The sequence below is a fragment of the Neovison vison genome, chromosome 13 (genome assembly GCF_020171115.1).
Source record: "Neovison vison isolate M4711 chromosome 13, ASM_NN_V1, whole genome shotgun sequence".
In the NCBI taxonomy this organism is placed as follows: Eukaryota; Metazoa; Chordata; class Mammalia; order Carnivora; family Mustelidae; genus Neogale; species Neogale vison.
The window spans coordinates 2,682,820-2,966,368 of record NC_058103.1 but is presented as its reverse complement, the minus strand read 5'-3'; the positions used below and the strand labels follow the sequence as shown (position 1 = coordinate 2,966,368).

Genomic DNA, 283,549 nt, shown 5'->3' with positions numbered 1-283,549 from the left:
ATGTAGAAAACCCTAAAGACACCATAAAAAGCCATCAGAACGAATAAATAAATTCAGCAAGTAGGACACAAAGGCAAAACACAAAAAATTGGTTGCATTTATATTTAAAGTGAACAATCTGAAAAGGAAAATACAAAACCAAAACAATTTACAATAGCATCAAAAAGAATAAAATATTTAAGAATTAACTGGGTGTGGGGGTGGTGAAAGACTTGCACAAGGCAGACTACAAGACACAGCTCAAATAAAATGAAGATATAAATAAATGCAAACACATTGAAGATCATGGATTGGAAGACTTGGTAGTTTTTTAAAAGATTTTACTTATTTATTTATTTATTTATTTGACAGACAGAGATCACAAGTAGGCAGAGAGGCAGGCAGAGAGAGGAGGAAGAAGGCTCCCCGCTGAGCAGAGAGCCCGATGTGGGGCTCGATCCCAGGACCCTGGGATTGCGTCCTGAGCCAAAGGCAGAGACTTTAACCCACTGAGCCACCCAAGCGCCCTGGAAGACGTAATATTATCAAAGTGTCAATACCACCCAAAGTAATCTTCAGATTTGATGCAATTCCGATCAAAACCCTAGGGACATTATTTTCAGAAATAGAAAATTGAAATTTTGGAATTTGATGGGGAAGCTGGATATCTACATGGAAAAGACAGGATTTGTACCCTTACCTCACACCATATACAAAAATTAACTTGACATGGATCAAGGACCTAAATGATAGACCTATAACTACCAGACTCTTTGAAGAAAACATAGGTCAAAAACTATACAACATTGGAATTGGCAGTGAGTTCTTGCATGTGACACTGAAGGCACATGTAACAAAATAAAAAACTGACAAATTAAACTTCAAGAAAACTTTAAAAATGTGTCCATCAAAAGACACGAACCATAATGGAGCCCACAGAAGGGGAGAAAATGAAAAAAATATCTGCAGGCCATAGATCTGATAAGGGATTAATATGCAGACTATGTGGAGGACTCCTAAAACTCAATAATATTAGTAATAATAACAAAACACAGATACCTGATTCAAAAATGGGCAAAAGACTCGACTAGACCCAGAGAAGATACATGAATGGCCAATAAGAACATGAAAAGATGTTCAAGGAAACACAAGCCACAACTACAAGGAGATACCAACTCATATCCAGTGGGATGGCCACTATCAAAGGAAAGAAAAAATAGAAAATGAGGGTTAGCAGGGATGTGGGGAAACCGGATCCCTTGTGCACTCTTGGTGGGAACGGAAAGCGGCACAGCCGCTGTGGACAACAGAACGGTGGTTCTTCAAAAACTTAAATGAGGAACTACATGTGATCCAGCAGCCCCACTTCCAGGTATGTGCCCTAAAGGAGGGAAAGGAAGGTCTCAAGGAGACATCTGCACACTCACGTTCAGAGCCGCACTGTAGGCAATAGCGAAACCATGGAAGCAGCCCAAGCGTTCGTGGTCAGACGAATGGATAAACAAAGCATGCCGTACACATACAATGGGATTAAAGTGGAATTAATTACTCAGCTGAGAAAAAGTCTAAAAACAGAATTAATCATTCCATCTTAATTATTCTGCAATAGGGCTACCACACGGGTGACACTGGAGGACATTATGCTGAGTGAAATAAGCCAGTCACAGCAAGAGAAAGACGGTGTGATTCCACTTAGACAAAGTACTTTGAGCAGCCAAAACCGCGAAGACAGAGAGCGTCATAGTTATTGAGTGCTTCCTCCTTCTCCGAAGGTGAGGGGTAGGGGAGAATAAAAGAGGCAAGGCCAGGGTCATGGCCGGGTCATGGCGCTCATGGTTGCCTCCCAGGTTGGAAAGAGGGACGCACACTGCCCACTTCCGTACACCCACTTCCCCTTTACCTCCTATCTCGGAGGTATTTCTGCGTCAGGACAGAGAGAACTTCCTCCTCCTTTTTACAGCTGTATAGTATTCCACTGTTTGGGCTTGGCAATTATTTCCCTGGGTTTTACTGATGGGCATTTAGGGAGTTTCCAGTACTGTGCTACTGCAGTCAAAGGAACTGACCTGATGCCTGCATTGTTGTGCATGGATGTTAGAGGATCGATAAGATAAATCCGTGGAAGGGGGATGGCTGTTTCACAGGAGGCTTTGTCAGCGGAACTGATACTACCAAGGGGTCCTCCACAGGGACGTGCAAAATTACACTCCCAGAGCAGTGAGTGAACGTTCTGGGGGCTGGCCACCTCGCTGTTAGAAGATGTTAAGTGATCTGGCTGAGCAAGTAGCTGGCCCCGTGCCCGAGCCCGGTGGGAGGGCTGGGGGCATGATTACAAAGGGCCCAGGAAAACTTCCAGTGATAATGGACGTGTTAATTCTCCTTATCACTGTGATGGTCTCATGAGTATATGCTTACAACTTACTTTAAATATGTGCAGTTTATTGCACACCCATTATATCTCGGTAAAGCTGTTTCTTAAAAAAACATGGACACGTGGTAATTTTTTGGACTTACTAGATGATCAAAAAATAAACAAGATAATTGCCTCCAGGTCTGGCAAAACTGTGAGGAAATTGGCTACGTTACCCCTGGAAGAATGCATTGACATAATTCTTTCTGGAATTCATTTTTGCAGCATCCATTGAAAAGCGTTTCTGTTCTTTGGGCAAGAAAAAATATCATAAGCTCTTATTAAGATCCTTTTCATTTACTTCTTTTTTTGTCTCAGTAAAATTAAGTTTCTCGGCTTCTGTGGCCAAGTAATGAATTTCCACAGCCTGGCGTTCAAAATTAAAGTCTAGGGGCACCCAGTGAAGCATCTAGAGGCACAGTCGGTGAAGCGTCTACCTTCAGCTCAGACCATGATCCCGGGGTCCTGGGATGGAGGCCCGCATGGGGCTCTCTGCTCAGTGGGGAGCCTGTTTCTGACCCTCCTCCCCCCTCCTGCTCTCACTCCCTCAAATAAATAAATAAATAATCCTTAAAAATAAAAGTCTATGTAACAAAAGGAACCTAAGAAAGAGTTAAAGATGTGTCTTTTCCCCTGAAATCATGGAGGGAAAGATATCATTCTGAATTATGAAACTCAGAATTTGGCTTGGTAAGTTGTTGAGTCAGATCATTTACAAGTGTGTAAATTTTGCAAATCTATGCAAAACTGGAACTTGACTGCAGATTCATAACTGTTACCACCTCGTTCATTTCTCGGTTTCAGTGAATCTGGTATTTAAAGTGAAGGGTCTTACAATATTTCTAAGAAGATCACTTCAGATAGAAAGCTGGAACTCTGTTGTACTTGGTAAGCGTTGCCGGGGGTGGGGTGTACAATCATGTTTCTGGATTGCTGCACGGAACAAGAACCTGGCAGATTCCTCAAACACAAGACAGTGTCTGTCTCTGCTGGATTTCATATCGCAAGGAAGACATTGAGTCTTGGCTTGCCTTAAAGAAGATCTTTGAGGTATGAATCCTATTTCCAGGGAATATATGTTTCAGAATAATAGGACAAACACAGACACACACACACACACACACACACACACACACACACACACAAGACTCTCATTGTGGGGAACACTGGAAAATCCCCAAATATCCAGCAAGAGGGAAAGAGGGAAACAGTTCCACTACCAAGGACAGTGTGGCCATTCAGACAACTCGCTGACTCCATCCTCAGGGGTGGGGAAGTGTCCTTGGCATTAAGGAACATGCAGATTTGCCGAGCGATGTCTACAGCACAATCGCTGCATAAATATACACGTGCTTGTACCAGAACGCTGGCCTGGCATAAGCCTGGGCGGGGCGGGGGGACGTGTGAGAGCATCGCTGGGCTGGGGGGAGGGTGACGTCCCATCTCTACTCCATGTAATTCCTTAGAATCTATTCTTTCTGAGCCCTGCGTTCCCTATGAGCGGAACTGTTACCTCGAAGATCTTGTTCAAGGTGAACCAAGACTTTCAGCCCATGAGATTCTTCCTCGTTCAGATTTTTGAGAACAGTGCTTTTGTGCGGGGGGAGGGGGAGGGCATTAAAGACCTATGTCTGGGGGCACCTGGGTGGCCCAGATGGCGAAGCATCAGACTCTTCATTTTGGCTCAGGTCACGGCCTCGGGCGGTGGGGTCCAGCCCCCAGCGGGCGCCACGCTCAGTGCGGGGTCTGCTTCACATTCTCTCCCTCCCTCCACCTCTGCTCTTCCCCCCTTCTCTCTCTCTCTCTCAAAATAAATGGATCTTAAAAAAAAAAAAAAGACCTATGTTTAGTGCTTGAGTCTATTAGGATTTGTGTGTGATTTTCAATTCTTTCTTTCTTTCTTTTTTTTGACACAGAGAGAGATCACAAGCAGGCAGAGAGGCAGGCAGAGAGAGAGGGGGAAGCAGGCTCCTCGCTGAGCAGAGAGCCCGATGCGGGGCTCGATCCCAGGACCCTGAGATCATGACCTGAGCCGAAGGCAGAGGCTTTAACCCACTGAGCCACCCAGGCACCCACAATTCTTTATTTCAATATTTTATTTAGTTTAGGTACTTTCTCCAATAAAGCATTTTTGAAGCTAGAAAAAAAATTTTTTTAAGAAAAAATGTTTTAATAAAAGTCTGTACAATAGAGGAAAGGACGCCCAAGATTTTACATCAAACGGGGACCAGGTCACCTGGAGATGGGAGAGCGGACCTGCCTCCAGGGGCGGGACAGGGGCTTCTCCCACCGGATGGGTCAGTCCTTCTGCCAGTTCTTTGGTGAGGGGCTCCAGGTCTGGATGGAGGCCAGAGGCTGAGGCAGGCTGGGGGCAGGCGGGAGGGAGGGGCAGACTGGGGGCCTGCAGCTTGGCAGAGCACAGCCAGGAGGGCCGGGCAGGGGCCAGCTGTGGACCCCCCACTTGTGCGGGTTTGGGGCAGAGCCCCAGGAAGGAAGGCCCCACACGGAGCCAACAAGTACGCGGGGGGTGGGGGTGGGGGTGCGGTTCTTGCCACTGGGCAACAGAGCGAAAGGGGTCAGGTATGGTCAGCAGATGGGCTCCTGGGCCAGGAGGGCGGCTGTTTCTCAGGGATGGGTGAGGTCTGGAACTTGCGGGGTCACAACCGCCTGCCAGGACCAGCGCCATGAGCCTGGCCATGCCTTCCTATTCATCCTCTTCCTGAGTAGAGACCCAGCCCCACTGAGTGCCGGAACCATGGGGTCCATCCCCAGCGTGACCAGGGGTGCAAGAGTCCCCTTTTAGCCAGGAAAGCTTCTGCCTCGGGCCCCCCAGACCCATGCGGAGGAGGGGGCTGCTCTGTCAGGTGCCTGAGTGCCCCGAGCTGAGAACCCTGGTGGGACCTGGAAGAACAGAAGGGGGTTCGTGTTCCCCAAGTATGCACGGGTTGTTCCAGAACTCTTCAGCAAAGGGGAGCGCCTTGTGAGCTTCTAGACCGACTGAAAGGAGCGGCAGTGTTGGCACTCCCTGGGAAACGGCGCCATGGCTGGATGGAGCAAAACCGGGGGCTGGGGCCACAGGAACCTCAGAGAGAGAAGGTGACCTGAGCCGAGTGCCAGCCCCTCCCCCCTTGCACTGGTGGGGAGGGTTCCTTGGGCCCAGGGACAGGGAACAGGCTGGGTCACCCCTAGGGGTGCCCATGGATAGTGGATGCTGGGCTGGCTGTTTGCTCACGGGTAAGATGCAAATATGTACGACCCCCTTCTCGAGACGCTTTGGGGCGGATGGGACGGCCCAGCATCCTCTCTGCTGCCCGGAGCTGGCCGGACTCTAGGTTCCCCTTCTGGATGTCCTGAGCTCATAGGTTCTACATCCACCCTGTCCCGTCTGTCCGCGGCCCTGCAGAGCAAGGCACAGGCCCCACACAGCCCACCTGTGGGCCCAGGTGCTGCCGGCGGCGGATGGCGGCCCAGATTCCTGCTCCTGGGAAAGGTGGGACCACCAAGAAGGGTCAGACAGGCCGTGGCCCCCAGGACTGTCCCGGACTGTGGGACCCCGCAGCTTCAGAGAGCACGTGCCTCTGGACACGGAGGACCCCATAGCCGCAGAAAGAGCTGGGGGTGGGCGGTGAGGGGCTTTCCCGGAGCCCGTCCCCCCAGCGGAGCCTCCGAGAGCAGGGCGAGAAAAGACCTGCCCACTAGGCTTCGCTGGAGGCTGTCTGGGGATCGCAGGCCCTGGCCCGACACCCCGATCTGGAAGCCAGGGACGGCGGGGGCCTCTCTTCTGCCGTGCTGGTTCTGCCCCCTAGTGGTGGCAGCGCGGGAGGTGCCCAGGGGAGGCGCCGCTTGGTTGCTCCCCTTGAGCTAAGGGTATGGGACCCAGCTCTCACTGCAAGGTCAAGGCAGCTCATCAGCACCCCATGGCACAGACAAGCAGTCCAAGGAGAAGCACGGAGCAGACCACGACACCTGTTGCTGACGTACCTGACGTACTCGCTGAAACAAGTTTGAAATCTGTTGAAATGTCCCACACTTTTTCATGGGAACTTACAAGCCTCTTTCTTTCTCTCTCTCTCTCTGTCTCTCTCTCTCTTTCTTTCTTTTTTTAACAAAAGTTTAAACTGCTTCCAGGGATGTAATTTCTGGGATACTGCCAACATTGACACTGAAAAATAAAACGGTCACATCACTCTCCGGAGTGTATCTAACTTAATCTGAATGTCGGGTGATTTATGGGGCCCTAATTTATGCTCAGTGACGCGCGCAAACCTCGAGCATCGTTTTTACATCTGTAAACTGGTAGCATCAGGTCAGGACGTGCACAGTATTCCTTTGTGTCCCCCACCCGGGCCATATGCCCCCCAGAAGGACACTCCTCCTAACCTGTTACCATAGATTAGCTTTGCCGGTTTTGATCATACGAACGGACGCATACGCGGCATTCTCTCCCATACCCGACTTCTCTCACTGAGCGCCGTGTCTGGGAGATTCCCCCCTTGTGCTGCAGGTGTCCGCAGAGTGCACTTTCCCTTCCTGGCGGATTATTCCGTTGTATGACTATCCCACAGTTTATCCGCTCATTCTACCACCGATGGGCATTTGCTTCCAGTTGGGGAATAAAGCTGCTGTGAACATTTTCACACACGCCTTGTGGGACAGAAGCCCTACTTTGTTACACTTACACACACACACACACACACACACACACACACCAGGGAGTGACATTGCTGGTCTGGGTGCCCGCAGGCTTGGCTCTAGGGGGTGCAGCCTGACGCTTCTGGAGGGCCCTCTAGTGTTCTCCCCTCCTTGCCCCCCCCCCCAACCGTGTAGTTATATCTAATTTTTTTTCTGTCTTCTTTTATCTCCTGGACTTTGGGCCAATCAAAGTTAAACTGTCAGAAATAATAAGTCAGGTGTTCAACAGAACCAAGAAGGCACATCGTATAAATGTAAACTATGCCACCAAGTAAAGGAAAATACATATACTTTTTAAAGATTTTATTTATCTATTTGACAGACAGAGATCACAAGTAGTCGGAGAGGCAGACAGACAAAGAGAGGGAAGCAGGCTCCCCGCTGAGCAGAGAGCCCGATGCGGGGCTCGATCCCAGGACCCTGAGACCATGACCTGAGCCGAAGGCAGAGTCTTAACCCACTGAGCCACCCAGGCACCCCAGAAAATACATATTTTTAAGTGTATGTTGAACACTCATGGCAAAGCATCCATCATACTTTGGATGACCAGGTCACAAAGAAGGTCTCAAGAAGATCCATAGAGTAGAAATAATATAAACAAATGTCATCCCAGTATAATAAAACCAGAAGTTAATTTTTAAAAAAGTCTTTCCATCTTGAAAGGAAAAAAATTACCTCTCCGTTAAACAATTAGGGAGGATATAACTGAAATTGAAGGCGTTCTAAAAACGAATGATCATGGAAATGCTCTGGGAAACAATTACAGAGAGAAAAGAGCACAACTTTAATGACTTCATCCAAGAAAAACTTCAAAACAAAAATAAGTAAATGAGGTATGGCTTGGTCTGGGTTTCCCAGAAAACAACCGAGGCAGAAACAAATACACTCACGCTTTTCAGGGGAGGTACCCACCCAGGCAGCAAGGGGAGGGAGACACAGAAAGGCCAGGGACGACAGGACCCGGGGTGAAACGGTTCGCTGCCGTGTCACCGTGAACCGCTCAGCGCACGGGTTTGCTTGGCTCGTGGGGCTTCTTTGGAAAAACTGGAAGTTTTCCTCAGCACTTCAGAGAGAGGAGGGAAAGGGCATTAGATCCTTCCCATCTTTGGTTTTCTGTTGGCCGAAGTTTGCCCTACGAGGAGTTCACTTCCTCGTGCTTCTGAGCTGCTTGCTGGGTCCTTTGGGGGCCAGACGGCAGGTCCCACAGCCTGGGGCAGGGCGCTTCATCCAGGGGCGGCAGGAGGCCAGCACCCCACAGACGTGCTGGGTCTGTTTGACTACAAAGTGGTGGCAAAGGAGGAGAGTCCGAGATACCCAGGGTGCGCGCCCACCTGTCCCGGGGGCCAGGACAGTCTGGGCCCTAGCTGAGTCATCTGGGAGTGGAGGCAGCCGGGAGGAGCAAGCAGCGGGGGGCGCGGGGGGCGTGGCACGTGGGGACATACGTGTCTCGCGTGTCCATTACAGCCCTTCTCCCCTTGCTTCCCTGGATCGTCTCCTCCGTCTGTATCTAGCTTCCATGCTACATTGTGGGGTCTCCTTTTTTCCTTCTTAAAGAACAGGATGGTATCGTTCCAAGTAATCAAAGACCCCCTTTCAAGTGGTGGCCAGTCTCTTGGAAGTCTTAAGGGTAGATGTCCCAGTGAATCGCCATGTCCTGGACGATCTCTCCCTGCCTCCATCATAGGGGAACAACCACAGCATCTCATGTCACTAGAATCTAGCACCTTCCTATCTGTTGGTTCCCTAGCACCCAAAGCTGCATGATATTTAGAGGAAAGCTTACCAGTGACAACCAGTAGCCAAGTGACAACTGGCAAAACCAACAGTGACCTCAGGTTAAGTGTTCTTCCCTGGGAGGGACCCTCTGCACCTGCAACTTGGCAGAAATTTAGGGACAAGAACCAGAAGTTTCACAAGTGGGTCACTGGCCCAAGTGCATCTTTTTATGTCGGGTGCTCATTGGGAACTCCTCACGAGGCCATAGGTGTGAACGGACGGACACGGGGTGCATCTATGACAGAATTTATTCATGTCTTCTGGACCGTCTTGAGCCTGGTTTTGAAAGGGTCACTTCCCTTACATGATGGGTTGCTCCTGCGTGTGCCTGTCCCGGGACTCTGTTATGACTCAGTGGGTCAAATAATGGCTCGTGCTGGGAAACCCTTGTTACATGGCACGTGTGTCCCGTGATCCTCTGCTGTGTGTCGACGAGGGCCTGACAGCTTGTGAGGAGCTGTTCCTCAGGTGCAGAGAAGGGCGCAGGTCTGCTCCATATGCTGGGTGACTTTGCAGCAAGTCTCTGATCAGGGATCGCCAGACAAGCCAAATAGTACTCTAACCCCATCCAGATACTTTCATTTCTTTTTTTTTTTTTCAAATTAAAGATTTTATTTATTTGACAGAGAGAGAGAAATCACAAGTAGGCAGAGAGGCAGGCAGAGAGAGAGAGGGGAGGAAGCAGGCTCCCTGCGGAGCAGAGAGCCGACGTGGGGCTCGATTCCAGGACCCTGGGATCATGACCTGAGCCGAAGGCAGAGGCTTTAACCCACTGAGCCACCCAGGTGCCCCCAGATATTTTAATTTCTATCAGATTTGTTGGATCTGTGGCTCAAGAGGTGTCCTGGACCTTCTGCGAAGTGCTCGGTCCCTTGTGCTGGGCGCTATTCAAAATTGGAAGTCTTCGGATCGCTATATAAATGGATGCAGTATTTGTTACCTCATACATGCAAAGGGCCCCCTTAAGTAGCTGGGCCTCTCACACAGACGCCCAGCTGTACCTCTGCTCAGCGCTCACAGATGCAAGAAGTAGCAACTTGAACTTTAACTTAGGGAACATGTTTTAGAAGGTGCACGCCATTGAACCTCTAAAAACCTCACTGACATGGCAGTCGTGTTTAAAGTCAAATTTAATCTCTCGGATTAAATTTCCCGCTATCTATGCACCTGAGACTTACTGGTGTATCCAGGCAGTTGCCCCTTCCTGTGTAACAGGTCCAACTAACACGACACCGTCAGCACGGGGGACCGCCATGATGTCGCACAAGCCATCAGGACGATCAAATCCCTACAGACTGCATTGGAACGGAGAGCGGTTGCTAACATAGCACTGAGGCAAGACGCGGAGGTATGTTAATATCCTTATCGCCAAGAGTTGAACTGCCTTTCCTTTCTGTCTTCATAGGTATCGAGATGAATCCGCCACCACACCAATAACCATGTATCCAGTTCCAGAGGCTTCGGGGGAAAATGACACACCCAGAATTGCAGCTGCGGTTGGAACTGTCACCTGTTTAAGTGAACATTCATCCATCGCCATCTGCCATAACCCCCGTAGGTCGTGTGGATGGCAGACAGGTGAGTAGAATTAATATTTTGGAAGGGCCACCATCCTTGCAGGTTTTAACCCCCCGAGCCACCCAGGCGCCCCCAGCCTTATAGGCTTTAAATCTTTGAAGATGTGCTTTTACTTGACTCTCTCTACCATATCGGCCTATGCCCATAGATCAGGTAACAACTGGAAAGGCAGGTTTCAGTGAGCAAGTACTTCTCAAGCCTCTGTTGGTGGTGTTTGCTAATGTCACCTGGACCAAAGCAACTCACACATCCAAGCCTGAATTCAAGCGTCACAGAGATAGACAAGGGCTCTTGATGGGATGGGCATCAAAGAATTTGCAGTCATTTTCAAAAACTGGACCAAAGGGATGCTTAGGTGGCTCATTGGGTTAAGTCTCTGCCTTCGGCTCAGGTCATGATCCCAGGGTCTTGGGATCAAGCCCCGCATCGGGCTCTCTGCTCAGCAGGGAGCCTGCTAACCCCCCTCTCTCTCTCTGCCTGCCTCTCTGCCTACTTGTGATCTCTCTCTCTGTCAAATAAATAAATTTGAAAAACAAACAAACAAACAAACAAACCCTGACCAAAGCCCTGCTGTAGAGAGCAGGAAGATCACACAGTACCCTCTCAACATGGGACGCTGCCAGACTGGGGGGAGTCAGCTCGTACTTGTGGCTGATGGTATGCGACACGGGGCACGGGAGGGGGCAGCTACAGAAGCCTCTCGCATCACTCAGGTCCTTTCTTGTCACACTGGAAGTCGAATTTTTCAAGTTCTTTTAATTCCTCTAAAGGCTTAGTGCACAAAACCAGGGGAATAAGCTAAAGTCAGGGATGCGACTGGACCCGAGGTGTAATTGAGATTTTCCTCCTTCTTTACCACTCATTCTAGATTTTCCTGTCCTTCAACAAGAATTTTAAACACCCTAGGTTGCTTGCTTGCTAGAGTGACTAAGTCTTTCAGACTTATAGCGTCTGAGACTTCAGCGGCCTTATTTTTGTCCAGATGTGGTTGTACCAACTGCCCTGTCATCATTTTCATTTAGTATATAAGCAACCAAGAGATGCCCTGGAAAACCCTGAGCTCCAGATGGACTCCTGTCTGCGTCACTGCGGCACGACAGAGCTCCCCCTGGAAATTAGGGTCAATTACCCCACCAGCAAAGTCACTCCTTTTTGCCCGCTGGTTCATCAGGATAGTGTTCACGGGGGACCAGTGGGTAGTCACAGCTTCGAGCTCTTATAGCTCCTGGAGGAAGAATTTACTCACCCCCGAGACAGGGATGTAGTAGAGCATAAATTTTCAGCTACTGGAAGCACAGATTCTTCACATAGGTCCTGGGGGTGATGCTGAGAGTGGCCGTTCTTATTTCCATCCAGTGTCTCCTGGCAATTTAGACAGACCACCATGTATGGGCTGTTGGTCCAATGCTTATTCCGCATCCTCCTGGCTAGAAGCCCAGCCCTGCAGGGTGATGGTCCCATTCTAGCATTCTAGTGCCTTAGCTGAAAATTCCAGTCTTGTATCCAGCCAGCTGCTTCAGGGTGATGTGATCTGTACCAGGTATAGAGGGTGACAGCCATAAGCCATTGTCACACCACTTTTGCTGTGACGTGTGGGCCTCGTGCTGAGGGGATGGTGTAGAAGATCTATCAGGCATCTGGTAAACCTTTGCAAAGCAGAGCTGTCCGAGGAGCCTTAGGCACGGGAAAAGAAATCTATATCCGGAGTAGGTGTCGATCCTACGTCCTCCGCTCTTGGTTGAAAGAGGTCTGATACAAGACCCCGGCCAGGTGAGTGGTTGGTCTCGTTGAGGGACAATAGAGGTATTGTCACTGAGGTCTGCTGATGAACGTGCCATCTCTTCTGCTGGCCGGTCAGCATGTGGCAGCTTCCCTGGTGACATAAGTCTCAGCAACAGGGAGTCCCCCCCCAAGCCTGCATCTCTGCCAACATGACTATTTTGGCCACGGTCCCACTGTGCAAATGTTAGGGTTGGGGAGGACGGAGGCTGGCTGACGCCTGCTGGAAAAGTCATCTGGTCTACCAGGTTGTCCACACTTCCTCAAGGGAGGGGGCTCTTGGGTCAGCTCCTGTGAGACACGAAGATCTGCTTACTTTCGGCCCAGCTCCCTCAAGTTCACACAGCCGTCCCCCAGAACTCCTTGTCTCCAGACCTCCAGCCTTACTCTTCTCTCGCCCCTAACTAAACAGCCAACCGCTCACCGCTTCCCAGGAATATCCTTACCTCCGGCCTCTCCCATCCTGGACTCAGGTGAGCGCCTGTGGTTCTCACAGCGCCATCTCCTGGGGGGCTTCACTTCACCCAAGGACAACCCCCAGGGTGGAAGCGATCTATTTTTAGCTTATACCAAAACATCAAGTGGTTCTCTCCCATACGGGCCCAAGTTTTGTATCAGCCAGTCTTCGGAACCCTCTCACGAAGGCAGAGCTGTGTGCTGAAGGAGAAGTGTTAGTGCTGCAGAGCTAGGTAAGGGGTGGGTCTGGGCCGCCCGCTCCGGTGACTTATCTGTGCTCTTGGATATGGACCCGCACTTACATTGTCCGCCCTCTGATGAACCGCTGCTGGGTCCACCCGACTCAGACGTGGAGAGCTTATAGCGCCCCCTCCCGAACAGGCAGTTATGGCCACACAGTCACATAATGTCCTATGTCAGGGGTCAGGACCTGGGTCCTAGGGCCCGGTGGCATGCCAGAAGCTCTTCCTAAACTGCGAGTGGCTATCTGCTCTGTGTCATGACTTCACCCCAGAACCTGTGACTCCCCCACTGGGTTTGTCAGGGATTTCCCACAGCATCTTTATCTAGTACAGATATCTTGAGTACCTCTGGATCCACTAGGAGAGGGCAGTTCTGGGCCCTACTCATGGAGAAGGGACAATGACCAATAACTTGTCTTATATCTCAGAGGGGATGCCGTGACATACTGTGGACCATTGGACCTTAAAAACGTCATCAATGTGCAGGTCCCAGAATTATTTAGGGTCTCTGCACCCCCCTCCGGCACACAGGTGACAGAACAGCGCACCCAGCCTTCTTGCTCCCTCATGCTCAACGCGGGAGCGTGACTTACAAAACCAGCGGACTTGCCTACGCTCCGGCTCACTGCAAGGCTTTCGTGGCGAATGTTGTCCGAGAGGAGATGAAGGGTCCTAGCTGCAGTAAATGTGCTCTGCTCTCTTTTCCATGTCGGCGCAAATTATCTGATCCTCTTTACTGATGGGGAGTGAAGAGAATGTATTTGCTAAATCGATCACTGTCACGCAGTGCCAGAGGCCAGGCTGATCTGTCTGGGTAAAGATGATAATTCTGGCACAGGTGCAGCAGTCTGGGCTGTCACTTGGATTAAGGGGACAACAGACAGCCATCATCACTGTGGATCCAGGACTGCGCATTAAACAAGGACTGTATTTCCAGGACTGCACTGAGCAAGGAGACACCTCACGGTGCTACAAAAACAAAAGTGCCCAATGCTTAAGGGGGGGGCTATGCCCGAAGGACAGGTAGTCTAACTGGTTAAGGCTCTTACTAGTAAACTCTAGGGTTATGTTAGCTTCAAAAGGAATCGTAACTGTAATTAATTGTAAACCATTCAATAAATCAAACCCATGACTTGATAGTTATGCCAGAAAAGTAAAAAGGAACACAAAGAACGTTCATCCTTTTAGAAGAATGCCTGCCGGAATGCTCAGACCTCACACGAGGATTAGAAAACTGCACTTTCTGCAGCCTCCCATGAAACACTTCACTCAGTAAGGAGCCTGCACAGATCAGTTTCCCAAACAATAGGGCCGCAGAACAAATCATCCCGCCCCCAGACAAGAAGCATCTGATTCTCATTCACAGGCTTGTAATTTGCATGAATTCTTGTTTGTTGGGTTCATCCCCTCCCGTGGCCTGGATCGGTTTTGTCCTCCGTGGACCAGGCTCCACGGGGGACATGTCCGGGTCATGGCACATTGCAGCAGGACAAGAGCCCAACCCAAGCTCAGAAGCATATTTAACACCCTTCCCCATGTCATGTCTGCTAACATTGCATTAGCTAAAGTAAGTCACATGGCCAAGCATGGTCAGTGGGGAGGGGAAATGGATTTCCTGTACTTTAGTGGGAGATACTGAGAAGTCATGTGGCAAAGGAGGTGTAATTCTACACCTGGGAAGGAGTAAAGAATTGAGTACAATGATCTACCAAAGATCTGACGGAAGCTAAAACCAGCTGGTGAAGCTGTGGAGAAACAGCATATTTGCAAGATGCACAAACTGTCAACCCACTAGATACTAGCTAATTTCAAAAAGAAAAAAATGTGATAGAGATACACAATGGAATATTACTCAGTCATAAAAAGAACAAAACCTTGCTATTTGTGACAATGAGGATTGATCCGGAGGGTATTATGCTGGATGAAATAAGTCAGAGGAGGACAAATACCATACGACCTCTTTTATATGTAAAATCTAAAAAACAAAACAAATGAACAAATAACGCAGAAACAGACTCACAAATACAGAAAACACACTCGTGATTGCCAGAGGGGGGAGGGCAGGAGGATGGTTGAAATAAGTGAAGGAGATGAAGGGGTTCAAACTTCCAGTTACAAAATAACTAAGGCACCGAGATGAAAAGTGCAGCATAGGGAAGACAGTCACTCACACTGTAACAACTCTGTGTGGCGGGGGATGGGAATGAGACTTCTTGTGGTGAACATTTTGTAATGTATATAAATGTTGAATCACTGTGTGATACACCCGAAACTAACATGGTATTGCATGTCAACTCTACTTCGATTTTTTAAAATAATTAATTAAAGAAAAAGAAAATACTTTTATGTTTCCACTTAGGTCTTTCTTTGACCCGTGGGTTACTTAGAAGTGTGTTTTCCATTTCTAAATATTTGAGGATTTTTTTTCCCAGAAATCTTTCTGTCATTGTTGGCTAATTTAATTCTATTGTGGTTAGAAAACATACTTTGCATGACTTGGATCCTTGTCCAGCTTCTAAATCCGCTGAGACTTGCCTTATGGCCCAGAGTATGGTTCGCCTTGTTAAATGTTTGGTGTACCCTTGCAAATACTTGTATTCTGGGTTGTTGTGGGGCAGAATATTCAATAAACGTCAGTTAGGTCAAGTTTGTTGGCAGCATTCTGAGCTTCTGCCCACTTACCCTGAGACGGGTGTAGAGCTCTTCAGCTAACCTCATCTGTAGATGTGTCTGGGTCTCCGGGTAGTCTGATCAGGTTTCGTTTGGTTTCTTTCAAAGCTCTCTTATTAGGTGCATAAACGTTTACATGTGTTACGTTCTCTTGATTAACCAACGCTTTTGCCTTGTTCGTTGCTCCTATTCTTGCTTCTGAAATCTATCTTGTCTGATGTCATCAGAGATAATCCAGCTTTCTTTGATTTAATATGGCAGCTTTCCCCATCCTTTTGCTTTTAAGTTACTGGCTTTATATTTGAAGTGGTTTCTCATGGGCAGCATACAGTTGTGTCTCGCCCCTATAGCATACATTTTTTATAAAGATTTTATTTATTTATTTGACAGAGAGAGATCACAAGTAGGCAGAGAGGCGGGCAGTGAGAGAGGGAGAAGCAGGCTCCCTGCAGAGCAGAGAGCCCGATGTGGGGCTCGATCCCAGGACCCTGAGATCATGACCTGAGCCGAAGGCAGAGGCTTTAACCCACTGAGCCACCCAGGCGCCCTACAGCATACATTTTTAATTGAACCACGGTCTGCCTTCCAGTGATATCATGCCCCTGCACGTACAGGAGGAAACTCACAACACTTTGCCTTCTGCCATGTGCTTATGCTACTGCTGGCCTCTGTGTCACCTGGCATGGGTCCCAGCCCCAACTCAACATTACTTTTGCCTGTTCCTCTGCGTGGACCCGGGTTCTCCCTGGCATTTTGTGCATTGAGATGCAGGACTTCCCCAAACACTTCTTGCAGTAGGAGCCTGCTGGCGATTGGTCCTTCCAGGTTTTTGTATGTCTTGTGCCTTAGTTTCTGAAGGATATTTCTGCAGAGTGATAAATTTTATGCCAACTGGGGTTTTTTTCTTTGCTTCCATTCTGCAAAATGTTGCTCTGCCATCTCCCAGTTACGTTAGTTCTGACATTGGTTCGATCTTTCTTCTGCCTCCTTAAATACAGAGACCACGGTTTCCCGGAGTCCGAGCTCCTGAGGCTTTCGCCTGTGCCCTGTGTGGCTCCATTCCAATGGACGGAGTTCTCTCCTTGTTAAGCGTTCTACCTTCCATTCTCCCGCACACCTGCTACTTCTACTGGGAAATCAGAGGATGTGAAGATTACCTTCTTGGTCTGGGTATTTTTGTGTTCTGTAAATATGCCCCATCTTTGTTGTGGGATGCAGGGAAGCTATCGGTGGGCCAGGAAGCGTTTAGTCTGGGGTTAATTTTCCTTCCTCCCGCACTGCGACCTGGTTGGTACCCTCACCAGTATCACGTCCCAGTCTCGCTGATGGGAACAGACAATGGCTCCTTGCTGTGGGGGAGCACCGGGCACAGCCTCCGGTCCTTTTGCGTATTCCCTCCCACCCCCAGCCCATGCCAACGGCTTCTCAGCTGGACATTGCAGAGAGACCTTCTGCACGGCTCTAGAACACTCTCTGTGTGCCCTCCTCTTCAGCTCTCTGTCCTGTGGCCTCTAGACCATGCGGCTTCCCTGGACTGCACTCCAGAGATGCTGGATCTCACCCCTGCATCGGGTAGGTACTCCAGACGGGAGCACGGGGCTCGCCTCACTTGTTCCCACGGCCCTGCCTCACCTCACGCTGTGTATCTGAAAGAGATGAATATCCGGAAGACACAAATGCTCAAATTGATGAGGAAAAGAAAGAAAACTCATTGGAAAAAAATTAGTGTTTTCAAGACGTAAATGCAAACATGAAAAAGTAGATGTGTAAATGGCCATCAGCCTGTGAAAATCACGCCGCTTCACAGCCATTATGGAAATGGCAGTTAAAATCACAGTTGGATGTGATCACGCGTCCACCAAAGGGTAAAATGAAGACTGAGTGTTGCCACGAAGCCCAGAAGCGAGTCACAGGCCACACAGGAAGCCACATGTAGGAAGCCGCTTTGGAAACGATGTTGATGGGTGGTGTCTACCGGAGCTGCACCGACCCAAACCGAAGGACCCGACGTCCACTCCTAGGGCAGGACAGAAGGCCGCGTGCGTCCCCCAAACCATGGCCAAGAACGCTCAGCGGCGCTCATGCCGGACAACCGACCAGCCAGCCCCAGCGCGGCGGACAGAAGTCGGCCACTCTCCCACACGGGGACGTGATCCAGCAAACAGAAGGAAGGAGCCACACCCGCTCGGCAGCACATTCTGGGACAACCCGGCACGGAGGGTCATGCTGCAGGCGTCCCTGTGGGCGACGGCCGGACACAGGTCGCAGTCGTTCTGCTGTGAAGAAACCGAGCGGCTTCCCTGTGGGGACGACAGGGGACGGGAGACGACGGGGCTTCTGGGGTAGCGACGCAGGGAGGCTCACCCTGTGCCCATGCCCGCGGCTGCCCACCCTCGACCTGGGCCTGGTTCTACAGGTGCGACACACTTCACTTCAGAATTTCGCTCACACGTGCTCGCAGACGGGTCCGTGCAGAAACGGCCCGTCCCTGGATGCCGTCAGGGGCAAGGGTCTGACCCCGATCTGGCTCGGACATCTGCTTTGACCCTGGTCGCCTGTGGCACCGCCGAGGGGCAGCGACCCCCTGACAGCGAGATCTGCGGAGTGCGCGCTGCTGGCAACGGGGAAGTGACGGCAAAGACACAGCAGCGCCTGGGCTTCTCGGGCTGAAAGTGCCCACGAGCCCTGCCTTCCCTCCTGGGCTCAGCTGCCCCCTCAACACCTAACAATCCACCTGGCTCTGCTTCCGGAGCCAACGGCTGGCAAACAAGCCCTCCTCATCCCCAGCGCCCGCCCCCCAGTCCTCACTGCCAGGCACAGCACGCTGGCATGTCCTTCCTGCGCTCTGCCCACCAGGAAGAGAAGGGCGCAGAGAGACGTGCCCTCGATCTCCGCCAAGAGGAGACAAAGGTCAAGGACAGTCTGGCACATTCAGGGCATCGGCAGCCAAAGGAGTCAGCGAAGCCACCCGTGTGGGGCCCGGGTGGCTCCAATCAGGATTTGGCCAAGGCAGCCATTGCTAACAGGAAGCGGTTCTTTTCAGCTGCGGCCAGAGCAAAACCTTCCTTGGAAACCACTAGATGCGGAATCCGTCAAATGACATCAGAGGACTCACACTATCAAGGACAGTGAACTCAGTTCTGCAAGTACACTGTACCTGACCCCCGCCGACTTGGGGTGCATCCACGGACCCCAAAACCACAGGGGGAGGGGGCCGGGTCTCATTTCCAGGCTTTCCAGGCAATTCCAATGCACCAAAGCTCCAGATCGCCCCCCAGCTGGGAGCGGCTTCTGAGGGGAGACCATCTGTCCCAAGTGAAACACAGGGTCCCTTACCAAGGTCATTTCCGACACATACCTGGACGCAGATGCAGAGGAGCAAGGGAGCTTTGGTTAGGATCTGTTGTCCCGGAAGGAGGGAGCGATTCTGGTGTCTCCCAGAGCTTTTTGGTTCGGCGGAGACGTCTGCTCTCTCTCACCTTCAGGACGTGGTTTGCCAGGACAGAGCCAGGGTCCCCAGCCCACGGGGTCCGGAGCCCCCACACTGAGTATGCCAGGGAAGCCGGGCACCCGCATCTGTGGGAGCCAGTCCCGAGGCAGCACCGGGGTCGCGGGGAGAGCATGGAGCCCTCCCTGGCAGCCTGCCCTTGCTGTGGGGCCTGGGAGAGCCGATGAGCTTTAACTAGAACCTCCTGGGCCTTTCCACCACCTGGAACCTGCAGGTGAGCTGAACTGAGCTGCAGGTGAGCTGAGCTGACTTTCCAGCGCCCATGGAAGTTTCCCTCACCGTGAAAGTGTCCTCGCCACGGTGACCTACCGGCCGGGTTGTGGGAAGACCCCTCCATGCCGCTGGGACCCCAGTGGACCTCCATTCTGGCCACACGTGAGAGTCCCCCGGGAAGGTCTGGAACCAGTGGCTTCTGTCCACTTGGGTCTGAGTCGATTCCCCGGGGATTTCTGTGGCTCGAGGATGGTCACGCAGGGTGAGAAGGAGCCGCCCTGCTCCACTCCGGTAGGCTACGGGGTGGGGGAGGCGCTGGGGGCTCTCCCTGGGTGCCGCTGCTCCGGGCTTCCCCTTGCTCCGGGTCCGAGGAGCCAGCAGCCCCTGTCCCATCACAGCCCAGCAGCAGGGCTCTCTCTGCGGACTTGCCTGAGCACGTGACGTTCCAACTGCGCTGTTTCCTGCGGTGACCCCAGTATTTCGGGGTTCAGCTACAGTGTCTGGTGTCCCAGCCATGTGATCCTGCACATGGCTGGTGTTCTTTCCCTGGGGGTTCGGCCCTGCAGGGGCCCACGCCTGGACACAGGGACCAGCCTGGTCCCTGGCGGGGCTGGAGCCAGGCCCTGCCCATGGGGGGGGTTCCTCCTGCCCCTCCTTCTCTGGTGTTTAGGCAGGGATGCCCCCTGGTCTCAGGGGCTCTCTCTGGAGCCTCTGGTCACTGGCAGTCCTGCCTTTGAATGCTGTCCCCACCTGTCCCTACCCTCCTCCTGCCTGCTCCCAGCCCTCTGGGATGGGGCCACAAAAGGGGAGGGGCCCTGGCCCCAGAAAAGCCTTCCCTCAGGTCCCGCTGAGAAGACTTTATCAAGGGACCAAGCCAGTGACAGATCATGCTCCACATTTGAGAGGCTCCCATGAGGAGAGGGGGCCAGGGGGGCACGGGAGAGTTCAGATGGAGGCAGGGACCAGGTGTCCCAGGGGAGGGGACACCAGAGACTAGAGCCTCAGTGTGAAGCTCCCTGGCAGGCCCCCTTCATCTGCCCTTGAGTTTGGGGTCCTTCCCGCAGGGATGGGGGTGGACAGGCTTCAAGTGTGCTGCCCGGACAAGCCTGACCTTGAGCAAGGTCAGCCTGGTTCTAGCCTCACGAATGGATCCGGAATGGCCAAGCAATCCCACCACTTCCTGGAAGCTTTCTTGCAGGGACCCGATCCGCTTCTGGGCCTTTCCTTAGAAGGGGGTAAAGCCAGGGACCGACTGAGGGACCCTGGGTGGGTGGGGTTTGGGCAGAGGCCAGGCGGTGAGGCTCAGAGCAGCACCAGCCGGCTCTCCCGGGCCTGTGCTAGGGTGGGAGAAAGAGCTGCGTCGGAGGGGACTTGCCCCAAGATCTCCAGGCACGGGGGAGACAAGGTGGACACGGTGTCAGCCCAGCAGACCAGACAGAGAGACTGTCCTATCTCAGGGCCCCAGCCCCCCTGCTGCAGAGATGGGCAGCGGACCCTGCAGGGCGTGGGCCCTTGGAGCCTGAGGCATTCTGGGCTGGGACCTGCTTGTCAAGGCCTGGAGGGGACGACTGGGCAGGGACTTTCTAATGGCAGCCTGGGCCTGCAGACTCCCCACGACCCTGCTCTGGCCCCACATCCTGCAGGTAGGGAGGGACCCATGTTCTTATCTGCGCAAGGCCACACTGGGACATGGGGTGGGGGTGCTGCCTGAGGCCCCCCTGCAGCCCGAGTCCTGTCTATCCTTGACACAGGCCCTGGCATGAATGGTGCCAGGAAGGCTGTGTTCTGGGCCCAGTGGGCTAGCCCTGTTGCCTGCCCACTCCAGAGGCGGGCGCAGTTCCGCCGCCAGAGCAGGCACAGGCTTCCAGAAGGTGATTCCCCACGGAGGCCCCACTGCCCCCGCCCGGGAGACCTATGGTGAGCTCCGTCTGTGTGCTGACAGGTGATTCGGTTGTCTCTGCGGAAAGCGGGGAAGGGGGTGCTCCGCCTCAGGGTGGGGGTGTCCCTGCCGAGGGCGGTCCCTGTGGAGGAGAGGCCCAGGGCTAGTCCAGGGCTGGGAGGGAAGAGGCTCTTGTTCAGGCTTTGAGGTCAGCCCCCCATCGCTGGGGGAAGAGGAACGGTTGAAGGCCTGGGCCGGCCCCTGCCTGTTGTGGGCACTGAGGTCTTGCCGGTGTCAGGAGCAACGTCTGGCACGTTTACCGGTGGGGACTGACGGTGACCGGCTGGAGGGCGGAGCCGTCACCATGCACAGAACCTGCCCGGAGGGCGGAGCACGGTGTGCCTGGCTTGGCTAACCTTCCCAGCATTCTGTCCCAACGAACTCACCTAGCTATGGGCGTTAAAAGTACACCTTTTTGAGTTGTTTCAGTTATATATTTAGAAGCATTTCTGGATGACTGACCTCGAGCTGCAGACATTCAAAGCCTTGGTAATGAGTAACCGGCAGTTAACGACTTTTCCACAGAGAAAAGAGGCACACTGAAACCAAAAGTGACGTCACCAAGACATTCCATGTTGTAGAAGAAGTTCTCTCCAATTCCCTCATGTCACCAAACGGTAGGTCAACCTGTTTGTACGGCTTCCTTTTGTTTCCACACCTGGGCACCAGGACAGGCATGAAGGGTTTTCCTACAGAAGAATGCTCCCCCGGAGAGAACAGAGGCGACCCTTGGAGATCCGTCTGAGCGCGTCTACCGGCGGAAAGTGCTTCCTGGGAAAGAACAGGGACTTTACAAGGAAACATACGGGAAAGAGTTGTGGCAGAATAATTTCACAAAGGGAAATGTTAGGAATAAAATGAAAATCGGCTTATTGGCACCCCGTTCTCCTTTGCAGGAATGGCAGAGCAGCCCGTCTCCCAGGCCAGACTAAGGTCCTGTCTGGTAAAAGCGCAGAAGGAGAGATCTGGGCTGGAAGTCTTGCTCTGAAGGAGGCGAAGCTTAGGACCCGACTCCAGGGCCCAACAGCTCAGCTGCTCAGTCAAAGGCTCTACAATCTGGGATCCCAAAGCAGCAGCATCACAAATCACGACCCCCTCTCCCCCGCCTTGCACTTGAGCCAGCAGTGACACGCCCCCTTCTAGGGGACTGTGGGAGATGTGACCTTGGCCTTGGTCCTTGAGCACCGGCCCTGCAGAAGCAGCTTTGGAATGTTGGGCCCCGTGGACCCCCAGAGGATTCCCACATACTCTCCTATCCCCGTGTGTTCTGCCTTCAGTCTCTTCCTGAAGGCGCTTGGGAGATGCAGGCGAGCTGCGTGAGTGCTGGACGGATGTGAGCACGGAAACCGATAAGAAAACCAGGCGTAGGGGCGCCTGGGTGCCTCAGTGGGTTAAGTCTCTGCCTTCGGCTCAGGTCATGATACCAGGGTTCGGGGATCGAGCCCCACATCGGGCTCTCTGCTCAGTGGGGAGCCTGCCTCCCCCTCTCTCTGCCTGCCTCTCTGCCTACTTATGATCTCTGTCTGTCAAATAATAAATAACAAATAAATATATATATATATCAAATAAATAAAATAACAAACAAATAAAATCTTTTTTTAAAAATTCTAAAAAGAAAGCCAGGTGTAGAAATTGTCTTCCACGGAGCATTGCCAGCAGCTTGGGCCAGTGCGAAACCGCAGACTGAGAACCCGCGGAACCCGGGCCCAGTGCCCTGCTGGCCGTCCCGGATCGGAGGCCAAGCCTGGCAGCGCTCCGCCCCGAGGCCCTGGAGGCCGGTCCCAGGGCGCTCCAGCGGGGACACGGGGACACGGCCGCGCCGCAGCCTGCCCTCCTCCCGCCAGCGGCGCGCCCCCTGTCCCTCCCCCTCCCAACCCCTGCTGAGGGTCTGGACGCGATCTCGGGGCCCAGCTCTGGAGCCCGCGAGGGACGCGCGTGTCGGGGCAGAGAGCACGGGATCAGGGACGCGGGGATCAGGGACGCGCGCAGCGCCCGGTCTCCCGCGCCATCTCCGGCCGCTGCGCTGGGAGCAGGCGGGACACTCGGGGGACGTGGCGGGTCCTGCTTTCCGGAGAGCGGGCGGGGACACGGGCCACCGGGCGAGCGACGGCTGCGCGGAGGGGAAGACCCGGGGCCGCCTCTGTTCTCGGCTGTGCCTCCGCCCCGGCGCCCAGGACCCCCCCCATCGTCCCCAACCTAGCCCAGATCTGGGGCGCAGGAAGCTTGGTGGCACAAGCGCAGCCTCTGGGCTGCTGCAGTGGAGGGTGGGGCGGGGAGGGCGGGGAGGGCGGGGAGGGCGGGGAGGGCGGGGTCCCTGGAGGGGTGCCCGCCCCGCCCGCCCTACCCCGCCCCACTCCAGCCTCAACATCCCGGAGCGCGTCCTCTGTGCTGAGCGCAGCGCTGGGTAAAGGAAGGAGCGCTGGGGACTCCGGGCGTCCCCTCGTGCTCACGGCCACGTCCTGGTCGGCTTGCCCTCTCCCCACCGCCAGCGCTCAGTCCCACCCCCCACCCCCCGCCCGTAATGCTCCCCTGCAGTGCTCAGTCCGAAGCCACCAGAACTGCCGGAGGGCTGGCAGGTGCCTAAGGCTCTAGGAACTCCATTTTCACGTGTGACCCCGCAGGGACTCTTTCCTGAAGGCTGGCTCCCCGCAAAGGGCCCTGGGGTCGCAGGGGCCTGCCGGATCTCCTGCCCTCTCACAGGCAGGCTCTCCTCCTGTCCGAGCAGGGCCCACCCAGCTCCCTGGCACCAGCCAGCTGCCTCTTGGGGAGCAGGTGCTAGGGGGTACCTCCAGGGCCACAGACAAGACATTTCCCGCAGTGGTTTAGCAGAGAAGTGTCCTGAAGCGGTCACCGCAGGCCCCGGAACACTTGGTGTCTTTCCTGTCCTGCTGAGCCCCTACACCGCACACTCAGGGGGAAACTGGCTGTTTTCACCCAGGTTGAGAGGTTCTGAATACATGAGGGTTTCGGGTGGCAGCGCTGACAGCTTTTCCCCCTGACCTTGTCCAGAAATGCCCCCCTCGAAGGTGGTGACCCATCAGGAAGTCATGTTGCAGGAAACACTCCTTCCCGCCAGGCTCCCTGGAGGAAAGCAGCAGCTCTCTCCGTATCTTATCTTAGAGGCCGAGGTCGAGGGAGATGGCCAAGTGTCGGGGGAGGGTCCAGGTCTGCTGCTGGAGCTACTGTCCATGGGGCGGCTTGTCCGGAGCGGGGGCGTGGTGAGCAGCCTTACCCCCCAGCAGCCAGCAGCGGCCACCCCAAGGAGACAGTCATGGTTGTCTGAGCTTGGCGGGGTGTCCTCCACGCACACGCACTCCTGCCGCGGGTGTTAGAGAAGCTGGAGGAGGATCTAGGGGCGATTGAGCAGGGCAGACCCAGCAACAGCCGTCTTCAGTGGGCGAGTCATCCCATCTGCCGTTGCCGGTGTGAGCCGGGTCTCTCGCTGTGCTCTAGGGGACTTTGTCCAGCCTGGATGTGGGGGCACCGAGCTTCCAGAACCTATTCCCATTGCATGTAAATTACCACTATTTGCCTCAATTCTTATGATCATTACAATTTTTTAGAGGGAGAGAGAGAGTGGGAGAGCGAGGGGAGAGAGGGTCTGAGGCAGGCTCCACACCAGATGGGATTTGATCCCTGGCCCTGAGATCAAGGCCAAAGCCGAAACCAAGAGTCTCTGCTTAAGCCACTGAGTCACCAGGCGCTCCTCTGAATCTTGATCTCAGCTCAGGTCTTGAGCTTAGGGTTGTGAGTTCAAGTCCTGTGTTGAGCTCCACACCCATGTGGATGGATGGATGAATGAATGAAAACTATTTATCAGATCACACTACTTACCCTGAGTGTTTGAATAGTTTATTTTTTAAAGATTTTTTTTAAGATTTTATTTATTTTTTTGACAGAGATCACAAGTAGGCAGAGAGGCAGGCAGAGAGAGAGGAGGAAGCAGGCTCCCCGCTGAGCAGAGAGCCCGATGTGGGGCCTGATCCCAGGACCCTGGGACCATGACCTGAGCTGAAGGCAGAGGCTTTAACCCACTGAGCCACCCAGGTGCCTCATGTTTAAAGTAGCATCAGCATTGGAGAGGAAAGATACCCTATAAAAACATTAAGAACTTTCTTATATTTTGTTTTTAGATAGTAGCATATAGGAACACTTTCCTGAAAACTTTCACCTTTTGTAACTTAAGAACAGATTTTATTGAGCTCGTTTTACAAAGTTTCAGTTTGTGTCGATGTGCACTTCCTCCCCTACACCAGCTGTAGGAGCTCCTTGCTTCCAAATAAAACAAATCCCAGCGGAACCCACACCCAGATTTCTGTCTGTAACAACAAACAAGTTTGTCAAGGAAAGGTCTGTTAATATTTTATATCCCATTTAAGTAAGGTGATGGCTTTTACCTTCCTGCTCCTAACACAGAAAAGCAAACCCAAAGGACTCCAGGCCCAGCTCCAGGCTGAGGCTTCCCTCACTGTCTCCTCCCTCCCAGGGGTTGGACTAATTTTTGAAGCCTTGGAAACCAAAAGACTTGCTTTCCTCCTCCCACGCTGGGTGGGCCCTGGATGGTTCCTACAGAGGCATCCTCTCCCCCGCTGGTGTCACCTTACACTCTGAGCAGGGACCTCCCTTCTGTGTCAGAGGGGGAATGGAGAGACACCCCTCCCTCCAAGTCACCCTAGAGGCCCCCAAATCCACCACCATTAAGGGAGCTGGTGGAGACTCCCTCCCTGCCTCTGGTGGGTTTGTCCCAAAGCTGTCAGAGCACAAGCACCACGAGGGGACCAGTGTCCTGGGCTTCTCCTGGCCGCGGCCCTGCCCCCCAGCGGCTGTGACCCGCCCACAGCTGCCCTGTGTTCCCCGATCCAGGCCTCTCTAAATAGCAGCCTGAGATCCAGGAAAATGCTCGCTGTTTCCAAATAAGTCCTTTCTCCTGGCCAGGGCTCCAGGATACACCTTTCCAGCAGCACAAGGTCCTTCTGGAATGGGGCTGGGCCTCACTCGCAGCCAAGATGGACTTCACGAGAGGCCAGTGTGACAGGTGTTTGGGAGACCAGCCTCAGTGCTCTCCTTCCAGAAGCTGTTGACCTCCTGAGCTGAGGGTCTACGAAGGCACCCAAGGCCGGCCGTGGAGGCCCAGGTCAGGGGCCAAAAGGTTCACTCCCTACAGGACGGCTCTCCGAAGGGAACACTTGTCTCCTTCCCTCCTTCAGATGCCCTCAGACAGTCAGGGACCTCTGTTCCTTGTGGACTGAATATCTCCCCTTGTTTCACCGACAGCCACCTCGTGGCCCCCACACCACTCACCTCGGGCCCCACTCCCCCACGGGCTTGTCCTCTCCAGCAGACCGCAAGAGCCAATTTCTGTCACAACTGATGACGGGGCTGGTGCCTGAGGTTCCGGACTTGGCCCCAGGGGAGCTTGTGGAGGAGGAGACAGGACAGACTCGTTCAGGGGACTCCCCCCACCTCCTGCGGACCCCTGAGAGCCCGCACCCTGCCAGACTCACATCAGGGCAGCCCGTCCTGGTGCACCCTGGCTGGGGATGCCCTGGGGGTGGGGGGCTGGAAAGAGTCCGAAAGAGGAAACCACAGGGAAAGGAGGCAGCCAAGGGTTCGCCCCTCCCCAAGTCCAGGGAAGGAGCGAGCTGAACTAGCAAGGGTCACGTGGCTGCCAGTCAGAAGTTGACCCCAGTAGGGTTAAATTTAAATATTTGTTTCATTTAAAAAAAAAAAAAAGGAAAAAGGAGGAACAAAAACATTCTGGAAGGGCGTAGGCAGCTGCTCAGGGCCACCTTTGGGGTTGCTAACAGCGCCCTATTCCCTGCGTCTCGGGTCCAGATGGGAGTGTGGTTCTGCCAACTGTGCGCCCTGGGGGTGGGAACGGGGTGGGGATGAACCCCTGGCCCCTGTGGGCAAGGTCATGGGCGGGGGCGCTTTCTGAGCAGGTTTTAGTGCCTCCTCCCAGCTACCTAGATGCTGGGCGGCTGGGATAGCGGGCACCGGCAGGGACCAGCGGGGACATTAGCAGCAGCAGTGGCTCTGTGTGTGGCCCGGAGCCTGGGCTGGCCACTCTGGTGGTTCCATCAGCTCCTGACTCCAGGGTCAGGTGCACGGGCCGGACCCTTCCCTACCCCCAGGCCACCGAGAGCAGCCTCCTCTAACTCTTGCAGAAGTTTGATAAGCACCTGATTATGTCTATGAAGTCAAGCCCTGCTAGATTACCCATAGTGGCTCTGTTGCCTGCTCCCTGCCCGCCACGCGATTTGCTGTCCGAAGTGAGGTGGCCTTCCACAGATGAGCCATGGACAGCACCAGTGTCCTCCAGCTAAAGCCCACAGGAACAGAGCTGTGCTCAGCAGGGAGCCTGCTTTCCTTCCTCTCTCTCTGCCTGCTTGTGATCTCTCTTTCTATCAAATAAATAAATAAATCTTTAAAAAAAAGAAAGTAGGGTTTCACTCTGGAATGGATGCTGTCAGGAAGTGGGGGACATTTCAGGACAGACTACCATTGTAGTACATCTTATCTAGAAGGAGGGGAGGCTGCACAGTTGACCCTTGAACAAGCTGGGTTTGAACCGTGTAGGACCACTTAGACGTGGGTAGTTTCGATAGATACAGTCCAGTGCTGTGCGTTGTATTTTCTCTTCTTTACGGTTTTCTTACTAACATCCTCTTTTCTCCGGCTTATTTCATGGTGCGAATACAGCTAACGCTACGTGTAGCACAGCAGGTAAGCTTTGTTTCTGTCCTTGTGAGCCTTCCCGGCAACTGGAGGCTATCAGCACTGGGGAGTCATAAGTCCTACGTGGATTTCCAACTGTACGGCTAGGTGTCCGCGCTCCGAAACCTCATGCTGGACAAGGGTCAGCTGTAACCGGTGAAAAGCAGTGGTCACTTGTAGAAACCACGAGAGGGGGCGTCTTTGGTCATCTCTGTGGTTTTGGAATTATTCCTATTTCTGTCTGTATTCAGACATGATTCCCAAGGGCTCCGTGTGTCTTTTTTTTTTTTTTTTTAAGATCTTATTTATTTACTTGACAGAGATCACAAGTAGGCAGAGCCCGATGCAGGGCTTGATCCCAGGACCCTGAGATCATGACCTGAGCAGAAGGCTTAACCCACTGAGCTGCCAGGCGCTCTCCATGTGTCTTGATCCATCCCGGTCACAGAGCGGCCTTGTCTCACTGACGTTGGGGTCCTCTGAAACTGTTTTTGTGCAGCTGGAGAATGCCACGATCTCACTGTGAGGCGCAGCTCCAGCTCCCACATGGCTGGGACAGCGAGTAGGCATACACGCAGACTGGGAGGCTGGGGTCCCTGAGCGACCACGACGAGATCTTTGGTGCCGGATATCTACAGAGTCTACCCGTATGGTGCTGAGGGGCCGGTCTCTCACCTTCTCCAGCTGCATTGTGTCCTCGCCCACAATCCGAGCCTATGACCTCACAGCGAGGTCTTTATGACCAGCTGATCGAGAAGGAAAAACCTTGATCCTGGTGTACAGATGGTCCGGAACTGGACGGCTCAGGCATTCGTGTGGGGGCCCGAAAGGACGGAGACGAAGGAAAATCCTCTCAGTGGTCATGACTTCAAGCACCGCGTTTGGCCATTGTCCACCTTGCCTGGCCTGAAAGATGGCCAGAAGTATGACTCTGTGTTGATTCATGGGTGGTTGCTAATGGCTTGGCTGGATCACTAGAGCCTTAGGAAAAAACCGCATTGCAAGGTTGGTAACAATATGATCTGGGTGGGCACAGGAGGAGGGACCTCTCTGGGTAGACGTGGACTGGGAAGATCCTTCGTCACGTGGGAATGCTTATCCAAAGGCATCTGCTGCCGAGGAGGCTCTCGGGAACCAGCTGGATGGGACAGTCCATTCTGGGACAGCAGCCAGCCAGCCAGATGCTTGTTCAATGGCTCGTGTACAGAGCAGCCAAGGAGGCTAGGCTGGAGGCTATGCGTGGGCTCAGTGTCCTGGACTTGGCCTCACCAGGTCTGACCTGGACATCATCACCACTGGGAATCTAACCCACCAAGAGCAGAGACGAATGTGGGGCCCCTGACACAGTGCCATTTCCTGGGGGAGCAGCTAATCGCTTGTTGGAAGACGGATTACGTTCGATCTCTTCCGTCGTGGAAGGAACAGCCATCGGTTCTCACGGGCACAGACATTCAGTCTGGACACAAACTCGCTTTCCCTGCTTGTAGTGCTTCTGTCCGCTCTACTGCCCGCAGATTTACAGTATGCGTTGTGGACCTTTCTGGTATCCCACAGAACATTTCTCAGATAAAGAGATTAAGTTTATAGCAAAAGAAGCAAAGCAATGAGCGGCACACATGGACTCCTCCAGAACACGCGACCGAGAAAAAGCCTGATGGTCTGGTGAGGACTCAGGTGAGCGCCAGCTGGGAGACGACACTCTGAGAAGGCGCTGCCTCGCACAGGCCGTGACATTATCTAAATGACAGGCATAACACAGCCACTCGTATATATGGTGCTGTTTTTCCCAAAGCCCAGATACAGGAGTCGGGGAGTCAAGGCGTGGGAGAGGGACCAGCTTCTCTCAGCATTATTCCCGGGAACTAAGTGGGATCTTGGTGGCACCTCTTGGTACTTCCATTCCTCTCTCCCTCTTGTGTCTTTCTCCATCAAATAAATAAATAAAATCCATTTTAAAAAAAAGAAATCCCTTGATGTAACACAGTACACTGACACGATGAAGGGGGAAAACCTGCATGACCACCTCACTTGACACAAAAATAGTTACTGGACAAATTTCAATTTCCTTCCATGATAAAAACACTCCACGAACTACGAATAGAAGGAAACTAAACATAACAGAAGGGATATAGGAGGAGACCGCAGTGAACATCATACGGGATGATGAAAGGAAGCTTTTCCTCTAAGATCTGAAAGAAGGTAAGGAAACAAGCTTTCACCACTTCTGTTCATGATAGTAAAGGAGGTCCTAGCCAGGGCAATTAGGCAAGCAAAAAATAACTATTATGACCTCCTAATTGAAAAAGAAGAAATAAAATTATCTTTGTTCTCAGATGATATGATCTTAAATGCAGAAAACCATAAATATTTCATGTTTTTAAAGATTTCATTAATTTATTTGATAGAGAGAGAGAGAGGGAACACAAGAAGGGGGAGTGGGAGAGGGAGAAGCAGGCTTCCCGCTGAGCAGAGAGTCCGATGTGGGGCTCGATCCCAGGACCCTGGGATCATGACCTGAGCTGAAGTCACAGATGTTTGATGGCTGAACCACCCAGGCACCCCCTTAAATCTTTCATTTAAAAAAAACTGTTAGTAGTAATAAATTCATAATGTTGTAAGATGCAAAATCAGTGCAAAAAAAAAATCAATTACATTTCTATACACTAACAATGAACAATCCAAAAAGGAAATTAAGAAAATAATCCCATTTACAATAGCATCAAAAAGAAGAATACACTGGGATTAACCCGAACCAAGGAGGTGGAAGACCGTGCGGTGAGGAGAACCGAGCTGAAGGGAAGAAGACGTCAGTGGAAGTACATTCCACGTCCGTGGATGGGCAGGTTAGAGATCGTAAAGATGTCAGTACTACCCGGAGCTTTCTATAAATTCAGAACAATTCCTACCAAAATCATTTTTTTGGTCATTTTTTGTCTTTTTTTTTTTTTTTTTTTTTTTGCCGAAATAGAAAAACTGATCCTGAAATATGTATGGCATCTCAAGGGATCCCAAATAGCAAAAGGCAGTCTTAAAAAAAAAGAACCACCAAAGCTGGAAGACACACTTCCTGGTTTCAAAACTATTACAAAATAGTGGGGGAGTGGCCTAAAGACAGACACAGTCCATGGGATAGAACAGACCCAACCTACGTTTTTGTCAAAACATTTACAACTTCGGATTTGGCAATGACTTCGATATGATGCCAAAGGTACAGGCAACAGAAGAAAAACTGGATAACTGGACTTCATGAAAGTGTTAAGATTTTGTGTGCATGTCCAAGCACACGTTCAAAAATGTTTTGTATGTCATTGTGTCTCAAATGTGTATCTAGCAAAGGGCAGCCTACAGAATGGGAAACAATATTTGCAAATCATAGATCTGCTAAGAGGCTAATATCCAGAATATACAGAGGACGTCTAAAACTTGGCAACAAAAAAACCCACCTGGTTTTAAAATGGACATTGAGTTTGGAGAGGCATTTCTCCAGAGAAGGGATACCAACAGCCAATGAGCATGTGAGAAGAGGCTCAACGTCACTCATCATTACGGAAACAAACAGCACAATGGGACGTCTCTCACCTACTGGAATGGCTATTATGAAAAAACAGACAGACAGAGAGACGGTTACAGCGGTGGCGGGAATGTGGAAAAATCAGAGGGCTTGTGCTCGGCCGGTGTTGGTGGAAATGTAGCTACCGCAGAAAACTGTAGGGTGATTCTTAAAAAGTTAAAAATAGAATTAGCATATGGTCCAGCAGCTCCAGTTCTGGGTGTCTGTCCAAAGTAGGGTGTTGCAGAGACAGCCGCATACCCATGTCCGAGCACCATTACTCACCGTAGCCAGAAAGTGGAAGGAAGCCAGTTCCCATTGAGGCCAGTGGAGGAGCCTAACGTGCTGTATCCATACAGCGGAACATATTCATCCTTAAAAAGAAGGGAAATTTGGTCGCAAGCTCCAACGTGGGTGGAACTTGAGGACGGTCACAGAAAGACAAACGCCGTATGAGTCCACTTGCATGCACGTTCCTAGAGTAGTCGGGTTCAGAGAGACAGAAATGGGAATGGTGGGTGCCAGGGCTGGGGGGGGTTATTGTTTAATGCATATGGACTTTCAGCTTTGCAAATGAAAAAGTTCGGGGTTAGGGGCACTGTGTGGCTCAGTCAGTTAAGCGTCTGCCTTCAGCTTCAGAGTCCTGGGATCGAGCCCCACACTGGGCTCCTTGGGAGCCTGCTTCTCTCTCTCTCTCTCTGCTACTGTTTCTCAAATAAATAAATAAAAATCCTACAAAAGAAAAAAAAAAGACAAGGAAAAGTTCCTGGGCGGGTGATACAATAATGTAAGTACATAAACACCGCTGAACGGTACCCTGAAAAAGAGTTAAGATGGTAAACTTTGTGTTATGTGTATTTTATCACAATTTAAAAATCAACAATGGCCTCATAACCAGTGACAGTGACTGTCACAGCCGTGGATATTTTCCCGCTTGCCTGTTATGGGGCAGGAATTAGCGAGACGGCAACATGACGGAGGGAGACAGAGCTGGGACTCACTCACTCCCCCCCCACCATGATGGACTGTGGATATACATACAAAACGGAAGACTGTAGTCGCCCATGCCTCATCATCTCGAAGTTCACCATTTTGTCATCCTCATCCAGACGAAGATCAGGGTCCTCTAGTGCGGTCCCTCAAATACAGTTTCTCTGGGTCTTCAGATCCAGTTAGCTCCCTCCCCACCGCCATGTGCTCCATTATGTCCAGTGGTGGGACTGACACAGGGTAACATGTCTGGACACTCCTGGTCAGAAAGGGGGGCAGTGGGAGACACAAAGGAGTTCCTGGTCCATAGCAATTCTGAAACCCGGCCAAGAAATCCTTTGGTTAGGTGTTAAGCCCTGGAAATAATCCTCCATCGCTTTGGGCTCTGTCGTCTGACCTCTTTATTTTGCCCTCTGAGCCATCCACCCCCCTCTTTTTTTAAAAGATTTATTTATTTTAGCGAGAACGAGCAGGAAGGGCAGAGGAGAGCGGGAGAGAATCTCAGGCCGACTTTGCGCTGAGCACAGAGCCCAGTGCTGGGCTTGTTCCCAGGCCCCTGAGATCATGAACTGAGCTGAAACCAAGAGTCGGATGCTTAACTGACTGCATCACCCAGGCAGCCCCCCCACCCCATATTTTTAAATGAAAGCACATGTTTGCAGCAGAGCAGTCTTCTCAGCCTGCTTCCTTCTAGTAGAATTGTTCAGGCTGGGAGGTTGGGGAAACCAGCATCGCTTCCCTTTGAAAGCCTCTGTCCTTTTCTTAGTCCGAGTGGGGGCAGTTTTTGTTGATAACATTTTTTCCCAAAACCTTGGTGGATCTGTGATTTGGGGTTATCTCCATAAGAGAAAAGATACACCCACGAATCTGTTTGAGAATTGGGTTCCCTCCGTTGGTGAAAGCCCTGCCCACAAAGGTCTTTGCGATGGTCCTGCTCTAGCCTGGGCTGCTGGGACGGCTGAGGGGTGCTGTGGGATTTCCAAGAGGCCCTGTCTCTGGGGCAGAGGATGACTCTGTGTCATGGACCCATCACGTGACTGAATGGCCCTCTGAGAGATCACCTTTGCTCTTTCTGAGGCCTCGACGGTCACACTTGGCTTCACTTGCCGACTTCTCCCAGATCTGACATTCCCTGGGAAGTCATTTCTTAGTTTCAGCACCTTCTGCCATTTGGAGAAACTGAATTCTCAAAAGACCAAGTGCTGATTCCTTCTAGTTTCCCAGATCTCTCAATCGGCCTCTTTTCCCGCTGTGCCCCAGGCTCAGGAAGAGGCCGGCAGCAGCCTGCAAACCACCTGGCAGTCTCGTGGGTGTCAGTGGGCGCACCGTGTGCTCCCCACGCTGCTGCGGGGGACAAGGTGGCCACAGTTCTGCTGCTCTCCCTCCCTGGGCACCCTCCCTGGGGGGTCCTGCGAGCCCTGCCGCCCACCGACGGCCTGTGCAGGGTGCGTTCATGCCCCGCTGACACTCCCCCGAATGCCACTCGGCTCTGCCCGCTGTCTGGTCCCAAGTCGCCCTGGCCTGTCTGGGCATTTGCTCGCCGGGCCCCGGCTCCGCGTACCCGGAGCTGATAGTAGTGTCTGTTGCCGCAGAACAACTCGCCTCGAAGCTTACCGGGGTAACACAATAAACGTCTGCGGGTCTGTCAGGCAACTCGGGGCCGGGCAGCTGGGGTCTCTGCTCAGGGGCCCTCACGGGCTGCAGAGAGGGGTGGGCTGGGGGCTGCCTTCATCGCAAGGCTCAGCTGGGAAAGGAGCCTCCTCCGGAGCTCCAGCAGGAGCTGTTGGCCAGTCTCAGGCCCCCGCTGGGTGCTGGCTGGGACCTCCGTTCCCCGCCACACGGCCGTCTCCACCAGGCCGGTCCCCGCGGGGCGCCAGCCTGCCACAGAGCGTGGGCTCTGAGAAAGGCTGATCAAGACCGGGGCGGGGAGGGGGCAGTGGTTTGTGATTTAATCTCAGAAGTGACAGCCCAAGGCTATGGTCCTGTTATATTCCCTAGAATACAGCCCCTGGGTCCTGCCCACCCTCTGGGGGAGGGAGCCCCGCAGGGCAGGAGGACCAGAAGGGGGGTTCCCGGGACCCAGAGGCTGTCCAACACAGCGACGGAGAAAAACCTCGGAGAACTGGGAAGCAAAGGACAGATCCCACAATTTTAAAAGCTGACAAAAAGAGCCGGCATCGCACTGAAGAGGGAATCTGGTGCCATAAAAGCCCCGACAGAGCTCGCTGTGCCGCCAGCACTGGGAGTGCCGCGGTGGAAACCGCAACACGGGGAAGACAAGCGTCTGCATGGACTTGGCCGCGGACCGTTCGGAGCATCCAGAGTGTGTGCGTAGGAGACTGTTACAACCATTTGGGAAAACAGTTTCCCCTTCCCTGGGACGCTGAGCAAGCACAGGGCCCGGGCTCCGGGGCCCAACTGTGAATGGCTTGTGGCAGTAAGACCATCTGCGAGCTCGCACCGCGGCTGCCCAGGGCCCAGGGCCTCCCTCCCCAGGAACATTTGCTCCTTGTCAAGCCACTTGGGTTATCTGGGCCACTCTTGACTCCAGAGGGACCCCAGGCAGCTTGCGTGCCACAGACTTAGGTTAGAAGTAAGAAAGGTAGGAGGAGAAAGAAAATCTAGTGTGTAGGTCTTAAATTTTACCTGTGTGTGTGCACGCGTGCGCATACACACCCAGAAACTACTTCAGACCTATTCCTCAGGTCACAGGAGCTGATCACGTGGGCCTGATCATTTGTCCTGCAGAACACCCTGGGCCCTGAGCCGAAACGTGGGTCTGATTGGAAGGATCTGAGGTGGCCCTAGGAATCTAAAAGAAGAAATGTCTGCTCATACGTTTTTTCCTGGGTTGAACCTATTATCCAGAGGCACAGGAATCCAGGGACACAAGACCTCCCAGGAGGCCTCAGAGCAGGCAGGTGGTGTCAGAAACACGGGCCGGGCAGGGGGTCACTCAGCTGGCCGTCCTTGGGGCCCAGCTTCATGCCTGAAAACAGGACGCCATTTGCTCCCTGCATGCGTTCTCTCTGCACGGCTCAACGCCCAGCCCAGCAGCAGTGTTGGGGTTTTTGCCTCTGTTCTAGCAGAGGAAGGGGCAACTTCGGACAAAGACAGCTGAGGCCAGCAGGGTCTTTTCCCTCAACGCGCACACACCTCCACAGGCCCCGTCCCCACCTCCCTGTGTTTGAAATGTCCCCTTAGAGATGGTTCTGGAAAGGGGTGTGAGGAAACACTGCCAGGAGTGACCCCAGAACACAGAGAGTCAGAAGACGGAGTGGGTTAGCCGGACTTCAAGGGCTCAAACGTAAGTGCCCAACACCCCCTGCCCCAAAGCCCCAGGGAGAGGAAGAGAGAAAAGATAGGGGACACCCAGGCTGGCCCTCTCCCCTGGTGAACTGGCTACAGGGACTGTCAGGTTCTAAAATAAAAATACTTTTTACGTTGCAAAAAATCCACACTTCTGTTCACACATCATATATGATGTCAATAGAATTCCCAGAGCCGTGCGTAACCATCACTTTATACCCAACGTTCCTGTAACAAAACGAACTTTTTCAGGTCACTGGCACAGTTTTGAGCGCTCTTGTTTCTTCGATTTGTTTTTCTTGCTATTTCTTTTAGAAGATGTTTAAGTGGTGAGGCTAGATTGCTAAATGTGAAAGATTTGTTGTAGCGGGTGAAGCAGAATCATTAACTTGTGGACACAGGCACAAAAGACTCCTACCAAAGACAGATTCTTAAAGTTATAAAACAATGGCACTTTTAAACTAGTGCAAGAAAAGTTTCTTGTCCCGTTTATGAGAAAACTCTATAAAAAGATCCTTACATGGTCTGCTCCTCTATCCGTCCCTGGGTCACTGTGAACTATGCAGGTATCAGAGGAGACAGCCTACCCTCTGGAAACGAGAAATACGTGCCAGATGCGGCCATTTTCCCTCTGGTCACCACCGTGGGAGGCGGATCATAACCCGGGAGCAGAGACCGTGCAGGCAAACTGTAGCCCTGTAGGAACTGTAGCTCTCAGTACTGGAAAGACCGATATTGAAAACGAGCACCTTTTCCGATCCCTTTATTTTCACTCAATTGACAGATGAACATCGCTGGGACGTCAGTTACCGCAGGGAAGGCCTGGGCCAGCGGCTCCCTCTCCCCTCCCCGGTGCGCACCACCCTTCAAGCCCGCCGTGTGTCATCCCTATATTTAGAAACACGCAGAGGGGACACAGGACCGCTGCGTTCGAGGCTGCAGGGCCGAGGTAAACACACGAAAACCTCACGGAAGGGGCCGCACCGAGTCTCGGGTTCGCGGCCCTCGTTGTCCAGAAAGGCAGGGCGGGGGCGGGGGGCTCCCGTAACAAACCCCACTTGAGGAAAAGGGCGGCTCTCCACACAGGAAGAAGATCTGGATCTGGGGCTTCCTCCAAGAGGTCAGCAAAGCGGCGAAGCTTCCCCAGCCCCTCGGAGCTCGCAGACGGCGGAGGCGCGGTCGGGGTTGCGCGGAGTAACCCCCGGTCCTCGCCGTAACTTTCTTTCCAAAGCGGGGGAGGCGGGCTGAGCTTCGGGAATCAGAAAAGCGCTGGGCGTCCTCGAAGGCAACCCTGGGTCTCAGCCGATGAACCTCTCCGACGGCCACGTATCCTGGGCATTGCTGGGGGGCGCCGGGGGCGCCGCCTCGGGCGGGGCCAGGGCCTCCATCTCGCGAACCACCTGCGTGAACACCTGGTCCACCATGAGTTTGCTCTTGGCCGTGACCTCCAGGAACGGGCAGCGCCACTCGCGGGCCAGCGCGCGGCCCCGCGCCGTCAGCACCTGGCGCTCGGCGTCCAGGTCGGCCTTGGTGCCCACGAGCACGAGCGGCACGGCCTTGGGCCCCCGCAGCCGGCCCATGCGCTCCCGCAGCGGCCGCACCGCCTCGAACGAGGCCTCGCTGCACACGCTGTAGAGCACCACGAAGCCGTCGCTGTTCTTGATGTACAGGTCCTTGAGGGTGACCAGGTGCTCGGCGCCCACGGTGTCCACGATCTCCAGCAGCGCGGGCGCCGCGTTCACCTCGATCACCTTGCTGAAGAGCTCCTCCACCGACGGCTCGCACTGCTCCGGGAAGCGGCCGCAGGCGAACTGCGTGGCCAGCGCCGTCTTGCCCACCGCCACGCTCCCCAGCAGCACCACCCGGTAGCCCTTGGCGGGGCGCGGCCCCGGGCCCGCCATGGCCGAGACGCGGCTGGCGGGACGCTCGGCCGGAGGACCGCGAGGAATGGCGCGCGCAGGCGGGGGCCGCGGGGAGGGGCGAGGGGGGAGGGGCGGGAGGAGGGGAGGGGCGGGAGGGGCCGGCGCGGGGGGGGACAGGGGAGGGCGGCGACGCGGCGACGCGGAGGGGGCCGGAGGGCGGGCGCCCGCTCCCCGGCGCGGGGCTGGGGTGGGCGTCCGGGCTGGCGCGGAGCCCCGCCGCCGCCGGGTCGGGGGAGAGCGCCCCGCAGCCAGGACGCGGGGCCCGGGAGTGTGGGCGCCGCGGGCCTCTCCGCCCGGCTCGGCGCCCCGGGGTCCGCCCCGCCTCCGGCCCCGAGAGCTGGCGCCGCCCTCCCCAGCAGCTCCACGTCCCGGGCCTCCCCTTCCTTTCCCCCGGACCCCGCTCCCGGCGGGTCCCCCGGCAGCCAGGCCCCGCTCGGCCTCTCTCCCCTACCCCACTGCACCACCGCCGGGGCCCTCCGACCGTCCCTGCCCCTCTGCGCCCCCTTTCCCCGAATGGCCCCTTCTGTCCGCGAGACTAGAAGGTAACCTGATCCCTTCCATGTCTACCCGGGAAATGCAGGGATTTCTCCTCCATTCCGGAGCCAGCCTCGTGGCCGGAAGCCAGACTGGCCTCGTTTTAGGTCCGGCCCGGCCGGTCTGCGCAGCTGGGGCCCCTCTCCGCACCGGGCGGACCCGAGAGAAGGGGTGACTTGCCAGGGAGCTTCGGACGGAGGGCCCCAAGTGACTCCTTGCCCCCTCCCTGTGCTTCGAGTTCCTAGAGCCCCTGCCTTTGCTCTGGCCCCTCCAGACCCCTTTGTCATGGAGCAGCGCCCCAATGAACTTTGTAAAATGTCAGTCATATTGTCCTCCACGGGTCCAACCTTCCCTGGCTTTGCATCCTGCCCTGCTGACCGGAGAGTAGACCGACCACGTAAGGCCTCGTCGGAAACTGTTCACTTCTGAAAATGAAAGTGTGCACCCTCCACCCAACAGCAAGCAAAAACTCACGAAGCCCCTGGTGGGACCCCACCTGCTGCCATTCTCTCTCAGGCTTCTACTCTACACAAGCTTCTCACTCTTTCTTCATTTCAGAGGACCAAGGCTGGGTGTGGGAGAGTGTGGCCTAGGTAGAAAGTTTTGGGATCTCTCCCCACCTTAAGCCTCATGCCCAAGCTGATGCCTTAGGACTTCAGGGAGACCCGCAGGCCTGGGCTGAACCTGGCGATCTCTACACTTGCCCTTCCCCCACATCAGGGTGCTTGTGAGCTGTCATTCTGGGGCAGCCCTGGAGGGAGGCATGGCCCCAATGCTGGCTAAGCTTGAAGTTTAAACACCAACAGGATATGTTCTCCACACTGGTGTCTGTGATCGCAGAACACGCTTTTCTCTAAACAGGGCGGAGAGCATCCTTAACCTATAATATGAATCGTACATGCGACACAACAGACAACCTGATATCTAGAGACATCTCATGAGACATTCTCCGACTGCAAAGTAACAAGAGTAAAAACGTCTTTTTAAAAAGGGTAACTGTGAGTATTCACAGAAGGGATGAAAGTTCCAGCCAGCTTTCAACAACGTCCCCCAGATAGCTTTTGAGGGAAAAGAGGCAACTCACCACTGAAAAGTTGCAAAACACAACAGGGAAAAACCCACTCTGAGAGCTGTTGGAAGCACAGACATAAAACCATGTCCAGAAAACTGCAGAGACTGGCATTCTCAGACATATAATGAGATAATTATGTTTCACGTGTTTAAGGAAATAAAAAGGAAGCTTAAAATTTGGAGCAAGAAACAAGAGACTGTAAAGTATGGGTAAGTAATTTGAAAGAGCTTCTCCAAAAGAAAAAAAAAACTTCTAGAAATAGAAATATGATCATTAACTGTTTTAATTAACATAAAACATTGATAGGCTAAACAGTTGATTAAACGTGACTGAAGAGAGAAGTATCGACATTATGAGTTGTGGGGAATCTGGCCTGGTTTTCATCATCAGTTCCCTGTGCCCTGTGCCTGCAGGAGACAGGGGGTCTCCAGTGTCCCCTGGAAGTGTCAGACTTCCATAGAGTATCTTAAATTGAGAGCTGGCTAATTTGAGCCTATCATTAGTATTTCCGGGGGCTTTTAAAGCCATTAACAAAAGTCAGCTCCCCCACCCCGGGAACAAATGCTCCCCCTTCCACCCATGCCGTATCCTAACCGGCCAGGCTCTACCTGCGGGGCCAGCTGGCTTGCGTAGCCATGATGACAGCCAGCAGATAGACCCAGACCATGCGAGAGGAAGGCGTAAATGATGGCTGACTCCCGTCTCATAGTTTGAAAATGCCTCCTTTGGAAGGGAGTGACCTTGGAGCACATTATCCGCAAACAATGATGAGCACACTGCTTGTTTCCTTTTCTTAGTGCTTCAGCTAGGCTCCAGAAACATCCATGTCGACCCACGGAGGTGACAGCTGCTATCCCTCTGCATTTCTGCTTAACGGAAATGCCTTTACCACATGCCACTCATATGATGTGTATCCTTCACCATAAGAGGAAATATTTGTCTATTTATACCTTAGAATTTCTAGTGGAGATGTCTGCTGGGATTTTTTTTGGGGGGTCTCCATTGAATTTATCAATTTTCCCCCTTTTATTCGGTTAATTTTGTGGTTCATAGTTGATGGATTTCCCGTTGATGAGTCATTCTGTTTCTCACTTCATCTCTCACCCCTCTTCTCCCCGATGCCTCTGGACACAGTGATCCTGCCTCCTCCTCCAGCGCGCTAGTCCGCATCTCATCACACAACCTGCACGCTTGCTGTGCCCTCCTCTTGGAATGCTGTTCCCGCCGATGTCCGCGTGGCTCGCTCCCTCGATTTACCAAGGGGTTTTGCTCAAATGTCACTTGCTTAAAGGCGTCTTTCCTTACCAGCTGTGAAAGGTGGAACTGCATTCATTTGTTGAAGTTCTTGCCCTCTGTACCTCAGAATGTGACCTTATCTGGAAATAAGGTTATTGCAGAGGTAATCGGTTAGGATGGGGTTCCAGTGGCGGAGGGTAGCCCCTAATTCAATATATCTACTGTTCTCATAAAAGGGGTAATTTGAGGGGTCAAAATCTCAGGGTCATGGAATGGAGCCCTGCGGGGATTCTACTGAAGATTCTCTGCTTCCTCTGCCCCTCCCCCATTCAGGCTCTCCAAATAAATAAATAAATAAAATCTTTTTTTTTTTTAAGATTTTATTTATTTATTAGACACAGAGAGATCACAAGTAGGCAGAGAGGCAGGCAGAGAGGGAGATAGAGGGAAGCAGGCTCCCCGCTGAGCAGAGAGCCCAGATGCGGGACTCGATCCCAGGACCCTGAGATCATGACCTGAGCAGAAGGCAGCGGCCCAACCCACTGAGCCACCCAGGCTCCCCAAATCTTTTTTCTTTCTGAAGGGGGTAGTTTGGACACAGATACGCGGGGAGAGGAACTGGTGTTTCTACAAGTCAGAGAATGCCGAAGTTGTTGGCAAACCGCTGAAGCCAAAGGCGAGGGGCCTGAACAGCTTCTCCGTCACAGCCCAGGAAGGACCACCCCTGCTGACGCCTTGATTAGGACTGCTGGCCTCCAGGACTGGACACAGCCGATTCCCGGTTAACACGCCCCGGCCCCCCTGGGACTCTGTTAAATCAGCTCTAGGAAGTGACCCCAGTACCACCTACTGCAAATCCGCCCCTACTGTCCTGCTGCCCTGCTTGGTCCCCTTAAGGCCCCTTGGGGGCTTAAATGAAACACGTTTCTCTCTCTGTTCTGGAGGCTGCGAAGTCCAAGGTCGAGGCGCTGGCAGATTCGGTGTTTGGTGAGGACCTGCTTCCTGGTTCACAGACAACTGTCCTCATCGGGCTAAAGGGGCGCGGGAGCCCTCTAGGGTCTGCTTTATATGGGCGCCGTTCACCTGATCACTCCGAAGTCCCACCTGGCTCGCCTGCGACACGTGCGTGGAGGGGCTCCTGGCGCACTGTGAGCAGCTGTTGGCTGGTCGTTTCGTCCTTACAGCGTCCCTCCCAGGAGCAGGAGGGCGGGGACAGGCTACGGCTCTGCTGCGACGCTCTGTTCGGAGATGTGAATTTTTTCCAGCACGACTGAAGAACAACGGGACGATTTGAGCAAAGTGTACATGTTGCATTTTGTGTGATTTTATTGGCAAGGTAAACAGAAAAGTGCCCCGGCGGGACTGAGGTGTGTAGAGAACACGATGCCCACACACACGTCCCCGCGGCGGACCACCTCCGCGCTGGAAGCGCACCCTGCCCTGTGGGTCGGGCACTCCCTGCCCCCCACCGCGCAGCACCCCACAGGCCGTGCCCTTCCCCGTGTTTCCTTGCACAAGCAAGCTTCAGGCTTTTAGACAAATGGCCACAATTATTATGGCTTGAATGGATTTTTCAAAACAATTTCAAGTACACAAGTGAGCCGCCCTTTTCCCTTGGGTTCCTGTCTGTGTTTAGCGTGTCACTGATGAACTGTTTTGAGGGCTGTGTCACGGCTCTACTTTCCCCCCCGAGAGCCATGGTTTTTACTGTGTAAGTTTGCGTGGCACCCTGAATTTTGTGAAGCAGGAGGATGCCATCCTAGCCAAACTGACCATATTTGTTGACTGGTTAAATGCTTGCCTTCCTGAATGAGACCCCCATGTGGCCTGGTATGTTACTTCCTCAGTGTACTAATGGACGAGATTTGCTAACTGGCTGTTGAGGCTGTCTGCAAAAGGCTGTATAGCATAGCACAGAATAATCCTGTGCTTACGGTAGGGTGTGAGGGAACCCAGTCGACGACACCTCCAGTGGTCCTGCCCAAGACCCCAGCAAGGGAGGAATCTGGCACAGGGACTCACGAACATGTAAATACAATGATTACCTTCCACAGCTGATGTCTGGGTCAGAGCAGGCGGCTTCAGAGGGCTGCGCTCCAGGCTTTCCTTCTCCTCAATCCCCGCTTCGGACTCACCTGCCCAGTGGTAGGCCAACCGGTATATTCGTGTCCATCTCCATTGGGAGCCGCGGCCCCTGAGATTTCTGGCAGGGAACTGCAGAAGCAAACCTCACATCATACTCCCGGTGCCCCCCTGCCCCCAGTCTCTTGGCCTGCCTCATTCTCACAGCCTGTAGTGCTGGGGAGCTTTTGACCCTCCAAGACTTATACCCCAAACCAAAGAGAATCTCTAACCTCCGCGGGAGGAACCGGGATCCCAGTACCTCTGATCACAGAGGAGGAACAGCATTCCTGGGGAAGCAGCACCTGCTGTTGGCATCTGCAGACAACTGCGCAAACCTCCCGGGGTAAAGGGAGTGGAGGTGGGGGGCGAACAACGGTCCTCTGAGAACTGCTGGAAATAGTGCAAACACGCAGGTGGTCTCTGCCCGGGAGGGTGTGCGTGTGGACAAATGCGGATGCGGTCATCGCAAAGCCCAGCGATCGCTCCCTTTCTGTCCATCAAGTTGGTCAGATGACTGGCAAGAATTTTCCAGACTAGAAATTCTGGATGAACTGTCACCAAACACTTTCTTGCATATCTGCAACATTGAAAAAAGGAAAAGCCCCAAACAGAAAAGCTGCTAGAGACCAAAGTCCAAGCCGACGCTCAGGCAGGCAGCCACGGCGGGGATTCACAGTCTTGGTCATCAAGGCTTTGGGGTGTCATGGAGATGGGAGGTAAGAGTTTGAATCTGTATAAAGTTCCCAGTTGGCCCTAGGACCCCCACATGAACTGTGCATCCCGGAAGGGCCATATCCGCCGTGAATGAATGATTTTGAGAGTTTTCCAATCATCAACAAAAGGAGAGGAGAAAGAAGTTGTCCTACCCAGTACTCTTGCTAGGACAAAAAGAAAGGGTCTTCCCTAATTTTGTTACAAGGGTCTGGTCCTCCGGAAGGTTTGGGTTTAAAGCGAACATCCTTGTAAGTCCTGGAAACAGCAAGCTGAAAAATTAGTATTAAATGGGCCCAGATGGGTAGTTGTGTAAGGACGCTACCCGAAGAAATGCCAGCTTCTCTGGAGGGGTGCGCGTCGAGCCGGGGCTTCCTGTTGTCTTCTCAGACCAAGTTCACCGTCAAAAGATACTGAACAGATGAGGAGTAAGCCACCACAAGGGGAGACCACAAAAACTCTCATTTTCAGGCAGTAGGATTAATAGAGAAAAGATGTAAAATAATATTAATAAAATAATAAGTTAATATATAAAATAATAAATAATAAAAATATAATAAAATAATACATAAAATAAAAATACTAAAACAAAAATAAAGGATGACTGAGGTGAGAACAAAATAGGATACTAAATAAAAATACTGTGGAATCCGTTTTGCAGAATCCTAAGTTACCAGAGTGCCGGCACTGCTATGGGTTTCAGTGTGTCTGCCACTCACCACGCCCCCGCTCCGGACAAGCCGCCCCATGGACAGTAGCTCCAGCAGCAGACCCGGACCCTCCCCACACGTGTCCCGACTTGGCCATCTCCCTCGACCTCGGCCTCTAAGATAAGATACGGAGAGAGCTGCTGCTTTCCTCCAGGGAGCCTGGTGGGAAGGAGTGTTTCCTGCAGCACGACTTCCTGATGGGTCACCGCCAGCGAGGGGGGCATTTCTGGACAAGGTCAGGAGCCCCTCCCAGCGTTCCTTCCTTTACACCGCACTCAGCACAGAGGACGCGGCCTGCTTGGCACAGACGCAGCGTGGAAGGCAGATGCCACCGGACTGCCCACCCTGGCTTTGGGGCTCGAATCGCTCCCAGACGTCAAAGCTGGAGTGGGGAGGGGACGCTCCCCACCTGCCCCGGGACCCCCCCCCCGCCCCATCCTCTGCCTCCGCTGCTGCCGCCCAGGGGCTGCCCTTGTGCCGCCAAGCTTCCTGTGCCCGAGCGGGGTGAGGTGTGGGGGACCCCTGGGGACTGATGGGAGGGACCTGGGCTCCAGGGCAGAGATGCAGCTGGCCCCGGAGCAGCCCCAGGTCTGGGCCTCCCCTCTTGGCGCCTCTTTCCCTGGCCCAGTGGCTCGTATTCCCACCAGCTCTTGGAAAGGGACGCACCGCCATGTCCCCTGAGCATCCATCCAGGTCCCGGCACAGCCAACGGGTCAATTTCCAAATCCCCGCACCCCACAGCCCCTCGTGCCCTGTGCCTGGAAACAGGTGTCCCTTGGGCTGCAGGGGGGCCTCAGGCAGCACCCCCACCCCATGTCCCAGTGTGGCCTTGCGCAGATAAGAACATGGGTCCCTCCCTACCTGCAGGATGTGGGGCCAGAGCAGGGGTGCTGGGGAGTCTGCAGGCCCGGGCTGCCATCAGAAAGTCCCTGCCCAGTCGTCCCCTCCAGGCCTTGACAAGCAGGTCCCAGCCCAGAATGCCTCAGGCTCCAAGGGCCCACGCCCTGCAGGGTCCGCTGCCCATCTCTGCAGCAGGGGGGCTGGGGCCCTGAGATAGGACAGTCTCTCTGTCTGGTCTGCTGGGCTGACACCGTGTCCACCTTGTCTCCCCCGTGCCTGGAGATCTTGGGGCAAGTCCCCTCCAACGCAGCTCTTTCTCCCACCCTAGCACAGGCCCGGGAGAGCCGGCTGGTGCTGCTCTGAGCCTCACCGCCTGGCCTCTGCCCAAACCCCACCCACCCAGGGTCCCTCAGTCGGTCCCTGGCTTTACCCCCTTCTAAGGAAAGGCCCAGAAGCGGATCGGGTCCCTGCAAGAAAGCTCCCAGGAAGTGGTGGGATTGCTTGGCCATTCCGGATCCATTCGTGAGGCTAGAACCAGGCTGACCTTGCTCAAGGTCAGGCTTGTCCGGGCAGCACACTTGAAGCCTGTCCACCCCCATCCCTGCGGGAAGGACCCCAAACCCAAGGGCAGATGAAGGGGGCCTGCCAGGGAGCTTCACACTGAGGCTCTAGTCTCTGGTGTCCCCTCCCCTGGGACACCTGGTCCCTGCCTCCATCTGAAAGCCCCCCCCCCGCCCCCTGGGCCCCCTCTCCTCATGGGAGCCTCTCAAATGTGGAGCATGATCTGTCACTGGCTTGGTCCCTTGATAAAGTCTTCTCAGCGGGACCTGAGGGAAGGCTTTTCTGGGGCCAGGGCCCCTCCCCTTTTGTGGCCCCATCCCAGAGGGCTGGGAGCAGGCAGGAGGAGGGTAGGGACAGGTGGGGACAGCATTCAAAGGCAGGACTGCCAGTGACCAGAGGCTCCAGAGAGAGCCCCTGAGACCAGGGGGCATCCCTGCCTAAACACCAGAGAAGGAGGGGCAGGAGGAACCCCCCTCATGGGCAGGGCCTGGCTCCAGCCCCGCCAGGGACCAGGCTGGTCCCCGTGTCCAGGCGTGGGCCCCTGCAGGGCCGAACCCCCAGGGAAAGAACAACAGCCATGTGCAGGATCACATGGCTGGGACACCAGACACTGTAGCTGAACCCCGAAATACTGGGGTCACCGCAGGAAACAGCGCAGTTGGAACGTCACGTGCTCAGGCAAGTCCGCAGAGAGAGCCCTGCTGCTGGGCTGTGATGGGACAGGGGCTGCTGGCTCCTCGGACCCGGAGCAAGGGGAAGCCCGGAGCAGTGGCCCCCAGGGAGAGCCCCCAGCGCCTCCCCCACTCCACAGCCCATGGGAGTGGAGCAGGGCGGCTCCTTCTCACCCTGCGTGACCATCCTTGAGCCACAGAAATCCCCGGGGAATCGACTCAGACCCAAGTGGACAGAAGCCACTGGTTCCAGACCTTCCCGGGGGACTCTCACGTGTGGCCAGAATGGAGGTCCACTGGGGTCCCAGCGGCATGGAGGGGTCTTCCCACAGCCCGGCCGGTAGGTCACCGCGGCGAGGACACTTTCACGATGAGGGAAACTTCCATGGGCGCTGGAAAGTCAGCTCAGCTCACCTGCAGCTCAGTTCAGCTCACCTGCAGGTTCCAGGTGGTGGAAAGGCCCAGGAGGTTCTAGTTAAAGCTCATCGGGTCTCCCAGGCCCCACAGCAAGGGCAGGCTGCCAGGGAGGGCTCCATGCTCTCCCCGCGACCCCGGTGCTGCCTCGGGACTGGCTCCCACAGATGCGGGTGCCCAGCTTCCCTGGCATACTCAGTGTGGGGGCTCCGGACCCCGTGGGCTGGGGACCCCGGCTCTGTCCTGGCAAACCACGTCCTGATGGTGAGAGAGAGCAGACGTCTCCACCGAACCAAAGGGCGCTGGGAGACACCAGAATCGCTCCCTTCTTCCGGGACAACAGATCCTAACCAAAGGCTCCCTTGCTGCTCTGCATCTGCGTCCAGGTATATGTCGGAAATGATCCCAAGATGGGACCATCTTGGGACAGATGGTCTCCCCTCAGAAGCCGCTCCCAGCTGGGGGGCGATCTGGAGCTTTGGTGCATTGGAATTGCCTGGAAAGCCTGGAAATGAGACCCGGCCCCCTCCCCCTGTGGTTTTGGGGTCCGTGGACGCACCCCAAGTCGGCGGGGGTCAGGTACAGTGTACTTGCAGAACTGAGTTCACTGTCCTTGATAGTGTGAGTCCTCTGATGTCATTTGACGGATTCCACATCTAGTGGTTTCCAAGGAAGGTTTTGCTGTGGCCGCAGCTGAAAAGAACCGCTTCCTGTTAGCAATGGCTGCCTTGGCCAAATCCTGATTGGAGCCACCCGGGCCCCACACGGGTAGCTTCCCTGACTCCTTTGGCTGCCGATGCCCTGAATGTGCCAGACTGTCCTTGACCTTTGTCTCCTCTTGGCGGAGATGGAGGGCACGTCTCTCTGCGCCCTTCTCTTCCTGGTGGGCAGAGCGCAGGAAGGACATGCCAGCGTGCTGTGCCTGGCAGTGAGGACTGGGGGGCGGGCGCTGGGGATGAGGAGGGCTTGTTTGCCAGCCGTTGGCTCCGGAAGCAGAGCCAGGTGGATTGTTAGGTGTTAAGGGGGCAGCTGAGCCCAGGAGGGAAGGCAGGGCTCGTGGGCACTTTCAGCCCGAGAAGCCCAGGCGCTGCTGTGTCTTTGCCGTCACTTCCCCGTTGCCAGCAGCGCGCACTCCGCAGATCTCGCTGTCAGGGGGTCGCTGCCCCTCGGCGGTGCCACAGGCGACCAGGGTCAAAGCAGATGTCCGAGCCAGATCGGGGTCAGACCCTTGCCCCTGACGGCATCCAGGGACGGGCCGTTTCTGCACGAACCCGTCTGCGAGCACGTGTGAGCGAAATTCTGAAGTGAAGTGTGTCGCACCTGTAGAAGCAGGCCCAGGTCGAGGGTGGGCAGCCGCGGGCATGGGCACGGCGTGAGCCTCCCCGCGTCGCTACCCCAGAAGCCCCGTCGTCTCCCGTCCCCTGTCATCCCCACAGGGAAGCAGCTCGGTTTCTTCACAGCAGAATGACTGCGACCTGTGTCCGGCCGTCGCCCACAGGGACGCCTGCAGCATGACCCTCCGTGCCGGGTTGTCCCAGAATGTGCTGCCGAGCGGGTGTGGCTCCTTCCTTCTGTTTGCTGGATCACGTCCCCGTGTGGGAGAGTGGCCGACTTCTGTCCGCCGCGCTGGGGCTGGCTGGTCGGTTGTCCGGCATGAGCGCCGCTGAGCGTTCTTGGCCATGGTTTGGGGGACGCACGCGGCCTTCTGTCCTGCCCTAGGAGTGGGTGCACAGGGAAAACTAACCATAGACCCCACCAAGTAACTGAACTGCATCCCAGAGCAAAGATCAAGAATATTTACGAATATAAAAATACCCAGGGCTGGGACGCCTGTGTGGCTCAGTTGGTCCCGCATCGGGCTCCTTGCTTGGTGGGGAGCCTGCTTCTCTCTCCCCCTCTGCCTGCTTCTGCCCTCGGTCTCTGTCAAATAAATAAATAAAATCTTAAAAAATATATATCAGGGCCAAAAAATGTAAACTTCATATCATCTGATTTCCCAGTATCTAGCAATCAACAAATAGGAAAATGGAACCCATTAGGATAAGAACCGACAACCCGTTAAAACAGAACAATGAATGACACAGATGGAAGCGGAGGAAAGGACATACTCACGTAAGGGGAAATGGTCTAAACTCCCCTATGAAATAGCAGAAATTGTTAGATTTAGTAAAAATTTAAAAAGAATTTTAAAAGATCCACCTGTATGCTCCCTGTAAGAAACCCGCTTTATTTTTTTTTTAAGATTTTATTTATTTATTTGACAGACAGAGATCACAAGCAGGCAGAGAGGCAGGCAGAGAGAGAGAGGAGGAAGTAGGCTCCCTGCTGAGCAGAGAGCCCGATGCGGGACTCGATCCCAGGACCCTGAGATCATGGCCTGAGCCGAAGGCAGCAGCTTAACCCACTGAGCCTCCCAGGCGCCCCAAGAAACCCTCTTTAAATATGAAGACAAAATAGCTTAAAAGTAAGAGGATGGAGGGCACCTGCTCCTGTCAGAGCCCCGTCTTGGCTAGAGGAGGCCTGTCACATTTTCAGCTCTGCCACGCATGAGATCAGATCGTCGCCTGATGTCCAGCAGCCATTCAAAGTACTGCTGAGTGCTGCGTGGGTGCCCGGCGGCAGCCAGGGTCATCCCGTCAGAGCCCTCGGCATTCGCATGTGGAACGTTCCAGGGAAACCAGGCTGCTCACCAGCAGACTCTCTTTGACCTCTTCTTGAGGGCAGCACATGGGGGGTCCGCCCCCGCCTCACCAGCCCTCATGCCTTCAGACCAACAACCTGGGTCAGGGCCAGGCACACCCAAGCAGGGATGCACAGTCTCTGCCCCCAGGGGACTAGGTTATATGGGGAAGGAGCTGCCATGTCTGGGAAGTATTGCCCACCCCCAGGGACTGGGGGGAGCCAGCTGGGAAGGGACCCGGGGCAGAGTGTCCAGAGGGTAAGTGGCGTTCACTGATGTGGGAGCACCCTTTCGGGACGCCATGGGACCAGTGTCCTGGTGAGGGCATCCAGGACTGGTCCTAAAGCATTTCTGGAAGCTTGGCCACCCCAGTGGGCTGCTGTGAACGAGACAGAGAGCCAGGAACGCACTTGGCATCACACAGGAGGTTCCGGGAGGGGAAACTGTTAGCACGGGGTTTTTTCGTGATGCTGAGAAACCCATCGTCTGCTGTCTCTGTTCCCCAAGAGGCCCCAAAGGCCCCTCACCAGTCCCGGTGCCAGAAGTCAGCCTCGGCCCCCGCGGACATTTTCAAGCTTGTGTCTTACTTCTCCGGCACCGTTGGTAATGCTTTGCTGTCTATGTCGGGGACACGGTGTGACTGGGAGCTGGGCTTCGCGGGCCCGTCCGCCGTCTGCCGGCCCTGCTGGGTCTCGCTCGTGGCCCCTCCGTCCTTGCGCGCTTGCTCATTTGCATGGAGCTCAGTGTCCTTCGGAAACTATTTGGAGGAGTAATTTGACATCCAGAATGAAGGCACTTCCCTTAGGAGAGGATCAGTGTTTGAACTGCCCAGCCTCCGTCCGGGATGGCTTTAAATGAAATGTACGGCTCAAGTTTTTTCTCTTGTTTCGTTTTCGGATTGCTTCCATATTATATAATGTGATTGGGGTGGAGAATCCACATCTGGGGACCCTCCCCACCCGGCCCCATGCCCAGAGCTCTCTCCCTGTGGTCCAGCCCTGGGGTGGGAGATAGGGCTGGTCCCTGAACTGTCCCTGGGGCTCTGCAGCCCACCTGATCCCTGCCAGCCATGATCCTCCCTGCTGGGTCAGGAACCACCCCTGGGGACACAGTCAGAACAAACGGTGCTTATGGGGTGTCAGAGAGGAAGAGAAGGGGCTGAGACCCACCGGAATAGAAGCTCAAGAAGGAGACGGCCTGGCCATTCTCTCCAGCAGGTGCGGCACATGGAGGGAAGGCCAGAGGCCAGAGAGGAGGAGGGAACGGATGAACAAGCCACTTCTTTCTACAAATATGAGGCATGTGAGGCCCTCCCTTTGGACTCCAGGCCAGAAAGTGTGTCAGCCCTAAGGAAGGACCAGGCTGTGGATGAGGCGTGTGGGGCCCGGGCTGGGGGGCAATCAGGGCTGCAGGCTGAACCATTCCCAAGAAACAGAGACCGCACCAGCAGCACGGTTTCATTCCCTGTAATAAAACTAGGTCTTAAGAACGAAATCTGAACACAAAAAGACTCTTACACCTGGAGATTTAGATTTGAAAACTCTTCAGCATCTCCAGGGACAAAGGAAATACACCAACTGGCCGTCTATTACACCATATGGTGGAGCTCTGGGCCTGAGCCTCGGGGAGAGGCTACTGCGCAGGGGAACTCTTCCACGAGGTCCAGGCCACAGCATATCTTAAACACAGATGTACAGGAGCTATTCTTTTATTCCCCAGAAAGGAGAATGATGTGCAGGAGGACAAAAGGAAGGAAAAGGACAAACGACGTGACCACTTTGGACTGCCGTGAAACGGAGGCCTGTTTGCTGCGGCCCGTTCCCACAGCCCGGAAGCAGCAGCAAGTGTCCGTCCCCCCAGGAAGGCGTGGGCGACCGAGTTGACTCTGGGAAGACTGTCCCTCGGTTCTTGGCTCTTCTGACACCAAACAAGAGGGCTTCCCCACCCAGTAAGTCTCCAGCGGTATAGACAGCCACAGGCTGTGTTGGCCTTTAATTCTGACACTACATCTGACAGTAGCCAGGCTGCAGGAATCTGGGGCTCAGGGCGGGGTCCTCAGGGGGGCTGCTGGCTGGAGCAGCGGCACAGGGCCTCCCACAGGGCTGGACCTGCCTTATTGCTTGGTGGCTGTGTTTCTGGGATAAATGCCCCAGGGACTCCTCCTGATAGAAGAGTCCAGACTTGACAGTATTGGCTTCCTCCTGGAAATCAGGCCGCCATGTGTGAAGTGGGCCCCCAGACCCTTCTCCCTGGGTGGGTATCACAGCCACCCAATTCCACAGCCCAAGGCTCCCTCCCTGAAGCTTGAGCTCACCTCCACCTCTGTCCAGGGTGGTCAGGGCACTGCCAGACCCCGTGGGGACCAAGACAAACGTGGCTGGTCCTCTGCCATCAGGACACTTGCCAATGAGCAGACGAGACAGATCTAGGCCGAAGGGAGACTGTAATGTGCACTTCAGGGGAGAAAGTGAGCGTCAGACTTGGAAGTCTAGGAGCCACACCTTGAAGGAGGAGAATTTCAACAGATGGGAAGGGACCCCAGGGATGTGGAACAGGATGTGCAAAGATGAAATAATCTGTTTGAACTGTATGAATTTGTCATTTTTATTGGGGGCAAACATGCTCAAACTTCAGTAATTTCAGATGAGTCAACCTCCAGCAGGCACGTGGGCAGAGGAAGAGCCCGGTGCAGCCAGACCAGTGGTTCTAAAAATACATTCCATGGAACCCTAGGGTCCTGAGATCCTTCAGGGGACCTGTGAGGTCAAAACTCTTTCCACTATACTAAAGCATTGTTGACCCTTCCCGTGGCGCAGACATTTGTACCCATGGTCCAAAAGCCACAGTGGATAAAGCTGCTGGAACCTTGGCCCGTGCCAAGGCGGGGACAGCAAATTCTAGTACTCCTCACCATCATGCACTCACAGGAAAAAAAATCCATTTTCACTTTAAAAGTTGCTGATAGGGGCACCCGGATGGCTCAGTAGTTAGGCGTCTGCCTTTGGCTTGGGTCGCGATCCCAGGGTCCTGGGATCAAGTCCCGCATCAGGCTCCCTACTCAGCAGGAAGCCTGATTCTCCCTTTCCTGCTCCCCCTGCTTGTGTTTCCTCTCGTGCTGTCTCTTTCTATCAAATAAATAAATAAAATATTTAAAAACAAAAACAAAAATAAAATTTGTCTTATTTTTAAAAATAATAAAATAAAATGTGTTGATAAAAGGATAAACAGAGTTACTTGTATTAAATCTCAACCCTGAGTACACAAATGTTTAATATTCTCCATGAAGAAATGCACGGTTCATCGCTAGCCCTTCTACTGCCCCATGAAAGGCAGTGGCTGCCCTGAGCAAAAGTACCTGTGCAGCCCACTGTTTGAGTTACAAGCTAAACTAGCCACTTATTTGACACAACACCGTTTGGGGTTTTTTGTTTGTTTGTTTGTTTTCTTTGGTTTTTTTTTAAGATTTTATTTATTTATTTGACAGAGATCACAAGTAGGCAGAGAGGCAGGCAGAGAGAGAAAGGGAAACAGGCTCCCTGCTTAGCAGGGAGCCTGATGTGGGGCTCAATCCCAGGACCCTGAGATCATGACCTGAGCTGAAGGCAGAAGTTGAACCCATTGATCCACCCAGGTGCCCCTGGTTTTTTGTGGTTTTTTTAAAGATTTTATTTATTTGAGAGAGAGAGAGAGCATGAGCAGGGGCAGGGATAGAGAGAGAATCAGACTCCCCACTGAGTAGGTAGCTGGACACGGGGCTCAATCCCAGGGCCCCAGGATCATGGCCTGACCCAAAGGCAAGATGCTTCACCCACTGAGCCACCCCAGGTGCCCCTGGAAAACCACTTTTACTTGAAAGAACGACCAATGGACAGACTATTCAGTTGTTGACGGCATTTTCTTGAGAATGGAGGATGTGGGCTGGCTGCTTCAGAGTAAACAACAGGCAGTATTTGTTGCCAATGATAAAAATTTGAGACCTCAAAGCAAAAATCAGGATTCTAGAAAACTTGTGTCTTCCACTGTGAGCCTGGGATTCCCAACTGCTACAGACTCTTCTGATGAAATTGATGGCAGTATCCACAATGGTGCTTTTTGGATAAGGTATGATAAAACGTGCCAACACCTGGATCCGTGTCACTCTGTAGACTGGTGTTTGCCAGGTGACAAACACTCGAAGTCACGAATTCACATATGGGTAGAAGAGCCATTCAAAGTGCAAGATAGGCCACAACGGATTTTACTACAACAGAGCATGCAAAACTCATAAAACTCATCCAGCTGCTTTCAGAATCCATGTCCTAATCTTTAATCAACTACTACCTGTCCGGTTTGGGTCTGGTATCAAAGAAGAATAACAAATATCTAAAAGAGGCATGACAGTACCCTCCCCCCTTCCCCAACAGGAACTAGTTTATGAATGGCTGGACCTTCCCCACAGGCTTCAGCCAGAGCCTGTCACAACAGATTGGACACAGCAGCAGACACGAGGATCTACCTGTCTCCTACCAAGCCAGACAAAGCCATTTGCAAGTGTATGAAACAATGACACCCATATTAAGTTCGTTATTATTTCAGCAAATACTTAAATTTTTTCTCTTAAAAATCATTATTTGTCATGTTAACATGTTATGGGTTTATTATTATTTTAAAATTAATATTTCTAAATTAGTGTTTTATAAAGTTTTTTTTTAAAGATTTTATTTATTTATTTGACAGACAGAGATCACAAGTAGGCAGAGAGGCAGGCAGAGAGAGAGGAGGAAGCAGGCTCCCCGCCAAGCAGAGAGCCCGATGTGGGTCTGGATCCCAGGACCCTGAGATCATGACCTGAGGTGAAGGCAGATTCTTAACCCACTGAGCCCCCCAGGCGCCCATCTTGGTTTTCGTTTCTAATGTGATATATATAATCACATAATCCACAGTTCTTCAGTTTAGTAATTGTTCAGAGTAAAGGGGTCCTGGGACCAAAATATCTGAGAACTGCTGGCCTAGGCCACAAGGTGAGGCTGTGTCTACCGAAAACAAGAAGATCGCGCTCCGGTTGCCCCTTGACCCGGCTCCCCACCCTGCCCGGGGCTGGACCCTCTCCTGGCACCTCCCCTGGAGCCTTGCAGCCTAGGTCACTTTGTCTGAGCTGGGGATATCAGCAGCAGCGGCAGCAGGACCTTCTATAAACCTTGATCTCCTCCAAGTCCACAGAGCTTCGTGGCTGGTCCTGTGTGCTGGGAGTGGGGAGACAGCCTCTGTGCCCCTGTGAGCTCCTGGTCTGTGCACCCGTGAGTGTGCGCAAATGACGTCTGGAGCACTGTCTTCCAGGACAACTGGGACACTAGCAGATTCTCCAAGACCCCACCCACCCTTCCCTCTGGGGACCCCTAGGCAGCCTAGCAGGGAGCCCTGGGAATTCTGAGAACAAGTCAGGACAGGAACACTCTGAGGGTCTTGCCCAGTGAAGCCTGGGAGCGGGGAGCAGCAGGGACACCAACCTCCCCAAGACCCCCGGGTGGGTGACTGTCCTGCCCTGCCTGCAGCATTTTGTTGGGGACTCCGGGCAAGTCCTTGCCCAGACCCTTGCTCTCTGGCCTCAGTTTCCCTATCTGGGAATGGGGGTCACTGAGCTGTGAGACTCCAGTCTAAGGTTCGCAGTGCCGGGCAGAGACTGACCCTCCGTACCTAGGGACTTGTGCCTTTGGCGTGGCCTTGCCCCGCTGGGCCCCAGCAGTACCCCACCTTCGCAGGCTTCCCCTCCCCTTCTCTCCCCTCCCTCTCCCCTTATTCTCCCTCATACCTCACATAACCTGGGAATCTGTCCCGGAAGGAGGCCAGCCAGTCATCCACGGACTCCTTGTTCTTGTTCTCAGTGGACTCGAAGATCTCCATGATGGGCTCCTTCGGGTGGGCCAAGCTGAGGTCCTGCAGGGAGCAGCTGCGGGGTGAGCCCAGGCCCTGTGTTCCCAGCCTCCTCTCTTAGGAGGACCCACCCGCCTCACCCCTGTGTAGGCCCACACCCCGGGTCTACCCCTCAGGCCCAGGGTCCGCACGGCTGGTCAGGGTTCTCCAGTCCCGCTGACGTTACCTCCTGAGCTCCCCAGAGGCTTTCTTGGGTGGGGGGGGCAGGGGAGGGGGGGTTGCCTTCCCCTAGCTTGCGACCACCCCGCCCCCACCGCTCAGCCTTTGCAGTGAAAGCAGGTGGCCCCAGCCTCAAGTGTGGGATTCGAGGCCCAGTGCTGGCGGGCCTGAGCATGGTTTGGGTGAGGAGAGCACACCCAGCCTAGGCAGGGGGCCAGGAGAGATAAGATCTGGAGAGGGAGAACAAAGCCCCACAGCCCCTGGCCCACCTGAGGGGCCCGCGGCTCACCCTGTGCTTCGTGAAGATGTTGTGCAGAGCCCTGGTGTCTGTTTGCACCTGATGCTGCAGGCCCTCCCACTTCCTGGGCTCCAGCGTCTTGAGGTGGGTGGCCAGGGCAAGGACATACTCCCCAAAGACCACCATGTGCAAACGTCGCATGGTTCTCTGCTCCCCCAAAAGAACAAAGAGATGGAGAGGCCTCAGGGAAAGCTGTCCGAGGACCTGGTCTCATGGATGGGGCTGGTGGGCTGGCGGGCTCCCAAACAGATGCCTCTCGCCCAGGCCCGGCAGGGGCCTGTCCCTACCACCATTCGGATGGAAACCCTAACTGATTTCTTGGCAAGTCAGTGCCCCCCGCCCCCCAAGTTGGCCTCCTACCTCGTACGTGGCGGTGGAGTGCACGGTGGGGCAGCCCTCCAGGCCCTGCCACGGGAACTGCAGAGCTCCAACCAGACCCTTGTTCTTCTGCCCGAAGTGGCCCCTCAGCAGACTCTGAGGACAGGAGGGTCTGACGTCACGGAGGCCCGCGGCGCCCGGCTGGCTCCGCTCTCTCCCACCCTTGCCTACTCTCTCCAGCCTCACAGGCCCTGCCTCTCCTCACTGGGCGCGCAGTCCCGGACCAGAAGGGACCACACGGAGGGAGCCAGTGGCTCATCCACTGTCCACCCTCCCCCCGCCAACTCCCGGGAGCGGCCCAGATTCCTAGTGCAGCCCTTGACTTGAGCTCCTCCTTGGTGCCCTCCCAAGTCCGCTCAGGTCTCTCCCCTGGGTCCCCACAAGACCAAGGCCTCACACGGGACCTCCATGATACCTCTCCCTCCAGATTAGCCTCCTGAGACATGGGACAAGGGCCTGCTTGGTTCTCGGTGGACACCAGAGGGGATGGGCAGAGGTGGCAAGGCCAGCCCACTCGGTGTTTAACCAGGGGACCCGAAAAGTCCCCTGGCATCCCGGCCCACCAGTGCCCTTCCCCAGCCTCATCTGCCTCATCTACAAAACAGGGTGCCAAGGCCAATCCATGAGCTCTGTGTAGAAAAGGACCCCGAGGCTCCAAATGGACCAGAGCAGAACAGGATGCTGGGATTGATTAGTAAGGTCTGCCATGGCCCAGGGAGAGGCAAGGCAGCATGTCAGCATTCCTGGGAGGGCACGACCTCTCGGGGTCCTCCCAGGCACTCAAATCTCTGTGGAAAATCCAATGGCAGATGTCTCAGGAGCCGGTGGCGCAGTGGAAAACGGGTCACTGGACAGAGCTGCAGGAATGGAGACCTGCCCGCTACTACCTCCTATCTTCCACCCAGGAAGCCCCATGAGGACAGTGCCCTGAACCTCCAGTTTGAATGAGAAATGCCTTCCCGTGATTTCCACATCCTAGGAGACCACCTAGCCCTCTCAAGACGTCAGCTCTGGGGCCAGCCCCTGGGTATCCTCGGGGACTGCATTCTCTGGGGTATGTGGCAGCCACAGCTCAGGGGAGACAAAGATGGGCAGGGAGAGGCTCTGGGACATAGTGAAGGGACTCCACCTGGGTGCAGAACCAGATCAGGAGAGAGGGAGAAGGTGTCAGGCCTCAGCTGACCTGGCAGGAGAACAGTTTCACAGGTGGAGAAAGGAAGAGGGGACAAAGGAAGTTGCCCTCAGGGAGGAAGGAACCAGGCCTCAGAAGGGGCAGAGAGCCCAAGCCCTGGGTGTCCCAGCCCATCCACAGGGACAGGGCCCCTCCCTCAGGCCACTCAGGAAGCTGGCCCTGACCTTCTGCATGGGGAAGGCAAGAGGCCTGACCAGCACCTTGCCCTGTCACCCCAGCAAAGGCTCTGCTGGGCTTGCAAGTCCACGGAGACACAGGCAGGCGCCTCCTGCCTAGGTTCTCTGGGAGCAGCAAAGACCCCTCAGGGGAGCAGGAAACAGAGGGTGGCATCACCTGGCACAAGGCTCTGACTCTAGGCAGGAGGTGATCCCGGCTGTGGTCCTCAATGTCATGGATGGTCCCTTGCACACAGGGGCCCAGGTCCACCAGCGGATCGCGTTTCTGGGTCAGCTCCTGCCACGTTTCCCTGGTGGGGCAACCAGTGGGATCCATGGGGCCTGGCCCAGAGCCTGCCACAGCCCCAGGCTGCACACCACCCACACCGGTGCCCCTCTCCGCACGCGGGGACGCCCCCTCATTTCTGCTGCTGTTGCTGTCTACCCCATCCACTGTTTTCTCTAACCTATTGACAGACTGTTGTATCCACGTGGCTTAAAATGCCGAAGGTACGGTGGGAGACTCCTCTGCAGGCAACCAGGGCCACTGACAGCTGGCGTTCCCGTACGCACACCGGGGTGTTCGCCCGCTTCTCCCAGGTGGTCCACGCGGTCCTGCCGCCTGGCCCGCCTGCTCCCACTGGCGCCGCCCGGCCCCGCCCACCGGCCCCGCCCACCCCTGCTCTCCGCCCCCAACACACCCACTGACAACGCCCACACCCGCCACAGCCCGCCACGCCCACTGGCCCCGCCCACACGCGGGCGGCACCAGCTCGCACCTGAGGATGCAGCAGTTTGCCAGCACGTGCAGCTCCGGGAAGGCCCCAGCGACCGCGTTCTGCTGGATGAAGCCGACAGCCTTCTGCTGGTAGCTGCGGTGGCGGATGGAGATGAGTCCCTGCCCCCAGCCCGGCCCCCCAGCCGGGCCCCCGAGGACCTGCTCCCTCCCCGCTTCCCTGCCGCGTCCCTAGCAGAATCACACATGGGGTGACCGCAACCCAGCTGTCCGTCCGACCCTGCAGCCGGACGCTTCCTAAGGACCCTTTCATGTAATGCTCTCGGTGACCGTTAGTGGTAGATGCTTCCAGAACAAGACGGGAGTGGTTTTTCCCTGTGGACGTGGGAACTGCCGCGAATGCTGTATTTGAGAGCTGCGCCCGCCCCACCCCCGCAGTGAAGGAAGGGGAGGGAGGGGAGGCAGTGCTCCCGGAGCCAGGCTGGCCCCTCCACCAGCCTGGCTCCGGGAGACTCGGGGTGAGGCCTGGGGGTGCTGAGCTCTCAGGAAGGGGAGGCTGGCACCCCCAGGCCTGGGCTGGGCCCCTGAAGCTCGCTTACAACAGAGAACAAGGAGAGGATGAGGGACAGCACACTCCTCCCCAAGACAGGAGAGAAAGGGCACCCTCACCTGTCTGAGTCCCAAGAACACAGATCAACCTGGCCACCCCGCCACATTTTCTTAAACATTTAAAACCTGGCTAGATTTACTGAAAAATGCAGGGTTGGTCTCTCTTCAGTAACCTGCTTCGTGTCTGCCTGTTATGGAACCTGTCGCAGGTGAATACAGCTTCTCTGAAGGCCCTAGAGAGAGGCGCCTCGAAATGTGGTCTACACAGTGCTCCGTCTGAGACAGGGGGAGCCCACAACACGGACGCCCCAGCCCCAGCCCTGGCAGGAAAGAGGCAGGGTCCCCACCCAAACCCTGAGGCCAGGGCAGAGCCGGGTGTGTGGTGCAGGGGTCTGATGGTGAAAAGCAGAGGAAACAGGGAGGCTGGTCATCTACCAGGTCCCTGGCCAGGATCCGTAACCGAGATAATATTTGAATGAAGTATTTTTAAAAAATCAAAATCAGTCCAAAGCATCCATCATGAGCAAAACAGCAAATTTTAACTAAAGACAGAATTCAACCCTATACATTCATGACTCCCCCTAATCCTAGTCCTGCTGCCCAATATGGGAGCCACAGCCCCGTATGGTGTTTAAAGGTCAATTAATTAAAATTAAATAAAATTTAACCATGGTGTTTCCATGGAACTAGCTCAATGGCCACACGAGGCCAGAGCCCCCGTGTCAGACGATGCCGCCATGGGACATTTCCAGAGCCACGGAGGGAGGTGAAGCCAGCCAGACTGGGAGCACCCAAAGCTGATGCTTGAACCTTCCCCTGCTTTGGGAACTGGCCAAGCACCTGGCGGCCAGTGGCTGGAGGCTGGGGCGGTGCTCGCACTGGGGTTCTGTGGACCCAGCCTCCCATGCCTTCTTCTCTGAGCAAGGACCACCTTTTTACTTACCTTTTCAGAAAGTCTGAAAATGTTTCCAGAACCATCCCTTGCACCTGGCTACTGATAGGTAGTCCCATGGGGTGTGTTGCATTCATGCTCTCTTCCAGCAGCTGTCAGTCAAAGCAAGTGGGCTCTCAGGGGGACCCAGGAAACTGTCACACAGCCAGTGGACCCCAGGAGACTGTGTCCGCCCTCAACGTGACTGACACTTTTCTTGCAGGAAGGGCTGGAAGGGCGGGCATGCACAGGCCGCCCCAACACCTGTGCCACTCTGCAGCTGGCACAGAGCAGACGCCTCCCACCAGGCCCTCACTACGCCTTCCACACCCCCCATCTTGCCAGGCCTCTCTCCCTGGAACCCTCCACCATGTCCCTCCCTTCACCACCACCACACACGCTGGTGGCCTCTCCTCCTCCTGGGCTGAACATCCTTTACCCCAATAGGGCTCCGCTCTCTCCCTAAGGCGTCCCCAGATAGTGAGCCCAGTGCACGTCCTACCTGAGGCCCAAGCAAGACCGTGGGTTGAGACATTCCAGGAAGAGACCCCTCCCCAGAAGATATGCCCAGCAGCCCTGCCCCGGGGCCCTCAGACTCTGATGCTTCGATGCCCGGAGCCCGCCCTCCACCGAGCCGCCCATCCTGGCTGCAGGAGTGCCCCGCCACCTGTCCGTCATCCCCCTCACCAGGCCAGGTGCTCGGGAAGGGGCCAAGGACCCCGTGTGGCAGGCTGGGAGGGTGCAGACAGGTGCGTACCTGGAAAACGTCGAGAAACGTTGGGTGGGAACACTGGGCCCACTTCTTCAGATCGTAGAACACGACTCTGTCTAGATGCTTTCTCAACTCTTCCTGCCCCGAAAACAGTAAAAGCAACTTCTGTCCCCATTCCTCTCTGGGGCACACCAGATCCAGCCCTCAACTGAGGACGGGGGAGAGGGTGAGAACCGGAGCCAGCCCCGGAGTCGGCCAGCGGCCTGAAATGAAATCCCCCCAACCCCGAGGGACCCAGTTCCGAGTTAACCTCCGCTTTCACAGCCTCCAGCCCTCCAACACACAGCACATCCCTTGACAGATGGGGTGTGGGAGAACAGGGAATGCTAAGACCTGTCTTCCTTCATTCAGCCCAGACTGCAACTCCACAGTTTTGGGGGGGAGCCACGAAGAACAGGGGGCCTCAAAACCCAGGGGCTTCAAGGAGACAGAGCCCTGAGTTCACAGCCAAGGAAAAGGCCAGACACTTATATACCAGTTACTGGAAAGTTCCAGCTAAATCGATACCGATTCTTTATGGCACCATCGTAAAGCTTTGTCTCTCAGTCCATGAGCTAAGAAAGGCAAAGGGCTTCCCTGTATCCTGAACATCTCTTCCACTGGTCCCCAGGACTCTTGACACGTCTGTGCCAGGACCAGGCACACTGGTGCAGGAGATCACGTTGATTAAAAGCGATCACAGCTGGAGCGTGCACTGTCCCCTCCAGCCCTCCTTGTGTCTGCCGTGGATTCACCACGTGCACCCACCTTGGGGCAGCCAGCTTTCCACCCAGGGCTCACCGGCCCTGCTCTGGAGCTGCTGGTATGGAAGAAGCCAGACGGAACTCACTGGTCAAGGCAGAGACCTCCGGTCAGGCGCTCTGCCTATGGGCCCGCTAGACGATGCTCCTCCCACCTCGGAGCCACGGCCACTGTTACCTCCCACGTGACGGTGCCCAACCGCCACTCCCGCAGCCCCCCACCCAGGGCCACCCTGGCCCAGCCTCTGCCTGCTGGGCCCCAGATGCGGGACGAGGAGGCCTCTGGGTGACAGATACTGCTGGACCCATTTACCTGGATCAGCCCTACCAGCATCTGCTGCATTTGGGACATCCAAGTAACAAACATCAGGGGGTCCAGGAGGTGCCCAACCACTGGCTCCCAGGAGGTCCGGCACGCTTTTGCAAGTGTCTCCCTGCTGGGTTAGAAGGAGCCATGAGGGGCCAAGAGCTGAGCCGGGCTGGCGGAGGGGCGGTGGCATGGAGGACAGCTCGGTGCTAAGGGCACCCCAGGCCGGGCCTCGCCCCCTCCCCGGCCTGTGCTGCCTGCCCCCCAGCCCTGCACAGGCCCCGTGACTGGAGAGGGCAGCCAGGGTTGAGAAGTGGGAGGGAGAGTCTCCGTTGCTGTCGACAAGTCTCGGCGATCTCACACACACACACGCGCGCACACAACCCCCAACGCGCTGAACACCCACACGCACACCACGCAGCAGACACACCGGCACGAACACAGGCCTGTGCACACGCTGTCCCCAAGGCCAGCTGCGTCCGCCCTTCTCCGACCACCGGCCCCGCCCTGGCGGCTCCTCCGAAGGCTCTCCGTGGACCACAGCTCTGGCCCGAGGGCCTCCCCCAGAGCAGTGGCCTCGCCTAGCACCCCAAGACCCCCCGAGAGGACTCACCCAGGCTGCTCGAACAAGTTGGTCTTGCCCCAGGTGTACAGGACCTGACAGCTTTTCAAGTCGGCACCGCAGGACTGAGTGAGCTCAGAGAGGCGGCTGAGGAGAACCTCGTGGAAGTACGTCCTGTAGACCTCCCAGAGGCAGGTCCCCAACCGGCTCGCCCGCGGGGACCCCAGGCCCTGTCTCACTGCCTTGTCTAGCTCCTTCAGGTACAGGTCCAGCTGGTCCTTGGGGCCCAGGGTGGGCACTTGGGTCTCAGCATCATTTCTCAGTAGCTTATTCAGCTGACCGGCCCAGGTGGCCACTCCGCCGTCCTGGGGGGCACTGGCCTTCCGCCTTTCGTGCTGGTCCTGTGTCCACTCCACAGTGGCCAGCACCGCCCGGAGCTTCTGCTCCAGCTCCTGGCTGGGCCCAGTGCCGTCCAGAGCCTGCTGGACAACCTGCCACATGCTCCGGGCCACAGCCTCATACTGGGGGCCGCAGTCCTGCCCTTCCTCCTCCAACCTGGAGATGCTCTGGCAGGCCTCCAGGAACCACCCATCCTGGACCAACTCCTGGAAGCCTGGAAGAAAGAGAGCAAAAGGACGGCTCAGCAGGGTGCCTGGAAGACCCATGGATCTGGGAGGGGGAGGGGAGCCCTGCGTTGGGTGGGGGTAGGCTGAGCTGCACGGAACCCACCCATCCGGGAACCAACAAGAAGACCCGGAGAAGGTTTCAAGAACCTTTGGGAAAGAAGCGCCTCCGGGCCAGTCAGGATCAGAAGGCCACAGGCTTATTACAACGGTTGCAGGAGACCTGTGGGCTTCCAGTATCGCTTCTGGAACAGAAAAACCTAACAATTGCAGTTTCTTCCCGAGAACCTGTAAGCTCCCAAGGCCCTGCATGGTCCATGCCTTCCTCAGCTGTGGGCCTGCGAACCCAACACGGAGACGGCAAAAGCACTTTCCCCACCAGAGGGTCAGAGAGGGAGGTCCAGCAGACTCAGTGGAAAATGTTCTAGCAAGAGGTTCTCATAAGGAACGCATATGCATTTCTTTCTTTCTTTTTTTTTTTAAGATTTTATTTATTCATTTGAGAGAGATACAGAGACAGAGAGGGAGAGAGAGTGAGCACAAGCAGGGGGAGAGGCAGAGGGAGAGGGAGAAGCAAGACTCCCGCCCCAAATGGGGCTCCATCCCAGGACCTGGAGATCATGACCTGAGCCAAAGGCAGACACTTAAACCCTCTGAGCCACCCAGGCGCCCAGGAACGTGCATTTCTGACAGGTGCCCAGGAGGTGCTAATGGTGCTGGTCTTGGGCCTCCTGCTGTGCCCAGAGGGAGAGACGGGAAGGGAAGGATTCTGCTTTGGATCCCAGAGGAACCCCACCATGACTCTCCAGCCTGTAGCTGCAGGAGGCTGGTCCAGTGAGATTGAACACCAAAGGAGGAATTGGTGGGCAGGGTTGTCCAAAGCATTTGAACACTCAGACACTAATTCTTCTGGACTTTAACTTGAAAGGGCATTTTTGAGCTTTAACTTCTGGAAATTTCAAAGTGAGAGGGCAGTTATATTCCAAGTTGGGGCTCAGAGTGACTTTCTGTTGTCAAGGGCAACATGTGCTCCCCTTTCCTATTTCTCCTTTCTGACAGCTGGAATGTACATGTGAGGCCAGGACCTGGGCAGCCATTCTGGGCCATGAGACAGGAACCCCATGTGGAGGATAATGAAGGAATACAATGGAGAGGTCTGGGTCTCTGAGCCCTGAGAAGCCCCGAACCACCCACTCAAATCTTCCATGAGAGAAGCAAATTTTATCTTGCTTTATCTTAAGTCCCTAGTTCGTTGGGTCTCTCAGTGAAAACATCTGAACTTATAATAATACAAAGAATTGAGGAGGAGTGGAGTATGGGATGGAAATTATTTTGAATCCAAACAGGACGGCCTTCCATGCATGTAATTATTTTGAGTCCCTATTCCATCTCATAGACAGCTCCTTGCTGCTAGTAATTAATTAGCTTAGACTCAACACTAGGAACTGTAAGTGTGGCAACCTCTGTGGCTTCACCAGACGCAGGGCTGTTCGGACATCTTTCCCTTTCCTTCCAGAGCCGCACCGTCCAACACGGCAGCCCCAAGCCCCACGTGGTTACTGAGCCCTTGAAATGTGCAAACTTAGCTGTTGTCAGTGTAGATCACACAGCAGAATTCAAAGACTTAGTGGGGGTGGGGCGGGGGGAGAGAACAGTGTTAAATATCTTGATTCTAATACTGACGAAAAGTTGAAACATGCTGAAATACTATGTTAGCTATATTGGGCTAAATAAAGTATATTACTGAAACTAATTTCTCCTGTTTCTTCTTATATTTTTAGTGTGACTCCTGAAAACGGCTCCCGCGCTATTTCCCCAGGACAGCACTCACTCCTCTAGAACCCGCTTGCTCCCTCCCTCCAACATGGGCCCCTGTTTATCCTGCACCAACCTGGCTGTTTTCTGGGTGGGAGGCTGTCCTACCCCTACCCAAAAACAGAAGAGCTGATCTTACAAAGCCCAGAGACCTCCCGGGCTTTGTGCAAACATGGCTGTATCGGTACCGTTTCTTTAGCAAGGATACTGGGGGGCATGGGTCAGGCAGGCCCGTTGAGCCGAGCACAGCTTGGCGGCTCTGGGCCACCAGCCCATCTCCTGGCATCACAGGCAGCAACACGAGGGGCCGGCAACAGCTGGCCAGAAAACAAAAGTGAAATGCCCCTGAACAGTGACCATCCTGGCAAGGTTGCCCTGATGTCACCAGGCACAGGGCAAGCGAGGATGGGGGGGACCCTCAAAGATGCCATCGCCTGTGAACCAACTGATAAACATTGTCCCCTCTTGAATGACGATGCCGGTGCCCGAGACGGGAAGGAGCCGGTGACATCTTACGGCCCCATGACCCCACGCTCCCAGGGCCATTCTGTAACCTCCCCCCGGCCTCAGGGAAAAGCTGAAGCGTTTGCCCCTCAGAAAAACATTCCCCAGATTGTCAAGGTCCCAGCTCCTCCCGCAAAGCCACGGCGGACCAGAGCTTTCATAAGCAGCCCAGCCCCAGCCCTGCCGTCGCACTCCAGGTCATTCAGCGAGCTTCGCTGGGCGCAGACCCACGATGGGTCACGGGCACACAAGCACGGCTCAGACACAGACGCCCTGCACACAGCTCTGACCCCACCCCGGGCCCCCCTGCATTCACTCCTGTAGCCCTAGCCTGGGGCTCAAGCCGGAGCCTGCTCTGCCGGTCCGCATCAGAACCGTGACCTTCTCGGCGGCTGCGGGTCCCGGGGCAAAGAGCCCCGCCACCCTGAACCTTGGTTTCGCCAGCTTTGCCACCGGGAGGTGCTTCTCACAGGTGTGGTGACTACAGGCCTCCTCACGGGCTTCAGTCCCTCTCCTGCTCCCCCAACACGTGTCAGAGGCCCCCTGCGCTCGGCTACCCACACTGCTGGTGTGGAAGGGCCAGCGAGCAGTCCCGCTCACCTTGGGGGTCCAGGCACACTTCTTGCTGTGCCCGGTCCCCTCCAGGCGCCCAGAGCGACATCTGCAAGGCTGGCACGTACAGTAAATACTGCACGAAATGATAAACACGTGAGCAAAAACATGAAGGAACGGGACAAAGGCTCCAGATATAAAGGTGAGACCCAGGGACGCCTGGGGGGCCCAGTCGCTCGAGCGTCTGCCTTCGGCTCTTCTCGTGGTCCTAGGGTCCTGGGGTCAGCAGGAAGCCTGCTTCTCCCTCTGCCTGCCCCCCCCACCCCCGGCTGTACTCTCTCTTGCTCTCTCTCTCTCTCTCTCAAATAAATAATCTTTAAAAGAAATACATAAGGCAAGACGCCTACCTTTGGAATTTTCTGTCAGATGAAAAACATTGTGGGGTCTTTTGTTTCTGAGGAATCGTCCCGAGAACCCTGTGAGCCACTGTGCCAGCTTTGGAGGACGGCCCTTGCGCTGTTGCCTCGGGTTGCCCCGGGCATCTCTGGGCAGGATTTGTTGGAGCTCGCTGCCTGCTTTTTCTTCTTCCAGCCTGGCTTTCTTCTTGCCCCAGAGGCCGCTTCTTTCCAGCCGGTCCATCTCTCTGCCTTTGGGTCCAACGGCAGCCGGCCTCACACAGCCTCCCGCCCGCCTGCAACCAAACAAAGGAAATGAATAAGAGGAAGCTGGGAACTGCCGGAGAAACTTCCTCTGCGGCTACAAACACGGCTGTTGGACGCCTGGGCGGCTCAGTGGGTTAAGCCGCTGCCTTGGGCTCAGGTTATGGTCCCAGGGTCCTGGGATCGAGCCCCACATCAGGTTCTCTGCTCAGCGGGGAGCCTGCCTCTCCCTCTCCCTCTGTCTGCCCCTCCCCTTGCCCGTGCACTCTCCCCCAAATAAGTAAATAAATCTTTTTTTTTTAATGTTGAATGATTCACGAATTTGTGTGTCGTGGTCACGCAGGGGCCGTGCCCATCTTCTCTGTATCCTTCCACTTTTAGTGTACATGCTGCTGAAATGAGAACGCTCTTTTTACTTACGGTGAAACACGCACAACATCCAAGTCACTGTTCCGACCGTTTGTACGCAGGCCATTCCGCGCTGCGGCTAACACCCCTTTACTAAGCTGTGCGGCTGTCCCCACCATCCATCTCCAGAACTTTTTGGTCATTGCAAACAAAACCTTGTCCCCTTTGAACAGGAACCTCCATCCCTCCTGCCCCAGCCCCGACCCCCAGCCCCCTACTTTCTGTCTCTGTGACTCTGACCCTTCTAAGGCCCTCACAGAGGTGGAAGGAACCACAGGGCGTTTGTCCTTGTGTGGCTGACACCATGTCCTCAAGCTTCATCCATGTTGTAGCAAAATTCCCTTCCCTTTTTTTTTTTTTTTAAGATTTTATCTATTTATTTGACGGAAAGAGAAAGTGAGAGAGGGAACACAAGCAGGGGAAGCGGGAGAGGGAGAAGAAGGCTCCCCGCTGAGCAGGGAGCCCGATGCGGGGCTCGATCCCAGGACCCTGAGATCATGACCTGAGCCGAGGCAGAGGCTCAAAGACTGAGCCACCCAGGCGCCCCTCCTTCCTTTTTAAGGCTGCGTCGTACTCCGCCGCGAGCACGGGCCGCCCCTCTGTACGAACTCGTGCGTCCATGGACACCTGGACGGCTTCACGTGTCAGCTCCCGTGGATAATGCTGTCGAACGGGGACGTGCAGACGTCGGTTCAAGTCCCTGCCGCCCGTCTCTAGCGGTGGTTGCGTTCTCGCCGACAGGGGCATGATCTCGGCTGCGGTTCTTGAAAGCCTCTCTCTCCTTGGAAGCACTCACTGCCCAGGAGGCCACACTGGACCCGGCCACCCGCAGCATCGCCCGAACCCTGGAGCGGCTTCCGTCCAGTGTGGCCCCGGCCACCTTTCTCCCTCTGGACCACCCGCCCCCCAGCCGCAGTGACCTAGCGGTGCCCCTCTGGGCTCTGACCTGACAGGCCGGCCCCGCCTTCCACATCCAGCTGGAGACTCGGCTCTGCCTCCCCCAGACGGCAGTGGTCAGCCGCTAGCCAGGGGGCCCCTAGGACACACTGGGGGTCTCCTACCTGGACCCCACACAGCCCATAGGAGTGTCCTGCTGCTTCTGTAACAGATTACTGTATCACAGAGGCCCAAACCGCACAAGCTTTGTGTGCTTCTGCTGTGGAGTCCGAGTTCTGGCCGGGGTCTCTCTGGGCTGTGTCCCCTCCGTTTCCTGTGTTCCCCCCTTCCAGGCCTGCCTGCCCTCGTGGCTCACGGAGCCTTTCCTCTAGGCTGCAGACCCAGCAACTCCCGGCTCACATCTGCTCTCGGCTCTGCCTCGGTCTCCCCCTGCAAAGGACCCCGTGATGGCCGCACGCCCCCCCGCCGGCCTCCCCGGCGGGGTCCGTCTGTGAGGTGCCCCACCAGCAGCCTCGTTTCCGTCAGCTTCCGTCGCTCCCCTTTGTGGTGGAACCAGGCGTGTGCGCGGGCGTCTTGGGGTGCTGTTCTGTCTGCCACACACTCCCTTAGCTGCAACCCCCCCCCAGCTTCACTGCATGACTTCCGGAAGCGCTGGACGTCTCCACGCTCCAGCGGCCAAGGGTGGGCCACCAAAATGGCCTGCGGATTATTTTAAATGAAATCTATTTGGGAAGGTCCCTCAGACCCTCCTCTGTCCCCCGAAAGCAGAAAGTAAGTCCCCCCATGAAAGGCGCCCTGTCAGTCAAGAAAAAGACAGCCCCATCACCAGAGATAGGAAAGTCAGAGCCAACAAGGCCATATAAACAGCTGTTAGACTTTTCACTAATCTCCTACTTCGGTCCAAAACCGTTTGGTTTTTTCCTCATGTGGATCTGTCTCTGGTCACTTTAATTCTCCTTCCGGCTGGGTGGAGAGGAGTGTGTGCTCCCCTACAGCACTGGTCCCTCCAAACAACCCCCCACCAAGGCGGCGGGGCCTCCTTCACTCCCTCACAGCGGCACGGGGCAGGCCCTAACTGACAGGTGCCACGGGACAAGGCGATGCCTGGGACTCTGCAGCTAGAAGGTGCTGGAACCCGGGTTTAGCCTGTGGAGCAGCTCCTCCTAGAAACGCTGGAGGCGAGGGATGCTCCCAGAGTATCCTTTTTTCCTGATCCAAAGACCTTTGGGCTGTGAGGGTATCCAGAATCCAGAACCAGAGAGCTGCTCCCACAGCCTGAAGGGAAGTCCGTACACACGTGCTTGCCCAGGCCGCACCCCGGGGTGGGAGCGCTCACACGCGTTCCGATGAGTCGAACAACCTTCAGGGGCCTTGGCGAGGCTGTGGGGACAAAGGGGTGACTGGCAGGGACAGGAGGGAGAACCAGGAAGAAAACCAACCCCTCAGCTGGGCTGGGGCCAGCAGAGCCGCCGCCGCCCCCCTCACTAGACGCCTCGCTCCTGTAAACTGATAAACCCCAGACTTGGGAAACTCTTGGGGCCAGAAGGTGGGTCGGCCAGGCCGGAGAGAAACTGTCTCTGGGGATCCCCGAAGGTCCCATTCTGCTCAGGAAGGAAAGGGTTTTACTTTCAGTTTTGCTTACCACTTTTCTGTTGTTTCTCGGAAACCACTGAGAAGTTCTCATTTATTTTGTTCAGCACAATCTTGGTGGATGAGCTCGTTCGACACAACACCTGCTCCCTGTGGGTTCTCCAGGCCCTTACAGGACACCGCAGGGCCCACACAGCCCACAGCCACCGCCTGCGAGGACGTCCTGCCCTCCCTCCCCTCTAGTCCAGGGGCTGCCTGGCCGGCTCCTCACGCCCCGACGGCCCTGGAGGGACCCCAGGCTCCCCTCAATGCCCCCTCCCCTCCACGCTGCTGGGCACACCCCTGGAGGGGTCCCAGGAAAGCCCGACCCGAGCCAGATGCTTTCACGTTCCCACAGCACAGGTGAGCCCAAGACAGAGACTCTCCCCATGACTCTGAGCGCCCCCCGCAAGCCCTCCAGGCCAGTTCTCTCCCTTGGCACCTAAATTCCCAAAGCCTTCCTACTAGGTTCACCAGACAGATTGGATCAAAGCACCGTCACCCCCTTTTCCTCGCTTCAGATGGGTGGGACTGGGAACCCGGCCGTGCATCCCCATGGTTCCCATGCGCCAGAAAGTGGTCCCCTCGGCACTGGGGGAGGGGGGCATGTGCCAGATCCATCAAGGTTTTAAACGTGCCCTCAGACCACAATCCCACTACGAAAACTTCTGACATCCCGGCGGAAAGATGCAGATTCGCTGCACTAAGAAGACCGTAGTGTCTCCATGGAAAGCTGAAGCCACCTATAGGCTGACGAGACTCCTCGCTGAGAGAGGACAGAGCCAAGGGCAGCGCTCACGGCTTCTAGAGAGCACCCCTGCTCCCTGCTCAGGGCCCACCTTCCTTGCCGTGGAAGCCGTGGAAGCCGGCAAGACCACATCCCTGGCCAGGCATCCCCTCTCTTCTTCTGACCACACCTGGGAAAGCTGCCCACCCTTAAGGACCTGTGTGATGCCTCCGGGACACTCGCAGTGACATCTGCACAGTCCCTTTCTCCACATCCCATAGTCGCATGCCCCAGGGGCTTGGGGCGGGGACATCTTTACACCTTTCCTGTGACTCTGCCAACCACGACAGTACACCTTGCAGACTGCTCGTGGTCACGTGGTCACCCCCCCCCACCCCGTTGTCCTCACTCTCTACTCTGGCGGCATCCTTGATCCCTCGGGAGAACAGACCGTGGGCTACTCAGCCACTCCTTCTGTTGGAAAATAAATGGAATTTTCTCTTGGGTCCACTTAAAGATAAGCCTAGTGAAATCCCAAACACGTCTTTCAGTACTCATCAGTGACTGATCATGAAGCCGAGACAAGGATTTTTAGCAAGCAGCAAATTCTACACTGGCTCCCTGACCCACGGAATAAAGGTTTTCGAGATAGAAAAAGCAGAGGCCAATCGAAAATAAAACAAGTGCTCAGGGGGAATCCTAGAGATGGGGGCGCCATCAAAGACAGACACACACTCCCCGCTAACTCCAGAGGGAGATAACCCTGCCGTCCAGCTCCGCGTCCCGCCAGTCCAACCCCCTCATACAAAATCCTCCCTCCCAAAGTGGATGAAATCCGGTAGCTTGTCTCTGTTCCCACCACGGTCCCATCCAAGCACTCTGGGCACAGACCAGCGACTACAAGGTTGTCCTCCTAAAGGATCACTCCAGGGCCCCTTCCAGGGCTGGTCTTGGGCTCACATCCAGATCCGGCCAACTCACCCCTACCCAGCCGCACTCCTGTACCCCAAGGTCTCAGTCACAATTATGAGGGGACCTTGAAGTCCTAAATACCTTTTGGCCCATCCCCCCTCCCCTGCCCACCCCTTCCCTCCCTCTCCTGCTCCTCCTCCGGGAGGCAGGCCAGCCCCCAAGACAAGAACAAAACAGCCCCACGTGTACCCCATGACCCTGACCTTCTCTACGTCTTCACTGTTCAGCGTCCCTCTTCCCAAAGGCTGGTCAGCTGCATAAGCTCGGGCCTGGAGCTGGTGGATGAAAGCCTCTCTGAGGCCCCTCCCCCTACACCCCTCCTGCGGCATGGGGGCTGGCCCAGGGCCCTTCAAGGCCTGCTGACTCTGAGGCTGGGTGACTCCCCAGGCTTTGCTCCCCTCTCAGGAGCCGTGGGCCTGCTGGCAGTGGCCCCCACAGCCCCCATGAACGATCATATTTCCAGGAATGGAATGTGGAAACTTTGCAGTGGGCTGTTCCCATGGTGTTGCCTAAGCGGGGCTGGAGCCGGGAGAGAAGGGACTTTCCCCACTCAGATGCCCCTCAGAACCCCACTCTCTGTAAAACTCCACAATTCTCCTTATTCATGGTGGTGCCCAACTTTCCCTTTCAGAATCTGCACCTGTGTCTGTCTCCCCCCACTCCTGGCGGCTGCTGGCTGAGGGGGGTGCAGGCAGGCCAGGGGTGAGCGGCTGGCCCTGGGAGGGGCGGAGGGCATGTGTGTGGGGAAACGCCCTGGAGGTGACCCCAGACCACAGAGCCTCGGGTCAGTCTGTCCCACCAGGGACGGGAAAGCTTGCCTTCATTTATTGGTTCGGAATCCCACGGGTCCATGGGGACTGTAGCCAGAGTCTAGCAAAAGTCCTCTTCTCTCTCCTAGAATCCTAAAGAAACCTGGCAGGGGACCCACAGATGGGGACAGATGTTCCAGTCCTCACTCGCCTTCATGCTCCCTGCCAGCAGAGCCCCCGAGAGCGCCAGTGTGGACACGGGCCATGCCCCCCAAAACCCGGAGGTGGCATTGAGTGGCCAGGGACTTGCAGTGTCCACTCCCAGCCCCCACAGACCCAACCACTGAACCCCACTGCCTCTCCTCGTCCTCCACGGCGGATGCCATCAGCCTGGACACGGTCACCAGGGCAGGAGACGAGCAAGGGGGAGGAGGTGTGTGTGGAGGCTGGGACCCCAAATTCAGGATATGAAGAAAGAGCTCAATAAGGATCCGCTTGCAGTTGCGTGAAGGACTGGGGGATACTAACCATTTTGAGAGTCTAAATAAATATGCAGGGTCAAGGGAAAGGCCGGTGGGTGGGAGGAACCAGCGCGCTGCGGGGCGCCCCGCGGGGAGGCAGGCTCAGAACGCGGGGCACAGAGCGCGCAGCTGGGGGCCGCCCGCCGAGCCCCCGAGCCCCCGGGGCCTGGGCACCCGAGGGAGCTCGGGGTCCCGGTCCGCAGCCCCCGGGCTCCGCTCTCCTCGCGGGGAGACGGTGCCCCCGCGCCGCACCTGCAGGCCGGGAGCCGCCACCCACCCACCCGCGCTCGCCGGCCCCGCCTCCCCCGCCGGGCTCGGGGCACGTCCGGGCGGCTGGGGGCCCGGCTGCAGGATCGGGCGAGGGGAGGACCCGGCCCCGGCTGCCGCGAGGCGCGCAGGGGACAAGGGGAGGGCAGCTCGGTCCCCAGGCCCCCGGTCTGCGCCAACGGCCTCGCTCCGCACAAACCGCGGCCGCGCGTCGCCACCTGGCGGCCAGAGGCGGAAGCGTCCGCGGGCGTCCCGGGCTTCGCCCACCGGGGTCGCCGCCGCCCAGGTGAGGCCCAGGCGGCGGGACTGAAGTCTTTGGCTCAGAGCAAGGCGAGAGCCTCCTCGACGGGCGAAAGCTTCTGAGTAAGGCTTTAATGAACACCCGGAGCTGCGAGTTGGGGGCAGAGACCAGGACAAAGACCATCACAGCAGCCCAGGTGCCCCGCACCGCGCCCCAGTCCGCAGGAAACACGCCCGGGTGCTGGGCTGGGCTCCCACACCGCAGGCTCCGGCCCACAGCAAGAGACACACCCCGGGTGCCCAGGACTTGCCTATATGTGTGCCTGACCCCTTTTGATATTTCTGTTCTGTGCTACTTAGGGTGGCCGGATTTGATAAGAAAATACAGGACTCCGGGTTGTTCTTTGAATTTCAGATAAATAACAATGACTTCTTTTCTTTTCTCTCTCTCTCTCTCTTTTTTTTTTTAGTTGTGTACCTCCCACACAATATTTGGGGTATATTTATAGGGAAAGAAATTATTGTGTAACTGAAATTCAAATGTAACTGGTTGTCCTGTATTTCACTTAGAAACCTTAATTCTACCATTTTTTAAAATGCCGGTTGCAATATGCCAACGCACATGACAGCTGGCGAATACGTCAGAGGCCCCGGTTTTAAGACACGGCCTTAGGGGAGGCTGGGTGTCTCAGTGGGCTCAGGTCATGATCCCAGGGTCCTGGGATGGAGCCCCAGGTCAGGCTCCCTGCTCAGCAGGGACTCTGCTTCTGGGCTCCGACTCCCCCTACTGGTATTCCCTCTCTCACGGTCTCTGTCAAATAAATAAAATCTTTAAAAAAAAAAAAAAAAAAAAAAAAGGCATTGCCTTCCGTGATGGGCCAGAAGGGTTTCTTTCCCCAGGGACACCAACCTCAGTGGAGGAATTTGATGCCAATTGGACAGTCGCCCACCACCCTCGCCCCTGCCAAGACCCACCCTCCCTGTAGCCGCAGGGCGAGGAGTCTCAGTGGGTCTGCAGATGACCATGTCCATGATCCATTCTCTCAAATTCGTATTTCTAAAGCCAAAGAGGAAACATATTCACAATCAGAGAAAGATTTCAGCCAATATTCTGTAATAAGAACTGGGACCACTGCATTTTGCTGAGGGGACATAGGACCATAATTTCGTATTTTTTGACATTTATAAATAACATTTGATGCTGTCCACAGGATAAGTGTTGAAAGCAAATGTAGATGCAAAGACGTTGGAAAGAAACAGATGATGCAGAATTTTAAAAATTAATCAAACTGGTGATTCTAATGGGTATTTAATAAATCAAAAAATAAAAACGTTTTGCAATTATGGAGCAAAGAGAAAGGGTTATGATGCCTTTGGGAAAAGTATGAGGATCAAAGACCTCACTGGCTCCTTGCGAATGTTGTATCTCGATGATGCAGTGCCCAAGAAAGTCTATGTAACAAGAGGTTGGCCTCAGCTGAGGGGTATTTGAGACCCGACGGCGGCACTTCCAGGGCGGATTGTTCTAGATTGAGCGGTAACAGGTGACACGTAGCTGGCTGTAGACAAAGGAGGCTATCCCTTTATTCTTACAGAGTTCCAGAAGTTATCTGTAAAGCGATGAAGCCTAAAGAAGGAAGGGGTCCCCTCAACCCAGGAGGCCCCTGGCAATACTGAGGGGAGGAATTCAGGGTGTGGGGTACTGTCAGCACTGCGGGGACTTAGACGTCCTTCCTCGTGGGGATGCCTGGATTCCTGAACTGTCCACAAGGAGATGCCCGTGCCTGCCTCGCTCATACTCCCTGCGCTATGAGCACAAGTGTCCAGGAGCCTTGAAGGTAAAGCTCCGCCGGTTCCATCCGCACCGACTTCCTCAGCGCCCCTCCCTCCCCAGGCAAACACCACAGAGAAGATCGTGCTGACCAAGTCTGGTGGGGGGCCAAGAGTCACTTAAGGCCACGGGAAGACCTGGGCGAGCTAGGAAAGCTGGCTCCGGGGGGGCGGAGGGGGGTTCCAGGGCAAGGGTCGGTGACAGCACCTCACATCCAGAGTCCCAGACCCCAGCGGCCAGCCTCTATCTGCCCAGCTCCTGCCTGGGTGCCAGGGAGGCCAAGCGGCCACGTTGAGACAAATGTTCTTCAGTCTCCAGAATGTCTCCAAGACGCACAGCAGCCTTCCAAGCTGAAAGGTCTCCACAGTATTGCCGGGGCCTTCAGGAGGGACAAACTCGGCTGGGTTTTAGCAACGGAAGCCCCGGGTCCCAGGCAAAGGGGGCAGGTGGTGACTGTGGGGCCCTACTCGCCTGCCCGAGTTTGGGCTGCTGTAACAATCCCACAGCCAGGGGGGCTCACAGATGACGGTCCTGGAGGCTGCGAGTGTGCAACAGACCCCAGCAGATGCGGTGTCCGGTGAACCCCCGCGTCCCAGTTCAGTCAGCCGATTTGTTCGTGACCTCACACGGCTGGAAGGGGCTGGGGGGCTCCCCAGGGCCTCCATTGCAAGAGCATCGATCCCACTCAGGAGGCTTCACCTGCACGACCTAATCACCTCCGAACGCCCCCCACCCCAGTCCCTCACCTTGGGGGGTGAGCTTGCAGCACAGGAATTATAATCAAGGGAGACCGAGCCCAAGTGGTTCCTCCAGCCTTTGCCTGATGATTCCAGGGGACAGCTGCGAGGGCGGCTCATACCCACATGCCCCCCCAAGCACACACACTCGGTGTCGAGGCAGAGCCCCTCTGAGAGCATCTCAGACTTTTTTTTTTTAAGATGTTATTTATTTGTTTGACACAGAGACAGAGAGAGAGAGAGAACAAGCAGGGTAAGCGGCAGAGGGAGAGGGAGAAGCAGGATCCCCGCTGAGCAGAGAGCCCGATGCGGGGCTCGATCCCAAGACCCTGAGACCATGACCTGAGCCGAAGGCAGACGCTTCACAAATGAGCCACGCAGGCACCCCTCTTCTTGGACTTAGGACCGTGACCCACGGTCATGTGCACTTTCCCCTCACTGTCCCGTGCACACGTGGTGTCAACACTGATTGCTGGTGTCCGCAACGCAGGGAGGGCTTTGAGCTCAGATAAGCAGACCCCTCCCCAGGGCCAAGGACACCAGTCTGACAGCCCCCCTCCTTGGCCTTCTGGTGGAAGTCGTGGGTGCAGCCTCCCCTCCCCTGAAGTCGGAGGGGAAATGGAGAAAGCAAGGATCCTGGTCCAACTCTTCTCCTCGCCCAGGAAGGGAGAAGCATCCGGAGAAGCTTCTGCCTGGGATGGGGGATCTCGGGACATGAGCCCCCCAGGAATGTCGAGTCCAGCCCCGGGTGAGTGGATTCTCCCTGGGGCCACCCCTGCCTCCTCCAGAGTGACACCAGGACTCAGCAATTTTCCTCAAGATCATGTCCACCTTTATTTATTCCACAGATGGCCATTAGGTCACCCAAATACTACCACCACCAAATCCCTTCCCCTTCCAGCCGCTCTAGTGCCCCCAAGAAGTCGCCCACCGTCTGGGCCGCCAGCTTCATGCAGCAAATAGGATTCACACAAACGGCTGGCCCGGATTCTCAGCCTGAGTTAGGACCCTCCCCACTCCCCAAGCAGCCAAGGATACTCACAGGGGGGCTGCCAATGCTGCTTAAAAGCATGGAAACTTGCAAGCAAGCCCGGCCTGCTCCCTCCAGTGGGGGACCATCACCCTAACCATAGCCCCAGGTTCAACCCCATCAGACCCAGTGTGCCCATGCCTCTTGCCCCAGACACGATGCTGACTCACGGAAAAACTGCAGAAAGATCTCTGTTTTAAACTTTAATTAACCTACATTCTTTCCTAGACCTCGTGACCTGATTTTCCATCTCCCCTCTGCTGGGACCTACACGGCAGCAAAAGAATCAGCTTCTCTTTAACCCCAACACCCGTCAACTCAGGGCTTGACCTCCAAAGGAAAGGATGCAGGCAGGGAAGCAGCCAAGAGCCTGTGACAAACACATGGGTCAGAGTCACTTGACCTCTGCGTCTATAATCAGGGGGTGGGGAGAAGGGAAAGGACCAGGCTGGTCGTGACCAGAAGGATGTGGCGGCCGTGAGGTCGCGGACCCCCACCTCCAGGGAAGGTAACTGGCCCCCAGGCCCGCTGCTGACCTCTGAGATCCAAGCTTCCCATGGCAGCTCCCAGCCATGACCTATGCAGCAAGGACATTCCTGGGAGACAGGGCCTCCCCTGATGGCTGTGCCCCACCTTGCTGGGGCAGCAGGCCCTCGAGAATGCTGCCAGCCTTCCCTCCTTGCCTCCCAGTCTGATGTGCATGGCTGTCCCTGGCTCTTCCTGCCCTCTGCACCTGCTTCCCATCTTCCTTCACGCAAACCTTTAATCCTGCTGCTTCTCGGAGGACCCGGATTACCTCAGAGACCTGCTGCCCCATCCCTCCCCAGACAACTGCAAAGCCTCCTGCCTGGCCTCCCCACCCCTCACAGGATCTAAACTGACCCCCTGCCCCAGGGCCTGGCCCTGCTCCCCTCTGACCAGACATCCTCACAACCCCCCCACTCTCCTTCCACTCCAACCATTCTGGCACCCCCCACAAGCTCTTCCCAGATCTGCATGTGGCTGACCTGCCTCCTCCTTCAGGTCTTTACCTCCCTTCCTGGTGAGACAAGCCCTAACCCTCCCCTAACTCTCCATGCAGGCTCCCCTCCCCACTCCCCTGTTCTGTGTTCTTCCACAGCAAAGATCACCTTGTAACAGAGGGAATAACTTGCTGGTTTATTAGACTGTGGCATTCACCCCGTCTCCCGACTAAGGAGGGATGTTTGCTGCTTTGGCTCCCTAGTGAAGCCCCAGGCACCAGGGAAGGTGCCTGTGCTTAACAAGGGGACAAACAAGGGAAGGAAAAGCTGAGAGACACTCAGCCTTCACTACCAGGGATTTCAAAACAAGAAGAAAGAGGAGATGGGGCGCCTGGGTGGCTCAGTGGGTTAAGCCGCTGCCTTCGGCTCAGGTCATGATCTCGGGGTCCTGGGATCGAGTCCCGCATCGGGCTCTCTGCTCGACGGGGAGCCTGCTTCCCTCTCTCTCTCTGCCTGCCTCTCCGTCTACTTGTGATTTCTCTCTGTCAAATAAATAAATAAAATCTTAAAAAAAAAAAAAAGAAGAAAGAGGAGAAAGAAATAATGAAACTTTCCAGAATGGAAGAGAGACCTAAGTCCTAACATGAAAGAGTCTGCCAAGTCCCGAGAAGGACAATACAGAAACAAAACAAATTTTATCCAGAAGATAAGGAACTCCTGAAACTCAGAAAACAAACACCACAATTTCAAAACAGTTCACGGATTTGAGCAGACACCTCATCAAAGGAAATATGCAAATGGCACAGAAGCACATGAAAAGATGTCATTAGTCATGAAGGAAATGCAAGTCTAAACCATGATGAGATGCGATCATACCCTCACCAGGAGGACAAAAAGGAAAAGGACAGACCACACCAAGTGTTAACGAGGATGTGGAGGAACTGGAACGCTCAGATGTTGCTCATGAGAATGTTAAATGGTTCAGCCTCTTTGGAAAACATCTTGGGAGTTCCATTAAAGACCAAAGAGACACCTACCATATGGTCCAGCCGTCCCACTTGTGGGTAATTACCTGAGAGAAAAGGAAACATGTCTCTTTAGAGATTTGTACGCGGACATTCACAGCAGTGAATGGCCGGAAACTAGCAACAGCCCAAACGTCCATCAGCAGGTGCCTGGATAAAGCAACTGGGGTCGGTCTATGCAACAGGTACGACTCAGCCATCAGAGGAATGAACCGGGAATGCGCACAAACCACGAGGCTAGATCTCAAGGTAATTACTCCCGCCAGACAAGAGCAGCCAGGAAAATACCCTGGAAACCTCGAACCAAGCTCTAGTGACGGAGGCAGACCAGTGGTGGCTCGGGAAGGCGTGAGGTGGGGGGTAGGTGGGAGGGGTCCCAGGGGCACTGGAAACTTTTGCAAGGATGAGCTTTGCACGGTGTTGAATGTGGTGATGGCTTCGCAGGCCCACGCAGATGCCAAAACTTAACAGAGTGTGAGCTTTAAATACGCGCATCTCATTGCTGTCAGACACAGCCCAATAGAGCTGCTTTTTAAAAAATGCAAAGTCAGGGATGCGGGGGTGGCTCAGTTGGTGAAGCATCTGCCTTCAGCTTAGGTCGTGGTCCCAGGGATGGAGTCCCACATAGGCTCCCCATTCAGTAGGCAGCCTGCTTCTCCCTCTGCCTGCCACTCCCCCTGCTTGTGCTCTCTCTATCTCTGACAAATAAATGAATAATAAATATCTTTTTTTAAAAATGCCAAATCTGATGTAGTAGGTCCAAGCTGAGGCCTGAAATTCTACGATTATAAAAAAACTTCCCAGGGAGGCCGCTGCCGCTGGTCCAGACTACGCACAGAGCAGTGAGTGTCGGACAGCACGTTTGACCCAAAGGAAGAGAATTCGTGAAATGGTAGAGGGTCCTGGAAGCTCCTGACCACAGGGGTGGTGGGCTTAGTCTCAGGCAGAAGGCGCTGTGACTGTGGGAGAAGGAAAGAGGAAAAGGACCTGGGCTGGCGGTGGTTTGTGCCAGCTTCTCCTCGCACGGCCTCGAGGCCCTCAGGGCCTGGCGTGGTCACTCCTGGGCCTGCTCCCGGAGCCCCAGGAGTGAGACCAGGGCCCACAGAAACCCTGATCTTGAGAGGCCCTGGGAAGAACTGAGGAAACCAAGAAGCCCCCAGTGGTCCCTTCTATAGCCTCCCACCACCCCTCAAACAAGCCGGGGGGCTGGGGATTACAGTCTCTATAGGGTGGCTCCGAGCTTGCCTGCACACGGGCCTCTCCCCTCAGGGTTCATCCACCACCCTCAGGAACGCGAGGCCTGACAGAGTAGCTGACACCCGCAGGGGTAACTGAGCCCCGGAGCCCCGTGGAAGCGCGGCAGGTGTTACGGATGCGAGAGGAGTCAAGGGGTCGGCGAGACCAAAGATGTGAGCAGCTGCCCGGCCCGCGCTTGGAGGCGCGCACACAGGCGCCAACGCAGAAGACCAGAGGGCTACAAAGAAATACAGGAAAAGGGGGAAAAGCTGACCTAACAAGTGAAAATGGTAGAAACGGGCCCAAATCAGTAGTTAAGATGGACTAAACCTGTCAGTCAGAGGGACAAAGGGACAGTTTGTTATTATTAACTGACACACTGTTGAAAAAAATCTGGATAAATGTCATTTGCCAAAGACACGCATAAACCCAAGACCGTGCAAAGCCAGGAAATGGCAGCAGACATGCCAGGGAGCACCACCAGCAGGGACCGACCTTGCAACCAAGTTCTCTGAAGGACAGAGATGGTCATAAAATCATGAGAAAAGGCTCAGCTTACCAGGACTTTGATGTCATCGCAAACACACCTGCTCCTGGCCACAGACCCCAGGATCATCGCACAAAGGAGGAGAAGCATCTTAGAGGGAGACTCCGCAACCTCTACGACTGGCCTCTCGGGCACAGACACCCAGCTGTGGGGAGACCCGGGTCCCCGAGGGCGATATGTGCAGAGGGAGCTCTGCAGGCCCGGGGCGGGGAGGGGGGCTATAAAACTCCTCCATGCGCCACCGTGCAACACCCACCCCCTCCTGCCAGGTTCACGGTGCAGCTCCTGGGCACGTCGGAGGCCCTGCCGGGTCCTGGTGGGCAGGGAAGGAAGCCAGGCTAGTTGAGGTCTCCCAGGCCCAGCCCGAGCCCACACTTGGGGAATGGTCACTGGGAGAGCAAACGGGGCGGGGCTACTTCTGCTGCCCCCCCCCGCACCCCCACCCGTGCCTTCTGCATGTCTCCCGCTCCCACACCACCACCCGGACGGAGGCCCATTCCCTCCTCCAATGCCCAGGTAGGGGTTACCCCGCCGAGCCTGCTCCCCTGGGCCTACCACTCTGCTCAGAGCCTTGGGGAGCTCATTCCACGCTAGGGTTCAGCCACCCCTCTTCACGCACCGTCTCCCCTCGGTGCGGCTGTGGGCACGCCCGTGGCCCCGCATCAGGTGGGACATACCACTGCTTCCTCTCCCAGAAGCCTGCATCCCCTCTTCCTGATGCTGGGCCTTTACCTGTGCTCTTCCCTGCCTGGAGGGTCCCCCCACATGGCTTCTCTGGCCACTTCCTGCCCCGAGTTTAGGGAATTCGTGTGGCTGGGCACTTTCCTGAGCCCAAGCCAACACCCGGGGCTTACCTTTTCACTCACCCTTCCTGCTGACCCCAGCCTCTCATTTCATCCGCAGGCACCGCTGAGCCGCCGCCCCACGAGGACCAGCTCCATGCTCGTTCTCGTGCCCCAGGAGCCTTGCACAGGACTGCACACAGGAGGCGGCCGATAAATGTTGATTCATCAATCAAAAACCGTGCCTAACACAGAGCATTTCTCCCTGAACTCATGTGGTGTCCCACGAGTGCCCTCTCTGAGACCTGGGGGCCTGGGCCAGTCGCGGTTTTCTAGAAGCAGTCTCTGCCTCCTCACCTTCACTCCCAAAGCCTCTCCTGCCTCCTCCCCCTCTCTCCTCCCTCCTCCCTCCCTCCTCCCTTCAACCTCCTGGCTCCTCTCAAGAGCCTGCAAGGCCACTGTCCCCCACACACGGACTCCCGTCCTTGCCCACCGCAGCCCACAGTCCACATCATTTCTCTGAATGCTACATCCCGTCGGTGATTTCCCTCCCAGATGGTGGGTTTCCCGGGCAGCACAGGGGCTGACTTGGCGACGCACGGGGGAGGCACTCACCATGTGCTGCTGGGTTAACGAAAGCCGGAGCCAACATAGCATGTCCTTGTCGATTAGTGACATCCTCCCTCAATCTCACGCTTCTCAGGCCTGTGCTGCCCAAATCTCACTCCTCCTGGCAGGGACAAGCAGCTGTGTGAGTAAGAAGTTTTACCACGGGGCCATTCCCTAATGCAGTGGGGTCACTGACCCCAACACTCAGTGCTTAATAAAGAGCCAGTGTGGGCAGGAAAGGGCGCTGGATGCTCCAGCAGCCCCCGAACCAGCTGTGCGCTTGCTCACGGACAACCCCAGTCTGGCCCGAGAGGAGAGGAGCCTGTGCGGATGCGACAGGTCCTTCCTTCTCTTCGGTGCCCTGCTCACCTCTGGGAAGACAAAGCATGACCCTGAGGATTTTTTGTTTCGAAGGTCAGGGTCTCTCAAAGCAGGAATCTCTATTGTTCAGGTTGGGAGAGTAATCGGCAATTGTGTTTCCCGAAGGAATGGCAGGAAGCTACCAGGCAGGTGTGGGACTCCAAAAAGATGGTCCATAAGCAGGCGCCAAGAATGAGGCTCATCAAGGGGGAGGCGGGAGGGGGGGTGAGGGCATTTTCCAGTCCCCCAACCCCATCCAGAGCAGGGGGGACAGCAGGCCAGAGAGAAAGCAAGAATAGCAGACATCAGGGCCAGCCCAGGGGGCAGCTGGGATCCAAGTTCTCCCAGACAAAGTGATGTCAGCTGGTCACTTTGTGTTCCAGGGGTTTAAAAGAGAAAGTGGCCAAGGGCAGAGCCAGACTCCTAGAGGTATCCTGACACCGTGGCTGGGACCACCCAGGCAATTCCAGCTGGATGAGAAGAGCCAAGAGCTCCTTAGCAGGAGGCCCAGGGCCCAGCCTTCCACCTTCCTGCTGGCATATTCCTGGCTCTCCCTTCAAATCTCCCCTGGATTTCCTCGCTGCCCCACGAAGCCTTTCAGCTTCTCTCCAACCCAAAGGGCCCCCCCGTCCCTTCAAGAACCAAGCAGAGTAAAATTTAAGCAAGTGCTCTCTGGCCAGTGTCTGCAAGGCAGACCACACGCCCTGGGGAGGTCAGGGACTTGACCTCCATTGTCCTTTCGGCCCCCTTCTTCCCCATCCTGCTTTACATTGCACCAGCTCATTTAGGTAAACGGTGCACCCCTCCCCAGGGTGACAAATTGTACCAGTTTGCCTGGGACTGAGAGGTTTCCCAGGGTGAGGGATTTTTGTCGCTAAAACCATGGAGGTTCTAAGCAAACTGGGCTGAGGGGGTCCCCCAAGCTCCCCCTCAGAGCCAGTGCTTGTTAGTAACATGGGTTCTGACCTCCTATGTACAAGAACTTGGCTCAGAACTTGCTGCCCAGCAGGTGCAGAATAAAAAGACTATGGTCTCCTCATGCCTTCTGTTGATGGCCCTGCAGGGCTTGTGGGGATGGCTCTGGACATGCGTACTGGGCTGCGCTGGGCTGGAATGGTCATGAATTTCGTTTCTATACACATGGGGTCTCCTTCGCCACTCCTTGGGACTCACCCCGTCCACAAGGGTAGATAACCAGGTCTGTCCCCTGTTCAAGGGGATGAGTCTGCCAACCACATGAGTAGTTGTCCCCGGCAAGGTCAGTTGACACTTTTAAGTTGTGAACACATGTCCTGGAGAACCTCCTTTTGAGAGCCTCACACCGTGATCTCCCTGGAATGAGATGGGTCACAACCTCACATGCACTCTGTGGCCAGGGAGGGGCTGCAGGGCTGTAGACTTATGAGAGGGGAGCTGTCATTAGCAGGGGAGCTGGGGAGCTTGCTGGACACCCCCGAGCACATGATGACCTAAAGCCATGTCACCCCTTCCTCCCCCAAAACATGATCTCCAAAACATCTGCATGGGCCCTACTCCTCCTGGGTCTGCCAGTTCATGGCCCTGGTTTAGAGGTCTCCTGAAAATAACCTCAGTTCTCACCTGAGAGCCATAGACAGAAAAATCTATCTTTCTCAGGGTGCCTGGGTGGCTCAGTGGGTCAAAGCCTCTGCCTTCGGCTCGGGTCGTGATCCCAGGGTCCTGGGATTGAGCCCTGAGTCGGGCTCTCTGCTCGGCAGGGAGCCTGCTTCCTCCTCTCTCTGTCTGACTTTCTGCCTACTTGTGATCTCCGTCTATCAAATAAGTTAATTAAAAAAAATAAAATCTTTTTTTTAAAAATCCATCTTTCTCAAAACCTGCTATATATCTTAGAAGGCCAGCAGAATCCGAGATATGAAAATGTCCACCAATAAACTCCTTCTGCATTTTAATCCAAAGAACCAAATGCAAATGATGGCAATTTTGGAAAGTTAGGCAGACACGTAGTATAGTGTGTGTATCAAAATTTGTTGGTGACCACTAAGTGTTAGATTTTTTAAGAATGTGCAGCTATTTAAAATAGAAAAATACTAGGCACTGACTTGATTTGTGCAGTAAGATGAAATTAAACAGATTTATCTGTTTTTAAAAAGAGATTCAAATTCAAACTTGGAATGATACACTATCGAGGGGGGGGAGTGGAACAAAACACATTTCCAGCCAGCAGGTAGGAAGAAAAGAGCCCTGAAATTACTGTGTAAGATCCAGATTCCAGACCCGTTCTTTCTGAAGCAGTCCATATCTGCATCTCAGATTTTTCTGAAAGGTAGAGGGGGGACCTCTCTGCTCCCAGACCCAAGAGGCAGAAACTATAAACCGGGGGCCCACAGGCCAGTACAACCCTGTTGTGTCTTGTTGACTACGTGGAGTTTTTGTTTTGTTCTGTTTGCTTCACTGAATATGGAGACCTTCCTATCCGTGTGCCACAATCCCCGCCATCCCTCCCTGCCCTGCGCCCACCTTCTCCACACTGTGTGATCTCCTGCCCTGCCCTTAAAGGACTTAGGTTTACGAGTCTTGCTCTTGGGGGGGGAGCAAAGAAGTTTCCAGCACTGCTGTTGACTGTCACCACTCGAATCCCACTGCCCAATGATCTCAATTGACTTTGGTTTCTACTTGTTCTGCCTTTAAATCTCCCCACCTGGCTTACAGGGTAATAATAGCTCAAAATGCAAAAAAGGTGGCCAAAGTCACAGAGTTCGTCAGAGAGCTGACATTTATATTTTTCCAAGGACCTTTTTCAATTGAAAAATATAGAAAATCATAAAACAGAAAACGAATTTCATATAAATAGACACGTGACTGTCGGTCATCCGTGTGGGGCACGTTGTATTTCATCGCAGGAGTGAGGCTTCTCTACATCCGTCATCGCTTTATTTAGATACAGTTGTTTAGGTCATTGTAGGAATTTTTTGTTGTTGTTGTCTGACTCTGGTAAAATAGATGTAACATAAAATTGACCCGTCCAACCAATTTATATGGTTCAGTGGTACTGAGAATATTCACATCATCACCCAACCATCCCCACCATCGGTCTCCGGAATGCTTCCATCTTCCCCACCTGACACTCTGTCCCCATTAAACACCTACTCCCTATCCCCCCTTCCCCAGCGCCTGGCAACCACCGTGCAACTTTCGGTCTCTGTGAACCCGCCTACCCTGGCGAACCTCCTGTAAGGGGACTTACGCAGTACTTGTCCTCTTGTGACTGGCTTATTTCGCTTCGCGCAATGGATGAAATTTGAAGGTATTATGCAAAGTGAAATAAGCCAGTCATGGCTTTAAATGCTGACTGTGGTTTTAAAGCAGCAAAGGTGTGTGTTAAAAATAGCCATGAACTTTGTGAATATCTAGCCAAGAATGACTTAGCCCAAAAGACTTCTTTCTGCATGTAATATGCAAACATGCAAGCAGCCTTTATGAGCTAAACCAAAAACGGCGCTCTGAGCACAGACTCCTGGCACATAAAGGTCAGAACAGCCGGCCTTTACTTACCAAGTATAACAGTACAAATTGTCATGCTAGGAATATTGAACGTGGGAGTTGACTGCCCAAGGGGAAAAAAAAATCACTCACTTAATGTAAGGAAACTCAAAATGAATCCATTCTTTCTTTCAGAAATCTAGATTGCAAAAACTCCCATCTGGTGTGAACTATATTTACTCAGATCAGTACCACAAAATAAAGGTTATTTAGAGCATATTGTTATGGCTTCTGGATGGTTCTACCATCTACTAGAGAATGCAAAAAGACAGAGGAAACTGACCCTAAAAATGGACTAAATCTTGTTCAAATGGAAATTTAGAAACATCATCTTCGGGATTGAGAAAATAATCAGGCCGAGCGCCCCAGTAATCGCCCCAGGAAGAGACAGAGCAGTGGAGGGAGGGAGTAAATGTGACGAGCACTGGCCTCTGGGATGGCAGCTGACATAAGGGCTCCCCTCGCCCCCCCCATATCACAGGGGCAGAGGGTCTGACCGATGTGGCCCTCGCTGCTGTCCCCACACACCAAGTCTGCTCTGACTTTGACAAAGCTCTGTCAACCCCCTGACCTCAGCCTCCTCACCACAATGTGGGGCAACAAGACTGCCCCCCTCCAGGAGGGCTGTTTTAGGGATTCGGTGGGCTCATGTCCGTGAAGCACTAAGGCCACAGGGCTGTCTTACTACGTGAGCTCCAGGAAGCTACACGCCCCCTGGGGTGCTTGCTGACACTTGGGGAGCCCTGTCTCCCAACCACGAATGCTGAGCAAGGGCCAGGCACGTCAATCCACCCCGGGGAACAGGGAGAGGGCCCCCACCGCCATGGCAGCACCGTGACTTCAGACCTCTGAGTCCCAGAACCAGGAGAGAACACATCTCTGCTGTTTCAAGCCAGGTGTGCGATACTTCATTAGGGCGGCCCAAGACCACGAGTGCTGTGTCTTACCTGCCCCAGTGCCCAGGCAGGCACGGGCGCAGGTGCACACCTGCACAGACCATGGCTCTGCCCTCTCCTGGGCACTCACGCCCCACCTTCGGCTCTGAAGGACAGAGCAGGAGTGTGTCCCAGCACTGCCCATTTCCTGCGAATCTGAAATCGCAGGAAATCTCCCAGGTTCTTCAATGTTGGCTCACAAACAAGATAACCGTACCAGTGGCGACAGCACCCGTGGAGTCCCATCTGTGTGTCGAATGTCAGGCTCAGCCGCAGCCGGGGTGCTCAGTGGCAGGGTGAGGAAGATTGGGGGCATGAGGAAAACATGTCCTCAGCCCTTGGATCCCAAGTCCTGTCTGATGCACCTGAAAAAGGGCATGAGAGCCATTAAAATCCAGCCAAAGGAAGAGAAGCAAACTCTAGAACCAGGATAAGCCAAACAGGATCACGAGGTCCTACTCAGCGAGGAAGCCCTACGGCCAGTAGTCAGGCTCCCAGCCCCAACCTTGAGACAAATCCTCTCTCAGAGCCTTCGTTTCCCCAGCCACAAGAGGAGGGGATGGCAGGGCACTGGCGGCTGCTGAGGCGCCAGCATGCGGGGAACAGAACACGGCGGGGGGGTGGGCAGGCTGTGCCAGCAGCACCGTGTCCCTGGAACGATGGACCGTTGCAGTCCCACTGGGCATGGTGCACACAGGATCGCCATCCAACAGCCGGCCCCACGACGTCTCCATCGGGCCACACCTGCAACCAGTCATTGGGACCTCGATTTTGTTCTTTTTGACTTAGTTTGATTCACAGACTGTCTGAATGAGGGCTCATGGGATATCTCCAAACCAAGCCGTGGAATCTATGGTGAGGGAGAAAGAGATACCTGGGCTCCAAAGTTGTGCGGCCCCTGGACCTTAAGGCACAGTAGTCTGGGACCACAGCACCGGCAGCGCCTGGGAATCTGTTAGAAAGCGAAGTTCTGGGCCCCACCTGGACCTCCTCAAACACATGCAGGAGGGCCCAGCAATCTGTGTTTCAATAAGCCCTCCAGAGGTTTTGTTTGTTTGTCCGTCTTGTTTTAAGATTTATTTATTTGAGAGAGAGCAGGGGGAGGGGCAGAAGGAGAGGGAGAGCAGCAAGCTCCCCACTAACAGGGCTCAATCTCATGACCTTGAGATCATGACCTGAGCCGAAATCACAAGTCGAACACTTAACCAACTGAGCCACCCAGGTGACCCAAGCCCTCCAGAGAATCTGATGCTCACCCACATTTGAGAATTACTGGCTTTGGGAAACCAAGTCATGCACAAATAAGCCAGAGAGGCATCCTTTAAGAAATAGAATCGAGAATATAGCATAGATGATTTGTACTCAAAAATTAGGTCATGGGGCACCTAGGTGGCTCAGTGGGTTAAGCATCTGCCTTCAGCTCAGGTCATGATCCCAGGGTCCTGGGACCGAGCCCCACATCTAGTTCCCTGCTCAACAGGGAGTTCACTTGTCCCTCTGTCCCCACCCCCAGCTCATGATTTCTTTCTCTCTCTCTCAGATAAATAAATAACCCCCCCCCAAAAAAATTAGGTCTAGAAAACAACTTCACCCCAAGTAGCAGCTGACTCTGCTGAGCACATAACAGACTGTGCTTCTGGGCTGCGCGGGTCTATTGCTACCCTGCAAGGTCCCGACCCACAGCTCATGCACAATCAGTGAGCTCACTGGCTGGCACGCGGCTGCTCCACCTGGGTGGATAGAACATACCAGATTCACAACTAAAGGCAGCAATGGGAACACGCAAAGATGCTCTCTGACAAAGGTCTGCAAATGGCTGTCAGGAATCTTCCGGAATCGCAGGCAAGAGAGCCAGCTGTGTGCCACACTGCGCCTCTTCCAGACCTTCCATTGCACACATGGTGCATCCCCAAAGCAGTGAGCTAAGTGTGAGCAAACGCCTTCCCTACTACCACTAACCTCAAGCAAGTGAGGGAGCTTGCTTACACCTTGTAAGCATACACCTTGCCTCCCAGAAGACTCGACCTGGGGCAAGCCCGGTCACCCACATTTCTCCATCATCGACTGAAATCAATACAATTTTGTACTTCCTTCTCTTTTTCCAGGAATGACATAATATGGAGCCTGACTGGACTCAAATGCTTGGGAGCAGGAAGACGCACCTCTAGCCACACCTCCTGGGGATGCTTCATCTCTACCCCACGGCCATCTCCGCTTCCTGCCTCTGTCTCTTCTGGAGCTGACTCGTTTTTCTCCTCTAGGACAGGTTCCCTGCCCACAGGCTGTTTAGCCTAATGAGGAAGGCAGCCGAGTAAACAGGCAAATACAATCACGTGCCACTGAATGCCAGAGGGGCACTGAATGCCAGAAGTATTGGGAGGCTGGGAGGGGCCTGTCACAGAGGCAGGGAGACATCCTGCCTGGAGGGTCGGAGATTTCAGGAAGGGGTCAAGCTTCCTGTGGTGTCCAGCAGGCAGAGAGCTGCTATCCCTTGAGCAAGGCCGGCAATGTGGGCGGGGCCTGTATCCCAGCCACTCAGAAATGTTCAATATCGGGGAGCCTGGGTGGCTCAGTGGGTTAAAGCCTCAGCCTTCAGCTCACTCAGGTCATGATCTCAGGGTCCTGGGATCGAGTCCCGCATGGGGCTCTCTGCTCAGCAGGGAGCCTGCTTCCTCCTCTCTGTCTGCCTCTCTGCCTACTTGTGATCTCTGTCTGTCAAATAAATAAATAAAATCTTTAAAAAAAAAAAAAAGAAAGAAATTGTTCAATATCGGTGCATTAGAGTACCATGGTTTAGGACACTGGCTTTTTTTTTTCTTCTTCTTCAGATTTTTAATTTATTTATTTGACAGAGAGAGAGAGAACAAACAGGGGGAGCAGCAGAGGGAGCAGGCCCAACGCAGGGCTCGATCCCAGGACCCTGAGATCATGAACTGGGCTGAAGGCAGATGCTTAACCTACTGAGCCACCCAGGCGCCCCAGGACACTGGCTTTCAACGCAGCCAATGCCTTTGACTGCCTCCGTACTCATCAGATAACCTGCAGTTCTCTCCCAGCAGCTCGGAATGTCTACTGTAAGCACAACCTCGGTGACAGGCTGGCGCTGGAGGAAAAACCACGCACATCCCCTGTAACTCATTCCCAAGCTGGGGAGTCAGAATAACTAAGAGTGTGCAGCTTCAGCAGTGCACTGGAGGTTGGAGGTAGCTAAGAGGGGGAAGTCACAGAGGCCAGCTGTCCAACCAGACAGCCCACCACAGAGGGCAACATGCTGGTCCCTCAGGGGCCCACATCTCAGAAACACAAGGTTCTCTCTGTCCAGGAAGACTTGATCTTGCTTGAGGGGGAAAATTCATGCTAAACAGAACAGACCCGTATCTGAATAACTGCAAGGCTGATTTACCGACTCACCTTCTCAGCAGCTATTCCTGCCTGTCATCCAAGGGAGGCCGGCACGGAAATGTGTACTTCGGGCACTCATTGAACAACGATTCCAAAGGCACCAAGTGCCCATTACTTAGCGAACTGTGAGCACCTGACTGGGGGAACTGCAGCCAAATGAGGCGGGAGTCAGAAGTAGGAAGCAGAATTGTGCAATGAGCCTGGCGTCAAGCTAGAGTTCAAACACTGTCTACCATTTATTAGACAGGTGACTTTGAGAAAATTAACCTTCCCGACTCTTTCCTCACCTGTAAAATGGGACTAACAACAATCCCTCACATGGTTGTTTAAGTATTAAACATAAACCCAACGCTGCTTCAGGACCTCACCTGAAACTGCCTAGATTTACGTATGTTTATGTTTACTTGTGAATGCGGGGTCATGTAATGGTTAAGGGAACAGACTCGGGTCAGACAGAGCTCGGCTTAAATTCCAGCTGTCACTTACTAGCATGTGATCTTGAGCAAGTTGCTTGATTTTCTTCCACTAAGCTTCCGTTTGCTTATTTGTAAAATAGGAATAAAAATTCTCCATAGGAGCTAAGAAGTAAATAAGAGAGTGTATTCAAAGCACTAAGCGAATTCCTATGCTATGAGAAGCATTCAATAAATGGTAGGGTTAACAATAATTTTTTAAAATTATCCCTCATTAGAGACAAATGAGTGGTACACCTGCTAAAAATTAAATTTAAAATTAGTACAAACTTTTTGAATGAAATTAAATATGGGGCCATCAAAAATACCTGGCCCCAAATAATAACTCACCTGGTATTTAGCTTCATTAAAAACCAATGCTGGGGGTGCCTGGGTGGCTCAGTCATTAGGTGTCTACCTTCCGCTCAAGTCATGATCTCAAGAGTGCTGGGATCGAGCCGCACATCGGGCTCTCTTCTCAGTGGGGAGTCTGTTTCTCCCGCTCCGTCCTTCCCTGCTTGTTTCCTCGCTGTCTCTCCATCAAATAAACAAACAAAATCTATTTTTTTAAAGATTTTATTTGTTTATTTGACACAGAGAGATCACAAGTGGGGGGGGAGCAGGCTCCCTGCTGAGCAGGGAGCTCCTTGTGGGGCTGATCCCAGGGCCCTGAGATCACCACCTGAGCTGAAGGCAGCGGCTTAACCCACTGACCCACCCAGGCGCCCCAATAAATAAATAAAATCTTAAAAAAAATTTTTTTCTGACAAGGCCAGCCCCTTACTTCAGACTAGTTTCATACCCATATTTTCCAACAGTTTCTAAAACAGTGTCACTTGTGTGCAAAAATGCCAATGTTTCGGAATGGCTGGGTCACGCTACATGCTGACCCAGGAGCAGCTTGTCCGGGTCTACCTTTCCCATTGACCTGGTGGGCATCGGGTACTCATAAAGCATTTCGCACGTGGTCCACCAGGCACACGCCACTGTATACAGCGTGTGAGCATCGCATTAGCTCCTGCAGGAAGGACACAAGTTCCCTCCATTCTGGACCGCCCCTTTGATTTAGTAACTTCCCCACCCACTTACAAAGCTTGTAAATCCGGGAAGAATATCCTCAACTTTGGTAAAAAGCAACATACCTTTCAGTTCCAACTCTCTTGCATACAGGATTGGGCGTACAATGGGCAGCCCCTTACCCACCTCATCCTGACCTCAACAGCTGCATCCAGCCCGGGAAAGCACCCTTCGCCTCATTTGGCTCGGTTGCACCTGTCGCGACGGGCTCTGGATGCGCTTTAACAGTCGCAATTCACACGTTTAAACCAAATACACGTTTCTGCAATCGCCTCCGCAGGAGGAGGACAGCAGAGGCTCTCCTGGTCACCTGTGAGGAACGCCTGCTTTGGGCTACGCTCTGCCCCGCAAGGAGGTCACAATTTATTAACGGGGGTGGTGGGTCCCGGGAATGGTGACCCAATGAGATGTTTGCTTCGAGCAGAGTCACGGTGCACCGCGCTTCCAGGAGGGTCCTGGGGTCCCGAGCTCATCTGGGGCTTCCCTCCTCAGGAAGCGGGTGCTCGGAGTGCCAAGCCCCGCCATGCCTGCGGGCCCGGTGCCGAGAAGGCCGGGCGCGCGGGCGGGGGGGCCGCACCACGACCCTGTCAAGGTGACACCGGACCCCGGCTTCGGAGGAAAGAACAGCACTTGGGGCGAAAGACCCAGGCCCCGCAGTCACCAGAGCGCACCCAGGCCTTGGGAGGGGGTTGGAAGCACAACTTCCTCCTAGAAGCCCGACGAAGGGCGACCCCAGCGGCCGGAAGAGGCAGAGAGGACCTCCCCCGCCCCGCCCCCGGGCGAGGCTGAGCTCCGCCGCGAGGGGGAACTCGGCTGGAACGCGGCTAGGTCCGGGCCACGGGGGAGGGGAACCAACCGCCATCTTCCCCACCCCCCCCGCCCCCAGCGCTCAAACCGACAGAGTGTGGCCCAGCGGCCAACCCCCTGCCGCGGCCAGCCGGCTCTCGCGAGACCGCGAAGGCCTCTGGGAAAGGCGGGGGAGGGGAGGGCAGGGGAACGAACCCGGGACCCGGGGACTGGGGGCGGGCTGAGGCGGCGAGAGGAGCCTCAGGAAGCAAAAGGGGCGGAGAAAGGCACGACTGACGTGGCACGTGGCCAATCACGAGCGAGGTCGCGCACGCCTCGGGCCAACGAGCGGTGCGGCCTGCTGCGGGGGGCGGGCGCTGGGGTCGAGGGTAGCTTGAGCGCGGCGGCGGCGTTGTTCAGTCAGAGCGAGAACATTCCAGAGGTGAGTCCGGTGAAGGGGCGGTGGCCCCGCGCCCCCTCCCCAGTCCTCCCCGCCCCCTCGACCCCCGCGGGCCGCTGGCTGGCGGGGAAGGCGCCCCGACGCCCGCGGCTCACGGCGCCGTCTTTCCGCGCCAGGTCGCCAGGCCCCGGGCGCTGAAGGGTGTGGACCCCGGACGTCGCTGGGACAGCCCCTCCCCGCTGCTCGGCGGCGCCTGGCCCGGCCGCTGCTCGCTGCGCTGCTCCGCCGCCTCCGCCGCCCCTCCTCGGACTCGGGTTCACACGCGCCTCACTTCATCCCAGTCCCGGGCGAGCAGCGTTGGGTTTATGTCTTTATTTGACGAAAACGGTGAGTCCGCGGGCGGGCCGGCGGGGAGATGGCGGCCGCACAAGATGGCGGCGCGCCGCGTGACCCGCGCGCGCGTGTGGCGCAGTTCGGGCGGGCGGGCGGGCCCCGCGCCCCCGCCGCCTCGCCCTCCGCCCCGGCCCCCGCCCCTTTCCGCCTCCCCTGTCCACCCCCCCTCCTCCGCCCCGGTCCCCTCCCCCCGTCGGGCCCGGCCCCTCCCCCGCCCCGCGGGAGCGCGCCGCGCGGGCTGACTCAGGCCCCATTGCTGCATTCATGAGTCATCGCCCGCTCGGGGGCGGCCCTACCGGCGCCCCTCGGCCGCTTTCGCTTCCCCCGCCGCGCCGAGGCCGGGTGGCGCGCATGGCGGGGTCGCTGCCCCGGGCTGAGCGTCCGGTGGCCATGGGCACCGGAGCGAAGGTCGAGTGCGTGCGCGCGCGGAGCGGGGACGGGAGGGGCGGGGGCGACCGCGGTCCGTGCGCGCTTCCGCGAGACGCCGTGTCCTGGGCCGGGGCAGGGCCTCCCCGAGCGCTGCCGGGTGCTGGACGCGGACTGAGCGGGGAGGCTGGGAAGTTTGTTCGTAGCTGAGGCCTGGTCTGCGGGGAAGAGGTCGTGGCCCTTGCGTCCGCGGTTGTGGAGATGTGGCCGCGCCCCCGAAGCGATCCTTTGCCGGGCGGACGCAGCGCAGTTGGGAGTGTGGCGGCTCCCGGCTGGAGGCCCGCCCTGGTCCACGCGGAGCCCCTTTCTGTTGCGACAGGTGTTCCGTGTTCGAGGAGAGTGTTCGCGGCGCCTCACGCGAACCGGGGTGCTTCGTGGGGTCACCGGGAGGCGAAGGGAGGCTTCCTCCGCGGGGATCCCGCTAAGCGTCGGGGGTCGTGTGCTCTTCCTTCTCTTTCAGAGCTGTTGCGCAGCCATTGGTACCTGTATTGGGGACACATAGCATACAAGCAAGAAGCCTACAGCCTCAGTGGCGAAAATTTTTTCATGTCAGAGACCGAGAACTCTTGCAGTCGTTTATGTCATCCCTTCTTCTCCAGACAGAAGATACCAAAAAGTTGCAATCAAAGATCTCTTCATCTTATTGATAAAGTCACTAATAAGCCAAAATGTCTGTCAATGTCAACCGCAGTGTGTCAGACCAGTTCTATCGCTACAAGATGCCCCGTCTGATTGCCAAGGTAATACCCATCTTTGGTTTAGTTTGAGGCCTAAGCTCTTTTGCTAGAATCTTAAAGATTGCACGTCTTGGGGTAGATAATGCAAAATTAAAGTTATTTTTTTCTTTAGGTTGAGGGCAAAGGAAATGGTATCAAGACAGTTATAGTCAACATGGTTGACGTTGCAAAGGCGCTTAATCGGCCTCCAACGTGTAAGTAACGCTTCTTACCAGGAGTCTGACAAAGCATAGTGTCACTGTGGTCATGACAGACTTGGATCTGTGTGATTGGACTGAGTTGTATGCTAGTGTGTTTCAGGGTTAAGTGGAATCTTGGGCTGGAAAACCAGCTGGTTAGTTCCTATTGGTAAACAAAGCTGCTCAACACATTTTAAACCGGTATAAAAGTATAAAGGAGTTATATTTGTATAAGGGTGTATGAGTAGTAGAACATCTAGATAATAAATCTCCCCCCCCCCCCCCCGTAGATCCCACCAAATATTTTGGTTGTGAGCTGGGAGCACAGACCCAGTTTGATGTTAAGAATGACCGTTACATTGTCAATGGATCTCATGAGGCGAATAAGCTGCAAGACATGTTGGATGGATTCATTAAAAAATTTGTTCTCTGTCCTGAGTGTGAGAATCCTGAAACAGAGCTGGTGAGTCTTTCTGAGGAAAAACTGCTTATCTTCTTTTGTGGTCAGTCCTTTGATATCACCACATGTATGTTCCTGAGAAGGCAGAGCAAACTTAATTGCAAACAGGTTGTGTAAAACAGCAATTTTTTTTAATCATTTAACGTCTTGTTTTTTACAAAATTTTTTGTAGTCTATAGATGATTGACTTGTTTTTACTCTTTTTGGCAGCATGTCAATCCAAAGAAGCAAACAATAGGTAATTCTTGTAAAGCCTGTGGCTATCGAGGCATGCTTGACACACATCATAAACTCTGCACGTTCATTCTCAAAAACCCACCTGGTAAGTCTTTATGAAGAACTTGAAAGATTTTAATGTGAGGCAGCTGATCTTTGGAAAAAATGGAAGCTTTTTTGCTGTTGTGAAACTAGACTATAAGGAATGTCCCAACTTTTGTGCCTTGTTCTGTTGAGTCTATGACTTTGAAAAACATACCATTCAGGGTGAGAACAGGCTACAACTTAAAACTCTGCTGTGTTGGCAGTTTTTTCTTTCTTGAAATTTTATTTACTTGAGAGAGAGCTTGCATGAGAGGGAGAAGCAGACTCCCGCGGAGCTAAGAGCCTGATGTGGGAATCTGTCCCAGGACTCCAGGACCATGACCCAAGCTGAAGGGCGCCCAGGTGCCCTGTGTTTTCGGTTTCCAAGACCTGTCCTTTTAGAAGAGGTGGAATGGATATTGTAAAACAGCAGCACCTCCGTGGCTCTGTCCGTTGAGCATCTGCTTTTGGCTGGGGTCAAGCCCTGCATCAGGCTCCCTGCTTAATGGGTATGTGCTGCTGCTGCTCCTTTTGTGTGCATACATGCAAGTGTGTTCTCTCTCTCAAATATTTTTTAAAAATAAATTAGGATCCCAGCAAACAATCCACTTCTGGAACACAGTGTTTTATGAGTCAGGGTTCTGGCTCATTAAGCCCAAGTGGCTTTAGAACATTGCAAGCAACACTCTGTGGCAGACGATGGAAGTTGTCTGACACAATTTAAGCTTGCTATAGCAATCAAGTCTAACCTATTCCAGTGTTCTCCTCCATGAGACCAACTGTTACATAGACTTAGACAGTGTTAACAGCTCTGGACTAAAGTGGTGTTGAGAAATGCTCATGTTTAGGTTCATGGGGGACGAGAGGGTCAGGAGTGCCAGCCTTCACTAAGCTGCTCATTTTCTGAGATACCACCACTTTATGTTAATTTTACTGAACAGTTAATATCTCTGTTCTAGGACATTATGTCCTTACTCTGAGTTTTTTCACATAGGAAATGATAGTGGAAGAATTCGGTTTGTGAACCGTAGAATTATACGTAGCATTGTTCTTGTGTATGGTTTTCTGAGGGAAGGTTCCAAAGCAAAAGGAAGCAAAGGGTTTTAAATGTCTGTGGGAGGGGGTGGGAGGTTGGGGTACCAGGTGGTGGGTATTATGGAGGGCACAGCTTGCATGGAGCACTGGGTGTGGTAAAAAAATAATGAATACTGTTTTTCTGAAAATAAATAAATTGGGAAAAAAAAATGTCTGTGGGAGACAGTAAGGTGTACTGTAAACTGTAGTATTAAACTTTTACTGCTTTCTTTGTTTTGCTGTAGAGAATAGTGATAGCGGTACAGGGAAGAAAGAAAAGGAAAAGAAAAACCGGAAGGGCAAAGACAAGGAAAATGGTTCTGTGTCCAGCAGTGAGACGCCCCCACCCCCACCACCAAATGAGATCAGTCCTCCTCCGCACGCTGCGGTGAGTGTAGTGGGGAGTGTGTGGTGGGCACTAAAGTCAGGTGAAATCCAATACCTGGTGGGGTGAGAGAAAAAAGGAAACGCGGGCACCTGGGTGACTTAATTGCTTAAGTGACTGCCTTCAGCTCAGGTCATGATCCTGGAGTCCCACGTCAGCTTCCTGTCGGCAGGGAGTCTGCTTCTCCCATTGTCCCTCCCCTCCTCATGAGCAGGTGTGCGCATGTGTGCACTTTCTATCTCAAATAAAAAGAATCCTTTTAAAACGGGGCGGGGGGTGCCTGGGTGGCTCAGCGGGTTAAGCCTCTGCCTTTCGGCTCAGGTCATGATCCCAGGGTCCTGGGATCGAGCCCCAAACCGGGCTCTCTGCTCAGCAGGCGGCCTGCTTCCTCCTCTCTCTCTGCCTGCTTCTCTGCCTACTTGTGATCTCTGTCAGATAAAACTTTAAAAAAATCTTCATTTTAATGAAGATGGTATCTTGGGTTCCTGGTTATGCGTGGTTGATTAAATTAATGTAGGTCCAATTTAGATTTGTGAGAAATGAACCTAGTGCCATTAACATGATGAGAAATCAGAAGTATTTTTGTGTTTTTATGGCATTTGACTACATACATACATCTTGACAGGAAGAAGAGGAGGATGATGATTGGGGGGAGGATACAACTGAGGAAGCTCAAAGACGCAGAATGGATGAAATCAGTGATCATGCAAAAGTTCTGACACTCACTGATGATTTGGAAAGGACTGTTGAAGAGCGGGTCAATATTCTGTTTGATTTTGTTAAGGTAAAATAACTTGGGTCAGTAGCAGCTAAACATTTTCTTGATAAGTTTCAAGCCTTGGATTTTTGTAAAGGTGTTTGTTACTTCATGCTTATTATCTGGCATGTAACTTTTTTCCCTACGGTATCTTTTCAATACTCAAACTTTTTGTTCAGATACTTCCTGAGGTGGTTCCAGGTACTGTATTGGCATGTGCATTTCATGGAAAAATCCTAAAACCATAATAAATTTAGTAGGAAAAAAGTCCATGCAAGTGGGGACTAGTATCTCTGGATCAAAATGTGTCTCCATTTCACTGAATTGCTTCCTTTTATTTGCAGAAGAAGAAAGAAGAAGGTATCATTGACTCATCAGACAAAGAAATTGTTGCTGAAGCAGAAAGACTGGATGTAAAAGCCATGGGCCCTCTTGTTTTGACTGAAGTTCTTTTTAATGAGAAGATTAGAGAACAAATTAAGAAATACAGGCGCCATTTCCTACGAGTGAGCAAATTATTTTTAGGTTCATAAATGAGGTTAGAGCTCTGTGACCCTGGAAACTTGTTCTCTGTTATCCTAAAACTGGAGATAATTGACCTATCTTAACAAGCATGGGAATATTTGGAAAATACTGTGTATAGTCTCATAGCTAAAGTAGTACCCAGATTTTTATGCATTGACTTTTTGAGCCACTGTTTAAGGCTATAGTCTTAAGGCACAATCTTGAAGCAATATGTATACTTAATTAAAACTTTAAAAGCTTGTTAATACATGTATTTCCAGTTTTGTCACAACAACAAAAAAGCTCAACGGTACCTTCTTCATGGTTTGGAGTGTGTGGTAGCAATGCATCAAGCTCAGCTCATTTCCAAGATTCCCCATATCTTGAAGGAGATGTATGATGCAGATCTGTTGGAGGAAGAAGTCATCATCAGCTGGTCAGAAAAGGTGGGGAATAGATACATACATACAAACATTCTTTTTTTTTTTTTTTTTTTTAAAGATTTTATTTATTTGAGAGAGAGACAGTGAGAGAGAACATGAGCGAGGAGAAGGTCAGAGAGCGAAGCAGACTCCCCGTGGAGCTGGGAGCCTGATGCGGGACTCGATCCCGGGACTCCAGGATCATGACCTGAGCCGAAGGCAGTCGTCCAACCAACTGAGCCACCCAGGCGTCCCCATACAAACATTCTTGAAGATCAGAAGTATTACTGAGACGTTGTTGGGGCAATTTAGGAAGAAGTAACTTCTGATAACTTTGAGTTTCTGCTACACTGAAACGTAGTCACTGGTATAACCTGTAGGTGGTTCCCACTATGGCAGCTTCCTAGTAATAAGGAAAGAAAGTATTTAAACTCCTTGGACTCATTATGAATTGTTGAATAAATGGATCTGTTGAGAAGTCAAGACTGAGATACGACCCAGTCACTTTAAAGAGCTCAGTGTAGGTAGATAAGTTAAATTTTAGATTTCTGCAACTAAGGAAATTGTATTGAACGTTTTCTAGGCCTCTAAGAAATACGTCTCAAAAGATCTTGCCAAAGAGATTCGTGTCAAAGCAGAACCATTTATAAAATGGTTGAAGGAAGCGGAGGAGGAATCTTCTGGTGGTGAAGAAGATGATGAAGATGAGAATATTGAGGTGAACTGTGTTAGGGTTTGGGATTTGAAAATAATAATTGGGTAATTTGAAATTTCAAGATGCAGCAGAACGTGGTCTCCGTAATTTGGGAAGTTAACATGTCAATATAAAGGGTTGGGGATAGCTTTCCTGCCCCTAGACATGATCGTAAGTAGACCTACGAATTTTCAAAGGATTATTAGTGTAGGTTGGGTATACACGTGCTAGTTGTCCATAAAAATTTGGGTAAATTGGAAGGGGAGGTGAACCATGAGAGACTATGGACTCTGAAAAACAATCTGAGGGGTTTGAAGTGGCGGGGGGGGTGGGAGGTTGGGGTACCAGGTAGTGAGTATTATAGAGGGCACGGCTTGCATGGAGCACTGGGTGTGGTGGAAAAATAATGAATAATGTTTTTCTGAAAATAAATAAATTGAAAAAAAAAATTAAGATGCTATCTGGCTGAGAGAGACCTTAAGAGAATTTAATTTAGTATTCAGAGAGAACTTCGTTTTCAAATAACAAAAACTTGTGCAGAATGATGGCTCTGGGACACCTGGGTGGTTTGGTTGGCGAAGCATCCATCCCACTCTTGATTTCCTCTCGGTTTTGAGATCAAGCCCTGTGAAATCTGTGAAGCTTCCTTGGGATTTTCTGCCTCTGCTGTCACTTCTGCTCCCCCTGCCCACATGCACAGACACTTTCTCAAAAAAGATGGCTGTGTTTGGGTACTTTTCCTCCCTTGTTGACCATTGATTTATATTACTAATTTTATAAATCGGTTCATTGGGATAAAAGATTTACAATAAATGAAATTGTTTTACCAGGTGGTGTATTCGAAGACTGCCAGTGTACCTAAAGTTGAAGCTGTGAAGTCTGACAACAAGGATGATGACATTGATATTGATGCCATTTAAAGGGGTGCGTGCAGCCCAGCTTAACAGTGTAATGCTGCGAATCTTTCTGCATCATCAGCCAGAAGTGCAACATGTATGTGCAAAAGCTAAAATGGCTTAACATCATGCTACACTTTCTACTAAAAAATGTATTGCTGTGAGTGGTCTGTAATTAAGCCCAACAAGACATCTAGGGAGTCCATACACCTATCAGTGAGCAGATATAGTTTGCTTATTTATAGCATGTTTCTTTTTGAAAAATTAGTGGTGGACACATTTGGATCACATTTATACAGTTCAATAAAGATTTGATTTTTGGTCATTCTTCAGATTTTGACTCCGAATGACTTAAGCTGAAATGGCTCCTTTTTAAAAAATAACTGCACCATCATTAACCTGATAAGATTTTTGGAGCCTGTTAGATTTTGTTAGATGCTGAAACTGTAAAGGTGTCTTCAGCAGAATGTAAACATAAGCTTATGTATAATTATCTTAATCAGCCATTGAGAAATACAGTACTTTCAAGCATTCAGTCCCTCAGATTGGCATCTGGTAATGTACATTCTTCCCATGCCAAGGTGGACTGATAATCAAATGGCAGTGCAACATCGTTATCTTACTGAGAAGTAAAAATGACCTGAGTGTCCTATAAATAATTTTAAGAGCAGGTTTTGAAACTTGAATTGTGTTTTTTCAGTTCGTGTATACTTACCCCAAATTGTAGTCTTTGGAGTCATGTGCATTGCACGTTGGATGAGCCAGGGGAATTATTACATTAACAAACATTTTATGTGTATGTAGCTGTTGCTTTGTACTGACTGGGAAAATTCTGAAACTAGGGTGTGATTATATAGTAAGCTATGATTTTATTTGGGGGAAGCAGGAAAAGGTGCACTTAATCTCTAGCAAAAACTGCGCTTAATTTTTCAACTTTTGTTATGATTTAATTTCAAAATATTAAGGGCATACTGTATCTTTTCATTGTGGATTTTCTTCTGATAATATGGTTTGTTCTTTAATGCCTTTTACATGTGGATACTTAGCTTATGCTTTTTAGGCTTTGGTTGCTATCTTGCCAAAATAAGTGTTACCGTGTCTCAGACTTGATTTCCCCCTCCCCCCAAAATGTCTTATTTAAAAAGACGCTAAAAGCGTACTTCAAGTTAAAGCCTATATTTTGGTGTAAGACTAAAGGTGTTTTTTATTTCACATTGACTATAGCCAGACACCCAAGAAGTCTAATGGTGGCCACTGAATGCAGGTGATCAGGGCCTGACCCCAGCCCATCCTGAGAGTCAGATTTAGAAATAACTTACTGGTGAATTCGGCTTAATTAGCTGATTCAGACTCCAGTGGTATGGGTTATGGCTGTATCTGAGAGATCATACTCAAAGGAAAAACTTGCTGCATTTGTTTCTCCACAAAGTACACTGGGAATCCATCCAGAGGGTTAATTTTATTGGAAGAGCTGTCTTACATCATTCACCTTTCTTTTGTGATCCATTTTTACAGATTATAATGAGACCTTAATAAATGTATGTAAGAACTTTTCACATTGGAAATTATACAAACATTTGATACAATAAAACCTTGTTAGCTTGATATTTCAAGAAGGTAAAATCAAGTAGTCTTACTGGAGACCTACAAATCGGTCCCTGTCCTATCCCTGCCCCCCACCTTTTGATTGATTTTGATGAGTGAAGCAGAAGCACCTACCTGGAGGGAATGTGCTTTGTCACTGAGGTTTCAGATTCTTTGCTATAGGCCAGTTTGTCTTCATCATCTAAAGTCCTCTAGGAGATCCTGGTGACCTAAGCCAGGCTGCATTCAACATACCCAATGTCAAGCTGATAGGGTTCTGTTACAGTTGGGGTTGTTTGTTTTTATTTTGTTTTTCCTTTAACCTGAAGGAAAACCTGTTTGGGGCTTCTAAACACTAAAGAAAAAATTTTGGCTTAGACTAGTATTCAGTCTGGTGCCAAACTTCAGTGGAATTCAAATCCACATAGAGGCTGTCCTAATAAATTAACCCTTCACTTTGATCTATTCAGTGGTCTTAAAATTTCCTGTTTCAAACAGCTACATTACTTGATTAAAACAATGTTAAAATTCTATTTTGTCTCTGCTTTAATATTAAAATTAATCTAGATTCTTATTTTATAAGATTGAAGCATTGAACTCGCCGTATTTTGTAGCTGCTGCTTTGGATTTGTGTTGGGGTGTTTCCTTCTGTGGTTCCCAGCCTCGCTCAGAAAAACGGACACTATGGGTGTCACTATGGGTCAGTGATGTTCTGTAGGTCTCATATCCTTGTTCTGTAGCTAACTGCAAACTGAAAAGGTCTGTCTTAATCTGACTTTGAAATCTTGATGGGTGCTTGCTCTAGAGAATAGAGATGTCAGGTATATAGTTGTGTAGTAGATCTCTGATTAAGGGAAATGGAGGAGATTGCTTTCCAACAAGACTTTACTGAAATTGACGGACCTGTAGGACTAAAGGCTGGAGCAGGGAAGGGAATATAACGTGCTTAGGGCTTTTCTTGTCAGGCTGTGTTGCAGTTTCCCCCATTGTTTACTCCAGTGTACTAATCCCTGAGTAAAGCCCTTTGGCTTGAAGATAACTTAGAAATGGAAGCTGGCATCTCTGAAAGAATGGAAAATACAGAAGGGTATACTGGTGCCTGCACAGTGAGCCACCTTCCTGCATTTTTCATTTGTTGTGTTGATCCTCATGGTGATCTGAGGTGTCTACTGTTATCCCGAGGTCATCATCTAATCTAACTCCTGTGCCCAGCCACTTTGTCCTGCACTGCAGAGATAAAGATATGTTTAAAATCAAAATGAAAGGATTCTGCTGGAATCTACTTAGAGCTTCAGCACAACAGCCCAACCATAATTGAGATTAAAATTTTTTAACAGTTCTGCAAACGATCCTTAGTGGACTCTGGTAGCTACAGTTTGATCTGCCCGCACTCTGGAGTAACCCAGAAATGCAGAGTTGGCCCACGTCACATTGTCCTGTGGATTGCTCTTCAGACGTGGCAGCCCAGTGGACTACTATGGTTCCTTAAGGCACTCTCAGTACCAGGACGCGGTACCGGTACTCCATACAGTGCATTTATGTCTCTGACCTGTCCCTACGTAGACCTTGACTCTTTAGAATTGACAGGACATAAAGTGGAGTCATGTGGAGAAATGACTTGGCAGAGTTCTCAGATCGGGCTTACATAGTCTTCAGAGTCTGACCCTGTGAGCCTTTGCTCTTTAGAAGATTGGGGGCCTGGGTTTTGTGTCCACCTGCAGTAGAGTTCTGTACTCCACAAACTTAACATCTGATTGTTCACAGCCAGAAAAGGGAACCAGATTATAATTCTTGTGTGCTAGAATATGGGGATGTTCGCTAGCTACACGAAGAGAATTTTTCCTCAGAACCTAGACCAGGAGAATATGGTGTTGGGCTCTTAGAGCTAACCAGTAGGGTCTGTTGCCCCAGTCCCTGCCTTTGGGATGTTACTCAGTGAGCCCTTTTTAAGGGACATATTCACTTGGGCTTTGGAATCAGACCTGGATTCTGGCCAGGGCCTCCTTAGATTGCACATCTCCCTAATGGGATGGTAGCTTCTCTGTGCAGCACTTGAAATTCTGATGGAAGCCCAATACTGCAGTCCATGGAGGTGTTAACTGGGTTCCGGCAGTTACAGAAAATTGGCCTGTCTGGGATATGCAAGATAGTGTGCGCTGGGACCTCCAGACATCTGGAGCAGGAATCCGAGTAGACTGAGGAGAGCATTGGGTAGCTAAGTTATTTTTGGCTCAGGAGCAGTTAGAAGGTAGTCCAGTGTTTACAAAGCTCTCAGTGTGCCATAGGTGGTTGTCAAGAGAGACACTCCCCCACAGTGGTTCTCAGACCAAGCCGTGGCGGAGCACAGTCCATGGTTTCTGCTGGGATCCCGTAATAGCTGCAAATACCACCTAAACCAGTAGCCAGTTCAGCCTGTCTCCCATCTAACACATTGAGTTAGCTGACAAGCTCCCCAGAGGGGAGACGACTGTCCTGGGGTCCTGTGGCACACCCACAGGCTGGACCCCCCCCCCCCCAACACTTCTGCCTAAGCTAATGCTCTGCACCTTCCAGCTTCCAGGTTTCTTGCCCCTGGGGGTACTTAACACAGATGAGGAAGAACTTTGTGATCGTTGGGCCGGTTTGTGCAGGAAAGACAGGGTGGCAGCTTGCAGGGTCTTCACCTTCGTGTGCGGTGACACTGCTGAAGGGGCTAGAGCCCTCAGAAGCCATCTGCTCCAGACTGGGAAGCAGGGTTTCCCAGGGACCTGATGCCATCCCCTCAGGCATCCTGGCAGATCCCCTGAGCTCCCTACCTGCCTCAGACCTTGAATAAGTTTGCAGTTGGCCCAGCTTTGTCCCTGCTCTGTAGGAGTTCCCAGACCAACACACACAGGATGGGGATAGAACTTGAGAGAGGAAATGACTGGGCACTTCAGGACTGCCTGAAATTAGAAGCATCTCTGAGGTTGAGGAGGAGGAGAAATTTGGGCGGGAAGAGGAGGGAGCATGTCTGGAGAGGGAACCGTTCCCTGTGGATGACCGCAGCAGATGAGGGTGTGGGCAGTGAGGCCTTCTGCACGCTCCAGGCTTTGAATGGGGCCTTGGGACAGTAGGAAACAGTCCGTGTGCATCGTGCCGCTTCGGCAGTGGAGCCGCTGGGAATCACGGGTCGGAGAGGGCAGCCCCGTGGCTGACGGCCAGCAGCTGCTGTGAGGGGTGGGCTAGTCAAGACCGGGATGCATTGCTGCCCTGAGAAGGTTGGAGGCCCCAGACGGCTTTAGCTGCTTTGAAGGCACAGTGTCCCAGATGGAAGAGCGCAGACCCAAGTCCCCATCCCAGAGGCAAAATCTGAGAACCCAGCAGTGCTGGAACTTCACCCGAGGCCAGATCTCCCATTTCAGGTCTAATCTAAAAGCTCGTGTTACTAGAATCTGTTGCTTAAGTCCCAGTTTTTATTTTCTTTTTTCCCCGAAGATCTTGTCACAGCAGGGCAGGCAACAGGCAGAGGGAGAAGCAGGCTCCCCACTGAGCAAAGGTCCCATTGCCGGTCTTGAGGTCAGCATGCTGGAGGGTCTCTGGAGGTTCAGGGCCTGAGTGGGCACAGGGTTTTTCTGTTCTAGACTGTAGGTTGGGGACCTCAAACTCGAAAGAAAAGTGTCTTCAGGTGTAACTACAAGTCATAAGTGTGAAGTTCTCGATAAAGAACTTTCTCCAGATGTAGAGAAGAGGATGGTTCTCCAAGGAGTCTCATGATAATGGAATTACTGGGAACCTTGCCCAAGTCCAGCCTTGTGGAGACATTGCGGCAGCCGAGGCACTGCCCACTTGTCTGCTGTCTGGGTTTTTTCTTTTTCTACTACCCATAAATTTCGGGTCCCCCAGAACTGTCCTCCATCTCTCTGTGACCTTGCTTTCACGGGTTCTCCTGTGGCCAGGAAGCTTGATTCTGCCCAAGCCTTCAAGCTTCATAATTGAAATTCCCGTCAGGGTGTATGTGATACACTTCACAGATCCTCGACATTTCTATCAGGTTGATGAGTTTACTGCCGGCTGTTGTAAGCGCTCTTGGCACAGGCAGCTGTGACTAAGGGGGGCAGGGTTGTCACGGGGTTTAAAACATGGCTGCCTTGGGCGCCTGGGTGGCTCAGTGGGTTAAGCCGCTGCCTTCGGCTCAGGTCATGATCTCAGGGTCCTGGGATCGAGTCCCGCATCGGGCTCTCTGCTCAGCGGGGAGCCTGCTTCCTCCTCTCTCTCTCTGCCTGCCTCTCTGCCTACTTGTGATCTCTCTCTGTCAAATAAATAAATCTTAAAAAAAAAAAAGGCTGCCTTCTCATAAGCCATCCGCAGAACAGCTCTCCGCCACCATGCAGCCTGAGGACAGAACACAGGCAGTGCGGAGCAGATCTTAACATCTGGAGGGGGGCCCCTTAAAGCCCTCGGGGGTTACCTTACAAAGAGCTGGCCTTGCTCAGTTGTGACTTGAGTCTCTGTCAGAGAGGGGTTGGGGGGGGCGCTTACAGAGTGGAGGAATCTTAGCTGAGCCACAGGGAACCCCAAGTAGTAGAGCCCCAAGGAAACTCAAGAGGAGCACTTTATGTGAGGGAAAAAGGCTGTGATGACCAGACTAGATAGAACACGGGCCGTGGGGAGGACAAGCTGTATGAAGGGAAGCCAGTTCAGCTCAGGACGGGACAGTTTGCAACAGCTTTGGCGTGTATTGGTGGAAGAACCCAGGAGGCGGCTCGATAGGGCTCTGCAGCTGAGGTCCGGATCGGGAGACCTCCCTGCAAGGCAACAACACAGTCTGTGCTCACAGAGTTCTCCATTCCCCCCCCCCCCCCCAGATAGCAGCAAGGCTAGGAACCAGTCTGATCTACTTGTACAAATCAGCAAATCTGATTTACTATGTACAAATCCAGAACCAGACTTGCACATAGCAGGTACTCAGGGGACTCCCCCAAGTGCCTGGATTCCACAGGTGGGACATAAGTAGTCCACGGGCAGGTCGGCAGGTGGACGGGTGCTGTCTGGGGAAGGAACAGATGGTTGGATGGAAAAAGCCAAGGATGCTTGAGTGAGTAGGTGGGTCATTGGAAAGTGAATGGCATGAGAGCATGCTTGCTTCTCCTAACCAGTTCATACCGCATAATTTTATATAAAAATAGGCTCCATTCTTTTTTACCTTCCCCTGTTCTTTTCATGAAGTCCAGAATGCCAAAGTACTTGTTAAGAGAACTAAATGCAACTTGAAGGGGCTGGCTCAGTCCATGGAGCATGTGATTTGATCTTGCAGTCTTGAGTTGAAGATCTATGTTGGGTATAAAAATTACTTAAATTGAAATAATATGTGTATGATAAGTAGGCTCTGTGCCCAGCGTGGAACCCAACATGGGACCTGAATTTACAACCCTGAGATCAAGAGCCAGACACTTAACCCACTGAGCCACCCAGGCACCTCTCAGAGTATTATTTAGGGGCACCTGGGTGGCTCAGTGGGTTAAGCCTCTGCCTTCTGCTCAGGTCACGGTCTCAGGGTCCTGGGATCGATCCCTGAGTCGGGCTTTGCCCAGCAGGGAGCCTGCTTCCCTTCCTCCCTCTCTACCTGCCTTTCTATCTACTTGTGATCTGTCTGTCAAATAAATAAAATCTTTTTTAAAAATTTAAAAAATGAAAGTATTATTTAAACATGGGACCTAGAAATAGCTGTGGCTTATTGCTAAGATTTTGTAGATTGAATCCAAACTGACCCCATCCCCAACCAAGACTGCACGAAAACATCAGTAAAGGGATAAAACTCAAATTGAGGATTCAGGAAGAGGGCAGAGTAGGAAGCACCAGGAATCTGTCCCCACCTTGACATCAGCTGCACTGAGAGTCTGGAACTCTTGGAACTCTGGAGTATGTTGAAGGCTTAACTTCCAGGAGGCCGACCTGGACAGTAAAGTGCAGCTAATTTTAGTCAATTTCTGTTCCTAGCACAGTGATGGCTACCCATCCTCCACCCCCATATGTAGGGCAGGCAGCTGTGCACACATTCCTGGAACAGCCTGCACACCCTGTAGGAGCCAGGGTAGACCGAAAGGACACTGTCCTCTAGATATCAGGGATCTGTTCTCTGCTGCTTCTGATCAGAGTGCATACAAAGAAGGAAGCCATTGTTGCACGTGCCCCCATGATTGCAAGCCCCGCTTCAGGCTGAAGTGACTTCCAGTGGGTGTAAAGAGATGGTACACCTGCCACCTTCATTTTTCTCATCTTTGCCTTGGGGGCTAGATATTATTAAAGGCTAGGATGTTTGAAAGCAACTGCACTTAACAAGGGGAAATTAGAAGGTGACCGCACATGCTCAGGGAAAGGCTTGGACTCAAAAGATTTGAAAAGACCATAATACCTCAGGGTGATCCTTGGCACAGAGAAAGCCTATAACCAAATAAAACCTGTAGGGACGTCTGGGTGGCTCCAGTCCATTAAGTGTCTGCCTTCGGCTGAGGTCATGATCCCAGGGTCCTGGGATTAAGTATACCCCATCAGGCTCCCTGCTCAGTGGGAAGCCTGCTTCTCTCTCCCCTACTTGTGCCCTCGCTCGCTCTCTGACAAATAATTGGATGAAATCTTTTGAAAAATAAATTTTATAACTAATCTATTTTTTAAGATTTTCTTTGAGACCCCACAAGTGGGGTGGAGGATCAGAGGGAGGGGGGAAGCAGCCTCTGCTGAGCAACCCCCCCCAAGCAGCTTGATCCCAGGACCCTGAGGTCATGACCTGAGCCAAAGGCAGATGCTTAATCCACTGAGCCACCCAGGTACTCCTGTAACCTGTAACTTAAAATAATAAAACGCAGCAAGTCCTGGAGATGGGAGAGAATCCTGTTTACACAGTTCACACTTCATTAGACATAAATGTCCACTGTACAACAACAAAAGAATCACAAGGCATACTAGGAAGTAGGAAAGTATGAGCCATTCAAAAGAAAAAAGAAAAAGGCCTGTTTGCAGATCTGAACAGAGCTTAACTATCTTAAAGACAGTCAAAAGAACCAAAGGAAGATGTGGAGAAATTTCTGAACAAAATAGAAATATCAGGGGCACCTGGGCGGCTCATTCGTTGATCCTCTGCCTTCCGCTCAGGTCATGAACCCAAGGTCCTGGGATAGAGCCCCACATCAGGCTCCATACTTGGTGGGAAGCCTGCTTCTCCTTCTCCCACTCCCCTGCTTGTGTCCTCTCTCACTGTGTCTCTCTCTGGTAAATAAATATTTAAAAAAAAAAAAAAAAAAGAAAGAAATATCAATAGAAATAGGAACCCTTAAAAAAAAATCCAAAAAATTCTGGAGCAAAAAAGTATAAATGAAATGCTAAATTCACAAGAGGGATTCAAAGGTAGATTTGGGCATGCTGGAGAAAAAAATACTGGAAGTTAATGAGTCTGAAGAAAAAAAAAAAAAAAAACCAGGAAGAAACCTGAACAGAACCCTAGTGACCCGTAAAACACCATTAAGAGAACCAACATCTACACTATGGGAGTCTCAGAAAGAAAACAAAGGGCCAGAGAGAATATTTGAAGAAATATGGTTGAAATGTTCCCAAGGCAAATGAAATGAAGCTCAGCAAACATCCAAGAGGCTCAGTAAACTCCCAAGAAAGATAAACTCAGATCCATGCTGAGACACACTAATTTTCAAAAGACAATAGGATCTTGAAAACCAAGAGGAGCAAATCATACATACAGGATTGTATATACGCATCACCCCCATAAGACAATCAGATGTATCATCAGAAACTTGGCCAGAAGGCTGAAATGAAAAAGTAAACTGCCGTTAGGTGAAGAAGGAAATACAACATTCCCAGGTAACCAGCAGCCAAGGTTTGTCACCTCCAGACTTGACCTGCAAGAGTTCTTGAGGGACGCCTGCAGTGTGAGATGAATACTAGACAGTAATTCAAAAAGCCATAAGAAACAAATACACAGGGAGTTATAAAAGCTAGTATTGTGACAACGGTTTGTAACTCCAGAGAATGCATTTTTTTTTAAGTATTAATCTAAAAGCTAGTTTTACTAGTGTGTTCTCAAGTCCCAATTTTTATTTTTTTCCCCCAAAGATTTTGTCAGAGCACAAGCAGGGTGAGCAACAGGCAGAGAGGGAGAAGCAGGCTCCCTATTGAGCAAAGATCCCGACGCAGGACTTGATCCCGCGATCCTGGAACCATGACCTGAGCTAAAGGCAGACACCTAACTGACTGAGCCACCCAGATATCCCAAATTTTTTTTTTCTACATAATTGAAGAGACTAAAGAATTTTAAAGAATTACTTGTTTTTGGACAACACTCTGCATAAAGCTGCAGTTTTGTGGCATCAATAATGACGGGGTAAGAACAGAGCCATGAAGAAGCTAAGGTTTTGTATGTTAATGAGGTTAAGCTGGTATTGATTCAAATTAGAGTGTTAAAACTTTAGGATGTTAAGTATAATCCCTATGGTAACCACAAAGAAGATAGCTGTAGAATATATACAACAGGAAATGAGAAAATAAACATTTAAATGCAAATATCTATTAAACAGAAGATGACAGTAATTCAGGAAATGGAAAAAAAGCTGTAAGGTATACAGAAAACTGCACAATGACAAAATTAAGTCCCTGCTGGGAGGCCTGGGTGGTTCAGTCGGTCAAGCAGCTGCCTTCAGCTCAGGTCACGGTCCCAGGGTCCTGGGATCGAGTCCTGCGTCGGGCTTGTTGCTCAGCAGGGAGCCTTCTCTCTCTGCCTCTGCCTACTTGCGCTCTTATCTCTCTGTCAAAATCTTTTTAAAAAAAATTAAGTCCCTACTTCCCGGTATTAATTTAAATGTAAATGGTGGGGTATCTGAGGTGCTCAGTCTGTTAAGTGTCCAACTCGTGATCTCAGCTCAGGTGTTGATCTCAGGGCCATGAGTTCAAGTCCCACTTTGGGCTGCATGTTGGGCGTGGAGCTTACATTACGTACGAACATACGGAAACATAAATGGATTAAACTCCGATCAAAATGTAGGGATTGGCAAAATAACACATGATGGCAACTACATGCTATCTAAAAAGACTAATTTTACATTCCAAGCACACTAATGTAAAAGACTAATCTTATATTTCAGAAAGTGAAAGGGTGGCAAAAAAAAATATTCCATGCAAATAGTAACCAGTAGAGATCAGAGGTGACTATACTAATATGAAACAAAATAAACTTTAAATCAATGAAGGTATATAAGAAAAAAGACATTAATAAAAATTTCAATACAGTAAAAATAAATAGAATTACGAACATAGACACAACTAATAACATACCAGGAAAATGAAGGAAAAACTGACAGAATTGAAAGCAGAAATAGTTCTACAATAGTGGTTGGAGACTTTAATTCCCCACTCAATAATACAATAACCAGCAGAGAGGCTCAGTTGGTTGGACGACTGCCTTCAGCTCAGGTCATGATCCTGGAGTCCTGGATCAAGTCCCACATTGGGCTCCCAGCTCCATGGGGAGTCTGCTTCTCCCTCTGACCTTCTCCTCGCTCACACTCTCTCTCAGTGTCTGTCTCTCAAATAAATAAAAAAAAAAAAAAAAAAAAGAATAACCAGCCGAAGTAATGAAATAGAGGACTTAAATAACTAGATCTAAGGAGGTTTACAGACCATTTCACCCAACAACTCACATTCTTTTCCTGGGCACATGGGACATTTTCTAGGATAGGCTATATGTTAGGGTAAAAAATAAGCCTCAATATATTTTAAAAGATACTATGCAAAGCATCTTCTCTGACCACAATGGGATGAAGTTAGAAATCAAAAGAAATAAAACTAGGGGAGAGAAAAGTGGAAATGCTCTTAAACAATCAATAGATCAAAGAAGAAATCACAAGGGAAATTAGAAAATATTTAGAGAGGCCCCGGGGTGGCTCAGCAGGTTAAGCCTCTGCCTTCAGCTCAGGTCATGATCTCAGGGTCCCGGGATCGAGCCCCGCATCAGGTTCTCTTCTCAGCAGGGAGCCTGCTCCCCCCTTCTCTCTGCCTGCCTCTCTGCCTACTTGTGATCTCTCTCTCTCTGTCAAATAAATAAAATCTTTAAAAATATATTTAGAGATGAGTGAAAATAAAAAGCAAAACTTACGGGGCACAGCAAAAGCTATGCTAAGCTATACCTGCTTACATTGCAAAACAAAAATTTCAACACCCTCACTTTACAACTTAAGGAACTAGAAAAAAGAACAAACTAAACCCAAAGCCAGCAGAAGGAAGGAAAAACGAAATAGAGAATAGAAGAATAATGGAGAAGAGTCAATGAAAACAAAAAAGATATACCATACAAATGGAAACAAGGAGAACACTGGAGTAACTAAACAGTTTAAAACAAAGACTGAACAAAGAACAGTGCTACATAATGATAAAGGGATCAATTAAACAAGAAGATACAACATTTGGGACGCCTGGGTGGCTCAGTTGGTTAAGCAGCTGCCTTCGGCTCAGGTCGTGATCCCAGGGTCCTAGGATCGAGTCCCACATTGGGCTCCTTGCTCGGCAGGGAGCCTGCTTCTCCCTCTGCCTCTGCCTGCCTCTCTGTCTGCCTGTGTTTGCTCTCTCTCTCTCCCTCTCTCTCTGGCAAATAAATAAATAAAATCTTTAAAAAAAAAAAAAAAGAAGAAGATACAACATTTGAAAATATTTATGCACCCAAAGAGGAACACCAAAATAATATAAAATGAATATTAAAAGAGCTAAAGGAAGAAATAGCAATACAATAGTAGAGGACTTTATTGCCCCACTTTTATCAATGGATAGATCATCCAGGCAGAAAATCAATATGAGCCATAAATGACATGTTAAGGAAAATGGGACTTAGATATGTACGGAGTATTCCATCTGAAAGCAACAGAGTATGTGTCCTTTACCAGTGCACATGGAACATTATATGGTATAGACCGTATGTTAGGCCACAAAACAAGTCAATACATTTTAAACTCTTGAAATATCAAGCACTTTTTCCAAACACAATGGTATGAAACCAGAAATTATTTGAAGAAAACTGGAAAGTTCACAAATATGTGGAGACTAAAGAACAGCTACTGAACAACCAATAGGTCAATGAGGAAATCCAAAGGAACCAAAAAATACCTTGAGACAAACAAAAACAAAAATATAACATACCAGAATTTATGGGATGCAGCAAAAGCAATTGTAGGACAGAAGTTTACTCTGCTTAAATACCTACCTACCTCAAGAAACAAGAAATGTATCAAACAACCTAACTCTCCACCTCAAGAAACTAGAAGAAGAAATGAAGCCCAAAGTTGAATAGAAGGAAGGATATAGCAGAGTAGAAATAAATGAAGTAGAGACTAAAAGACAAGGGAGAAGTTCAATGAAACTAAGAGCTGGCTCACTGAAAAGATAAACTAAACTGAGAAACCTTTAGGTAGACTCACCAAGAGAAAAAGGACTCAAAAAATAAACAGAAATGAAAGATGTTAGAACTGATACGCAAAGGATCATAAGAGACTTGCAGACAATTATATGCCAATAAATTGGACAACATAGAAGAAATGGGTATATTTAAAGATTTTTATTTATTTATTTGTCAGAGAGAGAGGGAGAGAGTGAGCGAACACAGGCAGACAAAGAGGCAGGCAGAGGCAGAGGAAGAGAGAGAAGCAGGCTCCCTGCCGAGCAAGGAGCCCGACGTGGGACTCGATCCCAGGACGCTGAGATCATGACCTGAGCCGAAGGCAGCTGCTTAACCAACTGAGCCACCCAGGCGTCCCAGAAATGGGTATATTTATAGAAACATACAACCTACCAAGACTGAGCCATGATGAAACAGAAAATTTGAACAGACTGAATACAGTAAGGAGATTGAATCAGTAATCAAAAACTTCCAACCAAACAGGTCTAGGACCAGATGGCCTCACTGGTGAATTCTACCAAACACTCAAAGAAGAATCAATCTCAAGCATTCTCAAACTCTTCCAAAAAATAGAAGAGGGAAGAACTCTTCCAAACTTAATTTATGAGGCCAGCATTACCCTGATAATAAAGCCTGTCAAGGATGCCACAGGAAAAGAAAATTACAGGTCATTATCTCTAATGAACATAAATGAAAAAATTCTCAACAAAGTATTAGCAAACTGAATTGAAAAAATACATTAAAAGGATCATACACCATGATCAAGTGGGATTTTTTCCAGAGATGCAAGGATCCTGGGTTCAACATCCACAAATCAATGTGACACTCCACCTTAAAAGAGGAAATAATCATATAATTAATTCAGGAAAAGCATTTGACAAAATTCAATATCCATTTATGATAAAAACTCTCAACAAAGCAAGTATAGAGGGAATATTTCTCAACATAATAAAGGCCATATATGATAAGCCCACAACTAACATCACATTCAATGAAAAGCTGAAAGCTTTTCCTAAAGATCAGGACAAGAGGATACCCCCTTCTTGCCACTTTGATTGGAAATCCTAGCTACAGGAATTAGGTAAGAAAAGGCATCTATATTATAAAGGAAGAAGTAAAACTGTCACTGTTTGTGGATGACTGACATCATATATGGAAAACCCTAAAAATTTCATCAAAAAACTATCAGAAAAAATAAATTCAGTAAAGATGCGGGATACAAAATAAATACACAAAAATTGGTTGCAATTCTATATACTAATAATAAGCTATCGGGGCGCCTGGGTGGCTCAGTGGGTTAAGCCGCTGCCTTCGGCTCAGGTCATGATCTCAGGGTCCTGGGATCGAGTCCCGCATCGGGCTCTCTGCTCAGCAGGGAGCCTGCTTCCCTCTCTCTCTCTCTCTCTCTCTGCCTGCCTCTCCATCTACTTGTGATTTCTCTCTGTCAAATAAATAAATAAAATCTTTAAAAAATAATAATAATAATAAGCTATCAAGGAAATTAAGTAAACAACCCCAATTATAGTTGTATTGAAAAGAATAAAGTACAGGGGCTCCTGGGTGGTTCAGTCGGTTAAGTTTCTGCCGTTGGCTCAGGTCATGATCCTAGGGTCCTGGGATCGAGCCCCATGCCTCTCAGTGGGGAGTTTGCTTTACCCTCTCACTCTGCCCCTCCCCCTGCTTGTGCTCTCTCTCTCTCTCTCTCTCTCTCTCTCTCTCCCCCAAATAAATAAAATCTTAAAAAAGAAAAAAGAAGAAGAAGAAGAAACTACCTAGGAACAAGTTTAACCAAAGAAATGAAAAAGCTGTATATTATTTTTTTAAATGTTTTGTTTATATACTTGAGAGAGAGAGAGAGAGCGACCACAGAGGTAGAAGGAGAAGCAGACTCCTACTGAGCAGGGAGCCTGACATGGGGCCAGATCCCAGGACCCTGAGATCATGACCTGAGCCAAAGGCAGATGCTTAAGAGACTGAGAAACCCAGGCGCCCCAAAGAACTGTATATTAAAAACTGTAAGATATTTACAAAAGAAATTAAGAAGATACAAATAAATGGAAAGATACCCTGTGCTTACAGAGTGGTAGAATTAATATTATTATAATGTCCATACCACCCAAAGAAATATACAGACTGATGCGATCTCTATCAAAATTTCAGTGCCATTTTTCACAGAACAATCTTAAAATTTGTATGGAACCACAAAAGACCTCAAATAGCCAAAGCAATCTTGAGAAAGAGCAAAGCCGGACCCATCACACTCCCTGATTTCAAACTATATTGCAAAGCTACTGTAATGAGATGGCGGAGTAGGGTGGCCCTAAGTTTGCCTCTTTCCACAGATAGAGCTGTAACACTCACATCAGCATAAATAACCCAGAAAACGACCTGAAGACTGGCAGAACAAACTCCACAACTAAAGGTAGAGGAGAGGACACATCGAGGAAGGTGGGAATAGCAAAGATACAGTCTGGGAGCAAATAAGCCGTAGCTATCTGTGGCAGGGAGGGAGCTGATGGCAGAGAAAGGCAAAAAAACGGGCTTTCCCACCAGAGAACCCAGGAATGGGAAGGATGAATCCCCATAACATTTGCCTTTGAAAGTGAGAGGGACTGAATTTTGTGAGTTTTTATAACCAATGGGACCTAAACCCTGAAATTTTAAAAATTGGCTGACTTGGCTCTGGGAGAGCACAGAGGGTGTTAGGAAGTGGAGTCCCTTAGGGAAACAGCATAACAAATGCCTTTGCAGATAGTGTAGACAGCAGTTTGAAAGGGTCAGACAGAAGGGATAGTGATTTGCTTGGCACAGAGTGTGTCCCCGAGAGGCAGGGATCATGGGGAGACCCCTTCAGACACAAGGAGCTGGCAGGTGCCACTTCCCTCCCCCACCCCCTAGCATAAGCAAAAACCACTTGCAGGAACCAGTGCTGCATCAACGCACATTACCTAACTTACACCAAGCCCCCTCTGCCCCCACCTCTGTGCTTCGGTTGGTCCACCCTTCCCAGTCACACTCCCCTTAGTCCCAGAACTGTGGGTCCCCTCTCCCGAAAGACTGGCACAAACACTGTCAACATCACATCTGACCTGTGCATTTTTCAGTCTTCAGCTATGGAGTTTGCAAGAGTGGATTCATTTTGCAAGCAGACCACCGCGTACCTTGCTAAAACACACCCCCTCCTGCTGGGGACCAGATACTGTCCACAATAGGCAAAGAGAGCCTTTGCAGACAATTGGACTGAAGGAAAAAGAGGCCAAGATTGAACAGCAGAGCATACACAATTCACATAGAAGACATTCCTTGAAAAGCTAGGCCCTGGGGAACAGGGGACACTGTAATACAAGGCACTATAGGACCTTTTCTTCATAAGGCTATTATGTTGATAGCCAGAGAATTGGGGGCACCTGGATGGCTCAGTCTGTTAAGCGATGGATTCTTTTTTTTTTTTTTAAAGATTTTATTTATTTATTTGACAGATAGAGATCACAAGTAGAGAGGCAGGCAGAGAGAGAGGAGGAAGCAGACTCCCCGCTGAGCAGAGAGCCTGATGTGGGGCTCGATCCCAGGACCCTGGATCATGACCTGAGCTGAAGGCAGAGGCTTTAACCCACTGAGCCACCCAGGTGCCCCAAGTGATGGATTCTTGATTTCAAATCAGATCATGATCATAGGGTCCTGGGGTTGAGCCCCACATCAGGCTTACCACTCAGCAGGTAGTCTGCTTCTCTCCCTCTCTCCCTCCCTCTGCCCCTCCCCCCACTCACAGGCACACTCTCTCTCTCTAAAATAAAAGGTTTTAAGAGCAAGGGAAGTAGCTGATTTTCCTAACACCGAAACAGACACACAGAATTAGACAAAATGAGGAGACAGAGAAATACGTTCTAAATGAAAGTACAAGACCAAACCACAGCAAGAGACCTAAATGAAATGGATATAAGTAATATACTTGATAGAGAATTTATCTTTTTAACATTTTATTTGTTTTTAGACAGAAAGTATGAATGAGGAGGAGGGCAGAGGGAGAGAGAAAGAGAATTCCAAGCAGACTCTGAGCTGAGTGTGGAGACTGACATGGGGTTTGATCTCATGACCCTGAGAATATGACCTAAGCTGAAACCAAAAGTCAGATACAACTGACTAAGCTATATGACTAAGCTAATAAACTATTGGGACCACATCAAAATAAAAAGTTTCTGCACAGTGCAAAAAGCAATCAACAGAACTAAAACGCAACTTAATGACTGGGAGAAGATAGTTGCGTGTGATGTATCCAATAAAGAATTAGTATCCAAAACGTCTAAAGAACTGATAAACTCAACATCCAACAAACAAATAATCCAATCAAAAATAGGCAGAAGAGGGGCACGGAGGTGGCTCAGTCTCTTAAGTGTCTGCCTTCAGCTCAGGTCATGAGCTCAGGGTCTTGGGATCGAGCCACACGTGAAGTCCCCTGCTGGGCAGGGAGCCTGCTTCTCCCTCTCCCTCTGCTCCTCCCCCTGCTCCTGCTCTCTCTCTCTCAAATAAATAAATTTTTAAAAATTTAAAAATGGGCAGAAGACACGAATAGACATTTCTCCAAAGAAAACATACAGATGTCCAACAGATACACGAGAAGACGCTCAACATCACTCAGCATCAGGGAAATGCAAATCAAAACTGCAATGAGGTATCACCTCACACCTGTCAGAGGGCTAAAATCAACAACAAAGAAACAAGTGTTGGAGAGGATGCGGAGAAAGGGGAGCCCTCCTGTGCTGTTGGTGGGAGTGCAAACTGATGCATCCACTCTGCAAAACAGTATGAAGGCTCCTCAAAAAGCTAAAAATATGGGCACCTAAGTGGGTCAGTTAGTTAAGTGTCAGGTCATGATCTCAGGGTCCTGGGATCGAGCCCTGTGTTGGCGGGGGGGGGGGGGTGTCCCTGCTTAGGAGGGAGTCTGCTTCTCTCTCTCCCTCTCCCTCTCTGCCACGCCCCATAGCTTGTGCTCTCTCTTTCTGTGTCAAATAAAATCTTTTTTCTTAAGATTTTATGTATTTATTTGACAGAGAGAGAGAGATTGCAAGTAGGCAGAACAGCTCAGCAGGGAGCCTGATTCAGGGCTTTGATTCCAGGACACCAAGACCATGACCAGAGCTGAAGGCAGAGGCTTAACCCACTGAGCCACCCAGGTGCCCCAAATAAAATACTTTTAAAAAGTTAAAAATGGATCTACCCTACAATCCAGAAATCGTACTACTGGGTATTTACCCAAAAAATACAAAAATACTAATTCAAAGGGATACACCCCCCTATATTTATTGCAGCATTATTTATAATACCCAAACTGTGGAAGTAGCCGAAATGGCCATTGATAGATGATGGATAAAGAAGATGTGTGTATAAACAATGGAATATTATTCAGCCACAAAAAAGAATGCAATCTTGCCATTTGCAACACCATGCATAGAGCTAGAGAGTATAATGCTAAGCAAAATAAGTCAGAATCACTTCTCAACCTTTTTGCTTTAGGGCATATATGAAATAAATCAGAGAAAGACAAATACTATATGATCTCACTCATACATGGAATTTAAGAAACAGAACAACAAACTAAAGAAAAAAAGAGAGCGAGAGAGAAAGCAAGAAACAGACTCTTTGGGGGCGCCTGGGTGGCTCAGTCAGTTAAGTGTCTGTCTTCAACTCAGGTCATCATCCTGGGGGCCTGGAATTGAGTCCTATATCTGGGTCCCTGCTCAGTAGGGAGTCTGCTTCTCCCTCTCCCTCTTTCTGCCACTCCCCTTGCTTATGTTCTCTGTCAAACAAATAAGTAAAATCTTTAAAAATTTAAAAAAAGTCCGTTTCCTTTTATTTAAGATTTTATTTTTTATTTGACAGAGAGACACAGTGAGAGAGGGAACACAAGCAGGGGGAGTAGGGGAGGGAGAAGCAGGCTTCCTGCTGAGCAGGGAGCCCAATGCAGGGCTTGGTCCCAGGACCCTGGGATCATGACCTAACCAGAAGGAAGATGCTTAACTGACTCAGCCACCCAGGTGCCCAGAAACAGACCCTTTTAAATAGAACAAACTGATGGTTTCCAGAGGGGAGGTAGGTGGAGCATGAGGGAGAATAGGGGGTGGGGATTAAAGAGTTCACTTATCATGATGAAAAATAAATAAATAAAATTTATCCCTTTCCTTTAAGTACAGAAAAAAGCTATAGTAATTAAAAGAGTATAGTATTAGCATAAAAACAGACGCATAGATCAACAAAATGGGATAGAGAGCCCAGAAGTAAACCCACACCGATATGGTCAATCAATTTACAACAAAGAGCCAATAATACACAACGGGGAAGAGACAGTCTCTTCAACAAATGCTGTTGGGGAAATTGGACAGCCACAATGCAGAAGAAGGACACTGGACCACGGTTTCACAACATACAAAAGAGTTAAAACTCAAAATGAATTAAACTTGAACATAAGACCTGAAACCAGAAAACTCCTGGAAGAAAAGATACCTCTTTCACGTGGATCTTGGTGATGGTTTTTTGAATCAGTTTTGAATCTTGAATTTTACACCAAAAGCAAAATCAGTAGAAGTGAAAATAAACAAGTGGGACTTCATCAAGCTAAAAGCTTCCTCACAGCAAAGGAACCATCAACAAAGTGAAAAGGCAACCTACTGAATGGGAGAAGATATTTGGAAAACATGTATCTTATAAAGGACTAATATCCAAAATATATAAAGAACTCATACAGTTTAGTAGCAAAAATAACCCACAAATAATTCTATAAAAATTAACTAGATATTGTCTGTAAAGCAGACATATGGATGATTAATGGGCACCTGGGTAGCTCAGTCAGTTGGGTGTCTGCCTTTGGCTCAAGTCATGATCCTGGGGTCCTGGGATAGAGCCCAGAGTTGGGCTCCCTCCTCAGTGGGGAGTCTGCGTCTCCTTCGTCCTCTGCTCCTCCCCACCAGTCCCACTTGCGCGCTCTCTCTCTCTCTCTCAAATGAATAGATAACATCTTTAGAAAAAAAAGATACTCAACATTATTAATCATCAGGGGGATGCAAATCAAAACTGCAATGATACTGCCTCACACCTGTTAGAATGGTAAAGGCAATATTACTCAAAGCAAATAGAGTTGCTTAGGATTATATCCTTGAGTTATAACAGTATAATTCAAATTTATATCACCTTGACTTCTGGTCTATCTGACTCTGCTTCCGTCCAGCGTCATCACCACCTCTTTAATTTATTGCTGTCTTTATGCATTGTGTGTCCAGTAACATAGGCTAATAACTTTTTTACTCGTTAGTCTTTTTAAAAAGGTTTTATTTATTGATTTGATAGAGAAAAGAGAACACAAGCAGGGGGAGGGGCAGAAGGAGAAGCAGACTCCCCGCTGAGCAGGAAGCCTGTTGTGGGGCTCAATCCCAGGACCCCAGGATCATGACCTGAGCCGAAGGAAGATGCTTAATGGACTGAGCCACTCAGGTGCCCCTAGTCTTTCAAATCATAGAGAATTAAAAGTGGGATTACAAACCAAAATTCCAATAATACTAGCTTTTACAATTGCCCATGTCTTTACTCTTACTGGAAATCTTTATTTCTTCGAGACTGTCAAGTTACTGCCTAGAGTCCTTTCATTTCAGCCTGAAGAAGTCCTTTCACCATTTCTTGTAGAGGTGGCCTCACGGTAATGAACTTTCTTAGTTTTGGTTTATCAAGGAATACCTTAATTTCTCCATTTTTGGAGGACACTTCTCCCAAATACAGGATTCTTGCTTGACAGTTGCTTGTTTTTTGTTTGTCTTTTTGTGTTTTGTTTTCCTTCAGCATTTAAATATTTCAACCTGTTGTCTTCTGGCCTTCAAGGTTTCTGATAAATTTGCTGATAATCTTACTGGGAATCCCCTGTCAGCGATGACTTGCTCCTTTCTTGTTGCTTTCAAGATTCTCTTTGTCTTTGTGATTTGATAATTTTATTATGTGTCGTAGTGAGTCTTTTGAGTGGCTCCATTCATGTCTGTCATCAAAGACGAGAAGTCAGTCATGATTTCTTCAATTAATCTCTTCGTCCCTTCCTCTCTTACTTGTCCTTCTGAGACACCCCCACAGTGCATACGTTGGTCCCTTAGGTTCTCTCACGTTTCTTTAATCTTTTCCATTCTGTGTTTTAGACTCAATAATTTCCATTGTCTTATCTTCAAGTTTGCTCATTTTTTCTTCTGCCTGCTCAAATTTACTCTTGAATCCCTCTCGTGAATTCTTCTTTTTAATTATTATACTTTTCAGATCTAAAATTCCTTTTGATTTATTTTCATGCTTCCCATCTCTTCACTGATATTTCCATTTTGTTCATATATCATTTTCTTGACTCTGTGTAAGCCTTTAGCTCTTTTAATATTTTTAAGACAGTTGTTTCTTTTTTTCTCTTTGTATTTTACAAGTTTATTGAGATATATTTCACATACAATAAAATCCACCCCTGTAAATTGTACAATTTGGTGGTTTCAGTGTGTTCACAGAGCTGTGCAACCATCCCCACGAATTAATTTGAGAACATTTTCAACACCCTAAAAAGATAGGTATTTTATTTTATCTTTATTTTTTCTCACATAACACATACCCTCCACAATGTCCCTCATCCAGCCACCCCAGCCACCTCCCCTCCAGCGACCCTCAGTTTGTTTCCTGAGATTAAGAATCTCTCATGATTTGTCTCCCTCTCTGGTTTTGTCTTGTTTGATTTTTCCCTCCCTTCTCCTATGATCCTCAAGACAGTTGTTTCCAAGTTTTTCTCGCAAATCCACCATCTCTTCCTTAGGTGAGGTTTCTGTTTTTGAGTGGGCTAGACTTTCCTGATTTTTGTATATGTTGTGATTTCTGGCGGTTTTCACTGAAAACTGAGGATCTGAATTTTACAATGTGGTAACTCTAGAAATCAGCTTATTTCCCTTCCCCAGAGTTTTCTTTTCTTTTTTTTTTTTTTTTTTTTTTTTGGAGAGAGAGAGAGTCAGGGGATGGTGTGGAGAACAAAGGGAGAGAGAGAATCCCAAGCAGGCCCCTTACTCATTATAGAACCTGACACAGGGCTTGATCTCACAACCCTGAGATCATGACCCTGGACAAAATCAAAAGTAGAATGCTCAACTGACTGAGCCACCCTGGCATCCCTTTCTTCATAAAATGGTTATTGTAGGGTATTTTTGTGTTGAGGATCAGCCTGAGGTGTAAACTTAAGGTCTTCTCAGGTCTTTTCTGAGACTCTTTTCCTGGGAATGTATAGTGACTTTTCCAAATTCCCGTGCACATGTGTTTGCTTTTGAATGTCCAAATCCTGAATTATCTGGTTCCCAAAAGGGAGAGAAAGGAAAAAAGAAAGCAAAAACAAAAACCAAACAAATAAAAACAGCTAAAGAAACAGGCTCTGTGGCTTTAGATTCCCTGGACGTTGCTTCAGCTGGCAGGGACTCGGTCCTGAGAGCCAGCTCTGTGTCTGCACACCTGTGGTCACAAGCAGCAATTCACAGTCAGGACACAGGTCCCTGATATTTGGAGAACAATGTCCTATTGCCCACCAGGGCTCCAACAAAGCATTATAGGAACATGGGCATGGCTCCCTGCTATTGGGTGGAAGGGACAAGGGGATGGGTAGCCATTACCATGCTAAGAGATCAAATCACCCAAAAGTAATCGGGGTTCACCATCCAAGCCCTCCCCTGGAAACTAAAAAGTTGATAGACGTAAGAGATCCAAAATAGTTACATCAGATGATTCTGTACAGTTGTTATCTAGGTGGGGAGAGGGATTCCTGACTCTTCCTATTCCATCTTCCCTGATGTTGCTGCTATAGCAAGAACTTTGACAACTCAATAATAAAAAGAGAAATACCCCAATTAAAAACCAGCAAAGGGGGCGCCTGGGTGGCTCAGTGGGTTAAAGCTTCTGCCTTTGGCTCAGGTCATGATCCCAGGGTCCTCCGCTCTCTGCTCAGCAGGAAGCCTACTTCCTCCTCTCTCTCCGCCTGCCTCTCTGCCTACTTGTGATCTTTGTCTGTCAAATAAATAAATAAAATCTTAAAAAAAAAAAAAGAAAGAAAGAAAAGAAAAGAAAAGAAAAGAAAACACACGTGTGACTAAGAAGCAGGGACGCCTGGGTGGCTCAGTTGTTAAATGACTGCCTTAGTTTAGGTCATGATCCTGGGGTCCTGGGATTGAACCCTGCATCAGGCTCCCTGCTCAGTGGGGAGCCTGCTTCTCCCTCTCCCACTCCCCCTGCTTGTGTCTCCTCTCTCAATGCGTCTCTCTCTGCTGAATAAATAAATAAAATCTTCAATTTTTTTTTTAAGTGGCTAAGAAGCATGTGAAAATATGCTCAACACCACTGGCCATCAGGAAAATTCAAAGCCACTAGAAAGATATGCTAGGCCACAAGCTGTAAACGTTCCCTTACGTGGGCCACAGATACGAGGAAGGTTGGACCTTAAGAGAAGAACTTATCCTGCATTATCTGAGTTTCGCTAAATGCAATCACGGTGCGTTCTGTGGGACAGGGTCGGGGGGAGGCGGAGAGAAGCACGCAGGGGTGAAGGAAATGGGCAGACCGAGGCGGAGCCTGGAGAGTGGTGCAGCCCGCAAGCTGGGAGAGGCAGGGAGCAGAATCTCTACTGATACTTCAGGGGGAGCGCAGCCATCCTGACGCCTGCGTTTCAGACTTCTGGACTCCCGGACTGTTAGAGAACACACTTCTGCTGTTTGGAGCCACTGAGTTGGTGGCCCTTTGATCTGGCAGCCCCAGGACACCAGTAGCAGTGGCTCTGGTGGAAAAGACTGACGATAACAAACGTTGGGGAGAACGTGGAGACCTCGGAGGCTTCACGCCCGGACCCCACTGCGGGGAGTAAGACACAGCGCAGGAATTTGGAACGCGGGCTTGCAGGTCCTCAAAAGAGTAAACAGTTATCATATGACCCAGCAATTCCGCTCCCTAGTAATAAAGAAAGATTAAAACCTATGTCCCCATAAAAACTTGTTCGTGAATGTTCTAGCAGGGTTATTTCTAACAGTCGAAAAGTGCAAACACCCCAAATGCCCACCAGCGGACGAATGGGTCAGTAAAGCTTGTGTCCCCATACAACGGGCTGTTGTTTCACTTTCCGTTGTTTGCTATTTCTTAATGCCTTCCGGGAATTCCCTATATATTCACGACAATACTAGTCTTTTGTTAATTATGTTCATGATGTATCCACTCTGAGTTTGTGCCAGTTGTGTCCCTTTCTTTATGCTATCTTTAATACGAAACGGAATTAGTCTGCGTTTTCCTGCTTGCTGACAAAGGAAACATCTTTGCATGTGTTTACCAGCCGACTGCCAGCCTGTTGGTGAAGTTCCTTTTCGAGTCTCTAATTTTCATTTGGCTTTTACTTAAACATTGAAAGAAGTTCCTTAAATATTCTGATTATGAGCCTTTGTCAGTTATGTGTTACAAATACCTTCCTTCGTTTGCTTCTTTTGTTTCTCTGTTTACTCTTTGAATGATGCCTTATGGAGAACAGTTCTTAATTTTATTTTATTATTATTATTTTTTTAGATTTTATTTATTTGTTTGACAGAGATCACAAGTAGGCAGAGAGGCAGGCAGAGAGAGGAGGAAGCAGGCTCCCCGCTGAGCAGAGAGCCTGATGCAGGACTCGATCCCAGGACCCTGAGATCATGACCTGAGCCGAAGGCAGAGGCTTAACCCACTGAGCCACCCAGGCGCCCCAACAGTTCTTAATTTTACTGTAATTAAATTTATCAGGTTTTCTCCCCTCAGGGTTATTTTTATGGTTAGTTAATAAATGTTTGTTACCCTAAATTCCTGAAGATATTATATTTCTTATATTCAATAGGCTTAATAGTTTATATTTCATATCTAATAAATTTTTGTATATGGTGCAAGGTAAGGATCAAGTCATTGATTTTTCTTTCCTGTCCTATGGGAATATCTCACTGTTCCAGAAATATTTACTTAAAGAACTATTCTTTCCCTATTGCTCTCTCTGCAAGGCCTCCTTTGTTGAAAACCATATCTAGGGCCTTCAGCTCAGGCCATGATCCCAGGGTCCTGGGATCGAGTTCTGTGTCAGGTTCTCTGCTCAGTGGCTTCTGCTTCTCTCACTCCCCCTGCTTATGTTCCCTCTCTGGCTGTCTTTCTCTCTGTCAAACAAGTAAAATAAAATCTTTTAAAAAAATCAGGTATCAACATACATGTTGGTCTGCTGCTTGAGAAGCCATGGGATTATCTTCGTATTCATACACTAATAACACAGTGTCTTAATTACCATACTTTATAATAAGCCTTGATACCCAATGAAGCCATTCTCTTATTTGTTCCTCTGCTTTCAAAAGATTTTGGATATTCTTGGTCCTTTGCATTTTATAGAAATTTCGAATCAGTTTGTCAAGCTACATATCTGTAACATATATGCACACACCCCTTCATGCATGTTTTTTTGTGATTGCATTGGAAGTACCCGTCAGTTTTATAGAAGAATTAATACATTATAATAATGAGTCTTCTGATATATAAACATGATATATCTCACCTTTTATTTATTCTTTCGTTTCTTATAATTTCCTTTAGTTTTCTATGTAGCTGTCTTGCACATCCTATATATGTCTTTACAAAGATTCATTCTCTAGCTCCTGTGTCTACTTTACAGAAATACAATTCCTTTTCACACCCTGATCTTACGCCCAGCAAACTTACTAAAGTCATTTATTAATTCTAATAATTATCCATGTATTTATTTTAGATTTTCTCTTTTTTAAAGATTTTATTTATTTATTTCACAGAGAGAGACACAGCAAGAGAGGGAACACAGCAGGGGGAGTGGGAGAGGGAGAAGCAGGCTTCCCACTGAACAGGGAGCCTAATGCCTATGCCGGTGTGGATTCCCAGGACCCTGGGATCACGACCTGAACTGAAGGCAGACACTTAACGACTGAGCCACCTGGCACCCATATTTTAGATTTTCTATGTGCATACCATCCGCAAATAATGACAGTTTTATGTATCCCTTCCCAATCCTTTATCTTTTATTTCTTTTTCCTTCCTGCACTTATCAGGAGCTCCAGGACAATCTTGATTTAAATAAGCGAAAGTGGGTGTCCTTGTATTTTCCTGATGGCAAAGAGAAAGCTGGAAACATTGAAACATTAGGAATGACAATGTTTGTTGCAGATTTGTTTAGATGTTTTAACGGATCAAGGAAGTTGCAATCTATTCCTAGGTGGCTAGGAATACCGAATCAATTGTTTTTTTGCAGGTGTTAGTGTGTTTATATGATTATTTTCTCCTTTATTTTGCCATTTGGGTGAATTACACTGTTTGATTTCTGTGAAATCATCAGGGTCTAGAGTTTTCTTTGGGGAATGTTTTGAATTGTAGTTTCAATTTCATTGGTATGATACTCCTCGATTTTCTATTTATTCTCAGGCCAATTTGGTCAGGTATATTATTCTAGAAATTGGTCCATATCATATAAAATTTTAAACGTATTGTTACAAAGTTGTTCATGATACTCTCTTACTGGCACTTTAATGTCTGAAGGATCTCTAGTAATGTCTCTTTCTCACTCTTGACCTTGTCTCCTGTGTTTCCTTGCCGTGATTGGTTTCACCAGTGCTGAGACTTGCAGTTTTGTTCATTCTGTTTGTTTTCCATTTCATTAAGTTCTCCTCTTTATTATTCCCTTTCTTATACTTTCTTTGGATTTAGTTTACTGTTTCTTTTCAAGCTTCTTGAGCTGCTTGCTTAGGTCTTGGGTTCTCAGCCTTTCTTCTTGTCTGAAAGAATTTGTATAAAACTGAAATAATACAGTTTGATAGAACTCACCTATGGAATTATTTGTCCTTCAATTTCCTTACTAGTTATGGAGTTATTCATTTTCTATTTCTTTTTGGATAGTCATGATGTTATAGTTTCTGGGAATTATAAGCTTTCTATTAACACAAATTTGATGATTACATTTTTTTAACCTCTGCAATATCTATAGTCATTTCTTACTTTGTATTTTCTAATACTTTACTCTTCATTTCTCTCTTTTATTCTAATTAGCCAGGCTAGAGTTTTGCCTTTTGTTTTGTTTTGTTTTTGTTTTTGTTTGATTGTGTTTTACCAGTTTTTTCAAGGAACTGTTTCTTGGCTTTGTTGAACTCATTTTATCTTTATTCTTCATTTCATTAATTTCTGCTTTCCACTTGTCCTTTTTACTTTCTTTTGGTATAATGTGTTCTTTTTCTGACTACATAATATTAACAAATAGCTCATTGGTATTTTTTTTAAGTAAGCTCTTTACCCAGCATGGACTTGAACTCATGACCCAGAGATCAAGGGTTGCATGCTCAGCCAACTGAGACATCCAGGCACCCTGGCCCATCTTCTTTTCTTATTTGAGCATAAAATTCTTTGATTTTCACTCTAAATACCATTTTGTTGTATCTCACAAGTTTTGATGAGTAAAATTGTTGTATCATTCAATTCTACTTTTTCCTTCTTGGTTCATTTGACCTATAAATTATCTGTGTACTTGCTTGCCTGCTGTAGGTCTAGATTCGAATGCCTTATCAGGATCTCCTTTGGGCGTCGCTGGCTGCAGAAGCCAGTTCCTGCTTATTAATATTCAAGCACCCCAGTTACCCATCCAAGCCTGTACGCATCATGCACTGCAAGTCATCCTGTCTCCTCCTCTCTTGGTGAAAGGCGGCTTTGAGTCCAGCAGCCCCAGGGAAGGGCATGTAGGTGGGCCTCAGGCTGACTCAGAAGGCCAGCCCTGGACAGCTCATGTCTGAGGTTACACCCACCAGAACAGAATCTTGTTCTGACAACCCAACAGGTTCCATGTGGCCTCGTCATGCCCAGCCCCTAAACTGTCGTGTGAGGTCAGAGATTTATTTAACAGGAAAGGTTAGACTTTTGAAGTTTCGCTCTTTCATTCCTGCCCCTGTATTTGACCTGGAGTCAAACGTACTGGTAATAAATATTTTCCAAATGCAGTCGGGACAGCCACTTTCCTGGTTGACGTGTACTGGGCATATGATGAATGATCGGAATCATGGTCGTGGAAAGGGTAGTGCAGGAAGGGCAGGAAGGGTTGAATCTGCTTTCTTTTGTGTTTTGTTTTGTTTAAAGATTTTATTTACTTATTTGACAGAGGGAGACACAGCGAGAGAGGGAACACAAGCAGGAGTAGTGGGAGAAGGAGAAGCAGGTTTCCCGCAGAGCGGGGAGCCCGATGTGGGGCTCCATCCCAGGACCCTGGGATCATGACCTGAGCCGAAGGCAGATGTTTAACGACTGAGCCACCCAGGCGCCCTGAATCTCCTTTCTTGACGGCCACTCCCTGTTAGCTTCCTGTAAGGGATCTATAATAAGCAACAGAAAGGTGGCCAGTCACCATTAATTATGCCTAGTGCACGGACCTCAAGAGAAGATTAAATCTATCACCATCCAGTGAAGAATTATGCTTCTTTCTTTACAAGCGACAGAAATAACCGATATAAATGGCCTGCATCTATCAGCCACCATTTTTTGATCATTTTGTCACTTAACTTGGTGACTGTGGGCAAGTTAGTTAGTCCAAGAGTAGTTGGCTGCACAGTGGCCCCCCGAATATCGGGTCCTAATCCCTGGAATCTGTGGATATTACCTTATAATGCAAAGATCCTGCCTGCCAGTGTAGTTAAAGTAAGGACCTTGAGCTGGGTAGATGATCCTGGATTATCTGAGTGGGCCCTAAAAGCCATCACAAGGATCCTTCTATGAGCCAGGCAGAAGGGAGGAAGACCCAAGAAGAGGAGATGGCAGCGTGACCAGAGATTGGAGCGATGTGCCAAACAGCAACGTGGTAACCGTTTTCCCGCGCAGTAACGTGCCCCGGTGCGCGTGTCAGGAGCCTCTCCCGGGCAAATGCTGTGGCCGGGACGGCCACGGTGTGGGACACGGACAGCTTCCACGTTACTTGCTGATGTCAGATCGCTTCCCAAGATGCGCCAATGGTATTCGCTTTTGCAAAGAACCACTTTTTGGCTCTGTTGGTGCTCTGCGTGGTCTTCATGCTGTGTTTCGTGATTTTCTGCTCTTGCCTCTAGTGCCGGGCTCGCCTCCCAGCAGCGGCACCCCAGAACCTCCTTTGCTCCACATTCTCAGCAAAGCGTGGCGTGTCAAACTGTCTCGGCTGCGCCGATCTGGTGACTGTTACACAGTGACTCAGTCTGCTGTTGGGTCGCATGTGCAATAGCGGATGAGTTTAAGCGTGTGTTCTCGTATTTATTGCCACTGTGAAGGGCCTGTTCTGATGTCTTGCCCAAATGTCTAGTAGATTATTTATCTTATTAAATTATAAACATTCCTTACGTAGTATAGTATGAATAGTTTACCACTTATACCTCCTCCTAGTTTGAGTTGTAGATTTGTGCTGTCACCCTCTTTTTTTTTTTTTTTTTTCTGGAGAGAGAGAGAGCAAGCGAGCACTCACAGGCAAGGGGGGAAGGGCAGAGGGAGAGAAAGAATTTTAAGCAGGCTCCATGCCCAGTGTGGAGCCCAATGTGGGGCTCGATTTCACCACCCTGAGATCATGATCTGAGCTGAAAAGAAGAGTTGGACACTTAAACAACTGAGCCACCCAGGTGCCCTTTATTTTTTTATTTTTAAGTCATGTCTACACCCAACACGAGGTTTGAACCTACAACTCTCATGCCCCACTGACTGAGGCAGCCAGGCAGCCCTGTACTGTCACCCTCTTGATGGTGTTTTTTGAAAAAAGAGATTGTTATAGGGTGGAGGAGGGCTTTTTAACAACCGTGTATCCCTTCACACCTTGTAAATTATGCACCAAGTGCATCTATTGCCAAAAAACATATATATGATTTGAATCAAAACAAAGGCGCTTAATCTTGAGGCGCCTGGGTGGCGCTGTCGGTTAAGTGTCCCACACTTGGTTTCAGCTTAGGTCAGGATCTCAGGGACTCAGGACGGAGTTCCAAATCAGACTCCATGCTCAGTGGGGAGTCTGCTTGAAGATTCTCTCCTTCTGCCCCTCCCCCATCTCTCTCTCTCTCGTTCTGTCTCTTCCAAATGAAATACAAAAATCTTAAAAGAGCTTGTCTCTATCACTGTACCCTCATTAATTTTTATAAGTTATCATGCCCTAAATTGTATCACCCATGAACTTTTTTATGTGTGTCTTGTGACACTTGACCGAGAACTTTGTTCAGAGCTGTATCCCCAGGGCTTCAAACACTGCTTCACACAAAGTGGGTGCACAGTCCTTACTCTGTCGGGGAGCCACAAAGGAAGGTAGGAGACAAAGGAGGGAGGGCTGCCACTAGGGGAGAATGTGGCTTTTCATGGGGATCCACTACGTCATGGCACAGGAACCACAAATAGAGCTGAGACAGTTTCTGGGAAAGTTATTATTTGTATTGGGACGTGTGCTTACTTCCATAGGTCAGCCCTAAGGAGTAGATGACGCAAGGCTGTGGAGAGGTCCTGGGTCTCTGTCACCCAGTCGTCCTGGCTCTCCGGCACTCTTTTATTGCCTGACTGTCTTTGCAGCCAGGACGGTGTCTGAGCCACTGGCCTGGGACCTAGAGCACTGGTCTCTGCCCCGGGAGCTTGAGCAAGCCATCTGCCCTTCCGCAGTCTCCATGTCCCTGAGGCAATGACGTGAACACTTTACAGCTTACCTTGAATTGCTAGACCTCTTAACAAGAGCGCTTGCCTCCATTATTACCTCCTGTAACAAGGGACGCCGTGAGGTAAGTGAGATTGGATGAGGAAACCTGGAAGGAGTGAGTCTCTAACTTTTGGCCATGTGAGGCCTAAGAAGCCTGTCGTCTCCACAGTTCATCCTGGGGAGAACTGAGATGTGCGACTGCCCAGGGAAGGTGAACTCTGCACATACGTGCTGGCTGTTCCCTGGGCATTACCTCTGCAGATCCCCATAGCAACTGTGAGTGACAGGTACTGTTATTCCCATGTGACTGAAGAAGAAACTGGCTTTGAAAGATGTGAAGTGATTTGCCTAAGGTCACCCAGCACTCAAGGTCATGAGCCAGGGCTCAAATCCAAGGTTCAAATCCAGAACCCGTGCTTCTCTCCCACTGCCGTTGTCTCCATAGATCTTGGCATGCATTCGAAACAGTGGGTTTTCCCAGCTTAGAGCAGAGTGGCCAAGGAAAGGGCCCTCTACAGAGAGCCACACTGTCAGGATCTAGAAGGTCACCCAACAGAACGTCATATACATATGCTTCTAAATCTAGACCTGGACTGACAATCTCCAGCACATCAGAGAATAGAACATCTCAATAGCTTGAGGCCATTGAGCGCAGAGTCCAACAGCCCTTTCTATCTCCATGTCCCACAAGGCTATCCCAATATTGCAGTGCATTATGGGAACTGATAAAAGGGTAACTATGGGTCAAAGCTGAATTTTCCAGAACAGTGTGCTTAGGAAGGCTGGGACGTCTGTGATCCGTCTCAGAAGCAGCCCATCCACAATCATCCTGAAAGGACGCAGCACTTAGAAGAGAGAAGGGTGGTCCCTGTCAGATCTGTACTGACTTTCTAACTGGACACTCTGCTGAGCTAAGCTGCAGGGGCTAGAAGGCGCCCCCCACCCTTACCCAGAATGAAAGGGATCCATCACTGGATCACTGGCTATTGGATACTTAGTAGTCTAAGTGCTTGATGCCGTGCCAGGTACACGGCTGGAGCTCAATAAGTGTATAGTGACCACAGGCAGTAAAAATCAAGGATGCTGGCAGTGGGGGAGAGCCCACTGGAGGCCAATCTGGGAAGGCTCCATGGAAGAGTTGAGATGACAGGGAGGATTCAGGGGGACTGGGAAGCTGTTCTAGGCCAGAGAACAACAGGAACACAGTCTCAGACATGCGAATTCATGAGCTTCCTGTTGGGCCCTCCCTGAGGGCAATAATAGCCCCACTGGTGTGAAGAAGGGGACCAGAGTAGTGAAGTAGAGCAGCAGCGCGCCTGCTCTGACCTCCAGGGTACTGGGCAGCGGCCTGGAGGGTGGATCTGAAATGGACTTTGTATTTCCCGGCACCTCCAAGCATCCTTGGCCTACTTGGCCTACACGGGGCCTGGCTCCTCCCCTTCCCTTGCCTCTGGGCTCGACAAAGACCCCAGGTATCCCAGATTATCACACGCCTCTTCTCTGTGACTTTACTCATTCTCAGTGCTCAGCTCTGGGTCAGCTCTCTACCCCTCCCCACACACACCCCCTCCACATACGCACACCAAGGCATTGCTCCTGGACCCAGCACCTTCCACATGCCGGCAGAAGGCCATGGCTGTGAGCATGGCGGTGTGGTGGCCAGGCCTTTCCTGCCCTGTCTGAACTAGATGTATGCAGAGAGTGCAGGCCTGGGGCTCCGGAGATCTCACTGCCACACGTGACAGAATTGGTTTAGAAATGCACTGGGCTGCGAGTAACAGACAGCCCAAACCGTCACAGCTTCCACAAATGGGTGCTTATGTTTCCTGCACAAGGCCATTATTGCCCTCTGTGAGGTCCGGCGGGCAGCTCAGGATCTCACAGCTCAGACAGTTTTCCTGCCCTTCTCAGCCGGGAATAGCTTCCTGGTGCCCCCGAGTACTCCCTGTTGCTCTACAGTCTGGAGGAGACCGTCTCAGGGCCGTCGCAGGTACTCGAAGATTCTTTCTTCCTGGTGCCCACACCAGCTGTGGGGCAAGGACATGGGTCTGGGGCTGGGGAGAGCTGGGCCCCTTTCCGGCTCTGCTGCTAACTAGCTGGGCCGCTGCAGACAAGCCACTTTACCTCTCAGAGGCTCCATTCCTTTCCTGCCCCCCAGCAATGAGGGTAGGACTAGATTATCCTGGGCTTCTCTCAGGATGAGCTTCCTTCCTGACGTGTGAGTCAGCTCTGCCTATGCACACACCCAGCTTGGTAGATTTCCTTAGGTCTCTTCAGCTTACAGAGATGAAGATAGAGCCTATCTTAATGTGAAGATAGAGAATAAGGAACATGAAAAAGAACAGAAGAAGGCATTCCGAGAGTGACTTCCAGATGCAGACCCTGCCCTGCCGTTCCTTTCAAACCATGGAGCCATACATAACTGCTTTATTTTTTCTTTTCTCCTCCTTCTACTCTTCAACTTTTCTTTTTTTGCATGTAACATGCATACTTTGCCTCCCATTTTCCCATTTCCAGGTCTTTATAGTACCCTGATGTCATTTGACATAAGTGAAATGAAAAGCTCAGGGTGAGGAAGGCCTGTGATGTGATGGGCACTGGGTGTTACATGCAACTGATGAATCACTGAACACTACATCAAAAACTAATGATGTAATACATGTTGGCTAATTGATTTAAATTTTAAAAGCAGGAAAAAAAAATATATATATATATACGAAAAGCTCAAAGTGTTTCTTTAATTCCAGTCTTGATGAAAGCCAGAAGCATCGTGAGTAAGTGTCAGCTTCACTTGCTATCTTTTGGCATTCCCTGAGTCATTATTTAAGGTTTGGCTTGATGAGAAAAATGTTTAATTGGAAACCTCATCCCTCAGCTACTACTTTGGCCAATGTGGAATGTTCTGAATTGTCTAAACCCTGTCTCTCAGCAATTACCCAAGGCTGAAACACTTTTGTGTGTCCTCCAGGTGTTTTCACAGCTGGTCTAGTTGACATTCATCAGGACGAAGAACTGAGTGCCACATGGTGTCCCAGCCTGGCCACTGCCTACCCCACCAACCTAACCTCTCGCCCCTCCTTCTCTTGACACTTACCCAACTCAGCCATATTGTTCCTCATCTCTGAGCTCCTATACGGGCTGCCCTTCTGCTTGGAAAGCCTTTCCACTCATACTCCCCTGGCTAGCTCTACTCACACGTTCAGACTCGGCATAAATAAACATCTCTTTCTCAGGAAGCTCCCCTGACTCAATCCCCCAAATTGGGCTATGCCCAACCAGGGCTACCAGGATCTTGTGCTCACCCACATTTCAGATGAAGTGTATGAAGCACACATTTACGTAATGAGAATTTAGCCATGTCTCCTTGGCCAAAGAGGGGGAGAGAGAATAACATTTTATGGGAGCAGGGGGAGAGGGAAAGGGAGAAGCAGATTCCCTGCTGATCAGGGAGCCTGACTTGGAGCCTGATCCCAGGTCTCTGGGATCACGTCCTGAACCAAAGGCAGGTGCTTAACCAACATTAGCCACCCAGGCACTCCAAGAGAATAACATTGTAAATAAGGTTGCCCTTAGCCCAGTGAACACTAGCCTGAGAAGGTGAGATGGAAGCCCCAGATGCACGTTAGTCCTCATGTGTTTTTACGGTGGGAGCATCTACCCTCTCTGGGTATGATGCTGGTGTTTAAAGACATATATGTCTCACAGAGCAGGAAATGTCCCAGACACAGCAAGACGGTTCACATGCTGCGGGACGGGGGAAAAAAAAAAAGAGAAAGAAAGAAAGAAAGAAAAACAAGGCATATCGACTACAAGAACTTATCTGTTAGGGAAGCTTTAGGACATGGGTTCAAATCCCAGCCTGCAGCACACCAACTGGGGTAGTCAAGTCACTGTTATCTGTTGACAAGTGTGTCTGCCCCTTTATAGGTTGGTTACCTTGAGGGCCAACTGCCTGGCTCGGTCCGTAGAGCATGACTCTTGCTCTTGGGAGAATTCAAGCCCCACATGTTGGCACAGAGCTTACTTTAAAAAATATATGGGTTACCCCAAGGCTTAAATGAGATAACAAATGTAACGTATCCACAAGGTAGACTCAGTGACAGTTCGTGTTACTTCAGCCAATACCCGCCTCCTCCCTCCGAACCCCGAACCAGTGGCTTCCAGCCGCCGCGGGCGGGGGTCTGCGCAGGACCACCAGGCACCTGCAGAGGCGAGGGAGCACTCCGGCAGCACCTGCGATGCTCCAGGAGGCCAGCGTCGCTGAGCTCGGCCCCGGGCTGGGACCCAGGGTGCTCCCAGCCCTTCAGCAGCCGCACGCTGGCGTTTAGGAATTGGTCCCTGGGAGCTTCTAGGGCTTCGACTCGCTCCCTCTCCAACCCCCTGTGTAAGCGGACTCGGTGTTAGCAGAGTCCGGGTCCATCTCCCTCCTGACCGCGAGCTCCTCGAGGGAGCCGTGCCCAGCCCCCGGCTACCCAGGGCTGGAGGCAGGAAGGGTGACTGAATCCTCGAGTCTCGAGTCACCGTGAATCATGCCCACAGCCTCGGCCCTATAACCGCTGCCGCGGCTCGATTCCGTGCAGCGCGGTCCTGCGGGCGCGACCTCAACCTCGGCCCACAGTAGGCGTTCCACCAACACTGCAAATGCCACCCCAGCAGTCGCAGCCAGACCACCGCCCAGGGCCACACGCCGACTCTCTCGGGGGCACCTGGCGCCCGCCGCCCGCCGCCCGCAGCCCACCGCGCCGGGCCGCCGGGTCCGCGCCCAGAGCGCCGCCGCCTCCGCCCGGGACAGTACCAAGTCGCCCCTAGCAACAGCAGCCGGGCGGCTTCCACGGGCCGCTCTGATTGGCTGAGCTCCGGGAGGCGGCGGTGCCGTCACTTCCGGCATCCGGAGGCAGCGGAGGAAGCCGAGGGGCGGCCATCTTGGGTCCGTGAGGCTCTGAGGTACCGGGAGCGGCGGCGGCCGGCGGGTGGAGGCTGAGGCGGCAAGTGAACCGGAGGGAGCGGAGCAGCCGGGCGCAGGCGCCGCTTCCGCAGCTCCCTCCATGGTCGACGCCCGCAGCCCGCGGCGGCCTGTCTTGCACTTCACCTTGTCCACATCCTCCTCGTCCTCGTCTTCAGGGGCAGCCGGCGGCGCTGTGTGGAGGCCCCGGCGCTGAAATCCGCGGTGCCGACGGGCGAGGGCGGACGAGGAGGCGAAGGGGTCCGGGCCCGCGGGGCGTCCTGAGGCGCGGGGACGCCGGCGGTCCGACCCGCAGCCCGCCGCCGCCGGCCCGGCCCCGCCACCGCCGCCCGCGGGGCTCCTCGGCGCGGCCGCCGGGGCCGGGGGGAGCATGAGCCGCGGGACCCGCAGAGGGACGGCCCGGGCCCGGCCCGGGATCTAGACGGCCGTGGGGGAGGGGAGCCGCCCTCCGCGGCGCCGCTCCGGAACCGCAGGGCCCTCGAGGACGCGGTCGCCGGCCCCCCAAGGCCGCGCTGTTTTGTTTCACCGTCGCATTGTGCAGACCGAAGTGAAGTACAATGTCCACTCGGACCCCGCTGCCCACGGTGAATGAGAGAGACACTGAGAACGTAAGTGGCCGGGGCGTTCTCGGGGTCCGCCGGGGCCGGGCGTCCGCCGCTGCCCGCGGGAAGCGGGGGGCAGCCCGGCGGGGTCGCTTCCCGGAGGCGGCCGCCCTGCCGCGCGGGGCGTGCGGGCGGGGGCCGCGCCTTGGTGATCGCGCCGGAGTCTGCTTTGCCTGGCCGGGCGGTGACCCGAGGTCCGGGGGAGCCGCGGCGGGGGTGTGTGTGCCCGCGTGTGGGTCGCGTCCCTGCGGGTGTAGTGCTTGCTCCGAGCAGACCCCCGCGTAGGCCGGCCGCAGCCCCGCAGCTGTCAGGCTGGAGACGCTTCGTGGTGCCGACGAGGTGCTGATCGGGGCGAGGGGACTGTCCTTCGTGCCCGGCGTGGGAAGGTCTGGGACTAAGTTTAGTGACGGTCACTACGACTGATGGCCACTGAGGAACCTCCGAGGGGCCTTGGGAGGAAGTGCAGAGCTCTTCGGAAGAGAAGTTTGCGGAGGGAGTCGAGACCGCGTCCAGGAGCAGTTTCCTTCCCGTGCGCCGCGCTCCGAAGGGCCGGCGTGCAGGGAAGCCGCGCTGCCCCCCGCCGCCGGCCGCCCCCCGCCGCCGGGCCGCCCCCCGCCGCCCCCCGCGGCTGGCTCCGGGGCGCGCGCGGGGAAGCACATTGGCTGAGAAGAGCCTTGGGCCCCTTCTGGCGCTCCCATCCTATGATTCTGTAAAAGGGACCTTTGGTTTTGTTCTCGGAGCCCTTTTAAAACGGCCAGGAACAGCATTTTTAGGGAACGACAACTTGGGGAAATTCCCGAGGACAGATGTTGACCCTGCCCAAGTGTGTTCTGAGCTCTTCTCGCCCCGGGTCCAGAACTCTTCAGTCAGTGTCGCTGGGGGACATCTTCTGCAAAACATCCCGCCCAGAGCTCCTGAAGACCCCTCACGGGCCGTTCCTGATCCGTGCTAGGAGCTGATTCCTGGCAGGAAAACGCAGTCACTTAGGAAAAGCTTTCTTGCCCTGCCTGTTTCCACCTTCCAGCAATGTCCCGAGACTTTGTGGCCTCCTGGCATCAAGTGCCTTCATTTTAATCTTCAAAATGCCACTTGTTTGCTGGATAACTCTCCGGGGATTTAATCTGTTCCTGTAAACTTTGGTCTAAAGCATTCCTGTAGTGTATTAATGCAGAGTACTTGATGCTCGTTAGCCTGGTAAGTGAGTAGTCCAGTGGCATGTGTTCCTTCACCTGAGATGGATTAGAAGGTTCCATAAAGAGTGAATAATACAAAGTCATAGGCTAGGGGCGCCACGGTGGCACAGGGGGTAAAAGCCTCTGTCTTCGGCTCAGGTCATGATCTCTGGGTCCTGGGATCAAGCCCCACATCGGACTCTGCTCAGCAGGGAGCCTGCTTCCCCTCCCCCTCTGTCTGCCTCTCTGCCTACTTGTGATCCATGTCTGTCGAATAAATAGATAAAATCTAAAAAAAAAAATCATAGACTAGGTGAGTCAGTGAGTTTATTCATTTTCTTTTTTCTTTTTTCAACCCATATTTATTTATTTTTTCATGAGAAAGAGAGAGGCAGAATCAGCGGGGTAAGCAGACTCCCTGTGGAGCAGGAAGCCCAATGTGGGACTCTATCTTACAACCCTGGGATCATGACCTCTTTTTGTCTTTTATAATTAAAATAATCTTTTTGTGTTTGCCTCCTAAACTTTTCTGCTATACACAGAGCCCACTATTTTGTCTTTTTTTTTTTTTAAAGATCTTATTCTGTTGACTAGTTACTGGAATACATGTATAGATGAGGAGGCATTGGTATTAAGGGTATATGTTTCTTTTAGAGAACCTTACAAGAGATAAAGCAGTTCTTCCAGCTTCATAGTATATTACTTGGGCTAAGTTTTATTGCCCCTCTTTACTCATTCAAATATTAGTTTTTAGTTATTTGGTTTATTACTACTGTGAAAACCCTTTGGATTGTATATAATACCAAGATTTCTGCATCTGTAATTTAAAAACAATGAAGATATCAACAAAAATTTCAGTCAAATTCACCCATATATTTAATTTAGTTAATACTTCTAGTTACTGCATGTTATCAGGGATAGGTCTGAAATAGAAACTGACAGGAGTATAACATTCTCCCACCTCTTCAGAATCCCAAGTGGGACCAAAACACAAAGGCTCAAATTAGCTAAACATGTATAAAGAAGCAACACAAAATCTATACAGAACTTATCAAACTCAACACCCAAAAACCAAAAAATCCAGTCAAGAATTGGGCAGACGACATGAACAGACATTTCCGCAATGAAGACATCCAAAGACAGATGCTCAAGGGACTGAGCCACCCTGGCCCACAGGGAATTCATTTTCTTTTTTTTTTTTTTAAAGATTTTATTTATTTTATTTGACAGATAGAGATCACAAGTAGGCAGAGAGAGAAGAGGAAGCAGGCTCCCTGCTGAGCAGAGAGCCCGATGCGGGGCTCCATCTCAGGACTCCGAGATCATGACCTGAGCTGAAGGCAGTGGCTTAACTCACTGAGCCACCCAGGTGCCCCACCGAGGGAATTCATTTTCTTATAGACCCTTGGAAGAACCTATTTCTGACTTAACCGTTTTCCTATTCCTTGACTGCTCTGCAGAGTGGAGTAAGCAAAAAAGTGAGTTGATTAGCTTTGATCATTGACTTTCACCCGAAAAGCAAAATCTTACATTGACCCAAGAGCAGGCACTCCATACTTTTCTAAATGAAATGAAGCCAAAAACGGATTTGTGATAATGAAGGATTTACAGTAAACGAGTCTTTTTACTTTGATCTCTGGTGAATTACGGTGTGTTGTTAGAAACTACTAAACTTTATTCTTTAAAAACAACGTAGGGGGCGTCTGGGTGGCTCAGTGGTTAAAGCCTCTGCCTTCAGCTCAGATCATGATCCTGGGGTCCTGGGATCAAGCCCCACACTGGGCTCCCTGCTCAGCAGGGAGCCTGCTTCCCTTCCTCTCTCTCTGCCTGTCTCTCTGTCTACTTGTGATCTCTGTCAAATAAATAAATAAAATCTTTTTTTTTTTTTTTAAAGATTTTATTTATTTATTTGACAGAGAGAAATCACAAGTAGGCAGAGAGGCAGGCAGAGAGAGAGGGGGAAGCAGGCTCCCCGCTGAGCAGAGAGCCCGACGCGGGACTCCATCCCAGGACTCTGAGATCATGACCTGAGCCGAAGGCAGCGGCTTAACCCACTGAGCCACCCAGGCGCCCCCCAAAAAAAAAAAAGTAGGGCGGGTGCCCGACTGGCTTAGTCAGTTAAATGCCTGCCTTTTGCCCAGTTCCTGATCCCAGGGTCCTGGGATCGAGCCCTACGTTGGGCTCCCTGCTAGGTGGGGAGCCTGCTTCTCCCTCTTCCTCTGCCCTCCCCACCCCACTGTGTTCTCCCTTGCTCAAGTCTGCACGCTCGCTCTCTCTTTCTCACAGAAAGAAGTGTAGGATATGGAATGTGCCTTTATTCTTGTGGGATGTATTTAATTGAATTTTTTATAGTGTTACAGTCAAGAGATTTGTAGCACATCATTGCCTTAATTCACCATGCCCTGTTTCATTTTTAAATGTGTATTAGAATGTTCTGGGAGTAGTTGTGTGTCTTTGACAGTGTGGTGCCCTTGTGTCAGTGTTAGAGTCTGGCATATGCCATGTTATTTACTTGCCATTACTGAACTACTAAGTATTAGACTTCCCACCAGTTGGTAAGGATGTGAGAATGAATGGGAGCTCTCAGTTTTTGGAGCAGCTCTATTGTTAAAGTCAGGTCTGTTGAGATAGAACTCTTCTTAAGTGTAAGGCTTGATGAGTTGTGACAAATGTACAGATTTGTAACCACCATTGTAATCAAGATATAGAACATTTTCATTGCCCAGAAAGGTGCTTACCTTGTCGCCCTTTACAGTCCCTTCTCTATTCCCCCAGCTCTTCACAACCTCTGATTTCTTATGTGTCTCTGTAGTTTTATCTCTTCTAGATTGTTACATAAATGGAATCTATATTCATGTTTGTGTGTGTGTGTATTAGTAGTTCATTCCTTTTTATTGCTGAGTAGTAGTTCATTGTTTGTATATACAGTTTTTAAAAAATAAAAGTTCTAGGGTGCGCCTGGGTGGGTCAGTGGGTTAAGCCTCTGCCTTCAGCTCAGGTCATGATCTCAGGGTCCTGGGATTGAGCCCCACATTGCTCTCTCTCTCTCTCTGCCTGCCTCTCTGCCTACTTGTGGTCTATCAAATAAATAAATAAAATCCTTAATAAATAAATAAAGAAAAGTTTTAGGTTTCATTTCCAGTTACCATAAAGTGTTGTATTAGTTTCAGGTGTACAATATAGTGATTCAGCACTTCCATACGTTATCCAGTTAACGTAGAACAACTTTTAATCCATCCACCTTTGATGGACGTTTTGGCTGTTATGATTAGAAGCTCTGTCTTTCCATTTATTAACAAGACTATTTTGCTTATCCTGGGAATCTTATTTATTAATTTTTTGGGTAGATCCATGCTAGGCCTCCCACTGTCGGACTTGAGCTCACAACTCTGAGATCAAGAGTCAGACACTTAACTGACTGGACCACCCAGACACCCCTCCTGGGACTCCTATCTAAATTTTGAATAATTGGGTATAACTGTGATAGGAATGTTGCTTACAGATCAAGAGTCATGGGGCGCCTGGGGGTTAAGCCTCTGCTTTCGGCTCAGGTCATGATCCCAGGGTCCTGGGATCGAGCCCCGAATGGGGCTCTCTGCTCGGGGTGGGGGGGTGCTGCTTCCCACCGCCCCCCCCCGCCTCTGTCTGTCTACTTGTGATCTCTGTCAAATAAATAAAAAACATCTTTTAAAAAAAATAAAGAATCATAAGGGGCAGGTGATGTGCAAGAAGAATATCGTCTTCATCTCAGTACACTACTCTGTTTTCTTTTGTTTGATTTACAGATGTGAATATACACTTTAAGCTGTTGGGTATATAAAAAATAATACTGTTTGGGGTGCCTGGGTGAGTGGCCAACTCTTGATTTCTGTTCAGTGTCTGACGCTTGATTTTGGCTCAGGTCATGATCTCAGGGTCATGAGATCGAGCCCTGTGTGGGCTCTGCACTCAGTGGGGAGTCTGCTTGGGATTCTTTCCCCTCCCCCTCTGCTCTTTAACCCCACCTCTGCGTTCTCTCTCAAATAAATAAAATCCTTTTAAATAAGAGATAACACTGTTATCAAATCATTTTAAAACTCAAAATAATCTGACCTAATGGAAATGGTGAGACTCAAGAAGTGACAGGAGCTGCTTGTGACAAAACTACTTAGTAGCAGTGCTTCTGCTAGACTCCAGATCTCCGGTTCAGTCCCCTCTGCTTTTTTTGTGTACCAAGCTGTTCCTCAAAAGCTTACGTACTGGGTTGCCTGGGTGCCTCAGTCGGTTAAATGTATGCCCTCAGCTCAGTTCATGATCCCAGAGTCCCAGTCCCAGGTTCACCTTCCTGCTTAGTGGGGAGTCTGCTTCTCCCTCAGCCCCTCCCCCTTGTTTGTGCTCTGTCTCAAAAAAATAATCTAAAAAAATAAAAGCTTTATTGTGTATTTATCCTAAAGATACAAATGTAGTGATCCAGAGGGGCACGTGTACCCAAATGTTTATAGTAGCAATGTCCACAGTAGCCAAACTATGGAAATAGCCTAGGTGTCCATCAGCAGATGAATGGATAAAGAAGATGTGGTATATATATATACAGTGGACTGCTACGCAGCCATCAAAAGAAATGAAATCTTGTCATTTGCAGTGGCATGGATGGAACTAGCAGGTATTATGCTGAGCGAAATAAGTCAGTCAGAGAAAGACAGTGTGGGGGCTAGGGAAGGAATAAATGAAACAAGATGGGATTGGGAGGGAGACAAACCATTAGAGACTCTTAATCTCAGAAAATAAACTGAAGGTTGCTGGGGGTTGCGGGGGTCAGGATAGGGTGGTTGGGTTATGGACATTGGGGAGGGTATGTGCTATGGTGAGTGCTGTGAAATATGTAAGCCTGATTAATGTGTAACATACATTATATGTTAAAAATAATTTTAAGGGATGCCTTATGTTAAAAATAACTTTGAGGGGTGCCTGGTTGGCTCAGCGGGTTAAGCCTCTGCCTTCGGCTCAGGTCATTATCCCAGGGTCCTGGGATCGAGCCCTGTGTTGGGCTCTCTGCTCGGTGGGGAGCCTGCTTCCCCCCTCTCTCTGCGTGCCTCTCTGCCTACTTGTGATCTCTATCTCTCTCTGTCAAATAAATAAAATCTTTAAAAAAATTTTTTTATTTAAAAATCTCTCTCAAAAAATAAAAATAAAAGTTATGTACTAATTACTCAACTAGAGAGATGTAGTTGTACCCAAACACAGTGTATAATAAAAATAAGACTTAAAAGTTTTTAAGTCTGCTCTCTGCTGAGCAGAGAGCCCGATATGGAGCTCGATCCCAGGACCCTAAGATCATGACCTGAGCCGAAGGCAGAGGCTTTAACACACTGAGCCACCAAGGCGCCCCAGAATTTAGTGAGTTTTTATCAGTGGTTTTCAACCAGGAACAATTTTGCCCCCCCAGTGGACTTTTTTTTGATGGTGTCTAGAGACTTTTTTTTTTTTTAAGATTTTATTTATTTATTTGACAGAGATCACAAGTAGGCAGAGAGGCAGGCAGAGAGAGAGGAGGAAGCAAGCTCCCCGCTGAGCAGAGAGCCTGATGCTGGGCTTGATCCCAGGACCCCGAGATCATGACCTGAACTGAAGGCAGAGGCTTTAACCCACTGAGCCACCCAGGCGCCCCTCTAGAGACATTTTTGATTGTCACTACTGAAGAGAGTTTACTGACTAGGAATGCTGCTAAACATTTTGTAATATGCAGGACAGGACCCCTTCCTCCTCTAACAACAACAACAAAATATCTGGCCAAAAATGTCAGATGGCCAAAAATATCTGGCCAAAAATGTCAATAGTGCCAGGGTTGAAAAACTCTGGTATATAGTTAGCTGTCCATGTACTCAACAGCTCAGTGGCCAGTCTTATTTCATTTGGTTTCTCCCCAATAAACAAATTCAGTACATCATATCACTTCATCTCTAAAGCTTTTAGAAAAGATAAAACTTCTGTTTTTATAAAAATGGTAATTATAATCCCTTTACCATAATTTCTTCATATCAAATATTCAGTCAGCCTTCAAATTTCTTCAGTTACTTTTTTATTTTTTAATTTTTAAAAAAGATTTTATTTATTTGAGAGAGAGAACACGCACAGGTGCATGTGAGAGAGAGAGAACGCGCAAGCAGGGACAGAGGCAGAGGGAGAGGGAGAAGCAGGCTCCTGCTGAGTAGGGAGCCAGACAAGGGGCTCAGATCCCAGGACCCTGGGATCATGACCTAAGGTCACCCAGGTGCTCCAGTTACATACTTTTTTAACACTTTGTTCAAACTGGAATCTCTTGGGTCCTTATCTTACAGTTAACTAACATGTGAAATTAGATAAATTTTGAAGGCAACAGAAAAGTTAATGTTTTTGTTTATGTTCTGCAGTTGACTTTTATAGAGCCAGGGTCAAATTCTGTTTGGACACTGGTAAAATTAGAAATGTAGTTTTCATCTAAATTTTAAAAACATATCACACTTTGGGGGCACCTGGGTGGTTCAGTGGGTTAAAGCCTCTGCCTTCAGCTCAGGTCATGATCCCAGGGTCCTGGGATCAAGCCCTGCATCGGGCTCTCTGCTCAACAGGGAGCCTGCTTCCCGGTGTGTACCGCCCCCCGCCCCCACCTGCCTCTCTGCCTACTTGTGATCTCGGTATGTCAAATAAATAAATCTTAAAAAAAAAAAATCATCACACTTTGTAAGCCTGGATTATTTGCCAAAGTACAGAGGCCCCAGGGCTTCGCCAGTTATTTAACGGTTCCTTGTGTGTGTGCAGCATGTACTTACTTACTATTAATGCAGACAAGCCATCAGAGTTTGTCTCTTTAGTGTTCTTGTTTAGTCAGCTATAGGTTATATGACACTGTTATTAACCCGTTCCAGTTTGAGTGCCTACTTTGTGTATGATACTGTGCTGGGTGCCTTAGAGGATATACCTAGGAACCATATTGCACCTGCTCTTTAGGACTCCTCAGTCCCTGTAGAAAAAAACACCCTGAGCTCTGTGAAACTAGTCCAATAAACTCTCAAACTGCAGCAAGCACCAGTATCACCCGGTGGCCTTGTTAAAGCTCTGCTTGTTGGGGCCTACTCCCACACTCTGATTCTACAGCTCGCATTTCTTTTCTTTCTTTCTTAATTTTTTTTTTTAAGATCTTATGAATTTACTTGACAGAGAGAGCAAGAGAGCACAAGCAGGCAGAGCAGCAGAGGGAGAGGGAGAAGCAGGATCTCCACTGAGCAGGGAACCCGATGCGGGGCTGGATCCCAGGACCCTGGGATCACGACCTGAGCTGAAGACAGTTGCTTAACCAACTGAGCAACCCAGGTGCCCAAGTTCCATGAGTTTTTCAAGTTGGTTCTTTATAAGAAAGTGTGGTTATCGAGTATAAAAATAGTTACTGTTTGTTGATCACATACTGTACATCAGACAACAGTACTAAGTATATAGTATTTTATTTAAAATATATAGTATGATTTCATTTAATCTGCCTTTTAACTTCCAAGCACAACTATCTATTGACTAAAGCTGTCAGGGCCTTTTTAAAAAAGTTGATCTCTCTCTTTTTTTAAGATTTTATTTATGTATTTGCCAGAGTGGGTGGAGGGAGCACGGGCACACAAGCAGGAGTGGCAGACAGAGGGAAAAGCATACTCCTTGCTGAGCAAGGAGCCTGACGTGGGACTTGATCCTGGAACCTGGGATCATGACCTGAGCCGAGGGCAGACGCTTAACCAACTGAGCCATCCAAGTGTCCCAAAAGTTGATTTCTGAGAATAAATGTTTTTTTACATCAAAGTGTTTTGAGAAAACATCTTAGAAACTTAAATTTGAGGGTTATTTTGTTTGTTCTGTATGTAAATTAGGTGAAAGTGGAAATTGGCAATGAGCAGACTATAGGTCACTTTGATTATATAGTACATGATTATTTACATTGTAATTACTTGTAAGAGATTTATATACAGTTTAATATCAGTTAGTGGTACCTGTTCTTTAATTTCAAAGAAGGTTGTTCTGGATTCTAAGTAAGATATAGCCAGATTTTTATCCCTGGAATTTCTTTTCAACCTGGAAGTAAGCCAGGGATTCCAGCCCTTTCTGATCGCCATAGGGAGGACTAAAGTCTCAGTGTGTGGGGGGCTGATGCCATGTGGAGGGGGCTGGGGGAAGGGGGAAAAGGAAAAACTATTGTCCCACTTCCATTTTATTTTTATGTATTTCTAAATATTTTTTAAAATATTTTATTATTTATTTGAGATAGAGTGTGTGTGCAAGGGTGGGGGGAGGAGCAGAGGGAGAGGGACAGGCAGACACCATGCTGAGAGTGGAACTTGATTCCGAGCTCCATCCCACGACCCTGAGATCATGACCCGAGCCTAAATCAGGAGTCAGACACTCCAGTACTTTTGTTTTCTTTCTTTTTTTTTTTTAAAGTTAACTCTACTCCCAACATGGGGCTTGAACTCACATACAGCCCTGGGATTAAGGGTTGAATGCTCTACTGACTGAGCCAGCCAGATATCCCATCTCCCCTCTACTTTAAACTATCAAATTAAACCTAAAGGAGAGAACAGATCTCTTCCCTGTGACTATCCCAGCTTTAGTGTTATTTTACACAAGAATTTAAAGAATGTGCTTGGAGTTGGTCTGCAAGTAGTAATAAGGAGTTTGTGCTGACCCATATATACCTGCTTGTACAATAATTGGGAGGGCGAAAGTTGGCACTGGGAGCAAGGATTTTTTTTTTTTTTTTTGAGTCTCACTTTGTCTTCAGTGTAGAGTTTTTCAGCACTGCATTCTAGCCACCTGAGTTGTTCAGCCATGGTTGGTCTTATGTAATCTTATGTGGACTAGGTAAGGCATTTTGTAAGTGGGTTACATGGAATCTTGGTGTTCAGAGTTGAAATTTGAACAGAGCAGGAGGTGTTTTGGTTGTATTTGTTGCTAATAGTTAGGCATTTGCATTTGGGTGGATGTTCACTGTTGGGGAGTTTGTATTATGGACATTTCACATGAAAATGTATCTTGGTAGAATTTAATATAAAATTTGAATAAACTGAACCTAAAGTTTTATTCTAGAATTTTAGATAACCCCATTCTTTATGCACTAGGTACCTTTATGACTTCATTGACTACAATAGCAGATTCTAGCTTGAGAATCCTGGAGAGGAGTCCACTTAGAACCATTCCCTAATTCAGCCTTCTGAGAATTGCCAATCCTTATCCAGAAGAATAATTTAAACCAGGGCAATCAACTTTTGTTGTTGAAGGCATTTGAGGTGTTTTGATTGCATTCTGTTCATGTACTATCTTTCCTTTTCTCCGCTCCCTTGCTAGCCCTTGCCTATTCCTAGGCCCTCCTTGGTACCCATAGGCATGAATTAGCTCTATTAGTGGAATGGACTAAAGGAGTTTGTTTTCTTCTCTCAAAAGAAGGTTGACATCTAGACGTTACAGATATTTAATGATAAAGAACCTTCCACATACCATGGTAACGTATTCCAGGTTTTTTGTTTTTTGTGTTCATTTATGTTAACTTAGTTCAGGTGTTTTGTTTTAAGATTTTATATGTTTATTTGAGAGAGGAAGAGCATGAACAAGGGGGTAGGGGCAGACAGACAAGCAAACTCCCCTCTGAGCAGGGAGCTCGAAACAAGGCTAGATCCCAGGACCCTGAGATATGACCTGAGCCGAAGGATGCTGAGCCACCAAGCCGCCCCAGTTCAGGTTCTTTATATTTATTTCCTGCTTATTGTATAGTGGTTCTTAGTAGTGCTGTGGAACAACTGTGGAACTCCACAACTTAGTAGTGTAAAACAATGGCCATTTTATTACCCTCACAGGTTGTGTAAAAGGAATTCAGACAGGGATGGCTTATCTCTGTTTTTCTATGTGGGATTTGAGTTCTGAGGATCTCAAAAGACCAGGGGGATTTGAACAGCTGGGCTGGGAGATCTACATCCTAGATTGCTTCTTCACTCACATATCTGGCACGTTGGTGGAAGGCTGGGCTCAGCCAGGACTCTTGACAAGAGTGTCTGCAAGGGCTACTCCATCATGGAGGCGGCAGTATGATGAGACTTCCGAGGTTGTTCAGCATTTCAGAAGAGAAAGAAGTTGCCTGTCTTTTATGACCTAGCCTCAGAGGGCACATAGTATTACTTTTGTCATTTTTTCTTTTAAATCTGTCACAACCACCCAGATTCAACAGAGGGGACATAGACTTTAACCTTGTAATGGGAAGTGTGTCAAAGACATTGGGTTCATGTTTCCAAATCACTGTAGTAGTAACTCTTTGGGTTTATAATCCGATTTAGCATTTTATTGTGTGACCTTGGACAAGTTACTTAATTTCTTTTAAGTTGCCCCAGTTTGACCTCACAGGGCTGTTATAAGAATAAGGCCTTCTGTGCTCTGGCCTCCCTTCCCTCTTTGTTCTCATCTCCTACCTCTCTGCACCCACTACACCCATAGACCCAAGAGTCTAATTGCTGTTCTGGGAACACACCAGGAACACTTCATTTTGAGGGCCTTGGCATTGCCCTTCTCTTTGAACACGTTTCTTCCAGATATCCTCATGACTGACTTTCACACCTCCTCTTAATACATACCGCCTCAGTGGTTTAATCACCTGTGGCTCTCCCAGTCTCCCCAACCCTGATCTAGTTTTTCTTTTCTCTATTGCAGTTGTTACTTCCTACATCCCATATTATTTACATGTTTCTTATGTAGTTTGTGTTTTGTCAGTTTCCTCTAGTATAAGGAAAGCCCCACAGGGACAGGAGTATTTGTTTTGTTTACTGACGTAACAAATAACCTAGAATATGCTTGCCATTTATTAGAGATGATCAACAAAATATTGGTTGAATTAGTGATTAAATGAGACAATGTGGCTAAAGCATTTGAAACAGTGCCTGTTACATAGTAAGTAACAGTTAAATGTTAACCATTGTTAATGTTGATGGTAACTGTTCTTCTCTTCTCTGTCCCTGTGTCCCTAGCCTTTCCCCTCTGTAGTTACTCTACTGAGAGCATCTCCTCTCTCCCTTCTTAAAACCTAAGATAGCTTTCTTTTTTAAAAAAGTTTTTATTTATTTATTTTACAGAGAGAGATCACAAGCAGGCAGAGAGGCAGGCAGAGAGAGAGGAGGAAGCAGGCTCCCTGCTGAGCAGAGAGCCTGATGCGGGGCTCGATCCTGGGACCCTGAGATCATGACCTGAACTGAAGGCAGCGGCTTAACCCACTGAGCCACCCAGGTGCCCCCTAAGACAGCTTTCTTAAAGGGAGTCTTGATGATAGTGTCTGGGCTTGGAAATGGAGAGAAAGATGGTAGTGTAAGACTGGTTGAGGGAGTGATTATGAAGCCTGCCTGAGGTAGAGCGGACAAGATGTGGAGCAAAAAAAAGGAACAAAAACAAAGCATACAAGCAGTTGGGATTTGGAATTGCATATTTGGAATAGAAACAAGCCTTCAAATATAAGTAACTCGGGCGGTTAAGTGTCTGCCTTCCACTTAGGTCATGATCCCAGAGTCCTGGGATAGAGTCCAGCATCTGGCTCCCTGCTCAACGGGGAGTTTGCTTCTCTGCCCCTCCCGTGGCTCATGTGCTTTCTCTCTCTCTTGCTCACTCTCTTTCTCTCTAAGTAAATAAATAAAATCTTTTAAAATATATATATGTACCTTAATCACGACCAAGTTAATTCCCTATCCGTGCCTTAAAAATATTTCACTTTTTTTATGTTGAGATGTAATTGACATAAAAAACATATTAGTTTATTAGTATCAGGTGTACAGTGTAATGATTCAATATTTGTATTGATTGTGAAGTGATCACCACAGTAAGTATAGTTAATGAATGATTAACATTCACCACCATGCATAGTTAAAATTTTTTTCTTGTGATGAGAATTTTAAGATCTACTCTCTTAGCAACTTGCAAACATACAATACAGTATTATTATCTAAAATCACCATGTTGCACATTTACATGTGTAGTTTTTTGTTTTTTTTTTTTTTTAATCCAAGGGAATAATACCATCTACTCGGAGTTGTTGTGATTGAAGAAAATAACGCCGATAACGTGCTTGGCCCAGTCCACACCACTTCATGGGCATTCTGTGGATGTTAATTCCCTCTTAAGACAGTTTCTGTAGTGTTATTCTAAATAACTAGATAATCTAAAGTCTTTGGTTTAGCATTCCAAGTTCTTGATATTCCTTTCTAGCTTTATTTCTAACTGCTCAACTGTATAACCTTAATACCCAACCAGACAATTCTGCTTGGCTATTTGTTTACCCAGAGATCTCACACCTGGTGGTTGCCAGGTCCTGTGTTCTGAGACTGCAGAGGGACATCACAGTCTAGTACTTTAGGATAGGGATTAACTAAGCTAAGGGTTGGGGATAGAAAGGGGAACAAGGCAGAAAGGACTGCCTAGCTATGAGCATAGAGGTAAGTTGCCAGCTAGGGATTGCCGTTTGTTTTAGTTACTGTGCTCCAGGTTAGCTCTTCAGCTGGGTTAGGAGTGCCTGAAAGCTTTGGCACCATGCTCTATTTCATCACTTTGTAGTGCCTGGCACTTAGTTGCTTAGCCTGTAGTTAACTGGTCAAAAGCTACTGAGTGAAAGTTTTCTTTAGCCACAATCTATTTTGCCTTACAATCCTTCTGAGTAAATTATTTTTCAGTCCATTTCATTATTATGATAATTTACCTGTTTCACGAGTAATAGTAGTTTATTCAAAGTGAGACCAATTTCACTGAATTTATGGATATGAGCAATAATAGTTCATCATTTCTGTTTTTCATATTCTTAGAAACTTCTTGTAAATTCAGCTGCAGAAAGTCACATTATCTTTGGTCAGTGTGAGCTCCTTCTCTTGTTTTATTTACTTTTCTTAATTCCCATATATGTTTCCCATATCCCTCCCAAGAGTGACTGTTCTTTGTTTAATACATTGTAATGTGTGTATGCATTGGTGGTTCAGTGGTAGAATTCTCGCCTGCCATTGTAATGTGTGTATATGTATGTGCCCTTACAAAGTGTACATTGGCCCTTCATGTAAATACTGCATATGTCTCATCCATGCATCTGATCTTTTCTGACCACTGGCTAGCACACTCCGTAGTGTGCATCTGTCTACCATACTTGACATGTCTGCTCGCCAGGGTTAGACATTCCACCTCCTGCAGCCACAAAAATGCTATAGTAAGTATCTGCATGTGTGTCTGTTACAGAGCTGTGTGGGAATTTCTTGGGATGTATAGCTAGAAATGGACTTGCTCTGTCACAGAAAATATAGATAGGGCCAGAAGTTGCCCTTTTGGATGGCTACATCAGTCCACACTCCTGTGAGTAGTGCAGAGTGTCCCTGGTTCCTGGCATCATTTAGCATTATCCAGTTTTAATTTTTTGTAAGCCTGTTACGTGTAATGCGATAGCTCATTGTTAACTTGTATTTCTGTATATTTCTTATAGCTCCATATATTCCTTGGCTTTTGGAGTGTTCTGTAATTGCTCTTTCTCCTCTGTCCATTTTTCTCTTGGGTTGTCTTTTTCTTATTGATTCTTAGGTATTCCTTCATTTCCTAGATGTTACTCTGATATAGGTTTTATTTATTTTTTAGGTGTTTTTTTTTTTTTAAGATATTTTATTTGAGAGAGAGAGCGAACGAGCATGAATAGGGGCAGGGGCAGAGCTAGAGGGAGAAGCAGACTCCCCACTGAGCAGGGAAGCCTTACATGGTGTCCAGTCTCAGGACCCTGAGATCATGACCTGAGCCAAAGGCAGAGGCTTAACCCACTGAGCCACCCAGTCGCCTTCTGTCATCTTTCTGTAATGCCCTTCATTGAACAAATCCTTAATTTTGGTGTTACCAACATAAACTTTTGCCTTGTTTTTGTGCTTTTGATTTGAAGCTATACTCAAATACCCGGATCACCAGAATATTCTTTTTTATTTCATTTCTTAACCTTTTATCATTTTACCTTTCATGTGTATATTTTTAATCCCTCTAGACCAAGCGTGCCTTTGCATATGGTCTCAGGTAGGGATCTAGTTTTATTTTTCTTCATAGGCTTATGTGTGAACAGGTTTTCCCACTGGTTTATAGGTCTCTTTTTATTGTGTCTTATATTCCTACATACTTATATCTTAGTTTTGTATTGTGGTGCATAGGGCTGTTTATCCATTGTGCCCATACCCCACAGCTCTTCTGTTCTTTTTCATGACTGTGGCTTTGTAGTCTATCATATGAGACCATATAGTATTTGTCTTTGACTTATTTCACTATCTGTATATATATCTTCTCTATTGAACTTTTTATTTTGAAATAGTTGTAAACTTAGATAAAAATTGCCAAAGTAGGGACTCCGGGGTGGCTCAGTTGGTTAAGCAGCTGACTTCTGCTCAGGTCATGATCCCAGCGTCCTGGGATCGAGTCCCACATCGGGCTCCTTGCTTGGCAGGGAGCCTGCTTCTCCCTCTGCCTCTGCCTGCCATTCTGTCTGCCTGTGCTCGCTCTCTCCCCCCCCCGATAAATAAATAAAATCTTTTAAAAAAAAATTGCCAAAGTAGTACAGAGTTCATTTATGCCTTTCACCCAGATTCCCCTAATGTTAACACCTACATAACCATGATTCAGTTGTGAAAGCCAGAAAATTGATACTGGTTTGACAGTGTTAATGATGATGATTACAGAATTTATTTGAATTTTCACTAGTTTTTCTTCAGGGTTCTTTTTCTTTTCTAGGATCCAGTCAGAGATCCCACATTACATTTAGTTGTTGTGTCTCCTTAGTCTTCTCCAATTTGTAATGATTCCTCTGTCTTTATCTTTTATGCTCTTGACAGTTTTTTTTTTTAAAGAGAGAGAGTACCCACACACCAGTGGAGGAAGGGACAGAGGGAGAGGGAGAGAATCCCAAGCAGACTCCCCGCTGAGTGCGGATCCTGCTGTGGGGCTCAGTCTCATGACTGTGAGATCACAACCTGACCTGATATCACCAGTCTGTCACTTAACTGACCGTGCCACCCAGGCACTCCTGCACTTGACAGTTTTGACAAGTACTGGTCAGTTGTTTTGTGGAATGTCTCTCAATTTAAGTTTGTCTGATGTTCTCTCACAATTAGATTAAGATTATATATTTTTGGCAAGAACGTTCAGAAAAGATGTCATGTCTCTCTCAGTGCAATGCTGTTAGAGAGTACATAATAGAAATATGTTTTGTTATGCTTATGCTAACTAACCTTGATCACTTTTTGTTTCTGAGCCTTTTATTTTTTAATCTCTTTCATCAAGACTGACCTGGCGGGGCACCTGGGTGGCTCAGTGGGTTAAGCCGCTGCCTTCGGCTCAGGTCATGATCTCGGGGTCCCGGGATTGAGTCCCACATCAGGCTCTCTGCTCAGCAGGGAGCCTGCTTCCTCCTCTCTCTCTCTCTCTGCCTGCCTCTCTGTCTACTTGTGATCTCTGTCTGTCAAATAAATAAATAAAATCTTAAAAAAAAAAAAAAAAAGACTTACCTGGCAATTATTCATCCACGTAAACTTCAGAGTAAGATTAAAATTACACAAAAACTTAAAAAAAAATTGATTTGGAAACTACTAACTGGAAATTTTAATTGAAATTGCATTGAACCTGTGGATTAATTTGGATAAAACTTTTAGTATGCGAGGGCATGGAATTTCCATTATTGAGTATCTTTATGTCTTTTATTAAAAATTTAAAGCTTTCTCCAGAGAGCTTGATACTTGATTAAGGTAGTTTCTACCTGTTTTATACTTCTTATTGATATGATGGATGGTTATTTTTTGCTAAATGTTGTGGCAGGTTACTACAAGTGTAAAGAAATATCATTGTAGGTTGATCTTGTATCTTACCAGACTCTTTCACAAGTTCTAGTGGTATTTCTGATTCTGTTGGTTTGTAGGTAAATCATCTTATCTATAGCAATGACAATTTTATCTCTTTCCTTCTGATTCTCACATCTTGCAACTTTTTTCTTTCCTTAAAGTACTGGCCATGACCTTTAGTATTATGTTAAATAGTATCAGTGATAATAGGCAGCTTTGTCTTGTTTCTAATTTTAAACAAAGGATTCTTAAGTATCTCCACGTAGTGTAGTATTTACTTAAGGGTTTTGGTCCATGATTTTTTTTTTTTAAGATTTTATTTATTGGAGAGAGGGAGATTGAGAGAATGAGTGGGAAGGAGGGAGAGACATACCTCCTGCCTTTTGGTCCCAGGATCGTCGGATTATGACCTGAGGTGAAGGCAGACATTTAATCAACTGAGCCACCCAGTCGCATTGGTCCATGGTTTTTGTCAAATTAAGGAAGTTCCATTCTGTTTCTTGTCTGCTGAAAGTTTCTTAAATCACAAATTGTTTAATCTTATCAAATATTTTTTTCTGTAGTGAATGAAATAATCACCCCACTGCTTTCAAAATGGAATTTGATTTTCTAAGTATCTCTAAAGTACAAAATACTTGGGGGACAGCCCTTTATTGTCACAATTTAGCTTTGTAGATTTTTTTTTTTTTTTTTTTACATTTGAAAAACCTGCCCTGTGTTATGGAGGTAGCTTGTTTTTTTAGGGATTAGAAAGGATGTGTGGGTACATGTCTTGTGTTTTACAAAAGGGACCAAGCTCTATTCAGGAGGAGTTGAAACAGTGTAAGGTTGTTGTTTTAAACTCTCAAACCTGATTTTTCCCCCCAGTTTTATTGAGAAGTAATTGATGTAGATCACCGTATAAGTTTAAGGCATACAGCAGAATGGTTCAATTTATGCACATTGTGAAATGACTCGCAGTACATTCAGCTAACATCTGTCTTATTTAAATACAAAAGGGGTGCCTGGGTGGCTCAGTGGGTTAAGCCTCTGCCTTCAGCTCAGGTCATGATCTCGGGGTTCTGGGATCGAGCCCCACATCGGGCTCTCTGCTCTGCAGGGAGACTGCTTCCCCACTCTCTCTGCCTGCCTCTCTGCCTGATTGTGATCTCTCTCTCTCTCTGTGTCAAATAAATAAATAATTAATTAAAAAAAATAAATGCAGTGAAAAGAAAGAAGAAATTAATGAAGGGGAAAAATTCTCCTTTTAATGAGAATTCTTAGGATTTACACTTTTAATGACTTTTCTATGTATCATACAGCAGTGTTAGCAGTAATAACCAGGTGTACATTACATCCCTTAATTTACTGTATAACTGGAAGTTTGTACCCTTTGACCATCTTCCTCCAATTCTCCCTTCCCTTCCCTATAACTTCTGGTAATCTTAAGTATGATCTCCTTTTCTAGTAGCCTTTATTTGTTTTCTTTTTTTTTTTTTAAGATTTTATTTATTTATTTGTTAGAGAGATCACAAGTAGCAGAGAGGCAGGCAGAGAGAGAGGGGGAAGCAGGCCCCCCGCTGAGCAGAGAGTCTGGCGCAGGGCTTGATCCCAGGACCCTGAGACCACGACCTGAGCTGAAGGCAGAGGCTTAACCCACTGAGCCACCCAGGTGCCCCTACAGATGGCTATTAGTAGTACTGACATTTACCAGTATTAATTCTTCCAACACATGAACACAGGATATTTGTGTTGTCTTCAGTTTCTTTCTTTGGTGTCTTATAGTTTTCAGTATGGAGATCTTTCATATCCTAAATTTATTCCGAAGTATTTTGTTCTTTTTGATGCTGTTGTAAATGGGATCGATTTCTTTCTTTTCAGAAATCTCATTGTTAGTGGGGTTACCTGAGTGGTTCAGTTGGTTAAGCGGCAGGCTCTTGATTCTGGCTTAACTCCTGATCTGAGGGTCATTAGATCAAGCCCTACATTGGGCTTCAGGCTCAGCACTGAATCAGCTTGAGGTTCTCTCTCTCCCTCTGCCCCTCCCTTGTTTGTGACTTATAATTAAATAACTTTTTAAAGATCTCATTATTAGGGATGCCTGGGTGTCTCAGTTGATTAAGCATCTGACTTTGGCTCTGGTCATGATCCTAGGGTCCTGGGATTGAGTCCTCGTCAGGCTCCTTGCTCAGCGGGAATCCTGTGTCTCCCTCTGCCGGCTGCTCCCCCTGCTTATGCTCTCTCTCTCTCTCTGACAAATAAATAAATAAAAATCTTTGAAAATAGGGGCGCCTGGGTGGCTCAGTGGGTTAAGCCGCTGCCTTCGGCTCAGGTCATGATCTCAGGGTCCTGGGATCAAGTCCCGCATCAGGCTCTCTGCTCAGCAGGGAGCCTGCTTCCCTCTCTCTCTCTGCCTGCCTCTCCATCTACTTGTGATTTCTCTCTGTCAGATAAATACATAAAATCTTAAAAAAAAAAATCTTTGAAAATAAAAAATCTTAGTGTTAGTTTATAGAAACACTACTGCTTTTTTTTATTCAATTCTCTATCTTGCAGCTTCACCAAATTCATTGATTATCTGAATATTGATTATATCCCAACAGTTTTTTGGTTGAGTCTTTAGGGTTTTCTGTATCTTGTGCTTTGCCAGATAGATACAAGGCCAAGACTGGAACCATATTTACTACGGTAAAAAAATAAAAGATAAAAGATCATGTCTTTTTTTTTCTTCAAGATTTTGTTTTTAAAGTAATCTCTCCACCCAGTGTGGGGCTTGAATTTACAATTTACTCCTGAGATTAAGAGTCATGTGCTCTACCAGTTTAGCCCTCCAGCACCCCTATAAAATCATCTTTTGCAAATAGAGACTATTTTACTTCTTTTCCAATTCTTTTTTTTTTTAATCTTTTTTTTTTTTTAAAGATTTTATTTATTTATTTGACAGAGCGAGATCACAAGTAGGCAGAGAGGCAGGCAGAGAGAGAGAGGAGGAAGCAGGCTCCCTGCTGAGCAGAGAGCCTGATGCGGGGCTCCATCCCAGGACCCTGGGATCATGACCTGAGCCGAAGGCAGAGGCTTTAACCCACTGAGCCACCCAGGTGCCCCATTCTTTTCCAATTCTGATACCTTTTGTTTTTTTTTCTTGGCCTAATTGTTCCCATTAGGACTTCTGGTACTATGTTGAATAGGAGTTTTGACAGTGGGTGCCCTTGTCTTGTCCTGATCTTAAAGGAAAAGCTTTTTATCCTTTCACCATTTATTATGTTAGCTGTAGTTCTCACGTATATAGACTTTTTATGTCAAGATATGTTCTTTCATTGCCTAATTTGTCAAGAGTTATCACCATAAATGGATGTTGACTTTTAAGTCTGGGATTTTGTTGGATGCCTTTTCTGTGTCTATCAAGATGATCATGCAATTATTTTCTTTTACTGTTAATGTGGTATATCACATTGATTGATATGCCAAATTATCCTTACATCCCAGGGTTAAATCCCTCTTTATCATGGTAAATGGTCCTTTCACTTTGCTGCTGAATTCAGTGTGCTAGTATTGAGAATGGAGAATTTTTGCATCATATTCATCAGGGATTTGGCCTCTTGTTTTTGTTTTTGTTTTAGTAGTGTCATTTTCTGCTTAAACCTGATTTAAGTCGGCTTCTCAAGTTTCAGGTTGATGGTTTCCCAGATAGACACAAGGAAAAGCCTGGAACCGTATTTATTATGGTAAATTAAAAATAAAACTTGGTGTGTACCTTAGGTATATTCTCATTTGTATCTTTTGGTTGTGTGATTTATATTTGATGACTCTTACATACGGACTTTTTTTTAGAGAAAAACTAATATATATAACATAAAATGGAATGCGTTCCCCATTCATTTTTCTTATTGCTTCTTACATTAGCATTGATAGATAGTAATACTTCGGCTGAAAGTAAAAAACCCAAACATAATGGCTTAACCAAATAGGGGTTTGCTTTTCTCAAAAAAGACATCTAGGGAGCTTCTAGCTTTGGTTCAGTAGTACAATAATATTGGAGTTGGTGGTTTTTATTTTTTTCTTTTCTTTTCTTTTTTAAGATTTTATTTGACAGAGAGAGAGAGACCGTGAGAGAGGGAACACAAGCAGGGAGAGTGGGAGAGGGAGAAGCAGGCCTCCCTTGGAGCAGGGAGCCCCATGCGGGCTTGATCCCAGGACCCTGGGATCATGAGAAGGCAGACGCTTAACAACTGAGCCACCCAGGCGCTCCTGGAATTGGTGGTTTTTTTAAAAAAACTTTTGTCTTTTCTTTCATGTTTGAGACCTTATGGCTGCAGGATAACTTCTCCATCTTCAGTTATGGTTGTATTTTGAAGGTACGATAAAGGAGGAAGGGACCGTACTAGTGTATCTGTTCCCCTTTATGAGAAACAAAAGATTTTCCCAGAACCACCCCCCCCTCCCATGGCCTTCATTATGAGAACTGGCCAGAACCAAGCCATACGGTACATCTAACTGCAGAGAAGTTTGAGGAGATAAGTATTTAACTGGCCTTGTAGCCTTGCCAAACACATTCAGGTTCTCTTGGTAATGAAGAAGGGAGAATTTAATACTGAGTAGGTAGCTATATTGTTTGCTCCATTCTCTAATATATCACCTGGAAAATTAAATGTTTTTGCATTAGGGTTTTTAGTTTGAAAATGGACACTTTATGAATTTGTTAATAATTTCCTGTCCTTGGCTTGCTTTTGATTATTTTCAGTAGCAGTGGCCGTAATCTCATTTTCATGGTGGCTGAAGTGATATAAGCTCAAATCCATGGGAGAGAGGTTTCAGGACTCCCTCAATCTTTAAGAACTAAATTTAACAGCTTTGAGTACCAATTACATGCTTAGTGCTGCCATACAATATTGTAATAGGAAAAATGAAGAATTCTGTAACCTTTTTTTTTGGTCCTCACGTTGTTTACTGGCTGGCTCCTTAGTGAGAAGGAAAAAAAAAAAGCCTGTGCATGAACTAATTGGCTAATAGTACAAGAATTTAGAATTATTTGTTAAAATGATTAGTATCCATACTGAGTGCTATAAGATTAGAAACTTTTTTTTCTTTAGGATCACTGATAGAAGCATGGAAAGAATAAAATGAAGGCCAAGTAGAAGCACTACTAACTGTTACAGGGCCATATCAAACTAATGTAAGAAGCAATAAGAAATGAATGGGGAATGCATTCCATTTTATGTTGTACCTGTTACTTAAAAATGGGTCCATGTATAAGAGCCATCAAATTTAAATAATTATGTAACTGGAAGACACAAATGAGAATATACCTTAGACACACATATACCCCCAGAAATTATCTTTAATTTTTTTAACATAATAAATATGATTCCAGGTTTGCCTTTCTACCTTCCTGAAAGCACCAACTTGAAATTTGAGAAGGCTGCTTAAGAAATCAGTTTTAACTAGAAAAGGACCCTACTAGAAGACCATAGGCCAATATCCCTGATGAATACATTGCTTCTGTTTTGAGAGAATTTTTTTTTTTTCTGAGAGAGAATTTTTTTTAAGTTAAACACATTAGAATTCTTTTTGTTAAGATTTCATTTTTAAGGAGTACCTGGGTACTCAGTTGGTTAAGTGTCTGCCTTCAGCTCAGGTCAGGATGCCGGAGTCCAGGATGGAGCCCTACTTGAGGCTCCCTGCTGCCCCTCTACCTTTCCCTGTGCTTCTACTCTCTCACTCTCTCTTGCTGTCTGTCTCAAGTAATAAAAATCTTTTTTTTTTCCGTCAAGATTTTATTTATTTAATTATTTGTCAGAGAGATAGAGAGCATGCAGGCAGAGTGGCAGTCAGAGGTGGAGAGAGAAGCAGGCTCCCCGCCGAGCAAGGAACCCGATGAGGGACTTGATCCCAGGACCCTGGGATCATGACCTGAGCCGAAGGCAGTAGCTTTACTGACTGAGCCACCCAGGTGTCCCTCAAATAATAAAATCTTTTTTAAAAAAAGATTTTGGGGGCACCTGGGTGGTTCAGTCAGTGAAGTGTCTGCCTTTGGCTCAGATCATGATCTCAGGGTCCTGAGATTAAGCCCTGCATTGGGCTCCCTGCTCAGCAGAGAGCCTCCTTCTCTCTCTACCTCCGCTGTTGCCCTTTTTGTGCTCTCTCTCTCAAATGAATAAACAAAATCTTAAAAAAAAAAAAGATTTGTATTCTGTATACCCAACATGGCGCTCTAACTCACAACCCCGAGATCAAGAGTCCCGTTCTGGGCACCTGAGTGGCTCAGTAGGTTAAAGCCTCTGCCTTCAGCTCGGGTTGTGATCCCAGGGTCCTGATCCGAGGGTCCTGGGATCGAGCCTCACATCAGGCTCTCTGCTCAGCAGGAAGCCTGTTTCCTCCTCTCTCTGCCTGCTTCTCTGCTTACTTGTGATCTCTGTCAAATGAATAAATAAAATCTTAAAAAAAAAAGTCCCATGCTTTACCAACTGAACCAGCCAGGCACCATTAGATTTTTTAATTTAAGGACTTTATGTTAAGGAAACATCAAACTAAATATACTAAGTTTAACTCTCTTATAATTTAACAAGCATTGTATATTTCAATCTGTTGTCTGAGTTTATAAGCTAATGGGGGAAATAGAAGTTTCTTTTTTGGTTTGTGTTATGATTGTTTATTTGCATGAGTATATTAGTTTAGTATAAATGAGTATATTAGTTTAGGTTAAGTTATACTGTGATAACATACACAATCCAAATTCTAGTGGATTAACACAGTAAAAACCTTTGTTTACACAGTTTGCCAGAGGGCTCACTGGCTCCATGAAGATTGAGCTCCCTGCCCAGGCCAGTTTGGTCTTGTGCCCTTCCTTCTGCCTTTGGGCAATGCTCAGGATTCAGGAGAGCAGAAAATGGTTGGAGTCAAGCACGAGCAGTTAAGTGCTTCTGCATGGGAATGCCATGTCACTTTCACTTACATCCCATTGGCTACACTTAGGCACATGGCTGTGCCAACTCAAATGAGGGAAGCTGGTGTGAGTTCCTTTGTGAAGTCAGTGGACTCCTCCACAAACCCAGAAGCTAAAGAGTCAATATGGTGGATAATAGTTGTCTACAAAAAGTAGCATAATATAGATAAATACAAAGTATCTCCAGAGCCCAAAGGAAAAGAAAAAAAAAATGTAATGGGTTGCAGGAAGAGTCATGGAAAGCTTCACAAAGACAGTAACAAATGATCCAAAGATAAAGGAATGAGTAGGGTTTTCTTAGGTTTGAAGAGAAGAAAGGGCACTCAAACTGAGGGACCAGGACCATGCTACAGAGTAGTGGATGCTGTAGCCTGAAAGGAACAGATTAGATCACAGAGAACATGGGATTCTTTTCCCATTCATTCAGAAACAATGTGTTGCACAGCTGCTCTGTGCCAGATACTGCTCCCAAGTTCTGGGAGTATTTGATAATGAACAAAACAGACAAAAATCCTTGTCCTCCTGAAGGTTACATGTAGTGGATGCTAAAGAGGTACTCTTTTATCATAAGTAGGTTGGGAAGTAAGAGTAAGCAAAGGTATAAACTTTGGACGCCTGTGCATTTTAAGATTCTGTTAATACTTGTATTTTACGTGCAATAGAAGACAGTTGATTTGCACGTGTTAATATTTTGTCCATTTAACTGTGCCTCATTCTAGAAAATAATGCATGAAAAGCTGGATTTATAAAACATTTAAATTAGAAAATAATTTTTACATTACAAAAGATTTTTAACCCAAATTTTGGATAGTAGTATAATTTTTTAAAAATTTATTTATTCATGAGGGACAGAGAGGCAGAAGAGGCTCCCCTTGGAGCAGGGAAACTGATGTGGGACTTGATCCTGTGGGATCATGACCTGAGCCAAAGGCAGATGCTCAACCAACTGAGCCATCCAGGCACCCAGATAGTAGTATAATTTTAATGACTGTATTTTCATTGTGTAGATAGTAAAACCACTTGACACGTAGCTCATGGGAACAGGTTTTTTGTTTTATGCACTGCTGTGTTTCCAGTACCCAAAACAAAGACTGGCACATACATGCATAAAATCTGGGGTGCCTGGGTGACTCAGTCAGTTCAGCAGCTGCCTTCGGTTCAGGTTGTGGTTCCTGGAACTGAACCTTGTGTTGGGCTCCCTGCTTATTTGGGAGCCTGCTTCTCCCTCTCATGCTTCTTCCTCTCTCACTCCCCCTGCTTGTGTTCCCTCTCTCGCTGTGTCTCTCTGTCAAGTAAATAAAATATTTTTAAATAAATAAATAAACCATACTCTATTTGATATACAAAATTGCATGACAGCAGCACTTTTTTTAAAAAAAGATTTTATTTATTTATTTGACAGAGATCACAAATAGGCAGAGAGGCAGGCAGAGAGAGAAGGGGAAGCAGGCTCCCTGCTGAGCAGAGAGTCCGATGTGGGGCTCGATCCCAGGACCCTGGGATCATGACCTGAGCCGAAGGCAGAGGCTTTAATCCACTGAGCCACCCAGGCGCCCCAGCAGCACGTTTTGTTTACGAGTGTACCTGTTTTGTGTGAAGCTCTCCTCTTATAACTTAGTTGCTGTTTTAGTTTTATTTCTTTGATAAACAGATCCTCTTTTTTTTTTTTTAAGATTTTATTTATTAATTTGACAGAGAGAGATCACAAATAGGCAGAGAGGCAGGCAGAGAGAGAGAGGAGGAAGCAGGCTCCCCGCCGAGCAGAGAGCCCGATGTGGGACTCGATCCCAGGACCCCGAGATCATGACCCGAGCCGAAGGCAGCGGCTTAACCCACTGAGCCACCCAGGCGCCCATTTATAAATAGGCTATTTCTCCAAAGTTCTTATTTGGAAATTAGAATCCTTTTTGTTATAGGAACAGTATTACAAATGACTTACATCTGTAGCTGGTTTATAAAAGCCTATTTTACTTTAAATAATACATTTACAATAAAAACAAAAAAATTGTGTGCATGCAGTATTATATGATAATTAAATAAAACAGAAGCGAACCTATCCTAAAACCTGGTACATGAGGGAGAAATAGTTAATTAGAGGATATGAGGAAGTAGATGGAGTTTAACAGGGAAATTCTGAAAAACATCTTTGAAGACTTCAGAAGCTAGTTGCACAAATGCTTAAGCTTTTACTTTAGAACACTTGTTTTTCCTTTTTCCTTGATATGTGTGTTACAACATAGTTTCTTAGGTTTGTCAGCTAGATTCAGGCTTGTTTTGATCTAGTAGTGAGAGAACCAGGAGAAAGAAGGGACATTTTCCTGCATAAAAAGAAAAGAGAAAAGAATGAAGATTTCCTGTGTACGTATGAGTGCTGGGAGAGAAAGCAGTGCCCTAGAGGCAGGCAGTGGGCCACAGCATCCTTCATGTGGGGCAAAAGGAAGCTCGAAGCAGCTGGATGTTTATGCACGCAGAATTGTACACAGTGGGTGTTTGTAATTCTAGTACCTTTCTATTTAATATGGTTAGAGGTATGTATGCTTTGTTCTACTTTTATGGAGCTTGTTGAGTATTCATTTAACATTTATCAAGGACCACATAGTCTAGCTGGGGTTTTTTTTAGGTTTTTATTTTTATTTGTTCTTAAAAATTTTGTTTATTTATTTATTTTAAGATTTTATTTATTTATTCAACAGAGAGAGATCACAACTAGGCAGAGAGGCAGGTGGAGAGAGAGAGAGAGGAGGAAGCAGGCTTCGCACCAAGGAGAGAGCCCGATGCAGTGCTCGATCCCAGGACCCTGGAATCATGACCTGAGCCAAAGGCAGAGGCTTTAATCCACTGAGCCACCCAGGCGCCCCCCAGATTTTATTTATCTGTTTGACAGAGATCACCAGTAGGCAGAGAGGCAAACGGGGCGGGGCGGGGCGGGGGGCGGCGGGGAGACAAGCTCCCCGCCAAGCACAGAACCCGACGCAGGGCTCAATCCCAGGACCCTGGGATCGTGACCCAAGCTGAAGACAAAGGCTCTAACCCACTGAGCCACCCAGGCACCCCTAAAGTTTTTATTTTAATTCCAGTTAATGTATGGTGTTATATTAGTTAAAGGTGTATGATACAGTGACTCAACAACTCCATACATGACCTGGTGCTCATTGAACCAAGCGTGCTCCCTAATCCCATCACCTCTTTCCCCCATTCCCTCACCCACCTCCCCCCCAATAACCATCAGTTCTCTATAGTTAAGAGTCTGTTCTTTGGTTTGTCTCACTCTCTCTCTTCCCCCCACCCTTTACACATCTGTTTTGTTCCTTAAATTCCACATATGAGTGAAATCATATGGTGTCTGTCTTTCTCTGACTGACTGACTTTGCTTTGCATTTATGCCCTCTAGGTCCATCCATGTTGTTGCAAATAGGAAATTCATTCTTTTTTATGGGTGAATAGTATTTCATTGTGTGTATATGTGTGTGCGTGTATCTCCTTTTTTTTTTTTTTTTTTTAGGTTTATTTGAGAGCAGTGGGGGGTGGGGCAAAGGAAGAGGGAAAAGTGAATCCCTGTGAGCAGGGAGCCTGACATGGGGCTCAATCCCAGGACTCTGAGATCATGACCTGAGCTCAATGGACTGAGCTGCCCAGGTACCCCTGTATCTTCTTTATCCATTCATCAGTCTGTGGACATCGGGCTGTTTCCACATCTTGGCTATTGTAAATAATGCTGCTATATAATAGGGATGCATGTACCCCTTTGAAGTAGTGTTTGTTTTTTGAGTGTAAATACCCAGTAGTGTGATTGCTGGGTCATAGGGTAGCTCTATTTTTAACTTTTTGAGGAACGTCCGTACTGTTATCCAGAGTGGCTGCACCAGTGTGCATTCCCACCAGCAGTGCACGAGGGTTCGCCTTTCTCCATGTCCTTACCAACACCTGTTGTTTCTTGTGTTGTTGATTTTAGCCTTCTGACAGGTGTGAGGTGATATCACATTGTAGTTTTAATTTGAATTTCACTGATGATGAGTCATAATGAGCTGCTTTTTATGTGTCTGTTGGCCATCTATATATATTTTGAGAAATATCTGTTCATATCTTCGCATTTTTAAAAAACTGGATTATTTGGGTTTTGGGTGTTGAATTTGATAAGTTCTTTATATATTTTGAATACTAACTCTTTAACAAATACATCATTTGCAGATATCTTTTCCCATTCTGTAGGTTGCCTTATTTTATTTTATTTTTTAAGATTTTATTTATTTATTTGACAGAGAGAGAAATCACAAGTAGGCAGAGAGGCAGGCCGAGAGAGAGGAGGTTGCAGGCTCCCCACTAAGCAGAGAGCCCGATGTGGGGCTCGATCCCAGGACTCTGGGATCATGACCTGAGCCGAAGGCAGAGGCTTAACCCACTGAGCCACCCAGGCACCCCTCTCTAGGTTGCCTTTTAGTTCTATTGATTGTTTCCTTTGCTGTGCAGAAGTTTTATATATATATTTTTAAAGATTTTATTTATTTATTTGACAGAGAGAGATCACAAGTAGGCAGAGAGAGAGAGAGGAGGAAGCAGGCTCCCCGCCGAGCAGAGAGCCCGATGTGGGACTCAATCCCAGGACCCTGAGATCATGACCTGAGCCGAAGGCAGCAGCTTAACCCACTGAGCCACCCAGGCGCCCAGAAGTTTTATATTTTAATGTAGTCCCAGTTATTTATTTTTGCATTTGTTTCCCTTGCCTCAGGGGACCTGTCCAGAAAAAAAGTTGCTACAGCCTCTGTCAGAGAAGTTAATTGTCTGTGCTGTCTAATCTGGCTGCTGCTTGAAACACATTATTTTGAATTACTGTTAGCAGCATAGTGTAGAAAGAAATTGGGAATACAGATTCTCTTTGGATCTTTCACTAAATAGTGACATGGCCTTGAATAAATCACAAAAATCTCCTCCTCTGGTGAGGGATCATATGTACAAGTGCACTTAATAGCTGATGGACAGGTTACATTCTTTCTGATGTAATGCAGTCTTGTTACTCCTATTTTATGTTGCAGGCACATACAGAAAATATCTCATTTCCTTCTGATCACCCACTTCAACCCTTGATATTTTTCTTCTCAGCATTTGCTTGTTTTCCTCATAGATTTAGATCATGTTGGGCAAATTCCTTTAAAGTGCTAGATGCATTAAGATTAAAAATAAAGCAGTAATGTTTTGTTTCTTCAACTAGGGGCTTTTAAAATTTGGCAAGTACCATGTGTTCTTTCATTTCCTTATTTTTGTGTATGTTATATTGTAGCACACGTCACATGGAGATGGGCGGCCAGAAGTTTCTTCTCGCACTGGGCGCTCTGGAGCTCGGTGTAGAAACTCTATAGCTTCCTGTGCTGATGAACAACCTCACATCGGAAACTACAGACTGTTGAAAACAATCGGCAAGGGGAATTTTGCAAAAGTGAAATTGGCAAGACACATCCTTACAGGCAGAGAGGTAAATATTAAGCCTAATTTCTTTTATGACACCAACTCTATTTAGTTTCATATGAGAGAGAGAGGAAGATAATGTATATATTTGAGTTCATTTCTAAGCTAATTAAATATTGTTTTTAAGAACAAGAAACTTACATACTAATTATCTGGGAGTTCTTTTGCTTTCTCATTTATTTAAATGAAGTAAGTATTACATCAAGTATTTGAGCTTTTGCCTTAAAAAATGGGTACTGTCTTGTTCTTTTTCAGTGTAAACCTCTGCCACCAGGGTAAAAATTCCTCTGAACTTCATGTATAAGCTCATAGTACTTGCAAATCAATAGTGTTGTCTGTTCTTAGAGATTTTATCATAAAGAAGTTTCTCATTTTCCCAAATAAACTTTTCTCAAAGCTTATGTTTGATTGGTTGTTGTGTAGGAAGGCATATGCTTTCCCGACTTTTGTGGTTGGCTTTCTGTTCAGCTCCATTCGGAGTTTATCAAAAGTACATTGGTTAAAACTACTAAATTGACTCCCTCCTGTTCTACGTGTACAATACAGAACCTGTTTTGCTTCTTTGACTTCTTTCATTTAGATCTTTATGCCTGCTCTTCCCTCTGCTTGAAATACACTTCACCCTTTTGTGTGGGATCACTTCTGGGAAGGAGTTGTTGACAGACTCTCTTTTCCCAGGCATGGGACTCAGGTTAAAAATCCTGATACTTCCCCTAATATAGCATGCTTTATATTATATTGGAATTGCTTATTTCCCAATCTTTCCCCTCCAGGCTTTAGGGCAGATACCCATACTTAACACAGTGTTTGGCACATAGTAGGTGCTTAATAAATGCATGTTGAATGATTGTAATGGTACTTTTTTAAAAAAGATTTTATTTATTTATTTGATAGAGATCACAAGTAGGCAAAGAGGCAGTCAGAGGGGGTTGGGGGGAAGCAGGCTCCCTGCTGAGCAGAGAGCCCGATGTGGGACTCGATCCCAGGACCCCGAGATCATGTCCTGAGCCGAAGGCAGAGGCCCAACCCACTGAGCCAGGTGCCCATAATGGTACTTTTGAAGGAACCTAATTTTTAAAAAACATTTATTTATTTATTTATTTGTCAGAGAGAGAGAGAGAGAGAGCTCAAGCAGGGGGAAGTGGCAGGCAGAACAGGCAGAGGGAGAAGCTGACTTCTGCTGAGCAAGGAACCCAGTGTGGGACTCCATCCCAGGAGCCCGGGATCATGACCTGAGCCAAAGGTAGACACTTAATGGAGTCACCCAGGTACTCCAGAAAGAAGCTTTTTGAAGACATGTTTTCCCTGTACCAGAGCCTCCTGATAGGTGTGCCAAGACAGTGTTATAGATGTGTCGTGGTAGTGATGCTTACAGCCCACCATGCCTGGGGCTGCTGGAGCAGGACCCTGGGCCAGTCATTCCATCAGTAAGCAGCCTGTTTGCTGCAGTGTGCCTGATGGATATTCTCATTTTCTGTGTGTACTGGGAGCTGAAGAAGGTTGGGAACCACGGGTCTGCACTTAAAAGTTAGCCACTTCATGCTTCAGATCACCTTTAATGACAAATCCCTGGTTAGTACTTGTTGAGGTACCTGGGTTGCTTTAGAGTGAGGAGAAGCATGAGCAGGTGGGGCTTTCCTTGCTGTCCTTGATCAGAACTTTCCTAAATAAGGCAAAAACCTCTTGAGTTTAGGCCCCACCAATTCTAGGTGGTTACTTGGCCAGTTTCCTTACATGGGCAGCTGGTAGGTTGGAAGAGGAATGGGACAGACAGACCCTCTACCCTTCTCCTTAGCTGCAGTTCGGCCCACTGTGTTTGTATCTAGTAGGTTCTCTCTCCAGAAATCTGGAATCTGACTAGCAGAGTGGCTTAATTTAAAATTTTTCTGTTCTTTTTTTCCCTAAACTTTTAACTAAGCCATTTTACTCTACTTTTTTGTTTTTGCCCTATTGTAGATATTAAGCAGAATCATAGAAAATGTAAACATTGTATTTCTATATTACAGAAATTTATTATGTAGGAAGTACAAGTTCCTTGAGATTTCTCTCCTCAAAAAGAAATCAGCAGTTTCAGCAGTTTGGTGTATATTCCCACAGTTTTTTATACAGACATCAACTTTTTGTTTATTTTAACAAAGGGACTCATGGATAGAATAGTCATTTTCTTAGCAACATACTTGACCATGTCTGAATCTTAGTGCTCATAGATCTGACACATTCTCTTTCCAGTGTGTGCTGGTGCCATGGTTTATCCCCTGTCAGTGGACATTGAGTGGTTTCTGATTTTTTCCTGCTGTAAACATCTGCAGTGAACACTCCTTAACATAACTGTCTACTCTTATTAAGAGTGTTTCTGTAGGATAAACTCCAAGCAGTGGGTGTCTTGGGTCAAAAAGGATGATTATTTGACATTGTAATGGGTGCTGCTAAATTGCTTTTGAGAAAATATCAGAGTACTTTATTATCCTACCATACTGAATGAAAGTATCCATTCTTCTATACCCTTACTAATACTATGTAGATAATTCTTATCTGATGGACAAAAAATTGTATCTTTTTAAAACTTGCTTCCTTTTGATAACTAGATTGATGATATTTTCATGTATTTTTGTCATTCATATTTGCTTCTTTTTTTTTTTTTTTAAAGATTTTATTTATTTATTTGTCATAGAGAGAGAAGGGAGAGCAAGCACAGGCAGACAGAGTGGCAGGCAGAGGCAGAGGGAGAAGCAGGCTCCCTGCCAAGCAAGGAGCCCGATGCGGGACTCGATCCCAGGACGCCGGGATCATGACCTGAGCCAAAGGCAGCCGCTTAACCAACTGAGCCACCCAGGTGGCTCATATTTGCTTCTTAAAATAAGTTTCCCGTTTGTATCCTTTATCCATTTTTCTTTCCTCTTTCAAATCTTAGTGATTGGGATGCCTGGGTGGCTCAGTCAGTTAAGTGTTTGACTCTTGGTTTCAGCTCAGGTCATGATCTCATGGTTGTGGGATTGAGCTCCCTCTCGGGCTCTGTGCTCAGCTAGAAGTCTCCTTCAGATTCTCCCTCCCACTTCTCCCTCTCTCTCAAATAAGTAAATAAAAGTCTTTAAAAAATAAATAAATCTTAGTGATTTAAACCCATTATGTGTTTCATGCATCAGTCTGATCTGTCTGGGTTTCATGACTTGGTGAGAAAGGTTTACTTTGTCCCAAGATCTAAAACATGGTTATCTTCTTCAAACACTCCTATGGTTCATGTTTGAATGTTTCATTCATTTGGTATATATTTGGGGAGATTAATATGAAGTGTAGGGATCAAACTTTTTTTTCCCATGTGGATTACCACTTGTCCTGGGATCATCTCTCTTTTTCCCCAAGTGAAGATACCTGCTTTTTCACATACCAAATTCCCATATATGTCTTTTTGTTTCTCTGATCTCTTTGTTTAGTCTTGTACCCATACGGTGGTAATTTTATTACTGCAGCTTTGAATTTTACATTTGTATGTTTTAGAGTAGGTTAAATGCTCTGCAGATTATTCTTATTTTTTAAAAACTTCATACCTGTTCTTGCCATTTAGTGTGTATCTTAGAGTCAAGATACTATGTCCCAAAAATAGTCTTACTGGAATTCGGTAAGATTAATTTCGATCGGAATTAACTGAATTTATAAACTGATCTGGGAGAAATTTGTTATTTTAATGATATCAAGTCCTTCTATTTAGGATGTGAAATATGTCTCAATTTTGTTTGGGGGGTTTGTAATTTTCTTCCTCTAGGCTCTGGATCATTCTTTCTTTAAGGGGGTTACAAATAAATTCTACAGAGTAGGTAAATGGTTTACATAATTCTTAAGTTCATTCCAAGGTATTTTAAAATTTTTGTTGCTGCTGTGAATGGCATTTTTGCCTTTGTTGTTATGAACAATGTGGGAAGGCTGTAACATGTGTAAAACATCTTGTATCAGAGCACCCTTTATATTCACCCTCATTTTAGACATCAAAATTAATCAAGTTTTTGTTATTTTTAAAGTTACACATCATTTTTTCCTTTGACATACAGTTCTCTGAATTGTAACACATGTATAGATTCATGTTACGACCACCATAATCAGGATACTGAAGAGTAAACACAGAGACCTGTCAAACCAAGCTGTTTTTGAAAGGATGGGCAAAATACCAACATGTTTATCTGTTAATGGGAATAATCTGACAGAAAGGGGGAAAGTGGGGCTGTGGGAGAGGTACTTAAAAGGGTGAGAGGGCATGGTGGAAGTGCTGGCCTTGAGAATGTGGAGAGTTCTTACATAGAAACTGGAGAAATGTAAAGGGCCCTGGCATAGGTGTAGCTCAGGGCTCTGTGTGTTGATGTGGGAGCTTGGGGAGGTTTTCTTCCTGTTGCAGCTATTTTTTTTTTTTTTTAAGTAAAATGGAAAGATCATTCAGATGACACTGTGATTATTGGGGAGATAGATAATAGAGATGTGAGAAGTTACAGTAATAACTGGGCAAGCAGAAGAGTTAACAGACTGGAAGAATGTAGTAGAATTGCCAGGTGGCCTTAAGGCTTCGCTGGGGATGATCCCGGATATAAAGTGGGAATATGCAGCAAGGCTGGGAATTACTCTCCAGCAAAGTCAGGTACCCAGACACAGGTGTCGCATTTATAGATAGTTGGGTTTTTTGTCACACTGAGTGTAGAGGATGGGAACAGAGCAAGGACATTGATTTGGAATACCTCGGGGAGTGATTACAATGAAGGACTAAAGATTTGAATAGGAAATAACTTGGGAGAGAAGACAAATCATAAGAAGGTTGTGGGATCAGTGGATTATGGACCCTGATGATTTCAGACAGTTATTGGCGTTCTAGAAACAGGTGGAGGAAAGGTGGAGGAGGTGATAGAAAGTGGGAAGCTCAAAATCAAGGTCAGAAGAGTTTTCCGGTATCGGTAGTTCTAGAGATTGGTGTATACAATATATTTGACTCAATTGTGTGAGTATTTTTTTCTTCTCTAGAAGCTTTTTAGACTATTCACATTCATCCTTGCTGTTCAGAAATTTCACAGTGAAGTAGCGGGAGTTGGTCTGCATCCATTCTTCTTCTTTTTTTTTTTTTTTTTAAAGATTTTATTTTATTTATTTGAGAGAGAGAGACAGTGAGAGAGAGAATGAGCGAGGAGAAGGTCAGAGAGCGAAGCAGACTCCCCATGGAGCTGGGAGCCTGATGTGGGACTCGATCCCGGGACTCCAGGATCACGCCCTGAGCCTGAGGCAGTCATTTAACCAACTGCGCCACCCAGGCGTCCCTGCATCCATTCTTGATTGCTCATTGGACCCTTCCGGTTTGGAAATTCTTAATCTTTCAATTCTATAGAATTATCTCATTTTGTTATTTTAAAATCTTTTTTTTTTTTTTTAAGATTTTAAAATTTATTTATTTGACAGAGAGACAGCTCAAACAGGGGGAGCAGGAGAGGGAGAAGCAGGCTCCCGCCTGAGCAGGGAGCCCGATGTGGGGCCTGATCCCAGGACCCTGAGATCATGACCTGAGCCAAAGGCAGATGCTTAACTGACTAAGCCACCCAGGTGCCCTAAAAATCTTTATTCTATAATTCTTACTTATCAGAGACTGGAACTCTTGGAAAAGAGCCTTGACATTTTTTTAAAAAAATCTGATCTCCATGTGTGTTTCTATTTTATTTTCTGGGTGATGTTTTTAATTTCATCTTTCTGTTAAATTTGTATGTCCTCCCCCTTCTCCCCAGCTCTTTCTTTTCTTTTTTTTTTTTTAAAGATTTTATTTATTCGTTTGTTAGAGAGAGGGAGAGTGCACAAGCAGGGGAAGCAGCAGGCAGATGGAGAACTTGATCCCAAGACCCTGAGACCATGACCTGAGCTGAAGGCAGATGCCCAACCAACTGAGCTGCCACCCAGGCGCCCCTCTCCCAGCTCTTTCTTATTCTCTGGTTATTTGTCTATGTAGTATTCAGTTGTGGGATCATGAATGCTGTTTCTTCTGTGAGCTCCCTGGGCGGGTAGTGGGTAGTAAAGGCCTTGGTCATAATCTTGTACTCTGGTTTTTCTCCCTCAGAATTTCATGCCGAGCAGTTCTGCATGCCACTGTATGGTCATTGTACCAGGTTTAGTGGTTGTGCGGGGTTGCATTGATTAGAATGGCAGTTCCCAAATTCTGTGTCTCAGAATGCCTTGAACTTTTAAAATTGAGGACTCCTGGGATTCTTGGGTGGCTCAGTCAGTTAACTGTCTGCCTTTAGCTCAGGTCATGATCCCAGGGCCTGGGGAATGAGTACCCGAATCAGGCTCCTTCTCCCTCTGCCTGGCACTCTCCCTGCTTGGTGCGCGCGCACGCGCGCACATTCTCTCTCTCTCTCTCTTTCTCTCTGTCTGACAAATAAATAAAATCTTTTTTTTTAAATTGAGGACTCCCCAAAGCCTTTGTTTACATGGGTTGTACAGACTGATACTTGCCATGCTAGAAATTAACACTAAAAAATTTTAAACCTATATTCGTTTAAAGAAATAACAGACCTACTATATTTAAATGACATTTTTATGTAAAGAAACCCCTATTGGACAAAACAAATTATTGAAAAGAGTGACATTGTTTTAATTTTTTGCAAATCTCTTTAGTGTCTGTCTTAATAGAAGGTAGCTGGGTTTTCATATCGTCTTCTACACTTAAGTTTTCTCAGTATATTGTTTTGGTTGAAGTTTATGAGGAAAATCCAGCCTCACACAGATAATATAACCAGAAAAGAGAGGAGTGTCTTAATTCCCTTTCTCAGATAATTGCAAATATTGTTCTTTGATACTTTGCTATAACTCAGCAAGTAGTAATTTGGTGGCAGAGGGGGCAGTGATTAATGGAATGTTTATTCAGAACAGTTACAGTGATTGCCAAAAAGTGTTGGTACCCAGAACAGTTTGCTTCATTTGGAAATTAATAGTAGTAGCTTTGGAAGTGAGTGAGCAGAAGGGTGAAAGAGAGCCTCCTGTTCCAGTAGTAGATATAATTGAAAAGCATAAAGATGTTCATCTTGCTTTTAGTACAATCTGGAGGTGGAGTATTTAGTTATTGTGCGGAAAAAGAGAAAACCTCACCTGAACCCAGTTTCTACAAATTAAAAATCACTTAATTACACAACTGTTACGCTTTTTTTATTGTGGTTAAATATATGTAGTATGAAGTCATTTTAACCATTTTTGAGTGTTAAGTGGCATTCAGAACATTTGCATGGATGGGGGTCCCTGGGTGGCTCAGTCGATCTGCCTTCGGCTCAGGTTGTGATCCCAGGGTCTTGGGATCGAGCCCCGCATCGGGCTCCCTGCTCAGCAGGAGGCTTGCTTCTCCCTCTCCCCTTGCTTATGTTACCTCTCTCACTGTGTCTGTCTCTGTCAAATAAATAAAATCTTAAAAAAAAAAAAAAAAAGAACATTTGCGTTGTTTTGCGACTATCACTATCCCCCATCTCTAGAATAGATAAAGTTGATCTTACTTGCAAATTCCATATTTTCAAGATTCACCTGCTTACTACAATTTGTTCATATTTCCATAATCAATACTTGGCAGTGCTTTTGCAGTATTTGTGAAGATACGTAAAGCATCAGAAAGTTTGAGTTGTCCAAGGTATGCATCCTCGGCTGAGATCCAGCAAAGGGATGATGCTCTGCCTTGTTTCAGCTTCCATACCACGAACAGATGCTCTTTTTGCGGTCTTTTTACTCCACAGTTTTTGCCTTTTTGTGCTTTCTGTTGTCCCCAAGTGTAGGGCTGAAGTACTAGCTACTGTTTCTAAGTGCAAGACTGTGATGTGCCTGATAGAGAAAACACATTTTTAGATAAGCTTCATTCAGACAGGAGTTAGGTTCTGTGGCTGGCTGACAGTTCAGTGTTAATGAAGCAATGATGTGTGGTAAATAAGATGTTCTTAAAAAGAAACACACATAGGGGCGCCTGGGTGGCTCAGTGGGTTAAAGCCTCTGCCTTCGGCTCAGGTCATGATCCCAGAGTCCTGGGATTGAGCCCTACATCGGGCTCTCTGCTCGGCGGGGAGCCTGCTTCCCACTCTCTCTGTCTCTGCCTGCCTCTCTGCCTACTTGTGATCTCTGTCTGTCAAATAAATAAATAAATGAATCTTAAAAAAAAAAAAAGAAACACACATAAAGCAAGGTTATATATTGATCAGTTGATGAAAATTTTTATGACCAGGGGCCCATAGGAACCTAACTCTGTGTTTCTTCTAGGAGCAGTATTCACAATGACTTTGTAGAACATAATTACCATACTCAGCAACAAACAACTATCTCTGTTTTTGAAAGAGAAGCCTCAGTTATCTGGTGTTTTCCCCTAAAACATATATGGAGAAGGGTATCAAAAAATCAAAGGCTTTCCTTGTCTGTGATTTTTGATTCGCCGTTAATTTTTCAAGTGGGGAGCAATAAGAAGCAAATTGGGAGCTTTCTGTATGGGACAGGGTATGTGGAGGCTGCTGGTCAGGTGCCTGGCTAAGCTTCCTGGTGGCCAGTAGGAAAGTTGCCACATACACAACACAAAGTGATTTTCTCAGTGAGGTTTTCCTGGATTGTGCCCTTCTTGGGGCACACTCTAGGCTTGTATGTGCCCTCAGATTTTTTCTTCCAGAAATTGTTTAAAGTCCCTTGTCTCCTGATGACACCTCTCCCATTCTCTTTGTCATTCTGTTTTTATTCATAGGGGCTCCTCAGTGGGTTAAGCCTCTGCCTTCAGCTCAGGTCATGATCTCAGGGTCCTGGGATGGAGCCCCACATCCAGCTCTCTGCTCAGCAGGGAGCCTCCTTCCTCCTCATTCTCTGCCTACTTGTGATCTCTGTCTGTCAAATAAATAAAATCTTTTAAAAATAAATAAATAAAAATAAAAACCCTCATTTCCTAATCTTCCAAGGTGGTCACTTTCAGTCTTTTAAACTGGTTCTTTTTTTTTTTTTTTAAAGTCTTTATTTAATTCCAGTTGGGTAACACACAGTGTTATATTAGTTTCAGGTGTACAATATAAACTGATTATTTATGTTTTACTTATATCTTTATCACGCTTTTTTTCTTTAAAAACCTTTTTTTTTTTTTTAAAGATTTTTATTTATTTGACAGACAGAGATCACAAATAGGCAGAGAGGCAGGCAGAGAGAGGGAGAGGGAAGCAGGCTCCCTGCAGAGCAGAGAGCCCGATGCGGGGCTCGATCCTAGGACTCTGGGATCATGACCTGAGCCGAAGGCAGAGGCTTTAACCCACTGAGCCACCCAGGCGCCCCTAAAAACCTTTTTTATTGAAGTATAGTTAACACACAGCATGCTCTTACTTAGTTTTCCAGTTTTAGGCATTATTTACTGTCTTTTCACGATTATTTAGTGTCACAATTGATTTTTTTAAAATAAACTCTTTATTGAAATATAACACACATCCAGAAAAAGTGTCCAAATCATAAGTGTGTACACCTTGATGAATTAACACAAAGTACACTTTTGCATAACTACAACCCAGGGCAGAACTATACTGTGACTTGAACCCCAGAAGCTTCCCTTCTGTCTTCTTCTAATCACTTTCCTATCCTTCCTCCCCAGGGTAATAACCACTATCTTCTAGCACCGTAGTTCATTTTTTGTTTTCCTTAACATGCTAATGGAATCATGCAGTACGTGTTATTCCGTGTCTGTCTCTTACCGCACTTTATGCTTGTGATGCTATTCCATGTTGCGTGTCGTCCGTGTGTTGGGCGCTGTGCTTTAATTTGAAGTTTTATGTTGTAGCCATGTGTCGTAGTAGTTCAGCTTGGTCTTTATGCTGTGGACTGAATTGTGTCTCTCAGAATCATATATGAAATCCCTACTCCCCAGTGTTTGGAGATAGGGCTTTTGTGGAAGTAGGTTAAATTAGATCATAAAAGTAGAGTCCTGATCCAGTAAGATTAGTGGCTTTACAAGAAGAGACCTCAGAAAGCTGCTCTCTCCACCATGTAAGGACACTGTTAGAAGGTGGCCATCTGCAAGCCAAGAGGAAAAGCCTCACCAGAAACTAACCATGCTGGTCAGACTCTGATCTTGGACTTCCAGACTCCCAGTCTGTGAGAAAATAAATTTCTGTTGTTTAAGCCACTGGGTCTATGGTATTTTTGTTATCGCAGCCTGAGCTGACTAATAGTGCATCCTTCCGGGCTTCTGCATCCTCTTAAAGAACATGGGATCTTTTTTTGACTGCTCTTTCAGTGTTTATGGATGCTTTAATGCATGTTGGAAGCAGGATATTGGGACCTTTGACCAGTAGAAAATTGACAGGAAGTGGAAGATAAGGGTATTTATTTCTCTGGTGGGCGTTTACTACAGGTTTATTGGGCCCTCTAGGGTGACGTATATTGGGGGAAGCCCTTCTCTTGCATGAGGTCTCTTTATTCCTATTTTGTAATTTTCCACTTTGTTTCTGGCATCAGGGTGAATAAATGGAATTTCCCAGAACTTTATGCAACAAGTGGCAGGGACACTCCTCTTTCCTCGCCAGTGAGCTCCCCTGGCTTTTGCTATGCACGTGCCACCCCCCCTCCAAAAAAAAAAAACCTCCAAAAACTCCACAACCTTGGGAGCACGTGTGTGGTCTCTCCAGTCCCTGTCTTTCTCAGGCATTGTTGTTGCCCCCACAGTTGCTTCCTCTTTTATTGACTTGAGGTCTGAGGTCTCCCCCAGGCTCCAGTTCTGGGCCAAGGTAGTTGAGTCACCCCAGCAGGGAGCTGGAGGAAGAGGGGATTACGGGCTTCCCCCTCAGGCTTCATGGCCACACAAACTCACATCATTCTAAGTAACAGTGTTTCACTTAAGGGACACTTATTTTAATAAATGACTTAATAAAATGACTCTCTTCTACAGTTTGATTTAGCTGAATGAAACATATTTTGAGCTCCTGTTTTTGCTTTAAATACTGCTTGAATAGCAGTATTTGAAAAAGGCAATGATTAAGAATAGAATAAGGCGGATACTGAATAGAGCCAGAAGCAGCTAATGATCAGGAATGTGGTCATGAGAATAGAAACCAGGTCTCAGAGGTTCAGAGGGAAGAAGAACCAGAAAGACAGCATATTTGATAGATCTAACAATCAGAAGGAGTAAGAAAACAAAAGGTTGCCAGAAAGGAGAAGGTATATCTAAGGGGTTTCTTTGGAAATTAGGAGATCCATGGATACCACATAAAATTACTTAGGAAAGTAAAGTTTGAAGAAAATTAATCCATTAAACCTTGAAATAATGTAATTTTTTAAAAAAGATTTTATTTATTTGAGAGAGCAAGCAAGAGAGAGCATGACCGTGGGAAGGGGTGGCAGGAGAGAGAAAAGCAGACTTCTGCCGATCAGGGAGCCTGGATGTGATGCAGGCTTGATTCCAGGACCCTGATATCATGATCTGAGCAGAAAGCAGATGCTTAACCGCCTGAGCCATCCAAGCGTCCTTGAAATAATGTATTTTTTAAAATTACATTGATATCTGCTCAAACACCAGAAACCCTATTTCTTCACTCTTCTGTCTCCATCTCGAACACGTGTGATTACTGAGTATGAATGTTGAGGGCCTCACATCAGCTCAGGAAGCATTTATCAGATGCTTCTTATGTATCTAGTAGTATGTTGGAGCTCTTAACAGGATGCCAGTCCCCAGCGGAGAGGTGAACAAGGTCTTTGTTTATATATTCCAGCCTCTGACTTTGCCTTTCACTTTTTTTTTTTTTTTTTTTTACTATAGTTTCCACCAAGACTTAACTATAGTTTTCCACATATGAAATCAGAATTCTATCTTTGCTTTTTTCAAACATGCATGCTGACTGACCGCCCCTCCTCCAATTCTGATTTCTTTTTTCTCCCCAGTTGGGGTGTGCTGGGATGCTGGGTCCTTACGTTCCAGAGTCAAGTTCACTGGGTGCCGTGTTAGCAGCATGGTTCAGCGTGTGGGCTCATAGGAAGTAATAGATAACTTAGGCAGATGGAGAGTTTAGACCAAGTAGAGCAGGGGTCGTTGTTTTTAAGTGTTACTATGAATAAGTACAGCAGTTCTTGAAGTAGGTGTGGGGACCCTTGGAGGTCTCTCTGGAGAACCTTTTAGGGAGTCTGCAAAGTCAATACTATTTTTGTAATACCATTAAGATAGTACTTTTTCCATTTTCATTCATGAATCTAAACTAAAATTTTCCAGAGGCTACATAACATGTGCTATCACAACACATTGAATACAGGATATGTGAGAATTTCATAAAAATGTTATTTATATTAACATATAATGGGCTTATTTTTTTAGTTTATTGTGATAAATTGCACATAACTTAAAATTAGCCTCTTAAATGTTTTTAAGTGTATGTTTAAGTAGTATCTAATATATTTATAATGTGCAACCATCACCATCATGCATCTCCAGATCTGTTTTCATCTTATAAAACTGAAACTTTGTATCCATGAACACTAACTCCCCATTCTTTCCTTACCCCATTCTACTTTCTGTCTCTATGAATGTGAACTCTCTAGGAACCTCATAAAGTGGAATCATAGTATTTGTCCTTTTGTGTCTGGCTTGTTTCATTTAGCATAGTGTCCTCAAGGTTCCTTCATGCTATAGCATGTGTCAGAATTTCCTCCCATTTCAAGACTGAAAAATATTTGGGGCACCTGGGTGGCTCAGTCGGTTAAGCGTCTGCCTTCAGCTCAGGTCATGATCCCAGGGTCCTGGGATTGAGCCCTGCACTGGGTTTCTGCTCAGCAGGGAGCCTCCTTCTCCCTCTCCCTCTGCCCCTCCTCCAGCTTCTTCTCTCTCTCTCTCTCTCTCTCTCTCTCTCTCGCTTACTCATTCTCTGTCTTTCAAATAAATAAATAAAATCTTTAAAAAAAAAAAGGCTGAAAAATACCTACTATATGGAGACAGTACATTAGGCTTATCCATTCATCACACAGTGGACGCGGGGGTTATTTCCACGTTAGCTATTAAGTGAACAGTGCTGCTGTGAACATGGGTCTACAAAGACCTGTTTGTGTCCCTGCTTTTGGTTGCTTGGAATTGCTTCATTATATGGTAATTCTATTTTTAATTCTTTTGAGGAACTCTGTTCTCTTTTCCATAGCAATTGTACTATTTTACATTCTTTTTTTTTTTTTTTTTTTAAGATTTTATTTATTTATTTGAGAGAGAGAGACAGTGAGAGAGAGCACGAGCGAGGAGAAGGTCAGAGAGCAAAGCAGACTCCCCATGGAGCTGGGAGCCTGATGTGGGACTCGATCCCGGGACTCCAGGATCACGCCCTGAGCCGAAGGCAGTCGTCCAACCAACTGTGCCACCCAGGCGTCCCCTATTTTACATTCTTAACAGCAGTGCACAAGGTTTCGGTTTCCCTACATCCTTACTGCTTGTTGTTTTCTGGGAGGTTGTTTTGGTTTTTTATAATAGCCATCTTGATGGGTGTGAAGTGGTATGTTGGAGTTTTGGTTTGCATTTCCCTAATGATCAGTGATGTTGAACATCTTTTTTATGTGCTTACTGGCTGTTAGTACAGTTAACCCTTGAACTACATGGTTTGAATTGGGCAGGTTACTTATACATAGATTTTTTTTTTATAAATGCAATACAGTACTATAATGTATTTTCTCTTAACATTTTTGTAATACATTTTCCTTTCTCTAGCTTACTTTATTGTAAAAACACACACAACATACAAAAGATGTGTTAATCAACTGTATATATTATCAGTAAGGTTTCCCATCAAGAGTAGGCTATTTGTAGTTAAAGTTCTGGGGGAGTCAAAAGTTACTTGTAGATTTTTCAACGATATGGGTGCCCCCCCATATTGTTCAGGGATCTGCTGTGTATCTTCTTTGAGGAAATGTCTCTTCAAGTCCTTTGCCCATTTTTCAGTTGGGTTTTTGTCATTGAGTTGTAAGAGTTCTCTCTATATTCTGGATATTAATCCCTTCTCACATCTATGATTTGTAAATACTTTTCCCATTGTCTGGGTTGCCCTTTTACTCTATTAATACTGTCTTTTGATGCACAAAAATTTTATGAGGTCTAATTTGGCTGTTTCTTTTGTTGCCTCTGCCTTTGTGTCATATCTAAGAAATCACTGCCCAGTCCAGTGTTGTGAAGCTTTTGCTGTATGTTTTCTTCTAAGAGTTTGATAGTTTTAAATCTTAAATTTAGGTGTTTGATGCATTTTGCAGTAATTTTTGTAGGTGTTGTTAGGTAGGAGTCCAACTTCATTCTTCTGCATGTGGATATCCAGTTTTCCCAGCACCATTTGTTAAATATTATGTTGAAATGAATCTTGTTATGTTCAATACTTATTTTTATAATTTCTCAGTATTCATTTGTAATAAGGTAAATTTTAATAGATATAACCCACATTTGGGTTCATCAGTAATCTTTAAGAGTGTAAAGAAGACCAAAAAGTTTGCGAGGCAGTCTCTAAGCACTTTCCCCAGACTTTGACTCCCTTTCTTCAGTGGTGCTTCTTGCTGGATCTGGTCCTGAAGGATGCACATTAGGAATACATAATCCTCAGTGTATGATGAGACCATTTGTGGTCCTGGACTTCAATTGCAAAGCTGAGTTACTTAATGTTCTCCAGTTCGTGGCAAAGCCTCTTTCTTCTGATATGATACTGTATGTGGAAAACCCAAAAGACTTCACTCCAAATCTGGTAGAACTTGTACAGGAATTCAGTAAAGTGTCAGGATATAAAATCAGTGCACAGAAATTAGTTGCATTTCTTTACACCAACAGCAAGACAGAAGAAAGAGAAATTAAGGAGTCAATCCCATTTACAGTTGCATCCAAAACCATAAGATACCTAGGAATAAACCTAACCAAAGGGGCAAAAAGAATCTATAGTCAGAAAACTATAAAGTCCTCATGAAAGAAATTGAGGAAGACACAAAGAAATGGAAAAATGTTCCATGCTTATGGATTGGAATAACAAATATTGTGAAAATGTCTATGCTACCTAAAGCAATCTACACATTTAATGCAATCCCTATCAAAATCCCATCCATTTTTTTTCAAAGAAATGGAACAGATAATCCTAAAATTTATATGGAACCAGAAAAGACCTTGAATAGCCAGAGGAATATTGAAAAAGAAAGCCAAAGTTGATAGCATCACAATTCCAGACTTCAAGCTCTATTACAAAGCTGACATCATCAAGACAGTATGGTACTGGCCCAAAAACAGACAAATAGATCAGTGGAACAGAATGGAGAGCCCAGAAATAGACTCTCAACTCTATGGTCAACTAATCTTCAACAAAACAGGAAAGAATGTCCAGTGGACAAAAAGCCTCTTTAATAAATGGTGTTGGGATAATTGGACAGCCACATGCAGAAAAATGAAACTGTACCATTTCCTTACACCACACATGAAAATAGACTCAAAATGGATGAAGGACCTCAATGTGAGACAGGAATCCATCAAAATCCTTGAGGAGAACACAGGCAACAACTCTTTGACCTCAGCCGCAGCAACTTCTTCCTAGGAACATCACCAAAGGCAAGGGAAGCAAGGGCAAAAATAAACTATTGGGACTTCATCAAGATCAAAAGCTTTTGCACAGCAAAGGAAACAGTTAACAAAACCAAAAGACAACTGACAGAATGGGAGAAGATATTTGCAAACAACGTATCAGATAAAGGGCTAGTATCCAAAATCTATAAAGAACTTATCAAACTCAACACCCAAAGAACAGATAATCCATTCAAGAAATGGGCAGAGGACATGAACAGACATTTCTGCAAAGAAGATTTCCAGATGGCCAACAGACACATGAAAAAGTGCTCCATATCACTCGGCATCAGGGAAATACAAATCAAAGCCACAATGAGATACTACCTCACACCAGTCGGAATGGCTAAAATTAACAGGTCAGGAAGTGACAGATCCTGGCAAGGATTTCTTTTGATGGCCATATATATATATATATATATATATATATATATATATCCCATCTTCTTTATCCATTCATCTGTTGTTGGACATCTAGGTTCTTTCCATAGTTTGGCTATTGTGGATGTTGCCATTTGCGACAATGTGGATGAAACTAGAGGGTATTATGCTTAGCAAAGTAAGTCAATTGGAGAAAGACAACTATCATATGATCTCCTTGATACAAGGAAGTGGAGATGCATCATGGGGGGTTGGGGGGGTAGGAAAAGAATAAATGAAACAAGGTGGGATTGGGAGGGAGATAAACCATAAAAGACTTTTTTTTTTTTTTTTTAAGATTTTATTTATTTATTTGACAGATAGAGATCACAAGTAGGCAGAGAGGCAGGCAGAGAGAGAGAGGAGGAAGCAGGCTCCCTGCCGAGCAGAGAGCCCGATGCGGGACTCGATCCCAGGACCCTGAGATCATGACCTGAGCCGAAGGCAGCGGCTTAACCCACTGAGCCACCCAGGCGCCCCAACCATAAAAGACTCTTAATCTTACAAAACAAACAGAGGGTTGCCAGAGGAAAGGGAGTAGGGAGAGGGTGGTAGGGTTCTGGACGTTGGGGAAAGTATGTCCTATGGTAAGTGCTGTGAAGTATGTAAACCTGACGATTCACAGACCTGTACCCCTGGGGCATATACATTATATGCTAATGGGAAAAAAGCCTCTTTCTTCATTTACGTTCCCTTTCATCCCCTTTTGCTACCCTCTCCCTTCATTATGATATCCCTAGTTCCTAGAAGTCACTTTTATTCTAGAAATGACAATGTATCAGATAAGGACACCGCTGTAGGTCCACTTAGTAAATATTAGTAAAACTAATTTTTTTCTTTTTTAAAGATAAGCTTGTATGGCTGGAAACTATAGATCTTTCTTTCTGTATCTTAGTGGCTTGTTTTAAGACTGCTTGGGGTTTACTTGGCCCTTTTTGAACAAAAGTGACCGGGTAATCCATTTGTTGCCTCTGTACATGTTTCACTTGGTTAGCCTACAGATTGTTCTAGAGCTAGTCTGTTTTCCTTCTTTTAACTACCAAAAGATCTTTTCTATTTTTTTTAGTAAAATGTTTTTAAAGTTTTCAGATTGAACTCCAACCTATTAGTTCATGTATTTACTTAATTATCAAGCTCCTATTGTGTGCAAGACACTGTGAGCAAGGCATTCTGGGCTGTGTAAATTTATAAAAGCTGTGCCTCCTGCCCTTGGATCCCAGCATCAGATGAAATTAAAATATTGGATTGCTTCTCAGCCTTTTGGCTAAGATCAAGTATAGTATCTCTTCTTTATCAGTTTAATATCTGCTACATCCTCTCTCTGAGGACAGTACATGAGATGGATTTTGCTCCGTCTACTCCGTGCATTGACCTGGTATTGCAGTATTTCCAGGAATGGTGCAGCCACCACCCACTTCTGCCTTTGGATTAAAATTTTAAAAAAATTTTTTTTTAATTTTTAAGTATCACTAAATAGGGAATAGATTTGCTTCATTGTCCTACGTTTTTAGAAGTGTTTTCATTATATAATCAGTCTCGCTCTGTCTTTCTCATGTCCCACATGTCTGAGCATTTACAAAACTATTACCAGTTAGTCTATAATTACTAAATTTGTAAAATCTGTAAACATTTATTTATTCTTTTCTAGGTTGCAATAAAAATAATTGACAAAACTCAGTTGAATCCGACAAGTCTACAAAAGGTAAGGTTGGTTCAATATCCATTATTTATTAAAATGATTTTCGGTGCTAATTGCCATCTAATATGTCGCACAAAGACCTCAGCTGCTGTTTGCATATATTACGTTTGGTGTAGTAGCTTCCTGCTCCTCAGTGAGTGCATCGTAGATGTAATACTATAGGAGAAGTGGGATTTTTTTCCTTCAGATGAAGATAATGATTTTTAAATTTTCTTAGGAGCACAAATTGAAGGCTGTACATTTTAATTGAATAGTCTAGCTATTGGCTAGAACAGAGGGTTTAGTTTTGTGTAATTACTCTTATGCAGCATTATACACCTTTCTCATAGCTAATACTGAGGTCTTTAAAGTCAGCACTTTGGCTTTATTAAACTCTGTCACTATAACTAATTAAGGACTGGTGATTAATTTGTATGAAAGGAAAATATAAAAATACAAATGATAGTTGAAAACATGCTTGTAATGCACTGTTGGAGTTTGTATCATCTGATAGAGATCAGAAGTCCTCAACCGTGTTGCATGTTAGAATCCTCTGGACCTCTTTGCAATGTCTTAATGACTAGTCCAGAGAGATGTTACTGCTCAGGTTAAGGCCTTGGCATAGATATTTCACTGGTGCAAATGATCTTCATAATAAAATCTTTCTAGTTGTTTTTAGTCTTCCAAAGCCTTTATATCATTCAATTTCTAGATTTGGCCTGTAGTAGTTGGTGTTTTAGAGACCTTGAACTAGGACAAGAAGTCTGAATTAATACCCTGCTCTGCCACATAATCAAATGTCTAATTTGACCTTGAGCCAGTTACTTTACTTAACTTCTTTTTTTTCCCCTAGTTAATTTTCTTAACCTCATGTTTCTGGTCTTTAAAATAGTGATAACTTAATCTTCTCAGGATGGCTGTATTAGTAAAATCATGCACTTAAAAGAGCTCTGTAAACTTCAAAGCATTTCACATATAAGATATTGTAAGTGTATTGCCCTATATAAATTCCTAGTGTTTTCCTAATGGGTATTTTCTGTTTGTATCATCATAATTTTGAAGTCCTGTCTGTGTGTATGTGTGTGTGTGTGTGTGAGAGAGAGAGAGAGAGAGAGAGATGGGGAGGAAGGGACTTTACCTTGCACTAAAAATGGTACTTAACAAGTGGTTCTGTAGGCGGGAGTGAGTCTTCATGGCATTCAAGATGGCCCTGGAATGGATCCAAAAATTCCAGTCCTTTCTTCTGAATATAAAACTGTCTATTATTTTAAAACTTTTATTTCTTCATATATCTAAAGACTTGGTATTAGTAAGTTAGGGGTTACTAAAATTTGGTATTCAGAACTAAAATCAACATATAAAGAAGTTTACTGAGGATTCTACTTCAGTATCCTAATGTTACAAATCTTACACTATTCAAGCATCCTTGCCGATAACTGGAATTCTAGCAATTTTCTAGGAAGAATTTTATCGTGGTTTTATCTTTAGTTTATTGTAATTTTTCCCTCCTTCCTTGCTTTTTTTCATTATTTTGGGTAAGAATGTTTTATTGCTGCTATTCTTTTATTTTTTTTTTTAAGATTTTATTTATTTATTTGACTGACAGATATCACAAGTAGGTAGAGAGGCAGGCAGAGAGAGAGAGAAAGGGAGGCAGGCTCACCACAGAGCAGAGAGCCCGACGCAGGGCTCGATGGCGGAGCTCAATCCCAGGACCCTGGAATCATGACCTGAGCCGGAGGCAGAGGCTTTAACCCACTGAGCCACCCAAGCGCCCTATCTTTTATTATTGTTATTACAAATTATTTTTGTCACATCATTATCAGTTTAGTACATGATAGGTTGTATGGTTAGGCTGATAGTGTGATTATGCATATTTATATCAGCTTATTAATTTGGGCACATAATATAATAGGTAAGACCTTAAGAAGCCAGATCTGTCCAGGTTAAATAACTTGATAAGTGTAGTATTTTAAGCTTATCGGCCATTATTTTATTTTTTATTTTTCTATTGAAGTATAATTTACATACAGTTTTATATTAGTTTCAGGGGTACAGTTTAATGATTCAGTAGTTCCGTACATTATTCAGTGCTCATCATGATGAATGTAGTCTTAATCCCCTTTGTCTTTGTCATCCATCCCCCACCCACCTCCTCTCTGGCAACACCAGTTTGTTCTCTGTATTTAAGAGTCTTTTATTTTGCTATGGACACTGGGGAGGGTATGTGCTATGGTGAGTGCTGTGAAGTGTGTAAACCTGGTGATTCACAGACCTGTACCCCTGAGGCTAATAATACATTATATGTTTTTTTTTTTTTAAGAATACATTATATGTTAATAACAAATTTAAACAATTTTTTTAAAAGAGTCTATTATTTTGGGACACCTGGGTGGCTTAGTTGGTTAAGTGTTCAACTCTTGGTTTTGGCTCAGGTCGTGATCTCAGGTTGCAGGATTGAGCCCCATGTTGGGCTCCGCATTCAGTGCAGAGTCTGTTTGTCTCTCTTTCCCCACTTCCCCTTGTTCTCTCTAAAAATGAATAAATAAAATATTTTGTTTTTCAAGTGTTGTTTGTCTCTTTTTTTCTTTGTTCATTTGCTTCATAAATTCTACATTTGAGCGAAATCATGTGGTATTTGTCTTTCTCTGACTTACTTCACTTAGTATTCTACTTTCTAGATCCATCCATGTTGTTGAAAATGACAAGATCTTGTTCTTTTCTATGGCTGAGTAATATTCTTGTGTGAGAGTGTGTGTGTGTGTGTGTGTGTGTGTACACATCTTCATTACTCACTCATCTGTGAATGGACACTTGGGTTATTTCCACATCTTGGCTATTGTAAACAATGTTCCAAGAAACATACAGCTGCATGTATCTTTTCAGTTTAGTGTTTTCATTTTCTTTGGGTAAATATTCAGTGGTGGAATTACTAATCTTAACAATAATTCTATTTTTAATCTCTTGAAGAACCTCCCTGATGTTTTCCATAGTGACTGCACCAGCTTCCATACCCACCCACAGTGCATTACGGTTTCTTTTTCTCCACGTCCTCTCCAACTTTTGTTATTTGTTGTCCTTTTGATTCTGGCCTTTCTGACAGGTGTGAAGTGTTACCACATTGTGGTGTTGATTTGCATTTTCCTGGTGATTAGTGGTGCTGAGCATCTTTTTCATGTATCTGTTGGCCATTTGGATGTCTTCCAGGGGAAAAATGTCTATTCAGAGCCTCTGCCCATTTTTATTGGATAATATTTATTTTTTGGTGTTGGGTTTTATACGTTCTTTATATATTTTGGATTTAGACTCCTTATCGGATATATCTTTTCTCGTTTAGTAGGTTGCTTTATGGTTTTGTTGATGCTTCATGGTTTTAAAGATGATGGCTTCCTTTGCTGTGTAAAGGCTTTCTATTTTGGTGTAGCCTCAATAGTTTAATTTTGCTTTTGTTTCCCTTGCCTGAAGAGGCAAATCTGGAAGACTGCTTTCTTTGGTTGGTGTCGAAGAAATTACTGCCTATGTTTTCTTCTAGGAGTTTTATGGTTTCAGTTCTCACATTTAGGCCTTTAATCACTTTTGAGTTTACTTTTGTGTGTTGTGTAAGAAAGTGGTCCAGTTTCGTCTCTCTCTCTCTTTTTTTGTTTTTTTTTTTTTTCTTTCTTGAGGAAACTCACCATACTGTTTCAGTTTCATCTTTTGCATGTAGCTCTGTCGTTTTCCCAGCACCATTTATTGACATTTAGGGCATTGTTTAAATTGCATGTATTAGTTCATATTCTTTTCTTATAAATTAGAAGCATTCTCTATATATTTCTGTACAGTTGTTTTTCACTGAATTCCTTTTCCATGGAGAAGTTCCCACAGGGTAGAGTTTACATGGGGTCCTTTCTCTTGGAATTGTACTTCCTACAGTCTTTTTTGTTCCCCAGCACCAAGCACAGTTTTATCACATCATATCTTTATATTGTAATTTTAAGCCATGAAGCTTATACATTTCTCAGTGCTTATCATGATGAGCACTGAGTAATATATAGAGTCATCATATTGTACACCTGAAACTAATATAGCACCTTAGAAGCTAACATCCACTTTATTTTTTTTTTAAGATTTTATTTATTTATTTGACAGAGATCACAAGTAGGCAGAGAAGCAGGCAGAGAGAGAGAGGAAGGGAAGCAGGCTCCCTGCCGAACAGAGAGCCCGATGCGGGGCTCGATCCCAGGACCCTGAGACCATGATCTGAGCCAAAGGCAGAGGCTTAACCCACTGAGCCACCCAGGCGCCCCGAACATCCACCTTAAGGAACATTCTGCCATCAACAAAATATAATTTTTTTGTACTGCCACTATCAAAAAATGTGGACTGTCTCATTTAAGGAGTGTTTTAACACAGGTGTTAAAATAGTGTCCTTTTTAACATGTTCAAATTATTCAGGCTTACACATTGAATTGTGCACAGTTGCAAACTAGGGTTACTTTCACAGACAGGTTTCTTCATTGTTAGATTCATTTCTTCATTTCTTCATGTTAGATTCTAGTAAGAGGTATTTTTCTGCATTGTTTTTGTACTTCTGAACTTTGAACTATGAGTTAGATCAGCTTTTTTTTTTTTTTTTTTTTTTTTTAAGGTCAGCCTTTTAAATGTGTACCTATAATGGTTTTGAAAGCAGCAGGTATAAAAATATATTAGTCTTCTTTTTGGTTTTACAGAGTTATTTTTAGCTTTGGTTTGGTATATGCGAGTAATTTATTATTATTATTATTATTTTTTATTTGACAGACAGAAATCACAAGTAGGCAAAGAGGCAGGCAGAGAGAGAGGAGGAAGCAGGCTCCCTGCTGAGCAGAGAGCCCGATGCAGGGCTTGATCTCAGGACCCTGAGATCATGACCTGAGCCTAAGGCAGAAGCTTAACCCACTGAGCCACCCAGGTGCCCCTATGCGAGTAATTTTGCTGGGTCTTATTTTAGTCTGTCATTAAGCAACTTATGGCTCATTTTTAGAAATTTGTTTACCTATTCAAAATGCTAGTCTCTTGGGGCACATGGGTGGCTCAGTGGGTTAAGCCTCTGCCTTTGGCTCAGGTCATGGTCTCAGGGTCCTGGGATCGAGCCCCACATCGGGCTATCTGCTCAGCAGGTAGCCTGCTACCCCCTCTCTGCCTGCCTCCCTGCCTACTTATGATCTCTCTCTCCCTGTCAAATAAATAAATAAAATCCTCAAAAATGCTAATCTCTATTAAGACATTCCAGAATACTCAGTATATCCCATCTAAAGTTATTGCTGTTCTTTCTCAGTCTCGGAGTAGAATGTTAACATGAAGAGAGAATATGGAGTGATGGTTAGGAGCATTGTGAAGCCTGGCCACATGGATTCAAATCCAGGCTTAATCTGTGTGACAAGTCATTTAACCTCCCCAGGGTCTTAGTTTCCCCACTTATAAAATGGGAATAATAATAGTAGGTCATAGGGCTATAGTAAGAATTAAATGAGTTGACATTTATTTTTTTACTTTCTTCTTTTAAGTTTTTGTTTAAGTTCCAGTTAGTTTTAACATTCAGTGTAATATTAGTTTTAGGTGTACAATAGAGGGATTTCAGTACTTCCATACAGCGCCCGGTGCTCAGTGCAGTAAGTGTACTCCTTCATCCCCAAAACCTGCCTCATCTATCCGTCCTTCCACCTCCCTTCTAGTAACCCTTTGTTCTCTGTAGTTAAGGGTCTGTTTCTTGGTTTGCCTCCTTCTCTTTTTTTCCCCTTTTCTTGTTTATTTTGTTGCTTAAATTTCACACATGACTGAAATCATATGATATTTGTCTCTTTCTGCCTAATTTATTTCGCTTAGCATTATACTCTTCAGATCAATCCACATCGTTGCAAATGGAAAGATTTCATTCTTTTTTGTGACTGAGTAATATTCCTGTGTGTGTGTGTGTGTGTGTGTGTGTAAAATCTTATTTATCCATTTGTCAGTTGATGGACACTTGGGCTTTTTCCGTAATTTGTCTATTGTAGATAATGCTGATATAACCATGGGGGTGTATGTAACCTTTCGAATTAGTATTTTTGTATTTGGGTAAATACCCAGTAGTGCAGTTGCTAGATCACAGGGTAGTTCTATTTTAACTTTTTGAGGGACTTCCGTACTGTTCTCTACAACAGTTACACCAGTTTTCATTCCATCAGTGGTGCAAGAGGGTTCTCTTTTCTCCGTGTCCTCGCCAATACCTGATACCTACTGTTGGTTGATCTTCTGTTTTTAGCCCTTCTGGCAGTATTGAGTTGATACCACAGTGTTGTTTTAATTTGCATTTCCCTGATACTAAGTCATGATGAGTTTCTTTCATGTATCTGTTGGCCATCTATATGTCTTTGGAAAAATGTCTGTTCATGTCTTTTGCCCATTTTTTAATTGGATTATTAATTTTTTGGGGTGTTGAGTTGTACCAGTTCTTTATATATTTTGGACACTAACCCTTTATTGGATATGTCATTTACAGATATCTTCTCCCGTTCTGTAGGTTGTCTTTTAGTTCTGTTGTTTCTTTTGCTGTAGTCCCAGTAGTTTGTTTTTTTATTTTGTTTCCCTTGCATCAGGAGAAGTATCTAGAAAGAAGTTACTAAGGGCACCTGGGTTGCTCAGTGGGTTAAGCTGCCTTTGGCTCAGGTCATGATCCCAGGGTCCTGGGATCCAGCCCTGCATCAGGCTCCCTGCTCAGTGGGGAGCCTGCTTCTCCCTCTCCCACTACCCCTGCTTGTGTTCCCTCTCTCACTGTGTCTCTCTATCAAATAAATAAATCTTTTTTAAAAAAGGTTATTATGTAAATAAATTAATATTTAAAAACCCTTAGAAGAACAGAGAATAGTCCCTAACCCACGATAAGGACTGAATGAATGCTTGTCATTATTATGTGTCCTGCTAAATACTAGGTTTTTGTTTGCTTGGGTTTGGTAAAAGATGTTTTTTGTTTATTTAAAAATTTCTCCTTGGGGTGCCTGGGTGGCTCAGTGGGTTAAAGCCTCTGCCTTCGGCTTGGGTCATGATCCCAGGGTCCTAAGATCGAGCCCCGCATTGGGCTTTCCGCTCAGCAGAGAGCCTGCTTCCCCCTCTCTCTCTGCCTGCCTTTCTGCCTACTTGTGATCTCTGTCAAATAAATAAATAAAATCTTAAAAAAATAAATTTCCCTTATAGGAAATAAGGAAAGCTTAAGACTTGAGCAGTAGGTTTCTGGCTCAGTCTCTTTTGTAGAACTTAATTGCAGTGCACTCTTTCCGGTAATGACAGATATTTGAGCATTTAAACGATTATTTATTTATTTATTTATTTGAGAGAGAGAGAGAGATCATAAGCAAGCAGAGAGGCAGGCAGAGAGAGGGGGAAGCAGGCTCCCCACGGAGCAGAGAGCCCGATGTGGGGCTTGATTCCAGGACCCTGAGATCATGACCTGAGCCAAAGGCAGAGGCTTAACCCACTGAGCCCCCCAGGCGCCACAGATATTTGAGCATTTAATGCTGAGCATTTTTGTGGGTGTATAACTTGTATGAACCCATTTTTTTCGTGTGCTCACACTGCTACAACAAAATACCATGGGTTGAGTGGCATATAAACCGTAGACCTTTATTTCACACAGTTCTAGAGGCTGGGAAGCCCAAAATCAGGGTGCGTCCTGATGGGGTTCTGGTGAGAGTGCTCCTTCTGACTTGCAGGGAGCTGCTATCTTGCTGTATTTTCATGGCAGAGGGAGAATGAGAAAGCACCTTTTCTGATGTCTCCACTAATCCCATCGTGAGGACCTACCCTAAGACCCATCTAAACCTACCTAACTCCTAAAGGCCCCATCTCCAAATGCTGTCACATGGTGGGTTAGGGTTTCAACATATGGATCTTGGGGGATTCAAGTTCAGTCTGTAGCATTCATTCACCCTTTACAACTTCATCAGCTAAGTTCCATTATCCAGGAAAGAAAGGCCAGGGATATTTGAAAACCTGCCCACAGTCCTTTAACTTACAAGTGATGGGTACTTGGGCAGTCCTTCCAGGGCAGGCATAGTCAGCTTTGAATCAAGCATTACTGAACTCTAAATGCAAATGTGTTTGCCACAGTTGAGATAACGGAGCACTTGGGTAAGCCTAAGGTCATGACTGAATGTTTGTTACCAGGGGATTCACTGTCATTAGATACTGTAGCCTGTGCCTCCCATGTTCTTACACATAGAAGTGTTGAACTTTTTCACATTAGCTAGTCTGGTCGGTATGTTTACCATCTTCATGCTCTGTTGATTTTCCAGTGAGGAGACTGATTCAGAAGTAGATCTAGTTCAGCTCTCTAGCTAGTAAGTGGCGGGGTGAGCATGTAAATCCTGCTCTGACTCCAAAATACAACTCTTTCCACCCCCCCGTGTCTCCTTACTGTGATTAGTTAAATTTCCCCAATTCAGGATTATGAGAACTAGAACTGGAACTAACCCTAGATCTTCCTTTATGGTTCCTGTAAAGAAGTTAGTAGTTTAAAGTTGGAAGGAATATTTCAAGTACATAAGAGAAGTAGGCCTTGTATTCCTCCTCTCTCTCCAAACATTGCATAAGCCATGTTTTTATGCAGGTTTGTTTATCTATTCAGTCATTCATTTAATACACTTATTATTAAATACCTACTATATGCCAGACACTGTTCTAAGCAATGTTAAGTTCCTGCTTTAATGGAATTGACATCCTAGTAGGAGAGCGGCAGCAAACAGATACATGTCTTGTCACATCAGTGCTATGAAGAAAATAAAGCAAGGTGTATTAACTGTATTTCCCTATTTCCTGTTTTCTTAATATTCTAGCACCTGGGACTGTGCCGCCCTGGGAGAGACCGCCCTTCGAGGGCCAGGGCAGCTAATTCCTAGAAATAGCAGACGACTCCCCTGTGAGTGTACTGTGTACGTGCAGACGAATTAATCCAGAGTTCATACTCAGAACCACCTCCTTTATCTGGCTCTTCAACTCTAGGAGGCAATATTCCTTTGCCCTAATCATCCCAGGCCCAGGTGCCAGACAACTAGAGACTGTATTTATACCCCAGAGCCTACTGAAATGGTCCAGATAATCCAGTCTACCCTCCTTGACCTTGCCTTTCCTGTGGAAAGAAACCAAGATACTCTTTCCTATGCTTTCCCCTTGCTCCTTGTGCCTCCTGACTAAGCCTGGTGCTTTCCCATGTGGCTCCAGATGGCACTGTGTGCCCCCCTTCTCTTGTGAACTGTTAATAACAGTTACCTTTTTAGTGCCAGTCCTGATGTGTTGGCTCACCATACCTAAATAATAGTAAAACCTACATTTTAAAACATAGGCCGAAGAGATAATATTGAAGGAATATGTAGATTTGAATGAAAAATAGGGGTGACCTCTTACTAATTTATTTAGGAAACATCTGTGTCCTCCTGCACCAAGGTCTGTGATACCTCCAGTGAGTCAGATAAAGTGGACTTATTTGGTGATAAGGGTGAACCCAAGTGGTTTGCAATAAAATTTTACATAGGCCTTGAAGGATCTAAATATTTTTACCAGTGTGCCTGAGTGGTTCAGTTGGTTAAGGCACTGACTGTTGATCTCAGCTCAGGTCTTAATCTCAGGGTCATGAGTTCAAGCTCCACACTGAGCTCCACACTGGGCCTGGAGCCTACTTATAATAATAGTAACTGTTATTACAATGAATAGTTTTTACCAAGTAAAAAAGATGGGAAGACCTTTGTAGTCTTATTGTGGTGTTGGCGTGGGGGCACTAAGTATTAGCACGGGGACTGCGTGCACAGCCTAAGGGGTGGCGCAGCAGCAGGCTGGGGAGAGCCGGGTGAGTGCAGAGGAGTGCGTGCAAGAGGCTGCCGCGGGGCTCCCATCGGGCCCTGTGGGAGCCCCTGGTACCCAGCGCTTTTAAGGAACAGTCATCTATGTGCAGTAAACTTTTCAGTGATTCCCTGACCTTCCCTTGGGTTGTTCTAAGATTTTCTTATGTTAGAAATACTCAGTCTTCTTGGTGGCAGAAACTTAATTGTCACCATACTCTGCCACAATCCATTTAAACAATAATTCTTTTTTTTTTTTAACTGGAGCCACTTAATTTAAAGCAAGAAATTTATAATAATTGCTCAGAATATGTATTTATGACAGCTAGTTACTTGGCCAGTTTTAAACACATCCAGGGACAGAGGCACATTTCTTACCTTACGTCATCTTGTTATCTTGTTCCAGTGGTGGACGACTCTAGTTAATAGATTTTTTTTCCCTTTAGTTTGCACTAGCATCTGTCTTCTAGAAATGTCTACAACACTGTTTTCTATTCTGCCATGTAGAGCTGGAGAGGTCAAACCTATCACTGCAGACATAGCCAGCTCTTCTGAGTCTTCTTGGTTCCTTCTCCAGAGTCAATACTCAGCCTCTTGGGCCAGCCACGGAATTGCTCTCAACACAGGCCTAATTTATTTGATACCTGCAACTGATTTTTTTCCTTACCTGAGTTCAGTAACTACTAAAGTTCATTTAATTAGATTTCTGCCACAGTTCCAGTCTACTGAGTTATTTTTGAATAGTGAGTCTTCTGTTAGCTGTCATTTCTAGTTTGGTGCTGCATGAACTAGATAAGGATGTCTTGATCCAATTAATAAATTATCTGACAAGGCCCTTCAGTGAAGACTCCATCTTTTAGTTGATCCTGTTGACCCAGTAGCAAAGCACTTTTTGAGTTAAGACTCAAGGACTATTCTTCAGTCTGACTTTTAGTAAGAGAGAAAGGGAAATCCTGTGTTTAAAAATAATTTAGTGAAAATTAATGAAGGAAAAAAAAGAATGTACACTAAGTTCAAGTATATGCAAAATACAGTAGGTTGCTGAAGGATTATTTAATTACTGTTGACTACAGATTCCTTTTATAAGGGTGTTTTTAGGGAAATCTACTTACACCCACTCAGCCTGTTTTCTTTTTAAAGCAAGTGTTTGTTTTGGAGCCACTGCTAGTGCTCAGAGCTCTGTAACAGTAGTGGCCTTTTTGGCATCCCAGAGAATGTTCGCTGTGGGACAAATCAGGGAACTGTATAATTTGAAGGCAGAGAGAGAACCAGTTCGTGCTTTTCATGTGGTCTACAATGTAGTTACTTTTATTGCTACTACCACTGGGTTACTTGGGTCATTTTTGCTTCAGACTTCTTAAACCAGTCATTTTCAACCCTTGCTGTGTAGTAGTATCATCTGTGGAGTTTAAAAAAAAAAAAAAAAAATGTTTCCTTCAGAACACACCCAACCTCCCCAGTTCTAGCTTGATTGGCCTGGGGTGAAGAGGAAGGTTCCAAAGTACACAGCCAAAGTGAGAATGGCTTCTAGACCATTTGGCTTTGGTTCCCTTGTAAGTTCGTAATTTCTCTTATCTCTCACAAGGTCACCCGTTTTAAAAATGACTCTTCCCTCGGTGGTCTAAGTCTTAGACATTGCTGTCACTGCCATTGCCAGTAGTTCCACCTCCTCTCCATCTCATTTCCTGGAAATGCCTCCATATTGGACTTCTTTCTTTCCCCTTTCCCATCAGGTAGGCACAAGTCATTTTGGGAACCTTTTTCTTTTCTTTTTTTTTTCTTTTTAAAGATTTATCTGTTTGACAGAGAGAGAGAGCAGAAGTAGGGCAGAGCAGCAGGGAGAGGGAGAAGCAGGCTATTCGCTGAGCAGGAAGCCCAATGTGGGGCTTGATCCCAGGACCCTGAGATCATGACCTGAGCCGAAGGCAGCTGCTTAACTGACTGAGCCACCCAGGCGCTCTGGAAACCTTTCTCATTGAACAAGTCTGTTCATCTTTTCTGTATACCTCTTCTTTCCAGCTTGACTTGTAGCAAGCTAGCAGTTTAGGACATTAACAACAGTAGTTACAAGGGTTCTGTTTATTATTTACTGGCTCAATCCCAGTACAGTGTCTGCATCCAGATCAGTGTAATGAATCTGGTAAACTCAAAAAACAGGGTAGGGTACATGAAATCTAAAACCCTTCTTGAGGGCGCCTGGGTGGCTCAGATGGTTGGCCATCTGCCTCTGACTCAGGTCATGATCCCAGGGTCCTGGGATCAAGTCCTGCATCAGGCTCCCTGCTCAAGGCCTTCTTCTTCCTCTCCTTCTGCTATTCCCCCTGCTTGTGCTCGCTCACTCTCTCTGTCAAATAAATAAATAAAATCTTTTTAAAAATTAAATAAAACTCTTCTTGATTATACATATTCAAAGTATTGAGACAAAATATATGTATATTTCTTTATTTTTAAATTTCAAAAGCTGCAATAGAAATGCAAGAAAATAGGGAAATCCCTTTTAGGAAGATGGCCCCTGCCCCTCCCAAAGCCGAAGCCAAAGCAAAGGCTTTGAAAGCCAAGAAAGCAGTGCTGAAAGGCGTCCACAGTCACAAAAAAAAGAAGATCCGCACATCACCTACGTTCCAACGACCCAAGACTCTGTGTCTCCGAAGGCAACCTAAATACCCTCAAAAGAGCGCCCCCAGAAGAAACAAGCTTGACCACTATGCCATCATCAAGTTCCCCCTAACTACTGAGTCAGCCATGAAGAAAATAGAAGACAACAACACACTTGTGTTCACTGTGGATGTCAAGGCCAACAAGCACCAGATCAAACAGGCTGTGAAGAAGCTCTATGACATTGATGTAGCCAAGGTCAACACCTTAATCAGGCCTGATGGAGAGAAGAAGGCATACATTCGGCTGGCCCCTGACTATGATGCTTTGGATGTTGCCAACAAAATTGGGATCATCTAAACTGAGTCCAGCTGGCTAAATCTAAATACAGTTTTTTCATGATTTTAAAAAAAAAAAGAAAGAAAGAAAGAAATGCAAGAAAATAGAGCTTCATTGTTGCCACTGCTTTATGGGGAACTTTTCAGTTTATTACAAGACTTATTTTTGCTTCGGTAGAAAATAATGCAGCTTGATATTTCAAGTAGATTGTGAATTTGAGACTATATAATTTATTTTTATAAATTATAGCAATTCTTATACCAATTATAATTATACCACTATATATTATAATTGTAGCCATGATTCACGATGCTATTTTATTTTATTTTATTTTGTAAAGATTTTATTTATTTATTTGACAGAGAGAGAGATCATAAGTAGACAGGCAGGCAGAGGGAGAGGGAGAAGCAGGCTCCCCGCTGAGCAGAGAGCATGATGCGCGGGGCTCAATCCCAGGACCCTGCAACCATGACCTGAGCTGAAGACAGAGGCCTAACCCTCTGAGCCACCCAGGCACCCCTCATTATGCTATTTTAGAAAAGTCCCTAAAGAACCAAATATTTTTTTTAAAACTTTTTTTTAAAGATTTTATTTATTTATTTGACAGAGAGAAATCACAAGTAGATGGAGAGGCAGGCAGAGAGAGAGAGGGAAGCAGGCTCCCTGCTGAGCAGAGAGCCCGATGCAGGACTCGATCCCAGGACCCTGAGATCATGACCTGAGCTGAAGGCAGCGGCTCAACCCACTGAGCCACCCAGGCGCCCTGAAATTCTTAATGACTGTGCACAGCACCTATATCACACATTGCCTGTTTTTAACATCAGCCCTGTGACACAGCTTTTTTTTTTTTAATCTATATTTTACAGATGAGCAGACTGAAGTTTTCTAACGTTTTGCAGCTTGTTCAGTCATCCAGTGAGGAAGCGACTACACTAGAGTTAGAGCCTTGTTCCACCATGTCCCCTTGGAAGGGATCAGGTCCAGCCCCTTCCTTATGGGGATAGCAAAGGAGTGTACTGAAGTTCAGCTTGTATATGGTGGATACCCAGTAAAATCTGTTAAGTGCCAAATTTATTTTAACACTAAAATATCATCTCATATTACCCTGATTCCAGGAATTTGACCACTAGAACCTGGGATTTTGGGGAGTGGAAGAATCTCTTTGTCTTGGAAATATTTAATATAAAAATCCATGTTGCTGCTGCTTTTATTTTGAATTTTTAAGTGGGTTGGGCCTCTGCCTTCGGCTCAGGTCATGATCTCGGGGTCCTGGGATCGAGCCCCGCATCGGGCTCTCTGCTCAGCAGGGAGCCTGCTTCCTCCTCTCTCTCTGCCTACCTCTCTGCCTACTTGTGATGTCTCTCTCTCAAATAAATAAAATCTTTAAAAAAAATTGCTTAATTTTATTAGTTAAATCTAAGCAATTATTTAAAATTAGTTTTAATTTTTATTAACTGCTTTACATACAAAAAAAGCTGGATGTTTATAGTGTAAATATTATGGGAAATAAACACCCATTTACTTCAAGAAATGGATCATCAGTACCTTATAAATCACTCATACTGCGGCCCTCTCCAACTTGATTCCCCTTCTTCCTTTCCCACCTACCAGGTAACCACTAATGAGGATATCCTTGTTGTTTTCTTGATTGTCTTTATAATTTCACCATATATGCATTCTCTCATTAAAATAGTGTAAAGGTTAGGGCGCCTGGGTGGCTTAGTGGGTTAAAGCCTCTGCCTTCGGCTCAGGTCATGATCCCAGGGTTCTGGGATCGAGCCCCACATCAGGCTCTCTGCTCCTCAGGGAGCCTGCATCCTCCTCTCTCTCTGTCTGCCTATCTGCCTACTTGTGATTTCTGTCTGTCAAATAAATAAATAAAAATTAAAAATAAAATAAAATAGTGTAAAGGTTTTATTTTTTTATCTTTTAAGAAAATACTGTAAAGGTTTTAAATACTAGATAAACGTAATCATATGTATTCTTCTCCTATTTGCTTTTTCTTACCCAAATTGTGTTCCATGTTGACATATTTAGCTAATTCACATTCTCTACTCTGCTCATTTTCATGATTACATGGTGTTCTATTACATGAATATACCATGATTTACATACACATTCTCGGATTCAGAGACCTTCAGATTGCTTAGAGCTATTTGTATTACAAACATTGTTGCTGTGAGTTGCCCTGTTATGTGTCCTGGTAATTTGTGTAAGAGTTTCTTTTTTTTTTTCTTTTCTTTTTTTTTTTTTTTTAAAGATTTTATTTATTTATTTGACAGAGAGAGATCACAAGTAGGCAGAGAGGCAGGCAGAGAGAGAGAGGAGGAAGCAGGCTCCCTGCTGAGCAGAGAGCCCGATGCGGGACTCCATCCCAGGACTCTGGGATCATGACCTGAGCCGAAGGCAGCAGCTTAACCCACTGAGCCACCCAGGCGTCCCAATTCCTTTTCTTTTTAATACACTAATTCTTCTTTTTTTAAAAAGATTTTATTTATTTATTTGACAGAGAGAGATCACAAGTCGGCAGATAGGCAGGCAGAGAAAAGGGGGAAGCAGGTTCCCTGCCGAGCAGAGAGTCCGATGCGGGGCTTGATTGATCACCAGGACCCTGAGACCACGACCTGAGCTGAAGGCAGAGGCTTAACCCACTGAACCACCCAGGCACCCCTGAATTTGTCTGATTTTTTTAATCCTTGCCAATCTGATGGATATAAAAATAACATTTCCTTATGATTTTTATTTATATTTCCCTGATTACTGGGAAGTATTACATCTTTTCATATTTTTATTGTTTTTTTGTTTCTTCTGTGAAGTGCCTCTTTGAGTCTTTTGTTCAGTTTTAAGAAATTCTTCTGGGGCGCCTGGGTGGCTCAGTGGGAAAAACCTCTGCCTCCAGCTCAGGTCATGATCCCAGGGTCCTGGGATCAAGCTCCACATCGGGCTCTCTGTTCAGCAAAAAGCCTACTTCCCCTCCTCTCTCTGCCTCTCTGCCTACTTGTGATCTCTGTCTGTCAAATAAATAAAAATAAATTTAAAAAATATATATTTAAGAAATTCTTCCTTGCCTAGGGCCATAAAGATAATTGTCTCCGTTGTCTTAAAGTTTTTTAAATCTCTATCTCATGATCTGACCCTGAGATCATGACCTGAGGCAAAATCAAGAGTGGACTGCTGAACCACCGGGGTGCCCCTACTTTTTTTTTTTTTTTAAGGACTTTATTTATTTATTTATTTATTTATTTATTTGACAGAGACAGCGAGAAAGGGAACACAAGCAGGGGATGTGGGAGAGGGAGAAGCAGGCTTCCCGCTGAGTAGGGAGCCTGATGCGGGGCTCCATGCCAGGACACTGGGATCAGGACCCGAGCTGACGGCGGACACTTAATGACTGAGCCACCCAGGCGCCCCCCTACATTTTATTTTTAATAGAAGAATGGCACATAATAAATGGAGCCCCAAAATACATGTCATGTCAAATCTGAGCTAAATTAACGCACGTGACAAAAGTTTTGACCTCTCTCAGGCCATGCATGACACATTAAGTAGGAAAAAAGATAAAGATCTTAATATACTAAGCCTATATTACAACTTGGTATAGTTTTTTTTTAACACACCCCTTTCTAAGGATATGTTATAACTTTGTGCCAGGATTTAATGTAGTAACTTTTGAAATTTATGATGGCTACAAGGTAAATGATTTCTTCAGGGTTAAGCAGTACATATACATAAGCAATGGTTCTGTTAATCTGTCTAGGCTACAGTTTTTCTTCCCCTCCTCTTCCTCCTCCTCCTTCTCCTCCTACTTCTTTTTCTTCTTTCTTTTTCTTAAAAAACTTTTTATTTTGAGTAGTCTCCAACCCAGTGTGGGACTGGAACCACAATAGGAGATCACAGATCCTTCACTCCACCATGAGCCAGCCAGGCGCCCCCTCTGGCTACATTTTCTGAATGAAGAGCAGTAAAAATAGAAACCAGTAAAAATAGAAACAAAAAGTACAAACATGTAGAACTTAAAACACATAGAATTCATAGATCAAATATTAAAATGTACACCAAAAGTGCAATATATCTAGAAATTAACACTAACAAACTACATATCAGAACCTATAGAATACTGCTTTTGGTGTTTAAGAATATTTGTAGCTTCAAACACACTATTAAACAAAAAAGTATGACAATGAATACGTTAAATATTAAACTATGTTAGAAAGGGAACAGAATAAATCTGTTATAAATAAATAATAATTATGTAAGGAACTAATAAAGGCAGGAATTCGTGAATTTGAAAAACAGAAAAAAATCTACAGCTTTGGATTTTGTTGTTATTTTTGAGGGGGGATGAGAAGGAGGCAATAAAAAAATAAAGGGAAAGAAAATATGAATTATGGAATGAGGAGCATAGAAAAGACCAGATAGAAAAGAAGTAAAATTATCACAAGGGTGATAATTCACAGGGTACCTTTTGTGCAAATAAATTAGGACCAACCTAAGGAATGGGTAAACATTTCTGTTGTTGTTGTTGTTGTTTATTTGATAGAGAGAGAGAGAGATCACAAGCAGGCAGAGAGAGAGGGAAGCAGGCTCCCACCAAGCAGAGAGTCCGATGTGGAGCTTGATCCCCGGACTCTGAGACCACGACCTGGGCCGAAGGCAGAGGCTTAACCCACTGAGCCACCCAGGCGCCCCTGGGTGAACATTTCTTAAAGGGAAAACATAGTTACCAAAATTAACTCTAGGGAAGAATCTATATGCACCACTAACTATAAAAGAAATTGAGAAATCGGTGAAAGGCCAGATGCCTGCCTCAAACTGCCAAACCCAGAATTTCATGTTTGACTCCTTTCATACCTTCACTGAATAGGTAGTACCACTTCTGCCCAGCTGTTTCAGAACTTGAGAAAGAAGGGGACGTTCCTGATTCATTTCTCAATTCAGAAACACTGCTATCAAAATGTGTTGGAAACAGGGAAGAAAACTATAGTTCAGTCTCATATACATTCAAAACCAGGAATTAAAAATATTAGCTCTAGGACTTAGAATTGAACATGAGCACATTTATCTTTGCTCCCTCCCTCCACTCACTAAATAGTGGTAAAGGAATTAAAAAGGAAGTGTCAGGAAAAAAAAAAAAAAAAGGAAGTGTCAGGTACACCTGGGTGGCTCAGCTGGTTGAGCGTCCAGCTCTTGGTTTCGGCTTGGGTTATGACTCAGGGTTGGGAGATCAAGCCCCGCATTGGGGTTCGGTTGGGTGTGGAGCCTGCCTAAGATTCTCTCTCTCTTCCCCTCCCCATCTCTCACGTGCGCGCGCTCTCTCTCTCTCTCAAAATGAATGAATGAATGAATGAATGAGTGGAAGTGTCAGAATAGGAGAGAACTAGAGGACAAAGAATTAAACCTAGTTTTGTCAGCTGGAATGTGTGAGTGTGTGTGTGTGTGTGTAATGTTTAATAGATACAGCAAACCAGAGGGAGCTGAAACCAAGCCTCTAAGAGCAGGAGTTAAGGGCGGAGGTAGGTAGGCTGGTAGCAAGAAGAATCATGCTGAGTCATGCCACAGGATTCAGAAAGCTTAGAAATAAGTTCTCTGAGCTCCTTTTATGGGTGGGGTTACAAGTAGAACAGCTGAAAAATGATACAAGGGCCCCCAAGCCACCTCCCAGTTAGAAATGGGGCAGTTTGTTTTCCAAAGAGGCTAAATCAAAGAGCATCTAGACTTGAGGATCTCATACTGCAAACAAGGACCCACTGAGTGGTGAGACACTCTTTCTCCACTCCCTTTCTTTGCTCACCCCCCAGAACTTTGTTAGCCCCTTTTGTATTGCCTGAAAAGAGAATAGGAGATTTCTTCTCTGGGAAAACTGACTTGAAAGAGAATACAGATACAAACAGTTGGGTGTTGAGTTGAAGCTCCTTAATTTCTGCCCAGTCATCTTACAGTCCAGCCCTCATGTATGTAACAGTCCAGAGTTTTGGCGCCTCTCTTAAATATGGAAATACGGAAGGACAGCCAAGAATCTCCAGATACTTGAGAATAACCAGAGACAAAAATAAATAAGAATAAAAATAAATAAATAAATAAATAAATAAGAATAAAAAAGAAAAACTAGAAGAGGAAACTAGACTACTTTAAAAAAAAAAAAAAAAAAAGGAAAGGAAAATGACAATTTTTATTTCCAAAGATTTAAAGAAGAGACAGACAGTAGTATAACAACAACCATTATATTCATGAAAGAAGAATATGACGCACTGAAAAAGGACCATTGAGGGAAGGTAATTTTAAGAAGAAAGAAGAAGATAGGAAGAAAGTCAGTAAAAGGGTTGGAAAATAAAGTCAAGAAAATCTCTCAGAAAATACTATACAAATTCAAAGACTTGAGAATTAAGGAAGATAAGATATAAAATTGAAGTATCTGTCTAGATGGTGTAGTTTGTGATAAAGCAGAATGGTAAAAAGAACTGAGGATGGGAGGGGAAATTATCAAGGAATAACAAAAGGTCATTTCCCAGAACTGTGGAACCTAAATTTTCAGATGGAAAAGGCTTGGCGCCCAGTGCAAACATGCCAGAAGACTCACAGTGGATCTGTTTTGAATGCTAATGTACCACAGATCAAAATCTCTGGTATGTTAAAATTTAAATATATCCAGGTTAACGAGAATGAAGAGGAAAAATAAAGTCACAAACAGAATTGTAACAAAATGGCATTACACTCATCTGCATTGCTTTAAGCTAAAAGAATATGGATCCTGGGACGCCTGGGTGGTGCAGTTGGTTGGGCGACTGCCTCCGGCTCAGGGCGTGACCCTGGAGTCCTGGGATCAGGCTCCCAGCTCCATGGGGAGTCTGCTTCGCTCTCTGACCTTCTCCTCGCTCATGCTCTCTCTCACCGTCTCTCTCTCTCAAATAAATAAAATAAAATCTAAAAAAAAAAAAAGAATATGGATCCAGGCCTTTAAAATTCTGAACCAACTGGATATTCACAGGCAAAAGTTTGAAATTGGGCCCCTATCCTACACGACCCACAAAAATTAACCTGAAGTGGATTAAGGTCTTACACAGACAACCTAAACCATAAAGCTCCTAGAAGAAAACGTAGGGGGAAAGCTCTTTTCCCCTTGAACTTGGCAGTGATTTTGGGGGGTATGACACCAAAAACACAAACAACAAAAGCAAAAACCAACTAGTGGAATTTCAGAAAACTTAATGCACAGCAAAAGATACAGTCAACAAAGTGAAAAGGCAGCCCACAAAATGGGAGAAAGATATTTACAAACTGTTTATCTGATAAGGGATTAATGTCCAAAATAGATAAGGAACTCCTATAATTCAGTAGCAAACACAAAAAAATAATTAAAATGGGTGAAGATTTAAATAGATTTTTTCCCAAAGAAGACCTACATAAAACCAGTATGTGCATGAAAAGGTGTTCAGTGGGCGCCTGGGTGGCTCAGTGGGTTAAGCCGCTGCCTTCGGCTCAGGTCATGATCTCAGGGCCCTGGGATCGAGCCCCGCATCGGGCTCTCTGCTCAGCAGGGAGCCTGCTTCCATCTCTCTCTCTCTCTCTCTGCCTGCCTCTCCATCTACTTGTGATCTCTCTCTATCAAATAAATAAATCTTTAAAAAAAAAAAAAGGTGTTCAGTATCGCTCATCATCAGTAAAAGGCAAATAAAAACCACAATGAAATATTTATCACCTTAAGCTTATTACAATGGCTATTATCAAAAAGTGATCGATGCTGGCAAGAACAAGAAATGGCAGCCCTTGTGCCGATGGTGGAAATGTAAACTTTGTAGCTGCTTATGGAAGATAGTGTGGAGGGTCCTTTACTAATTAACAATAGAGCCTCCGTGGTATCTAGCAGTTTCATTTCTGAGCATATATCCATAGGAGGTGAAATCATCATCTCAAAGAGATAACTGATCTCCATTGTTCGCTCCAGGATTATTCACAATAGCTAAGACATTGATACACATGAAGTGTCTACAAATGATGATAAAGATGTGAGATTACTTACAGACATGCAGGAATATATATTATTCTACATAATATTCCATAAAAAAGGGAATCCTGCCATTTGGGGCAACATATTTTGAGGGCGCATTAAACAAATCAGATGGAAAAAGACAAATCCTGTATGATCTCACTTAAATGTAAATCTTAAAAACTGAACTCCTAGAAGCAGAATACACGGTGGTTGCTAGGGATTGGGGGTGGAGGAAGTGGGGACATATGGATCCAAAGGGAACAAACTTCCCAGTTACAAGGTGGATAGGTGCCAGGGATCTCATGTACAGCTTGGTGACTGTGGTTAATACTGGTTTGCATACGCTCAAGCTGCTAGGAGAATGGATCTTAAATGTTCTCACCACCACCGTAACAACAACAAAATGGTAATTATGGAGGTGAAAGATGTGTTAACCAACTTCATGTAAAGATTTCACAAAATACACACGTGTTTCAAATGATTACATTGTACACCTTAAACTTACACAGTATTACATGTCAGTTATATCTTATTAAAGGTAGGGGGTTAATTTTTCTGAGAGAAAAGAATCTCATCTAGAATTCTTTACCCAGCCAAAGTGTTAGTCACATTTAAAGATAGAATCACATATTCTGGGGCACGCAGGGTTTCACAGTTAACCGTGTCCTTACCCTTCCTCAGGACATATTGGTGGTGTGTCCTTCACTACCACAAGAGAGAATTCCAAGAAAGAGAAAACGTAGGGTTCAGAAGGGGAAGTCCAACAGAGTGTGTCTTGAAAACAGGACAAAGACTTTCAGAATATGAATATCTACAAGGGAAAAAAATTACTGAACTGTTTGAAAGTATTTGAAAAGAGATTTAGAGGGGTGCCTGGGTGGCTCAGTGTGTTAAAGCCTCTGCCTTCGGCTCAGGTCACGATCTCAGGGTCCTGGGATCAAGCCCCGCATCGGGTTCTCTGCTCGGCGGGGAGCCTGCTTCCTCCTCTCTCTCTGTCTGCCACTCTGCCTACTTGTGATCTCACTCTCTATCAAATAAACAAATAAATCTTTTTTTAAAAATTAAAAAAATTTTTTCAAAAAAATCTTTGGAAATAAGTAGGTAAACAGTAGATGAAATAGCTTTAAAAAGTTGGAAGGATTATCTGTGGGCACTTCACAAAGAGGGACAAACAGAAGAGGAGGGCAGGGGCGAGGTTGGATAAGTAACCAACAATATCTGCCTTGGCATACACCAGTCTTATTTTCTTACTCTAGAAAAGGTTATGCAAATCGGTGAAAATATATAATCTAATAGAAAATAGTCAAAAGATGTACTTAAGTAATTAATAGGACAGATGGTCAGTATTCAAGTAAAAATGTTCAGCATCCTAAAGATACCGTTGTTTCACCAGTCAGATCTGCGAGAGACTAATAATGCATAATGTTGGCTAGACTGTAGGGAAACAGGAAATCTCACTGTTGCCAATAGTGTAATATGTTTGTTTGTTTGTTTTTTAAGATTTTATTTATTTATTTGACAGATCACAAGTAGGCAGAGAGGCAGGCAGGGCTCGATCCCAGGACCCTAAGATCATTACTTGAGCCGAAGGCAGAGGCTTAACCCACTGAGCCACCCAGGCACCCCAGTAGCATAATATGTTTTAATCAAGTAATACAGCACTAGCAAAGTGTTGAGGGCATGCATGGCTCCTGGCTGTCTCAGTCAGTAGAGCATGTGACTCTTGATCTTTGGGTTGAGTCAAACCCCCATGTTGGGTGTAGAAATTACTTTAAAAAATAAAATCTTAGGAGTGCCTGGGTGGCTCAGTGGGTTAAAGCCTCTGCCTTCAGCTCAGGTCATGATCCTGGGGTCCTGGGATCGAGTCCTGCTTCGGCCTCTCTGCTCAGCGGGGAGCCTGCTTCCTCCTCTCTCAGCCTGTCTCTCTGCTGTCAAATAAATAAATAAAATCTTTAAAGATAAATAAATAAAAATTTTAAAAATAATAAAATCTTAAAAAAAAGAAAAAAAGAAAGCCAGTATGCCTTTTGGCCCCCATCCTATCTCTAAGAACCTACCCTGCCAGAATATTTGCTTGAGTGTACAAGTAGTATATCCCTGTATATACATAGTTCCCCCTTTTCTGAGGGTGTCATGTTCCCAGACTCCCTGTAGATACCTGTACCTGTGGATAGTACTGACCCTTATATATATACTGTGTTTTTCCTGTACATACACACCTATGATAAAGTTTAATTTATAACTTAGGCACAGTAAAAGAGTAGTAATAATAACTAATAATAAAATGTGGGGCGCCTGGGTGTCTCAGTCAGTTAAGCTTCCAACTCTTGGATTTGGCTCAGGTCCTGATCTCATGGCTTGTGAGATCAAGACCCACATCAATCTCCCCACTCAGCGAGAGTCTGCTTGGACATTCTCTCCCTCTGCCCTTCCCCTGTGTACACACACACTCTCTCAAATAAATAAATCTCTCTCTTTAAAAAAAAAAAAAACCTAACTAATAATAAGATAAGACAATTATAGGAGCACCTGGGTGTCTCAGTCAGTTAAGTGTCTAACTCTTGGTTTCAGCTCAGGTCATGATCTCAATGTTGTGGATCAAGCCCTGCATGGGGCTCTGCACCGGGCCTGGAGTCAGCTTGAGATTCTCTCTCCTTCAGCCTCTGCCCCTTTGGCTATGTATAGCCCCCCAAATAGAATAATTACAGCCGGGGCGCCCGGGTGGCTCAGTGGGTTAAAGCCTCTGCCTTCAGCTCAGGTCATGATCCTGGGGTCCTGGGATCATGCCCTGCATCGGGCTCTCTGCTCAGCGGGGAGCCTGCTTCCTCCCTCTCTGCCTGCCTCTCTGCCTACTTGTGATCTCTGTCTATCAAATAAATAAAGTCTTAAAAAAAAAGAATAATTATAGCTATATACTGTAGTAAAGTTATGTGAATGTGGTCTCAAACATTTTATTTAAAGATTTCATTTATTTATTTGACAGAGAGAGAGGTCACAAGTAGGCAGAGAGGCAGGCAGAGAGAGAGGGGGGAAGCAGGCTCCCAACTGAGCAGAGAGCCCGATGTGGGGCTTGATCCCAGGACCCTAAGCTCATGACCCAAGCTGAAGGCAGAGGCTTATTAACCCACTGAGCCACCCAGGCGCCCTCAAAACATTTTATTGTACTGTACTTAACCTTTTTGTGATGATGCAGGATAATAAAATGCCTTTGTGATGGGTTGAAATGAGGTGGGCTCTATGACGTAGTGTTAGGCTCTACTGACCTTCTGACCATCTATCAGAAGGAGTATCATCTGCTGGATTGAGGCTGATCACAGGGAACTGAAAGTGCAGAGAAGGTTGGGGGGCAGGGGACTACTGTACAAGGCTGTTCACTGTGATATTAGCAAAAATGTGTCCGTGACCTATATGACATCAGTAAAATTCTAAATACATCATAATACACAGAACTGTCATATCTCCACATCTATAGATCTCTCTTCCTGAGTGGGAGCAGTTACTGCTTTTGGTTAGACAAATGGTCTTTGGTAATGTTGTTAATAATATCTTATTTCCCTATCATTCGTTAACTTTCCTATTCTGTTCCTTATTTTAAGATATTTAATGTTGGAGTGATTCTGAGAGTGACTCCAATCTGTATCTGCCTTAAATTTTGCGTTGCAGCGGTGGTCCTCATATTCACTTTACTTCAGAGATACTCCCTAGAGGACTTTCTTGCCTTTCACCCACTGGCATCCTCCACCCACATGGTGAAAAGAGATAAGAAATGCTCTTCCTCTTTTTTTTTTTTCTTTTAGAAATGCTCTTCTTATTAAGAGTGATCAAAATTAAAAAAAAAAAATGATCAAAATACAGCTTTCTTAGCTACCTTGTCTTTTTCAAGAATTTCCCTTTTAGCCTAAGAAACAAAAACCTTTTCTTTGTTCATTCTCAACCCTTCTTAAAAATCAGATTAATTGGGCACCTGGGTGGCTCAGTGGGTTAAGCCGCTGCCTTCGGCTCAGGTCATGATCTCAGGGTCCTGGGATCAAGTCCCACATCGGGCTCTCTGCTCCGCAGGGAGCCTGCTTCCTCTTCTCTCTCTGTCTGCCTCTCTGCCTACTTGTGATCTCTGCCTGTCAAATAAATAAATAAAATCTTTAAAGAAAAATCAGATTAATTGAGGGAAGGGAAGTAGATAATACAGTTACGTGTCTTCAAGTTCAAAGGACAGAAAGAGTATTGAAGGAAAGGTCTTCATTCAGCCTTTGACTACCCACCGCCCTGATCCTGCCCCTGGGACAACCAGTGCCACTGGTTTCTGTTTGTCCTTCCAGAGATATTCTGTGTATAGAAAAGGAAAGACATAGTTTTCCTTGTTTACACAATGTGTTTTCTTCACAGTTTCTTCTGCATTAACTCTGTGAGCTTTTGCCAGCCTCTCTCCCTCGGTCTCATCTAAGAGAGTCTTTGATTTGTTCTTCTGTTCAGCAGAGCCGCGGTAGCAGTGTAGTAGGACAAAGGGACAGAGGTTTCTGCATGGTGAAGAGGAAAAGCAGGTGCATCATCCTTCTGTCTTTCCTTCCTGAAGCACCCTCGAGACGGGCCAGCACCTGCGATGCTGTTTTCGAATAGACCGTGGGCCGCACGTGTACGTCTGTTCTAGGCATTAGGCTCCAGTGTCTGGATTTCATTCTCTCTGGCTGCCTCCTTTTCTGAGTCTCCATTGTGGACTCGAGTTGTTTCTTCTCTGAACTGTTTGCTTTTTGGAGTTCCTGTCTTTTCATCCTGCACAGTTAGGCAATGTTCTTTCTTTCCCAAGGATGCTATTTCTGTGCTGGTAATTCTACGGAATGTATCTCTAGCCCAGATTTTTCTCCTGAGCTTCAGACCTAAATACCATGTACTCTGACTGACCTCAAGCGCCCTCACACTGCATGTCCAGAAGCAGCTCCGTCTGCCTTGCTGCAGCCTGTCCTGTCTTCTCTGTCTCACAGTGGCACGTGGACCCACATAGGGGTATCAGCGCCCACTCAGCCTCCCTCTTCTTTACTCTCTGATTGTTTCCTTACTGTGTCTCCTTTTCTTTATCCAAGACTGCTCATAATTACCCACAAATCTTAGATTTATAGCATGACTATTTTCTATGCAAGAAGAGGGTGGTCATTATGTTTGCTTCATTATTTCTGACATAAGTTGTCATTCAGCCTGTCACTCTGCTGCCATGAAAGCACAGGCTTTCACCGTCACAGCCTGTTCCTTCTTGTACCTATTATGTATCTGGAGAGGGGAGTCTGAATACTTTCACCATCATGATTTAGATCACAGTCTTATGTGACCTCCCTTCCCCACCCTCCATGTTCTTTTTTATGTGCTCACTTTACTTTTCCTTTGCTTGTTAAATTGTCTTTTTCCAAAGATAACTCCTGGGCATTTCAAGTCCTGGTTGTTGGGACATCTCTTCAGTCTTTGGTACTGTACATTTGGGGTCCTTGTTATTCTGATCACCAGGATCCCCGATCTCTGCCTTCGAACATGTTTGTTCTCCTCCTGGATACCGGTTCCTAGAGGACTTGAAGATGTTGGGAGGTTGCAAATTGGTCAGCGAATTGAGAATTTTTGCACTTCAAATAGTTGTGTTCTTTCGTTTTTGTTTTTTTTTTTTTAAATAAGTTTGTCTCTTTATTTTTTTTTCCAATTTATTTATTTTCAGAAAAACAGTATTCATTATTTTTTCACCACACCCAGTGCTCCATGCAAGCCGTGCCCTCTATAATACCCACCACCTGGTACCCCAACCTCCCACCCCCCCGCCACTTCAAACCCCTCAGACTGTTTTTCAGAGTCCATAGTCTCTCATGGTTCACCTCCCCTTCCAATTTACCCAAATTCCCTACTCCTCTCTAACGCCCCTTGTCCTCCATGCTATTTGTTATGCTCCACGAATAAGTGAAACCATATGATAATTGACTCTCTCTGCTTGGCTGATTTCACTCAGCATCATCTCCTCCAGTCCCGTCCATGTTGCTACAAAAGTTGGGTATTCATCCTTTCTGATGGAGGCATAATACTCCATAGTGTATATGGACCACATCTTCCTTATCCATTCATCATTTTGTTTTTTATAACTAGCATCTGCATAAGATTGAAAAAGAATGCAGAGAAGTAAGTTGAATTAAGGTAGGGTCTCATTAAGTGTCCTTTTATAATAACGAAACTTAAAAAATATATACGTTGTATAATCCCAATAGGGACTTCCTAAAATTTCATGCTTTCTCTTCAGTAAGTTATTTCTGTCCAAATTTAACTATCTTCAGCTGTGGTTCACAGTTGATACAATTACATGAAATCTCTGGCGTGTTATTGTGGGGTTTTTGTTTTTTTGAGTGTTTTTTTTCCTCCATCTTCCCCAGAATCTCTGACATTTTTATCACTTACATGCAGATTGTCAACTTCTAAAAAACAGTGCTCATCTGTTGCTCTGGAATTTTCTGTACCAGCAGTTTATAATCTTATCAGTGATTTTACTTTTAAATTTCAAAGGCAGCTACATGGCATCATGAGATGAGCGTGGACCTTGGAATCCTGGTTCCAGCACCTACTAACTGGGAGTCCTTGGACATGTTTCTCAACTTGCTCAGTTCTCCTTCATGTCCACTGGAGCTGATCAGAGTCTCTGGACAGAGTTGTAAACATTAGGTTATATCATAGGTGGAAGCATCTAGCCTTATGCTTCAGACACAGTGGATACCTCGTAGCTCTTGGCTTCTTGCTTCCTCTCCACCTCCTTGATTAACTTGCTATAGATTTATTAACTCATTTCTGCTTGAAACAGTTCTGATAGCAGCAAATATGTAAAGTTATTTGGTAATATCCTGACACTATCCTACTAGGGAATCTGAGGGTATTCTTTCTGCCTCCAGAATTAAGCTTATACAACCCAGCCCTCTGTCTGGTACCGTTTACCTTTCCTCTGTGATTTCACAACATGTGCCTTGGTGTAACTCATGGGTTGTCTGCAGTATTTTAGTTTCCAACTGCTCTCTAACAAATTACCCCAAAACTGAGCAACTGAAACAAAACCATTTGTTACCTTGAAGTTCTATGAGTCGTGTGTTTGGTAGTGATGGCACAGGTGCTGTCAAGAAGTTTTGGGTAAGAGCCATAGCTGCAGGCATCTGAAGACTTGATTAGGCTGGTGGGTCTGCTTCCAGAAGGGCCCTCTAACCTGGCTCTGTTGAGGGGCTGTAGTTCCTCACCAGCTGTGGGCATGAAGAGGCCTCAGTACCTTGCCATCTGGCATCTGTCCATCGAGGTGTTTAATGCCCCCACAACACACAAGCTAGTGATCTCTGAGAGCATGGAGGGGCCCCAGTATCTAGTCATTTTCGGTGAGTCACTCACTAAGTGCGCCCCACACTCAGAAGAGAGGGATATGAACTTCTACCTTTTGCAGAGAGGATTGTCAAAGAATTTGTGGACATATTTTAAAACCACCATACCTAGGGTGCTTGCTCTAAGTAAGATTCTTCGTCCCACTTCAGATCTAGCAAGAGGTAGGGCCCAGGGACCTGGAGTTTGCATAGACACTCTTATGATTCTGAGGTCGGTAGCCTGAAACCCACACTCCGAAATGTGCTTTTCTGCCAGACGGATCACTTGGTCTTTCTTAAATAAATGGTCTTAATTAGCCACAACCACATATACAAAGCACACATAGCTCGTTTTTTTTTACTGTGGACATCGTTTGGAGTCTTGCATGACTATGGTTACGTCCAGTGGTGCCTGCTACCCCAAATTAAAGTGAGCTCTGCCTTTCTTGAATTCCTGTAATATTTTATGTTTTCCCGCTGTGTGGCTCTGATTACTGTGTTTCAGTGCTGCATTGCTAGTAGGGATTTAAAAATGATTGCCTTCATTTGACCTGCTCTCCTGCCAGCAGAATTATGACAGCTCTGCACCAAGCATTCTGGTACTCAGGATTTAAAAGCAATGTGGTCATTAGAATGCTAAGGAGGCTGGTTCAAACCATACTTCTTGGTAGTTAGTACTTTCATAAAGGCATTTGTCAAACAAAGGAGTTCCTGTTGTGTGCCAGGCCTGGTTTCAAGTATACGGTAGTGAAAGGAGACCAGTTGCCTGGTACACAGAAATGTATCTTTATACTTGAAAGACGTTCTGGGGAAGAAGTAAACAGACCACTGTGATGCAAAACAAAGGAGATTTTCTTAGATAAGGTTTTCAGAGAAATCTGCTGGAGACTTCAAGGACAGAACGGAGAAAAGACTCCAAGGGAGGAAGCAGTTCAAATGTTTTGATACCTGAGAGGAATCAGGGTGGCTTGCAGGGATAGTAGAAGTCACCATGGCCGTGGTCGGAGTTTTACACTAAATGCAGGGTCCTAACTTGTGTTGGTATTGTATCCAGCTTGGAACTCTCCTCCTTTAGCAGTTGTGGGAATAACTGGGAGATTCAGATTATAAGCTACAAATTCAACTATAATGAATTGGAAGACAGGGTTTCTGTGTTGGCTTGACGGAGGGAAACTAAGAACTCAAGCCCGAGTGGTGGTCAGAGTAGCTATCTTCTCATCTCAGAACACAAAACGCGAGAATGACTACAACAGCAACAGGAGATATTTGTGTTGGAATAAAAGTGCTTCAGCCTTTAGAGATGATCCACTATTCAGGAAAGGAGTCTTACTCATCTGACTCCATGTTTTTAAGCTCTGAGCTCAGTTTAGAGGTCAGATGGGTCCATGTCCATCTCCATGCTCTTAGTTGTGAAGTACTGGTTCAGTCCTAGATTAGATGTGATAGACGGGACAAGTTCAGTAAACCCTGTGATTTCTCCCCAGATTTCTTTCTACATAGCCAGCTTCTCCTCCTCTCTCCAAGTTCTTCCCAGCCCATACCTCCCAAAGGTTATATCTACTGGTTGTTGGGAGACTTTGGTTCTAGCCCAGTTCCCCATGGAAAGAGAGCAGGACCTTGGGAGATCTTTTCCTCTCCTTTCCTGGTTTCCACTTGTCTGCAAGAGGATTGGATAAGATGACCTCTAAAATTGTTATTTTCTGAGATCTGATACTAGCCTAGGCCGTAACACCACAACTCTCTTCTGAATTCACAGCACATGTTTAATCAACCAAGTTTAGTATTTCTCCTTATTCTCTGTGATGGTTTGGCAGCTCCACCAGTCTTACCTGGATGGCTTCTCGTGGCATCCTCCGGGTTCATTGGTGTGGCAGCATTCGGCTGATGAATTGATGGGGCTGAACTCAGGTGGGACAGTGGGTCTTTCCCTGCATGTACTCTTTCATCCTCAAAGAGGCCAAACTGGCCTCCTCATATCATGGCATCTTTATTCCAAGAGAGCAAGTGCTGGATACGCAAGCATTGATCCACTCACTCTCTTCTTGTTTTCAAATTTGATAATGTCCCATTGGCCAGAGCAAGTCACCCAGCTTATACCAAAGTGTAAACATGCAAGGCAGGGCTCATTAGGACCATAATCGAACCGTCTGCCACAGCTGCCGTGCTAAATTACCTGTCTTCTCTAACAAGGATTTCCCACAGTGGTTTTGTTCAAAATCTTCTCATAGAATTACTTGGAATCATCAGTTCTAACACAGTCACGAAGTAGTTCCTCAGGACTGTACACATTTGGATTTGCAATGATATATTGAATCAGACTGAGTTTAATCCCAAGGTATTCTTGCCTAAACCCGATCTTACATGTTCAAGATAGCAAAGTGTAATTCCGGTTGTGGTATCCTCCTCCTCTGGAACTTCTGCTTTTCCCGGAGCCGACACTGAAGTCTGTATAGCTGCCCTGGACTTGCTCACGTCAGATGTAGACTGTTGAACACTCTACTGAGGCAGTTGTCTAAGAGAAGGTTTAAATTTATGTTGCAACAGTGGAGTAGAATGTTTAATAACCTGTGTTGGGGAACTATGTGTTTGTTTTTTAGCTCTTCAGAGAAGTAAGAATAATGAAGATTTTAAATCATCCAAACATAGGTATTTTCTGCTTTCTTAAATATTTTTGGGTCTAAATGCATTCCATTTGGGGTCTCAACCTATATTCCAAGAGTGATAGGAGAGTCCTTCCCCCCTCCTAGCCCAGGTACACTTTTCATAAAATATTTATTTATATAAATTGTTCATCATTTGTATTAACTTATTGCGATTACTAAAGGCAGGTTAAAACCTTAGGTATGAAACTCTTGAATTTAAAGTTTTAATGCAGTAGAAACTCTAATCAGATCATAACTTTCCAAGTTTTAGTGCATATTAGAAAATAATTTTATTTAATTCATATACGGGAAAAGAAATTAAATCAGAGTTAAGATTTTCAGACGTATAACAGATTTTGCTGTGTCAGAGTTCTTAAGAAATTACTTGTCTATTGAATCATATTTTAAAAGATATAGGACACCTGCTATCTAATGGAATTTTTTTAGGAATTGTTTTATACAGCACAGATTTGCTTTGAACTATGCTCTGTGTGCATAGTTCAGTGCTAGGTTCGATGAGGTGGGTTTAAAGGAAGGGTATAGGGTGCCTGGCTGGTTCAGTCAGTAGAGCAGGTGACTGTTGATCTCAGGGTCATGAGTTCAAGCCCCAAGTTGGGTGTTAAGCCTACTTAAAAATAAGTAAGTAAGGATGAGGAAGGGTCATCATGTCCTGCTCTCATCATAATCATAGGAGCAAGGTGAAACTACACCAATTACTTAGTATTTTGTATATTCATCTCAGTGAAAATGTTTGATCCCATACATAACATAATAGAGCTCTTTTATGGTTTTATTTACTTATTTTAACAGAGGGAAAGAATTTACAAGTAGGCAGAGAGGCAGGCGGGGCAGGGGGTTGGGGAAGCAAGCTTCCCTCTGAGCAGAAAGCCCAATGCAGGGCTTGATCCTAGGACCCTGAGATCATGACCTGAGCCGAAGGTAGAGGCTTAACCCACTGAGCCACCCAGGTTTCCCTAGAGCTCTTTTTGAATAATCTGTTTTTTTTACACAGTGATAGCTCCTACAAGCTAAAATATTATTTCAAGAATGAAGTAGCTATGAAGACAGGCACTTTTACCAGTTTAGTATCAAAATCAGTTCTAGAAAGTGGGGGACACGAATTGATGTTATGGGTATCATATCAAGAATTCTTAAGGCAAAAAAAAAAAGAATTCTTAAGGCACAAGAATAGAAGATAAAATGGAGACACAAGCTACTTCATCAGGTCTAAGCCACATCATTTAAAAGACATTATTTTACATGCTGCTAAGGAAAAAATTATGCCAAGCTGTCATCTTATTCTTAGTGATATTAGTTAAAATGTGAAAAAATTTAATCTTAGAATCAGTGAAATACAATGTTTGGAGAAAAGTAACAAGGAATATAATCATGGGAAGAAAACCTTTCTTCACTTTTCATTTCAGCCCTGGGGGTTACCTGGCTAATTCTTGGTTTCAGATTACAGGTTTTCACCAAATAACCAATCACTGCATCCTAGAACTAGCCAACTTAAACGTAGTTATTTTGTTCTTTAATTAAGTTGTGCCCTGATTAGAGTTCTCTCTACTTACTCCCAAATAGCATATCTTTGATAATAATTTAATAATTCTAATTTAATAATTTAATAATTCTAATAATTTAAATTTCTGTTGGATTCAGATAGTTTTTCCAGAAGACCCAATATCTGTGTTGGAATTTTAGAAAAGTTTTATTTGTATGTTGATGGTTTACCAGCATATATGCCTTAAATTTCTTTAAATCATTTTTCCCATCAACCTGAACATATTATTTTAGAAATGATATGATAGTTTTATTCATCAGTTCAACAAACATATATTACTTACTGTATAAGGCACTTAATTTGGTCTGATAACTCTATATTAAAGTGTCAGAAAATAGCCTACAATATAAGAGACCAGCACCCCATCCCCCATTTTTTGGTAAATTTAACTTTAGAGTATATATTACTAAAATAAAGTATGTATAAAAAGTAGTGATTCAAAAAATAAAAATAAAAAAAAATAAAAAGTAGTGATTCAATAGCTTTAGAAATGTATTTCAGTTTCATTTTAAAATATGTATATATTGACTTGATTTGGTTTTGTGAATTAAAAGTAATAGAAATCTTATTTTGATCTGTAACAAGAGACTGCTATATAACAAAGCTACACTGACCCAGGGCAAATAATTCTTTAAAAAGTCCTTTTCAGTTAATTATAGCATAATCCCTTCTATTTCCCATCTCTGGCTTCAGAATAGTAACAAAAGAACCTTGTTCTCTGAGAACAAGTGAACAGAAGTTTCCCAAGCAACAGAAGTCTCAAGTGAAATTGTTCTATATATCCTTAAAGCCATAATGACAAGTGAATGCACTTAAACTTGGAGAAGTAGAATAGATCTGAGCAGTTCCTGCAGATTGAATGTGAAGTAAGAACGCTTTTCCTGAGGGAGAGGCACGGTCAGCAGGGAGGGCAGCTAGCCAGTGTAGGCACCATACAGGATGAGGACAGAGGAGATGCGAGTAGGTACACAGCCTGGACTGCTGAGTGCATGCCCACGCTACGTCGTTTGAGGACCCAGACATATCTTGACTCTTAAGGAATTCCGTGCTTTTATAAAATGTGTTGTTGTAATTTATGAAAAAATCCCCCCAAAACATTCTATTAAACCACAGCCAGTTATGAAAATTTTCAGCAGGGAAAAAGTTACTTTTCGTACTTACAGTTTATATGTACAGTGTATATGCATACAGACCTTTGTTTCTTTTTCTCCGGTATCGGTATCGTTTCCCCTTCCTCAGTGAAGTTGTTCGAAGTCATTGAAACTGACAAAACGCTCTACCTAATCATGGAGTATGCAAGTGGAGGTAAGAGACTTCCATAGTTTTTCTTTCTTTCTTCCCTTTTAGAAGGACACACAACCACACTGCCACGTGGATCATTACAAAGGTTTCATTTAACATCCAGAGTTGTAATACGGTAGCATGACAATCAGTAAAGCTGTCTTGGCTCTTCTGTGGGTTGCTATTAAGTACTTCACTATTAGCATTATTAATAATATCCAAAACTTGGATTTTTTTTTATTGTGGTAAGATGTACATAACACAAAATTTAGCATTTTCACCATTCTGAGTGTACAGTTCTGTGGCATTAAGTACATTCACATTGTTGGATAGCCATGACCATCACCCATCCCCAGAACTTTCTCATTTTCCCAAACTGAAACTCTGTCCCCGTTAAACACTAACTTCCCTCTCCTCCTCTCCAGCCCCTGGGATTCACCATTCTACTTCCTGTCTCTGTGGACGTGACTCTAGGTAGTCACATGAGTGGAATCTCATAGCATTTGTCCTTTTATGCCTGTTTCACTCCGCATAATGTCCTCAAGTTTCATCCATGTCAGAGTTCTCCTTCCTCTTTAAGGCTCAATAATATACCATTATGTATATATGCACACCACATTTTGTTTAAGAAGTTGGATTTTTAAATATGTCAGTGCATTAGCCTGTTTAAAATAAATATGCCTATAAATATGCAGTACTGCCTATTGGATGGTTTTCTTTATCAGATTTTTTTTTCTCTTTATCAAATTTTAATGTCATTGATGTTCATCTTTTCAAAGGCCAGAAGTGGTGGTTGCAATGCATATATTCAGATGTTCCTTAAAGATCAAGAACTTGTCATTTTTTGCCTACAAGGTTGTATACATGTAGTCATTTTTCTGAAATGCATGTATATAACTGTTCTCTTTTACAGAGATACTGCTTTTGGGGTTGAGGTTGGGTTGGGCTTCTAGTTTTTGGACCACATGTGAGTCTCCTTGTCTGCGGAGAGCAGAAGCTTTCTGATTTGTCTTTGTGTTCTCCCTACCTTGATACCTCCACATAGTGCCTGGCACAGTGCAGATGCTTAACAAATAAGAATTCAAGTGTGGGGACTTCTGCTGGGGACATACTCTGTTTAACAGGGACATGAGTATAGCTTTGACTCTCTTGCTTATACTAGTTCTATTTTATCGTCAGCATTTTGATCAGACAAAACCACAGCCTCATTGTAATGAATTAACAATTAAATAGATTATAATAAACCTGCTGTGGGCAGGAATGAGTTACAGTAGGAAAACCTTTGATGAGCTTTCTCATATTCATTATTGTCTGATTCAGAGTTCACATGTGTGGTTTGAGAATTTAGTTGGGTGTTTTCACATTGAGGAGGAGTAGAAGAACGGAAACTGAATTGCAGCACCACAAGTCTATACGGAGTTCTGGTACTTTCTGCTTGTGTTACAGAGTTAAGGTCATAATCTTTTCTTTGTAGAAACTGTAGTTTCTACAGTGCACAGGTGCTGTCTCTCACCAGACCTCCTGTGATCCTCACAAGGACTCCATGATGTGGCCAGACAGGGAAGGATGGGCTTTTACCCTTGAGGAAACGGGGACCGGGAAGTCATTGTGGTCACGCTGCCAAGCCCTCAGCCCTAGCCTTCTGACAGTAGATACGCTCTCCTGATTGGTCAGTTGGTCACGGCTGTCCTTTCTCATCTATTTTAGGCATTAGGGTCATAACCCTTTTTCTTATATAGGGGCACAACTCATCCACTTTTAGTAGAAAGAGGGTGGACTTTTGAAAACAAAGACCTGGGGTCAGTCTACGCAGGACCTCTCACTGACAGTGTGACCTGATGAGTCAGCATGTGTCTGAGCTTCTTAGTGGTTTGCTAACACAGCCGTCCTCTGAGGGCTCAGTATGCTGCTCAGTGCTATAACATCACTCCTCAGTCATAGGCCTTTCTTGGCTTTGGGCTATTTTAATCAGCTCAACAAAGCACTACCAGTCCCCAGCACATCTGTTTCATTGTATCATCCCCAGCACATTTGTCATCTGGAACAGCCAAAGTGTCATTAAATTGACTACCTAGTCCTCTTTAGCCTGGTATTTCTCAGTTTGGTAGAATCATGGAATTTTACAGTTGGAAGGAATCTTAGAAGTCTATCCAAGGCAACTGCCTAATTTTTACAGATGAAACTGAACCTCTGGAAGGTGGTTCTGTGCCAGCAGTTCCGTCACGTGTTTAGTGACAGGACCCCAACTGGGACCGAGGGCTTTCTGAACTGACCTGTCCAGTGTCCTCTCAACCACAGGGTCCCTGTCCTGGGTGGGGAGAGCCACTGTTTGCTGTCTTTTTCCAACAAATAGCCTTTTGAGGTTTTCAGTGTAGCTTCTTAATCTGAGCTAATACATTTTTAATAAGGAAAATAAAGAGCTCTGGGTTGAATTCCTGATATATAATTTAGTGATCATGAGTATGACTTTATTGTTCCAAAATCTCTTAAGAGGTTTATATTGCTCTTGAATTTATAAAAATATTTTTAAAATTTTTGACAGACTTGGACTTTTCTCCAGGTTACTCTACAGCAACTAATGGGTACAGCAACTAGTGGGTTCAGTCCACTAGTTTCTTTTCAGTCGAAACTGGTTTTTGTATGATATGCACACATCTTTAGCTGCTTTCACTTTTTAACCACTTGTTTTGACATCGTATACTATTCTGCAAATAGAAAGGTCATTTGCTTAGAAAATGTGGACACTTACTGAGCTGACATTTAACTTCATAATTCATCATAGTTAAGCGAATTGTGGAAATTAACAGTTTGTAATGTGTTTTAAAAGATCATTATGCAATCAGGTGATAACTTAAAAATATTTATGCCCATCCATTATTTTAAAATGTTTCAGCTAGGCTAGAAGCTTAAAAGCTAGAGATACTAATATATAATTCAGAGTAACTTTTTCCTCAAAAGTATGTTATGCTCTGAAACTAAGCATTTTTTAATTATCAGAATCCTTTAGTTGAATGTTGTCACTCTGCTGGAAGTATTCTTTATTTGTATAAAGTAGATGTGATTCTTTCCCAGGGCATATTTTGGGAAACATAATTTGCTCAATCAGTACCCTTTTCTGTTGATTTCAGAGGTATTGTTTCTTTATTCCCAATTGATAAGCAATTGGCAATACTAAGGTATTTCCTGAAGTACCACCTCTTCCCTGAGGAATTACTACTGTATAAACTACCAAGGGGATGTCCACTAGCATGTTCTGTTGGCTTGACCTTCCCACTGAATCCCGAACCCCCCACTTCTCACCACCACTGCCACTTCCCGCTTGAGGCCCAGCCTTCCTCATTCTTGCCCTGATTATTGTGCTGCTCCCTCTTACCTTTCTATCTCTTCCCCAACCCTGACCTCTTTTCCTCTCTGGCAGCCAGACTGACCTTTTCAAGAGGTCAGTCATTTCATAGCCTCCTCTGCTTCTTCTCACTCAGAGCAAAGCCTGCGGGACTCTTCATGGCCTGACACCTCCTTCCCATCTTCCATGCCCATCCAGTAATTTCCTTCTCCTTGTTCATACTTCTTTGGCTACATAGCCTTACTGCTCTTTGCTATTTGCTCCGCTTAGACTTTCTCCCTGATAATGACAGTGCCCTCTCCCTCACAGTAGTCCCCAAAGCACTTGCACAGGCGGACACACTTCTCTTTCTTCCCCTACGTCTGCTCCACAGTCCTTGTCCGCTGACGTCCCATTCTCATGTTTGTTGATTACCTTTCTCTCGCTCCTAGAATGTAAACTCTTCATGAGGAAAAGGACTTCACTTGGCTCACTGCTGTATTTCCCTAGAGCCTAGAAGAGTGCCTGGCAGTTAGTAGGCACTCAATAAATATTTGTTGAATTAATTATTATATTCAGGAACTGCTTTTTTAATAATCCTACAGTGGAGATACCATCCTCTTTTAACACATATCATTTTCCCATTTTAACTTTCAGTTTTTATTAAAGCACGTTGAAAATATAACCCTTAAAATGTTGTATAAACATAGGAAAGTTTAATTTTAAGGTTTTTCTCTAGTTTAAAGATTTTATCAAAGATCTTTTGCCTGTAGTTAAACTTAAGGCTAGGCCTTAAGTTCAAAATCCATGTTTCTGTTCTCTTCATGCCTGTATTTAAAAATAAAAATTAGAGCATTTCTAAAAGTGAAACATCATCAGTTTATGGGAAAATTAATGCTCAGAAGTAGGACTTCTGCTTACTTTTATTTCTCTTGATTACAGGTGAAGTGTTTGACTATTTGGTCGCACATGGAAGAATGAAGGAAAAGGAAGCAAGAGCTAAATTTAGACAGGTATGAATTAATGCACCTTTATTAATTTAATAAACTAATCTTGCTTATTAAACCCTGAAACAGACAGTGTTTGCCTCTCTAAATGGTTATAAGGCCCATGGATGGAGCAAGGAGGGGTTGGTTGGCCATTCAGTTTAACAAAAATTTATCTATTAATTATCTTTCATGCCTAAGGCACTGTGTAAGAGGCAACGATGGGTTCTGTTTCTAGCTTTCTCAAGATTTTCACCTCACTCTTAACCTTAGTTTTTGACAATAGCCTCAAAAATCTAGAGTCTTTCAAAAACACTTAGGATTGCATTAATTAAAACCATTTCCCAGTTTTTAACAAGAAGAGTGTCACAGTCTCAAAACTCATTAATTTTTGTCTCACATAAGCTAGGAGTAGGCTTAAATTTAACTTGAAAACATTAATACTAATGGTATTTTGAATTAAAACCTATTAAATAACAAATTTTAAGACTAATCTTTGTCTATAATTTAACTCTTTGTATCCTCAACTTTTCTACCTACAAAGATTAGAAGTTATACTTGATGATTAGTTTTGAAGTGCTTTCCAATACTTTTTTTTTTTTTTTTTTAAGATTTTGTTTATTTATTTGACACAGAGAGATCACAAGTAGGCAGAGAGTTAGGCGGGGAGGCAGGGAGGGCGGGAACAGGCTCCCCACCGAGCAGAGAGCCCGATCCCAGGACCCTGAGATCGTGACCTGAGCTGAAGGCAGAGGCTTAACGCACTGAGCCACCCAGGTGCACCGCGCCCTCCCCCCTTTTTTTTTTTTTAAGATTTTTATTTATTTAGGGACACCTGGGTGGCTCAGTGGGTTAAGCCGCTGCCTTCCACTTGGGTCGTGATCCCAGGGTGCTGGGATCGAGTCCCACATTGGACTCCTTGATCAGCAGGGAGTCTGCTTCTCTCTGCCTCTGCCTGCTTGTGCATGCTCTCTCTGACAAATAAATAAATAAAATCTTTTTAAAAAATTATTTTTATTTCTTTATTTCACAGAGAGAGACAGCAAGAGAGGAAAGAGAGAGACAGCGAGAGAGGGAACACAAGCAGGGGCAGTGGAAGAGGGAGGAAGCAGGCTTCCCGCTGAGCAGGGAGCCCGAGACAGGGCTTGATCCTGGGTCCTGGGATTGTGACCTGAACTGAAGGCCGACGCTTAATGACTGAGCCACCCAGGCGCCCCTAGTGCTTTCCAGTTCTGATATCATTTTATTCTGTGATCTACAGAGGGAAGCACAAGTTTCTCTTTATGATAAAACAAAGTCTGTTTGGCCCTTTCCATAACTATACTCTTAATTTTTATAAATTAACCACTTAAAAGCCAAGAGATTTTTTTTTTCCTTTTAAATTCATTTTTTTTCCCAATTTATTTATTTTCAGAAAAACAGTATTCATTATTTTTTCACCACACCCAGTGCTCCATGCAAGCCGTGCCCTCTATAATACCCACCACCTGGTACCCCAACCTCCCACCCCCCCGCCACTTCAAACCCCTCAGACTGTTTTTCAGAGTCCATAGTCTCTCATGGTTCACCTCCCCTTCCAATTTACCCAAATTCCCTACTCCTCTCTAACGCCCCTTGTCCTCCATGCTATTGGTTATGCTCCACAAATGAGTGAAACCATATGATAATTGACTCTCTCTCCTTGACTGATTTCACTCAGCATAATTTTGCCTCATAATTCTTAAATCCCTTCCCACTAAGTTGAATCTGTCTGACTCACATTTATGTGAATATGGTTTGTTGACTGTGAGGAACAGCAGGTTTGAGCTTGACCATCTCCAAGGAAGCAACCCTGTGACTGACTGCACCTCACTACTTCCGTCTCCACCCATCCCCCTGGCAGGGTCTGACTTGTTGGAGGGACCCGGACAGTTACTAACCTACCAGTTGAGTCAATCGCTCAGGCTTTTATTTTAAATTTCCTGCAGCGGGGCCTCTCGGTGGCTTATTCGGTTAAGCGTTTGCCTTCGCTCGGGTCGTGTTCTCAAGAGTCCTGGGATAGAGCCTTGAGTCGGCCTCCCTGCTCAGCGGGAAGTCGGCTTCTCCTTCTCTCCGTGTGTCTCCACCCGATTCATGCTCTCTCACTCTCTCAAAAAAATAAATAACCTTTAAAAAAAATTTCGGGATGTCTGGGTGACTCAGTGGGTTAAAGCCTCTGCCTTCAGTTCAGGTCATGATCCCGGGGGTCCTGGGATCCGCCTGCATCAGGCTCTCTGCTCAGCAGGGAGCCTGCTTCCCCTCCTCTCTCTCTGCCTCCCTCTCTGCCTGTCAAATAAATAAATAAAATCTTTTTATTTTTTTTTTATTTTTATTTTTTTTAAAGATTATTTATTTATTTATTTGACAGAGATCACAAGTAGACAGGCAGGCGGGGGGGGGGGGAAGCAGGCTCCCCGATGAGCAGAGAGCCCGATGTGGGGCTCGATCCCAGGACCCTGAGACCACGACCCGAGCCGAAGGCAGAGGCCTAACCCACTGAGCCACCCAGGCACCCCCAAATAAAATCTTTTTAAAAAAAATAATTTCGGGGCACCTGAGTGGCTCAGTGGGTTAAGCCTCTGTTTTCGCTCAGGTCTTGATCTCAGGGTCCTGGTATCGAGCCCTACATCGGGCTCTCTGCTCAGCAGCGAGCCTACTTCCCCCTCTCTTTGCCTGCCTCTCTGCCTACTTGTGATCTCTCTCTCTCTCTCTCTGTCAAATAAATAAATAAAATCTTTTTTTGTTTTTTTTTTTTAATAAATAAATAAATAAATAAATAAATTCCCTGCAGAAATTCTATAGTCTTTATTTGAGGAACCCATAAGTTGGTCAGGGAAAGATAATTTATGTGCTTTTACAGCTAATGGCTTGATTTATACTGTTTACAATGTAATGTAATCCTTTCTTTTTGCCTTAGTATTTCCTTAACATCCTTCATTTAAACCTGGAAGGATCGATCAGGATATTGGTATTTCCACTGTGCTCCATTATAAATTGCCATGCTTTACAAAAGTTTATAAGCCATTCTTACTTGGACTGAATAAGAAGTCTTCCTCTCTGTGGCAAAGAGGAAGGTATGCCATACACAAGGTACACTCCTCATGAAAATACTATCTGTCAGAAACAGGCCCTTCTTTCCACATCCATCCGCAGATAGTGTCTCCTTCCCACCTCCTCGGCCATTCTCATCCTAATGACCATTTGTGTGGTTTTAAGCTTTTGAATGAGCTCTGTTCTTTTCAAAGAAAGAGAACAGATTCCTGGCTCTGTCATCTTTCCTCACCTCTTTCTTGGCGGGTTGGTAATGTAGCTGCCTCTGCTTTTTCCTGTCTGACTAGAGGTAAATTAAGTTTGCATTCATACATTCAATGGACAACATCCGGATCCTCAACCTTTTTAAAGAAATAACTGCTTCCAGCTTAAAAGAATGCAAAGCAAACAAAAAAACCCAGTGACTTAAGGTTGAATATTTCCAGGTTATTGTGGCTTTAAAAAGGTTAACTTTGAGTTGTTTGGAGGTAAAAGGAGAACAACTTTGATCACTTTGAGAAAGGGTAGGAAATTGTCAAATCTTATTCGAAGGCAGAATTTGAAAGTAACCTGTAGGAGAAATCTCAGTATTAGTGGGGTTGGGGAGAGAAGAGGGAAAGTTGGATGAGGCAGAAGTAAGGTCAAGGTCATGAGTTCATGCCCCACACTGGGCATGAAGCCTCCCTAAAAACAAAAAACAGCATTCTCTGAGGGTTTATCTTCAATGTAGGTTGTTGTGTGGGGCTTACAATTAAAAGCTGATGATGATCTGGAGAAACAAGCAGTATTATCATTAGAACCCCAGTTTTGCATGTATGTGGTCCTATGTAGTTACACTGGCATAACACCAACAAGATTAGAAGCAGACACACTAAAACAATAAGAGATGTTAGCAGGCATGCGTTTATGCATACCTTTCTATATTTCCTAAAATTCCTGTAATAGGCATATAAAACTTTTATTAATTAGAAAAGGAGGCTTCTGGGGTACCTGGGTGGCTCAGTCAATTAAGTGTCTGGCTTCACTTCAGCTCAGGTCATGATCCCAGGGTCCTGGGATCAAGCCCCAAATCAGGCTCACTGCTCCGTGGGAAGCCTGCTTGTCCCTCTACCTCTGCTGTTCCCACCCCCCCTGCTTGTTTTGCTCTCTCTCTCTCTCAAATAAATAATACATAAAATCTTTCAAAAAGAGAGAAAAAGAAAAGGCTTTTTTTTTTTTTTTTAAAGATTTTTTTATTTATTTGACAGACAGATCACAAGTAGGCAGAGAGGCAGGCAGAGAGAGAGGAGGAGGCAGGCTCCCCACCGAGCAGAGAGCCCGACGCAAGGCTCGATCCCAGGGTCCCGGGATCATGACCTAAGCCGAAGGCAGAGGCCCTAACCACTGAGCCACCCAGGCGCCCCCAAAAAGAAGGCTTCTTAAAAATTACAAATAAGTGTAATATTTCAGCAAAATAGTTGTTTAATCAACAGGAGTGACCCAAAATTTACTAAATAAGTAATAAAAAATTTACATCATTTGCTGAGAGTAGAAGGGACCCTGGGAGATCAAGCACATGATAACTTACCTAGTCTAGTTCACATATATTACATTTACTCTTCCATTTTAAGGAAGAGGAAACTGATCATCAGAGAGGTGAGTAAGTTTTGCTGTCTTGGAACCCACATCAGCTAAAAGGACAAGAGTGTTTGTTGTAAGGAGCAGTCCTGACTGGGAAGAGAATTAACAGAAGAGACCCAACCTGGATGAACGCCTGGCCATGGATAGTCTATAACTAACAGTTTGGTTTCGAATTAAATTACATGGACATGGAAAGCTTGCACTAGAAACCATCCAATCCTGGCTCTGGGGGCAGCTAGGGTCCCCCAGATCCTGGTGATTTCTTGGGCCCTGGCATCATATTCACAGACTACCAGAGTGTCGGGATAAGCCCAAGAGGAGACTACCCATTGAAAACTAGAGAGAGCAGGAAGAACATCCTCACCTATCTTTTCTTACCCTCACCCCTGAATTTCTCCAATTGGAAAGTTCAGAGCACAAGAAAATTATTTTTAGACACCCACAGAGTCAGGTGCTCACAGCGTATTTTGCATGTGTGAACATTAATGAGGTTTTCATCTTAATGATGATGATTAACCTGTGTCTCTCCTGTGCAGATCGTATCTGCAGTCCAGTACTGCCACCAAAAACGGATTGTGCACAGAGACCTCAAGGTGAGTTGCAGGGCCCTTGGTCTGTGAGAGTACGCTCTGCCTGTATGTGGTCAGTTCTCTTGGTGGTCACTAATTAGACTGTGTTATTAAGACAAAGTAAATCCTATAATAATTGATCTTTTTATTGCTTTCAAGAGTAGAATTTATTGATCCATCACTTACGTAATAATTAATCCTTTTAATCAGATTTTGGTATTAATGAAATATGAAGTTCATTTAAAGTGTCTTACGGGGGTGGGGGTTAGGTGAGCCTGGTGGTGGGTACTCAGGAGGGCACGGATTGCAGGGAGCGCTGGGTGTGCTGCATAAACAATGAATCTTGGAACATTGCATCAAACACTAATGATGTATTTTATAGTGACTAACATAACACATACAAACACATACAAAACATATATAACACATACAAAAAAATAAAAATTTTTTGTAAAAGTATCTTACGTTTTAGTGAAGGTAGCTCGTGGTTGGTCTCTGTAGAAATACTATCACACACCAGACAGGGGACCTCCAGAAACGTTCGCTTCGCCTGGATGGTGCCCTCAGTACCACCTGGTCACCTCCTCTCTGCCTCTGGCCAGTGTTCTCTCCTGTTACAGTGGTGCTGAAGACCTGCCCCTGCCCTCACTCTTGGCATAGAATAAGGTTTTCTGTTTCCCAGATAACATAGAAATGCCAGGCAGAAACTCCTCCAGTTTCCCAGCAAACCTGCAAAGTAAGCTGCGCCAACACCCGCCCTTCACCTCTCAGAACATTCCTGTTACAGCCCGTAGCTGGCTCAGCTGACCCTGCCTCTGGGTGCTGGTCCCTCTCTACCTACTGGCTTCCCACCAGCAGCATTTATAAAATCATGCTGAAGTCTGGACCATATTCTACCAAAAAACCTCCACCCCAAGTCCCCTTCCACATATGCTTGCTTTCTCTCTCAAGCTTCACGGCCATATCTCCCTAAATACCATCTGTGTTTGTTGGTACTTGCTTCCTCCCTCTCCGCATGTCACCATCATCAGTAGCTTGTCCTTCTCCACACCCATCTGTGCTGCGTACACGTCCACTCTAGTAGCTGCAGTGGCCACCTGTTTGCTGATGACCCCCAGATTCCATGCCTGCAGCCTGAGGTGACAGATGGGCACCAGCTAAACTCTGCTCCTGTCCCTCGGGTTCAGCAGGCTCGCAGCCTACCTTCTTCCTTCCTGAATGGGAATGTTCTTGTTCTGACACCTCATGTCCCTTGCTGCCTCAGTCTCCTTTACTCTACCATCCGCTCAGTTTCCAGGTCCTTTTGCTACTGTTCCCCATACATCTTGAGCCCGCTCTTTTCTCTCCCTGGGACCACTGTCCTCATTCAGACTGCCAATATCTCGTTCACCAGCTTCTTGTTAGTCTTCCTGCTTCCAGTCTTGTCTCTCCCTCCCTCATCTCTTTTACACGCTGCAACCAGAATGGCCTTTTATTTTATTTTTTTTAAGATTTTATTTATTTATTGACAGACAGAGATCACAAGTAGGCAGAGAGGCAGGCAGAGAGAGAGGAAGGGAAGCAGGCTTCCCACCAAGCAAAGAGCCCGATGCGGGGCTCAATCCCAGGACCCCGAGATCATGACCCGAGCCAAAGGCAGAGGCCCAACCCACAGAGCCACCCAGGCGCCCCCAGAATGACCTTTTAAAAATAGAAATAAGAAGGGCACCTAGGTGGCTCAGTGGGTTAAGCCTCTGCCTTTGGCTCGGGTCATGATCTCAGGGTCTTGGGAACAAGGATGGAGCCCTGCATGGGCTCTCTGCTCAGCAGGGAGTCTGCTTCCCCCCACCCCCCACCACTGCCCTCCACCCCCGCACCACCTGCATCTCTGCCTACTTGTGATCTCTCTCTCTCTCTCTGTCAAATAAATAAATAAAATCTTTTTTTTTTTTTTAATGGAAATAAGATTGTTGTTTTCCTGCTTGAGTGACTCTAACGGCTCCCCATTGCCATTAGATTGAAAACTTGAACTTTCTATTGGTCATTAAACTGGCCCTTTGTGATTTGGCCATGGCCATGTCCCCTGCACCGCTTTCCCACACACTGTCTCAGTTTCTTGTAAAACATGTTCTGTCTTTCCTTCTGGGTTTTCAGACTGTTTTTACCGAAGCTCCAGGCAGCAGCTTTGATTTCACCCCCTCTAGGAAACCTTCCTGCGCCTTTCAGTGCCAAGCCCCCAGCTCCCCACACATCCTCAGTTACAGCATTTAGGTCAGAGTGCAGCTGCTTGGTTTTCTGCCTTCCCCCCTCTAACAGCTCCTTGAGGGCCAGACCCTGTCTGTCTTGTTCATCATTACATATTCAGACACAAATATATAATGCCAGATGTGTCATTGGCACGTTGTGGATATTTGGTGAAATAAATGACAATGACTATGAACTGTATCTTGAATGAGGTCTGGGGCTTTCCCCTCCCTGGTGATAGCCACTGCACAGCTCTTTAGCAATTTTTTTTATAAAACGTGGTTGGCCATTTAAAGCAAGTGTTCATTTTTTTAAAGCCACTTACTAGTTAAGAAAGCTATATAAATGATTTTTTTTTTATCGTTGGGCATTTGTTGTTTAAAATATTGCCAGAGTTCACCTGTACCTTATATCCGTTACTGGTTGTTAATGTTTAAAAATCAGAAATCTTGGGGTCCCTGGCTGGCTCAGTAGAGCATCTGACTCTTGATCCTAGGGTTGTGAGTTCCAGCCCCACATTGGGTATAGTGATTACTTTAAAATAAAATTAGAAATTCTAATTTATCTCCTTTTTTTTTTTTGCTTTTCCTCTAAAAAGAATGTTTTCTCATTTTTTTCATTAGGATATATTAACTTTATATCATTACAAAAAGCTTTTATGAAATGCCTAATTCTATCACAGTTCTAATTCTATTTTGGTTAAATTTCATTTTTGTCTTGATGTTTTCCCTCTAGGCCGAAAATCTATTGTTAGATGCTGATATGAACATTAAAATAGCTGACTTTGGTTTTAGCAATGAATTTACTGTTGGCAGTAAACTGGATACGTTTTGTGGCAGTCCTCCATATGCAGCCCCAGAGCTCTTCCAGGGCAAGAAATACGATGGGCCAGAAGTGGACGTGTGGAGCCTTGGCGTAATTCTCTACACTCTAGTCAGTGGGTCACTCCCCTTTGATGGACAGAACCTAAAGGTACAAGAACCAGTTGTTACCCACTTTCTTCAGAATGCTAAACATTTTATTAAATGATTAGGGTTAATATTTTAATAATCTGTCAGTATGATGGGGTCTCAGTGGGTTCTTTTTTAACCTAAAAATTGACTCACTAGTTTTCTTTCCTCCCTGCCTCCCCCAAAGGAACTGAGAGAAAGAGTATTAAGAGGGAAATATAGAATCCCTTTCTACATGTCCACAGACTGTGAAAACCTTCTCAAACGTTTCCTGGTGCTAAACCCAATAAAACGAGGCACTCTAGAGGTAATTGCATTAAGTGCAAAATAAGTAACGATTTCGGAGAATCTTTATAGTATTTTTAGAACTTTGTTAGATTGTAGGACATACTGAATACTGTCCTGGGGTTTTTTAAGCAGAAATTGAGACGTTAAAGGTTTTTCTGAAAGTTACCCTTTGAGATAAAATCCTTGAAATGTTGAAAATAAATTTTTCTTAATATTATGGATATTAGTATGTTTTGTTCTACACTGCTAATGAAAAGTTCACCTTTCAGCAAATCATGAAGGACAGATGGATCAATGCAGGCCACGAAGAAGATGAACTTAAACCATTTGTTGAACCAGAACTAGACATCTCAGACCAGAAAAGAATAGGTAATTACTCTGTGCCTGCATGCTGTGTGTGTGCAAGTAACATATTTCTGTATTGACGCCTGTGGATATGCTAAAATGGGAATAATAGGAAGTTAAACATAAGTTACATGATTCACCTTATGTGTTGTCATATTTAGGAACTTACTATAGTGTAGAATATCACTTAGTAACTCAGAAATAAGCTAAACGCCCGTTTAGGTTAGAAAATCTACAACATTTTGGGTCAAATAAAGGAAATTTTATCCTGTAACACAGTGATTTTGTATCCAAACAAAACACATATACTATATTATGTCCTTCTTTTAGATATTATGGTGGGAATGGGATATTCACAAGAAGAAATTCAAGAATCTCTTAGTAAGATGAAATATGATGAGATCACAGCTACATATTTGCTATTGGGGAGAAAATCTTCGGAGGTAAGAGTAATCAGAAAGAACTAACATGACTTTTAGGTAAATGAGTTTAATAAGCTCTTTTCTTAGACTTTATTTCGTTAATATGTATAATATTTGATGTATCATTTTTAAATTTACCTGCAAATGACAGACCTAACTGCTCTGACCATTACAAACTACTATTTTAACTTTGAGGTAGAACCTTAACAGTGGGTATTATAACAAACTTGAATGTTCTAAGTTAACCTATAGTCATTAATAGTTTAGAAATGATGTAAAGAAAGTATGAGATGAGTGAACAGAGAGCATTTTAAATTATATGAAAAAGCCTAGAAAGAAGCTCATAAACACCTAGCCTTTTGTGAGCTTTTCTGTCAGTCAGAAAAATATTTTTCCCCAAATTGAAGGTTGTCATTTTTGTACAAATTGTGTACTTTTGTACAGAATTCTTCATCTATAATGTGATGTGATTCTTCATCTGTAGAATGAACTGTTTTGGGACGCCTGGGTGGCGCAGTTGGTTAAACGACTGCCTCCGGCTCAGGGCGTGATCCTGGAGTCCCGGGATCGAGTCCCACATCGGGCTCCCAGCTCCATGGGGAGTCTGCTTCTCCCTCTGACCTTCTCCTCGCTCATGCTCTCTCTCACTGTCTCTCTCTCTCAAATAAATAAAATAAAATCTTTTAAAAAAAAAAAATTTAGAATGAACTGTTTGTGAGAGGTTTGTGTGTTATGAGAAGTTTAGTTTCCTAACATACCACTTGGGTCCGTGTTGTGGTTTTTGCTCTGTTCTTCTCATTTCCTCTTAGCTGGATGCTAGTGACTCCAGTTCTAGCAGCAATCTTTCACTTGCTAAGGTTAGGCCAAGCAGTGACCTCAGCAACAGTACTGGCCAGTCTCCTCACCACAAGGTGCAGAGAAGTGTTTCTTCCAGCCAGAAGCAGAGGCGGTACAGTGACCACGGTAAGTCTGAGACCATTCCAGTGTGTTCCCTGCAGTCTCCCCTTATACAAGAGACCTCCTGACATTGGGAAGCAGCCTTTGGTTGAAGGCCTCCTGGGATGGGAAACTGACTTGATTTCTTTTCAGGGCATTTCTTTCCTACCAGTCCTACTAGTGATGGCATGAACATCTCAAGGCTCTGATCTCCTTGGTACACTCACTCCTCTGGAACCCCTGCTTCCATCTATGGTCCTCTGTTTCGCTCTCTTCCCCATCTCTGCATTGGATTTACTTTCCTGATCATTGTCCAGCACTTGCTGCAGTGGTGAAAATGTTCTAGATCTGTGCTGTCCCATAGAGTAGTCACTGGCCACATGTGGCAGTTGAGCACTTGAACTGGGAAAATGGTTTTCAGTTTTGCTTAAGCTAAATTTATGTGGCTATATGTGGCCTTCCGTGGAAAACGTATAGTACCCCAGTTTGTCATGCTTGGTTTAAAATTTTTTTTTCCTTAAGGATATTTATTTATTTATTTATTTACTTACTTACTTCTTGTTTATTTATTTGACAGAGATCACAAGTAGGCAGAGAGGCAGGCAGAGAGAGGAGGAAGCAGGCTCCCTGCCTCCACCCCCGATGCGGGGCTCGATCCCAGGACCCTGAGATCACGACCCGAGCTGAAGGCAAAGGCTTTAACCCACTGAGCCACCCAGGTGCCCCATTGGTTTAAATTTTTGACTTGGGTCGTTCTCAGCCACACACTCTGTTGATGTGACTGAACATCCTCAATCTTAAAATATTTAAGATTCAGAAATGAATCTTTTTTGAGGCTTTGGACCCTAAGAGATATGGTTACCAAACTTAATTCTTCTGCCTTCTAGGCAGCCCCACGTGTGGGGATCCAGAGACGTGTGTGTGTGTGTGCGCGCGCGCACGCGCGTGCTCGCTTACACACGTGCACACGTACATACTTATTTGCCCGTAACCTATGAATGTGCACATGACATTTATAAACCTAGCGTTGATCTGGGTCTTTCTTTGTTCATGTTCAAGTTAGTTGTTAAGGAGAGGTTTTCAGTGCCTCTGAACAACAGGACATTTAGCAAAATGCCTACAGATTGTTCTAAATCACCCAGTTTAAAGGGAATTATTCGTAAAGTCCTGGGGTGAGGGGGAACTGGTTTGTTTTTGAGGGGTTTTTTGGTTTGTTCAGGATTTTTTTTAGTTTTCTCATATCTCGAGTGACTGTCTTAATAAGTTAATTCTTCCCTAAGTATGTATATTCCATTTGGCTTGGTAATACCTTTTTTCCCCAGCTCAGAAAATTTTAGAGCTGAAAAGAGCTTTAGACATGGTGTCATACACTCACCTAACCCCCATTTTATCAATAAGGATAAATACCAAGAGAGCTCACCAAGCCTCCCCAGGTTACATAGAAGTGGGAATACCAGTTGCAGAACCCCCAGACTTCTGGGCCTGGGTCCTGTGGCTCTGTCCACTAATCCATTGATCGATTACCTCACAGAGTAGTCTTTTCATAATAATAATGATCCTTCCTTCTTGGAGCCTCTAATATCAAAACATGCATAAAAGAGCCGCCATTGGCTGGCTCAGTCAGTAGAGCATGTACCTCTTAATCTCGGGGTTGTGAATTCAAGTCCCAAGTTGGGAGTGGAGCCTACTTTAAAAAAAAAAAGTTCATAGGGGCGCCTGGGTGGCTCAGTGGGTTAAGCCGCTGCCTTCGGCTCAGGTCATGATCTCAGGGTCCTGGGATCGAGTCCCGCATCGGGCTCTCTGCTCGGCGGGGAGCCTGCTTCCCTCTCTCTCTCTGCCTGCCTCTCCATCTACTTGTGATTTCTCTCTGTCAAATAAATAAATAAAATCTTTAAAAAAAAATTCATAAAAGAATATATCCAGAAGTCCATGTATCCATGTATATAGAAAGCCACAGACTCGATTCTGTGTTGTTTTTTATTCTTTTATGGGAATGAAGATAGCGGTCAGCAAAGGAAAGATTTGGTTATGCCTCTGGTTGTGTTCCTTTAAATGCTGAAACAGTGTCTAGTAAAGCACAGCCCCTTGATACCGAGTAAAAGCAGACAAGCCTGCAGCTCACCCAGCTTTGAGCTTGTCCTCTCATCTCTGTACTCCTAGATCGCAGCAATTTATACCTGCCTCTGTAAAATTACAACTTGAGTTTTTCCTGTGGTTCTTTATTTCGGTCACCCGTGTGAACCCCCTGTATGTGTCTACATATTTTTCTGGTAAGGGTGATCTTCATTAGACTTTCAAAAGTTTCTTTGTCTTATTAAAAGAAAAAAAAGTAAAGAATTCCTGGTTCATTAATCAATGAATGGTATTGGGGCATATGATAGTTACCAGAAAAATATTAATTTGCATCCATTTCCCACATCTTATACAAGGGTAGATTCTATTTGGAATGAAGATGTGAATATAAAATATACGAAAATATTAAAAGAAAACTTTTTTTAAATGAGATAATTTTCTTTTTCTTTATAACTTGGAGTAGTGAGGGTTATTCTCACTATTACCCCAACACTAACAGCCATGAAAGAAAAGACATATTTACCAGGTTTTACTATGTAAAAATCACATTTCTGTGTGAGACAGCCACACCATGGAACACTGCTCGGCAATATAAAGGAACAAAGTATTGATGGATGCAGCCATTTGTATGGATCACAAGGGAACTGTGCTGAGTGGGGGGAAAAATCTCAAAAGGTGTCATGAAATTGATCCGTTCATGTATTATTCTCGAAGAGAGAGAATTCCAGAGATGGAGACCAGACCAGTGATTGCTGGTGTTTAGGGAACTAGAGGTTGGTGTGGAGAGGGCGGCTGTGCTGGAAAAGGACAGGCCTTGAGACAGAACTGCTCTGGCTTGACTGATGTTGGCCCTGGTGGTTACTGTGCGTGGAGCTCACTGCTCCCAGCACAAGTGACGCTGGCGAGACAGTGCAGTCTGAGCCGGGTTTCAAAGCAGTTCAGCAGTAAACCTAGAAGTGCAGGATGTCTTTAGCTGTCTCATGCTGTCTAGAAAAAAGATAAGTGTTAAGGGTAATATAACCCATGCTTGTTTATTTCTTTGTTTTTTATGTTAAAATTCCCAAACTCAGAGCTTAGTTGTTTCCCTCCTGTAAATAAAAACAAACTTTGGATACTTTTTAATTCAGTTTCAAATAGATTTACCAGTTAGATTTTTGTCCGAGAAGTAGCTTTTTTGTATCCCGCTCCAAGCCGTTTAATAGGTCTAAAATATGAAGTTTCTTCTGTAGAATAAATGATGAGCATTTGATGCCATTCCTGAAAATTACCACTGAATAACATACATAACGAATATACTAGTTTTCATCGCATTCATTTCCAAAATTCTTTGAACTCCAAATCTCCTGTGCTACCATCAGAGTCTCCAGATGCTTTTTTATAGGACATCAGTTAATTGTCCATCCAGGATGTCCTTAGGTGTACTCCTCCTGGGGTGGGGGTGTGGCTGGGAACCGCTGTCCTTTTCCTCCCTGCTATTTGCTTAAGGAACATGGCGTTCCTCCGCTTGTGTCCCCTTTCCCTGTCTACTCAAATTCCTGTTTATCCTATTATTTAGATTATGAGTGCTTTAAAAGAGATCCAGGATAGGGGCACCTGGTGGCTTAGTCAATAAGTGTCTGCCTTCGGCTCAGGGCATGATCCCAGGGTCCTGGGATCAAGCCCCGCATCGGGCTCCCTGTTTAGCGGGGAGTCTGCTTCTCCCTCTCCCACTCCCGCTGCTTATGTTCCCTCTCTCGCGCAGTCAAATAAAAAAATAAAATCTTTGAAAAAAAAAAGATCTAGGATAAAACTTCAGAAGTCATGACCCATAAATCTGTACTGTTCTGTTCCAAAGGTGAAGGCATCTCTCATACAAAAAAGGGTGTTTCACTCTGATGTCCCAGGTGAAGCAGTTCATTCTGCGTGATGTATGTGCATCAAGTTAGTTTGATTATGTATCTGTACAGTAACACTCTGAAGATGTTTTCAGTGGACAGCTATCCCTGAAGTTAGCTCTGAAGCACAACTGTACAAGCTTATAAATGCAAACAAGCAAACAAAACCAGAACTTTAAGAAAAGTGGAAAGGGACAAGGAAGTGAAATTTCCAAATTGAACTCAGTGCATAGGGAAGACATTATATGTGAACGGGAAACATCCTCTTATAGGATTTTACTCTCTTGTATTTTTTTAGATGATAGCAGTCTTAGGTCATCTTATAAAATACGTTTATTTTCGCAGAATAAATTATAAAACTGTATTCTGACTTTTAAAAAGTAAACTCTTCATTTTAGCTGGACCGGCTATTCCTTCAGTTGTGGCATATCCAAAAAGGAGTCAGACCAGCACTGCAGATAGTGACCTCAAAGAAGACGGAATTCCTTCCCGGAAGTCAAGCGGAAGTGCCGTTGGAGGAAAGGGAATTGCTCCAGCCAGTCCCATGCTTGGGAATGCAAGTAATCCCAATAAGGCCGATATTCCTGAACGCAAGAAAAGCTCTACTGTCCCTAGTGTAAGTATTGTTAAGCTAAAGAGCATTCCTAGGATTGTAGGATCATGGCAGTCTGGACGTTCTGTTCCTCTGTTCTCATCCACTTACAGTGCTGTCCTCATCAGGCCACCATGCCCAATCTCAGCCTGTAGAGATCACCTTCAGTACCTGGGTTGAAGGTGTTTCTTGCTGAGCCCCATCCCACTAGAAGAGTGTTCAGATCTTTCTTGCCAGGGACTGTGTCTGGTTATTCCACAAACATCTGCTGAGCTTTAGGTCATATCAGGTGCTGAGAAATAGAAATACCTCATACCTGCCAGGAAATAAATAAAGCCAAATGATGACAGAGCAGACAGACGGCTGCAGACAGAAGGCTAAAAGAGTGTGCAGAGGACACTGGGAGGTCTGATTGGTTGAGGGCCAGCGATGTGGTGTGCATCTTCAGATGCAAAAAGCATTTGACTGAGTCCTTACTGCGTACCAGGGACTATGCAAGTGTTTCTCCATGTATTAGCTAAATTTTAAGGTGAGAAAATGAAGAAAAGTTAGGTAATTTCCTAAAATTATACTGCTGATCTGTATCCATCTCTTAATCCCTATTCTTAACAAATCTCCCCCTTAAGTTGGTAGTATTTATTAATTAAATTCAGTCTATTCAGTTTCAGGAACTTTTCTGTGAATTGAAACATGTTCTATCTGACTAATATAATGATTATAATTCTTAACACTCTTGAAGTAATTTTAGAAAGAATTTCCAGAGGATATACAGTCTTAGGAATATTCTATAACCATATATTTTTCCTTCAAAGTTAACAATGGCACAGCCCTCTCTCTACCTCAGAAAACCCAAAGTGTGGGGGCCCACGGAGAAGCTCAGCTGCTCTTTTCCGGACGCTCTTGTTTGTGCTGTTCTGGGGATAGGAGCTCATAGAGAGGCCCCGGGGGGTTTGTCTCTGCCATCCTCTGACCTTGTGTTTTATCAGAGTAAACCCTATTTGCAAGGTTTTTGATTTCGCCTTCCTAATGCCATAAAGTTGGGTTGTCATGTCACAGTCCTACAAGTTCAGTTCAGTCTCCAGCTTTTGTTGAGAGTTGTGAGAGCAAGCTAAGACCCTGTCCTCTGCCCTCATGACTTTCTGTCCCTATTGCTCTACTCAACTGCATACCTCCCTTTTGAAGATACACCCCCCAGTATTATCAGTCATCCGTATCTGATTATTTATAAAAGAAAAAAAGTAATGTTACTAAAATTTTCTCCCATTTAGACTGGAATTTCCCTGTACGTGGTCTCCTCGTGCTGTATTAAAGGTGGCTGTGTTTCTCTTTGTTTAAAAATTCTTCTTAATCTGATAAAATTCTGTAGTTGTTAACTCCTCGCTTGTTAATTTTGAAAGCATTTCTTTCCTTGCTTAATATTTTTTTAAAGATTTTATTTATTAGAGAGAGAGAGACAGAGTATAAGCAGGGGGAGCAGGAGAGAGAGGGAGAAGCAGACTCCTACTGAGCAAGGAACCTGAAATGGGGCCTGATTGCAGGACCCTGGGACCATGACTCAAGCCAAAGGCAGATGCTTAACTGAACCACCCAAGTGCCTCTTCCTTGCTTAATTTTGAAAGCATTAGCTTTTCAAAAATAGGTGTGGGGGCGCCTGGATGGTTCAGTCGTTGGGCATCTGCCTTTGGCTCAAATCATGGTCCAGAGTCCTGGGATCAACCCCTGCATCAGGCTCTCTGCTCTGCGGGAAACCTGTTTCTACCTCTCCTACTCCCCCTGTTTGTGTTCCTGCTCTCACTGTCAAATGAATAAAATCTTTAAAAAAAGAAAAGAAAGTTGAGGGGGGCGCCTGGGTCCTAGTGCTCAGTTGTTAATCATCCGCCTTCGGCTCAAGTCATAACCTGAAAGAACCTGACACAGGGCTCAATTTTTTTTTCCTTTTGTTATTCATCCTTTGGTGTCATATCTCTGAATCTGTGTAATGCAAGGTTGTACAGACTTACCCCTGTGTCTTTACTAAAAATTTTATAGTTTTTAATACTTATGTTTAGTCCTTTGTTTTTCACTCTTATTATTCTCATGCTTGATATTTATTTTATTTGTATGTTTACCTTATGTTTCTAATCCTTTTTTAATTTTTATTTTAAAATTATTAGCTTTTAAAAACAGTGGATCTCTATCTTCCCACTCTGTTTAAAGTAATATATGAACTAATCTATGGATTATTTTAGCCGGCTTTTTTTTTTTTTTCTCTTTTTATTTTTATTTTTTATTTATTTTTTTAAAGATTTTATTTCTTTATTTGACAGAAAGAAAGATCACAGGTAGGCAGAGAGGCAGGCAGAGAGAGAGGGGGAAGCAGGCTCCCTGCTGAGCAGAAAGCCTGATGCGGGGCTCAATCCCAGGACCCTGAGATCATGACCTGAGCCGAAGGCAGAGAGGCTTAACCCACTGAGCTACCCAGGCGCCCCTGGCTTTTTTTTTTTTTTTTTTTTTTAAGATTTTATTTATCTATTTGACAGAGAGAGATCGCAAGTAGGCAGAGAGTCAGACAGAGAGAGACAGACAGAGAGGAGGAAGCAGGCTTCCTGCTGAGCAGAGAGACGGATATGGAACTCGATCCCAGGACCCTGATGACCTGAGCTGAAGGCAAATGCTTAACCCACTGAGCCATCCAGGCGCCCTATAGCTGATTTTTTAAGAGTTGCTCTACCATAGCCAAGTTTCACTCTTTCTGCCAGGAGACAGCAGAGGCTGTTGCCTCCCCCCTCTTTTGTGATCTTTTAGCCAGTACCACTGATAGCTTACTGTCGGTTTATTCAAAGACTCAATTATTTTTGTGTATTTAAATGAGCTTGTTTTACCTCATTGTACTCTCCTTATTACTAAATGGTAAAAAGGCAAACCCCCCCTTTTTTTTAATAGAGTAATACAGCATCTGGTGGAATGACACGGCGAAATACTTACGTTTGCAGTGAAAGAACTACAGCTGATAGACATTCAGTAATTCAGAATGGGAAAGAAAACAGGTACGAAATTTCACTTGTTTGCAAGAAAATCTGTTTTTCCCAAAAGAAATGGAAGCATGTTGTTTACTTCTCAGTTTTTATAATCAAAATTCAGATAATAATGGTAAGTATTCTTTCACGGTAAGTTAAATATGATGGAAATTTTGAGCAAGATACTAGAATTCCAATTCCTGTCATTGTTCAGAGCTTGTTTTCCTGGCAGGTTGTGCGTGTGGTAGTGGAAAGGATTGAGTTAAATGAGGGAGCTTTCCTATAGGAGACATATCTTAAGCTGTGTTATAATTGTAGAGTAACAAGTAGGGAAGTGGACATTATTTTGTGTGCGTTAACAAGCTGAACGAAGGGTGAAGCGGGGAGGGATAAGGACCCAGGGCGCAGGGAGCCAAGCCTCTGTAGCACAGTGTGAGGCAGGTGGGGAGCCTTCAGGAAAAGGCCAGCAGGTGACCAGAGGGGCCAAGTGGAGAAACTGATTGGGAAAAGTGGGATTGAGTAGGGCCTAAGACCATCCTTTAGGGGGAGAGAAAAAAGAGAAGAAAGAGGTTGGGATTGGTAGAGTAGTTAAATATATTCTTTATGGGACAAGTTTCTCAGGCAAGCATGGATTTCCTTCTTTTCTATCGGTAAGAGTAGTGTATAATTTAAATGCAGAGGGGTGAGGTAAAGCCACAATGCCCAAGCGAAGTTCTGGAGTAGAAATCCATTAAGTAAATTCCCGCCATTTTCGTTGTCCCCTGGCCACCTAACTTGAACATTGTCTGGTCTCGTCACAGTCCCATGTCTGGCATCAAAACGGTTTCTTTCTTTTTTCCTGATATTTACTTTCTGAAGATGCATCGTATGGTTTCTGTTCCCTCGAGATCTCATTAGTCAGATGTTTGGTCACTAACTTCCCATGACAACCTAAGCAAAGATTCTGCTTTCCTCTTCCATCCTCAAAACAAGACTATCCTTTCCCTCTCCCATAGACTACTTAACTCTGAGTTGACATGAAGCTAAAAGCTTATTGTGTTGAGATTATGTGGATTATTCCGTGCATTTTTTAAAATATTTACATTCCAGGATTCTCTTTTCTGATTCCTGTATGTGTACTTGTTTTAACGTTGTCTTTTTCCTCATGATTAAGAACTGTTGGGCGCCTGGGTGGCTCAGTGGGTTAAGCCGCTGCCTTCGGCTCAGGTCATGATCTCAGGGTCCTGGGATCGAGTCCCACATCGGGCTCTCTGCTCGGCAGGGAGCCTGCTTCCCTCTCTCTCTCTCTGCCTGCCTCTCCATCTACTTGTGATTTCTCTCTGTCAAATAAATACATAAAAAATCTTTAAAAAAAAAAAAAAAGAACTGTTAATAACTTGAGTATGCGATGGCAGCTGTGCTATATAGCTTGTAGGTATTTTAATAGTAGTCTATTCTCTGGTAAAGTTTCTTTCTTTTACATTCTCAAATCTATCAGATTTCTTCTAGTTCAGTGTTATTTAATAGAGTTTCTCAGTAGAAGACAATTAGAAGCTTCTAATGTAAAAAAAAAAAAAAAAGAAGCTTCTAATGTAAATGTTGTTTCATGACTCTTCTTCCTTTTGGAAATTCTTCTAAATTGTTGAACTGTTCTACCAGATTCTTCTTGATCTTTAGGAAATACAGTTCTCTGAGGTATAGAGTCAGACTTTTTAAAAGACTGTTAAGACAAGGATCTACTACTCCCTGCTCCCTGGCTTGTGTTTGTATGTGTGCACATGCTCTTCTAACTATCCCTTCCTGCAGGATTCGACTCACTCTTTGGAAATAGTTTGAAGAATTCTCTAATTTCTTTGGAGTCATTACCTGTCTGTGTCCTCCCTGCACACACCTTCCCTGCTGGGACCGACTTCTCCTTATCCCAGCCTAGGCCTCATTGCTTCCATTAGCTTCAGTCATTTAAATGTTTTGCTTTTGAAAGTGGTTTTTTGTTGTTGTTGTTTGTTTTGTTTTTTATCTTTAGCCAAATAGTCTCAATGTCAAACCACTCAAGACAAGGCCCAAAATTTGTATAGTATCTGGATTTTCTTTTTTATCATACAAATTCATTGAAAAAATGTGGGAAATTATTAGAGGCTTGAATGCCAAACTAGTCATATGTTTTACTTTCAGTTAGGGCAGTGTTAGAACTTTCTCACCCCTAAAGTAGATGCTGAGTCTTTAATCGGATCCACTGCTTCTTCTCTGTGCCCAGATGACTTTTTAACCAGACAGTTACTTTCTTCTCTCTGTAGAGAGATGTAGATCTTTGACTCCTTGACTAAAATCCCAGTGAGCTACAGGATGCCTGGATCCCTGTTAACTTCTGAAGAAGGACTTTCATTTGTGTTTTTAACCATGAACATGTGGGACTTTTTTCTTATACACATGTATGTTTATACAGAATTCCAATGTTGAGCATGGCTAGTAAAGGCTGTGCGAGTTTGAACTGAAGCTGTGCATGTCCTACACAATTCTTCTGCTGTTGTCCAAGTCCTACCATGAGCGTGGGACGATGTTTAAAGTTCTCTCCATTGGCCATGTCATTGTTGTTTAATTTTAAAATTAATTTTATGGATTGATTCTTACCAGTGCAGTCGTTCTGTTTTATCAGCTTTACTGTATGAAAATAAAGAAATCGTTGTTGTTTAAAGAACAGAAGTTACAGGGTTTGGCAAACTGTTACTTTGGCTTGAGTACATGTGAACTGTTTTCTGAGTAGACCGTTGTTTTGACACCAGGCACGCCGAAATCCAGCTTCCTTTCTGCTCTGTCTCCTGATGTAGTTATTCTGCCTTCTGATGGCAGACTCTGACTGTGACCCATTTCCAACAGTGACGAACAGTCCGCATAAACTGGGCGTGAGAGAGTGTAACCACAACTTCAGTTGTGTGATTGTGTCACAGTTGCGTAGTTCTTTACAGCGAGTCTTAAACCAGTTAGCCCAGAGACTGACACATGATGCTGAACACATCCTGGCTTATGGGCGGACGCACCAGTAAACCATTCAGATGGGAGTGTCAAGAATGTCTTGAATATCTTACTTTACACTGACTTCTTAATTATTTTGCTAACCTCCACACATAACATGGGCCCTGTCCTGCTCTTTCTTACACTTTTAGATATGTCCAGAGACTACTGAAGTGTTCATTTGAGGGCCCCCAAAGAAGTAGTGTGATATAGTTACAATAAAGCACAACAGAATCTTTTCAGAGATGTTTTAGGTATTTGATATTCTAGGTAAGATTTTAAAATTGTAAAGTGTCTCTGTTATTTTATCCATTTATCCCTTTGTCCTGAATCAAGGTATAGGGATTGAGCAGAGAAAGTTCACACATGTATCTTTTGGTTATATTTTTAATTCTGCCTTTGCCCAATTACAGAGCATGGTTTGAATCAGCAACCAAAACATTCCATATCAGAGTGTTCCAATATGGCATAAATGTCATATAAATGAATTCAAAATACCTATCCTTTAGTAACTGTAGGTAGAGTAGAGTTTCCAAAAAAGACAATCAGACATAAATACGGAGCAGTCACACTAACAAGAATCTCGTACAACTTGAGCTGGTTAAGGTTTGAAAATGTTTTCCTGGGTGCATAGGTGGCTCAGTCGGTTAAGCATCTGCTTTTGGCTCAGGTCATGATTCTAGGCTCCTGGGATCAAGTCCCGCGTTGGGCTCCAGGGAGCCTGCTTCTCCCTCTGCCTCTGCGCCTCTCTCTCTCTCTCTCTCTCTCTCATGAATAAATAAAATCTTTTGAAAAAGAAAATGGTTTTCCCTTGGGCCGAGAAGTTCTAAAAATGTAATGCAGCTGCTGTTTTGCTGATGTAGATGATTATGGGCTAATCTATTAAATATAATCACCATTTGTAGCACTTTTGGGTTGGTAACATTTTGTCCAGTTTTCTCAGCAACGAACTTGATGACCTTTTAGAATATACAGCCCAGTGTGATACTGGGGTTGTCTGTTATAAACAGAATTTTTGTGACTTAAGGGGCAAGTTGGTTAAGCGTCTGCCTTTGGCTCAGGGTCCTGGCATCAAGCACCGCATCGGGCTCTGTACTCAGTTGGGGGCCTGCTTCTCCCTCTCCCTCTGCCTGCTGCTCCCCCTGCTTGTGTGCACACTCTTACACGCTCTCTCTTTCTCCCTCTCTCTCTCTCTCAAATAAAATCTTTAAAAAAATTTTTTTTTGTGACTTTGTACAAATTTGAAGTTCAAAAATATTTAGTGAGTTTACTGTTTCCTAAATCAAGGCTCTAAGCCTACTGTAGAAGTAAAAACAAACAAACAAACAAAAACCACATGTCTTGTTGCTCGGTTTGTGAAACTCGTGATGTGACAGGGATTAAATTTCTAAAATAATTCATTTAATTTCCTTCAGGATTAGTGTGTCAAAAATTTAAAAATTTACAATGAGGGGCGCCTGGGTGGCTCAGTGGGTTAAGCCGCTGCCTTCGGCTCAGGTCATGATCTCAGGGTCCTGGGATCGAGGCCCACATCGGGCTGTCTGCTCAGCAGGGAGCCTGCTTCCTCCTCTCTCTCTGCCTGCCTCTCTGCCTGCTTGTGATCTCGCTCTGTCAAATAAATAAATAAAATCTTTAAAAAAAAAAAAATTTACAATGAAATATCAACTTACAGTTAACCTTTTTTTTTTTTTTTTTTATTTGATGGACAGGCATCACAAGTAGGCAGAGAGAGAGGAGGAAGCAGGCTCCCTGCTGAGCAGAGAGCCCGATGCAGGGCTCGATCCCAGGACCCTGAGATCATGACCTGAGCTGAAGGCAGAGGCTTGAACCCACTGAGCCACCCAGGCACACCCCCCTCCTTTTGGGTTTTTTTTTTAAAGCTTTTATTTATTTGTTTGAGAGAGAGAGAAGATAGAGACAGAGCTGTGGAGGGGGAGCAGAAGAAGAGGGAGAAGCAGATTCCACCCTGAGGGCAGAGCCCCACGTGGGGCTTGATCTCCGGACCCTGAGATCACCTCCTGAGCTAAAATCAAGAGTCGGCTGCTCAACTGACTGAGCCACGCAGGCGCCCCTTACACTTCCCTTTTGAGAAAAGTTTATAACTTTAAGGAGGGTCACTGTTTTGCTGCAAAGTATCCAGTCTTGCCATGCTTATGTGCCTTATAGGTCTTGCCTACACAGTCCAACCGTTGAGCGGGGTACCTTGGCAGGGAGTAGATCAGGCATCTTCTTGCTCTGTGTGCTGACTTAAAGCTCTTTCCTTCTTCAGGTCTTTGGGATCATTTATATTCTCCAGGGAAGAAGCCAAAAAACCCATCTTCCTTTCTTCCCTTGCTTTTAATGCACGCATTGATCCTAGCTCCTAATTTGAGCAAGAGAATGTCAGCAGCTGGGCAGAGGCATCAAGTGGGTTGACCCTTGACCTGCCCTAAAAAGATAATAGAGCACAAAAGACCATCGTATTTATCTGTAACTTGTTTAAAAATGAAGTTGTGTGTATATATATATATGTATATGTATATTTGTGTGTATGAGAAACAAGCATTTCTCAAATAGTTGAATCACTCCTTATTCTGCTGTTTTCCCTCCGCTTCTCACTACTGCACTTGACTAGTCTTCAAAAAGAGTTGAGGGACTCCTGGGTGGCTCAGTGGGGTAAGCCTCTGCCTTCCACTTGGGTCATGATCTCAGGGTCCTGGGATTGAGCCCTGCATTGGGCTCTCTGCTCAGCAGGGAGCCTGCTTCCTCCTCTCTCTCTGCCTGCTGCGTTGCCTACTTATGATCTCTCTGTGTCAAATAAATAAATCTTTAAAAAATAAAAATAAAAAGAGTTGAATCAGGGGCACCTGGGTGGCTCAGTCAGTTGAGCGCCAACCGACTCTTGATTTCAGGTCAGTTGTGACCTCAGGGTTGTGATATTGAGCTCCGCATCCGGCTCCGTGCTCGGTAGGGATTCTGCTTGGGATTCGTTCCTCCCTTTGTCCCTCACCCCCTCGCATGTACTCGCACTCTCTCAAATAAATCTTTTTTTGAAAAGTGTATCTTTTGAGTTCCTATAACTAAAAAAGTGCAGGGAAGGAGTCAGGGTCCGTCTCCTAATTCCACTTTCTCTGTAGGGGTTTCCTGGTTGGGCTCAGCAGCATTCGGCTTGGCATCTTCCCACTGAGCTCTCCTCAGACAGAAGCCCTGGGCTTGGCTCTGGGTCCGTGCTGGTGTGGTTCTGGCCAGTCTGTCACTGGCCAGAGTGGCTGGGAAAGTCTGGGGTGGAGTCTGAATCCAGAGCCTCGGAGCTTGTTTCCCTCATAGCGGCATTCAAGAGTCGTTGGCTTGGGAAAAAGAGTCAATGCTGAATGGCAAAAACATGAAACCGAATCTGTCTTTATCTTCATAAGGCATTTGTTTCCGATTCTATTGTGACTATATTAGAGCCTTTCTCCCAGGTCAGAAGACAGAATTCTCAAACAAAAATGCAGGGACAAATTATCTTCTTGAGAAATTTATTACAAACACATCTCCTCACCCCCTTAGTCAGGACTGTCAGAACGCCAGGGACTTCTGAACTTACCTTTTCAGTGAGGAGAGCATTTCTTTTTTTTTTTTTTTTTTTGGATTTTATTTATTTATTTGAAAGACAGAGATCACAAGTAGGCAGAGAAGCAGGGAGGTGGGGGGGCGGGAAGCAGACTCCCCACTGAGCAGAGAGCCTGATGCGGGACTCGATCCCAGGACTCCGGGATCATGACCTAAGCCGAAGGCAGAGGCTTTAACCCACTGAGCCACCCAGGCGCCCCGAGGAGAGCATTTCTTGAGCATCATGCTTGCAGGACAGTCTAGCAGGGAAGGGTCACTGTGATAAAATATGGGGCATAGTAGCAGATGAAGGTAGTATAAAAGGGGGTGATTCGCTGCTGATGGGAGAGGGCATCAGGGGAAACTTTGTGGAGAGGGTGACTGCGTTAAATTTTTATGAAAATCGACGATGCTTGTTCTCCAGGCACAGAGAATAGTTCCTATGAAAGTTATTTGACCTGATATATGACCAAGGGATTGCACATGATAGGAGCTCCCAAAAGTCAAGTTCCCAGAAGTAACAGCAGAAGGTAGAGCCTGGAGATGCAGCCAGGGCCGGGCCGTGAGTGCCTGAGGGTGCAGCTAGGAGTTTGAGGAGTTTGAGGGGTTTCAACTTGGTCCTGAAGACACAGCGTGCTTTCGAAAGGCTGTAGCCGATGAGCGCCCAGTGAAGGCCGGGAGACCAGTGAAGACGGGTGCTAAGGTATAGGCCAGTGTGGGACAGGAGGGAAGACCCTGTGTGGGGAAACCCTGGGGTAGAGGTGGGGAGGGTGTACAGATTGATGCGCAGGATCAGAATTCTGAATCCCTGGCTCGCCTCAAAGGAGAGAAACTGCCTCTTTGGAACAAGGACAGGATGACTGAGCTGGAATTAAGAAGCAGCGTGGCCATGGTGAGGCTCCTTCACTCTGGGCCAGGTGAAGCCGCCAGGGTCCACAGCCACATCTGTTGCTGTTTCTTTGTCTGCGTTGAACTACTCTTGCTAGATTTTCTGCCTTGAAAAAAGGGGCTCTGTTGACCCCGTAGGGATTTTGACTTGTTTATAAAGAAGTGAATGAATGCCTTTGCATAGGAAGATTGTTTTCTGTCTTTAAACAGCATAGGTGGATAAATGCACCTAGTTACTATTCCTATCCTTTTACTAGTCCATTGAAACTACGTCTGTGCGCTAGGAGACCAGGTAGGGCACAGTGTGCTCACGTTGTGGGTTCACTTGACCGCTCCAGTTGGAATGGAGGCCTCTCTTTCGGGAGAGGCTTGGTTTTGTACACAGCTTAGAAAACAGTGCCCCTCTCATAAATATTCAAACAAGATGTCATTTTTCTTCTTTAAAGCTAATACATCTTTTATTGTTTGGAAAAAAAGCAGCTACAGGTTAGTAATTGCTGCTGAATCCTTAAAACAGGGTTAAGAGATTTTTGTTCTAAGGCAAAAATGAGATGGTTTGGGGAGGAAGGTGTGTGCTTTAAATAGCAGGTCGCTCTTTTTGTCACTGCGCCATCATATTGTTGTTTCTGCCTCTGCCTGAACCCAAACCCCCTCCCAGCCTGACAGAACTGTTCGCTTACGCAGCTAGCCCTGCCTCAGTTTGTGCCACAGCTTCCACCTGTCGGCTGAGACATCAGAAGTCGATGTCCATGTCAGCCTCTGGGCACCCCACGATGATGGTACCTCCAGTAGACAGTGAAGGAGATAACAGCAAGGCTGTGTAAGACAACTGCACATTCCTCGTGAGACTCGTGTGTGCCCGCCGCTGCTCCATGCTGTGCTGTGGATTTTCTAGTCCACGGGTCGTTACTCTTGTGCACAAAGTACCCTTCCTGTGTGTGGTTTTAGTTAAGTGCATCCTGTGTCATGGTGTCCTTGGTCGTCTGTGTGTCTTTGTGCCTTTGCATATTGCAAAGGGTGTAAGCAGTCCCCCTCCTCTCCACGGTGCTGCTCTTAGCATGTGGGATCTGATAGTAAACGTGCCATTCGTGTTTGTGTGCTTCTGAAACATTTTAGTTGCCTATTCTTCGATTTCACCTGCATAGCCTATGTTTATTTTATATTGGCAAGGTTCTCTGCATGTAAGCAACTTTGAGAAGGAAGCAAAGGGAAAAAGCTCGAGTTAGCCATTCCTTTGTCCTAGAATTTCCCTGCATTTATCTTTTCCTTGAAAATATGTATGTCCTATTACCTTAAACCCCATGAGGCTGTGTTTCATTATATACTGTTTATTTGATACCCTCCTGTTTAGCTTGCCTTTTGGTTCTGAACCCTATAAAATACCCCCGTGGGTCTAGACATTTATTAGAACTGGTTTTCTCCACCATATATAAGAGGTCTATTGTAGATTTTTGTGTGCCATGTTTGCCACAAGCTGGGCTCTTACGAACAAAGATGTGAGACCGTTCTGTTCTGATCTTCTAGCGCTATTCCTGATCCGAGGACTCCAGTTGCCTCGACGCACAGTGTCAGCAGCGCAGCCACGCCAGACCGACTCCGCTTCCCCCGGGGCACAGCCAGTCGCAGCACTTTCCATGGCCAGCCCCGGGAGCGGCGGACGGCCACGTATAATGGCCCGCCTGCCTCACCCAGCCTGTCCCACGAAGCCACACCATTGTCACAGACTCGAAGCCGAGGCTCCACTAATCTTTTTAGTAAATTAACTTCAAAACTCACAAGGAGGTAAGTGCTGGGTTGTGCTGGTGGTTTGGAGCGAATATAAGAGCAAAACAAGAAACGTCTTCTCTGTTGTGTGAAGCAACTGCCCAAATACTTTTCACTTTGTCTTTAACTTTTTTTTTTTTTCTGAGAGAGATCACGAGCAATGGGGAAGAATGGAGGGAGAAGCAGGCGCCCCACTGAGCAGGGAGCCCAATGCGGGACTCAATCGCAGGACCCTGGGATCATGACCTGAGCCAAAGGCAGACACTTAACGACTGAGCCACCCAGGCACCTTTCGCTTTGTCTTTAGGTCATGTTTTTCTGGTTTATATATAGAACTTTATACTTTAAAACCTTTTGGAGTAGGAATTACAGAGCTCAGAATCTTCACAGCACCAGAAGTCCTCCAGCACTAGGGAGGCTGTTGCACACTTCTGTCCACATGGCATGTTTACTGCAGTTCAGTAAAACCCCACCTCCAGTATAGGCTGGCACTCCAGGGGCAGTCGCTGCCGAAGACAACGTGTGGTCTGGACATGGAGGAGAGAGACATTTCTTCTCTTACCTCTCTCACCTCCTGTCATTGTCATTGAAGAACACTAAGTTTCCAAGGGTCTAAATCTTAAAACTGTTCTCTCTGTCAGGAAGTTATAGTAAGAACAAGGTGACTTGCTTAAACATATAGTTTGGCAGATAAAATTCCTGATTTCTTCTCAGCAAGAAGCTAGCATCTGGTGGTGTATAAAAATCCTTTTTCCCTTTAGGTACTTTGAACTTTATTTCCATAACCTAATCTGGAGGCTGCAAAGGCTCAGAATCATTGACTGCTGTAAGAGGAAGAAGAAGCAACCCCTCTCCATAAGCACACAGGCAGAGGCACCATTAGCTAGGACCACAATCCGGAGACCTGAATGCCACTGTACTCTCAGGACTCCCAGAAGAGTGTCCCAGAAATTGAGCCTCACAGGCACCTGGATGATTCAGTCTGTTAAGGGTCTGCCTGCAGCTCAGGTCATGATCCCATAGTCGCAGGACTGAGTCCAGCATTAGGCTCACTGCTCAGTGGGAAGTCTGCTGCCCCCTCTCCTTCTGCCCTCCCTCAGCTTCTGCTCTCTCTCACTTTCTCTCTCTCTCTTTCTCTCTCAAATAAATAAGTAAAATCTTTAAAAAAAAAAATAAAAGGCCGGCCTCACCATGGAGTAGTATGTCCAGGGCGTCCTGCAGCTCCCCTGTCGCAGACCCTCTTGTTCATCATTTTTATTTTACTCAGAACAACAGAGTCTGATATGGCTGGCACCCCCTCCTCTGTTTCTCCACATTCCCTGTGGCTCACTAGCTGGCTGCTTTGTTTCCTGCTGTCTTTGGTATTTAACCTGTAAGCCAGATCCCACTTTTCAGTCTCCTTAATTCCTCCAGTAATGTTACATTCTTTTAGATCAATCACCTGAACTTAGCCAAGTCACATTCAGCTGCCTTTCTCCAGGTAATCTGCTTGTCGTCAGGACACTGGCGACCAGATTAGGGAGGACTTCTGCTTTCTCTTTTTGATTGGAGGTCAGAGGGGGGCCAGAAGTTACAGTCCAGCTTCTTACTCTACCCCTTTGCTGAGACCCCCTGTTCCCAGCTGGGCAGAAGAGTAGAATGGTCCAAAGGACTTTGCCAGGTTTGGGGCACCCACTTGGGACCAGTAAGAGAAGCAGGGAGCTGAATCCAAGAAGGGTCTGGTGACCTCCAGAATAATTTCTTCCTCCCTTTCAGGGTTATCCTATGGCCTGTCCCAGGCCTCTCTGTTCCCTAGTTTCTTCCTTGTGGACTAAACTGAAATGGAATCTGCCTCTGAAACTCAGGTGGTAGGGGAACGAGCCACTTATCGTCCTGCTGGCTGTTAGCTCCCTGGCCTTGCTTACTGCTGACGGGCGTTATACACGGGGAGAGCCCTGGGTGCAGTGGGGACGCACCCAGTCAGATCTGTCTGAGCTAGTTGCAGGACAGGCCGCTGTTTGTCTTCACACTTCAGTCTGTAATGGGCTCTTTAAATAAAACCTTACATATCAAGAATATCCTTGAATTTATTTGTTACCTTTGTGCTCTTTTTTGGTCATCCTAATGCTATCATTGTTACAGGTAACATCAGCTAACATTTACTGATTGCTTATCGAGTGCTAAGGTGAACAGATATCTATAGACTTATAGAGATGTACTTGTTTTACGTTGATAAAGATGCACATGTCTGCGCATACATTCTCTTACATTCATTTAATCTCCTCCACGGTCTGCCTGTGTAATAGATATTATCCCAATTTTGTAGGACCACGTGGGAGATGAGGTTCAGAGAGTTTAAGGCACATGTTCAAAGTTATACAGCCAGAAGTTGCCAAGCCAGGTCTGTGCCTCCAGAAGAGGCCCTTGAGTCTGCTGTGCGTGCTGCCCTGCAGGGCTGTCAGGGACAGTGTGGGTCCTTGTCCCTCATTTTCTAATGTCTAATTTTCTTTTCTTGTCTTTGAATTAAAATTGGAGACTGGGCTTTCTTGGTTTAATTTTAGAAAAATCTTAGGGGTTATCTTACTTTACATTTCCAGGCAATTTCTACCCCTAAAGATTGGCAGAAATACAGTCTTCTATTTGTTAAAGTTTGCACACTGAGGTCTGTAGCCTCAGTTTACTGTCCTTTAGAGGTACACTGATACAGCTAAGTGTTAGATCAGCGAAGGCTGCTAATATCCCGCCCTAACAAGGACTCTGCCGATCAGAGTCCCGGCGCCTGTGAGAGAGGCGGCTCGGGGTGCTTACGGAGGTGCTGCCTCGGAGGCCTGCTGAGGCGTGGCGGGAGGACAGCCGCCACCGGGTCTGCATCTGCTCGTGGCTCTGACTCTGCCCTGGGTATGCGGGGCTCCGGAGAGCTGTGTGCTCTCCCGCTGCTGTCGGTAGTCAGAAGGAGTGAGGCTGTCCCCTCCTGGGGGCAGGCCTGGCCTACATAGGGTGCTCATACCCTGAGACAGGATGTTCATGCCTCTGTGTGCCTCAGATTGGTTCACGGGCCCCGGTGAACCAAGCCTCAGTCCTGCCGCTGCTCCTCTTTATGCACCACCGGGATTCATGGCAGGAAATGTGAAGGCAAACAGTCCTATGGCACTTGACCAATAACCCCGACTTTCCTCAGGTAGAAAATTGGGAGATTAAAATACACGTTAAAGACCTTTTAATCAGTTTTCAACTAAAATAATCTTTTGCATAATTCCTGCCTTATATTTATGTAGTGCTTAATTATTTACAAAGTAGTCATGTGTGTGATCTCTACTGCGTGTAACCCTGCTGTGTACTGCTTCTGATTTGATTACGAAGTGGTTGGCTAGTATCTGCACTAGGGAGATGTTTTTTAAGTGGTTGTATCTGAAGCAGTGCCGGCTTATCCATGTTAGAAGAACAAGTCCAAGGCCTTCATCCCTTCGTTCACGCAGACTGAACCCTTTGTTTAATCACAGAACTGGGAGGTTTCAGAAATAGTGAGGTGAGCCAGCCTGCACTTGCCCAGGAATGCTGACCACATGATCGTGCAAGCCTGACTCGTAGTTTGGAATTTCTTTTGTCAGATTCTGTTCAGAACAACCTAAGCATCTCCTTAATTTTTAACGAGCAAAGCCCCTTCTAAATACAGCTCTTCCAGTTTATTCCATAAAACATCAATTGAAAACCCCATTATCGGGCGCCTGGGTGGCTCAGTGGGTTAAGCCGCTGCCTTCGGCTCAGGTCATGATCTCAGGGTCCTGGGATCGAGTCCCACATCGGGCTCTCTGCTCAGCAGGGAGCCTGCTTCCTCCTCTCTCTCTGCCTGCCTCTCTGCCTACTTGTGATCTCTCTCTGTCAAATAAATAAATAAAAGCTTAAAAAAAAAAAAAAAGAAAACCCCATTATCTTATCATTTAATATCCATTCATTTTGCCATCTAAAACTCTGAAAAGTCCACTTCATTTTAAATCCCAATGACTTAGTTTTTTCTTAAAAAGTGATTTATGTCCTACACTGTAATAGGCATTCTGTGAATGTTTAAATCATCTTCCTGAGATAAGTAAAGGTTCTCTTAATGGTTGAACATTTTTAAATGAAATTTTTAATGTTATATAAGAAGGTGAGGTTTTTGTTTCTAAGACATTCTCAAGAGGATCGAGAGGGGTTACCCTCTTGCTGTAGCGTACTACAGATGATTTCGGTCTCTTCTTTAACATAGGATGTTGGATTTTATCATCTTACAGTATGTCTATCTGAAAACCCTTAAATATATTTAACTACAGCTAATGTCAGTATTTACTGCTGAATTTTTCTTACAAGTACAGATTTTTACATACTCAGTTACCTGTAATTTTACTTTTTCAACAAATGTCTCTGTTCCATTGTTCATTAGAAGAGGAACCCTATTTTATTTGTTGTTTTTCTTTCTCTCTATAATTGACTAGATTTTCTATTTAATTTGTGCAAGTCATTTTTGTTAATTTTTTTTTTGGCTTAATTTCTTTTAGAAACATGTCATTCAGGTTTATCAAAAGGTAGGATTTATATATACACATTTTTTTCCCGATCCTTACCCCAAAATGGCTCCTGCAATTAACATCAGGTTTGGCTTTCTAGCCTTGTTTTTTTGTTTTGTTTTGTTTTCTTAAAAACTAAACTTTCTGCTCAGAACTAAATACTTATTTCTTTGTAAGGAAACCTTGGAAAGAAATAGATTAACTCTGTCAGGCATTTGTAAAGGGACTGTGGCACCCACGTAACAGTAGGCCTGTGCATGCTCTGTGCATTTTCTTTCTTTGCTAGAATTATTTAGCATCCAAATAATTCTTTCTTCATACTAATAACACTTAGCATGCTTCTGTTTGAAGAATGAGTTGTTCAGTAATATTAATGTACAATTACTGATTGGCCTCAGGCCTGCAGAAGGTAAGTGGTAACTGTTGCCATCTTTTATACCATGAAGGATTGAATTAGCAAAACACTTTAAAATGACTGGGAAATTAGCTAATATTTTTACATGTGAAACAAGCACAAAATTTAAACCTATAGCCTCATTTGGTTTGAGGTTTTCAGAAATAAAGATGTGGGCAGCTTACAGCAGAAAAGTTTTTATATTTTCAGAGAGTTGAAGAGTAAATAATATTCTGTCTAAAACCTGCTTTCCACCAACCACTGAAGGAAGTAGGCCTTACTACTTTACTGAAAGCATGTGGTAAATCTTATATATTCCTACCAGATGATTACCTTTTGATGACGATAAGTCAAGAGAACAAAAGCGTTGCTCACCGTCTTGGAATGCACAGAGAATGAGGCAGAAAATCTGCCACATGGGCCACCTGTGCCCAGAAAGCCAGGCTGTGGGGGGTCTGTGTGTTGATGAGGTCAGTGGATCACTGAAAAGCTATGTGAACATGAGCTCTTTGTTAAAACTGTGGGAGGAGTGCTTTCCTTCTACGGGAAGTTCCGCTACGTGATTGTTTTTTAATCTTCCCAGTTGCCAAATTTTTCCTTGCACAGGAAATTTGGTAGTTGGAGGTAGGATTTAATTGATAGAATTCATTTCCTTTTAGTTAAAACCCATTACACTTTGGGGCAGGGGTTAAAAAGTCAGAATATCTCCAGTTCCAGACCCAGGCAAGAGTACCTGTTGCGGCTGTGATGCAGGTGTGCGGCCGGGGCCTCCCACCCCACCTGTGAGTGCGCATGGAGAAGGATGGTGGGGGCCGAGTCACTCCCTTGACGGGACGAGTTTAACAAGCACAGCCGGTGACCTGAACTGCTTTGGATTTGTTCATTTCATGACATCTGTATTTGTATATGGGTGGTCGTGTACTGGTCTGTAAGATTTCTTTTCTCTTTCCCACTTCTCTGTGCTTCTGCATTCTGTTCGTTGAGGCTTCCAACTGAATATGAGAGGAACGGGAGATATGAGGGCTCAAGGTGAGGGAAATGATTTTTACTTAAAATATTTTATAGGTATTTACCTTGTGTGTGTGGCAGAAACGATGCTCTTTTCTGAATGTCCCGCATCATATGCCTGCTGTCAATGTAGGATTGCTTGGTGAGGTCCACGTTCTGTGGTTCTTAAAGCCCCAGTGTCCCTGCTGCCGCCTCCCAGTGGCCGCTTGAGGGCGCCAGAGTGCCATGGCTAACCGCTGGTGAAAGAGCCTTCCGCCTCCCAGACTGACTCGGGCTTTCCGAGTTTGGGTGGTGAAATACGGGCCCTCCTGCCTGGGCACTGACAGCCTGAAAGTAGCTCTGGGAGTCAGTAGGAGCACGGGTGGCGTGTCCGTAACTCCTGCATGATTCTGGTCTCAAAGAATGAAAGCAGAATATTGAGAAGGATTCTTCGTGTCTTAAATTAGATGTTGTTTTGTTGTTGTTGTTGTTGTTGTTTTAAGATTTTATTTATTTACTTGACACAGAGAGAGATCACAAGTAGGCAGAGAGGCAGGCAGAGAGGGTGGGGAAGCAGGCTCCCTGTTGAGCAGAGAGCCCGACTCGGGGCTCGATCCCAGGACCCTGAGATCACAACCCGAGCCGAAGACAGAGGCCTCAACCCACTGAGCCACCCAGGCGCCCCTTAAATTAGATGTTTAAGAATGATTATGTAGTCAAGCAATTTGCTTTTACATTCTGTAGATCATTCCGTATTTCATTACACAGGTTTGGAAGTTGGGGGAGTTCACCAGTTAGGCTCAGACAGGCCTCTGTGGTTGCAGATCTTGTCCACTTAGGCCCTTTCGATACCAGTTACCACCAACATGCTGTCTCGGGTCCCTGTGAGCCCAGTTGCTCTCCTGCTGGTCTTTTTAAAGCTCAGCTCTGATCATGGGACTTTTCTGATTGAAAACTTGCAGTGGCCCCATTGCCTGACCTGCCCTAGGTGGCCTCAGCAGCCCTGGCCTCTCCCAGCCTCACCCCTACCCTAGCTGAGACATCATCACTCCCAACCCAGGCCTGCCCGTGCCAGCCTTGAGCAGGCTCTAGCTGTTCTGAGTTTGCCTGCCACGAGTACTCCGTGGCTTTCATGGGGGTGATGCTGTGCCCCAGTTCCAGTCCATCTGTACACTCAGTATACTCTGTGCCTTCCATACATCCTCGCCTTCCCTTACGACATTCCCTCTGCTCGGCACACGAGCTCTCTTCCTCCGCCCCGCTGTACTGGAATCCCTTCATTCTTGGTTGCTCTTTGCAGAAGCCACCCCTCCTGGAAGCCATTTCCTCATTCCCCTGCACGCCTCCCTTTAGAGGGCTCCAGCTGTTGTCCTGCCACCCTCTGTGGACTGTTCCTATCTTTCCTGTACTACTGCTGTTGCCTTGAGTTGGTCGCAGCCTTCCCTCCCCCAGCCCCAACTTAGCTTGAGAGCTTTTGCTCATTTTCATAACCTATATAGTGTCTAATACAGCATTTTGTACGTAGGAAGCTTCTGACTGGTTTGAGTGGATTTTTAACTAATTGAATATTCTGCCACCACATGGGCAGCTACGTACATAGTAAACCTGTGGCCCACCCTCGGCTCTTGACGAATTTGCCATAGGATGAAGTGTTTTTAACATGCATGTACTGGGTGTTTTTAATACACAAGAGTGTCCGGCATTGTCCTGATTGAAGCGTTCCAGTGTACACACGAGAGTGTAAATAAAAGTTTGTAGCAATGATAATTAAATGCCATGAAGAGCAAAATATGGTAGACTCAGAAAGTCGTGGACTTTCTGAGAGAACTGTGCCGGGGGCGCCACTGTGACATCCCCTTGTCGATGTTCGGACCACCCCGTCCACTCCGGGTCAGCAGAGGTTGCATTCCAGTCGGTTGTTGGAGTGCTCTGCTCTGCAGCAAGTAGGCCTTAGCATTTCATTTTTCTGCTTCAGTAGTAAGAGAATGTCATCTAAGAATTATTTTTAACCATAGAATTAGTGGTTTAACAAAGCGGCAGGAAAAATACTGAGGTAGGTGGAGGGAATGGAGAAAAGGCCCCCGCCTGCCCCCCACTGTATACACAGCGCCAGGGGCCACCTGCGGGAAAGATGGTTCGGAACTCTGTGCAGGCCCTGGCTGTCCCGAGCGAAGGTTATGAGGCGCCGACCCAACAGGACAAGTGATGGTGCAGGGGCAGCCGTGCTGGTCACAGCCAGAGGCTGGCCTGCCGACCCCGCCTCCCTAAGCTGGGCCTGTGGCACCTGCCAGCTCCTTGCCACCTGCGGTCAGCCTGGAGAGGAAAGCTGGGCTCTTCTTGGAGAAGTGCTCAGCTCTGTCCTTCACCTGAGTTCCAGGGATTCTGTTTAATAGATTATTGTCTTCACGTTATTAAGTATAGATGGCTGGCGAAGATTTTCCAGCCAGGTAGAGCTTTGCGTGTGTGGGTCATGGTTTGAAAGGCGCGTGGGGGATGAGTACTAGAGGAATGCTTCTCGGTAAAGGAACAGATCGCCACATGGGAGCGTGTGCAGGAGCAGCGTGGGGCCAGTTACTCTGTCAGAGCAAAGATGTGGATTATGAACTAGGTGGACTAGAAAAGGTTGGTTTTTCTGTGCAATTAAAAATAAAGCTGCCACTGTGCATTTCAGTCGCAACGTATCTGCTGAGCAAAAGGATGAAAACAAAGAAGCAAAACCTCGCTCCCTGCGCTTTACCTGGAGCATGAAAACCACTAGTTCCATGGATCCCAATGACATGATGCGGGAAATCCGCAAAGTGCTGGACGCCAATAACTGTGACTACGAGCAGAGAGAGCGCTTCTTACTCTTCTGTGTCCACGGTGACGGGCACGCAGAGAACCTCGTGCAGTGGGAGATGGAGGTGTGCAAGCTGCCAAGACTGTCTCTGAATGGGGTCCGGTTTAAGCGGATATCAGGGACATCCATAGCTTTCAAAAATATTGCTTCCAAAATTGCCAATGAGCTAAAGCTGTAACCCAGTAATTACAGTGTAAATTAAGTAGCAATTTTAAGTGTTTTCCTGAACACTGATGGAAATGTATAGAATAATATTTAGGTAATAACGTCTGCATCTTCTAAATCATGATATTAAAATATAAGGACGAGAGCACGCCTGGGAGCGGAAGCTGGCCTTTTTTCTACAAATGCACTACATTAAAGATGTGTGACACGCATGCCCTCTGTCTTATTTCCATTGCCCTGAAAGTCAGCGTGTAACATCATCGCCACGGGCCTCCTGTCTGTGTGGTGTGAGCGTGGACTGTGCGTGTGAAGTAGTGCATATGGACGGCTCTCCTTACACTGGCAGCCAGAGTTGTTACAAGTACCTCTGTGGGAGATCATTTGGTGCTAAAACATTAAAATTGCCAAGGAGGAAAATATTGAATTACTACTAAGAATTAACCTTAAGACTAGTTGATAATTAATACAGGTTTACAGTTCATGCCTGTGGTTTTGTGTTTGTTGTTTTGTGTTTTTTTTAGTGCAAAAGGTTTAAATTTATAGTTGTGAACATTGCTTGTGTTTTTCTAAGTAGATTCACAAGATAATTAAAAATTCACTTTTTCTCAGTAAAATCTTGCATTGTCTCCTAATACTGTATTTAAGACTCAGATTAAGGCAGTGACTAAAAAGTGTGTTTTTGCCTCCACCACCAAGTTGACTGAACAAAAGCAAATGGAAAGTGATGAAGGCCTGGGGCCGCTCTGTCCTTATACCGCGGAGCCCAGCATTTTGTGATTACTAGCATCTTTTTTCTCCAAAGGCAATAAAGGGAGAAGTCGGCCCTCCTGGAGACCTGAGGAGGAAGGGAATCAGGAGCCTCCGTGAACCCATGTAGAGAGACACCTGGTCTTCACGGTTCTGGGTTCTCCATGAAGTATGTAATTTTCCTCTCTTGGGTTCTTTTTATTTTTTTTTTTCTTTTGTGATTCAGAGCATAAATCAATTCTACAGCTTTTTTCCACCACCTACATGGTTATACAGAGGGAGTAAGGTAATGAATTCATCACTTAGGGTGACACTTCAGTCTCTTGGGAAAATTGCCACATTGATTGTGGTGCTCTTTTGAGTTCTGGGTTTTTTGTCGGTGGTCAAAGTATGAACGTCTGGACAGTGACTCAGTCAAATATTCGCTGCCACGGGCAGAAGACTGTTGTAGGTGTTTGGGGACGTGTCGATGAACAAAACAAACATCCCTAGAGCCTCTTGAAGCTCATGCTCTAGTAGGACTGCAGCCTGTGAACAGTAAGTCAACGGAGGAACTAAGTGCTCAGTGCCAAGAAGAAAATGCAGAGTGGGCACAGGCATTCCTAGAGACCTGAGGCTTGGTCGGTGCCATGTTAAATCGGGGGGGATGGGGTTGTGGCTTGTCCTGTCAGGGAGCAAGGGGAAGCCAGGAAAGCCTTTCAGAGGCTGCCTACAGCCTCTTGATCAGGCAAGAGTTACTGCTGCCCAGTGAGACCGTGGTCAGCTGTGGCGATGTCCTGAAATAAGCAACTGCATTTGCTCTTGGGCTGGCTGTGGACAAGTGAGCAGAAGCCCAAGGCTGTACACGTTTTTGGCCTGAACAGCAGAAAGGACAGGTTTGCTGCCCATTGGGATGGGGCAGCTTACTGTGGGGGGGAGGGTAAGCAAGAGAGTAGTTTTGAATGCAATAAATTGGGGGGTCCTTCAGACACCATGTGGAGACCCAGGAGGGACCCCAGAAGCCCTCAGCCCCTCAGCCCCTTGGGTGGATCCTATGCGGATATGGGACAGAAGCTCCCAGAAAAGGGGTGTGGCCTGGGAGGAGCAGAGAGGCAGGAGGGCCCCGCCCTCAGGGATGGCTGTAGACCTGACTGGGGCTTTCAAACCTTGTTAAACAAAACACAACAGGCCCCTCTCCCTCCTTTCACCTGGGGAATTGTAGTTCCTCCTCTAGACCCAGTTCCTTTGCACACCCACTTCCTTCACAGCTCTGCGTGCCAGGCTCCTCCCCGCCACTACCCTGTGGAAGTTTGCAGAGGGAGAAGCCGAGCTCTGCTGACGTTTGCCATAGTTTTGTCCTCAAGGACACACTGAATACTGGAAGTTAGGCTCCTTTGAGAGAAGGTCATTCCCCGTGTGCTCTGATGAGATGACCACTCTGTGTACACGTTATTGTCAGCTGTTGGTTTGTCAGAAGCGTGTGGGCACACGAATGCACTACTAACCCGGTGAGACCGGGTACCGTTCACAGAAGTCGTTCGGGTGGGTCTCATTTAAAAGCTTCTACCACTGACTGACAGCGGTTTGATTTCAGTGGCAACAAAGATAGCGTTGCCTTTACTGCAGCTAAAACATGAAATCAAATCAATTACTAAGGGCCCCTGCCTTTCCTTTAGAATTGTACATTTTTATAATGTGTTTTTATTCCGCATACGTGAATTTTGGAAAGGAATATTCTAGAGTACTTGAAAATCACTTCAGACGCAATGACAAGGCCACATTTTTCCCTCATTGACTCCTCTGGAGTCCCTCAGAGGTGAGGTAAGGAATGTGGTGGGGGTGGTGCTGGTTTTACTTACGCGACTGGAGTGTGGCCTTCTCCCGAAACCAGAGTCACTGTCCGCTAAGCTGACCTGCGTCTGGATCAGGCGAATCAGAGGACTCAAGACAGCATTTTTTTTTTAAGATTTTATTTATTTACTTGACAGCGAGAGAGCGAACACAAGCAGGGACAGTGGGAGAGGGAGAAGCAGGCTTCCTGCTGAGCAGGGAGCCTAATGCAGGGCTTGATCCCAGGACCCTGGGATCATGATCTGAGCCGAAGACAGACGCCTAATGACTGAGCCACTCAGGCACCCCAAGACAGCATTTCTTAATGACTTGTCTGGCTCTTGAGCCATCCTTTCATTTGTAAGAGTGAAGACCCAGGCAGAAAGCTGGGAGGGAACATGTCTGCCTGTGAGAAGCACAGCCGTGACTGTTCTCACAGTGTGTGTTGCCCCAGAAACCTAGAGAAGGGTGTTTGAAAGAAAGATCTCGCTGCATGTGCTTTATGAGCACTTACGGTTGCTGTGGAAACCGTCCTGGGAGTACCCTTTCCTGGCTGTTCCTGCTCTGTGAGTGCTGCGTGGTGACCTCAGTGTCCACAGAGTGGGGGACACGGGTGCAGGGAGATGGGTCTGCCTGCTCAAAACTTGGCTTTTTGCGGGATGTTTTTGTTATTTTGGGGGCTGGGGGGTTGGTTTATTTCTTTTTTTTTTTTTTAAAGATTTTATTTATTTGACAGATCAGTAGGCTGAGAGGCAGGCAGAGAGAGAGGAGGAAGCAGGCTCCCCGCTGAGCAGAGAGCCCTATGCGGGACTCGAACCCAGGACTCTGGGATCATGACCTGAGCCGAAGGCAGAGGCCTTAACCCACTAAGCCACCCAGACACCCCTGGTTTGGTTTATTTTTGCTGATTTGCCATGAGACCCTTTAAAGAGCTCCGAAGCCCACTTTACACTGGGGGGAATGGTTGCTCTCAAAGGGAATGACGGTGAGTGAAGGATGTTCCTTGCAGGTGCCCTGACTGCACCGGTGAGTCTGGGTGTGACTCTTCCCAAGAGTAGAAACCGGGCATTCTCTCCAGTCAACAGAGAGGACAGATTTTCACAGCTTTGTAAATGAGTCTTTGGTCTACCACTTTGAGAGACCAGAACTTGGGGCGGGGGGGGGGGGATAATCCCTCGGAGGGACTGGGGATGTGCACCATTGGTGTGATGGCGCTGCAGGGGGGAAGCTGGGCTTGATCAGTGTCAAACCAGCATTGTCCTCCTTAGAAATCAGAGCTCCTGCAGGGCATCTGGACCTGGCTTCTCCCCCTGGGGAAGGGCGGTCACAAGGGAAAGAAACCATCAGAGGGACTGGATGGGGAGGTTTGGGCACGTGAAGAATGGGAAGGGGATGGGGGCGGGGCCGAGACTCTGAAGGTGGGAGCCGGCTTGCTAGGACAGCGGAGTGGACACTGCACGAAAGCCTGTATGAACTCCCAGTAACAAGAACTCTGCGGGGAGGTGAGCTGCTGGCAGCGGCAGAGGTGCTGAGGTCTGTCCGCTGGTTACTACAGTAGGGTCTAGATGGGTCTAGATGGCTGGGAAGGCTGGTGCAGGATGGATTTTAACAGGCCAGAGGACCTCTTAGAATTCACTTCACTCAGACATCAGAGCCCTGTTTAAACCTGAATTAGGCAATGTGGCTTACCAGTTGAGGTATATGGCCTTCATCAAGGCGGCCTGGTTTCCAGGCTCTGGGTTCATGACCTCAGGTTGCCTCTTTAAAGTATGGTAGTGGGACGCCTGGGTGGCTCAGTGGGTTAAGCGGCTGCCTTCAGCTCAGGTCATGATCCCGGCGTTCTGGGATCGAGTCCCACATCGGGCTTCTTGCTTGGCGGGGAGCCTGCTTCTCCCTCTGCCTCTGCCTGCCACTCTGTCTGCCTATGCTTGCTCTCGCTTCTCTCTCTATGACAAATAAATAAAATAAAATCTTTTTTAAAAAAATAATAAATAAATAAAGTATGGTAGTGATGATCTCTCACTCTGGGTCACTGGCAGAGTCCCCCGGGTGGCAAGTGCAGAGCGGGGTGCCTGGCAGATGTTAGTGACTATGCCGCTCACACAGGTACAGGCCCTTTCTTTTTCTTTTTCTTTTTTTTTTTTTAAGATTTTATTTATTTATTTGACAGACAGACCACAACTGGGCAAAGAGGCAGGCAGAGAGAGAGTTGGGGCGGGGAGCAGGCTCCTCGCTGAGCAGGGAGACCGATGCGGGGCTCGATCCCAGGACCCTGAGGTCATGACCCGAGCTGAAGGCAGAGGCTTTAACCACCTGAGCCACCCCGGTGACTCAGTGCAGGTCCTTTCAAACAGAAAGTCCAGCTAACCCTGTGCCCTTCCGCCCCACCCAGCGTAGTCTGAACACTGAAGTCCTTGAACACGGGGCTCTCTGCCCTCCCAACTAGGACTTACTTAGAAAAGGGGCACCTGGGTGGTTCAGTGAGTGAAGCATCTGCCTTCGGCTCAGGTCATGATTTCAAGGTCCTGGGATGGGGCTCCTTGCTCAGCAGGGAGTCTGCTTCTGCCTCCGACCCTCCCCTCTGCTGGTGATCTCTCTCTCCCACTCTCTGTCAAATAAATAAATAATCTTTAAAAAAATAATAAATAAAAATTTAAAAATAAATACTTACACATACGTACATACTTTAAAAAGGGGGAGAATTACCCCAATTTCTAAAATGTAGAGTTCTGGTCTCTGAGCCTGATGTTAGGAAACCAACCTGTTCCGTTGTGTTCCAGGCTCCAGGTTTTGGCATATGTCCTCAGGACGGGGAAGAGTGTGAGTCTGGTGGAAGAGCTTAGGCAGAGGAGGCAGATGGTGCCCCCCATCCTGGCTCTGCCCCACCCCACCCTCCCTTTAGACTGCTGGTCGCCTCTCCTCCAACAGGCCTACTGTTGCCTTCGCTTTTAAAGATTTATTTTAGAAAGAGAGCAAGAGCGAGGGGAGGGGCAGAGGCAGGGAGGGAGGGAGAATCTCCAGCAGACTCTGCACTGAATTCGAGCATTGGATGCCCAGCCACAACTAAGCTGCCCACATGCCCCTGCCATCACATTTAAAATCCCATCGGTTCAGGAGTGCCTGGCCGGCCCAGAGTCCACAGAACATGTGACTCTTGATCTCAGGCCCATGAGTTTAAGCCCCACGTTGGACATGGAGCCTGCATTTTAAGAAAAAAATAAAGTAAAATCACACCACACCACACCGGCTTTTCCAACCAGCTGGCCCAGGTCTGCTGCTTCGTGTTGTGCTACGTCAGCAGTGCGGACAAATGCATTTTGTCCCTCCCTGTCCTTGTTAGAAATCAGGCCCCAAGGGGAAGGGTGGTTTGTGTGTGTGTGTTGTGGTGGATTTTTGGGGGGGGGGGTTTTAAAGATTTTTTTTTTAATTTATTTATTTGACAGAGAGAGATCACAAGTAGACAGAGAGGCAGGCAGAGAGAGAGGAAGGGAAGCAGGCTCCCCGCTGAGCAGAGAGCCCGACGCAGGACTAGATCCCAGGACCCTGAGATCATGACCTGAGCCGAAGGCAGTGGCTTAACCCACTGAGCCACCCAGGCGCCCTGGTTTGTGTGTGTTTCCCCCTATATCCGGGTACCTAGAATAGTGCCAGGTACTTAAAACAAAATAAATATTCATTTAAAATAATGATGATGGTGTTGATGGAGGAGGAGAAGTAGTAGTAGTAAGTAGTAATAGTTGTAGAATGGGCAAGAAATACCTGGAAAGCACAAGGCAATTTCAGTGGCTTCAGTCAGAACTCTTACTGAGGTTCCCCCATAGCCCAAGGCCCAAGGATGAGGCAGGCGCAGCTGTAGGAACTGGTGTTTTGATTTGTGGCCCATTGTCCTTGGTCTCCAGCAACTGTCTGAGTTGAGAGAACTTTCTGTTTTATAGTCACGGCTCAGAGGTGGCTGGGAATGTGCTTTTCTCTTCACCGAGTTGTTCAAATAGCTGACGCCTATATTGTGTCATTCGGTCAAGTCAGGCGCAAGACATACCAGTCCTTGGGTGGGTGCTGTGGGCGTCCAGGATTAGGTCCTGAATCATATGACATTTGCCATCCGATGTGAAACTGGGGGGTTAAGCTCTTGGCTTAGACCCTTAATCCGTGTCCCACACCGCAGAGATGCACAGCGTGATGCTTAGGGCATTAAGAGAGCAGCCGTGCGAGGCTTGGCAGCGGAGTGGCAAGCTGGAGGTGGGAGAGTCTCTGGGGTGTGAACAGTAGCCCTCAGCTCCCAGTGCTTGGTCGCAGGCACCAAGCCAGAGGGGAGACAGGAGGCGCAGAGCTCAGGTATCTCCTGCCTGAGACAGGGAGCCTGCTCCTTGGGGCGAGACTAGAGCACAGCTTGCTGAGGTGACCCAGGTCTCTCCGGGAAGGCTAGGGAGTCTGGGGCTACAGGAGGCCCTTCCAGGCTGTTGGCTTTGGTTGGATTGCTTTGTTGATTTGTCTTGCTGTTTCTGTGGTGGGGCTTGATTGGTTACAAATTCTGAGGTTCTCCTGTCTTTTTCCAGCTCCCCAGATACTCATCGCAGTGGTTTGTGGCCGTGGTGAGATACCCTCTCACCAAGTGGGTTGACAAATAGGTGCCTTCCTGGGGGGCGTCACTGAGAGCAGGGACAGCTGATCATGCCGCAGCCCTTCCCCCAGCTCGTGCCTTCTGCAGCTTCCTGCTCTCTGCCTCCCACCCGCTGAACCCACCTCTCTGTGCTATTTTAAGCCAGAGCTCTAGAACGCATCCCTCGAGCTGGAGGGGAATGTGGAATTGCTCATCAGGAACTTGTCCAGCTTCTGCTGGGCACCTTCAGTGCCAGGGTGTGCACACGCACGTGCGCACACCCTGGGCTGGGGGAGGGGGGCTGGCGGAGAGTCCTGTCTGGTCCCGGTTGTTCCTGATGCTCAGGCAGCTTCTTGCCCAGCCCTGGTGGCCTCCTACTCCTAGGAGGTTTCACTAGTCAGGGCTCAAGTATTTGAAGATAAAAATTGTGTTTCTTCCTGAGTTTTGCTTCCCCAAGTTAAACTGCCCCAGTTCCTTTCAGGTGTTTCTGGACAAAATGTGGAGATTTTTCATGGTGGTTTGTTCATAGGTTGGTTCAACATGCATTTTTGGGGGGTCAGAGTGAGACAGCTACTCTGGAGGGCCCCATGCTGAACTCTGGGGATCCAAAAAGAACTATGGTAAAACCCAAGTCTGCTAATAGCTCGCTCTCACCGGGAGAGGCACACAGAGTCTGGAAATGTGGCATGGTCAGTGCTACACGAAGGGGAGGGGGTGGAGGTTCCAGGGGCAGCCTGAAGCACCCCCTGGTCTGCTCAGTGGAAAGGGAAGCTGTGAGTGTGCAAAGGCAGCCATGGAAGGCTCATCCTACTTCGAACCCAGGGCGCGTGTAGGGGCCGTGCCATGGCCAGTGCCCCGCTGAACAGGCTCTGTCTTGTCACCATCCCAGTAAAGTATGTCAGACAATGCACCTCTGTTCTCTTAAGAGGACTTTGGTCCAGTACTTTCTCAGGAAGTGACATGGCAGGATTGGGGTAGAGCTCTGTCGCCAGACAAAAATAGACCCTGCTACACTAGGAATTCAGGTCCCAGGGACCAAAGTGGAAGCATCCTGGCCAGTGTGGGGCACCGGCATGCCAGCTCCTTCCTGAGTGAGGTCTGCACTGACTTGCCTCTCCCTCACTCTCTAAAGGGAGCTGCCAGCAGGCGTGGGTAGGTGTGAATACATTCTCAAATCAGACGTGTTTTGCATGGAAATAAGCTGGGAAATAGGAGCATATGTAGTCATGTTCATGAATATGGCACCCAAAATCCTTTGGTAGACGGTGCCCCTGAGGGCCATTTCCTGGTGCGGCACCAGGAGCTGCTCTGTGTACCCCGGGGCACTGATCAAGCTGGTCCCTCCTCTGCTCCTGTCCTCCGGCCAGCTTCTGCTCGCTCTGCAGCACCCAGCTCATTCGTCACCTGCTGCCTCCGATCTCTGCGGTTCCCATCCTCTCAGCCCCGGTGCCCTGGGTCCCTGGGTCCTCTCCCCACCTTCTCTGAACTCTGGAGAATCCTGTTGGGCTTGTGTTGCGGCCCATCAAACAGCGGCCCAGCCTTTATGTAGCGGGCAGGGGTTCTGCTACCCAGAAAGGTGCGCCGTGTGTCTTTTGTCCCCACATCACTCAAGATGCAGGGCACATTTTGTTGGGTTGCATTTCCTGGAATCATGTCAGTAATAAGTTAGACCAAAACACTGGAGCTGGGCCAAGTCCTGTTCTCCTGTGTTCTTCGGGCGAGGAGAACGGAGGAGATGGAAAGCGCTTTGGCCCTCCTTTCTGGTCTCCGGGAAGAATGAGGAGGACGAGGCAGGACCTCCGGCCTCCCCGAACCAGAGCATCTCCTCTCTAAGGTAAGCGTGTCGCTCTGATTTCTGCTGCAGCAGCGCGGATGGGTCCTGTCCGAGCACAAAGTCCGCAGTTTCGAGTGTGGTTGAATACGGGCCACCTTCATTATTTCTTCTCGAAAGGGTACTACGTTTGAAGTGCTTCAGAATGTGCTGGGCAGTTGGTGGGTCAAAAGTATTGACAAAACTAGACTTTTCACTTAGGGAAAACTTAATGGACATTGTCTTTTGTTGCTAAGTCGTGTGTTTCTGGAGTAACCCCAGGGGATGTGTTAACACAGGCCACCTTTCCCAGTAATGGAAGCAGCCCGCTTGGGGTGGGACAGGATGGATGGAGGAAGACCCGAAGCCTGACCCCACAGTCAGGGTTCTAGAGAAAAGTCACAGCGAAGCAGGATATGACAGGAGAGTGACTAAAGGATCAAGCCCAAGGACAATGACATGTGACGACTGAGGTCCTTCCCAAAAGGAGGGCTGGGGCAGGCAGGGAGAGCTTCCCGGGAATTTGGGCACAGGTGGGCCTCCGGTAGGGTGGACCAGATGTGGAAAGCAGGAAACAGGCATGCAAGAGGGAGCTCGAGGTCAGACCAAAAGCAGCAAATGAAAGGCCCAGAGGTGTTGGTGTCTCTGCCGTGTGTCTCCTTCGCATGTTGCCGTTCTGAGTGCACACTGGCTTTGGGGAGGGGAGGGGTAACCCAGGCTGTGTTTCTGAAGCTACTGGATTGAGTTCCAGCCAAAGTCTTGGACAGATTCACCTTGAAGTCCTGCCAGACCAGCAAGCCTTGCAGTTGGGGTCCATGAAAGGCAGGGCAGCACCCCAGTCCCCATCGCCCCAGCAGGAGCGGTGCTGGCCAGGGCACGTGTGCATGCCAGGTGCGTGCACTGCACATGTGCAGGTCCTCGTTTGCTGGCCCTAGCTGGCCCTTGCCTCACAGCCCAAGATGGCTGCTGGAGCGTTTTTATCCCCATGGTTACAGCTGCCTCAGGGGCGTCTCTGAAATGCGCTCCTCTAGCAGTGCAGCTGCGTGCTGGGCTCAAAGCCAGGGTTTTGCTCTGAAAGGAGAAGGGGAGAATGGCTACTAGGAGATGGATTTCTCATTATGAATGGGAGGAGCTAGGAGTACTTTAGGCAATTCTGGGTCTTAAAGTTAAATATTTAAGTTGAGCCTTAAGTTTTGACACCCCCCAACTCTGAGAAGGGTGTGAAAGTCCTATTTCCAAAACCAAAAACATCATCTTTGGTTCTTTGAAAGACTTCACTGAGGCAGAATGAGTTCTACAAAGACAGGTTTGGGGAGAAAGGAGGAAGGAGTGTATGCACCGCGCATGGGTCCCTGCAGACAGTCTGTGACCAGATTTGGGAACCAAGGTTAGTGTCCTCCAGTTCACAGGTGAAACTCCTAGTTCTCCAAGCTGACATGCTGCTCCCTCATCCATGGAAACCTCGCGGCCACAAAGATGAGTCTTGCCACACACTGCTTCCCTTTGTTATCTGTGGAGGAAGAAAGTGGCTCAGAATCCAAGCGAGTGCAGGGTGCAGACTCCAGGCTGCTTTAGGACGGTTCCCTGTGGGCACCCGGCAGCTGCTGCCTGTGCGGTCGATGCTCAGAGCGGCAGGAGCTGCACACTGAGGGTCTAGAATGTTCTGAAAAGTCAAGGAGCAGCACAAGGAGCGCAGGACTTGGAACATGTGGTCTCAGACCGGTGACCGTGGAGCCATTCCTCCCTCGCCTCGAGTCTGTTTCCACCCCAGGGGCGGTGATCAGTTTGTGCCGAGCAACGGACGGGCGGTGGCAGTGACGTCCTGCCTTAGTGGTCTCCCACGAACTGTGACACATGAGAGCGTCTTTTTAAACACCACTTAAAAAAGAATTTATTTCAACTTATGTAAGTAATACATGTTCACTGTAGAAAATCTGGAAAACAGTATAAAGAAGGAAATCACCTGTTACCCCACCACCCACAGTTAACTACTGTTCGGGGTTTTTCCATACATGCTCTGGGATCCAGAGTACAAGCTGTTTTATAACCTGCTTTTACACTTCCAACTTTTTTAAGCTTGCCTCCGTCTCGCGGATTTCTTCACACTATTGGGATGCCCGCATGGCGCCCCTCAGAGGGAGGTGGCCTGGATTTGTAACCAGCCCTTTATCGCTGGCAGTCCTGACCTGTTCTTCCCCATTCTGAGTCACTGTACCTCTTAACTACTTCTGTAGGGCAGTGGTTCTCACAGAGGCAGTTGGAGCGTGGGGCACGTGGCAGGCTCAGTCAGTAGAGCGGGTGGCTCTCGGTCTTGCGGTTGGGAGTTCAAGCCTCATATTGGATGCAGAGCTTACTTAAGAAAAAATTAATTCCCATTCAAAGAGGCAAGTGGAGATTTTGGCCCTCAGGTTACATTTGGCCATGTCTGCGTGGACTTCTCACGGGGGGGGGGGGGGTAACAGTGCCCAGGGAAGCCCCCACCCCCCCAAGAGTCACCTGCCTGGTGTGAGTGGGTGCAGTTGAGAAGCCCTGCCTGGGGGGCGTGTCCTGGCGGGGCCCCGGCGGGGGGAAGGGGGGGGTCGGGGACAGAGATAGATGCTCTTAGTGCTGCTGACTGGTGGGTGTCCATCCGAGACAGGAAGCAAATGAAAGAATGTTTTCTCCATATTGTGCTGTGATAGGGTGTTCTTAGACTTCCCACGTTTGACTGTGGTTTCATAAGGAAAATTAAATTCACCCTGTTGAAGGGTCTCAGGAAGCCAGAGGAAAGGGGGAGGTTGTAGGGACTCTGGTCAGAGGGTCCAGGGACTGGCAAGCAGAGGTACCCCCAGTGAGGGGAGAGCACCGTAAGCCCCACTTTGTCCCAGAAAGAACTGACCAGCTGGAAAAGTGCATTCAGCAGCACCAAATAAAATGAGAATGAGAGAGAGCAAAGAGAAAATTACAGGGGAAATAAAACAAGTGGCCCATAAAAGTAGGTGTAGTTCTGGGCCCGTGGCAAGCACGCCAGTTTGCCCAGCTTCCTGAGAGCGCCCAGGCGCTGGAGGCGGCAGCACAGGTGAGGAGCGGGGCCGGGCCTGCCCGGCTCTGGGGGAGGTGGGGCTTCCCTGCCAGCGAGAAGTCCTGAGCCAGGCCTGCCCCCCGTTCTGCTGAGAGGCCTGCACAGGTGTGGAGGCTCCAGCTCATCATTTTACGGAACCACTGGTCGTGAAGGAAGTGGGCCCCATTCTCACGGTGCAGACAGCAGAGAAACCTCTCAGGAGGTGAAGTGCCTGCCTGACAGGCGGGCAGGTGCCTGCACACGCCTCAGGGTAGAGCAGAACCACCCCGGGGGGTGGCCAGCATAAGGCGCTTCCAGCGGGCCGTACTTCCTGTGCTCCTCAGGGCCCTTCCTCCCAAATTACCGGCCTCTGCAGTCTGCTGTGTACACTCCGTCCTGGCCCAGTCCCCACGAACTGAAGCTAAAAAAGAGAGGAGCCGTACCTGATGGGCACCCAGGCCGGTCAGCGAAGGCGGGGACCAAGTGCCAGCCCCAAACCCAAAGGATGGGTTCAGAGACCCTATCCTTGCCAACCATGTGCACCAGGGGCCCTGCCCCCTCCTGTCCCCATCCCACCCAGGGGTTCACTCCCCCAGCTTCTGTGCCTGTGCCCCTTCCCCTGGCAAAGGCAGATGACAAGACGCACCTCCTGGGGCTTCTGCACTGCAGGCCCTGGGCCCCAGGGTGGAGAACACAAAAGCCCAGGCTTCAGTGAGCCAGACTGTCCCGGCCCAGGATGCGGAGGGCACAGAGGCCGGGCCTGGCTTCTTTGCCCAGTTGCAGGGTAACCTTAGGGGTGGTTAGGGCCTCCTAGCCTAAAGCGGGTGTAGTTCAAGTCGGGTGGGGGAGCAAGTCCGAGGTGGCCCTGGCCAGCAGGTGGCAGCACAAGCTGCCCCCAGAACCGTGGAGCTCGAGGACGGGCCCTGCCCCTGGCTGGCTCACCGGGTCCGCTCCTACTCCCCAAGCCCTGGCCCAGCCCCCCCACAGCGAAAGAGCAGCTGAGGACAGTGGCAGCTGTGAACTGGCTGCGAAACGGAGACCAAGGAGCCCCTACCCTCAACAGCCCCGACCCCCACACTGCTGCCCAGGGCCCATATGGGGGGGATCCCATGAGGCCCTAGAGAGGAGGCTGCAGGGAAGAGGGAGCTCCAAAGGGGCCCCAGGGCTTTCTGAGAGGAACTGAAGGGCTAGGCCCTTTCGGCCTACGGAAGCTCAGAGGAAGGGCAGCTGAGGGGAGAGACTGCGGTGACCGTGTAGGTGCTGGAGGGGGCAGGAGGACGGCAGACTGACAGGAAGAGAAACTGGAAGGGGGGCACGTTCTTCCTGGGCTCCTGCCCACCCCCCAGCCGGCATCCACACCTCCCCCTCGCGGCAGGATGGGGCTAGGCTAAGTACCAGGCTCCACCCCCCAGGCCCTAGTGACCCTAGACGCTGGGGGTGGGGCTCTGCCACCCAGGAGCTCCTCCCTCTCCCTGTCGCCTCCCCACCGGCCCATCCCACGCCTGCAAGGAAGCCAAGTAGACAGGGCGGCAAGGGAGTTGTTCTCGGAACAGGACTGGATGGGCACAGCAGGGGGACTGCCTCCCGACTGCCGTCCCTTCTTCGAGAAAGCAAAGCAGAAAGGATGGAGGCCCCCACAGCCTGGCTTCTGGGCACCACATCTGCCCAGAAGGGGACACACTACTCCAAGACTCACGGCAGGCCGAAACCCTAGTTTTATTTCAGCATCAGCAACGTCTTAGCCATCACAAAAATAAACTCTACCAAGGGCGACAGAAGTCTCTACAGCGAGGCTAAGGGCTCAGCCGCCAAGTGGCGAACATCAGGGGTGCATGGCGGGCACTGCCCGGGCAATAAGTTAGGAAGCGGCAGGGCTGGTGGTGGTGGCGGTGGGGGCTGGGGCCTCACTTCTGGGCCGGCACGAGGTCGTCGATGGCCTGGCCTTGCTCCAGCCGCTGCTCCATCTCGATGAGCAGCTTCACGCCGTCCACCACCATCTGCACCAACTCCACCTCCGAGAAGCCCAGGCGGTCCGCGTTGGAGACGTCGAAGACGCCCCCCACAGCAGCTGTGTCCACACCACCTGGGGAGATGACCAGTTCAGCAGGAGCCGGGTGGGGGGCTGCCCCAGAGGGAGGACTGCGGGCAGCCGCTGCCCCACTCACCGGTGCCTCGTTTCTGAAGCCGCAGCCGCTTGAGCACCTCCGGGAACTTCTCGTGCTTGCCCAGGTGGGGCAGCTTGATGTGCACACCGGCCCGCAGGCCTGTGCCCAGATTGGATGGGCAGGTGAGGATGTACCCCAGGTGAGGGTTCCACATGAACTCGTAATTCTTAGACTTGAAGAGGGTTTCAATCTGGAGGTAGAGAAGTGGGAGAGGTGAGCCCTAGCTGAGAGCCCCCCACCAAGGGATTAGCTGGGACCTGAGGGCCCAGGGGGACCGAGGGGGGACACCCACTCCCTGCCTGAGCTCTGGAGTTCGGCCCTGGCCCCTCCCTGGCACCAGACCCCACTTGTGCCCACCCAGCTTGGGGTGGTCAGGCCTGACCTGGGTGAGGCCATTGCAGAAGCGAGTGAACACCTCCTTCATGTTGCCCCCTTTCTGCATGGAGATGACCCGCAGGTGGTCTTCCTCGTTGATCCACACCAGGAAGGTCTTATTGTCATTGTGCCTGGGGGAGGGGCACAGTCAAGCCTCCTCCTTGGACTATGGTCTTAGGACACATCCAGAATAAAGCTCTAGGGGGACCCCAGACCCCAGGAACTTTCTAAGTCCCTCAGGTGCTCAATCCAGCTGTACCCAGAAGCCTGCGCTCCGCCCCACCCTGGCGGTCGTGTGCTACGTGTCTGAGGTGTGGGGGAGGGCGGAGGGCCCCACCTAGGAGGTCAGGGGCGGAGGGAAGGGGTGTATCTGGATGCTGAAACCGCCCTTCGCAGACAGTGCAGGCCCGAGGCTGTAACCTTCCCCCAGCCCCCGCTAGGACGCGTCTGCGTCACCCGGCACCTGGCAAAGTCCCCGTAGAGGAGGAGATGAGAAAGGAGACAGAAAACAAGAAGCTCCAGCTCCCAAGAGGAGGGTGGAGGAGAGAAGCCAGCGCCACCCGTCGCCCCCTTCTAAGCTCCCCCGAGGCCTGAGCCGCCTCCAGCTGGAGTCCCTCTCACGTACCTGCGCGGTCAAGGTCACCTGTGAGGAGGCCCGGAGGAACCAAACCTGTCCCAGGAGTGCGGCCCCTCCCTCTTCCTCCTCGGCGGCGGCGGCGTGGGGGGAGGGCCAGAGGGAGGGGAAAGGGGGACCCGCGGGAGGGGAAGGGGGACACGCACCAAATACCGCGGGCGTCTGGCCAGTCACGGGCCATGCCCGAGGCCAGCAGTAGGGGCGACACGGGCTTATCGAAGAGGAAGTGGTCGTCGATGAGCTGCTGCTGCTCCGCCTCGGTCATGCTCTTGAGAGCGTAGTAGCGGCCGGCCAGGTCCCCGTCCAGGCTCGACAGAGCTGCAGAGGGGCAGGCTCAGGAGGACACACACGGGCCCCGGCCCCCACGCCCGCCCGGCTTTGTGTGAGCCCGGTGCAGGCGTTGGTCCGAGACCGCGACCTCGCTGGGCCTTGGGCCTCCGTCCCCCCGGGAAACCGGACACGGCGCGCAGATAAGAGCGTGGCAGCGGCGGCTCGGGTGACTGGGGTGACTGGGGTGACTGATACCCCGGACGGGGGGGGGGGGCGGCCGGCCGGCCCGACCCCTACCTTCCACCGCGAGCTTCTCGATGGCCCGGCGCTCCCCGCGGCTGCAGTGCGGGGGAAGGCAGAAGCCGCGGATGCTGCGACCCGTGCGCACCCGCGAGCTCAGCACGTAATTGGGGTCCAGGTCGTCGCCGCCCTGGGGGCGGAGCCGGGGTGAGCGCCGGGAGACCCCTCCCCAGCCCGCCCCGCCACCTGGGGCCGCCCCGCACCTGCAGGTTGTCGGGGTTGAGGTCGGTCTTGTGCTCGTCGCTGGGCTTGTAGCCGCCGTGCCGGTCCTCAATGATGGGGTCGAAGAGCTCCTTGAACACGTCATAGGACTCCTCGTCGCCTGCCACGCAGCCCACGGTCATGATGTAGGGGTGGCCTGGGGGGACGCGGGATGGGGCAGTGACGTCACGGCCAGGCCTAAGCGAGCGCGTCAGGACCCTGCAGCTCCGCCCGGGAAGGGGGACGGCGGAACCCCGGCCCGAGCGCGGTTCTGGGGGAGGCGCTGGACCCTAGCCCCACGGTGATTTCTGGCGGGTCAGAACCCGCACCCTGACCCCGGGACCAGGGTGCGCGTACCCGGGTTGTCCACGCCGGTCTGGATGACGTCGTCCAGCGTGAAGCCGCTTGGCGTGCTCTTGGCGCGCAGGTCCGCGTACAGCTCGGGGGTCAGCACCTTGGCCATGTGGTTGTTGTGGCCGCTGAGGTCGGGGAACTCGTCCTCGGCCGGGAAGCGCAGCTTCAACGTGTTGTGGCTGTTGGAGAAGGGCATGGCGGCGGCGGCGGCGGCGGCGGCGGCGAGCTGCGGGGAGATTCGGGGGTCAGCGAGGACCCGGCGCACCGGGCCCCTCGGGGACGCGCAGGCCACCCGGGGCCTCGCTGCCCGGGCTCCTGGTCACCCTGGGACGCGGCCAAGGTCAGCGGGGTCCGCAGCTCGCGCAGGGCGCTCCCGCACCGCCCAGGACCCCAGGCCCCGCCGGCGCGCGCTCCAGGCGGCGGACCCCGGTGTGCGTGACTCTGCGGCCCACAAGCCCCTTCGTGCGCAGCAGCGCCCCCGCCCCAGCGCCCCGGCGGCCTCCGCCCGCCCCCCGGCCCACTCACCGGGTGGCCGGGCGGGGCAGGGACTCTCCGTCCGTCGGCGGCTCCGGGCGCGGCGCAGGCGAACAGCAGCGGCTCCGCGCTCCCGCGGCTCTTAAGGGGCGCGACGCGGGCCGCCCATTGGCCGCTATTTATAGCCCATTCATTCCATTGGCCCGCGCTGCGGGGTGGTGCCGCCGCTTTGTCCGCCGCCCGCGGCCCCCGACAACCCCCCCAAGGCCGCCCACCCCTGCTGTCTCCTCGCCGGGACCCCGCGCAGCCCGCCCACCCCGCCCGGCGTCCGCCCAGGACCCCGCGGCCGAAACCTCAAGCCCTTGGACGTGCTGGAAGTTCCCTCCCACGCTGCCTCCGGGCGGGAAACTGAGGCAGGGAGCCGCGGGGCACTTGAAGGCGCTCGGGCTCCTCTGCAGCCGGGCTCTGGCCTTCCCCGGTCCCGCCGGGGCCCGCGGCGGTCACGACGAGGGTCCAGGCGTGAACGTTCCGCGCTCCCGCAGCAGGTACTAACCCTCCCCCACCCCACCCCCGCCCGGTCCGATCCGGCCAGGAGCCGCCGACCTTCCTCAAGGTGTCCGGAGGCATCTCCCGGGCACTGTTGGTGCAGAGCGAGGGCGCGCCGGGAGGCGCAGTCTGGCTGCGGTCCAGCGGGGCGGCTCCCGCGGTACCTTGACCTTGGGCAAGTGCCCCGACTCCGGGGGACCCGAGCCAGAGACCCCCGGCCCAGCCCTTCCTGGGACATGAGAGAACAACATGGCTCTGGAAGCCACCGGGGTTGCACAGCCTCAGAGCCTCCAGACCCCAGCCTTGGCCCCTTTCCACCGGGAACAGGTTCATCTCACCACCCCACCCCCAAAGGCAGGCCCCAGAGACTGTCAGCAAAGATGGGAGGAAACACGAACAAACAATAAGCATGTGTGACATGTAAAAACAAACAAAACCAAAAACCGCTCCTCACTAAAAATCAGAATCATCCAAATTAAAACTAGGACTATACCTTCCTTCCACTGCCCCCAGTACACCCAGATGGCAAAAATGTGAAAGACTGACACCAGCCAGGGCTGGCTACGGGCTGGAATGTGGACAGACAGGCCTTCACACACTGCCTCAACTGTGAACGGCTACGTCCTTTGTGGAAGGTAATTTGGCAGTATATTAAAATTAAAATTGCTTGTACTCCATGACCCAGCAATCCCCCTTCTAGGAATCCAGCCTGTACAAAGGACAGTCTCATTTCTCTGCGGATAGAGATGTGCAATGGGAAACACATACAAATGAGCCTGGATAGAACTCGATGCCCATCACTTGGGGACTGGCCAGGGGTAGGAAGGTGTGTCCCCAGCATGGAGTATTACACAGTTATTTTAAAAAATGAGTTAGACCCCTAGTCATTGAGCCACCAGCAAGGACTCCGCAGCCTCCCCCTCAAACCCCTCACCTCTTGAAGATCCACCTGCCTTCTCCAGGAGGCCTTCCGTCGGCCATTTCCACCGAGGAAAAGGGATCCTGTCCTATGTCTGCCCTGCAGAACCTCCACTCTTCTGAACCCTTTGCTAATGCAAATAAGAGTAATGATCTGCTTCCTGCTGGCACTGAGGGTCACATCCACAAGAGCATTCAACAGAGAAGGGGCAGGAAGACCCTTCCCACTTCCAAGTCAGCAATGATTACAAGAGAAAGAACTTAATGAAGGTGTGTAAGAGGAAGTCTGCCTACAACAGTGATGCAATGAGCACCCAGAATACGGAGAAGTAATCCCGCTGCAGGGGGACCGTGCGAAAGCATACACCAGTTCCTCACAGCGACCGGGCTGAGGACGACCAGCGGAAGTTGCGTGGCCGGGCTGTTGTTGTTGTTCATCTTTTTTTAAGTAGTCTCAGCCCACAACGTGAGGCTCCAACTCACAACCCCGAGATCAAGGGTCGCGTGCTCCATCGACCGAGCCAGCCGGGCGCCCCAGTTTCATGGGTTTTAAGTGCTTTTTAGTCACTGCAGCTTACGTGAGGATTTCCTTGCAACGAGTAGAATTTCCCTTCTGTCCCTTATCGCAAGTTCAGAAACCTCGTGGCTTACATAATGTGACCCTTTGGGGTCTGCTTTTAGCTTGGAGTAATGCAATTCCTTCGTGCGGTCAAATGAAGAGAAAGGGGCGCCTGGGTGGCTCAGCGGGTTACACCTCTGACTCTTGATTTCAGCTCCGGTCATGACCACGGGGTGATGAGATCAAGCTCCAAAGCAAGACAGGCTGTGTGCCCACAGTGTGGGGGGCTCTGTGGGGGGTTCTAGAGTCTCTCTCCCTTGCCCTCTGCCCTTCCCCCACTCACGCGGCCTCTTTAAATAAATAAATTAAAAAAATAATAATAAATTAAATCTTTTTTTTTTTTTAAGGTATTTATTTGTTTGTTTACCTGAGAGAGAGAACAAGTGGTGCGGAAGGGCGGGGGGGGGGGAGGGGAAGCAGCTTCCCGCGGAGCAGAGATCCCAATGTGGGGCTCCATCCCGGGACCCCGAGATTGTGACCCGAGCCAAAGGCAGAGGCCTAACCCACTGAGCCACCCAGGCGTCCCAGTAAATAAAATCCTTTTTTTTTTTTTTTAATGAGAAAAAGGGAAAAAAAGTGAATTGGAGCTTGTGTGTCCATGTCCATCATACACTGTCCTGTGACTAAAGCAGGAGAGGCGGCGAAGCCCGGAGCTCTGTGTTGCACAGCATCCCTGCAGGCCGCTGCCGGAGGGCTGGCCCCAAGCAAGCGGCCGCCCGAACCCGAAGGAAACCAGAAGGAAATACTGGCAGATCGGGGAGGAGACGGGTGCTGCTGGGCAGGGCCGGGGCACAGGCAGCGCGAGCAATCCCAGTGTCTGGTGCCTCTGGGGAATGCGCACTGGAGCAAAAGCCCAGAGGAGCGAGTCCCTTCGCCTCTGCCTACGTGCGCCGCCGCGGGGGCAGTGCCCTTCCCTCCTGCGCCTTAGCATGCTTTGACCTGTTCCCTGTCGGCATTTTCTCAGGTATGTAAAACAAACCAACGCGACGTGGCAAATGGCCCCGGGCTGCCCAGATAGCAGGTGTCCCTTAAGACTGGAATTTCTGCGCACTGTGCCCCGGGCAGCCCCTTCCTCCAGTTTTAGAAATCATCTGCAGTTGCCCTCTTTACCTCCCCACCCCCACCCACAGCCTGATGGGCTCAAGTTTCTGTTTCTGCAGGTCTGGAGGCTGACTTGGCTTTCAGACATGGGGGGGGGGGGATGTGGAACTCGGGGCTTCTCAGAAGAACCCCCTCTCCACCCTCAGGCCACTACGGGCCTGGCCTACTGGGTGGAAGGCCGGAAAGTCTTGCTCCCTGTCCTCCCTAGAGCACGGCCCACACTGGCGAGGGGCAGTCCAGAGGTTTGGGGCTGCCCTGCTCAAGGTCAGGCCCCTGTGACCCTCCTGCCGGAGGCTCTAGCAGTCCTCAGCATTCGGACACGGGTGTTGTACCATGCTGCAGAGAAGCGAAGGAAGACCAGAAGGTGGGAGACAGAGAGACAGGTCAGAGGTCCAGCAAACCCTCAATGGTCCGGGAGTGCCCGGCCCTGGGCTACCTTAACCTGGAGCCCATCCTGGGGACCCCTGGGGCAGGCCAAGCCTCGGTGGGACTAGACTCACAGCATGAGTGATCGACAGCTGTGCTGGGGGAGGAGAGGAGAGATCCAAGGCCCTTAGACCTAAAGGTCATGGCGGCCCCTACCAGGCGGAAGCTGCTTGGGAGCCTGGGTGGTCCCAGAGCAGAGGAGCAAGGGTTGGGGAGGCCTGGATGGTGCCAGCCTCCACCGCAGCTAGAATAACATTGCCCCAGTGGCCTAACCCTTGCCTGCAGACCCTCCATTTTCCCCAGGGCCCAAGGAGCCGGTTTGGCAGCGTCTGGGCAAGAAGCTGGGTGACGTCACCCAACCAGTTTATGGTCCAGGTTCCTCAGAAATCACACCTGGTTGCACATTAACCAGCTGGCCCTGGAGGGGGAGGGAAGCTTCAATGGAATGCCCAGCTTGGCATCTGTGGGACTTAGCCTGCCTGATGGTGCTGCAGCTGTAGGCACGCAGAGGTAGGCCAGATGGGAGAGCCAAGCAGGGGCCAGAGGTCATTCTCAGTCTGTCCTCAGAGGGCGGTCAGGGTATGGGCTGCCCCGTTGGCTCAGTGGGGAGAGCACGCAACCCTTGATATCGGAGTTGTGAGTTTGAGTCACACGCTGTGCGTAGAGATTATTTAAAAATAAAATCTTTTGGGGGCACCTGGGTGGCTCAGTGGGTTAGAGCCTCTGCCTTCGGCTCGGGTCATGATCTCAGGGTCCTGGGATCGAGCCCGGCATCGGGCTCTCTGCTCAGCGGGGAACCTGGTTCCTCCTCTCTCTCTGCCTGCCTCTCTGCCTAATTGTGATCTCTATCAAATGAATAAATAAAATCTTTTAAAAATAATAATAAATAAAATAAAATAAAATCTTTTTTAAAAAAGAAGGCAGTCAGGCTGAGCATTTCTTCCTCTTTGTGCCCTGTCCCTAGTTCTGAAGAACCAAAGGGGAAGCTGGTTGGGGTCAGGAGAGGAGTGGGAGCTGCTTTGGGGTCAAGCACTCTGAGGCAGGAGGCTAGGCTAGTCAGAGAAGGGAGGAGCTTGGTCCCTACCAGGTGCAGCCTCCCCCAGTGCAAATCTTCAGCTTCTCCCTTTCCCCCAGAGTGACTCTGACCCTTTTCTCCAGGGTCTTTTTCCTGCCTGCTCTCACCTTTATTCAGATCTACCATTGGTTCTCTGAAGTCAAGATTTACTGGCTTTAAATTCCAGTCCAACTGTGGACCCATTGCCTATGTGACCTGAGGCAACTACCTAACCTCTCTTGAGTCTGCATCTTCCCATCTGTAAAGTGATCCGCACCCCCCCGCGCAGTCCCCTGCTCCATAGGATTGTGGAGAGAGTTTAATATGGTGAGACTTAGCTGGGCTTATATAGAATCAGTTCTTGTTAGTGGAGCCTCAATATATAAACTCTGCCCAAAGCAAGGTGCCCACCTGACCTGGGTCATCAGCTGGAGCTTGGGGGAAGCTGGTGCTTTGAGGACACAGACTGAGGGCTGGGGCAGGTGTGGATGGGACAGACGGGCAACTCTGGGTAGGCTGCCTGGAGGAAGGAGCTGGGCCAGCCAGTTACGGACAGAGGCAAGTGGGAAGTTGGGACCACAGGAAACCACAGCCGAGTCACCAAGTTCTAATTTAGACTCTTAGTAGGCGCCCAGCCCCAGCTCCGTACTGCAGCTGAGAGGTTGGGGAAGAAGATCCCCCAGAAGTGGAATGCTGACATCTTCCAGGGGAGCGATTAGGTGGTGACTCAGGCAGGTGCATCACGAAAGGAGCGAAGATCACCTGAACAGAGGTGGCCGCAGACGGGGCGGCTCGTCTCAGTGCTGGGAGCAAGAGGCAGGGAGGCCATGATGAGCCACACAGGCACCTGATCCCAGAGGAACATGAATCCACGGGGAATGGAAGGCCGCCTAACTCCCCTTAACTTTTTACCACCCCCCAAGGCAGGTTCCCAGACCGAGGTCCAGCCAGGGCAGAGGCATGGTGGGGGCAGGGTGGGGGCGGTGGACCTGAGGCTAGGCAGGGGTTTCCACCATGGATTTCCACCATGGATTCTGTGGGACCCATGGCAAGGGCCACAGACCCTATGGCAGGCCTGGCCATTCCCATTTTGCCAGGCAGGAGCTATGTGGGCCTGGGGTGTGGCCCGGGGTCATTGCTAGCTGGCCCTGGTTTAAGCCCTGACTCAGCCTCTGGGTAGCAGGGGTCGGCGGGAGAGTCTCTATCCCTTTCAGGTCCCCAGGGCCAACAGGACAAGGCCTGGTTGCTGGAAGCTGGGAGATGGAGAAAGGCGTCCCACAGCCCTGTCGTCCTTCCCTCCCCCCACACTGTCCACCGAGGAGCTGGCTCTGAGTCAGCCGGGCTGAGACAGAACAGGGCTGCGCTTCCCTTTTCTGGCCCTTGCCTTCCCGCTGCCCAGCCCCCAGCCCCCAGCCCCCTGCTCAGGCCGCTCGCCTGGGCCTCCCGGACCCCAGCGTGAACCCAGCTCCTGCGTCTCGGCACCACCGACCTGCCCCTGCCCCACGGCTTCCCTGCAGTGGAGGACGTGCCCGCAGGGGAGCCCGGGCCCGGCCTAAGGCCGTCTGGACACCTTCCCGGACAACCCACCGGTCTGCAACTTCACTTTCCGGAGTCCGCCCCGGGGCCGGGTCTGAGGGGCTCCCAGGGCGGTCCCGCGGGCACCACGGCCAAGGCGAAGCGCCTCGACGCGCCTGGGGAGCTAGCGAGGGCCGGCCTTGCCGGGAAGCCCAGCCCCGGTGCCCGCCCACAGCAGCCCGGCCGCGGGGACGCTGCAGCCCCCCGAGTGTCCCCCGCACGAGCTTGTGTAAACAGGGACGCCGCAGCTGACCGAAAGGCGCCCAGGAGGCGCGCTCCGCGGCCGGGCGGGGCTGCCCGCGGGTCCCGGCATCCCGCGCGGGGGGGGGCGGGGCGCCGTGACGCCATCGGCGGGCGCCGGGCGGGAGCCGGAAGTGTGGAGCCGCCGTCGCGGCGACACGTGCGGAGCGTCCGGGAGCGGCCCCCGCCGCGCGAGGCGGGTGAGACTGTGCTCGGGCCCCCCCCCCGCCCGGTGCCGACCCGGCTTGACGCACCCCGACCCCTTCCGGGGGGCCCTTACCGCTCCTGCATCCCCCTGAAAGCCCGCTTGGGGGGAGACTAGGAAGGGGGGCTTCGCGGAATGGAGCGCGGCATGGAGGTGATAGCGCAGACCAGACCCTCATCTCGCCCCTGGAGCACGGCAGCCAGTCGGCTGGGCTCCGGCCCTTGCTTGGTGGGAAATCTTGGGCCCGTCCTCCGCCGTGGCCCCGCTTCCGTTTCTCCCTCTGTGATTAGGGCGGGTGACTTGGGTCTCGTAACCCAGACCGAGGAGGGTTTAACCTGTCCAGCCAGGGTGCAGCCAGGGACCGAGGCAGCCGCCTCACAGTCCATCGCCCAGATTCCAGGTGCGCCCTCCTGGCACCTTTCCGCACTCATGTCGACACGCTTCCTCCCAGGTCCCAGCCACCTGCCCGATCGCAACACCATGAGCTTCGTGGCCTATGAGGAGCTGATCAAAGAGGGTGATACGGCCATCCTGTCGCTGGGCCATGGTGCCATGGTAGCAGTGCGCGTGCAGCGTGGGGCACAGACCCAGACCCGGCATGGTGTCCTGCGGCACTCCGTAGACCTCATCGGCCGCCCCTTCGGCTCCAAGGTGACCTGTGGCCGAGGTGGCTGGGTGTATGTGCTGCACCCCACGCCTGAGCTCTGGACCCTGAACCTGCCGCACCGCACACAGATCCTCTACTCCACCGACATTGCTCTGCTCACCATGATGCTGGAGCTCCGGCCTGGCTCTGTGGTCTGTGAATCCGGTGAGTTCTTTGGGCTACCTCAGTTCTGTTTCTGGAAAAGTGACGTGAAGATGGAGATCCGACCCAGCATCGAGACAGCCTCCAGCCTGCCCTTCCTGAGGACGGGCGTGGGTGCTCAGCTTGTCTCTTGCAGGAGGTCTCTGGGGGGCTGACTGCAGGGAGTGAGACGCGGCGGAACTGGTTAGGAGGCTGGCGCCGTGACCTGAGAGTTGATGTTGCAGGGCCAGCACGTTCCCCCGCCAGGAGCTGCTGTTCGCGGAGGGTCCTGCCTGCCTTGGTGGGGCAGGGCCAGAGCGCCTCTCGGCTCTGGCCTGGCTGCCGACTGCCGTTCCCTACCTCTTTGCTGACAGAAGAGCAGAGAGCTCCTGGCCTAGCAGTCTCTGACCACCCCTTCCCGGAGGGAGGCCAGAGCTGCTCTGAGGTGCTCATTGTAGGTAGGGAGACTGCCTCAAGCTCATCCTCGGCTGGCAGCACTGTACCGAGTCCAGGGCCCGAGGTCCGTCCTGGCCGTTTCACGCACATACATACACATGGGCAATGGGGCCAGCTAGGACGGAGATTGAAGCATACAGCGCAGCCAAGAACAGCCCAGGCACGCGAGCACCTAGATTTCCAGCGTGTTCGTCATGGGCTGCGCAGCTGGGCTCCAAGGTCACAAAGTTTTCACCAACTTTCCAACTTTCTGAGGACTCGAGGCCATCTCGCCCTTCTGCATGTGGACAATTGGATGGTTCCTGTTGCCCAGCCAAACACTCTGAAGTGGGAAGGGTCAGGCACAGACGTGGGCTGTGGGTCAGAGGGTGGGCAGGGGCTGGGCAGTGGCCATCTGCTCATCCGCAGGGGACCTGGGGTAATGGTGGCGGCAGTACAGCAGGACCGCAAGACGGTGCCACCTCCTGCTACTGTGCGTGCTCTGCTGTGCCGGCTCCCGGTCTAGGAACTGTGGGGCCGGCCCTGAGTAGCACAGGTCAGGTTTCTGCATCCCCGAGCGGCGAGTCAGCCCAGTGTCACCATTTCAGTGCTGAGTTGATTGTCGTAAGGCTGCACGTTTGAGGGCGACTCCCAGGGGTCCCTCCAGCTGGTTTGGTCGGGGAAAACTTCTCACAAGATGTTCAGCTGGGAATGATGAGAAGGAGGCACTGCCAAGAGCCAAGGGAGAGCGTCTCCCTAAGGGCGAGCCATGCAAAGTGCGGGCCCAGTAAGGAGGCCCGAGTGGCCAAAGCAGGTAGTGAGGTCAGGAGGAAACAGGCTCAGAGGGCCATTAGGGGTCCGACTCTGCTTGGTGTGGGGTGGGGAAGGCAGGTGTGACTGAGGTGAAGAGACCCTCTGCTGTGTTTGAGGCAGGATAGAAGGCGGCCGGGCCAGCTGGTGGTGGTCACCCCAGACAGCGGGGTGGCAGGGTGGGAGTTGGGGGGAGACACAAGTTACTAGTGGGTTGAATGCTGGGTGGAGAGGGGCATTGAGGGTGCTTCTGGGGTGTCTGGCCGAGCTCTGGGTGCCTTTGGGCTGGGGAAGGCTTGGCAGGGAGGGGTTTGGGATTGGAGCAGGCCCAGCTTTGCTCTTGTTTCTGCTGAGCGCCGGTCAGCTGTTTGGGGCAGGGGTAGGGGATGCGTGTGCACTGGACACTGGGTAGGAGTCTGGAGTGCAGGGACATGGCCTTGCAGCGTGTTCATCAAGGCTGGCATCTGAAACAACGGGGGGGGGGGGGGCGGTCATTGCGGGGGCGGGGCGGTGGGCGGGGGCTGCCAGGTAGGAAGTCCAAGCTGAGGGGCGGCTGAAAGCAGCTAAGGAGTGGCCAGAACAGGTGGAAGAGAACCAGGGGACGATGAGGCGGAAGACCGGCGCCGTGTCGCCAGGAGGTTGCCATGTCCCAGCTCATTGCCGTGAGGCCGCGGGGAGGAGGACAGCGCCGCCCGTGTGTGGTGGAGGCGGGTGAGGGGCAGAGGGATGGGCAGCCTGAGCGGGCCAGGAGCTGGGGGAAGGGGCTCGGGACCAGCCACCGGGTGGAGGGTACGGGACAGGCCCGCGCTGCCCTGTCCACTCTGTACAGATCCTGCGGGGCCTCTGGCATGGGATTGGGTAGGGCTGCCACTCTCCCCCGCCCCCAGGCCCAAGGCAGACTCAAGAAATAAACCCCAGCTCCCCACCCAGACCTGGTGCGGCCCCAGGTAACCAGACTAGGCGGCCGGGACCTGACGGGCAGCTCTGGGAGCGATGCCCCCGAGTAACTGGGATCGTCTGTCCCTGTGGGGCCTGTGTGGTCTTTCAGGGTGAGGGTGGAGTTCTTTCGAGTGTCCCCAGCAGGCCCGCCTGACACGCGTCCCGTCCCATCAGGCACTGGCAGCGGCTCCGTGTCCCACGCCATCATCCGCACCATCGCGCCCACGGGCCACCTGCACACGGTGGAGTTCCACCAGCAGCGGGCAGAGAAGGCCCGGGAGGAGTTCCAGGAGCATCGGGTGGGCCGCTGGGTGACAGTGCGCAACCACGACGTG

The 283,549-nt window shown here is 47.9% G+C and overlaps 7 protein-coding genes, 2 long non-coding RNA genes, 2 other non-coding genes and 1 pseudogene across 21 annotated transcripts in view; 7 read left to right on the top strand and 5 right to left on the bottom strand.

The window, feature by feature from the left end:
- Positions 1 to 36,555: 36,555 nt before the first annotated feature.
- LOC122893155 (ras-related protein Rap-2c-like) lies at positions 36,556 to 37,738 on the bottom strand. Its single transcript, XM_044229999.1, has one exon. It carries the CDS (start codon positions 37,707 to 37,709, stop codon positions 37,107 to 37,109), a length of 603 nt encoding a protein of 200 aa, XP_044085934.1. The 5' UTR covers positions 37,710 to 37,738; the 3' UTR covers positions 36,556 to 37,106.
- A 574-nt stretch (positions 37,739 to 38,312) lies between these two features.
- LOC122893140 lies at positions 38,313 to 41,721 on the top strand. The gene is made up of 3 exons (XR_006381584.1): positions 38,313 to 39,545; positions 40,471 to 40,735; positions 41,156 to 41,721. It is a non-coding gene; the product is annotated as an uncharacterized LOC122893140 (long non-coding RNA).
- A 1,256-nt stretch (positions 41,722 to 42,977) lies between these two features.
- Positions 42,978 to 71,100, bottom strand: LOC122893059. 3 transcript variants are annotated; one of them, XM_044229843.1, is made up of 12 exons: positions 71,022 to 71,100; positions 65,934 to 66,217; positions 62,084 to 62,645; positions 61,477 to 61,600; positions 60,409 to 60,501; positions 59,664 to 59,764; positions 58,155 to 58,247; positions 57,554 to 57,686; positions 56,011 to 56,124; positions 55,642 to 55,797; positions 55,072 to 55,196; positions 42,978 to 43,665 (listed from the first exon to the last, which is right to left on the bottom strand). In XM_044229843.1, the coding sequence occupies exons 2-12, from the start codon at positions 66,163 to 66,165 to the stop codon at positions 43,575 to 43,577; spliced, it is 1,824 nt and encodes a 607-aa protein (XP_044085778.1). In that variant the 5' UTR covers positions 66,166 to 66,217; positions 71,022 to 71,100; the 3' UTR covers positions 42,978 to 43,574. The 3 variants fall into 3 exon arrangements, with proteins under 3 accessions (XP_044085778.1, XP_044085779.1, XP_044085780.1); XM_044229844.1 differs by having other exon boundaries at positions 61,477 to 61,597; XM_044229845.1 differs by lacking the exon at positions 42,978 to 43,665 and adding an exon at positions 54,126 to 54,505.
- On the bottom strand, positions 66,484 to 66,590 carry LOC122894917. The gene has a single exon (XR_006381914.1). It is a non-coding gene; the product is annotated as a U6 spliceosomal RNA (small nuclear RNA).
- A 7,108-nt stretch (positions 71,101 to 78,208) lies between the features above and the next one.
- On the bottom strand, positions 78,209 to 91,859 carry LOC122893812. 3 transcript variants are annotated; one of them, XR_006381692.1, is made up of 5 exons: positions 91,165 to 91,859; positions 86,386 to 86,533; positions 81,361 to 81,475; positions 80,818 to 80,938; positions 78,209 to 78,227 (listed from the first exon to the last, which is right to left on the bottom strand). It is a non-coding gene; the product is annotated as an uncharacterized LOC122893812 (long non-coding RNA). The 3 variants fall into 3 exon arrangements; XR_006381691.1 differs by lacking the exon at positions 91,165 to 91,859 and adding an exon at positions 89,580 to 90,443; XR_006381690.1 differs by lacking the exon at positions 91,165 to 91,859 and having other exon boundaries at positions 86,386 to 87,214.
- A 446-nt stretch (positions 91,860 to 92,305) lies between these two features.
- Positions 92,306 to 101,629, top strand: EIF5 (eukaryotic translation initiation factor 5). Its single transcript, XM_044232096.1, has 12 exons — positions 92,306 to 92,327; positions 92,462 to 92,672; positions 93,565 to 93,844; positions 93,954 to 94,035; positions 94,311 to 94,483; positions 94,691 to 94,802; positions 96,100 to 96,242; positions 96,865 to 97,023; positions 97,341 to 97,502; positions 97,782 to 97,946; positions 98,506 to 98,640; positions 99,447 to 101,629. The coding sequence occupies exons 3-12, from the start codon at positions 93,773 to 93,775 to the stop codon at positions 99,534 to 99,536; spliced, it is 1,293 nt and encodes a 430-aa protein (XP_044088031.1). The 5' UTR covers positions 92,306 to 92,327; positions 92,462 to 92,672; positions 93,565 to 93,772; the 3' UTR covers positions 99,537 to 101,629.
- Positions 95,458 to 95,581, top strand: LOC122894732. Its single transcript, XR_006381806.1, has one exon. It is a non-coding gene; the product is annotated as a small nucleolar RNA SNORA28 (small nucleolar RNA).
- Positions 101,630 to 135,588: 33,959 nt separating the features above from the next.
- On the top strand, positions 135,589 to 256,992 carry MARK3 (microtubule affinity regulating kinase 3). Of its 6 annotated transcripts, none has more exons than XM_044230620.1 (18): positions 135,589 to 135,784; positions 165,005 to 165,196; positions 182,808 to 182,861; positions 213,535 to 213,583; positions 216,380 to 216,445; positions 220,686 to 220,756; positions 225,934 to 225,990; positions 228,925 to 229,161; positions 229,327 to 229,446; positions 229,697 to 229,796; positions 230,103 to 230,215; positions 231,052 to 231,157; positions 235,476 to 235,693; positions 238,592 to 238,695; positions 247,636 to 247,893; positions 252,387 to 252,413; positions 253,774 to 253,818; positions 256,448 to 256,992. In XM_044230620.1, the coding sequence occupies exons 1-18, from the start codon at positions 135,734 to 135,736 to the stop codon at positions 256,791 to 256,793; spliced, it is 2,214 nt and encodes a 737-aa protein (XP_044086555.1). In that variant the 5' UTR covers positions 135,589 to 135,733; the 3' UTR covers positions 256,794 to 256,992. The 6 variants fall into 6 exon arrangements, with proteins under 6 accessions (XP_044086555.1, XP_044086552.1, XP_044086553.1 ...); XM_044230617.1 differs by having other exon boundaries at positions 231,004 to 231,157; XM_044230618.1 differs by lacking the exon at positions 252,387 to 252,413 and having other exon boundaries at positions 231,004 to 231,157.
- Positions 182,404 to 182,568, top strand: LOC122894778 (annotated as a pseudogene).
- Positions 195,003 to 195,619, top strand: LOC122893554 (60S ribosomal protein L23a-like). Its single transcript, XM_044230623.1, has one exon. The coding sequence runs from the start codon at positions 195,137 to 195,139 to the stop codon at positions 195,617 to 195,619; it is 483 nt and encodes a 160-aa protein (XP_044086558.1). The 5' UTR covers positions 195,003 to 195,136.
- A 13,491-nt stretch (positions 256,993 to 270,483) lies between the features above and the next one.
- On the bottom strand, positions 270,484 to 273,665 carry CKB (creatine kinase B). The gene is made up of 8 exons (XM_044230703.1): positions 273,611 to 273,665; positions 273,089 to 273,311; positions 272,734 to 272,888; positions 272,528 to 272,660; positions 272,107 to 272,278; positions 271,334 to 271,457; positions 270,952 to 271,141; positions 270,484 to 270,869 (listed from the first exon to the last, which is right to left on the bottom strand). The coding sequence occupies exons 2-8, from the start codon at positions 273,279 to 273,281 to the stop codon at positions 270,691 to 270,693; spliced, it is 1,146 nt and encodes a 381-aa protein (XP_044086638.1). The 5' UTR covers positions 273,282 to 273,311; positions 273,611 to 273,665; the 3' UTR covers positions 270,484 to 270,690.
- A 6,508-nt stretch (positions 273,666 to 280,173) lies between these two features.
- TRMT61A (tRNA methyltransferase 61A) overlaps positions 280,174 to 283,549 on the top strand; it is a 6,643-nt gene continuing 3,267 nt past the window's right edge. The window contains exons 1-3 of one of the 2 annotated variants that reach the window (XM_044230773.1): positions 280,174 to 280,238; positions 280,695 to 281,054; positions 283,389 to 283,549. The exon at positions 283,389 to 283,549 is cut by the window's right edge and continues 106 nt beyond it. In XM_044230773.1, coding sequence (XP_044086708.1) covers positions 280,724 to 281,054; positions 283,389 to 283,549 — 492 coding nt within the window. In that variant the 5' untranslated portion in view covers positions 280,174 to 280,238; positions 280,695 to 280,723. Of the gene's footprint in view, positions 280,239 to 280,261; positions 280,397 to 280,694; positions 281,055 to 283,388 lie in introns of those variants that run through there. The other variant, XM_044230774.1, reaches the window with a different exon arrangement.

Coding starts and splice junctions, on each gene's coding strand:
- EIF5 (XM_044232096.1), top strand. CDS start 93,773: ATGTCTGTCAATGTCAACCGCAGTGTGTCAGACCAGTTCTATCGCTAC. Junction 94,803..96,099: donor CATTCTCAAAAACCCACCTG/GTAAGTCTTTAT, acceptor GTTTTGCTGTAG/AGAATAGTGATAGCGGTACA. Junction 97,503..97,781: donor ACAGGCGCCATTTCCTACGA/GTGAGCAAATTA, acceptor ATGTATTTCCAG/TTTTGTCACAACAACAAAAA.
- LOC122893554 (XM_044230623.1), top strand. CDS start 195,137: ATGCAAGAAAATAGGGAAATCCCTTTTAGGAAGATGGCCCCTGCCCCT.
- LOC122893155 (XM_044229999.1), bottom strand. CDS start 37,709: ATGGCGGGCCCGGGGCCGCGCCCCGCCAAGGGCTACCGGGTGGTGCTG.
- MARK3 (XM_044230617.1), top strand. CDS start 135,734: ATGTCCACTCGGACCCCGCTGCCCACGGTGAATGAGAGAGACACTGAG. Junction 231,158..235,475: donor GAGGCGGTACAGTGACCACG/GTAAGTCTGAGA, acceptor TCTTCATTTTAG/CTGGACCGGCTATTCCTTCA. Junction 253,819..256,447: donor GGGAGATATGAGGGCTCAAG/GTGAGGGAAATG, acceptor TGTGCATTTCAG/TCGCAACGTATCTGCTGAGC.
- LOC122893059 (XM_044229843.1), bottom strand. CDS start 66,165: ATGGACCGGCTGGAAAGAAGCGGCCTCTGGGGCAAGAAGAAAGCCAGG. Junction 61,601..62,083: donor AACTTGTTCGAGCAGCCTGG/GTGAGTCCTCTC, acceptor CTTCTAACCCAG/CAGGGAGACACTTGCAAAAG. Junction 59,765..60,408: donor CGTTTCTCGACGTTTTCCAG/GTACGCACCTGT, acceptor TTTGACTGACAG/CTGCTGGAAGAGAGCATGAA.
- CKB (XM_044230703.1), bottom strand. CDS start 273,281: ATGCCCTTCTCCAACAGCCACAACACGTTGAAGCTGCGCTTCCCGGCC. Junction 272,661..272,733: donor TCAACCCCGACAACCTGCAG/GTGCGGGGCGGC, acceptor CTCCGCCCCCAG/GGCGGCGACGACCTGGACCC. Junction 270,870..270,951: donor GCTTCAGAAACGAGGCACCG/GTGAGTGGGGCA, acceptor TCATCTCCCCAG/GTGGTGTGGACACAGCTGCT.